This window comes from Oncorhynchus kisutch, linkage group LG6, assembly GCF_002021735.2.
Source record: "Oncorhynchus kisutch isolate 150728-3 linkage group LG6, Okis_V2, whole genome shotgun sequence".
Lineage (NCBI taxonomy): Eukaryota > Metazoa > Chordata > Actinopteri > Salmoniformes > Salmonidae > Oncorhynchus > Oncorhynchus kisutch.
Genome location: NC_034179.2, coordinates 67,819,595 through 68,107,952, shown reverse-complemented (window position 1 = coordinate 68,107,952; position 288,358 = coordinate 67,819,595). Strand labels below are relative to the sequence as shown.

The window sequence follows — 288,358 nt, the reverse complement described above, 5'->3', positions numbered from 1 at the left end:
GGTCAGTAGGCACAAGTGACAGCCATTTACAGAATAACATTGAAAGGTTACATCATTAAGTACAATATAGATTTTTATTAGTTGGATATTAAGAAAAAAAAGACGGTTTTAGTGTTCCCAATTCTATATTCAAGTTGCAATTCTTATAACTTCAACACATGACATGATGTAAATAGCCAAGCCCTTGAGGACAATGTTACACAATCCAAACTGGTGTGAGAACCGAAGTCACTGCAAAAAATACCCAATCTCAAATCAAAATGGAAAACAGCTCATATCCTATGCTTATGTATTGGAGAACATAAACAGTACAAAACAGTGAAGCCAAGTTCAATTGAACCTGATTGATTATGTCAATATATAAAGATACATTTTTGGAAGTTTAGAGATCTCACCAACCAAGTGTTGCCATGGAAACCGAAGTCATCACAGTGCATTACAAACATTTGCAAGAAACAAAATACAGACCAAAGTACCAGAACTGCTTGGGGAATGTTTGATATCATTTTATTGTTTTTCATAGCAATGGAAAAATATAACCTTGTACAAACATCTTCGATTCTCATTTTAACAGCTTGGTGAGTGACCCTTTTCCAACTAAGTGCACCTAGAAACCAACAAATGGGAACTGAAACAAGCCCAATTCACTAGTTCATGTAGTTCAAATTATAGATTTATTTCTGAACTGCATACTGTAGGCAAGTATGTGTTTGCTTGTTGTATTTTACCCTGATGAGTAGTCTAAATTTGGCACTCATTTTCTACTCCTTGCTCATCTTAGCACTAAGAAGATGTCAGTGTTACATGTCAAATGTAGTTATCCCTAGCCTTGAATGATCCTGATGCACTCAACGCATAAGTCCTCACCGATTCATGTTAACAGGGCTGGCAAGAAAGGGTCTTTATCTAGAAGCCCACACTGAAGATGAAGAGAAACTGATGCCATTAAAAAAAAAAAATTGTGAACATTTGTCAGTGATTCTCTTGCAGGAAAGAAAGAAAACCTTCTTGCCAATTCACTCAAGTGCTGCCAATAAATCATCTACCAAGCCCCCACAGCCCTCTCCCAAACAGCATCAGAAATATATCTTACTGAATTTGCTTGAAGCGTTATTATTTATTTGAAATAACCGGGGGGGGGGGTAGAGACAATGAATCCCCGCCCTCACAGACACACTCCATCATCCGGGCTGATCAGCTCTACCCCTGCCACGCTCTGGGGGCTCCATGCAGGGGCAGGCTGGAGGATTGCGGAGAGGCAGGCGACGAGGGGGGTGGAGACCGCCCGCTCATCCCCCTCGTTTCGTCTTCTTTCAACTCCAGCAGTGATCCTTTGGGCGCATTTCCAACACCCCAAAAGTGAGCTTTTTTCGGATTCCGGTTCAGTTCACGTTTGCGTAAAATTGACCATCTCCGTTTTTGAAGTTCACAACCATATAGTGCTTGAAGGAACCAAAGTCAAGGGAAAAGTCTTCCACTAATCGGTCAAAGAGCAAAATAGTTGAGTTCTTTCGTATCATGTTGTGTTTGTAATTTTCCCTCAAAAGAGAACCACATTTTGGCAGTTCATTTCTCTCTCTGGTGATCCTGTTGTAGACTAATATTAGTTTTTCAGAAGAGTTCTAGAACTAGCCGGCTACAGCGATCCATGTTTTTGTGTGGAGTCCTTGTCGTCAAGTCAGAATCAGTCCACAGGTGGCCGAAGAGGGTTTTGGGGGAGCCGGCAAAGGAAGTGGGGGTTCAGGGGTGGGGCGCTGCTGGTCTGCCGGCGACTGCCGGAATTGTACTCAGAAGGTGGCGTGACGTCGATCCTCGCTCACTCTCGCTCTCACTCTCACATTCTCAGACACTCATCTCAGCGCACGCTTCACTTCTGCTTTAACTCGGACACGACGCAAAAGACAGAAGAAACTCCAGTGGGGTGTTTTCATTGTTGTCTAGCTTATCCCCAACAAGCATGAACTCTGTAGAGGGAAAATAAGGGTTATTTGCTGTAGGAGCCAAAGTTCTGTGTTCACGGGCTCAATGCATGTAAAGTGATCCTTCTCATTAGGCTGCTCCAGTGAAATTCTGGTGACTTTACACGATACATGCTCTTTCATGAAATCACGAATGGTTACAATTTCACGCCATCTCCGAAATAAAATGGACAAGACTAGCATTTCTTGCATTAGTATCTCCCAACGCAACATTAACTTTCAAAATGTACATTGTTAAAAAATAGATATAATTCTCCCTTGGCTATTCCCTTTCGGTTTCATGGTGCCCTAGAGGTGCTGTACACTGTCAGTCAGTAGGTCATTAAGGTCAGTAACTCACCAGGCCTGGCTCTTGAGCTTGCGCAGCTCCTTGGTGGCCCATGTGGCCAGCATCTTGGTTATGGTGACCTTGGACCTCCGGCCCTCCGTCAGCAGGTCGTTGATGAGGGGCCGCAGCTCTACCAGCTTCAACACGTCCTTCCCAAACGCCGTGCACAGGTCTCTGAGGGGGGGGGGGTTAACTAAGCATGTCACAGGAACAACACCATTTACATACTGTAAGAAGAAGCAGAGGAACCAGTTTAACATTGATCAAGTCGCTGGGAACACGACTCCGATCTATCTCAACTCCTTTTCAGGCCTCTTACTGACTGTCTGTGCAGGTTTCAGATAAATGCTGTTAAGCATCAGGGTTTAAGAGTACAAGATCTAACAGACCAGACAGGTTTTCCTTAGATTAAAAAAAGATTTTTTATTATAATTCAGTGTTTTTCCATGCATCTTAGCCCAAGCTGCCCCTAACATTTTTATGCTATGTCGTACCAAAAGCATCTTCAATATTATTGTGATCCACAAAGCAAGCGTCACTACCACTGAGATAATCCTAGTTGCTTTACCCTATAAGTCCGGCAGCGTTTGCCACCACGCCATTAGAGTGGTCCTCGTCTTCAGCGATGTGATGGATGAAGGACAGGATGAACTCCACTCTGGGCTGCACCAGCATCACGTCAGCTACAGAGAGCGGGACAGAACGATACAATGAAGACAATGTTAGGCACAATCATGAGAATTAAGACGGAGGTGACAGATGACCAATATTCCATCAAAGTGGCCATATTCTGGCAAAGAGGTGATTTAAGGATGCTTGTTAGGAAAACATGGCACACTGCAAAGTCCGAAAATCAGCAAATGTCACAATGTGCAAGTGTGGGGTCTCGCAAAGTCCAGTGTAGACAATGGCAGCCCTGCTACCTCATGAACACTGGGTGAAATAGACCCTGCTTGACTCTGTGACGAACTAAAATCCCAGCTGCCACAGCTCAGAGCAGTGAGAGGAACAGGCGTCAGCGGAAGGACTCAGTCTCCACTGTAAACACAAGTGTAGGAAAATCCTACAATTGGCATCTCAAGACAATTAAAAGACACAATATCAATACCATAGTCAGCAATACGCCAAAATACTAGATCCACAAGATCTGTAGATTAGTTATGATGCTGGGAGGATGGCGGCTAGGGGACTCACGGTGCACGTTCTCCTTGTCTCCCTTCAGGCCCTGGATGATGCCAGTGTAGGCCTCCAGACAGCCCTCCCGCAGCTCGTTCAGATAGTCCACCATGTCATAGTCTGTCTGCCAGGGGGGGAAGGAACCAACACACACAGCAGGTTAGAGGGACAGAGGACAGACCGCATCGAGGTGCGCAACGGTCATTTGATGAATCCAAAAGGCCTTCAATAAGAGTAACTGGTCAATTAACACATTTTGCTAGACTGAACCATTGGCCACCATATTACTAACAAACTCTGGAAGAGGCAACCTTAACAAGGTTGCTCAAGGAAGAAACTTGTGGGGTCTCGCAAAGTCCAGTGTAGACAATGGCAGCCCTGCTACCTCATGAACACGGGGTGAAATAGACCTTGCTTGACTCTGACGCCCTAAAATCCCAGCTGCCACAGCTCAGAGCAGCGAGAGGAACAGGAGTCAGGGTCAAACGAAACATGGGGATGCCAATGTGGTACAGCGCGTCTCCATCTGTTCTACCTTGTCGACTTGTGCCTGCGACGCCTGCTGCAGCGTGTCCAGGACGATCTCCAGGTACTTCTTGAACTCTCCTCCGATGGCCAGGGCAATGTCTCCGAACACCGACAGGATCTGGGGCTTCACCGACCGGTGCACATTCTCATTCTGCGGGGGGCAACACCCACATCCTTAGTCAGTACTGGTGACAAACTGAATTAGTGTCCACAAGACTTAACCTACTAAACAACGACAGTTGGAATTAGAACCATTTTCTTTCTGATAAAACCAATTTTTTTGGTGTGTCCACGGTCAGCTTGACACGAAGGCATTTGCATGTCTCTACAAAATAACCGATCCATAAAACGGAGGCGGTAAATCTGCAATACGACTCAAGTGTATGGTCCTGCACATTCCAGGACCAATAATGGCAGCCTCGTCATTACCAACACAGGTGGCAGAAACTAAAGTGCAACTCAGCCTCAGCCTCCAGTATTTATGCTGCAGTAGTTTATGTGTCGGGGGGCTGGGGTCAGTTTGTTATATCTGGAGTACTTCTCCTGTCCTATTCGGTGTCCTGTGTGAATCTAAGTGTGCGTTCTCTAATTCTCTCCTTCTCTCTTTCTTTCTCTCTCTCGGAGGACCTGAGCCCTAGGACCATGCCCCAGGACTACCTGACATGACTCCTTGCTGTCCCCAGTCCACCTGGCCATGCTGCTGCTCCAGTTTCAACTTCCACCTGACTGTGCTGCTGCTCTAGTTTCAACTGTTCTGCCTTATTATTATTCGACCATGCTGGTCATTTATGAACATTTGAACATCTTGGCCATGTTCTGTTATAATCTCCACCCGGCACAGCCAGAAGAGGACTGGCCACCCCACATAGCCAGGTTCCTCTCTAGGTTTCTTCCTAGGTATTGGCCTTTCTAGAGAGTTTTTCCTAGCCACCGTGCTTCTACACCTGCATTGCTTGCTGTTTGGGGTTTTAGGCTGGGTTTCTGTACAGCACTTTGAGATATCAGCTGATGTACGAAGGGCTATATAAATAAATTTGATTTGATTTGAACTCACTCCCAGGTTCTCCAGCAGGAGCTGCATGATCTCGTCGCAGTAAGGCAGGATGTTGGACATCAGGGCCCGGCACAGGTCACACACCAGGCCCACCGCGGCCAGACACACCTGACGAGGGAGAGAGAGAGGGAAGGGTGGGTGAGTGAGCGGTGTAGCTAGGTGAAATAATTGAGTGTTGACTCTTACAGCAAGCATTACTAGAACTTAGCTACTAAAGCAGTGCATTTCAAGTGTGGGGTCCAGCAAAGTCCAGTGTAGACAATGGCAGCCCTGCTACCTCATGAACACTGGGTGAAATAGACCCTGCTTGACTCTGTGACGAACTAAAATCCCAGCTGCCACAGCTCAGAGCAGTGAGAGGAACAGGCGTCAGGGGAAGGGAGGACAATTTATTTTTTTTGCTTTAAGAGATTAATATGAATATAAATCCTTGAAAAAAAAAAAAAATTCATAGAACCCACTTGATATTCTGCGTAATTCTTCAATCCAATTCCCAGGAAGGGTTTAAAGGCATCCATGTATTTCTGAAAGTCAGCACCCAATACTGAGGAAACATACAAGACATTACAGAACAACATGGTTATATGCACACAATAATACGATTGTGAACAGTAGGATTAATGACAATTAACATTTCAAATGCTTTGCAAGAAGAATATCCTGTACATTTGGCCATATCTAAATTCAGTCTCCTTGACGGCAATTTGATCAAATGTAGAAATCTTTTGATCTTCAATCAAAATAAGCTTTCTCCCATGGCGACCATGTTATTTTTGAGAAAACTATTTGAGTCGGAGTTTCGGACAAAGTTTCGATTGAAAACTAGTTCTAAGATTCTTACTTTGAGTTTGTCCAAACTCAGGCATTCGAGGGAGGCTTGAGTTGCTGGTGCTAGCACAAGCACAGATCAAACACACAGCTGGAACACCGACTGAGCCGTTTCTATAGCCTAATCTTTCAGAGAGATACCTGGGTTTTCTGAGCTGTTTTAATAGGCTTATGTTGACTTTGATCGTGACCGTACAGCGATTAAGATCAGAAGAGTACGGTGGTTATATGACCAAAGCCATAACACCACATGTTTAGTGTGCATGTAAACATGCTCAGTGAGGCATGTGACACACCATATACATACTGTAAGATGCGTGGAAATCAGTTTAACATTGACCAAGTGGCTGGAAACAGGTCTCAGATAAATCCTATTAAACATCAGGGTTTTCAGCGTTTTGAGTACAAGATTTTTCATCACAGACCAGATACGAGGTTGTGGGTAGAAAACCCGTGTGTGACTTATGTAAATCAAAAATAATAAAAATTTAAAAAACTTTTAATTAACCCATCCACTACAGCGTGACAGTTTTAAACGGCTCACCTTCCACCAAGGTTGAGACGGCCATGAGTGCATCCTCCTGTACGCCCCCGGAGCCGGCAGTGTTCTGGAACATTCTGAGCAGCGAGGCCATCACCACGTCGGAGATCTGCAACGCGTCCTGGTGCTGCACCTTCCTCAGCACATTCTACAGAGAGGTGGGGAGGGAAAGGGTTAACCTAACATAGCACAGGCTAACTTGAACGTCGTTTAGCTACTGTGAGGAGAAGCGGGAAAGAGGTCAAACCCGGAAGTTGTTTCCTTTCCTCATAAAGCCTTCTCCTTTCCTAGTTTGTTTTCGATCTTCCTAATTAGAGTCATCGGGGTTTTCAGTACACGATTTCTGATCACAGACCAGACAGATACTAAAATGTGTATCACCTTTAAAATACTCAAGTTGGCAAAAATATATTAATGGAACGCCCTAGGTATCCTTCTTCTACCTCTTGTTCGACGAGGTCGAAATAGTTTGAGGGTCAAGCTGAATGAAGTCGACTCGTCTCACCTGCAGGGTGGCACACAGCAGGGACTGGAGGTCGTTGAACTGAATTCTGTCCGACGTGCTCTGGATGTGAGACTGAGGAGAGAGAGAACGCATGAAAAACAGATTATTCAATATAGAAAAGACTCCAAGCCAAATGTATAATAGTTTAAAGTAGGTCTCAGATAAATCCTTAAGTAAACATCAGAGGTTTTCAGAGTAGTGAGTACATGATTTCTCATCACAGACCAAAAAGCCCCCCCCCCCCCCAATCCATCACTCCCATCCCTCCTCTCTCGGTTGGGACCTACCTCCATCTGCAGGACCTGCTGCAGACGCTCCATGATGACCAGGGTGGTCTTCTGCACGGCTGGGTAGCAGTCCTTGGCGCTGTTCTTCACAATCTCCATCAGGGCCTCGTAGGCCGCGCTACGCAGGTTGTTCTGGTGACCGTCCGGCCTGGTGGACACAGAGGAAGGACATTGATTTATTTAACTTAAATCATTACTATGCAGCAGCATCAAAACAATAATATACAGAAATGTGTACAATTCTTAGCAAAACAGTTGGTGCACTTAAATACATAAACCTGATCGAACTAGGACAAGGAGACCGGATAAGAGACTCACAGCCTTCAAAAGGGTATGTACAGCTAAGGGTTTCAAAAGGAATTCCTGAGGAAGTACATTTTAACGCCATTCTACATCTCCAAATGCATTTTGGGTCTCATATATTGTGGTAGGGGTTATCCATCACACGTTCAGTGTGGTGCATGATTCCTCATCACAAACTAGAGAGTTAAGTCTCTAGCCAACTCTAGAACTCATCCATACAAAATGTCTAGCTTGCCTAGCCAAGTGGAGAGGCTTCTAAACCTCTACAGACCTGACAATAGAAGGTGCCGTTCCAACCCACTGTCCTGCTTACCCGCCTGCGGTTTCTGGACAGTCTTGCCTGCGGTTTCTGGACAGTCCTGCCTGCGGTTTCTGGACAGTCCTGCCTACCTGTCTGTGGTTTCTAGTAGTTTCTGGACGATGAGTTCGAAGGAGGAGGAGAGGCAGTAGGTGGCAGGCTCCTCCTGTTCCTCTGCTGCATCTGTGCCTTCGTACGCAGCTTCCGCCAGGCTGGAGAAAGCCTGAGGGAGGGAAAGGGAGAGAGAGGGATGGAGGGAGAAGTTATGAGGGCATTCATAAGAAAACCCATGAATCATTATTTTTGGTCCTAAAAAAAGACAAATATTTCTAGCAGGTCTCAGATATTGTGGTTAGGGGTTATCCATCACATGTTCAGCGTGGTGCATGATTTCTCATCACAGACCTGACAGGTATTTCTCTCAACTACAGACACTTTGATGCAACATATTCCACACTCGAGTGGGGTGGACAGAGATCAATTGTTGTAATTGAGCGAGTGTCTTTGTACTGTGCAGTATATTGTTGATGCTTGTGGTGATAAAAATCCTTATCTGTGGATTAACAAAGAACTACTGCTACATGTAGAGGCCCACAATGGAAATAAGCTGTTCAACTTCTGGCATTATCCTCAATGATTTTAAATGCATTGTATATCAACGTGTTGAATTAGGTTTTTAAAAACAATGGTAAAATAAATTAATTAGCGGCTCTAGCTTCTGTCTCACCCAGCAGACGTTGGACGCAACGCGTGGCTCGGCCCCCAGGCCCTCGATGAGGCACTGCAGCAGAGGGGCCAGGTACACCTCGTTGATGGCCGCCTCCGGCAGCAGCTCACAGATCCTGCCCACCGTCCAGGCCGTGGTGTCCCTCACCACAACACTGGGGTCCTTCATCAGCTCAATCAGCATGGGCATCGCCTGGGAGGGGAGAAACAAGAGCAGACTGGTCGTTAACCACAGTAGTGTAAATATGCAGAGGAGAGCAGCAATACATGAAGTCTCCCCATTTAAGAGCTTTGAGATGCCATGAAAAGCGCTATAGAAATGTAATAAATTCTAATTGATTCATTATCAAGTACTGTTAACCAGTGTTCAAGAGTAAAAAGACAGGCATGGATGGGCAGAGAAAGAAAGGTACTGTTAATATAACAGCGGTATTCAGGTGTAGCGAGAGGCATGGACTGGAAGGGAAGTGGGCGAGATCTTACAACAGTAGTGCGCCAGACTACAGAAACATGGAAAGGGCCAGCAGGGATAGTCTCAGAGCCTCTACAGCAGGGGTGGGCAATTCCAGCCCTCAGCCCCAGCTAACACACCTGACTCCAATAATCACCTAATCATGATCTTCAGTTTAGAATGCAATTTGATTAAATCAGCTGTGTTTGCTAGGGACGGAGAAAAAGTTTGACACCAATCAGGCCCCGGAGGACTGGAGTGGCCCACCCCTCATTTACAGAGTAGGGCTGGGAATTCGATAGTGGGATTTTATTGCGATTCGATGTTCCAAACATAATGTTCACCATATGTCTGCTGCAGAGGCACGAGAGAGCCATGGGAAAATACAGTTTTATCAGTCATGGAATTAAGCGAAGACAAAAATTGTCTCCATACTTAAAAAGATGAACAAGCTATGAAGGAAAAATACAAGAGTTTTGGTGCAGGTACAGCCAACTAACACAAAAATATTGCAATTGTCAAAATGATAAGAGTTGTCAAAAATAATATTCCGATACGCAACTAGACCCCCCCCCCCCCCATCATCACTACTACAGAGAAAGTCTAAATGCAGATTTACTGAACTTGTCTGTGCAGGTCTCAGATAAATCCTATTAAACATCAGGGTTCTCAGGGTCTTGAGTACAAGATTTCACATCACAGACCAGATACAAGGTTCCACTGCTGACATTTCTTGCTTCATATATTTCCATTTTATAACGGAAACAAGAGTATTTTATTGGACAACGTCCGCTAGTCCCGTTTGTCAATTTTCTTGAATTTGGTGTCTAGTGAATGACAGGTTTCAGCGGTGTGATTATAGACACTTGCACAAGCTTATCACCAGCTCACTCTGAGACAAGCACCCAATTCAGTTATCAGTTCAATAGGGCTTAAGGGTCAAGGATTTGGGCATAGTCTGTGTCCCAAATGGCACCCTATTCCTGACATAGTGCATTACTTATGTGCCCTGGTAGAAAGCAATGCACTAAATAGGGAGCCATTTTAAACACAGCCACACACACACACAGCCATGAAATAACATGGTGGTTCAGCTGATACCACCCTATTCACAGCCTCTCCAGTCCACCCTACTTGTGAGTGAACATGTCTGTAAAAACCCAATCACCCTTGCAACAACTTAATCTGTGGTTCATCTAAAGATGAACTTAAAATGTATTTAAAGCCAAACTTGTGGATAGTTTCATTATAAACCATAGGGGAGTTTAAGCACAAAGAGAAGACAATGCATTATGTGATGGGCGTGCAATACAAGGAAACTGAGGAATACTTGCAGACCTTTGCAACAGATACATTTCTACTTGGCCACAAGCTTTCCTCTTCCTTGCTCGCCACACCCGTCAGACGGTGGATTGTTAGTACGGATGTTAGTCTACGCTGCTGTGAAACTCCACCGAAACTTCCCCTTGGGAAAATCAGCAGTATCAGGAAGTAGGTATCCTTATACAGTGGTAGCTTGTGTAGTTACCTGCATGAAGAGGGGTTTGAGCTGGTTGGGCCATGCCTTAGCGATGTGCAGTTCGCGAACGAGTCGTTCTTTTTCAACAAATCTTTTTACCGACTCGAGACGCATGACTCGTTTTTCCCTGAGCGACTGGTTCACTTTCGTCTTTCGTTTCGACCTGCTAGTACTGGCCGCAGTGAGTCCGACCTACAACGGGATTAATACACGCTCCCCTGGCTCAGCGGCTCCAGATGTGCGCCGACCACCGATCATACGCGCACGGGGAAATAGATCATAAGCACCGAGAAGAAAAACACATGTTTCGAATTGGTAATTGATCGCATGGTGCAAGAACGACAGCAATTCATTGATTATTGAACATCATTGACACAGTTTTTTAAACGTTTTTTTTACCAAAACATACACAGCCTCTGCTCAACAAACTCAACCTGGAGAATGAATCGTTCTGGGGGCCGCAGTTTGAGCATTGTGCTCAACGCCCACAGAAGACGTTAAAAAAAATGCATTACACCAAGAGTCGTTCACAATCTAGTCCGGTTGCAGCCACAACTATACCCAGTTTCAAATGTATAAAGAAACAATCTTAGTTGTGGGCCTAGCAATCAACCAGTGTACATTGTTTAAAGCACAGTTTCACATGTCTCAATCACAAATGACAGCTCCAATAAGCCCCCTACGGTGAACGAGACGCTTGTAGAATCATGACTCGGGTTCTCAGTTCGACGGTAGGGGGGGGGGGGGGGGGGGGACTCAAATGAACAAAAAGGCCTCTAGCGAGTCGTTCCTTTGACTGAACAAACGAAAATATCTGAGTCAGTCAAAAGAACATCCCATCACTACTATGCGTAAGATGCAAAGATAATTTCCTAGCAGATGGTCTCCTCTATCTGATATGTTAGTTTATAGCAGGCTCTCTGGTTGAGATCATATGGTGGTGTGGCGTTCATGGTATGTCTTCATGTCTAATAAAAAGCTGGAGCACACCCAGAGAAAATTATTTGCATAGAGGTGCTGACTAACGGCGAATAAAATGCAATAGTAGCAGCATATTAAATACATATATACACATATATAAAACTCAGTAATTTATTGGGTAAACCTACGTTTCAGCATCACTGTGCCTTCTTCAGGGTAATGTCATGAACGCTTGAACCAGGTTGTTGACGAAGACTGCAACCACTGACATTAGTGAGGGGTTGTATCATAATTATGAGGTTAATTAGAATGAATTGAGCGAAACTGTTGAAAATAGTAGTTTACAGCATGTTGAATATGTGTCTTCATGTGGTGAAGTTAGTCACCTGGATGACGAGGGGTTTGAGCTGGCTGAGCTCGGGCCCCTCCAGGATGGAGCCGAAGGCCATGACGGAGGCGTCGCGGTAGCGCCAGTCGGGGTGCTTGATGTGCTCCTTGATGAAGGGCAACACGTGAGGCACCACGTCGTCCTCGCAACACGTGGCCAGCAGCATCAGGCACACGCCCGCCGCCTTGCACGGGTTCCAGTCGTCATCGTCGTTGTTCTCGTCCTGAGGAAGGAAGGAAGAGGGGTGAATGAGCGACGCATTTACATGAAACGCTATGACATTGAGAAAGGAGGGATAAAACCAATGTCACATGACAGAGGAACATAGGGGGGGGGGAGAAGTATGAAAGGAATCTTTACTGGACTTGCACATAGGAGGTGAGAGGAAAGACTGGCATTTACATAGAGATGACCTGATCGTGTACACAGGGGAAGGAGATCGAGGAAAATAGCATATATTTACGTGAACAGGTACCTGTAGCATATGAACAAGGACATTGAGTAGCAAAGGATACAAACAAAATAACAGATACCAACACAAAGGACAAACAAAACTCAGCTAGACAAGTACAGTGCCTCTCATTAAAGCCCCTAATAGATAGACTGCGATGGCATGTACAGAAACACTCACACCTCTCTGCTAGACTTCACATGGTACACTTGGACTAATTATAAAAATGGGTGGTAGCACTAGCACACTGTCTTCCTGGGGGAGCATCTGTGGTATTAGACACTAAATGTTGGTGTCTGGATGGGTGAGCCGCCCTCCCCCTTAATTCTGACTTGTTGCACGTCTATGCAGGTCTTCGATTTTGTCCTAGGAGCCAGAATCTTCATTTCATCTAAAGCTGGAGAATTCTGCCAGCTATTCTGCCAGCTGTGGTGTTTCAATAGAGATTTTAATACTAGTAAATGATACATCCTTATCAATCATCCCTAACGTGTAATGAAGGGGTTAACGAGGTGTAAAATGACTGCCCGGGTCTCTCCTCCTGCGTACCTGCTTGGTGAGTGTCTGGGTAAGGATGGGCACCAGGTATTGCAAGGCTCCTTTGGCGTAGAACTTGCTGGTGTGCTCCGGGGGCCGGCCCTGCTCCGATGCCTGGGGAGAGAGCGAGTGGTACCAAGCTTAGAGGAATATTTACCTTTTTGCTGTCCATTGTATGCATTTTGCATCTAACAAACCCCCTCGAGGTAAGGATGTCAGTCTAATGGCTGAAAGTAGAGTGGTAACAAAATAACAAGGTACATGCAGGTCTCAGGTAGTGGTGATCCATCAGGCGTTCAGCGTGGTGCAGGATCTCTCATCACACCAGACAGGTGAGATAGATCATCACTCAGCAACATGGCTAACTGGGACCATTTCTGGTGTTATATATAAAACATATTTACATTCGTGGGCTGAAGTGTTGCCTTGTGTTTAGTTTATAGAGTTGAAACACGTTTGGAAGTGTGTGTGCGTTGGGGGTGTCCTCACCTCAGTCGCTTCGATGGCCAAGTCCATCTCCTCGTCGCACACGTTCGACCAGAACTCGATTCCTTGTAAGGCAACTTCATCAATGTCACTTTTCATGGCTTCTATTGTGATCTGTTCAGGGTAAGGGAGGGAGAGGACAGCAACCAACAAAAAAAAAGGGGGGGGGGGTTCAATTTAAAAGGAGCGTCCTTGATACGGACTACCGGCGTCCGTGCAGGACTCAGATATTGTGGTAGGACGTTATACATCAGGCCTTTTCGGCGCGGTGCATGATTTCTCACCACAGACCAGACAAGTGGTCAACAAGCGACACGACAATATCAGTAACTGATAAGGTCCACCAAGACCTTGTTCGGAGTTCTCTGCCTCACGTACTTCAGAAAGTAGAAGCACATCTTAAGACCACAGAGCAAGACCAAGTTGCTGCATGGGGGTTGCTTACCGCAAACAGTGCTGGGCCCATGTACGTTTCCATGTACTGATAATACAAAGACATTATCTTCACCAAGTTCTGTAAGGCAGCCACTCGTACCTGTGGGAGACAGACATCGCATTCCACCAACATTGGTTAAGAAGATGATTATTGGCTGAAAGCATGGAATAAAATGTGCCAAAAAAAGGTTTTAAATAGAAAAGAGAAACTCACGATACTCACTCTGGTGTCTGGGCACTGTGTGGCCTCACAGACGACCTGCATTATAAAGTGCCTCTCCGTCTGGAAAACACAGACCCATTCACTGTTACGACAGGCACATAGAGAAAGCATTCGAAACCCAGCCTTGTGCGAAGGTCTCAGATATTGTGGTAGGGGTTATCCATTACACGTTCAGCGTGGTGCATGATTTCTCATCATCAGACCAGACCGTTAAGTCGACAAACAAGCTCAGATTTGTCCATTTCGTCTTTCCATTTTTGGGGTCGCAGCATGTGACAAAGGAGGAACTTAAACACTAACATAGTGGGACACAGGCAGGGCAGGAGACACAAACATACCTCTTTGTCGAAGTTGGCTTTGGTGAACTCCAGTGAGTTGAGCAGTGCGTTGGTTGCAGCCAGCTTGACGTTGTTGCTGGGCTCCTCCTTCCTCATGCCCTGGATGATGGCTGTCAGGATCTGGTTGGCGTTGTCCTGCAGCTGCTCAGGGTCCTACAGTACAGGGGAGGAGAGAAGACAGTTGTTCGTGGAAGCTACGTCTGCTCTGCAGTGGAACAGGCACATGAAAACACAGACATCAAGTTAGTCTGTTCGATTTTGAAATGTTGTCTTTGTGCAATTGAGGACACAATGTCACAAGTTTCATATTACAGTTGTTTGACTTTTAGATTATAACCCCCGTGTCCCTCATGTACGCAAGTGTGTGTGTCAGGGGCACTCACTATATCCTGGCAGATGTATCCGATGGCCTCCAAGGTGGACTCCTTCATGTGCTCGGTGCTGCTGGGGTCCGTCACGTTGGCCACCAGCTGGGGAATGAGCTCGGGCCACTGTGTGACGGGGATCTCTGCGCAGGCTATGCCGGCCACGCACTGGGAGGCCGAGCTGGGCCGGTACGTCTCCGTGCCCAAGGTCTGCAGGACCTGGAGGGGAGTGAATCAACTGGTGCATTTGGCTGGGTGAGGCCGAGTGAGTTGGAGGACATTGGTTCTTATAGGAGCCAAGGGCTTAAGAAAAATAAGTAATTAGCTGGGTAGGTTTCTTAAGGTTAAATTATCAAAGAGTAATCAACTTCAGGATCCTCTTTCCCCCAGGGGATATTTGAATGAAATGATTGTCACTGTGTAACCCACACTGTCACTTAAAACCGTAATATAGACTTTAATATACTTCAACCCCAAAAAAGGACGGGTGGGTGGGGAGTCAAGAGACCACAAAATCCTACTAAAGCTAGAAAGTATAAATAAATAAATATGCACTAAGAGGTGGAAGAGGAGTTTCTCCTTACAAAGTTCTTGATTTCCCGCCGGGCGTCGGCGTCGATGGCTAGCCATCTCTGCTGGTAACGCGTCTTCACGTCCAGGTCTTTGGAGGTGAGCGAGTTCTTCACCTGCAGCCCTGCGGCCACGCGAGCCACCTGGGTGTTGCCAGGGTTGGCGAGCACCTTGGAGAGCTCCACCAGGAACGTGGGCTGGAGAAAGGGAGAGTGAGTGGGGAGAGATTTTTTAAAATGTATTTTTACAAATCAGGCCATAAGATGGTAGTGGTTTAGTAAAACACAGGTAAGAAAAAAATGGTCACCACCACAGTCTTTCAGTCCTTGGCATGAGTAAGATTTCACTGCAGTGACACTGAAATGTTCAACAGTTACATTCAGCAACTGAAGGATGTAGGAGGCTAGGAATCAGACATGACGGAGCAGGTTCGTATGCAACAGCAAAACAATTTAGACACTAAATTCCATTCATGCTGCAGTCAGTGAGTGGCAGCAGTGGCCTCCACAAAACACTAATGATCCATATGTGGTAGTTTTAAATCAGATATGTAATGTGTTTGTGTAACCAAAACAACAAACTGCTAAATTCATACAAGTCCTGCTGAGTTGTTTGGGTCTGTTTTACATATACAATGCCTTCGGAAAGTTTTCAGACCCTTGACCTTTTCCACATTTTCTTACATTACAGCCTTATTCTAGAATGGATTAAATAAATAACAATCCTCCGCAATCTACACACAATACCCCCATAACGACAAAGCGGAAAACAGGTTTAGACATTTTTGCAAATGCCAAGAAATTTACCGAAATACCTTATTTACCTACGCATTCAGAACCTTTGCTATGAAAATCAAAATTGATCTCAGGTGTATCCTGTTTCCAGTGATCATCCTTAAGATGCTTCTACAACTTGATTGGAGTTCACCTGTCGTAAACTCAATTGACTGGACATGATTTGGAAAGGCACACACCCGTCTATATAAATGGTCACACAGTTGACAGTGCACGTCAGAGCAAAAACCAAGCCCTGCGTGAAAAGGAATTGTTTGTAGGCTCTGAGACAGGATTGTGTCGAGGCACAGATCTGGGGAAGGGTACCTACAACTTTCTGTAGCATTGAAGTTCCCCAAGAACACAGCAGCCTCCATCATTCTTAAATGGAAGATGTTTGGAACCACCAAGACTATTCCTAGAGCTGGCCGCCAGGCCAAACGGAGCAATCGGTGGCGAAGAGACTTGGTCAGGGAGGTGACCAAGAACCCGACAGTCACTCTGACAGAGCTCCAGAGTGAAGATCCTTCCAGAAGGACAACCATCTCTGCAGCACTCCACCAATCAGGCCTTTATGGTAGAGTGGCCAGACAGAAGCCACTCCACAGTAAAAGGCACATGACAGCCCACTTGGAGTTTGCCAAAAGGCACCTAAAGACTCTGACCACGAGAAAAGATTTTCTGGTCTGATGAAATCAAGATTAAACTGCTTGGCCTGAATTCCAAGCCTCACATCTGGAGGAAACCTGGCACCATTCCTACAGTGAAGCACGGTGGTGGCAGCATCATGCTGTGGGGATGTTTTGCTGCGGCAGGGACTGGGAGACTTGTCAGGATCGAGGGATAGATGAAGGGAGCAAAGAATAGAGAGATCATTGATGAAGTCCTGAGTGCTCTGGAGCAGGTTATCAGACTGGGGCGAAGGTTCAACTTCCAACAGGACAACGACCCTACGCACACAGCCAAGCGGAAGCAGGAGTAACTTTGGGACAAGTCTCCGAATATCCTTGAGCGGCACAGCCAGAGCCCGAACATCTCTGGAGAGACCTGAAAATAGCTGTGCAGCAACGCTCCCCATCCAACTTGACAGGTCTTGAGGATCTGCAGAGAAGGGGGAAAACTGCCCAAATACAGGTGTGCCAAGCTTGTAGCGTCATACCCAAGAAGACACAATGCTGTAATCGCTGCCAAAGGTGCTTCAAAGTACTGAGAAAAGGGTCTGAATACTTATGTAAACGTGATCAGTTTTATTTATATAAATTCACAAGAATTTCTAAACCTGTTTTTGCTTTGTCATTATGGGGTAGTGTATGTAGATTGCTATGAGAAAAAAAAACAATTTAATCAAATTTAGAATAAAGCTGTAACAGAATGTGGATAAAGTCAAGTGATTTGAATACTTTCCGAAGGCACTGTATACTCTGCATTGTGACCAATTTTCACTATAAGATTTCATCTGTGGATACCACCGGTGACCCATATTCCAGATCCCACTAGTGGGGCCTATGAGGCATCATGTGTCTAGCTTGGCGTCACTAACCAGGCTTCCTGGAGATTGAAAAAGTATGTCCAAATATTTAGATGAGAGGAAATCTCTATGTCCTTTAGCTGATGGATCAAAAGACAGATTGGGTTTAATCACAATGTGGTCTTCAATGATAATGAAAGACAGGTGGGCACCACAAAAAACATTTAGCAAGACTTGTACCACGGCATCTTCTGACTACTGATTTGGGTAAAACTCCCTTAATAGTTTTTGATCATCCTAGCTAATTATGTAACTGATCATTAACAGAGCTGCACAGTCCAGCAAACATCGCATAGACATTTGAGGTGGTTAAGAGTGTAGGGCCAGTCACCGAAAAGTCACTGGTTCAAGCTTGAGTACCCTGCAGAATATACAACACATGTAACTTGTATGTAACACATGGACAATATAGAGTGAGCAGGAGAAAGGGTAAGTGTCAGATGTAAGCAGCATGTCAATGTCGGTTCAAAATGAGCCCTGCACACCTTGCATAACCTAGCTTTTTCTGTGGGGATCTGCCACAGCCCAAAATAGTAAACATAGCATAAATGTTCTAAAAGGGCAGAGTGCATACACACAAGCACTCATATAGCAAAGCTATATAGCTATGCAAAAAAACGTAGCGCAATGACAGATTACCCTTACTTCATCTTCTCTAGCCAGCTAGCTACATCCGCTTGCTTTCTACTCCGAAAATGCAATGACCATCTGTCAGTGGGGGACAAGTGCTCTTGCTCACTACTAAACGCTTATCAGGCAGCTTTCCGGTTAACTATTAGGTACATGAATATCATACATACACAAATCTAGCTATAGGATTACAACATGTTAGCCACGTGTGTTCATATCAAAGCAGGGTAATGATCTATCACTAGCAGTGTACTCGTTTTCGATGCCGTTTTTTTTTGTTGCTCAAGTGATACTCAACTGAATGAATTTAAAAATCAATTAAACGAGAATGTGTGGTAATTTAGTTTGTGCCAAGTGACCATGCCGAGGTACTGGATGTCTACGTGGGTGTAGCTGGTGTGCTAGCTAGGTAACGTGGGTTAATGCTAGGTCAGAGGGGTGTGACGTTGCTGCCATAATGTTAAAATGGGGGAAGGAACGGTCCAGTTGAAAACGGCGGCAATTCAATGCCCTGTCTTTCTGGCGCTAGACCTGAATATGATAGGAATAAATTATCCGTCTGACTGAAATGTGTAGTTATACAAACCAAATTCTCAATTGCCGCCTGCTCCAGAAACTTCTGTGCCGCCTCCAGTTCATTTCGATCTGAGGGGGCGAGGGGGGAAATGTTAAGAGTTACACTATGTGAATAGCTAGTGCACATGCTGGTTAGCCACAACATGAAGCAGCAAAGTTATGTTAGCATACATCTACAATTCCTAGCTAGCTAGGCTACCACGATTAGCAGTGATCACATTCAATGCTACTGCGGTAATCTATTTGGGAAATTGTGGGTGTTCATTTCATGATGAGATATTAGTTCGTTAAATGAAACAGCCAATTCATCAAGCCTTACTCGTTAGAAAGGTGACCCATGTCATGCAACATGCTGGCTCCCGGGGATGCGTTGCTCACTAGCGGATAGCTACTTGATGGCAACGATTGAGTTAGCTAACGTAGTTAGCCGTCCTAGTTACATCACCACGGACAATGCACAAGTGCATACTTCACTAGCTAGCGTATACGACCTAATAAGGTTTACACGATCGAGTACAGGCCTATTCTATTTTTTCCCCACATCGGCACATGATAGCTACATTACATAGCTAGTAATCTAGCTATGCAACGCAGGGCCGACTTAATTACACATGAGTGGCTAGCTAGCCAAGTAAATTGATAGGTAACTAAACCCAGTAAAATCATGACATCAAAATGACAAACTATGTGGGTGACAACTTTTTCAACGATAATACATTGACAACTGGCAGCTCTGTCAATGCCGCCCAGATTGAACTATTAACAGTGCTCAAATTTAGCGAGTTCATAACAGAAAGCCGGATCCGCGGAGTGAATAGGCCGTAACATTAGCAGCCTAGCTAGCAAGGCACTTCACTACTCCCTTTTTCTGATTTAACTTTCACCCGTAATCGTTATCAAATACAGATATGTCAAGTTGCTGGGCCTAAACTCTTCACACTGTTAAAGATGAGTATATGGAACTGTATAATCACCCGGAGAGACAGTTTTTTCGAGGATTGTTATCAGCTCCATTCTGTCCCAACCACTCTTAATAACAGAAGTCGCTAGTTAGATTGCCGCGCACAACTCCGGATTTTATTTATTCAGTGTTCAGCCAAATGTAACAGGACCGTGTGGATAAAACAATGAAAGCTGGTGAGAAAAACATACACGCCGGGTATCCTCCAGCCGATTAGTTTACTCTGGATATGCGCTATTTCCAAACGCGGAACCTTAAAACAATTTGTTTAAGCAGTAATGCCGCTTGTCCATTCTGTAGTCGGGAGGGGAAAGGAATTGTTTAACTCCCGCGGAAGGATATCACACGCCGCTGCTATGGCATTTAAAATAAAAATTAAACTCCTCCCTTTCTCCTGCGCATGCATGTGCGCGCACCTTGTCTGAAGATAAATATATTAATTTTTAACCAAAACATTTAAGGTATTAGCCAACTGTTGTATAATTGTCGAAGTTGTAGCTTTGATGTCCTGTACTTAATCAACCATACAATTATCTGACTTCTCAGTAAATTCTAAACCAAATGTGGAGTGGACAAAATGGGTAGCTAGCCGAATGGAATGACATTTGACCATAATTTCAGTTGGTACGACTCACGTAAGTAAGTAATCCCCCTATACTTATGTACTGCCTATATATTTTTTATTTCCTATGAACGTGATGAAATAATCCATGGCAGAGTGCAACCAGGACACCGAACTTGGAGGACCACCCGCATAACAATCATAATATTTGGACAAAGTTCAAATAAATCGTCCCTTACCCTGCCATTCAGGTCCATAGGGGGCACTATTGATTTGGTCAGTGATAGTCTTGGTTGATCCGTCACAGCTGCCCACCAGGGCGGGCCATTTGTTTTGTGCATCATTTCAGAAACCGCCAGCAGCTAAATTGAAAGTGGACTATGAGTGAGCTGCTATGTAGGCAAAATTACTTAATGTAAAATCTGAAAATCAGCAGAGGCCACACAGTGTAAAAAACACCCCACTGTCTTTATTTAGTTAGTCATTTTACAGTAGTCACTCAAAAGTAGCTGCCTTGAGTTTCTTTTTGTCTCTTTTCACATTGTTCTACTTTTCTTTCTCATTTTGATCAACACAATGGAAGAAACAATGAACAAATAAACAAGAGCAAAATAAATGGATAAAATGCCCCTTATCAAAGAAAGCAGGAATTTTGGCAAGAGGTGATGACAATGTTGACCCAATTTGTCTCTGGTGCAATACAGTTTGGTAGAGACAAGACTGTACAATCTAGGGGTCAAATCTGAGTCAACTTGGCTAGGCTGGGAGTGAAAAAGATGACAGATTTGAGTCTGGAATAATTTCCGTATCAGACAACCGGATCAATTCCCATGAACCGCTACCCATTTATTTTCTCTCTGAAAGTGGTTGTCAGTTTAACTTTTGATATGCTTTCGCATGCTAGATTGTGCGCTGATGAACAAACTGGATGACGAGGAGTAGTAACAACCCCACATTACTGATGGAAGTAAACATTTTTGGAAAACTGACCCATTCAGTCTATGAAAAGTTAAATATTGATTTGGATGAGTGTGTATGGCACAAGGCAATTTTCCACCATATATTGGACATTTGCTTTGCTGTAAGCCTCAGCCCACCACAATTACAGTTGCTACTTGGTAAGCTCAGCTCTGTAAGCAGCATAGCTTAGTGGCAAACAATAATGACTTATCTATGATCTAAAGTAGGACTCAACCTGAGCTAACATTGAAACACGCTGGACTACCCAGCTAAATGGTAACTAGCATGGACAGCTAATTAGTTCTACTTTTGAATCAAGTTCTTTTTTAAGGTTCATGATTTGGCTGTGTTTTAATTTGACCTGTTTTAATAGATACACTTTCAGGGTAATAAAGCACACTATAGCTCAGTGTTCCCTCCTAAATGGTCTTCTGATCAATCAGTTAGTTAGTGCAATCCTGGTACCAATGCTTGGTACGCAAGTCAATAAATTCACACAGGAACACTGGAAGCGATTTAGAATACACTGGGTAAAGATGAAATCGCTGTCCAAGCTGGGCATGTGACCTTTCAAACCAACCTTTTAGGGAAAGGGAGATACCTAATAAATTGTACAACTGAATGCATTGGGACAACTACCATTTGTCTAGTGGCTCTAGAGTTACTTGGCAGGCCTCTAGCCCTACATGTTATACCCAAAGGAAGCTGATTTGAGTTCTAATAAATGGTATTGGGAATTGAAACGATGAGGATGGAATCACAAAGTCAAACAGAATAGTTGAAAGGATACAGAAACACGTGATTTAGATGAGAATTACAGATTGAGGTTTAAGACCGTCCACCAACCCACCTAGAGTTGGTTGGGTTTAGTTCCAGATAGCACACAGCAGCAAGATCCACTGTGGCACTGAAGCACAAATACAGATCAACATGGCTCAGGAAGTGGACAACTGCTATTGAAGGAGGAGACAGACAAGGGAAACACTTGACCCAACCTGGCATGGTTGAGTCCAGCATTGCATGACAAAGTGATGTCCAGTCCAATACTGAATGAACTGGCCCGTTGAGTCCAATAGCTACTCTCTGAACTAGTCCCATTCAGCTGAATGACGTTTACACATGTCAAATACTGCTCATGTTAATTCAATACAGCTCAACCAAATAAAATACAGCTTGGGCTCTGGTCTGAACAACCTCCCGTACATGCTGGTTTCAACCGATAACATCCATTATTAATAATGATAGGGTGAGCAGAAAAAGGAACAACTGACTGTTGATGTTGGCCTCTGAACTGGATTGAGAGTTGATTGGTTAAAAAAGTTGAGCATGAATAAAATACTGCACTGGATTTGTGATTAGAGTCCAAAACCAGCATGCTCAGGGGTACCCTAATGGAGAAACGATTTGGAGAATTGCTACAACTGATTCAATCAAACCTTCATCCTACAAGACCTTTAAGGTAATGACACTGCGAGGCAGGTTGGATGGGCTGGGATGTTCCTGGCTTTGGAAGATAAGCAGCATGTGGACACTTAAATGAAAACCCAATTCTGGGAAAGTCTTCAAAGTCCCTCACATCTGAGGCAGAAGTCCAACCAGGGTCAGCCTTAGTTTTAATCCCCCCTGCCACGTGGCGCAGCGAGCGCAGTGCAACGGACGGTCTCTGTTATCGATACAGTTTTCCCAAGTCATACTCAAAACGTGTCAGTCATTGACTGGAAGTTCGTGCGGTCGTGATCTAGACTGAACCGGTCTGCAAATATACAAGATAATGTTACATCAGCCAGGCATCGTGAAGCAGTGAAGAAAGGGGCCGTGGCAAATTCCAGGTCTGGTATGAAACAGTACGGTAAGCATGGTTCATTGCAGTCGGACACAGCAAGGTCCAGCTCTCTGCATAATGTACGCACACAGCACAGACGGTGGGCAGCACAAGCTGCAAAAGGGCCATGGCAGCAGAGAGACAGAGTGTGATGGGAAGGGCTGTCCAGTGTACAGAGTAGGACAATCAGATTGACAAGGATGGACAGACCCCATAAGAATGGCACATTGGGCAGGAAAAAAATAGGAAAATAAGGGGTTGTGGTCGGGGCTAGGAGTTATGGGCTCTAGTGGCTCTCCGGCCATTGAACAGGATATGTAGGGCCTTGAATGTCCTTAACCCCCAGAAAGATTGAGGGCAGCAGAGAGCTTAGCGGTGAAGGAGACGTACACGGGTCATGTTTCCGTCTCTTTCTCGCGCCAACTGTCACATTAACACCGTTTACATCTCTCACACATACTTACAAAGACACACACACTAACATGAGCCCAGCATCCGTCTGGACATTAAACGGCTTCCGATGGGGCGCAGCCTCTGGCATTGGGTACATTCTTCGTAGTCTGACGCCACGAAAGAGGAAATTGATTAGTTCGTCAGGAGTTTTTGATTATGGAGTGCAAATGATGCTAGTTCAAGACAGTGGCGCAGTGCCTTTACACGTCAGCTGGATAATGGTTGGTGTGAGGGTAGAAGGAGAGGGAAGGGGCGGATTGGGTAATTTACAGTAAACTACATTTATATACACACACCCATTGTACAGATATTGAATATGTACATGCTAAAACATTTTCAATGATGTCCGTTCACAAACAAGTTGATCCAGAGAAATGTAGGCAAAGGTCTATGGTTCTCTCATTCTCTAATCCCACTTTTCTCTTTCGTGGCTCCCACTCCATGTCCTTTTCCCTCAGTGGCTGGCTCACTGCCCACATCGCAGGGTCCCTCTCGTTCTCTTATCTCTCTGTAGTGTGGTGGGGGTTGATGTGTGTGTGTGTGTGTGTGGGGGGAGGCGTCGCAGGCCCTTAGCTGTTCTTGAGCAGCACTCTATCATCAGGGCAAGGGAAGGAGAGGAGCTGACAGGCATCAGGGGTGAGCAAGGTGCAGGAGCGCAAGTCAGCGCTCTGCAGGGAGGCACAGCGGCGCAACAGGGGCAGGCACTGCTCAGTCACCTTCACACAGCCTGCGGACAAGAGAAAACAACAGGAGGTTAACTACCAACGGTCAACCTACATAACCACAATGACTGCAACACTTCAATCAGTAAACGTGGTTTGAATATTTCAACCAGGAGCCAGGTTGATATCGTTGGGAAATGAAATAAGACAACAAGTATCTCTGTATGTTGCTACTTTAGCATGATTCAACATCTCAGAAGGAAGAAAAGGTCAGTATCTGGAGCAGATCAGTAGTCAGTAGTCTGAACCTGCAATATTCAAATATACGAACAAACAAAAAAACAGGGTACCTACCTTGGTGTATTTGGGGCTAGTGAGTCTACCGTGTAGTCTTTACCTGCCAGGTTGAGGTGGGTGAGGCTATCTTTCAGTGGAGACATGGGGGAGGTCAGTGTGTGGATGGTCTGGTCCGTGATGTTGCCACACTGACTCAGGTCCAGCTTGGTCAAGTGGGGCAGGTAGCGCACCAACAGGCGGGACGTGACATCTGTCAAGTCCAGCCCGGCCAATCGCAGCTCTGTTACGTTCTGGAACCGCCCCCCTCTGCTCTCGCCATGAGCTTTTCGACCAAGAACAAAGCAAAACATGTTACAGGACTTTTAGGATTCAGAGTCTGTGTGTTTATCAATGTAATGCACTATGACAGGTATTCCCAAATTGGGGTTGGCCAAATAAAAATGTGATTCACATACAAAAAATGAGCTGTTATCAAGGGGCAAAATATTGACACGTTTTTTTGAGAGACAAGCTTACATTTTTTACTAAACCATTTTCACTTGTCTGACCGCTTGCATGATGCGTTTCTCACACGACTGGCCTATCTGGGTGACGTTTTTCCCACCTGAATGATCTGAAGCTAAGATTACAGGGACTCTTCGCAACTACATTCAATGTGCTATGATTAAGTTGGAGCTCTTCTCGGTCTGCATTAACAAGGACAACGCACAGGTCTTTCCATCATTGTATGATTTGTGTGCAAATTAACTCAAGCTTACGGAAAATGTCAAATGTGATATAGCGAAGCACCTGAGTGAGCTGGGTGCGCAATTACATTCCCCAAACAGATGACACAAACAACTGGATTAGTTATCCATTTCATGCCCTGCCTCCAGTCCACTTACCAATATCTGAACTAGAGAGCCTCACCGAAATTGCAACAAGCGGTTCTGTGAATTGCAGAGTATCCTGCCTTGGCAAATCGCGCTGTTAAGACACTGCCCTTTGCAACCACTTACCTATGTGAGAGTGGATTCTCGGCCCTCACTAGCATGAAAACTAAATACAGGCAGACTGTGTGGAAAATGATTTAAGACTGAGACTCTCCAATACAACCCAACATTGCAGAGTTATGTGCATCCTTTCAAGCACACCCCTCTCATTAACCTGTGGCGAGTTATTCACAATTTTTGATGAACAAATATGGTTTTAGATGTAAGATGTTTAAATGAAGAGCAAAATTATTGGTTATTATTATTTGTGCCCTGGTCCTATAAGAGCTTTTTGTCACTTACCACGAGCTGGTTTGTGGCAAAAACTCACTCATTCTTATGTTTAATAAATGTATCGTGTAGTGTGTGTGGCAGGCTTACAATGAAAGCAAAAAAATAAAACATTTGAGAGTGCGCCGACCCTGGTGCTGGAGGGGGTACGCAACTGGAGGTTGAATGTTTGAAAGAGTACAGGACTATAAAAAGTGTGGGAACTACTGCACTATGAAAAGGGAGTGGTTCTTCACTTGCAACAATATTCACTGAAAACAAGCATGACAGTACAGTGAAATTAAACAGTACATTTTATAGACGATGTCACAAATGCCAATGAACACAGCACGGCATCTTCCCTTCCATAGTGTAATGCAGGTTACTTCTTCTTCTATGAGGTTTAACAGCGGTTGGCATCCAAATTATTGCATTACCGCCACCTACTAGATTGGAGTACAACTCCCTTATACTTTACTTGAAAAAGAAAAATGTACTAAATAAATACCCTACCATCTAACACTATAATCACTCATTTCAAAATTATACAAAATAAAATGAACACCCCCCTACTCCACTAATTAAATGTATTCATTCCTACCTCATGACATCACCCTGAAAGGATGGGACATCACAACTTAACATATCCTGTAACTCTTCTGTTGTCAAGTCTCACACACCCAAATACCTCTCTGCAGCTGCCACAACAACCTCAATTTTCTGAGATTTCCGATCCATCCCTGCAGTACAATTAATAACCATTGCTATAAATGCTAAAAAATCCAATCTTACTGAAACTTGTTTCACTTTCTGGCCTATCCCTCTGTACTGGTATATCTCTACTACTCTCACCACTCCTCTCCCTTAACCCATCTTCCTCTACTTTCTTCACTGCCTCAGCATATGACAACATCTGCTCTACTCTAACCCTAGAAACCTCAACCTGCCTCTCTCGCACGGGACATTTCTGATCCCCAGCTCCATGGGCACCCCTATAATTAACACATTCCACTACTACACACATTCCTTTGTCTCATGCCCTTCTGCACATCTCTCACACCTTGGACCCTCCCTCCTACACACTGCTAGCACACGGCTACAAGCTTGACACCTGTAACATCTCAATGTATTCGGCACAAACACTCGTACAGAATAACTTATACAGTGGGGCAAAAAAGTATTTAGTCAGCCACCAATTGTGCAAGTTCTCCCACTTAAAAAGATGAGGCCTGTAATTTTCATCATAGGTACACTTCAACTATGACAGACAAAATGAGAGAAAAAAATCCAGAAAATCACATTATGATTTTTAATTCATTCATTTGCAAATTATGGTGGAAAATAAGTATTTGGTCACCTACAAACAAGCAAGATTGCACAGACCTGTAACTTCTTCTTTAAGAGGCTCCTCTGTCCTCCACTCGTTACCTGTATTAATGGCACCTGTTTGAACTTGAAAATTACAGGCCTCATCTTTTTAAGTGGGAGAACTTGCACAATTGGTGGCTGACTAAATACTTTTTTGCCCCACTGTATATCCTAACTTCACTGTCAGGCAAAGACTCAACTTCAAAACTCAAAAGAACAGACAATCACTGTTTCCCCACTCTGTCCACCTGGTCTGCGTCACAAATGACAAGCATCACATGCCCTCAGCTGGTCAATGTTTACAGTTGACGTCAGAAGTTTACATACACCTTAGCCAAATACATTTAAAATCAGTTTTTCACTATTCCTGACATTTCTTGTCTTAGGTCAGCACTTTATTTGAAGAATGTGAAATGTCAGAATAATAGTAGAGGGGATTATTTATTTCATCTTTTATTTATTTCATCACATTCCCATTGGGTCAGAAGTTTACATGCACTCAATTAGTATTTGGTAGCATTGCCTTTAAATTGTTTAACTTGGGTCACACGTTTCGGGTAGGATTCCACAAGCTCCCCACAATAAGTTGGGTGAATTTTGGCCCATTCCTCCTGACAGAGCTGGTTTAACTGAGTCAGGTTTGTAGGCCTCCTTGCTCGCACACGCCTTTTCAATTCTGCCCACACATTTTCTATAGGATTGAGGTCAGGGCTTTGTGATGGCCACTCCAATACCTTGACTTTGTTGTCCTGAAGACATTTTGCCACCTTTTGGAAGTATGCTTGGGGTCATTGTCCATTTGGAAGACCCATTTGCGACCAAGCTTTAACTTCCTGGCTGATGTCTTGAGATGTTGCTTCAATATATCCACATAATTTTCCTCCTTCATGATGCCATCTATTTTGTGAAGTGCACCAGTCCCTCCTGCAGCAAAGCACCCCCACAACATGATGCTGCCACCCCCATGCTTCATGGTTGGGATGATGTTCTTCGGCTTGCAAGCCTCCCAGTTTTTCCTCCAAACATAACGATGGCCATTATGGCTAAACAGTTCTATTTTTGTTTCATCAGACCAGAGGACATTTCTCAAAAAGTGCCATCTTTGTCCCAATGTGCAGTTGCAAACCGTAGTCTGGCTTTTTTATGGCGGTTTTGGAGCAGTGGCTTCTTTCTTGCTGAGCGTCCTTTCAGGTTATAAAACAAGACTTGTTTTACTGTGGATATAGATACTTTTGTAGCGGTTTCCTCCAGCATCTTCACAAGGCCCTTTGCTGTTGTTCTGGGATTGATTTGCACTTTTCGCACCAAAGTACGTTCATCTCTAGGAGAGAGAACGCATCTCCTTCCTGAGCAGTAAGACGGCTGCATGGTCCCATGGTGTTTATAGTTGCATACTATTGTTTGTACAGATGAACATGGTACCTTCAGGCGTTTGCAAATTGCTCCCAAGGATGAACCAGACTTGTGGAGGTCTACCATTTTTTTTTTTGAGGTCTTGGCTAATTTCTTTTGATTTTCCCATGATGTCAGGCATAGAGGCACTGAGTTTGAAGGTAGGCTTTGAAATAAATCCACAGGTACACCTCCAATTGACTCAAATTATGCCAATTAGCCTATCAGAAGCTTCTAAAGCCATGACATCCTTTTCTGGAGTTTTCCAAGCTGTTTAAAAAAGGCACAGTCAACTTAGTGTTACAGTGAAATAATCTGTTAACAATTTTTGGAAAAATTACTTGTGTCATGCAAAGTAGATGTCCTAACCGCCTTACCAAAACTATAGTTTGTCAACAATACATTTGTGGAGTGGTTGAAAATCGAGTTTTAATGACTCAAACCTAAGTGTATGTAAACTTCTGATTTCAACTGTATATCTACTGCTACCCCAGCTATCACTCCTTCACGGGTGCCCTTTTCATGAGAACGAAACAATTCACTTTACTTTCCCCCATTCGTTTTACTTTGAGCGCATTCTTCCTCTGCCCAACAGAAACAAACAATTATCACTAGACCACTTTACCCTCACCGAGTCCACATTACCCAACACTTTTTCCAACCACAATGGAACCACAAATGGATCAGCCAAAATTCAAGAGTCCCCTTTTTCCATAAACTACACGCCTACTGTCAGACTCTTCTTTATCCTGATCCTTGGTGCATACCTCAGTTTTCGATAACTTTACCACACCTACCACCTCCGATACTTCACCCTCATTCACTTCTATTTCTCCTCGTCTTCAGCTCCCTCTGCTTATACTTTCTACCATTCTTTGACAAACCATCTCCCTTTTTTCCACCATTTTTTTTATCCGACTCAAGCTCGCCCTCTTCTTCCCTCACTCTCTTAGACCTCTTCTCCCTCTCTTTTTCTCTCCAGTCCTTCTCCGTTTTGCAAGTACACGTCTCCTTATGATAATACTGCTGCTCCATCCCTGACACCCATCTTGTACTTGCTTTCTCAAGGGACTCCATTTCTCCTTCCAGAATTGTGCACGTCCCCAATAACGTGCCTATAACAACGAAGCTGGGCCTCCCGACATTCCAATACAATTCACACCAGTCCGCTTCCTCGGAAATCTCCCACTACTAATGCCCTTGTCTGTATTCACCAGTAAACAAGTAGTTTGATTGGAGGAACTGGTAAAACGAAACAAAATCACAACAAACTGGATTTCAAACAAATATTTGGGAAGTCAGGGCTTTGTTAACGCAGACCAATTCTCTGCATTTGCCACTGTATTTCATTTGCACCTATATAGCATTCACCTCGTATTGCAGGTTATGGATGGCTAATCAATCATGTGAGTGACTTGTCACTAACCTGTCCGAGTGTCAGCAGGGGGCGCCAGGAGCTCCCTCAGGTGCGAGTCCTTCATGTCTTCTACCCGGCTGAGGTCGAGCAGACGCAGGCAGGGACAAGCAGCCTGACACAGGGCCGACACAGAGGACCAGGGACAGCCCGACACATTCAGCTCCAGTAGACCTGGGAGAGAAAGAGGCCAGGAGTTAGCGTAATCCCTAAAGCAGACTAGCAATACAGCAATGAGGTGATGACAGCCAAACTACAATAGGACATGGTCAGGCTATATTGATGGAAAAAATATGTGGTAGGGAGGCAGAGGTGTTGAATGAACACAGGATACCTTGTAGACGGTTGATAAGCCACATGAGCTGCTTCTTCGAGATGTTGGTATAGCCCAGGTTAAGAGAGACTGGTTGCCTGCGGATTATACCACTCAGCATAGGAGGGGTGATAGAGCGCTGCCGGCTGAGGTCAATCTGAGTCCACAATCTCTTATCACAGCACCTGAGAGAGCAAGACAGAAAATAAAAGACTGGGATGAGAACAAAAGAAAGTCTGGTCTACTGTACGCCACAGAATTTGAGTCACTGCAGTCAATGAATATCCTTTCAGGGATGGTTTTCTATTGTTCTCAACATCAAAGATGCATTTCTCAGTAGTCCAAACAAGTTTGTGTTGAACTACCCCCTTCCAGCCCAACTGGATGCTGACCACATCTGAACCTTTTGTCTAGACTTACCACCGGCTCCATGTTCGACAGACCCGCATGCAGACGCACAGCTCCCTCTGGCTGAGGTGCTGGAAGACGTGGAGCCAGACGTCGCGGGGCATCACGTGGGAGGAGCCGCTGTCCAGGGGCAGGCAGTGGGGCTCGGGGCAGGCGGGTGGTGGCCGCACCAAGTGCCGCTCCATCTGAACAGGCCGGGGAGGTGATGGCACAGCAGGGGGGCTGCGTTTCATCATCTGCGAACGTGGAGCCATTCGGGACGGCTGTGACCGGGGTGAGGCGGCGAGGGCTGACATGCCCCCTGAGGAGTTGCTGCCTGGGCTCAGCAGCCCCCCCCCTCCCCCATTGGATGTGGAGGTGGCAGTAGAAGCGGAAGAGTTGCTACTGTTCCTCGATGTTGGTTGGGACCCTGTTTGCTTGTTGCTACGGATCTTGCTGCCCTTGTTGCCCTTGCCAGTTCCGTGTCGGTGGTTGGCCACCGAGCCTCCGCTGCTGTTGTTGGCGTTCTCCTTCTCCTGAGTCTCCCGGTCCCTCACCCCCGCCCGTGTCCGTCCATTGCGCGTCTCAGAGCCGTTGCTGCGCTTACCGGAGAATCCCTCGGAACCTGGCGAGGGGCCGTGGCCGGAGGAAGGTGGAGGCTGGGTGGAGGAGAGAGGGGAGGGTGGAGGCAATGGGGTAGACTTCCGACTCCTCTCCCCACTCTCCTCGTCATTCCCGTCCGTCGTGAGCCCCTTGCGGCCCCGTGGAGGTCCCTCCCCTCTACGCCGAGGCTTGTCTCCCACAACCTGCTCCTCCACCGCCTCCTCCTCCTCCTCCTTAACACTTCCCTCTCCCTCAGAGTCCTCACTGGCACTGAAGCCCAGCTCCGCCAGCCTCCTGTCCCTCTCCCTGTCCCGTTCCCGGTTGCGCTCCCTTGCACTGTTGCTATAAGTGACGAGTACGGGGGAGGACGGTTCAGAGCCGCGCCGGCCATCTGAACCGGAAGGCGAGTCAGAGTCGGACTCCGAGTCAGACTCAGAACTAGACGAGCTCGATGAGCTGGACTCGCGGACACGCTCAAGGAGCTGGCACATGCGCTTGAAGCGCTCCAATTTCTCACGGTGGTGCGAGCGCTGGTCCTGGCTGGCCGTAGAGGTGGGGGACTGCGTGGAGTTGGAACCCCCTCCGGAACCCTGGCCGCCTCCGGTGGATGAGTTGGGCCCATTGGACTCTGCAGTCTCTGACACGTTAGGCTTCTGTTTCTGTCATGGGAGGGATAACGTTAGTGAAGAGAGTGACAGAGGAGCATGAACCCTAACCTTTACCATTGAGAAATATAACTTGAACTCGACTAAGAGCTGGAGTCAGTCCATATCCCAGAAGATTCGCGTTATACCTCAATTGAAATTCAAGGGCAATGTTGGCGCATTCGCAAAGACTGCATTCAACGGTAAACACTGCAGATGTCGGCTCAATCGGGAATTACCTTATATTTTTTTTATGTACGGGGAACTTCAGCGATACAGATTGAATCCAGTTCGTAGTTACCATATGCTTTATGACAGAGCTTAACATTTTGTTCACATGAAATTACCTTTTTCAAGCGTTTTTCATGCGCCCCTTTCATCTGAGGTAAAAGGTCAGACAGAGAAGAGTTGGCAAGCTGCGTTCATAAAATTGGTCACAACTTGTAGGCCTCTTAGCAACTATACACTGAGCATACAAAACATTAAGGACACCTGCACTTTCCATGACAGACAGACTGACCAGATGAAAGCCATGATCCCTTTTTGATGTCACTTGTTAAATCCACTTCAAAAATCAGTGTAGATGAATGGGAGGAGACAGGTTAAAGAGGGTTTTTAAGCCTTTTGAGACAATTGAGACATGGGTTGTGTATGTGTGCCAGTCAGAGGGTGAATGGGCAAGACAAAAGATTTAAGTGCCTTTGAACGGGGTATGGTACTAGGTGCCAGGCACACCCGTTTGTGTCAAGAACTGCAACGCTGCTTTCACAGCAGCGTTGATACACAGTTTCCCATGTGTATCAAGAATGGTCCACCACCCAAAAGACACCCAGCCAACTTGACACAACTGTGGGAAGCATTGGGGTCAACATGTGCCAGCATCCCTGTGGAACGCTTTCTGCCCCTTTTAGAGTCCATGCCCCGACGAATTGAGGCTGTTCTGAGGGCAAAAGGGGAGGGATGCAACACAGTATTAGGTGTTCCTAATGTTTGGTATACTCGGTGTGCATGCTAAATGTCTGCAAACTGCAACACTTCACCAAGATCGTCCTACCTTCTTTTTGGGGCCGCTGTCCTGGGGAAGCTCCTTCTCCTTCTTCCTCTTGTGACCGTCCTGCCGCCCCCCGTCATCTAAAGAGGGGGGTTTCTTTTTGGTGGGCGGAGGATCGTCGGTCAGCTTCCATCGGCCCACCTCCCCATTGTCCATCCGCCTCTTCCCTGAGCCATCACCCCCGTCCTGATGTGTGGAGAAAGGGGAAGAGGATTGAATAATATGTACAGTACATTCGCAATGTATTCAGACCCCTTCCCCTTTTCCACTTTGTTCCGTTAGTCTTATTATAAAATTGATTCAAGAATGGGAGAACCTTCCAGAAGGACAAACATCTCTGCGGCACTCCAACAATCGGGCCTTTATCGTACAGTGGCCAGACAGAAGCCACTCCTCAGTATAATAAATTAACATGACAGCCCCTTGGAGTTTGCCAAAAGGCACCTAAAGGACTCTCAGACCATGAGAAAGAAAGATTCCCTGGTCTGATGAAACCAATATTGAACTCTTTGGCCTGAATGCCAAGCGTCACGTCTGGAGGAAACCTGGCACCATCCCTACGGTGAAACATGGTGGCAGCATCATGCTGTGGGATGTTTTTCAGCAGCGGGGACTGGGAGACTAGTCTAAACTAAAGGGAAAGATGAACAGAGAAAAGTAGAGATCTCCTTGATGAAAACCTGCTCCAGAGCTCTCAGGACCTCAGACTGGGGCAAAGGTTCACCTTCAACGGGACAACGACCCTCGGCGCACAGCAAAGACAACGCAGGAGTGGCTTCAGGACAAGTCTTTGAATGTACTTGAGTGGCCCAGCCAGAGCCCGGACTTGAACCCGATATAACAGCTCCCTATCAAACTGACAGAGCTTGAGAGGATCTGCAGAGAAGAATGGGAGAAACTCCCCAAATACAGGTGTGCCAAGCTTGTCGCCTCATACCCAAGAAGACGAGGCTGTAATCGCTGCCAAAGGTGTTTCAACAAAGTACTGAGTAAAAGGTCTGAATACTTAGGTAAAAGCGATATTTCCGTTTATTTTATTCAAAGATTTCTAAAAACCTGCTTTTGCCTTTTCATTACGGGATAATGTGTGTAGACTGAGGGTAGGGTGGGGGGACTATTTAATCCATTTTAGAATGAGGCTGTGACATAACGAAATGTGGAAAAAGTCAAGGTGTCTGAATACTTTCCGAATGCACTGTATATGTAATAGCCTACTACAGTATATGAAATGGGGATCGGGTCAATGAAACAAAATGATATTCCAATTTAAGAGCTTATTTAGACAAATACATTTTCTATAAAAGGACTAACGCATTCCATTCCAAATCAATCCTCCTACCTGATCAACCATTATTGATTAATCCATACATCATAGATGTCCTTTGTCAACCTCTCTGGTTTAGTTTTATCAGCAGAGCCTGACAGAGCAGTGTTCCCAGTCACAGTTCTCACCTTACTGGTCTTGCCTTCCTTATGGCATTTTGGACACTCCCAACAATTCGGGATTTCATCGTTTATGATGCCTTCTGCTTTACCCATCTGTAGGTTGGAGAAAATAAAACAATGAAATCACAAATCATTCAATCAATAAATGTATGTAACCAATACTAGATAGAGCAGACATTTGACTTAAGACCGTAAGAATGGAAGAGACACACCCACTCTCTCTCTCTCACACACACACACACACACACACACTTCTCCAGCTATGACAGCCGGCCATACACAGAGGGTCTGGCCCCACCTTGAGGCAGCTGGGGTGGATGATCTCATTGCAGATGGTACACTCCATCAGAGAGAGGCTAAACTTCTCTTCTTCTGTGTCCACTGTGTCCTCCTTCCCCGCCTCCCCACACGAGAAGCACACCGCTGTGTGGGGCAACACAGGCTACAAGGAAGAAAATAACATGTTATATAACCATGTTAAACAATATATTTATTCAATATAAATCAAATATTGTATGTGGGTCCATTCAGGATAGAGGGCTCAGAGGTGGAGCTGTAACCATGTATTCATTCACTATGGATGGTACAGGAGGACCTAGGAGGACCTAGCTAATTGAGAGTGTGTGGATGAAAGCAAAATGCATTAATATAGAGATATTTGCCAGCCACTTAATTTAAAAAATATATAAATAATAAAAGAGGTAAAGGGAGAAGTGCTTTTTCAGAAGCACAGAGACAGAGCACTGTATTTATTAGGTTTATTTTCTTTGACACATTACCCCAGTTGTCCAGCTCAACATTTTCATGAATCTGCCAACAGTGGAATTTTGACTGTTGAAAAAATAAACTGTACTGAGGTGAAAATTACTCACTTATCAAGCCAAACATGTTTGAGGTGAACAGAATCTAGCCAAGATCCATTGACCAACTATTAGAAATTAATGAGATTAGTTCTTCAATCTGCACAGATTCTGTGGATTAGTATCCCTGTATACATCCAACCTAATTTCCTTCCTTCACCACAAGATCAGTCCCCCAGCTATCTGTCGAGAAAATAAAACTGATCAAAGCAAATTGCTGCCCGCCCAAAAAAATAACACCCAAGTAACAATGTGCTCAGTTACCAAGGAAACACATCACATTTCCCACGTCTAAGCAACCAGCCATCTATGCCATTTCAGGCATTCGCAAACCAATCGATAAAAATCACACCCTAAATCACTAAAGACGTTCAAACAAGCTTATCCACTTTCATGCAGGGGACGACTACTCTATTTTGATGACATTCGCTCTCTGAAACAGCATTGCTAAACCAGAGGCCTATTTTCAGAATGTAAACAGCAAAAAAACAGTTGACATATTGTATGTCATACAGTGCCTTCAGAAAGTATTCATTCCCCTTGACTTATTGCACATTTTGTTGTTACAGCCTGAATTCAAAATTGATTAGTGATCTCTCACCCAACTACACCATACTGAAATATTGAAAGCATGTTTTTACATTTTTTTTGCTAATTTATTGAACATTTTATACAGAACTCTAATTTACATAAGTATTCGCACCCAAGTCAATAGAAGCACATTTGGCGGCAATTACAACTTTGAGTCGTCTTGGGTGTCTGTATCAGCTTTGCACATCTGGATTTGGGGATTTTCTTACATTCTTCCTTGCAGATTTTCTGAAGCTCTGTTAAATTAGATACACATCGGTGGTTAACAGCAATCTTCAAGTCTTTCCACTGTTTTTCAAATAGGATCCAAGTCTGGGCTTTGGCTGGACCACTTGAGGACTTTCACATTCTTGTTCTGAAGCCATTCCAGCGTTGCCCTGGCCGTATGCTTGGGGTCATTGTCCCGTTGGAACGTTAATCTTCGCCCCAGTCTCAGGTCATTTGCACATACCATGGGCTGCCACCACCATGCTTCACGGTAGGGATGGTGTTAGACAGGTGATGAGTGGTGCCTGGTTTTCTCCAGACATAGCGCTTTGCATTCAGGCCAAAGAGTAAAATGTTTGTCTCATCAGACCACAGAATCTCTTGCTCTCTTATGATCTCAAAGCCTTTTTACAAACTCCAGGTGTGCCGTAATTTGCCTATTTCTCAGGAGTGGCCTCCGTCTGGCCACTCGCCCATAAAGCCCAAATTGGTGAAGTGCTGCAGAAACTTGATTTTTTTTTCCTTCATTTGATTTATTTAGCCAGGATAGTCCACTCAGTAACAATTGCCACTTTTTTCCAGGGAGTCCTGGGTTCCATAGAATCAATAAAGAAATATATACAGTTAGGGTTGCACATTTTGGGAAATATTCAGAGGTGGAAACTTTGTGGGGATTAACAGGAATATATGCAAATTAATACCATTTAAATGTAGATGTTTCTTGCATTAGTTATATCTACCATATCATATGGAGACAAACAAACCTTTTACCTTATCATAAGACAATTGCAAATGATTAAATCCTTCCAATAGAAATAAAATAATTTAATTACGAATTGGAACTTTAATTAAACGAGTTGACTCATCACATGGGATGATTTCACTGAACAACAAAAAGGGAATATTGAATGATCCCCAATGATCCATCGCATCTCCCAAAAATGTTTAACATACATCTGTAAAATGATCGTTTCTAGACTAAAGCTTTGGTTGTCTTCCTCTCAGGCTTCCATTTCTTCTCCCTGGACCTCCTCAATGTCGACCTCTTGAACATCAGAGGCCTAATATTCACTGTCACTTTCCAACCTTGTTGAGGATGGCTCGTTGTCAGGCTCAAAAAGCCTCAAACTTTCCCGGATGGCCACCAATTTTTCCACCCTTGCATTGGTCAGCCTGTTACATGCTTTGGTGTGTGTGTGTTCCCAAACAAGGACCATTTGCGCTCTGAGGCAGCTGATGTTGGTAGGATTTGGAGGATGATGGAGGCAATAGGGGAAAGAGCCTCAGATCCACAAAGTCCCTTCCACTAGGTGGCTGATGAGATGTTTGCATCTCAATCCCAAAGACCTTGCATGGAAGTGTACTTCGCCAGACTGCCAAGAACCTTGCCCCCATCCAGGCCAAGGTGGCGAGACACCATAGGCCTTGTTGATCTCTGTAACAGACAGGATGCTCTTGCCAGCATAATTGGGGTCCAACTTGAACGCTGCGGCGTGTATGAGCCTAAGGCAGAAGTCTTCACGCTCTTTGATGCATTTCAGAACTGCAGTTTCCTTTGCTTGGAGCAACAGTGAAGTGGGCAGGACAGTACGGATTTCTCCTCTTACATCTGCAAGCAGAGTCTGAACATCAGACAGGGTGGCATTGTCTCCCTCAACGCGTGCAATGGCTACTGCTACTGGTTTCAGGAGTTTCAGGCTGCTTACCACTCTCTCCCAAAATACATCATCCAGGAGGATTCTCTTGATGGGGCTGTCCATATCGGCAGACTGTGATATGGCAATTTCTTGGACAGTGTCAAAAATTATGACAACACCATCCCAACGGGTATTGCGGGGCAGCTTCAATGTGGTGCTCTTATTCTTTTCACTTTGCTTGGTGAGGTAGATTGCTGCTATAAATTGAGGACCTTGATCACATACCTAACCATTTCCTTGGCTCTTTTGTAGAATGTATCCATTGTTTTCAGTGCCATGATGTCCTTGAGAGGAAGATTTAATGCATGAGCAGCACAACCAATGGTTGTGGATGTGAGGGTAGGACCCCTCACTTTAGAACAAGCAGCCTTCATGTTCACAGCATTGTCTGTCACCAGTGCAAATACCTACTGTGGACGAAGGTCATTGATGACGGCCTTCAGCTCATCTGCAATGTAGAGACCGGTGTGGCTGTTGTCTCTTGTGTCTGTGCTCTTGTAGAATACTGGTTGAGGGGTAGAGAGGATGTAGTTAATTATTCCTTGACCACGAACATTTGACCAACCATCAGAGATGATTGCAATACAGTCTGCTTTCTCTAGGATTTGCTTGACCTCCACTTGATCTCTGCATCTCAGAGTTCAACATGTTGGAGCGGTGTATGCTGGGCGAAGAACATTCAGAAATCTATTCCAATACACATTGCCCGTGAGCATCAGAGGTGAACCAGTTGCATACACAGCTCGAGCAAGACATTCAGAATTTTTCTGACTACGTTCCTCCATTGAGTCAAAAACCTAATTCCAGGAGGATCATGAGCTGTTGCTATCGATAAGGTGTCTGAGTCATCATGTTCACATCAAATAGAAGTAGAGGGACTTTTGTCAGATGTTGCGTGTTGTGAGCGCTGAATGAACTTTATGCACTTGGCCAGATGATTCTGCATCTTTGTTGCATTCTTCACATTTGATTTGGCACAGTATTTGCAAAATGTACACTGCTTTTCCTTCTACATTAGCTGCAGTGAAATGTCTCCACACATCAGATCGTGCCTGTGGTAGTGCCCGTGGCATTGTCCTGTAAATATTTTTAAAAACGAAGTAAACTCAGCAAAAAAAGAAACGTCCTCTCACTGTCAACTGTGTTTATTTTCAGCAAACTTAACGTGTAAATATTTGTATGAACTTAAGGTTCAACAACAGACAAACTGAACAAGTTCCACAGACATGTGACTAACAGAAATTGAATAATGTGTCCCTGAACAAGGAGGCGTCAAAATCAATAGTAACAGTCAGTATCTGGTGTGGCCACCAGCTGCATTAAGTACTGCAGTGCATCTCCTCATAGACTGCACCAGATTTGCCCGTTCTTGCTGCGAGATGATACCCCACTCTTCCACCAAGGCACCTGCAACTTTCCTGACATTTCTGGGGGGGGGGGGGGGGGGGGGGGGGGGGGGGGAATGGCCCTAGCCCTCACCCTCCAATCCAACAGGTCCCAGACGTGTTCAATGGGATTGAGATCCGGGCTCGTCGCTGGCCATGGCAGAACAATGACATTCTTGTCTTGCAGGAAATCACACATAGAACGAGCAATATGGCAGGTGGCATTGTCATGCTGGAGGGTCATGTCAGGATGAGCCTGCAGGAAGGGTACCACAAGGGAGGACGTCTTCCCTGTAACGCACAGCATTGAGATTGCCTGCAATGACAACAAGCTCAGTCCGATGATGCTGTGACACACCGCCCCAGACCATGACGGACCCGCCACCTCCAAATCGATCCCGCTACAGGCCTCGGTGTAAAGCTCATTCCTTCGACGATAAATGCAAATAGCGCCTATCACCCCCGGTGAAACAAAACAGCAATTTGTCAGTGAAGAGCACTTTTTGCCATTCCTGTCTGGTCCAGCGACGGTGGGTTTGTGCCCATCGGCGACGTTGTTGCCGGTGATGTCTGGTGAGGACCTGCCTTACAACAAGCCCACAAGCCCTCAGTCCAGCCTCTCTCAGCCTATTGCGGACAGTCGGAGCACTGGAGGGATTGTGCGTTCCTGGTGTAACTCGGGCAGTTGTTATTGCCATCCTGTACCTGTCCCGCAGGTGTGATGTTCGGATGTACCGATCCTGTGCAGGTGTCGTTACACGTGGTCTGCCACTGCGAGGATGATCAGCTGTCTGTCCTGTCTTCCTGTAGCGCCGTCTTAGGCGTCTCACAGTACAGACATTGCAATATTGCCCAGGCTACATTTGCAGTCCTCATGCCTCCTTGCAACATGTTTAAGGCACGTTCACACAGATGAGCAGGGACCCTGGGCATTTTTCTTTTGGTGTTATTCAGAGTCAGTAGAAAGGCCTCTTCAGTGTCCTAAGTTTTCATAACTGTGACCTTCAATTGCAGGGATTAACTTCCCATCGGAAATTTCTCAATAAGTTTCCGACCCTTTGCAACCCTATATACAGCATACCCACTGGCATACATACAAAAGCACATATAAGACCGCTTTCCTTCTGGCAGGTTCTCCCATCTCAGCCAAGGAACTTCGTAGTTCTGTCAGAGTAGTTACTGGGTTCTTGGTCACCTCCCTGACCAAGGTCCTTCTTGCTCAGTTTGGTCAGACGGCCACCTCCAGGCAGAGTCTGGGTAGTTCCATATTTTTTTGAGACCAATGTGCTCTTGGAAACTTTCAACAAATGGTTTTATACCCTCCCTAAGATATATGCCTCATCACAATTATATCTCAGAGATCTACAGACAGTTCCTCAGACTTCATGGTATAGTTTCTGCTCTGACATGCACTGTCAACTGTGGGACCTTATATAGACAGGTGTTTTTCTTTCTAAATCATGTCCAAACAATTTAAAATTGGCCACAGGTGGAGTCCAATCAAGTTGTAGTAACATCAAGGATGATCAAAGGAAATTGGATGCACCGGAGCTCAATTTGTTGTGTCAAATGGGTGTGCATATTTATACAAATCAAGGAGTATGAATATTTTTCTGAAGGCACTGTAACTGTCGTCAATGGGTTGTCAATCGATTGTGTATCCTAAACAACATGATTTTATATTCTAGTCTAAACGGTGGTTTCTGTTTAGACGGGATCTCAATAAGTGTGAGGGATATGCCAAAAGCTCTTAAAGCTCGCCCTTTCACGTTTGGGAAAAGACGCGGGTCACAACATGTTAGCAGTGTATGTGGAAACTCCCTTCTTCACGTTTATTGTTTGGCAGGGTGGAAGGTTTGTGTAACAGGAAAAACAACCTAAACTTCAGTCTTGCGTAGATAAATTACAATATTTGATACTGAGGTTAATTAAGCTATAGGTTAGGTAATGTGCTCTATATACCAGATGCCAATCAAATCTCATTACACATTGAAAACAACAAAAGTATACAGTGCATTCGGAAAGTATTCAGACCCCTTGACTTTTTCAGCCCTTTTTTCACCCCTTTTACAGCCCTATTCTAAAATGTATTCAATTGTCCCCCCTCCAATCTACATAGAATACCCCATATTGATAAAGCAAATAGAGGTTTAGAATTTTTTGCAAATGTATAAAAAAAATGTAAAACATTTACATGTATTCAGACCCTTTCCTCAGTACTTGGTTGAAGCACCTTTGGCAGCGATTACAGCATAGAGTCTTCTTGGGTATGACGCTACAAGCTTGGCACACCTGTATTTGGAGAGTTTCTCCCATTCTTCTCTGCAGATCCTCTCAAGCTCTGTCAGGTTGGATGGGTAGCGTCGTTGCACAGCTATATTCAGGTCTCTCCAGATATGTTCTAGTCCGGGTCACACAAGGACATTCAGAGACTTGCTCCAAAGCCACCCCTGCGTTGTCTTGGCTGTGTGCTTAGGCTCGTTATCCTGTTGGAAGGTGAACCTTTGCCCCAGTCTGAGGTCCTGAGAACTCTGGAGCAGGTTTCCAATAAGGACCTCTGTACTTTACTGTACTGTACTGTACTGTTCATCTTTCCTGACTAATCTCCCAGTCCCTGCTGCTGAAAAACATCCCCACAGCATGATGCTGCCACCACCATGCCTCACCGTAGGGATCTTGCCAGGATTCCTCCAGACATGACGCTTGGTATTCAGGCCAAAGAGTTCAATCTTGGTTTCATCAGACCAGAGAATGTTTCTCATGGTTAGAGTCCTTTAGGCAAACTTCAAGAGGGCTGTCATTTGCCCTTTACTGAGGAGTGGCATCCATCTGGCCACTCTACCAAAAAGGCCTGATTGGTGGAGTGCTGCAAAGATTGTTGTCCTTCTAGAAGGTTCTCCCAACGCCGCATAGGAACTCTGGTGCTCTGTCAGAGTGAATATCAGGTCCTCGATCACCTCCCTGACCAAGGCCCTTCTCCCTCGATTGCTCAGTTTGGCCGGGCGGCCAGCTCTAGGAAGAGCCTTGGTGATTCCATACCTCTTCCATTTCAGAATGATGGAGGCCACTGTGTTCTTGGAGACCTTTAACGCTGCAGAAATGTTTTGTTACCCTTCCCCAGATCTGTGCCTCGACACAATCCTGTCTCGGAGCTTTATGGACAATTCCTTTGACTTCATGACTTGGTTTTTGCTCTGACATGCACTGGCAACTGTGGGACCTTATATAAAACAAGTGTGTGCCTTTCCAAATCATGTCCAATTAATTTAATTTACGACAGGTGGACTCCAATCAAGTTAAAGAAACATCAAGGATTATCAATGGAAACAGGATGCACTTGAGCTCAATTTCGTCTCATAGCAGTGGGTCTGAATACCTAAGTATGGTATCTGTTTTTTAATTAATACATTTGCAAACATTTCTAAAAACCTGTTATCGCTTTGTCATTATGGGGCACTTTTTTTTCTTTAATCCAATTTAGAATAAGGCTGTAGCGTAACAAAATGTGGAAAAGGTAAAGGGTCTGAATACTTTCCGAATGCACTGCATGTCCTGTGCATGTTTCAAAAGTTAGTGTCAGATGTTACATCCTATCTAGAAAATGGCATCAGTTGTACAATTGACACATTTCCTAATGTATTCAGAATGAGCAGTACGTGTTAGGGCTGGGAATTGCCAGGGACCTCACAATGCGATATTTGGTGCCGATACGATATGTATCTCAATTCTATATGTATTGCAATTTGATACTGTGATTTTATTGCGATTCAATGTTCAAATATATTGCTCACAATATGTCTACTGCAGAAGGACAAGAGAGAGAATAAGTTGTTGAAAACAAATAGGCTGCCTATTTAAAAAGAAGATGAGGAACAAGCTATGAAGGAAAAATACTGGAGTTTTGGTGCAGGTACAGCCAACTAGCAGAAAGAAAAACAATATTGCAATATTGTAAAAAACAATACCACCTCAAAAATAATATCCTGATATGTAACTGTATTGATTTCTCCCCCCATCACTAGCGTGTGTGTTCTAACTTACCGCTGTGCACTGTCGGAGCAGACAGGACTGCTTCATCCTTCCGGGCCCGCCAAACTTTTTCATGTCCTTGCAGAAGTGGCACTCGCCGCACTCGGTCCGCATGCAGGCCTGACAGCGCCGGCACCGCGTCCGCCGCCGCCGTGCCCCTCCCAGAGCCTTACTGCCTGACATCCCCTCTGCAGTCAACTGGGGAGAGGAGAGACACACAGGTCAATACAAATATAAACTACATATACTAGATGCCAGCAGCCAGACCTCCCCTCTGGAGAGAAAAAAAAGATACAGGTAAACAAATGTCTCCAGTGCATTTGGAAAGTATTCAGACCCCCGTTTTGTTACATTACAGCCTTATTTGAAGAAAAAAAACATGTTTTATCTACACAAAAAACAGATACCATATTTACACAAGTATTCAGCCCCTTTGCTATGAGACTAAATTGAGCTCAGGTGCATCCTGTTCCATTGATCATCCTTGAGACATTTCTACAACTTGAATGGAGTCCATCTGTGGTAAATTCAATTGATTGGCCATGATTTGGAAAGGCACACCTGTCTAGCTCTATAAAAGGTCCCACAGTTGACAGTGCATGTCAGAGCAGAAACCAAGCCATGAGGTCAAAGAAATTATCCGTAAAGCTCCAAGACAGGATTGTGTCGAGGCACAGATCTGGGGAAGGGTACCTACAACTTTCTGCAGCATTGAAGGTCCCCAAGAACACAGCAGCCTCCATCATTCTGAAATGGAAGAAGTATGGAACCACCAAGACTCTTCCTAGAGCTGGCCACCAGGCCAAACTGAGCAATCGGGGGAGAAGGGCCTTGGTCAGGGAGGTGACCAAGAACCCAATGGTCACTCTGACAGAGCTCCAGAGTTCCGCTGTGGAGATGGGAGAACCTTCCAGAAGGACAACCATCTCTGCAGCACTCCACAAATCAAGCCTTTATGGTTGAGAGGCCAGACGGATGCCACTCCTCAGTAATAGGCACATGACAGCCCGCTTGGAGTTTGCCAAAAGGCATCTAAAGACTGACCATGAGAAACTAGATTGAACTCTTTGGCCTGAATGCCAAGTGTCACTTCTGGAGGAAATCTGGCACCATCCTTACGGCGAAGCATGGTGGCAGCATCATCCTGTGGAGATGTTTTTCAGCGGCAGGGACTGGAAGAGTAGTCAGGAACGAGGGAAAGATTAATTGAGCAAAGTATAGAGATCCTAAATGAAAACCTCCTCCAGAGTGCTCAGGACCTTAGACTGGGGTGAATGTTCACCTTCCAACAGGACAACGACCCTAAGCACACAGCCAAGACAATGCAGGAGTGGCTTCGGGACAAGTCTTTGAATGTATTTGAGTGGCCCAGTCAGAACCAAGACTTGAACCAGATCGAATATCTCTGGAGAGACTTGAATATAGCAGTGCAGTGACGCTCCCCAACCAACTTGGCAGGAGATTGAGAGGATCTACAGAGAAGAATGGGAGAAACTCCCAAAATACAGGTGTGCCAAGCTTGTAGTGTCATACCCAAGAAGACTCAAGGCTGTAATCGCTGCCAAAGGAGCTTCAACAAAGTAATGTAAAATGTAATACTTCAGTTTATTTTTTAATAAATTTGCAAAAATTTCTAAAACTTGTTTTTGCTTTGTCTTTAGGGGTATTGTGTGTAGATTGATGAGGGGGAAAAAACGATTTAATCCATTTTAGAGTACGGCTGTAATGTAACAAAGTGAAGGGGTCTGAATTCTTACCAAATGCACTGTACATAACAGATAGGCTGTAACTGTATATGCAGTGTATAAGACTATACCATATGCACATACTGTCTGACAACCCCTCGGCAGTCAACAGAGAGGTCAACACAAACTTCACATACACAACAGTCAACTGGAAAACGGGAGACAGGTTAACACCCGGACATCCACTCTGCAGTAACTGAAGAAAATTTATACCGGTTAGCAAAAATATGCACTGCAGATACAGATAAGCACCCCAATCAGAATATCCCCTCATGTCATATGGGAGGGAGGACAAACAGTTCAGGAACATACACAAACTGGGGTGTGCGCCAAAGAGAGCAGGATAGATAAAGAGAAGGAAAGAGGAGAAAGGACAAGAGCTTATTCAGTGAACATACTGAATACGCATGCCAGTGCATTCATAGACCCATGTAAGAGACCAAGAGAAAGACTGACAGTGCAAACACTAGTGGACAACAGGAGGCCAGTCTGCTCTCTGGACGACTCCTCAGACAGACAGGCTATAGCGTATGCTCCATGCTCCTTACCCTCATGTTATCAAATACAACAGGGCACATACTGTAGGGAGTGTATGAAATCTCCGCATTCCATGGCCTCTAATAAAATAGGCTTGGTTTACTCTTAGCCCAAACCCATGTGACAGGCCCCAAGCTAGTTGCTTAACTTGGAACACAAAGCCTCGGGAACTTTAACAGATATTGTTTCTTGTAACAACAAATCCCGCCTCGCCCCTTCACTCTAGGAACTATCACAGGTGATCCTACATTTACTCAAAACAGCCAGAATCAAAGAGCCCATGGCAAAGGCACTGAGGCCCTGGGTCTTCTCTTCTGTAAAGAAGAATGTGGTTCCTGCCTAGAACAAGAGACTGGTCAGGAAGATCATTATTGCATCATATGTGACTGAGGATGTTGAGGGGTTTTGGGAGGTTCAAATTGCATTGCGTGGGCAACTAAACAGATATATTTTAGGCTGAGGGAATAGGCTTTGAAATGTCTAATGGTCCCATGATTCATCATTAGATCTTGGACATTTGTTTACACTCTCTGACATTTTGAGTAACTGCGTTTCAAATTAAGTGCTCACTGATGGCACAATCGTTGTCTCTGTGGACCTTCAGCCAGTGGATGAACTGCATTAGGATCCATTTCTTCTGTTTTCAGAACCTTTAAAAAGAGGCCAAGTTTAATGTTGGTGCCACAATCTCTGGATGGTACTTTAAGGCATAGTACTTATTTAAAAACCTATAGGAAACAACTGTACAGGCCTATCTACTGCACAATTACATGAGGGTTAGGCATATTTTGCCTGTTAACAGGTAATACACAACGACAACTGATTCCCTTCGGATAGAATTCAAAAGGCTTTTTTGGACTTCAGTGGATACTTTAAAAATCATTTTACCTACGGGGGCATTGTGGTGTGCAGTGTCTGGATTTGAAGGACCAGCTATTCAATGTGTGTATGTCATCTGCTTGCACAGACTGGAATATGTTCCGGGATTCATCCGATGTCATTGAGGAGTTTACCACATCAGTCACCGGCTTCATTAATAAGTGCATCGACGACAACGTCCCCACAGTGACAGTACGTACATTTCCAACCAGAAGCCATGGATTACAGGCAACATCCACACTGAGCTAAAGGCTACAGCTGCTGTTTTCAAGGAGTGGGACACTAATCCGGACGCTTATAGGAAATCCCGCTACAACCTCCAACAACGAGCCATGAAACAGGCAAAGTGTCAATACAGGACTAAGATTGAATCCTACTACACCAGCTCTGACGCTCGTCAGATGTGGCAGGGCTTGTGAACTATCATGGATTACAAAAAGAAAAGCAGCCGTGAGCTGCCCAGCCAGCCTACCAGACAAGCTAAATACCTTGTAAGCTCGCTTTGAAGCAAGCAACACTGAACCATGCACGAGAGCACCAGCTATTCCGAACGACTGTGTGATCACTCTCTCTGTAGCCCATGTGAGTAAGACATTTAAAACAGGTTAACATTCAAGGCCCAGCTGGCAAGTGTTATCACGGAAATGTTCAGCCTCTCCCTGACCCAGTCTGTTATACCGACATGTTTCAAGCTGACCACCATAGTCCCTGTGCAAAAGAACGCCAACGTAACCTCTAAATGACTATCCCCCGTAGTACTCACATCTGTAGCCATGAAACATCAACACCATCTCCCCAGACAACCTGGACCCACTCCAATTTGCATACCGCCCCAACAGATCCACAGATGACACAATCGCTATAGCAATCCACACTGCCCTCTCCCACCTGGACAAGAGGAACACCTATGTGAGAATGCTGTTCATTGATTACAGCTCAGCGTTCAACACCATAGTGCCCACCAAGCTCATCATTAAGCTAAGGACCCTGGGACTGAACACCTCCCTCTGCAACTGAATCCTGGAATTCCTGACGGGCCACCCCCAGGTGGTGAGGTTAGGCAACAACATGTCTGCCACCTTGACCCGCAACATGGGGGCCCCTCAGGGGTGCATGCTTAGTCCCCTTCTGTACTCCCTGTTTACCCACAACTGTGTGGCCGCACGACTTCAACGCCATCATTAAGTATACTGACAACACTGCCGTCTGTGATCAGGCCTACCACCGCTGGCAATGAGAAAGCTTGTAGGGAGGAGGACCGAGACCTGTCAGTGTGGTGCCTGGACAACAACCTCTCCCTTAAAGTCAGCAAGATAAAAGAGCTGATTGTGGACTACAGGAAACGGAGGGCCAAGCATGCCCCCATTCACATCAACAGGGCTGTAGAGGAACGGGTTGAGAGTTTCAAGTTTCTTGGTTTCCACATCACTAAGGATCTATCATTGTCGACACACACGAACAGTCACAAAGAGGGAACGACAATGACTCGTCCCCTCAGGAGGCTGAAAAGATGGGCCCTCAGATGGCGTGGGCGCTAAGCTCCTCAATTTCTACAGCTGCACCATTGAGAGCATCTTGACTGGCTGAATCACCGCTTGGTATAGCAACTGCAAAGTGCTACAGAGGGTGGTGCATCCGGCCGAGTACATGACTGGGGCAAAGCTTCCTGCCATCCAGGACCTCTATACCAGGCATTGTCAGAGGAAGGCCCTACAAATTCTCAAAGCCTCCAGCCACCCGATTCATTGACTGTTCTCTCTGCTACCGCACAGCAAGTGGTACCGATTCACCAAGTCTGGAACCAACAGGACCCTGAACAGCTTCTACCACAAGCCATAAGGCTGCTAAATAGTTGGCCAAATAGCTACCCGGACTATCTGCATTGACCCTTTTTACACCATTTTCTTTTATTACTCATCACATATCCGTCTGCTACTGTTTATATCTATCATGTTGCCTTGTCACTCTATCCCTAGTTTTATGAACACATACCTCAATTACTTACTGGTACCCCGTGTATACAGCCCAGTTATCATTACTCATTGGGTATCTATTATTACTTTTCTATTATTTCTCTATTTTCGTTGTCTCTACATTGCCACTGTTAGTCTACACCTGTTGTTTACGAAGCATGTGACAAATAAAAAATATATTTGATATCATGTCAGATGTGTAGTAGGGTTGGGCCATATTTGAAAAGACCTCTTCTACAATATGCTACTCCAAATATTGCGACATTCAAAAATCTGTTAATGTCTAAATCATAAGAAATGTGTGTGCTTATTTACAATATTAGTTGCATTCTCATTAAATAATCTTAGTTAAATTAAGTCCAAATGAATTACAACATGAGACATGAATGCAATGACACCTTGCTGGCTTGGGGGGGGGGGGGGGGGGGTGGGGGGGGGGGGGGGGGGGGTGAAAAGCTTACATGATGAAAATATAGGATGTTATAAATTAGAGCCAAAGATGGACAAAGTGTATGGTCTCTCTCCAACTCACACAAAGAGGGGCTAAGGAAGGAGCGAGGGTAAGGAAGGACAGAGGCATGATATTGCAGAAACTGAACTGAGATAGATGTTAGTACCAGCCAGGCACTCGTGAAATCAAAACAGTAATTTCAATGTGTGCCTCCCCAGAGGAACCTTTGCCAATCAAGCCAAGGCATACAATGGGTGTGTTATAACGCAGTAAACTTACATCCAGTGACATGTTTTATATGAAATAATTCAGGGGGTTTGATTCATTAGATGGAAACAAATCATTCAACCAAGTATCGGCGTTGCTTGCTGCTGTGGTAAGCAAGCTTGTTAGCCTGCTTGCTAACAATCACAACAAGCATTTACTTAGCACACAAATCATGTATCGATAAAACATGCTTGAAATGTTCATAGCAATGGGGTTTGTTGGGAGGGACTACTGTAATAATACATGGCTGCACGTATTATGGCCTGTAGCGCAAGATTGAGTCTGATGACTAACGTTAGCTAGCTAGCTACAATATAGATGCGCAGCCAATAACTTAGCAGCTAACGTTAGCTAGCTAACTAGTGTGGCTGCTCTACTGGCTACTGTACGTAGTTAGTTCACTACATGTTGTGTAGTGAACATGCAGTACATGAATAACACTGAAAAAAAGGTTTATTATATAAATTAATAAAATTATCAATTAATTACACAAAGTCCTCCGTCATCTCACCTCCATTCGCTTCCCTGCACTATAATCTTCCTCTTTCATATTGCTCAGCATCTTGCAAAAACAATGTAGTAGATACCTGATCACATTGAAGATGTGAGTTTAGTGGTATACTGTTATAATTACTAACCTCTTGGTATCGAGTCGCATACTCCTTGGTCGCGCATTAGAAATAATATTATTAGCCAACCGTTAGCTAGCTAGCGTTGATATTAGCTGTTAGGGGATCGCTTCCTTGATTCTTTCTCCTGCAGCCGTTCTTGCTGATTCTGGGTCCTGTGTGGCACGTTCACATGCGTTCCATGTTGTTACAGTGGTGATTGTAGCTTGAAAGATAGCTATATGTTTCCTTCTTGCCAGTGTTCTCTCTACTCTAGATTAGGCAGAGATGTAAAGGGTTCCCGAATGAGTATGTAACAATACATTTCAAGACGCAACACAAGCGTTTTTTGTGCCGTTCACTCCTTTCGTTGACCCCTATCCCTGTTTATTGGTCTCCCAAACGTCTTCCAACGTGTTCTTGAGGTCTTCAAAACATGCAAAATGCCACATGATTTCGAGACAAAGCGTATTTAAAAAAACAACATCTTATTTCGCAGTTTAAATGTCTGCTGCGGTTTCCCCTATACATTCCAGTCAAAATGAAAGAGACAATCTGAATAGACGGGTAAACGTGGCTATTGTTCTCGTTTTCTATTGTGTGATTCTTGTTTTGTGGGTTTTTTATTAGCTCGTCAGCTACCTTGCTACCGATTTGAAGACACGATTAATCGTCCGTATGCTCTTGGTAAGATTTGAGGCCATCGTTCTCCATTTTTATCTCGAAAAAAAATTCATAAATAAATAAATAAATATAGTAAATAAAATATGGGGAGGAAAAATATTGCCGCGCCTCCCCTTCAAGGCGTCAGAAGCTAAGCATATGGAATTGTGGGATTTGTAGTATAAAGAGTGCAGAACCAACCAAGCCTTAACTGTTCCACTGAAAGGCTGCAAAGGAAGCCTTGTTGGACATTCAAATAATCAGTTAACATCTATGTATTCTGTGATGAATGGAGGATTGTGGAGAGCCGTGGGCATGTACTTTCTGTGTCTACAATATCCACAAACAAAAGTATGTGATGAAACTACATTTAAAAAAAGTGAAAAGATAGAAGGGTAGATTACCCCAGGGTTTCCCAAATTCGGTCCTGTCCTAACTCTACATCATGCTTTGATTATTTGAATCAGCTTATGTAATGCTAGAGTAAAAACCAGAATGTGCACCCAGAGGGGGACCCAGGACAGAGTTTGGGAAACCCTGGGTTACCCAATACCAGGTTGATGTTCCTTGGACAAATAGGTATGATGCCCTTAGGACGACATATAGGTATGGGATAATGTCATCCACCACCTGGCTCTCTGTCAACCTGTCTATATGATATATCCTGTCTATAGCAATTGAGCCTGGAGATGACATTAGGTATGGGACAACATAGAACATATAGGTATGATGTTTATGGGACAACATAAGATATGTGTTTCTGAATGAGTTTCCTAAACTTGAAAAAGCTTTCTAAAGTAAGACTTATTGTGGCTTTTCTCTCTCGCTCTAGTCAAGGGGCTTTACTAGCATGGGAAATATGTTTACATTGCCAAAGCAAGTGAAATGGATAAACAATAAAGCAAATACACTCACACAAGTTCCAAAAGAATAAAGACATTTCAAATGTAATACAGTGTTGTAGCGATGTGCAAATAGTTAAAGTACAAAAGGGAAAATAAATAAATATGGGTTGAATTTAAAATGGTGTTTGTTCTTCACTGATTGCTCTTCTCTTGTGGCAACAGGTCACACAACTTGCTGCTGTGATTGCACACTGATATTTCACCCAATAGATATGGGAGTTTATTAAAATTTGATTTGTTTTTGAATTCTTTGTGGGTTTGTGTAATCTGAGGGAAATATGTCTCTCTAATATTGTCATACATTTGGCAGGTTAGAAAGTGCAACTCAGTTTCCACCTCATTTTGTGGGAAGTGTGCACATAGCCTGTCTTCTCTTGAGAGCCAGGTCTGCCTACGGCGACCTTTCTCAATAGTAATGCTCACGGAGTCAAATCAAATGTTATCTGTCAAATGCGCCGAATACAACATGTGTACCCTTTCCCGTGAAATGTTTACTTTCAAGCCCCTATCCAACAATGCAGTTCAAGAAAGAGTAAAAAAAAATTGGAGTCTGTACATTAAGATATCCTTTATTTTGGGTCAGTCACAGTGGTCAGGTATTGTCACTGTGTACTTTGTTTACGGCCTAATTTCATGTCCGAATTTCATATTCCTTTTGATGGCATAGAAGGTCCTTCTTGCCTTGTCTCTCAGATCGTTCACAGCTTTGTGGAAGTTACCTGTGACGCTGATGTTTAGGCCAAGGTATGTATCGTTTTGTGTGTGCTCTCGTGTGGTTGTTTGTTTAGTGTGTTCCAATTTTCCCAGAAGTGGTTAGATTCTATGGATTCTTAAATTGCATTGAGCTGATTTCTGAAGTGCTGTTCGTTCTGTTTGCGTAGTGTATTTCTGTATTGTTTTAGTGATTCACCATAGTGAAGGCGTAGACCCAGGTTGTCCGTGTCTCTATGTTTTTGGTTGGACACGTTTCTCAATTTCTTTCTTAGATTTTTGCATTCTTCATCAAACCATTTGTCATTGTTGTTCATTTTATTTGGTTGTCTGTTTTGAAATGTTTAGATTTGATAGGCAAGCTGAAAGGTAAAATATACTGTTTAGGCTTTCTACTGCCAAGTTTACACCTTCACTATTACAGTGAAATGTTTTGTCCAAGAAGTTGTCTAAAGGGGATTGAATGTGTTGTTGCCTAATAGTTTTTTGGTAGGTTTCTACACTACTTTCCTTCTAGTTTTCTTAATATTGCACAGTTCCTTTGGCTCATGATTGAGTATCGCTCTGTTCCGGAAGACTGTGATTTTGCTGTGATCTGATAGAGGTATTAGTCAGCTGACTGAACACCCTGAGAGATTCTGGGTTGAGGTCAATGATCAAGTAATCTCCAGTACTACTGCCAAAGGATGAGCTGTAGGTGTACCTACCATAGGAGTCTCCTCGAAGCCTAACATTGACTATGTTCAGACCCAGCGTACGACAGAGCTGCAGGAGTTATGATCCATTTTTGTTGGTTGTTTTGTCATAGTTGTGTCTAGGGGGGGGGCATATTTGGGAGGGAATACTGTCACCTCCAGGTAGGTGTTTGTCCCCCTGTGTGCTGAGTGTCAGGTTTTTGTCCAGTTCTGGCATTTAGGTCGCCACAAACTAGAACATGTCCCTGGGTCTGGAAATGGCTGATCTCCACCTTAGGATGGAAAAGCTGTCATTGTTAAAGTATGGGGATTCTATTGGGGTGATATAGGTAGCACACATGAGGACATTTCTCTGTTGAGATCATTTCCTTATTAATTTCTAGCCAGATGCAAAATGTTCCTGTTTTGACTCATTTAAGCGTGGGTTAGGTCAGCTTTATAAGAAATTAGCGTACCCCCGGAGTCCCTTTCCTGTTTCACACCTGGATGTTTGGTGGATGGTACTACCAGCTCTCTGTAACTTAGAGGGCAACCAGTGGGTCTGTCTCCTCTATACCATGTTTCTTGTAGGATGACAAAGTTAGAGCCCCACAGTGGAGGTGTCATAATACCCATAAAACCTAGTTCCAATTGTTTTTCCACAGGGAATTTTATAAACACTTAATAAGGGCTGTGTTTCATGTAGGCTTACCCTTGCATGATGTTTTGATAAGCATGTAAAACTCTCGGACAAGGTGACTTATTTTTTCCCCACCTTTATTTAACCAGGTAAGCTAGTTGAGAACAAGTTCTCATTTTCAACTGCGACCAAGATAAAGCAAAGCAGTGTGACACAAACAACACATGGAATAAACAAGAGTACAGTCAATAACACAATAGAAAAAAAGAAAGTCTATATACAGTGTGTGCAAATGGCGTGAGGAGGTAAGGCAATAAATAGGCCATAGTAGCGAGGTAATTACAATTTAGCAAATTTACACTGGAGTGATAGATGAGCAAATGGCGATCTGCAAGTAGAAATACTGGTGTGCAAGAGAGCAGAAAAGTAAATAAAAACAATATGGGGATGAGGTAGCTTAGATTGAGTGGGCTATTTACAGATTGGCTATGTACAGCTGCAGCGATCGGTTAGCTGCTCAGATAGCTGATTTTTAAAGTTAGTGAGGGAAATATAAGTTTCCAGCTTCAGCAATTTATGCAATACATTCCAGTCATTGGCAGCAGAGAACTGGAAGGAAAGGCGGCCAAAGCTGGTGTTGGCTTTGGGGATGACCAGTGAGATATACCTGCTGGAGTGCATGCTACGGGTGGGTGTTGTTAAGATAAGGCGGAGCTTTACCTAGCATAGACTTATAGATGACCTGGAGCTAGTGGGTCTGGTGACGAATATGCAGCGAGGGCCAGCTGACTAGAGCATACAGGTCGCAGTGGTGGGTGGTATATGGGGCTTTGGTGACAAAACGGATGGCACTGTGATAGACTGCATCCAGTTTGCTGAGTAGAGTATTGGAAGCTATTTTGTAAATGACTTCGCCGAAGTCGAGGATCGATAGGATAGTCAGTTTTACGAGGGTATGTTTGGCGGCGTGAGTGAAGGAGGCTTTGTTGAGAAATAGGAAGCCGATTCTAGATTTAATTTTGGATTGGAGATGTTTAATATGAGCCTGGAAGGAGAGTTTACAGTCTAGCCAGACACCTAGGTATTTGTAGTTGTCCACATATTCTAAGTCAGAACCGTCCAGAGTAGTGATGCTAGTCGGGCGGGCGGGTGCGGGCAGCGAACGGTTGAAAAGCTAGCGTTTAAGAGCAGTTGGAGGCCACGGAAGGAGTGTTGTATGGCATTGAAGCTCATTTGGAGGTTTGTTAACACAGTGTCCAAAGAAGGACCAGATGTATACAGAATGGTGTCGTCTGCATAGAGGTGGATCTGGGAATCACCCGCAGCAAGAGCGACATCATTGATATATACAGAGAAAAGTGTCGGCCTGAGAATTGAACCCTGTGGTAACCCCATAGAGACTGCCAGAGGTCCGGACAACAGGCCCTCCGATTTGACACACTGAACTCTGTCTGAGAAGTAGTTGGTGAACCAGGCGAGGCAGTCATTTGAGAAACCAAGGCTCTTGAGTCTGCTGATAAGAATGCAGATTGACAGAGTCGAAAGCCTTGGCCAGGTCGATGAAGACGGCTGCACAGTACTGTGTTTTATTGATGGTGGTTATGATATCGTTTAGTACCTTGAGGGTGGCTGAGGTGCACCCGTGACAGCGGAGAAGGTATGGTGGGATTCGAAATGGTCAGTGATCTGTTTATTAACTTGGCTTTCGAAGTCTTTAGAAAGGCAGGCCAGGATGGATATACAGTGGGGGAAAAAAGTATTTAGTCAGCCACCAATTGTGCAAGTTCTCCCACTTAAAAAGATGAGAGAGGCCTGTAATTTCCATCATAGGTACACTTCAAATATGACAGACAAAATTAGAAAAAAAATCCAGAAAATCACATTGTAGGATTTTTAATGAATTTATTTTCAAATTATGCTGGAAAATAAGTATTTGGTCACCTACAAACAAGCAAGATTTCTGGCTCTCACAGACATGTAACTTCTTCTTGTAGTGGTGTGGTGTGGGGCTGTGCTTTGACAAAGTGGGTGGGGTTATATCCTTCCTGTTTGGCCCTGTCCGGGGGTGTCATCGGATGGGGCCACAGTGTCTCCTGACCCCTCCTGTCTCAGCCTCCAGTATTTATGCTGCAGTAGTTTGTGTCGGGGGGGCTAGGGTCAGTTTGTTATATCTGGAGTACTTCTCCTGTCCTATCCGGTGTCCTGTGTGAATTTAAGTATGCTCTCTAATTCTCTCTTTCTTTCTCTCTCTCGGAGGACCTGAGCCCTAGGACCATGCCTCAGGACTACAGGGCATGATGACTCCTTGCTGTCCCCAGTCCACCTGGCTGTGCTGCTGCTCCAGTTTCAACTGTTCTGCCTGTGAATATTATTATTTGACCATGCTGGTAATTTATGAACATTTGAACATCTTGGCCATGTTCTGTTATAATCTCCACCCGGCACAGCCAGAAGAGGGACTGGCCACCCCACATAGCCTGGTTCCTCTCTAGGTTTCTTCATAGGTTTTGTCCTTTCTAGGGAGTTTTTCCTAGCCACCGTGCTTCTACACCTGCATTGCTTGCTGTTTGGGGTTTTAGGCTGGCTTTCTGTACAGCACTTTGAGATATCAGCTGATGTACGAAGGGCTATATAAATCAATTTGATTTGATTTGAATCTTCTTTAGAGGCTCCTCTGTCCTCCACTCGTTACCTGTATTAATGGCACCTGTTTGAACTTGTTATCAGTATAAAATACACCTGTCCACAACCTCAAACAGTCACATTCCAAACTCCACTATAGCCAAGACCAAAGAGCTGTCAAAGGACACCAGAAACAAAATTGTAGACCTGCACCAGGCTGGGAAGACTGAATCTGCAATAGGTAACAGCTTGGTTTGAAGAAATCAACTGTGGGAGCAATTATTAGGAAATGGAAGACATACAAGACCACTGATAATCTCCCTCGATCTGGGGCTCCACGCAAGATCTCACCCCGTGGAGTCAAAATGATCACAAGAACGGTGAACAAAAATCCCAGAACCATTCGGGGGGACCTAGTGAATGACCTGCAGAGAACTGGGACCAAAGTAACAAAGCCTACCATCAGTAACACACTACGCTGCCAGGGACTCAAATCCTGCAGTGCCAGACGTGTCCCCCTGCTTAAGCCAGTACATGTCCAGGCCCGTCTGAAGTTTACTAGAGAGCATTTGGATGATCTAGATGAAGATTGGGAGAATGTCATATGGTCAGATGAAACCAAAATATAACTTCTTGGTAAAAACTCAACTCGTCGTGTTTGGAGGACAAAGAATGCTGAGTTGCATCCAAAGAACACCATACCTACTGTGAAGCATGGGGGTGGAAACATAATGCTTTGGGGCTGTTTTTCTGCAAAGGGACCAGGATGACTGATCCATGTAAAGGAAAGAATGAATGGGGCCATGTATCGTGAGATTTTGAGTGAAAACCTCCTTCCATCAGCAAGGGCATTGAAGATGAAACGTGGCTGGGTCTTTCAGCATGACAATGATCCCAAACACACTGCCCGGGCAACGAAGGAGTGGCTTCGTAAGAAGCATTTCAAGGTCCTGGAGTGGCCTAGCCACTCTCCAGATCTCAACCCCATAGAAAATCTTTGGAGGGAGTTGAAAGTCCGTGTTGCCCAGCAACAGCCCCAAAACTTCACTGCTCTAGAGGAGATCTGCATGGAGGAATGGGCCAAAATACCAGCAACAGTGTGTGAAAACCTTGTGAAGACTTATAGAAAACATTTGACCTCTGTCATTGCCAACAAAGGGTATATAACAAAGTATTGAGAAACTTTTGTTATCCACCATAATTTGCAAATAAATTCATAAAAAATCCTACAATGTGATTTTCAGGATTTTTTTTTCTCATTTTGTCTGTCATAGTTGTAGTGTACCTATGATAAATTACAGGCCTCTCTCATCTTTTTAAGTGGGGGAACTCGCACAATTGGTGGCAGACTAAATACTTTTTTGCCCCACTGTAGGTCTATAACAATTTGGGTCTAGAGTGTCACCCCCTTTGAAGAGGGGGACGACCGCAGCAGCTTTCCGATCTTTAGGGATCTCGGATGATACGAAAGAGAGGTTGAACAGACTGGTAATAGGGGTTGCAATAATGGCGGTGGATAGTTTTAGAAAAAGAGAAGGTCCAGATTGTCTAGCCCAGCTGATTTGTACAGGTCCAGGTTTTGCAGCGCTTTCAGAACATTTGCTATCTGGATTTGGGTGATTGAGAAGCTGGGGAGGCTTGGGCGAGTAGCTGCGGAGGGTGTGGTGCTGTTGGCCGGGGTTGGGGTAGCCAGGAGGAAAGCATGGCCAGCCGTAGAGAAATGCTTAATGAAATTCTCGATTATCGTGGATTTATCAGTGGTGACAGTGTTACCTAGCCTCAGAGCAGTGGGCAGCTGGGAGGAGGTGCTCTTATTCTCCATGGACTTTACAGTGTCCCAAAACGTTTTGGAGTTAGAGCTACAGGATGCAAATTTCTGTTTGAAAAAGATAGCCTTTGCTTTCCTGACTGACTATGTGTATTGGTTCCTGACTTCCATGAAAAGTTGCATATCGCAGGGATTATTCGATGCTATTGCAGTCCGCCACAGGATGTTTTTGTGCTGGTCGAGGGCAGTCAAGTCTGGAGTGAACCAAGGGCTATATCTGTTCTTAGTTCTACATTTTTTGAAAGGGGCATGCTTATTTAAGATGGTGAGGAAATTACTTTTAAAGAACGACCAGGCATCCTCAACTGATGGGATGAGATCAATATCCTTCCAGGATACCCGGGCCAGGTCGACTTAACAATATTTTCGGCTCAATTACTCAGATAAAAAACAAGCTAATTAATATCAACGTAGACATCATGCAAGACTACAAATCCCTGCATGCTACTGCACCTCATCTCTAGCTGACACCTTTGGTAAGAGGTATTGTGTCAACTTAAAACTTGCACAAGACAGTTCACAAAATTGTTGACTTAAAGAAATGTAACCAATTTATTCATTACTAAATGTAGCTAACATCAGATAGTTAATCCAGAGATTCTTACTTTTGCTTTGATTTGGCAGTCTCGTCCAGATCATCATGGCATTTGTAGTTCTTTATGATAGTCACATTATCAGCTAATTAGCATTCTATTTTTTGGCAGGTAAATACAGGTGAATATATTGATACGTCTCCTTGTCCTAGAGTGAATTACAGTTATCAAAATGTCACTCCAGGGTAAGCCTACACAAAACACAGCCCTTGTTTTAAGTGTTTCTATAATCCCCTATGTGGAAAATGAATGATGGAAAAGTTATTGGAACGATGTTCTTGTTTCACCGCTAGGCTTTATGGGTATTATGACTCATACTGTGGTACTCTGTACTGAGATAGAAAAAAATATTTCTCACATTTAATTATTACTAACTTATTTTCTAAGCATATTGTTCTTGTCTAAGAGACAAAATACTGTCCAGTGTGGTGCTGTAAATACATAGCTATGTGTATCCTGCATTATTATTTTGTGTAAGCTATGTACAACACGGATTTAACTTTGTACATCTGAATGAAATAGTTTCTGTTTTGCTTTATCCTTTGATACTTCAGGGTGCTGTTCCTCAACCATAAAACATGAACAGTCTCTAACCCTCCAACGTGAGTGTAAGTTAAATAAAGCGTATGAATATGAGTAGCCCAACTAGGCAATATCCAATGATTTCTTATCAACAGAAACAAACTGGTCCAGTTTGTGTACCGCCACTGTTCTTTCAGAACTCCCCTTTCTTTCACACTCGCTACCTTGGCATCGTAACGTTACTGTCTCACGCACCAGTGCTACCGAGCTAGGCTATCAGCTAGTCTTCCGATTTTGTAGCTGAGACGCACCGGCTCCAACAACATTACGGTGTTGTATTGAGTCATAACTCTCCATAAATTTAAGACAAAGAGCTGTTTCTAATTGAAGGAACTGAAATATAGATCTTCAATAAACTAATTGAAGATGATTAAACTATTTTCTCTGAAGCAGCAGAAGAAAGACGAGGAATCTGCTGGAGGAAACAGAACAGGAGCCGGGGGTAAAAAAGCAAGCGCGGCCCAGCTTCGAATACAGAAAGGTAGGCTAACTGGCTTCTTTAAAAGCAGATGGTCTACTTTTAAACCACGAACATGTTTGTTTAATTAACGTGTCTGTCCACGTGTTTAATAAATGAGAAACGACAAAAACGGGTCTGTATTGGCATAGGAGGCTGAACTAGCTAGTTGACTAATTAGCTAGCTAGCCATCTGGCTAACGTTAGCTAGCTAGCTATTATGAAAACAAAACTCAAACGTCGCAGCCAGAAGATGGTGAAGCCAGGGAATCAACTCCTATTTACAACACTTCTTGTTAGTTAGCACCCTTGTTAATTTGCCCTGGTAGTTCAGTGACTTAGATAACGTTAGCTAGCTGAACAAATAACTGTATACCGTTATTTGTTCAGTAACTAGCCACGTTATCAGTGTTTCAATTTAGATGTGTCACTTAAGCAGTTTGTGCAAAAGAGAACACAAGCTACCAGTAGCTACACCCATTAAGCCGATAAAGTTAGTTAACTTGCTACTTCTGTCTGATGCTAACTAGTTCAAAAACGTGGGTATAGTTCTTCGTTATTCAACAGAATATCACAAACGTGTCTTAAACTATTGTGGATACCACTATTGATGTTATTGAGTAACGTAAAAGTAACCTTTGCTTTTCATTAGTCAGCAACTTGTACTATGCTAGTTAGCTACGTCAAGTCAGTACAGCTATCACTAGCCAGGATGTTTGCCACACTTATCTTTGGTTACAAACAGTTTTTGGCCAATGTGCTGCAGTCCACTGTATGTCTCAAAGTAACTGTGTACACATGTAGATAGGCTAGTTAATGTTGTCAATACAAAAGATACATGTGAGACATTGAAACGTTTCATACCTTTCATGACATGACATTTGGAACAGTGAAAGACTGACTGGGAGTTGGATGGCAAGAAATATATAACCTCAGTCTTTTAAAGTAGTTACAGGATTGTTAAGCCAGGTCTTTAGCTAATAACATTGATTCAAAAGAGAACGTGACATTTCCAGCTATCCAAAAAGAGGAAATGCTGTTTAAAGACATATGTATCATGTTTTGAAAGGCCCCCCACAACCATATCAACAAATATTTTCCCAGATACTTGGATAATGAAATTCAAACCACCCCTGTGATGAGTGTGGCGATTTTGTTCAAATAGCTCACTTGTTTGGTTCATGATCCTTGTAACACCATGGACCCCATATAAGATAACCAGTTTGACTGAAGCCCATGATTTTGAAAGACTAAGCTAATCTCCATTTCATAGTGGATGAAGGCTGTCTAAAAACCAACGGGACCTATATACCTAAAGAATGTTGTTTAGCTTTTAGGCTAAAGGACCACCACAGAGTCACAAATTGGTTTTCCTCTTTTTGAAGTGAACTGACTCTGTTTGCATATTTAACTTGTAGAAAAATATCAGTTGTTATTCAAAGCAGAATTTAGGAAATTACTGCAGGGCAACCATTACAGTTTGAAAGACCTCAGAGTGGGAGGGAAAATACCACCACAGGTGTGGGATCACCCCAGCACTTCAGAAGGAATCATTGGACTGTGCTGCTCGGGTGCCTTCAATACCATTTACACCCCACTTTTTGTCCGTAAAAAAAAAAAAACAGATAAGAAGAACACTTTGGTTTTCATATTTCTGCCAGGCAGGTTTCATGCATGCCACTGAAGGGAAATTTATTCAAGAAGTCTGCTATTTATTGAGACATTAATTTTCTCCTTGCAGACATCAATGAACTGAACCTCCCAAAGACGTGCGAGATCGTCTTCCCCGATCAAGATGATCTGCTCAACTTCAAACTCATCATCTCACCAGACGAGGTGTTCACTCTTTCCTGAAACAAGCTGTAGATACTTGTCAGAGAGAATGTCATATGTGTTTATTAAACATTTAACTATTGTACTCAAACTTGTACAGTTGCAACTAATTAATGGTCTGTAATGCTAACATAGTGGCCTATCAACTAATATCCAAGGATAAATACTTGGTACACAATGTATTATTTAGCACTGTACATTGACATTATCTCATGCCAACCCACCAAAAAGTCTATGAACAGCATTCATAGAAACCTGTATGTAAACACATTCTCAGGTTATTTTCTCTCTTTTTAGGGCTTTTACAAAGGGGGAAAGTTTGTCTTCAGCTTTAAGGTAAGGGGGCTTAATGTGGGTGGACAGACATCGGGACGAAATGAGTCACTACTTCCTTCTTCACACTAAACTGTTGTTAATGCCAATTACACCTGCTTGATAGCTATTGTTTTGTGGTATTTTTAGGGTTACAATTTGGTATTTGACGTTTTTAATGTCAGTATTGAATGGTTAAAGGCCCAGTGCAGTCAGAAACGTGATTTCCCTGTGTTTTATATACACTCAGTGGCCAGTTTATTAGGTAGACCCACCCACTACTGGGTCGGACCTCCCTTTGCCTCCAGAACAGCCTGGATTCTGCTGGGTATAGATTCTATAAGGTGTGGTGTTGAAATGTTACTCAATTGGTATCAAGGGACCTAATGTGTGCCAGGAAAACAGTTCCCACACCACTACACCACCAGCCTGTACTGTTGACACCAGGCAGGATGAGGACTCATGCAGTTTACGCCAAATCCTGACTCTGCCATCAGTATGAATCAACAGGAACCTGGATTTGTCGGACCAGGTCATATTTTTCCACTCCTCAATTGTCCGGTGATGGTGATCACGTGAAAACTGGAGGCACTTCTTGTTGTTTATAGCTAATAGGAGTGGAACCCAGTGTGGTCGTCAACGAGTTGTGCGTTCCAAGATGCCGTTCTGCAAACCTCTGTACTGCTTTCGTTTGTGGCCCGGCTGTTAGCTTGCATATTTCTTGCCATTCTCCTTTGACTTCTCTCATCAACGAGTGGTTTTCACCCACCGGACTGCCGCTGACTGGATGTTTTTTGTTTGTCGCACCATTCTCAGTAAACCCTAGACACTATCATGCGTGAAAGGCCTTCCGTTTCTGAAGTACTGGAACCGGCCCTCCTGGCGCTTACAATCATACCACACTCGGTCACTCATTTTGCCCATTCTAATATTCAATCAAACAGTATCAGAATGCCTGTCTGCCTGCTTTATATAGCAGGCCACTGTCTGTTAGGAGCGAACCATTTTCATGAACGGGGTGGTGTTTTCCACTCAGACCACTCCCAGAAAGTCAGAGCAAAATTCTTGCTTGAGAAACTGTTCTTTGCTAAGAAGCTGTTTTGGCTTCTTGTTTACCATTTTAATTGAAAACAATCACAGTAAGGTATTTATTTGTTACCCAGAAATAATTTGATATTGAGATAAAAATGGCTGCACTGGACCTTTAACAAAAGTTGTGCTGCTGCATGTTTGTACATTTAAGCTGTTCTCTTTTTGGTTATTCTGATTCTAAATGCCTTACAGAGATTCTCCTGGACTTTTTAGCCAGTAGTTCTGAAAGTAAAGCTCACGAGCCAAAAGAGGCCTCTGAAAACTGTGTGCTATATCACATACGCTAATTAAGAGTACCTTTCTAATATTGAGTTGAACCCACCCCACCCCACCAAGCCTCAATTTGTCAGGACATGGACTCTACAAGGTGTTGAATGCATTTCACAAGGATGCTGGCCCATGTTTACTCCAATGCTTCCCACAATTGTGTGAAATTGGCTGGATGTGTTTTGGGTGGTGGACCATTCTTGATACACACAGGAAACTGTTGAGCGTGGAAAAACCCAGCAGCATTGCAGTTCTTGACACAAGCCTGGCACCCCGTTCAAATGCACTTTACAGTGCCTTAAGAAACTATTCACATCCTTTGACTTTTTCCACATTTAGTTGTTATAGAATTTAAAATGGATTGAATTGAGATTTTTTTTGTCACTTGCCTACACACACAATGCACCATAATGTCAAAATGGAATTATGTTTTTCAAAATGATTGCAAATGAGTTAAAAATGGAAAGCTGAAACGGCTTGAGTCAATAAGTATTCAACCCCTTTCTTATGGCAAGCCTAAATATGTTCATTAGTAAAAAATAGACATAAGTTGTATGGACTGACTGTGCAATAATAGTGTTTTAATATGCTTTTTGAACGACTAACTCATCTCTGTACCCCACACATACAATTATCTGTACGGTCACTCAGTCGAGCAGTGCATTTCAAACACAGATTCAACCTCAAAGACCAGCCTTGCAATGAAGTGCACCTATTGGTAAATGGGTTAAAAAAAACAATTGCAGACATTGAATATGCCTTTGAGCATGGTGAAGTTATTAATTATTCTGTACAGTGTATCAATACACCCAGTCATTACACCGATACATGCGTCCTTACTAACTCAGTTGCCGGAGAGGAAGGAAACCACTCAGGGATTTCAAGATGAGTCCAATGGTGACTTTAAAACTGAGTTTAATGGCTGTGATTAGAAAATTGTGGATGGATCAACAACATTGTAGTTACTCCACAATACTAACGTAATTAACAGTGTAAAGAAGGAAGTCTGGACATAATTTTAAAAAATATTCCAAAACATGCATCCAGTTTGCAACATGGCACTAAAGTAATACTTTAAAAAATGTGGCAACGCAATTCACTTTTTGTCCTGAAAAGTGTTGTGTTTGGTCCAAATTCAATACAACACATTACTGAGTTACCACTCTTCATATTTTCAAGCATAGTGGTGGCTGCATCATGTTTTTGGTATGCTTGTAATTGTTAAGGACTGGGGAGTTTTTCAGGATAAAAAAAGAAAGGAATGGAGCTAAGCACAGGAAAAATCCTAGAAAAATATCTGGTTGTCTGCTTTCCAACAGACACTGGGAGATGAATTCACCTTACAGCAGGAAAATATCCTAAAACACAAGGCCAAATATACACTGGAGTTGCTTTACCAAGAAGGCCGTGAATGTTCCTGAGTGGCCGAATTACAGTTTTGACTTAAATCTATGGCAAGACTTGAAAATGGTTGTCTAGCAATGACAAGTTTTGACAGCGCTTGAAGAATTTAGAAAATAACTAATGGGTAAATATCGTACAGATCAGGTGTGCAAAGCTCTTAGAGACTTTCCCAGGACTCACAGCTGTAATCACTGCCAAAGGTGATTCTAACATGTACTGACTCAGGGGTGTGAATACATGTGTAAATTAGATAGACATTTTTGCAAATGTGTTGAAAATGAAATAACATGTTTTTACATTGTCATTATGGCGTAGATGGATGAGGGGGGGAAAAGTACTCTTCTAAATTCAGGCTGTAACACAACAAAATATGCAGTAAGTCAGGTATGAATACTTTCGGAAGGCACTAAGTCTTTTGTCTTGCCCATTCAACCTCTGAATGGCACACACACAATCCATGTCTCAATTGTCTCTAGACTTTAAAAAAAACGTATTTTAGCTGTCTCCTCTCCTTCATCTACACTGATTTTTGAAGTGGATTTAACAAGTGACATCATTTAAGGGATCATAGCTTTTACCTGGAGTCACCTGGTACTTCTATGGAAAGAGCAGGTGTCCTTAATGTTTTGTACACTCAGTGTAAGTGAAGATATGTGCACCACATCATTGCTCCCTCTCTCTCTCTGGTTCTCGACTGTGTGTGCATCTTGCTAGCTCTCACTCGAGTGGCGAGGGCTGAAGTTCATTGGCTAGAACTCAAATTGCTAGGGGCTGTCTCACTTGGGGGAAAATGGCGGAATACAGCTTCCAGAAAAACAGTTACTTTCAAACTAGGGATTTCATGGCTAATTGAGGTAAAACAGTCATTCAGATCATAGATTATGCATGTATGAGCTACACATTGATATATTCAGCCCAAAGTGTGAGGTTTAAAAAATACTTTGTGGTCGCCAAAGGTCCCGATCATGTCTTTAAGACTCTTGATGGTAAGCATGTTGTTAATAACTCTGTTACTCAAAAGAAAGTGAATAAGGTTAGAGAATATCTTACTTTGACTTCTTGTGACTGCTCTGTTTTCCAGGTAGGACAGGGCTACCCTCATGACCCCCCGAAGGTCAAGTGTGAGACAATGGTGTACCACCCGAACATTGACCTGGAGGGCAATGTCTGCCTAAATATCTTGAGGTACACCACTTGCACGGTGGTCACTTTGTTTTCGTTGTCTCGTTTGATAATTCAGAATGAGTACAGAATTCTACATTTTTACTATTATATCGAGCAGTGTCTTTTAACATCTCTTTTTCTCTTACAGAGAGGACTGGAAGCCTGTGTTGACAGTGAACTCCATCATATATGGACTACAGTATCTATTTCTAGTGAGTACAGGGATTATCCTATTTCCAATTTTGCCTAGCATAGTTTGATTACTCTTCCTTGTTCACCATGCTTAGAATCAGGAATGTAGCAGGATGTACAGTGCATTCGGAAAGTATTCCGATTCCTTGACTTCTTCCACATTGTTACGTTACAGCCTTATTCTAAAAATGTATTCAATCTATACACAATACCCCATAATGACAAAGCGAAAACAGGTTTTTAGACATTTTAGAAAATATATTAAAAATAAAACATAAATAGCTTATTTACATAAGTATTCAGACCCTTTCCTATGAGACTCAAAATGGAGTTCAGGTGCATCCTGTTTCCATTGATCATCCTTGAGATGTTTCTGCAACTTTGAGTCCACCTGTTGTAAACATGATTTGTTAAGGTGCACACATCTGTGCATGTCAGAGCAAAAACCAAGCCATGAGGTCGAAGGAATTGTCCGTAGAACTCAGAGACAGGGTTGTGTCGAGGCACAGATCTGGGGAAGGATACCTAAAACTTTCTGCAGCATTAAATGGAAGTTTGGAACCACCAATACTCTTCCTAGAGCTGGCCGCCCGGCCAAACTGAGCAATCGGGGGAGAAGGACCTTAGTCAGCGAGGTGACCAAGAACCAGATGGCAACTCTGACAAAGCTCCAGAGTTCCTCTGTGGAGATGGGAGAACCTTCCAGAAGGACAGCGATCTCTGCAGCACTCTACCAATCATGCCTTTATGGTAGAGTGGCTAGACTGAAGCCACTCCTCAGTCAAAGGCACATGACAGCCCGCTTGAAGTTTGCCACAAGGCACCTAAAGACTCTGACCATGAGAAACTAGATTGACGTCTTTGGCCTGAATGCCAATAGTCACGTCTGGAGGAAATCTGGGACCATCCCTATGGTGAAGCATGGTGGGGGCAGCATCATGCTGTGGGGATATGTTTCAGGGACTGGGAGACTAGTCAGGATCAAGGGAAAGATAAACTGAGCAAAGTACAGAGAGATCCTTAATGAAAACCTGCTCCAGAGCTCTTAGGACCTCAGACTGGGGGAAAGGTTCAGCTTCCAACAGGACAACGCAGGAGTGGCTTCGGGACAAGTCTCTGAATATCCTTGAGTGGCCCAGCAAGAGCCCGGACTTGAACCAGATCAAACATCCCTGGAGACCTGAAAATAGCTATGCAGCGACACTCCCACATCCAACCTGACAGAGCTTGAGAGGATCTGCTGAGAAGAATGGGAGAAACTCATCAAATACAGATGTGCCAAGCTTGTAGCGTCATACCCAAGAAGACTCGGTGCTGTAATCGCTGCCAAAGGTGCTTCAACAAAGTACTGAGTAAATGGTCAGAATACTTAAGTAAATGTTTTTTTTTGTAAATGAACAAAAAATGTAAAAAAAAAATGTTTTGGGTTGTCATTGAGGTATTGTGTATAGATTGATGAGGGGAACAAACTATTTAATCCACTTTTGAAAAAGGCTATAACGTAACAAATTGTAGAATATGTCAAGGGGTCTGAATACTTTCCGAATGCCCTATGACTTGGCTATGACTTTCAGATTCTGAAAGATTGGTCAACTGGTTGGAGCAGGTAGGAACACCTGGCAAATAACCACGCCCTTCTACTCCTCCTCAGGAGCCAAATCCAGAGGACCCTTTGAATAAAGAGGCGGCGGAGGTCCTGCAGACGAACCGACGGCTCTTTGAGCAGAATGTCCAGCGGTCGCTGCGGGGGGGTTATGTGGGCGCCACGTATTTTGAGCGGTGTCTCAAATAGCTCCTAGCCCATGTCGCTTTTCATTTTTTTTTTTTCCAAGATGCATTACCGTTTACACCTGAGACACTGACTGACACACAGACTTGAGTGGTCGGGGAGGGAGTGGGTCCATGGGGCCGGGAGGGGGAAGTATGGGGGGGGTCACTCGGGGGAAGGGAGGGGGTCCGAAGGTAAAGATGACAGGTTTGGATGGTCAGTGAATGTCGCTCAGAGAATCGGTCAATGCCACTACGCTGATGCCCACAGTTGTTATTTTGATAGACATGCCAACTGATCCTCCCACTCGTGGACAAGGACAAAAACACACAGACGAGATATGCACTTAGACACCTCTTGCTCCCTTTTACAAAAGAATTGCGTTGTATGTTTTGAACGCTATGCGAGCGCCTCTTGATTACTAGAGCTCTGAACCTGACGGATCGCACACATGCTTGGTGGCAAAACTTATATGCGCACGCACACACGCCTCAACAACATGCCTACTGACACATGCTATCACATGCGCACACGTGTTTCAGACAGGTACACATACCAACCCAGATGCATAATACAGGCCATAGACACACTGGCAGAGGACTGACTGACAGGACAGACGCAGACATAGATTGACAGGATCAGTAATGCAGGCAGGGCTGTTGTGGTATTGGGAGATCTTTTTAGTTTTGTTATGGTTTTCTGGGTGGGTGGGGTGGGTGTTAGATTTCATTGGGCAGGGAGGGAGGGGGGTGGGGGCTTACAATGTTTCAATTCTATTGTGTATATTGAAATCCCAGCTGTTCACAATGACTGCAATATGAATTATGTTAAATAAAATATGAACTGATAATTCTTGCGTCTATACAAATTACATGTCAATAGGACTATAATTCAATAAAGGTGTATTTTGTAACCAAACTCGAACCTTGGTTTAGGGTTTGAAACATGAGTTATACAACCAATAACATTTAATTGTACCTTTTCACTTTGGCTGTGCTCAAATCCATGGTAGTGAATGGTTATTTTTCTGGAATGTTGAGGCCATAAAACAGTTTACTCACAGGCCCATTTAACCAGTCAAGGCTCTGTTAGTGATTTGGTTATGTAATCATCTCACGGCTGCCAGTGGTGATTTAGATTTTTCAAATGAACCATGCGTTCTCACTTTAGTGGCTAGGATTCAACAGTGACAGGATCAGCTGAACAAAGATGCAATTGGTAGCCCCTACTGTTGAATTTGATGTCTTTGCCCTGGACCGACGCAATATACTGCTGGTTAACGCTTTCCATTATAATTGAGCTGTTGTGATGCAGTGTCCATGCTCTTCGCATTTGTCAATGTTGGGAGTTTGGTGCATCTCATGAAATGCTGGGTTTGAGTTTGCGCCTGCAAAGAGCAGGGATGAGGGAAAGACTGCTCTTGCACTCCAGCACCCTCTTGTGGCTGGAACAACAGCAGCTAGTGCAGCTGTAGTGATGTCTTTTATTTAACCAGCTAAGTCAGTCAAGAACAAGTTCTTATTTACAATGATGGCCTACCCAGGACAACGCTGGGCTGATTGAGTCCCATAGGGACACAATCACAGCCTGGATACAGAACAGGGACTGTAGTGACACCTCTTGAACTGAGATGCTGCGCCACTCAGGAGCCCCATGGAACAATAATGTAAAACATAACTGAGACAGTCTTTTTCCACCCAATACATTTTTATTGTTAAAATATTTAAAAACACATGGGACAGAACAGACGATAACAAGCAATACTGCCACAAAATAAATTACCAACTCATTGCTGTAAATAGCCTTACAAGCTAATAGCATCTTTCACAGCTGTCCACTTGAATTGTGTAAGGATAGTCATTCAGCAAATGTCTATGATCATCGTCCACCATTCTGACAACTGTAAAACATGTACACAATGCTGCAAACAGGACAGAATTCAATTCCAGATGTAGAACAAAAGTAGGTTGTGCAGCATTTCCCAAACTCGGTCCTCTGGACCCCAAGGGGTGCACGTTTTTGTCTAACACTACACAGCTGATTCAAATTATCAAAGGTTGATGATTAGTTGAAATCAGCTGTGTAGTGCTAGGGCAAAAAAATAAAACCTGCACCCCTCAGGGGAAACCCTGAGTTAGTGTGAAACAACCTTGAACAATACAAAAGATATCCCCACCAAGATAAATAAGAACCTTAGACTGAAGCCATTTTGACACAAATATTAGAAAATTGTGACAACGAAGAGGGTTAGAATACAAGTGTACCATTGTGATTTCAGATATCAATTCTGACTTAATGATTCCTGACCATTAAGTAATTAAAAGATTCCACACAAGTGTTTTGCCCCATCACCTGCTTTTCAGTGCATTGTGAACCTGTGTGTGTGCAATGAGTCAAATGTTCAGTGTGCAATGAGTCAAATGTTCAGTGGGTACTGGACAATGCCAACAGCTGAATTGGAGGTTGCAGGCAAAATGTAAAGATGAGACTTCTCTCCATCTTATTTTCACGCCATACGACTCCATTTCTCTTGGTCCCCTTCTGCCGTCTCACATACCTCATCTTCAAGCACAATCAACCTAAAATATTTTCACCAATATGTTCATCATCCACTCAAACTTGCACTCACTTTCCCACTGACTCATCCAAGCTAACCACACTTTAAACTTCAAGCAAATTCACCCTAAAACACTTTCACTTTCATAAATTGTCTATGCATGCACACACTCATGTCATCTCACCATTCATTCTCACTATCCTCTCATTCGGGCACACTGCTACACTGTGTGATCATGAGAGCCAGGGGCACCTCCCTGTCCCCAGTGCCCAGTAGAGGAAACATCCTCTCAGAGAACTCAGGCACGCTGAAGCTGTACACCTCCGAGCCAGTCTTGACATTGTAGAAGGTCACCTGACCCTCCTCACAGTCCAGGTAGACACCCACTCTGCGGAGGCGCACCGATGTCTTAACCTTGGTGAGGGCCGGAATAGTGAGGGCGCGCAGGTGGGTGCCCCCCCACCAGAGGGCGTAGTAACCACTATTAGGGCTCATGTCAAACAGCCCTTTCCTCTGGGCTGACTCCCGCACCACGCCCACCTTCCAGTCTTTATTCTCACCCACATTCACCTGAGATGAAGAGACAGAAAGAGAAATTGATACCGACAAAAGTTGAGTGGGGACGAGCATGCAAGGTTGAATCCTGAAAAACAAACCATTTTCTAACATCAAACGCCAAAATAAAGCCACTATTTAGTCATTTCTCCCACCCTCAAATTTCTATGAGATACCCCAACCCTTGACCCCTGCCCTCTCACCTCCCAGTAGTGTCGCCCCGAGTTGAAGCCCTCTTTGGCCAGCACGCAAGACCAGACGTCGAAGCGTTGGGTGCTGTTCCTGTAGAACTGCAGTTTCTCTCCTCTCTTTACCTGCTTCCTGTCGTCAGAGAGGATGAGGAAGGGGTACGCCGTCACTGGGTTTAGCGTCACATCCTCTGAATGAGAAGGAACACAAAAAGGTCAAGGCTCTGGTGTGAATGCCACAGCCGAATAATGTTAGGAATCATGGCCAAAAAGACAGTGAGATGGTGTCTTCTGTAAAAAAGACTATTTGGAGAGCTTTATTGGAAAACAACAGTCAATCACTACATCCAGTAATACAGTAAAAGCAATGGTAGAGATAAGACCAGGACAGGTTGGTATTTAGAATTAAGATCAAAACAACTCACCTAAATAAGACTGGATCTTCTTCAGCCCTGTACGAAAAAGTAATTACGGTGATTCTCTTTTCCAATACATAGAAACGACTATTGTATTGATTAGTTAAACCCAATGCAGCTGTCATTTTCTTTTTTTATATCAATAGCAGAAACTATCAGGAAATAACACTAGCTAGGTTTCCATCCAATTAGCGACAGATATATATGCAAGTATTCTAGAATCCCCCTTTTTTTTTTTTTTATAATAATGCATTTCCCACCAGTGTGCTTCCACCAAACTCACTTTTGTGGATAAAAATCAGTGGGTACTTTTTCCCCCGTTTAAGTTTTCAGGTACCGAACAAAAATGTTATGTTCAATGTATTTCCATCCCATTTTCAACTCTACAGATTGTGACAAAACTATCTGTTGCATTAAATAGCAAATGTGCCTACTCTGGTCTTGGCACGCATGCTCTAGCCAACAGCTCACAGATACTGTGCGGGTAGGCTACTCAACATGATGACATTATTATGGATAAAAAGGGAGAGTATTTGTATGCCAGACAGCAGTCAAGCATCACGTCACCAGAATAAGACACTCAATATTTATTGGAAAGGAAACGTCAAAAATCACAGGGTACTGAAAGTGCCCAGTGAAGTTCATAACTTTTCACCTGTAGCCTAATAAATTGCATGGCTTCCCCAAGACATAGCAAGAGGACCACACGCCATATCATCAAGTGACTCCACGTTTACTTCAATATGATGGTTGTCAATATTTCTGCATTTCTTGCCCAAATAATTTTACTGACACTAAAAAAATCCAACCATGTCGAACTAAAATTCTGTTAGCATTTTACAAATTGTCCCATTTCCATCACAGCTATCGTGATTATTTTTCATACTGTACGACTTTACTTGCATAAAACTATGGATGAAAATGTGGCTAGTGAGCAAAATTTTTTACACTTTTACAACTTTGACTGCACTGGGCCTTTAAACTATTGGTGAACCATTGTGAAGGTGGGGGAAGATGTTCTATTAGATGTGCGTGTTAAAAAAAAAAAAAGCATACATTGTCGAAATATATGAAGTGAAAAAAAAACGACAATCTAGGCCTATATCAAATTAGTTATTTTAAAACTTCTTCAGAAGAGGCATCGTGAATCACCAGGCACCAATCTTCTTAAAAATTGTATTTTAAGTAAGTAAACTAGGTTTTTAAGCTTTTTCCTTTACAACAAATCCTTGACCTTTGTCTAACATTTCCTTTAAGCTAAAACAAAGCCTCTGCAAAATATCCCATCTCATTACCCAATACTTCATTCACATGGGTCCTAGACATTAATCCAAAATAAAATCTTTGGAGTGAAGAGCTCACAAAGTGCAGACAGACATACCTGATCCAGATTTGATCTTTTTTAGATCTGAGGGGAGAAGAAACATGAAGACATGTTGTTAAATGGAAGTATGCGTGAGTACAGAATTAATGCAGCCATTGGTATCTCAATATCAAATCATTTTTGGGTAACAATTAAGTACCGTACCTTGTTTTCAATTAAAATGGTCAAAAAATAAAAACAGCTTCTTAGAAAAACGCTATTTCTAAAGAAATAATTTAGCTAGGACTGTCAGAGTGGTCCAAGAGGGACCTAATTGGAGGAGCTTAATGGTAGAGATGTCACTTTAAAACTAACTATTATTGGCAGAGAGTAGGGCAAAATCTGGTTTCAGGAGGCCTTTTCAAAACAGCTCTTACAAAAGTGCTTTATCATAGATTTAAAAATGTCACAGTATAATTCCAACCACAGTGTGGAAATACAGTGCCTTCGTAAAGTTCAGACCCCTTGACATTTTCCACATTGTATTAATATATTTTTAGAATAAGGCTAACAAAAACAATTCCTCAGCAATCTACACACAATACTCCACAATGACCAAGCGAAAAAAGGTTTTAGAATGTGAAAATGTATGCATGTACATTAGTATTCAGACCCATTTCTACGAAACTTAGGAATTGAGCTCAGGTGCATTCTGTTTCCATTGATCATCCTTGAGATTTTTCTACAACGAATGGAGTCCACCTGTCATAAATTCAATTGATTGGACATGATTTGGAAAGGCACACACCTGCCTATATAAGGTCCCACAGTTGACAGTGCATGTCAGAGCAAAAACCAAGCCATGGGATCGAAGGAATTGTCCGTAGAGCTCCGAGACAGGATTGTGTCGAGGCACAGATCTGAGGCAGGGTACATAAAAATGTCCGCAGCATTGAAGGTCCCCAAGAACACAGTGGCCGCCATCATTCTTAAATTGAAGATGTTTGGAACCTCCAAGAGTGTTCCTAGTGCTGGCCACCTGGCCAAACTGAGCAATCGGGGGAGCAGGACCATGGTCAGAGAGGTGCCCAAGAATCTGATGGTCACTGACAGAACTCCAGTGTTTCTCTGGACATCTGAGAACCTTCCAGAAGGACAACCATCTCTGCAGCCCTCCACCAATCAGGTCTTTATGGTAGAGTGGCCAGACAGAAGTCACTCCTCAGTCAAAGGCACATGACAGCCCACTTGGAGTTTACCAAAAGGCACCCAAAGACTCTCAGACCATGAGAAGCAAGATCTGGTCTGATGAAACCAAGTCTGAACTCTTTGGCTTGAATGCGAAGCGTCACATCTGGAGGAAACCTGGCACCATCCCTACGGTCAAGCATGGTGGTGGCAGCATCATGCTGTGGGGGTGTGTTTTTCAGCTGGGAGACTAGTCAGGATTGAGGGAAAGATGAACGGAGCAAAGTACAGAGAGATCTTTGATGAAAACCTGTTCCAGAGCGCTCAGGATCTCAGACTGGTGCGAAGATTCACCTTCCAACAGGACAATGACCCTAAGCACACAGCCATAACAATGCAGGAGTGGCTTCGGGACAAGTCTCTGCATGTCCTTGAGTGGCCCAGCCAGAGCCCAGACTTGAACCAGATCGAACAACTCTGGAGAGAGCTGAACATATCTGTGCAGCGACGCTACCCATCCAACCTGACAGCACTTGAGGATCTGCGGAGAAGAATGGGAGAAACTCCAAATACAGGTGTGCCAAGCTTGTAGCATTTCACCCAAGGAGACTCGAGGCTGTAATCTCTGCTTAAAAGTACTGAATAAAGGATCTTAATACTTATGTACAAGTGATTAAAAACAAACAAACATTTGCAACAATGTAACAGTTCTGAAAAAGTCAAGGGGTCTAAATACTTTCCGAATGCACTGCATGTACAATACCAGTCAAAAGTTTGGACACCTACTTATTCAAGGGTTTTTCTTTATTTTGACTATTTTCTACATTGTAGAATAATAGGGAAGACATCAAAACTATTAAATAACACATTTCCTTCCTCTGGAGGCCACCAAACTATATGCATGGAATGATCTTCTCACATTTGAGATATTGCCTCACATGCTGGTCACAAGCAGGAACTACTATTCTGAAACCAATTGAAAATCACTCTACAAACACTAAAGATTACTGATAACAAACCAAACAGTTACACCCGTTATCATATACAAGCATAATTGATTTAGCCTGGATAGCTTTAAACAGTATGTAGATGCAGATTCTTAATGACCAGGCTTGCATGGGCTTTCCAGGATAACAAAGGCAGTAAACTAGAGGGGATTGCGTTGTCCCTTTGACACAGTAAAATCGTCCTTCTCTGATAGAGCTACAATATACTGGAATGAAATGCCCACGGACTTGAGAAGCTGCACTGATGTACTTTTAAATTTGAATTGAAAACATGGCTAATATCTTTCCAAACCTGTACACATGAGTTGTGGTTCCTCATATGTTAGACGACAGTTGATGATAGTTGTCGTTAGAATGATATATTATTGGATGCATTTTTATTTTGTGTTGTTTTAGTGAGTATTTGTATTGTGGCTGTGTAACTGTCATTAGATGCCCTGGGATGACGGGTGTAAATGAGCTTTTGGCTAACCCTGGCACATTAACATGTTGAATTATTGTAATATTGATGATTAATGTGCATTGTCCCCTATAAATTAATATGGTTAAGAGAATGCCAAGATTGTGCAAAGCTGTCATCAAGGCAAAGGATGGCTACTTTGAAGAATCTCAAATATATTTTGATTTGTTTTACACCTTTGGTTACTACATGATTTTCATAGTTTTGATGTAGAAAATGGTAATAAAACAAATAAATACAATTGAATGAGGTGGTGTTTCCAAACTTTTGACTGGTACTATAATATATATGAGACGCAATTTAAAATTGACCCACCTCGTAGAGACCACTGACTCTTAGTGGTCCGTAGTGTCTGTATACTCATCATACTGTCGCTCTCCCGTAGGGAAGTAACTGAAACGCACGCATAATGGGTTATGGTAACAAACAAATAGGTTGGTCTACAACATACAGTGCATTATACTTTCAGGCCAAGTGTGATAATAGTTAGGCAGGTTGTGTTTCCTCATGTGTTCCTCCTGGTATTTTTACAACACACTTTTGTGAATGACTCATTCTTTACCTGACCGATGGATGACAGAAGGAATGAGTTCTATTGGCATGAGGTATTTGAGTAGGAATGGTATTTTGACTGCTTACAGACTAGACTGACTACTTTCAGAATACCTTTCCCCATATCTTCAACTCAGTCATTTATGAGAAACTTCACCCGAAAACCACAGTAAGGGAACAACTGATGATTTCTTTACAAAATAATAATGTTGTAGGGATTTTTGGTAACGATATGATGAACATTATGAAAATGATGCAAATAATCTTTGGTAACTGATGTCCATTTTGAAAAGGATAATGAGGATAATAAATAATGATGATGATTTGACTATGGTGTTTATGAGATTGGTTAAAACAATGAAAGTGATGATGGTGCTACTCACGGGAGCTTCGGGATTGCACCTCCCCCATGCGGATCTCATCCATACTCTTCTTCAATTCCCCCAGAGCCACCTTCACCTCCCCCAGAGAGAAATGCAGCGACACCTCCGCCTCGGCATCCAACTCCTGGGTGTCAGAGTCTGCCTGTATGGGGGCACTCGCCTCCTCAAAACTCTGAAAGGCATTGACAGATATGTTCAAAAGACTTACAGTTCAGAGTTGAACATCAGTGGAATGGACGTGGAGTGGACTCTGGCAATATCTCTGATAGCTTGCAAGTAGAGGCCATTGGAATGTACACGTGGAACACCAGCTGCATGTCCCATTGCCCTCAAAGTGCGAACCCCACCCAACTGTTACAACAGATAAGCTAAATGAAGTACATCCACAAATGATAAAAGGTGCCTCAGCTAAAACACATTCCCTCCGTACCTGGAGGAAGCCAATGTGGTCCTCAGACGTGGCCTGGGCTTCCAGTCTGGATCGCCGCACCTTCAGCTGGCCAAGCTCCTCCTCCAAACGGGTCACTAGCCCCTCCCCCCGTGTTTCCACTGACGCCCGCTTCTCCTCCATCCCGCCCACCAGCTCTTCACGGATCCTGTCCACCGAGCGACTCAGCTCCCCCAGCAACTGCTCCACCTCCGACATCTCACCCCGTGCATAGTTCTAGAAAAAACAGAAGGATTAAGTTGCTCCTTGACACTGATTTAAGGTCAGTTTCTTTCTCTCCAGATATGGTCATTATTGTGATCTCAGGTCACACAACTGAAAAATGTGCGGTTCATCAAGCCTAAAACGTGTGTTTAAATAAAAAAAAATAGTTTCTGTAATGTATCATAACAGGGGTATAGCAAACATCATTTGGGTGGACTAAACAGACTGTCTAGACCTGCTAATAGCTACTGGTTGACTAAACAAACTGTCTTGACCTGCTAATAGCCACTGCAGTGGGAGTAATGGTTGTTGGTACGGTCACCTAACACTAGACAGAGTGGTAGCGTGCTCTGATGAATATGACGCCTGACACGTTGAGGGGTTTAGTGAAGGGGTCAAATAGATCTAACACAATGTTGATACAATGTCGGGGCCTGTGAATCAGCTGCCTACCCTGACGGTCTCCAGTCGGCTCTTGAGCTCATTCAGACGGAAGTGCTTCCCCTCAATCCGGTTCTGAATCTCCAGTTCCGTCTTTCCAATGAGTTTCTGTGTGACAGACAAAGGACAGTAAAGAGATGGAGGATAAGAGACAAAGAGACCAATTATGTGAATGCAGTGTCATTGAGAGTAGATTTGGCATCATGCCAGTTCACTACTTGTCCTAACTAGACAATGCTGCCGTCCTGTTGCTGCTTAAAACAGGCTCTTAGGGAACACATTCAAGTAAAATGTGCTTTGAAGTACCAAAACAATACCCTAGAAAATATATATTTTTTAGATGCAAATAGAAAAACATTGCCTTTGAAATAGCCATATACATTTCAGACAACAATGAAATACATTAATTCAAAAAGATCACACGTTATTAATTTGCCTTGAGCCAAACCCATTATCCACAAGATTAGACCTAAATCATGTAAAATTGCTCATGTTTTTAGTCAGATGCCCGACCCAGAGAAATTAGGATTCTAGTGCATTGAATGGAAATGGGTTAGTACATTTTAAAAGTTCCCAGTCACTTTTTTACCCTCTTGGTTCAGGATTTTACAGTTATCTGAAAGCGAACCAGATAAATAGCCCGTCACCGTTTCTATGCAGGTTGTTTACATTAGAAATGTGGATGCAACTTAGACAAGAACATAACCAACTCCCATCTCAGATAATCTTTAGAGTAAAATCTGCATCGCACAAGGGATTTTAGTGGCTTGTTTACATAGGGGTTATCTATGTCATCTGCATTGCAAGAAGCTGAGAGTCCCCTATGACCTACAAACTCGTAGCCAATACTCAGTCTTTCAAAAGGTTCAACATACAAGTTGTAATATAAAAAAATAGTAACCTAAATAAAATACCTGACACTACCCTCTCTTCATTGGCCATTGTCTGTTTTGACTGTTAGGGCACACCAACCACAGAACTAGAATGAAATTATTTGTCTTTAAAAAAGCACACATCCAACCCCAGGAAACACATCACACCCTTAAGTAGCCTTCAGACCATAGCCTTGGTACAAAAGCATCTTTGAGCTGCTTGGGCCATTGAGGTTCTGAAGGGGTGTGTGCTCCAAGCGCCTGATGTGAAAGCTGCTTTGCCTTCTCACCTGTTTGTTGACTCGCTCTGTCTGCACGGACACGGTGCGGTGTGTGCGGTGCTCCTCCAGCACACAGATGGCACAGATACAGATCTGGTCCGTGCGGCAGTACACCTCCAGAAGCCGGTGGTGCAGTGGGCAGGTGCGGCCGCGAAGCGCTTCCCGGGGCTCCAGGAGCTGGTGGTTGGCATAGAAGGGCGTGTTCAGGTGAGGCTGCACATGGGCCTCGCAGTAGGATGCCGTGCAGGTCAAACACGAGCTGATCGCCACTTGTTTTTTCCCTGTACACACATCACATTTGATCATCTCCTCTAGGAACGGGTTGCTGTTGGCCATGGCTCCCGGTGTATTCACGTCCGACATGTGCAGCTTTCCTGTGCCGTAGTGAGCTTCTTTGTATTTCTCAGCGATATGGGCGAAGACTCGGTTGATGTTGAGCTGAGGCCGCTCAGGGAACTGATGCTTGCAGAGCGGGCAGGTGCAGGTGGTGCTGGAGGCCCAGTAGCCTCCGATGCAACCCTGGCAAAAGTTGTGTCCGCAGGGCGTCGACACTGGGTCGTTGAACAGGTCTAAGCAGATGGAACAGGTCAGCTCCTGCTCCGAAAACATCTCCAGGACCCCCGCCTCAGCCATCATTTTCTCCTACCAGAAGCCCTATGGGTGAGACAACATACTAGGTCACACAAAAACATTTCTACTAGTCCCAAAGGTCAACACATATGTCAGAAATAGTGAACTAGGCCTATACAGGTTCGATAAACCAGATTGCCATGTTGTAGAGGCTGATGACACCGGGCTAGATGGGCCTTGTGGTTGTAGCCCTAATTGTATTGAAGGAAGTTGAAGACATTTGCCATCACCAGTTCAATAACCAACACAGAGCACAACAACTGGCCTACTAATTCTACTGCTGGTCGATGTTAACCGACAAGTACTTAGGCTAGGAATTTAGAATTTGGCCTTCCGTCTGAGGACTACCCAAGCTGTTGTGTGTGTGTGTGTGGTGGTGACCCAAGTTAACATCGCTCAGGGAACTTCTCAATCAACAGCATATTATCTTGCAGAGAAGAGGTTAGGAAAAAAAATTGCACCAACAGAAACCGCTTTCAAAATCACAACTAGATTGTTTTAGAATGGGCCCAAGGCCTATTATCCCTCACAAGGCAAACAAATGATGGTCACAAAATTACAAGGGCTGATAAACAATTAATAGTAAGGGTTGCATCACAAGTAATTCCTACACAACAGTTTTATCAAGCATTTTGACTATACATTCTAAAAGATAACTAAACTTGACTAGGTGTATATTTTTGAATAAACTGAACACACCTTAACCGATACCAGAGTAGTATTTTTTTTGCCTGTTTTCAGACTTGTTTGTTGTCGATAAGAGGTGTGTCTGACAGTTGACAAACTATCACTGGTATGCACAGGTGCATTGTGGGCCACTTCCACCGGGATTGGCCTAACACCTGTTTACGATCAGTGCTGATTCACTCCAAGTGGCTGGCTGCCTTTGCTCACTCCATTTAAACGTGATTCGATTCTCATTTGCGGTACGTTTCGAGAAACACAAATCCCTCTACGTTCATATCACATCAAAAAAAGAATTTCACAAATGCAGAATACACACTCACTGTACACTGTTTTTACACAGTTGCAGCAGACAGTATTTTTCAGTGACAACATGTTTGTGGCGTCCATCTTCCATTTACACACATGTGTTCAGAGATGCAGATGGCTAATTAGCACAGGTAGTCCACTCTGTTTTCAGTAAGCAATCGCTGTAATGGAAATATGGCTCTGTGCGAACCCTAACCCGAAACATAATGAACGTATCTTTCATATTAGCAAGAAATACTTTTTTTTTTAAAGGTACATTTACCACACACCATTTACCTTTTTTTGTAACTATTTCTTGCTAATATGAAATATATGTTCCTTATGTTTACAAAACTGAACCTCAAGCAATGCGTGTTCATTTTTGGAGCAAGCACCTGGGCTCTTAACAAAAATCCAACGGTCAGAAGATACTATCGTCAATAGGCGCTAAAGCAGTTACTGTCTATGAATGTGGTTGTCTTTGCCATGCCTATATTTTTTCCATGGGTGTTAAGAAGGAACTGTACACCATGAACTCATGCAAGTCACATACTACAGCAAGGAGTTTATTGGCTCCCAAAACAAACAACGTGGGAAATGCGATGATGATGCAGAAGTCTGTGTCTGGTTTTTCAGAACGTTCTTTATTTGAGTCTATTGATATTTCTGGTCCTGCAGCATTCCATGACATTTTCAAAAGACTCTCTCCCACTCCTATGCTGTGTGTGTGTGTGATTTCTCAACTGAATTCCTACAGTGCACCTGAAAGCACAACAATAGACTGTTCTACCTCACATAGGCGTAATGGGAGCACAGAAATGCAAGAGAGATTGAAATAATTATTCTGCCATGATACTGACTGACAAACATCATCCATGTAATTTAAACTGATGTGTGAGCTTATGGCTTTTATCCAACCATGTTTTAAGAATCGAATAGTCACTGAAGACTAGTCTCTGATTTCAGTACTTCCATTATCATTTGAGCACAGGTCTCTGACCACAGGTTCATTTTCAGACAGACAGGCTGGCATTGAATTTCCAACATTCATTCTCCGCTTAGAGGCAGGGGACTCCATACTTCCGATGCTTTCCAACCCAATTTAACATGCAATCTGTCAGGTTCCTCATTACGTTTTTTTGTAGTTTGTCCCAAAAAAAGACTCCCTTGTCCAACCATTAATCTACCTGTGTGGCGTGCAAGTGATTTTCCCCTCGGTGACCCTAGAAATGATCAGGACACTGTGATGTCACAGGGCTTCACATCTGAGCCAATGGAAAATAACATATCTCTGTATGCTCTGTGTAGACTATAGTCAGTTTTGTTGCGTGTGGCTTAGATTGTCTCAGACATGAGTGAATGTGGATGTCATACCATACATGCTGTCAATGTATGTGAATTCCAATGCACCATCTCCCTCAATAAAAACAACAATGGCCTCTTTGTGATGCAGTAAATTACTCTTTCAACCCTAAGACCTTTCAAATGTATTTATTTGGAAAGTGATCCGTGAATCCAACAAATAAGTTATATAACCTCAAAAACATGGGGGCATGCTTTCAAGTTTCCCTGCCAGTCAAGTAAACAATATCCCAGGTCTTATCTACTCTAATCTACTACTAACAACTGCAGGCTGTCAAAAGGCCGATTCTTGTGTCCCATTCATGCGGCCTCTCTCAGTTTGGCCCAAATCCAATGGCTGTCCAAAGCCCAGGTTTAATTTACTGTATCCAGTCGCACCGATGTTACCATCCAAAATGACATGACACATGCATTGTGGTACTAGATTTTACACTTTACACGATTGGCGCTAGCTTGTCAAACCTGTTCACCAACAAGTTACGAAGAGGGTCATATGTAACCAAGTCTATGTAAATGGCTGTGAAGAATGGAAAATAAAATACAGTCAATGTTTGTCCTGTACTGAGGTCTACCTGGAAACCTCTCAGTGACTAAACCATTGTCAACCAAGGAACAATGGTATCTGCCAAACTGGGATGTTCACTGTTACATGTTCTGATGATAATGCCACTATTGAGTTGTGTGTGTTTAATTTTGAAACGTATCTGACCCACATCAACAGTCAAAAGATTGGTTGGAATGAAAACATAATAGTATTTACAGTACTGTAACTGTACAGCAATCAATATTGCTACACAAAAAAACATTGTATGAGCAATTGGTGTAATTGTAATACAATACATAGGCATATTTCACATACAAATAATATTTGTAAAAAATGGCTATAGGCTACTCGTGATCCTGTTACAAAAATTGTTGACACACAAACTCACCGTATATCTTTCTTCTGCAATGGAGTTGAAAGAATGAAATAAGTTTGTGACTGTCCTACAAAGCTGCTGTCACCACTGCCAAAGAAAGTACTTCCAGCTAGTCAGGTATATGTGTGATTGTGTGTGGGTGTGTGTTGTGACGGTTGACAACAGCTTGCACAGTAGTCAGGTGAGTTAGTGAAACAACTACCTTGCCCTCAAAGTATTCACACCCCTTGATGTTTTCCACATTTCGTTGTTACATCCTGAATTTAAAATGTATTACATTTAGATTTTGTGTCACTGATCTTAACACAATACCCCATGTCAAAGTGGAATTATGTTTTTAGAAATGTTTACATATTAATACAAATGGAAAGGTGAAATGTCATGAGTTAATAAGTATTAAACTCCTTTGTTATGGCAAGCCTAAATAACTTCAAAAGTAAACATTTGCTGAACTAGTCAGATAAGTTGCATGGACTAACTGGGTGAAATAATGGTGTTTAACACCATCTCTGTACCCCACACATACAATTTATATATAAGGTCTCTCAGTCGAGCAGGGAGGTTTTCCAATGGTTTGCAAAGAAGATGGGTAAAAAAAAATGTATAAAAAAAATAAGATATAGAATTTTCCTTTGAACACGGTGAAGTTATTAATTACACTTTGGATGCGGTATCAATACACCCAGTCACAACAAAGATAAAGGTGTCCTTCCTAACTCAGTTGAGGAATAGGAAGGAAGGCCAATGGTGATTTAAAGCAGTTACAGAGTTAAATGGCTGTAATAGGAGAAAACTGGAGGATGGATCAACAACATTGTAGTTACGCCACAATACTAACCTAAATGACAGAGTGAAAAGAAGGAAGCCTGTACAGAATACAAATATTCCAAAACATGTATTCTGTTTTCAATAAGGCACTAAAGTGATACTGTAAAATAATGTGGCAAATAAATTAACTTTATGTCCTGAATACCAAGTGTTATGTTTGGGGCAAATCCAACACAATGCATCACTGAGTCACACTCTTCATATTTTCAAGCATGGTGGTGGCTGCATCATGTTATGGGTATGCTTGTCATCGTCAGCGAGTAGGGAGTTTCTTTTTAAAGGATAAAAAGAAAAAGAATAGGGCTAAGCACAGGCAAAGTCCTAAAGGAGAACCTGGTTCAGTCTGCTTTCCAACAGACACTGGGAGACAAATCCACCTTTCAGGAAGACCAGGAACCTGAAGCACAAGGCCAAATATACACTGAGTATACCAAACATTAGGAACATCTTCTATGGCAAGACTTGAAAAATGCTATCTAGCAATGATCAACAACCAACTTGACAGAGCTTGAATAATTTTTAAAAGAATGGGCAAATATTGTACACTCCTGGTTTGTAAAGCTTTGTAAAGCTCTTAGAGACTTACCCAGAAAGACTCACGAGCTGTAATCGCTGCCAAAGTTGATTCTAACATGCATTGACTCAGGGGGATGAATACTTACCTAATCAAAATATATTAGTATTTTCTTTTCCATTAATATAAAAAAGTAGAATTTTTGTGCCAGTTAGAGTATATTTTGTGTAGATCATTGACAAAATATGACAATTAAATCATTTTTAATCGCACTTTGTAACACAACAAAATGTGGAAAAAGTCAAGGGTTGTGAATACTTTTCAAAGGCACTGTATTTCTAACATGCGTGTGAAAAAGAGACATACTGTGTAAGATATTGCTAAATACTGTAGATCATTTTGCTACTAGCACATATATTCATAAGAGACAGATCAAGGAGTTTGTGATTATTTTCAGAGATTCACCAACTACACAGCTGCAACCTGCTGCTGAAATCGCAATCTGTAAATTAGTCAGACAGACCAGAGAATAGATAGATTCTGTGTTGATCCTAAACCTATATTTACACAAATTACCATTCATTTCACAATTGCAGCTATGTTCCATGTCTGACCTGCAGGGCAAATATATGTATTGACTCTCAAGACACCCTCATGAGAACAAAAACAAAGTCAAATGCTGATGAGGCTCATTATTTGTTTCAGTACTTCCCACCCGTTATAGTTTGTTAGTTTCTGCATTAGGGGGACTACAGGGGAAAACACTTTTGTTTGTTTGGTGTTAAGGTTCATTCATCATAAAGACATTTCTCCAGCCTATTATATTACAGAAATACCTCAGGACCAAAACAATACATGTGATAAAAACGCACTTAAACACAAGGAGAGATATGATTTGGCTGAATGCAGATACAAACGACAACGACGCCTTGGGGAGGACACAGTGCTTTTACTAATGAGAAATGTAGGTGTTGGAATGCTGCCTATCCTGACTTGACGTCATAAAGGAGGATCTAAAGTATGTAACACATGGTGCTGTGACTGTCATTCATTTGAGGTCTGTAGGTGTATGTGTAGGTGTTTCTCTCAAAGCTGTGGCTCAGCAGGGAGGTAGGTCCCTTCGGTGTAGTTAAAAAATAAATAATAATAATAATAATTTTTAAAAAGCAGGCAATTTCACAGTGCAAATAGCACCATCAAGCAAACTGTACTTGAGCCATAATGTAAGCATGAATGCAAAGTAAGGGTTGATATTAGCTTCACTTTCTGATGTGCCTTTCTGGCCTTGGTCTTGTTCTGCTGATAAACTGGGTCAGATAGGCTGTTCCTTCAGAAAGTATTCATACCCCTTGACTTTTTTCCTCAGTTTGGTCAGAGGTCCAGCTCTAGGCAGAGTACTTATGTAAATGAGATTTTGCTGCATCTAATTTTCAATACATTTGCAAAAATTTCAAAAACATGTTTTCACTTTGTCATTATGGGGTATTGTGTGTAGATTGGCGAGAAAAAAAAAATCCATTTAGAATTTAGGCTGTAACAACAAAATGCAGAATTAACACTATCAGCTTTAGTCAAGATGTAATTCACAGTGGTAGCAAACAGATTCTCAGGGCGACAGAGAATAGACTAATGGGGCTATAGTGCATACAAGTTTGACAGCTTTTCTATACTAGTTTAAGCATTATAGTCAATCTATCATGTTATTGTTCGCCAAGATATCTAGAAACATAAAGAAAAAAAATAGCCAAGTATCAAGGAAATGAAGTTGTATTTTATCCATTAGACAAACATTTGTAAAACCATAAAATAGACAGAAAGAAATATACAGGATGTGCATTTTGAAAACAGAACACTTAAAAAAAAAAAATTAATTACTCAAATTTGAAGGGGGGAAAAACCAGGATAACGAAGACATGGTATCTTGCTGTGACACTTTCATAGATGTAATAAGCATAACCGATATCTCAATTCAAGTCCTTTTCATTGTAAAATATCTTCTTGAAGACAATGGTAGTTGTATTGAGGGAGCTTGATGTCTTGATGTTGATTACGAGCCTGCTTGGGATGCTCTTCATCAAAAGTTTTTGTAATGCAACAACCTGAAAGGTAGTTGAGAAAAATAAACCAAATTCTAATTCTAATATTTTGTTTATTTATTTGTATCAATGATGATTTTTTTTTTCTTTTTCTGCAGTCCGAGAAAAATATACACAAAAAAAAAAAGAAGGAAAAAGAAGAGACTCACCTGAAGAGAGGGGCATGGCCCTTGTTGTTGGCCAGGGAGAAGAAGCCGCTGTTTGGGGAGAAGTCCATGCGGTGGGCCCTGTATATGGTTCTCCTCTGGAACATGGGGAAGTTGGAGAACACTGTGAAGCTGGGGATATGAACCTGAAATGAGAAGGGTAGACACATGACACTTGATGACAGTGAAAGAGTGACATGGTTTTACTTCATTTTAAATCAATTCAAACTGTATTACTACCCAAGTCATGCTGCGATAAAACCTCTTATTTACAAGAGACCAGGTGTAGCTGTAATGATGACAAAGACAACATTAGGTGTGTGTGAGAGAGAGAGACTGACCAATCGGGCAGCCTCGTCGTCAGCCCTGGAGGCGATGGCCAGGATCTCGGAGGTGGGGTTGAAGCGGAGAAAGGTGGCGGAGGTCACCAAGTTCATGATGGCCTTCAGAGGCTTTGGGTTGTTCTGCCGCATACACTCCTCCTGGGAGTACACGTTCACCACACCTGCCGCTGACCTGAGATAATAGAAACGGTAGAAAAAGAATGTGAAAAACTTGTCTGCTACAGGTATACTATATGAAAAAATATAATTGGGTTTTTCCACAAAATGGGTGCCTTTTGCATCCCTTTGATATTTTAAGTAGAAATTGTGCACAAGTATTACATTTTAAAAGCCTGTTATATTAAATTAGGTGCCCTTTTACTTTAGACCACATGGAGAATTCAATAAATCTGTTTTTTTTATATGAATAAAGACTTGCTTACGTGCCAAAAATTCTGCATTTTGACATGTCCCTCCGTCAACCATGTGTCACCTCTAGGAAGATTTTAACCCACTTAACCCAAACATTTCTTCAAGTTTCACCATCATTCTACAACACTATTTTGTTAAAATAGATAAATGAATCACATTAAATAAATTACATCTGTCCTTCATTTTAAGATCAACCATGATACTTGAACTGAATTCTCATTTTAATATAGTGAAACTATTCCTTTAGTCAAATCAGAATAAAAGCAGGTGAGATGGTTCTACTCTTTTTGGCCATTTTCTGGTGTTTTGTGGTGGAAAACTGAGCGGATCGAGCATAACATGTCAACCCTGTTACCCATGGATAGACAGGCTAGACATGTTAACTAATGTTCTTTTGTGAAGCTTGCATTTAATGAACACTTCCTGTTGCACAAAACAAGATTCCATTCCCCCTGTCACGAGGAAATGTACGGCTGATTAAAGATGAAATCGTCTACCCTGTTACTTTATTTGGCACAAACTATAATTGTTTTATTTAAACGCTTAGTGGGAAAACATGTTTTTTTTATTAAGTTGAACGTGCTCTTTATGACAGAATGTTAACATTTGTTACACTTCTTTAAAAAAAAGACACTTAATTGGTGGAACGACCCAACTATCCTGAAGGTTTTGTGGCAGAATCATACATAAAAACAAACAAAAAAAAAGACATCTGAAGCAAGACAAACAGGACAATACACAAACAATGGTTTGATCACAATCGCTGCTGAATCATATCAGCAAGGAAATGGTTGAATGAATAAATGAGCTACCCACCAACAACCTTATGTCACAAAACGATGGGGAAAATGTTGAAAACAAAATGGCTGACTCACCCGCAGGCCAGATACTGTCCGTTCTTGGATGCAGCCATGGAGGTCCCACTCACACAGCCATCATCTGTGAACCTGTTCAGGCATTTACTGCTCCTCATGTCCCATATATACACCTCACCCTCCTCTGCAACATCAAAAAGGTTTAGTACATACAGGTACCCATGTACAGCTTTAAAGGTGCAATATGCAGAACTCAATCTGCCATTTATTTTTGCTAAAATGCTAATAGTTCACCTAATTTCAGTTTGACAAAACAAGCAGAGATCACCAGGGCAGTGGTCACCTTGAGTCAAAATACAAGCCAAGATCTACCGCTCAGATTTGTATTTTATTTTTAAACATGATAAAAAACAAAAGCCTGAACCATTAACCTATTAAAAACTGTTCTGTAGCCATTAGGTTTGTAGTAGGCTATATTTTGGGGTGGCAGGTAGCCTAGAGGTTAGATCGTTGGACTAGTAACCGAAAAGTTGCCAGACCAAATCCCCGAGCTGACAAGGTAAAAATCTGTCGTTCTGAACAAGGCAGTTAACCCACTGTTCCTAGGCCGTCATTGAAAATAAGAATTTGTTCTTAACTGACTTGCCTGGTTAAATAAAAGGTCAAAATAAAATATGCCCAATACTTTATCACTGCATATTGGCTATGCTTGAATTGCCCTGCTAATGTTGTTCTTCTCAGACCATTTTGAAATTATATTTCAAAATTGTAGGTATATGATCACACTGGTAATAGATCATTTGCTGTATTACTTGAGGCACAGCTGAGTGAGCATAATCATTTGCTTTTATTTATTTTACTGGACTGATGACCTGGATCTGATGGTCAGTCTGAGGGGAAGGAGAGAGCAGTGGTGAAACTAATTTCTGCCTCAACCAATTCATGTTGTTTATCCCATGGCCAGTTAGTGAAATATTACTCTATATAAAAAAAAGAGGCACACCGCTAATAACACTTTGCTATGCAGTGTGAGTGGATGTAGGGAGAATGCGTATTGACAGTGCTGAATAACAACTTCAACATGAACTTACTGATAAAAAACAGTCATGGTTTTAAAAGTTTTGAAATCTCAGTATCAACTTTGCTGTGCGCTCGAGGCTTCTTTTTACCGTCTATGGCTTGAAGAAACTGTGCATACACAGTGATCTGAGCTATCTGATTGGCCAGAGGTAGGCCTGTAGGTGCACTTGATTTGCTCTTTGGGCCTGCCGGGTAAGTGGAGTTCTACCTTCAGACACATGATATTTTTCAAAATGGGAACACTTTGCCTTCCCAGTGTTAGGGCTGCTGAATCAAGTGTACCTACCACCAACAGCACAAAACAAATACAAAATAATAGGGACACAAGGATTTATCGTTGTTGTTTTTTTACAGAAATGTTTGGTGACCGACTAGGACCACTGAGAATCATTGGACCATCTCTGTTAAATATATTTTCCATAAACAAAAATATTGTTTGAAGCTTGTTTGAAGCTGTACAAAACCAAAAGTAAAAGCATAGAAATATAGCACATACAACAAATCTACTGCTTCCAAAGAGAATGACAGATCTATAACTCACATTTCTATGTGAATTTGGTCAGCTCGCCCAAAAGGTCACATATTGCAGCTTTAACTAAAATCAACTAAAAAAGGTTTTAGGATGTGATTGGGTTGCTAGGCTGTGAGTCTTCTTAGACCAGGGTAAAAACCCACCTGAGTTGGTGAAGACTTTGCTGCCGTCGTGGGAGAAAGCCACTCCTGCGATGTTTCCGTTGATCTTCATGCTGTTCACTACCTCCTTAGTCTGAAAAAACAAACAACAGTGAGAATATACAGACATTTAGGAAATGCATGTATGCACCGGATCCAAAACGGAGTCTTGTATTTTGATCCATTTTGGTTGCATGGTATACCAGGTATTTGCCATCTACAATCACCTACCTTCATTGTTAACACGTGGAGGTATCCGGAGGTGCCAGTGAGAAGGAGGGATTCTCCATCAGGGGAGACTTCAAACTCTTTCACTCTCTGTTCCCTCAGACCTAAGGGACAACAATATTTGTTACTGCACTCAATCACACAACCAGTCACTCACCCACTACCCGTTTAAAAAAATAACAGTCTGGCTGAGAATATATAGTGATTTTATCTTTAAACCAATCACAGAACACAATAATTTGCTCGGTAACAAGTAAATACCTGCAGTCCATTTGAGCAATACGTTAGGAGATAAAGCAGTTCCCATTCTTCATTTCCCCCGGTCACATAATGTTTCATTTTGAAGCTTACCGGTAGTTCCCAGTCACATGGTGTTTGGTTTACAAGCACACCGATGAGAGACTGGAGCCTTGTGAGTCACTCAATGTTTTGCACCACGTGCGAGGTGATCTAGGGGCGGCAGGTAGCCTGGCAGGTAGGAGAGTTGGGCCAGTAACCGAAAGGTTGCTGGATCGAATCCCCGAGCTGACAAGGCAAAAATCTGTCGTTCTGCCCCCGAGTAAGGCAGTTAACCCACTGTTCCCCAGGTGCCGTTGATGCCCGATTAAGGCAGCACCCCGCACCTCTCGGAATTAAAAGGGGTTGGGTTAAATGCGTAAGACACATTTCAGTTGAATACGTTCAGTTGTACAACTGACTAGGTATCTCCCTTTCCCCTTGTTACACAACTAAATGTTTGCCAGCTAGATATCAAATAAAATGTTATGTCACATGCGCAGTGAATTGCTTAAAAAAGTGTTCACTCAAAACAAATAAAATAGAAAAATTACAAATAATTAAAGAGCAACGATAAAATAACTAACAAGGCTAAACACAGGGGGTACCGGTACAGAGTCAATGTGCGGGGCCCAGGTTTGTCAAGGTAAAATGTACAAAATCTGAAGAACATACGCACATCCAGGTACTTTCCACGGGTGCTGGAGTTGTAAGCAAACTCATGGAAAACAGAAAGAAAAACGCTGCACACTGCTGCTCATGCTCCCAGGTAAGGTCCTGGATGGCAGGAAGATTGGCTCCAGTGACGTACTGGGCCGTAAACACTACCCTTTGTAGTCCCTTGCGGTCGGAGGCTGAGCAGTTGCCATACTAGGCGGCTGTAAAACTTAGAGGATCTGAGGACCAATGCCAAATCTTTTCAGTCTCCTGAGGGGGAATAGGTTTTGTCGTGCCCTCTGTCTTGGTGTGTTTGGACCATGACAGTTCGTTGGTGATGTGGACACCAAGGAACTTGAAGCTCTCAACATGCTTCACTACAGCCCCGTCGATAAGAATGGGGGCGTACTCAACCCTCCTTTTCCTGTAGTCCACGATCATCTCCTTTGTCTTGATCATGTTGAGGGAGAGGTTGTTATCTTGGCACCACACTGCCAGGTCTCTGGCGACCTCTCTATAGGCTGTCTCATCGTTGTCCGTGATCAGGCCTACCAACGTTTGTGGTCGGCAAACTTAATGATGTTGTTGGAGTCGTGCTTGGCCATGCAGTCATGGGTGAACAGGGACTACACGAGGGGACTGAGCATGCACCCCTCGAGGATTAGCGTGGCGGATCTGTTGTTACCTACCCTTACCACCTGGGGGAGGCCCGTCAGGAAGTCTAGGATCCAGTTGCAGAGGGAGATGTTTAGGCCCAGGGTCCTTAGCTTAGTGATCAGGGCAATATGGTGTTGAACGCTGAGCTGTAGTCAATGAATAGCATTCTAACATTACTTTTGTCCAGGTGGGAAAGAGCAGTGAGGAGTGCAACAGAGATTGCATCATCCGTGGATCTGTTAGGATGGGATGGTATGTGAATTGGAGTGGGTCTAGGGTATCCGGGAGGATGCTGTTGATGTGAGCCATGACCAGCCTTTCAAAGCACTGCATGGCTACAGACGTGAGTGCTACGGGTCGGTAGTCATTTTAGGCAGGTTACCTTGGTGTTCTCGGGCACAGGAACTATGGTGGCCTGCTTGAAACATGTTGGTCAGGGACTGGTTGAAAACATCAGTGAAGACACTTGCCAGTTTGTCAGCGCATGCTCGGAGTTCACATCCTTGTAATCCGTCTGGCCCTGCGGCCTTGTGAATGTTGACATGTTTAAAGGTCTTACTCAGTGCCATCAGAGACTCTGGGTTCGCGTCCAGGCTCTGTTGTAACCGGCCGCGACCGGGAGGTCTGTGGGGCGACGCACAATTGGCCTAGAGTCGTCGGGATTAGGGAGGGCTTGGCCGGTGGCGGGCCAAGGTTAACCAAGGTTGCCAGGTGCACGGTGTTTCCTCCGACACATTGGTGCGGCTGGCTTCCGTGTTGGAATGGCGCTGTGTTAAGAAGCAGTGCGGTTGGTTGGGTTGTGTATCGGAGGGCGCATGACTTTCAACCTTCGTCTCTCCGAGGCCGTACGGGAGTTGTAGCAATGAGACAAGATAGTAGCTACTAAAACAATTGGATACCACGAAATTGGGGAGAAAAAGGGGTACAATTCAAAACAAAAAAAACAACACAAAAAAAAAAGAAAAGAAAAAGGTCTTACTCACATCAGCTGCGGAGAGCGTGAACACACAGTCGTCCGGAACAACTGGTGCTCTCTTGCGTGTTTCAGTGTTGCTTGTCTTGAAGCACGCATAGAAGTCATTTAGCTTGTCTGGTTCGCTTGTGTCACTGGGCAGCTCGCGGCTGTGCTTCCCTTTGTAGTCCGTAATAGTTTGCAAGCCCTGCCACATCCGACGAGCGTCGAAGCCAGTGTAGTAAGATTCAATCTTAGTCCTGTATTGACTATTTGCCTGTTTGATGGTTTGGAGTAGGGCAGAGCAGGATTTCTTATAAACGTCTGGGTTAGAATCCCACTCCTTGAAAGTGACAGCTCTACTCTTTAGCTCAGTCCGGATGTTGCCTGTAATCCTTGGCTTATGTACTGTAGTGGTTTCAGGGGTTGTGTGGTGGATGGACGTTATGTGCCTGCAAGGTTTCTTTGTTTTCTGGCTGCCAGGACCATGGACAGCTCAGAGGAAACTGCCAGACTGCAGTAGAACAGCCACACCTGTCTCCAGTTGTAATTAGAGACTAAACGGCAGACAGATAAATCCAATCATGGGCCTCTACTTAACCATGCCCTGGGTTTGTTTCTTTGTCTTTCCTTTGACCCAGGCAGGTGAACGAGGAGGCGGCTATTGGAGAGACTGAGCATACGGTGGAGGAAGTGGTTTACCGGAATAATGGAACTGGAGATTTCAACAAGCAGTGAACCCCAAAGACCAAGATTGGAGGACCTTTCACTGGTGACGACGTATTCACTTTGATTGAGTTTTGTATATCAGGAACCCTGCAGGTACCTGAAAAAATAAACCGTGTTAACCCTTCCCATGGACTGGTGGTGTGTGTTTGTATGTGTAAACCCTGCCTTACCAGATTATGGCGCCGAAACCGCCACAGTACGTACGGTTACTGTGTGGACGACATCATCGATGCACTTATTGATGAAGCCAGTGACTGATGTTATGTACTCAATGCCATCGGAAGAATCCCAAAACATATTCTAGTCTGTGCTAGCAAAACAGTCCTGACGCTTAGAATCTGCGTCATCTGACCACTTCCGTATTGAGCGATTCACTGGTACTTCTTGCTTTAGTTTTTGCTTGTAGGCAGGAATCTGGAGGGTTGAATTATGGTCAGATTTTCCAAATGGAGGGAGAGCTTTGTACACGCCTCTGTGTGTGGTGTACCCTCTAGTTGCACATGCTAGTAGAAATGAAGTCAAAAGGATTTAAGTTTCCCTGCATTAAAGTCCCCGGCCACTAGGAGCGCCGCCTCTGGATAAGCATTTTCTTATTTGCTTATGGCCTTATACAGCTCGTTGAGTGCGATCTTAGTGCCAGCATCGGTTTGTAGCGGTAAATAGACAGCTAAATAAATAGTGTGGTCTAAAGCTTAACATGAGATACTCTACCTCAGGCGAACTAAACCTTGAGACTTAGTTAATATCAGAATTTGTGCACCAGCTGTCATTGACAAATAGACACAGACTGCCACCCCTTGCACGGAAAACCCTGCCAGCTGTATGTTATCCATGCCGTCGTTCAGCCACGACTTGTGAAACACAAGATATTACAGTTTTTAATGTCCCATTGGTAGGATAGTCTTGATCGTTTATTATCCAATAATTGCATGTTGGCTAATAGGACTGATCCACTCGCTGTCAGATTCTTACAAGGCACCCCGACCTACACCAACTCATTCAAGGGTTTATTATTTTTTACTATTTTCATCATAGTTGAATAGAGAAGACATAAAACTATAAAATAACATATGGAATCATGTAGGAACCCCAAAATGTGTAAACAAATCCAAATATATTTTTGATTCTTCAAAGTAGCCACCCTTTGCCTTGATGACAGCTTTGCACACTCTTGGCATTCTCTCAACCAGCTTCAGCTGGAATGATTTTCCAACAGTATTGACGGAGTTACCACATATGCTGAGCACTTGTTGGCTGCTTTTCCTTCACTCTACGGTCCAAATCATCCCAAACCATCTCAATTGGGTTGAGGTCAGGTGATTGTGGAGGCCAGGTCATCTGATGCAGCACTCCATCACTCTCCTTCTTGGTCAAATAGCCCTTACACAGCCTGGAGGTGTGTTAGGTCATTGTCCTGTTGAAAAACAAATGATAGTCCCGCTAAGCGCAAACCAGATGGGGATGGCATATCACTGCAGAATGCTGTGGTAGCCATGCTGGTTAAGTATGCCTTGAATTCTAAATAAATCACTGACAGCATCACCAGCAAAGCACTGCCACACCACCACCTCCATGCTTCACGGTGGGAACCACACATGCGGAGATCATCCGTTCACCTACTCTGACTCAAAGACACAGCGGTTGGAACCAATCATCTCAAATTTGGACTCATCAGACCAAAGTACAGATTTTATCCGGTCAAATGTCCATTGCTAGTGTTTCTTGGCCCAAGCAAGTCTAGTGGTTTCATTGCAGCAATTCAACCATGAAGGCCTGATTCACGCAGTCTCCTCTGAACAGTTGTTGTTGAGATGTGTCTGTTACTTGAACTCTGAGGTATCATTTATTTGGGCTGCAATCTAATGCACAGTTAACTATAATGAACATATCCTCTGCAGCAGAGGTAACACTGGGTCTTCCTTTGCTGTGGTGGTCCTCATGAGCCAGTTACATCATAGTGCTTGATGGCTTTTGCGACTGCACTTGAAGAAACTTTCAAAGTTCTTGACATTTTTGCATTGACTAACCTTCATGTCTTAAAGTAATGATGGACTGTCATTTCTCTTTGATTATTCTTGCCATAATATGGACTTGGTCTTTTACCAAATAGGTCTCTTCTGTATACAACCCCTACCTTGTCACAACACAACTGATTGGCTCAAACGGATTAAGGAAAGGAATTCCACAAATTAACATTTAACAAGGCACACCTGTTAATTGAAATGCATTCTAGGTGACTACCTCACAAAGCTGGTTGAGAGAATGTCAAGAGTGTGCATAGCTGTCATCAAGACAAAGGGTGACTATTTCGAAGAATCTCAAATATAAAATATATATCCGGCGCCATTAAATTCCATTAGAATATATCTTATAACTATTAATTGAACCGTCTAAAATGTGCTAAATACTCTGCAGTTGTGCATTTAGTTTGCTAACTTACAGTAGTTATATAGCTGGTTAGCTTCTTGCAAAAAACAAGCTTCTCCTGGTAACAGCAAAGAATGCCCTCCCGGATCAAGAGCCTTGCCGTCCAATATTTGTTTTGTGTGTGCAGCAAATTGTGAGTAGTGTTTTTTTGTTTTTTGTTTAACTTTGAGCGGGGATGTCTGTCCTGCAAATAACTTAGGTCAGAGACTGTATCAAATTTGACTTGGTAGCATTGCTAACCTTCAGTTTACAGAGGCTCAGTGGGGTTTGTGTTCAGTGCCATTATTGCCTTATATCCTGGGATGGCACAAGGTCAGTATGAAGAATTGCCAATCTCAATATCCCCCAAGCCTAGTAATAAAAAAGGCTATGTCCCTACCTAACAGCCAACGGGTTAGATTACTACCTAACAGCCAACGGGTTAGATTACTACCTAACAGCCAACGGGTTAGATTACTACCTAACAGCCAACGGGTTAGATTACTACCTAACAGCCAACGGGTTAGATTACTACCTAACAGCAAACGGGTTAGATTACTACCTAACAGCAAACGGGTTAGATTACTACCTAACAGCCAACGGGGTTCTAGTGACTCCTCATTGCTTCCTCCTCCTCACCTCTGACAGTGTGGACTGGGATGACCTTGCCCTCCATCATGTCGTAGATGTAAAACAGCTTGTTCCTGAAACTGGTGGCCACCACCTGATCCCCGTCCACACTGAACTGGGCCTTGTGCACCGGGAACTTCTCCAGGTGAATACTCTGAATCTTAGGGTTGGTCTTCCCATCAACCTGGAGAGGAAGGAGGGACATTTAGAGTGAGGTGGAAGGTAATTCATTAAAGTACAAACTTGTCTGTTAGTGTGCGAAGCTGTCATCAAGGCAAAGGGTGGCTACTTTGGTAGTCCATTGAGAGTTTGTATTTTATTGGGGCGTATAGTTTGTATGGTCAAACAAAAGACCTGGAGGATATTATTAAAAGCATATAGTCCCAACTGGCCCGTTTATGACGTTCCCTATACCATGTCTCACGATGACAGCCACAAGAATACCTGAGAGAAGACTGAAGCTGATGAGTAAAATGAATACCTGGAACAGAGAGATGGACTGGTCGAGCCCTGCTGTCATGACAACCTGGGCGGAGGGGTGGAACTGCACCGTGGTCAGCCGGTCCTCAGACGGCCGGTCGTTGTTGGCGTGTAGGCACTTCTTCATCTGCAAGAGAGTTAAATATTTCCAGCATAAAATGTACTATAACATGACGTTGAAAATACTCTATTTTACTTAACTATGGATGTCAGCTAAGAACAAATTCTTATTTACAATGATGGCCTACCCCGGCCAAACCTGAACAACGCTGGGCCAAATGTGCGGCGCCCTATGGGACACCCAATCACGGCCGGATGTGATACAGCCTGGATTCGAACCAGGGACTGCAGTGACACTGAGATGCAGTGCCTTAGACCGCTGCGCCACTCGGGGGCCCACTATTGTGATATCGATTGCGAAAACCACATGATCTAATACTGGAAAATGTCATGGTTTTATAACTCCCAAATCTCTAAAGAACTCTGGTTAGAGTCCCCATTTGCAGTCAGAGAGAGAGCTGGTTGTTTTACTCAAACTTAATCTCAAATTTAGTAGTGGCGAGATGATAGGAGAACAGAACTCACCCGTATGATTCCTTTGGGAAGACTGTCGGATGAGCCAACAAAGTTGCCTGTCTTCCTCATCAGGTCATCTCCATCCTCATCTTCATTATCAGAGTCATCTTTAGTTTTTGAAAATAGACACATCTTTCATTGAAAAGACACAAATGTATACAATATACACCAGGGATCATAAACTAGATTCAGCAGCGTGCCAATTTTTTCTTGAGCGGATGGTCAGGGGGCCGGAACATAATTACAAATAATTTGTAGACTTCAAATTGACCGCAAGAAGCCCAAACATATATACAATGTTATTAAAGCAATCATTTCAAACAGTCTATACCATGAAAAGAGTAGGTGTTCATAATGTTTTGTACACTTAGTGTGTATCTTTTATGTGTGGGAATACTTTGGAACAGATTTCCAAAATTAAATCACTTGGAGCTGACTTGGTGTTTTTACAGTCTTATGTTAAAAACATTTATTTTTATAACTTCAGAAAACATGGAGGGTGAAATAAAATCACCAAAATTTGGCCCACGGTAGTCAGTTGGGGGAACCCTGCTATATACCCTCTCATCATTATATAGTAGTGTCATGTAATTATTTAATCAGTGTTTAAAAATTCCAATTATATTTATCTGTCTGATACCCAGAGGTTGTAAAGTTCTGGTCTTAAATAAAACAGACAGAATTCCCAGCTCACAATTGATCAGATCCCAATTTATTTGCGAGAGCTCTCAAGTTCACAAATACATTCCTTCTTATACCATCTTAAACTACGCACATACATACATGAGTCTAACCACAGTTTATAACCCCTCAGCTGACAGTTCCAGGCTCCCCCAGACACCATAACTCTGGAGGAGCCCTCCCTGTCCTCTCTTATCTCCACATACTTTCCTTTCTTCCTAGGTACATGCCATATAACCCCTTCCTAATGAACAAACATTATTAAATACTACAAGACAGGGTAGAATTCTTGCCAGTTATAGTGGAGTATATCTCATTTAGTCATTGATTTAAAAAAATCCCATAACAAGTAGGTCATCATCAGTGAGGGGCATCTCTCATAACATATTACATGGACCATAGATGTTGATTACCAAAATGTGAGTTTACCTTTTTTCTTATTCTTTTTCCTGACTTTTGACTCTGCCCAGGACGGCATTCCACCCATTGCTTTTTGGAACCTGGCAAAAATGTGTTGGAAGTGTGAGTTTGAACCACCAGATCCCAGTGGTATTTACTCCATGGCTGTGTTAACTAACATCCACTTACTGTTCTTTCATCCTCTGCTGTAACTTCTGTTTGGACATCTTGGCCTCTGCGTCACTCTTGGTCAGGTCTCTACGGAACCGGTGTGTCATGTCCACTCTTAAGAAACGGGAGAGAAAGGTCATGGAAGAATAAACATAGTGACGTTAACTGCTAGGGATGTAACCGCTCACCGATACGCATCAGTTCCCGGTTCAAATGTGTAAGATACAAATCGATCTGAATGGATCATGCATCGGTCAGAAAATCGATTCAAACGTTTTAAAGTGTCAGTTCACTAAAAAAAGGTTTTTCTCGTGTTCCTTTCTTTCTTTCTACCTTCCAAAAATGCCTCTGATCTTTTGTGAAAGCTGCTGCGTCCTCTCCTTCAGCGTCAAACTAAGCATGTAACTGCGTTGACAGTCATTGACCTACAAGTCATTTTGCATGCCACACAACCCCAAGCAATGTCAGTAGCCTACTCAAACTGTGCGCTGCTGCTTCGCACGCTGACCAACAACACCTCGATCACACCGATGGCGCCATTGCATTTTGGTACACCGGAAGGTGAATGTTGAACTTTGGGTTGCACACACCCAGATGATGCTGCGTACCATTTTGCTCAATGACTCTGTAGGTGTGATCGAGGCTTAACAAAAGTTCAACATTCACCTTCTGCTACCACTTCTGTCAATCTGTCTATGCAAAAAAAGCCCCCTAATCTGATAGTGGGTTGGTAGATGCCCACTAGACTTCCTTATGGCTCAGCTCAGGTGACAAAATACACCATAGACATTTACACACACACACACACACACACACACACACACACAGGTCAGCTCGAACAGATCCAGCTCAGAGAGGCCCAGCCCATGATCTCCATCAGCAGCAGATTTGAATTTAGAAGGGAAAATGAATGTGTTTATGCAACAAATGTTGTAGCACCAAATCTTATCGCATCGATTTGTTCTTCTCATCAAACCAAATCGTTGCAAACTAAAACGTGTCATTCCTGCGAGTGAGTGCTTGGGTTTACATGACTACAGCTAATGTAGTAACATGAAGTGAGAAGCATTGCACATGATGATGCTGAAAAGAAACAATAAGACATTGTCGTTGCAGTCCCAGGTACTAACTCTTCCTCCAGATCATCATTATCATCCTCCCACACTGCTGTCCTGGTTGTCTGAACCGTCAGCCGTGCTTCATCCTCTACATCAGATTCGCTGGAATCGTCATCATCCAGAAGTGTGGCACCGCCATCCTCTCTGTCCTGTTGACAAGAAATTGATTTGATAAAAACTGACTGCAATGAAACTAAAAAGTAAACGATATGTGACAGACGGATATGACACTGGAGATTAGTCTAGTATTAGTCTAGTCTAGTACCTGGTTGTAACTAACTATTAATCAATATTGGGATTTACATCTATGCTATGCTGACAATGTGACAACAGAATCCACTGAGAACCTTGGCAGGCAGGGTCATTCTGTATGGAATCAGGGGTGTATTCATTACGCCGACCTTTCGGGTTGGAATGGCAACCGTAAAATTAAAATGAACTACAACTTCCGTTTAAGAACCCAACAGATTTTACGTCACGTTGAAGAGCGTTTGGAGTTGTTGCAAAACGTTTTGTAACAGACGAAACGTTTAGCTACAGAACCGGCGTAATGAATACACCCTAGATGTAACTAATTAATTCCTACCTCCACGAGCCTTTCCACAAGATCATCTTCAGCACCAAAAACAAGATATTCAAGAAGTTTTACAGATGCATCTTCTTCGCCTAAAACAGTCACTGCTTGGGCGTTTTTGTGTCTTTTTAACACTTCTTGCTCGTAGTCAGGCTCTGGTTCAGAGACTCTCTTCATCGTCTCTCTCCCCTTTCTAGAGTGTATACCGACTTTGTCCATGTTTATCGTTTAAACCTTAGCATATGAAACGAATTCTAAATTGTCTCAGGATACACTAGAATTTAGCAAGATTCAGTAGACCCATAGATGTGCTAGCTAGCCTTTTACAATAACATGCCTCATGCGTCCAATGTTTTCCACATGGGCTGGCTGCAACGCTGTGTTAGTTGTGAGCAATGTCAACGCGTGGCTGCACTATTTCACAAAGTTGCAAAGTATGTGCACAGAGAAGAACTCATAGCTCACGCAACGCTCCAACGGTGTAGGTGTTTTATTAGTCAGTGGTTTGAGCGCAGGCTTAGTGCAACATTCACTATCACGTGATTCCTTTTTCTTGACCCCTGAACTCGGAATAAATTGTTTTTTTTTTTCTCTTTACAAACAAACGGTCTCACAAAAATACTTGCGCCCTGTTCTCCATGGGTTGTAGAAAGATATTAAGCTATTGCCTTTGACATTGACAAAAAGTTTAAATGTATTTTGAATGTAATGTTTCTAACTATCTCATCAATCTGTATTTATTTATGTTTTCTTTGAGAGTGTACATATTAGTGTAATCATTGGGTATGTGTGAAAGTATGTGAGAGACAGATACAAATCATACAAAATAAAGATAAAAGATTATGCATAATGGGAACATATTATCTTCATATACAGTATTGGAATTGGGAACTTTTCTATATTTTCAAATACACATCTGTATTCTCTTACATTTCCCTCCTGGTACCCCTCCATCCATAGGCCATAGTTGAGATAATTATTTTGTAAAAATACAAGAGATTTACAGAGGTGATCACAAATCAAACTATCAAAGGGGTGCAAGAGAGACAGAGGGATTATGTAAATTGACAGAAGGAGCTAGGGAACGCAGAAGCTCTAAATAGCAACTGTCAATGGCCCATTTTCAAGCCCACCCTTGGCCCCCAACCAACAGATACCTCTCGGTTTCAGGCTGACCCTAGCCCCTATTAATGGACCCTTCTTCATTCCAAATACTGTATGATCAGCAGGATGATAATAGCTCTACTTTGACCTTGGCAACCTCTCCCGAAGAGCTGTATAGAATATAATGGGCCACAAACCATACCCCTCCCCCCCACTGGAAATGTATGCATCAAAATGTGTTGAAAAAGACACTTATTATATTAATATTGTGCTGCAATGTCATATAAACACATTTTCACCAAGGTCAAAACAAACAAATCTGGTGTCAAATGCCTTCTCAGTTTGCAAGTATATTACATATATTGAAATCATGTACTTAAAACAGCAAATGGAACATAGAAATCTGGTGTGAAATGTTCAGTTGGGTTTTTTTTGCAGATAGGAAGGAATCAAAAAAGAATAAGCAATATGGTAAAACGCATGCAGTGGCAGGTAGCCTAGTGGTTAAGAGTGTTGGGCCAATAACCAAAAGGTCACTGGTTTGTATCTCCAAACTGACTTAGGCACTTAACCCTAGTTGCTCTGGATAAGTGTCTGCTAAAATGCCATGTCAAGAGAGTCTATTAAATTTGACTGCAGACACACAAATCAATGCTGCTAATATGTTTATTAGATGTTGATGGCTAACCCTTTCCTAATTCTTCTTGCAAAAAGCACAGCCCTTGAATGGCTTTGAGATGGCCCTGGAAATGGCCCGGAACATTCTCACAAACAGGGGACGTTTACGGGACTCCTGTGCAGGTGCTGGTGGCAGGTCGTCCTCAAGTTGGGGAATGATTGGGACAGCATGATCATCATCTGTGATAAGAGAACATTGCAGGATCAGAATTGAACATGACAAATGTACTTTCATTCTCTCTGACCACAGTCTAAACCAACCAGACAAAAGGTAATACATCAAAATGACAGCATCTATCATTTTGACTTTGGGAAATGTAAGAGTCGCTACAATGTATGCCTGACAGCTCGTCAAACTCAGTGGCCTTGATCAGAGAAAGCATTATGGGACCAGAGACGAATAAACCTCAGCATTAAACTCAGTAAAGCTGCATTCACTCTAACCACTGGCCACATCTTGGCAATGCATCAAAATAAAACGATCATCATTGTGTGTCGCTTACACAGCGCAACTCGAGAGGTGCTGAAACGCTGCGAAGGCAGCTCCTTTTGAGCGGGGTGGCTCTCTGGTTCCACTCTGCCCTTGAACACCTGTTGCAGAGTAAATTCATCCTTCCATTAGACGCCCCACAATGTCTCACTCTGACCCCATTAGCTTTGGATTCTATTTCAGCTGTAATGAAGGGGAAAAACACCAAACATGGAGCTCCATACCTTGATCCTGACCGTTGGCAACTTTGGGCAGCAACTGAACCTCCGGCCCTGACTCTTCTTCTTCACTCTGGCAGAGGGGACATGACAAGTCTCTGTATCGCCAACAGCTGTAGAAGTGCACCTCACAGGCAATGCGGTGTCAAGGCAGTTGGCATGGAGCTCAGACATGTACTCAACAACAAGGTCACTGGAGGCCTGGCTAGTGCCTGACCTGTGGGTACTTGTGGCCTGAGAGAGACAACTCTCTGACCTGTACACAATATCTGGGGGCAGAAGAGATAAAATAATTAAGCTCAGGTGCATATTTTACAATAATACACAATCTTGAAAATCGAATGAACACAATTGCAATTAAACTATTAAGCTCAATATGAGTGAATCCTACATTCAACAGGAGCTAATCAATTTATTGCATATTATAAAATAAAATAAATGAAAAGTGTTAATTTCACTTACCATGCACATAGGTTGCGGCAGACACATCATCGGTCAACGCGTCCATCGCCTGGCTACTCATCACCATACAAACCTGAGAGGTTTTAGATGAGACATCCTCGTAGATGTCACGGACAGACATCACATGAAGATGATCCTCTTCACCCACATCAGGCTCATCATCTTCTAGTCTGTTCAGAATGGAGTCCAACATCTCTGTGGCAACTTGGCACTCTTCGGTCATCTGCTCGCCCACAGATGAGTGCTCTGAGCCAGCTACTCCGGCTTTGATCACATTCAGAACCTTTGTGAGGATCTTCTTTGCGCTGTGTCGGACTAACTCCTGGCTGACTGCAACTGTTGGGTCTTTGAGGTCATTGTTGGTAGACACTTCCATGTCCTGGATTTTGTCAGCGGTTACATGGGTATCCTGGTGGTCTCGCTCGTTGTTGAGGAGGCAACCAGTGTACAAACTCTTCAGCTTGTCCACAGCTGTGCTGTAAAGTTTCTGGGAGGATAACTGGACCTGTTCCCAGAACTTGCTCCGCTCTGCCCTACTCACCTCAACTGCCTCGTTTAAGTCCACTAGAAGGGACTCAAGAACGTGAGTTGATGCCTCAGCAATGTTCTTTGAGGAGACGTGGGCTGACAGGATGTCCACGGTTAAAGGAGAATCTCTTATGACCTGAGTCACTACCCGTTGTGCCTTGGCAGGGTATTCTGCCATTAGGCTGTCGGTCTGAAGGTCAGCAGAATGCTGCTTTTTCCTCTGTGTGGTCACGTCCTGTGCAGTGAGTGGATGGCTTAGGATAATTGTTTCCTGAACCCTCTCTGATGGTGGGAAAGGACAATCAATGAGCAGGGAGTGGTAGATGGCAGTGGAAGATATTTCTGGGTATTCTCTCACAGCCTCCGGCTCCATGATTGCTGAGGTGCCCTGGAGCATCTTACCAATTTCCAGATTGTCGATGCTCTTGACACCCGACGCTAGACGTGCTAGAAGGTTTCTAGCCATCTGGAGCGGATCAAAGGACTCATCTGAGTTGCTGTCAAGCTCTGTTTTTAACACTTGCAGGACAGTTCTGACTCCCGCTGCTGACCAGACACAGAGCATCCTCGGGTCGGAGTGGGAGCGAGACAGAGGTGAGTGGTTCGAGGGACCACTGCTGCCCTGTGAGGATCTGGATCCCACCTCCAGTTCAAGCTCAGACATGGATGCCTTGAGTTTGACTGCAGCTTTCCGGACCATGTCCCTTGCCACACCATCAATGTCGAGGCCTTCAATCCCGTTCCGGTAGCCAACGCTCTGGGGCCCGGATAATGCCTGGTTCTCTAGATATCCAAGGGCATCCAGGGTATCATCGAGCACCAAATCCACCAAATCACTGGACATGGCAGTGATTCTGTCATGACCTGGCTGGATATTCTGTTCTGTCAGGGACCAATCCCACAGGGATCCGCCGTACATTTCAGCCATTTTCAACTCGACGGCCCTGGTGATCTTCGCCTGAGACAGGTTCAGCAGGTGGTTGCTGCCTGACTGTCTGGCTGACATCCTGGTCCCTGATCTCTGGACCACCAGACTCTGCACCTCAGCCGACACAGCTGACAGGAAGTAGGTGCAAGGTGAGGACACCCGAACCTCATGTCCTGTCTGAGCATCGCTCTTCGCCCTCTGGATGCTGCTGATGGTTGCAACAATGACCTGACCTGCCAGTGGCCCTAGCTCTGTCTCAAGCCTGCTCTCGATCTCCAGGGGGGACTTTCCAGACAGCCGAGTGAGTGCCATCTGTCCCATAATATGGCCATTCATTGTGGTTGTGATTATCCTCAGCATCTGCTCAGCAAATTGACTGCTCAGTGAGCTGATGCTGGTCGAAGGAGCTTCGGCTCCCTGACTGGCACATCCTTTCAGCACAATCTGGGCTAGACTTGCATTTATCTGCTTGATGATGATCTCCACAATGGCCATGATCAGCCTGGTGTCCGCAGACAGAATAATAGGCCTCATCTTCTTCGGTCTCCTCTGGATGGACGGCAGTATGACCTCACTCAGGGACCTGTGGGCGTCTCTGTGAACCTGACTGAAGATAAAGCTGTGAGACAGTCCAAACACAGACCTCAGGGGGTCTGAGCGGGGTCTGTCCCAATCCTCTCTATCTCTGTCCTCAGATGCGGTGCAATATTTTCTTAGGTTGTCATCCTCTTCCTCATTTCCCAAAGACTCCTCTGAGCTGAAGAGGGCCCCAGAACAGAAATATGGTAACAATGACAATAACAAACCTTTCTGGACACAAACACTGCTAACATAATTTAAAAGAAGCAAAGGAATTTTATAAATTAATCAAAAAACTAAAGTCATACAGATGCAGGATCTTAATTTGATCAACAATGTAGGAAATGTAAAACGTGTAGTGTATTTATGGTTTAAAAAGGCTTCTAAGGTTTGTAATTTCCACTTGATTTTACCAACCCCTACAAAAATGTCCAATTAATTATAATCCAGATAATAATCTACATTTCCTGTTGCTGCAGAATTATTTTCCTGCTGTAGCAAACTTAAGATCCCACATGTGTATTCAGTGGAAATAAAACATTTTAGAGAAGTCATTATTTATACACAAGGAAAGGAAATAACTGTTTCAACCATTATGGAGAGGAATATGCTCATACATACAAAATGGGGGAGGGGAAGGGAGTTGGGTTCCGTGTGCTGGCACCAGTTCTAGGGTTGGCGACCTCGCTTGGCCCATGACTTGGCCCAAGGCTGAATCTGATGCTGCGGCATGTGGAGGCCGCTCCCAGATCTGCTACATTGATTACGACTGAAGACCAGGAGGAGGAAGTTGATGATGATGATGATGATGGTGTCCAGGGCAAATCCCTATCCATGCTGAGATCAAGGGCAGGGACCACCTCAGTTGAAGAGGCCTTCTTCACCCATGACAGGATGTTCTTGCACTTAGCATGAGCCTCAAATATGGTGAACTGTAATGTAAAAGAACAGCCGGGAAAGATTGTTCTAAAATCGAACAAGATCTAACATTCACTTAAATCCACCGTCTGTCTACATTGTGCTGTTTGGTGTATGTATTTATTACCTAATCCAAATGACACAGCTTAATTGATTAAATAAAGTTATTCTATTCAACTTCCTCCCACCTTGTTTTTGAGATATAAAGCTTCTCACCAGGTTCTCATTGTCTAGACTCACAGTGCTGACTCGCCAGCTCCTGGTACATTTACTGAGGTTTTGTAATAGAATATCTAGGCCAGGGATGGGCAACTTTTATGGTGCAACAAAAAAATCTGAAATCATCATGAGGGGCCACAGTGGCTCACAGGCCTGCATACCCACATCCATACCCACACATGCAGTCAGAGTCGGCCCTTGCGTTTTAGGGGCCCTAGGCAAAATTGTGTCGGGACCTGCCCACTTTGCGAGCAAATCATTTTGGCGGACCCCCTCTTGAAAGTGGAGAGAATAAAATATAAGTTTTAGTGTTCATTTCTTGCAATTCTTACTTTTACCCATTTTTCTCCACAAATTCGTGGTATCCAATTGGCAGTTACAGTCTTGTCTCATCGCTGCAACTCCTGTAAGGACACGGGAGAGGTGAAGGTCGATAGCCGTGCGTCTTCCAAAACACAACCCAACCAAGCCGCACTGCTTCTTGACACAATGCCCACTTAACCTGGAAGCCAGCCGCACCAATGTGTCGGAGGAAACACCGTGCACCTGGTGACCGTGACAGCTTGCACTGCGCCCAGCCCGCCACATGAGTCGCTAGTTCGCAATGGGACAAGGACATCCCTGCCGGCCAAACCCTCCCCTAACCAAGATGACGCTGGGCCAATTGTGCGCCGACCCATGGGTCCCCTGGTCGTGGCCGGCTGCGACAAAGCCTGGACTCAAACCCAGAATCTCTAGTGGTTTAGACCACTGCGCCACTCGGGAGGCCTAATTTCTACACATTTTGCCCTGCGGCAGAGAGAACATTTTGACATTTTAGAACTACTTTCATGCAATTCTTCTCATTTTGCTATGGGACAGAGAGAAACTCCCCCACAGTCGGCAATTCAACCACGATTACCACAAGTTTAGATAGATGTCCACTAGATTAATTTAGCCCCCCAAAAATGTTTTAGCTAACATGGGCTAATTGAGTGACTGTCAGTGACTGACATAGCAAGAGGAAAATTGCTGATGCAAAACCACATCTTTAAGTTGCACCTTGTGTATTCTACTGTACTAACTGTCAACAGTAAGTTGAGACCACGACAGTTACAAAACAAAATGGATCCGCGGGTCTACACAAGGGGATCTGTGGCCGCCAGTTGCCCATCCCTGATCTAGACTGTGTCCCAAATGGCACCCTTTTCCCTATATAGGGCCCATAGGGTCCTGGTCAAAAGTAGGGCACTATGGAAAATGACACAATTTGGGATGCACTCAAAGTCTATTTTACAGTTTCCTTTATGTTAGAAATTCCAGAGCTAACACTAACTCACCCTTTCATGCATATTCTCAGTAAAAAGAATCCATTGCCTGCAAAAGAGGTAAATAGATGAGTACTGTTAATTATTAAAACTATCTAAACCTTGACCTCTACAGAACTTTCATAGTTTCATAGTTTTTATGTCTTCACTACTATTCTACAATGTAGAAAAAAATATAAAGAAACACCCTGGAATGTGTAGGTGTGTCCAAACTTTTGACTGGTACTGTACAAGTACACTACAAACACACCTTCTGATTGGTTCTTTGGCGGTTGCAGAACATACAGTATAGAGAATAGGAGGCAAGTATGGGGAAGAAAAAGAGCAACCTACTTCTCAGTCATCTCCTCCCCTAAGAATTTGAGTTCTGAGGAGGAGCTTCTCTGGGCCAAGGATAGGTTGCAATGAAAAGTCTGATGTGGCTCCCATGTGTTAGATGGGCCGGCTAAGTCCTGATCACCCTTCTGCATCTCTCTCTCTTCTTCAGTCTCCTGTGACTGAGATGGGCCGGCTGACTCTGTATCAGCATCCTCCATCTCTCTTTCTGCTTCAGTCTCCTGTGACTGAGATGGGCCGGCTGATTCTGGATCAGCCTCCTGCATCTCTCTCTCTGCTTCAGTGTCCTGTGACTGAGATTTTACATATCACCTTCCTCAGACTCTCATTAATTAGCCTACATTATTTATCAAAAGGTTATATAACCTTTGACCTCTGACCCTGGAATCTCTTCAGAAAGTCCTCTATGCATAATGTCACCTTGGTGATCACCTTTACCCAACTACTCACTATTCCTGACTTTGGCAGATGGCAAAACTTATCTTGCCTTTCAAAATGTGTGATATAAAAAAAATCTGAAAAACAAAGCCTACCTCAACTTCTTTCTTCTCCATATTATCACCGGATGTATCACCCCAAAAAATTATGATGCAATTACATTGCAATAAAATGCAGATTAATACATTTTCGACCACCAACAACGCCAACTTGATGACTGAATGGATGGTCAAATGTCTGATCTGTTTCAAACATATGGAAGGCGTTCCATACGAACACGATCACTTATGACGTATTTGATACACGTCACAAACGTAATTGTGCGGTAAATGCAACAGTCAACAGGTGGCAGCAAAATCAACGGTGAAACAACAGATACCAGACTAGACCACTGAGCGTTACAATACTTTTCCAGTCAAATCAATTCTGCCTCCATAAAAAAACGTTGCTCTGCCTCGGACCTCAGAACAGCCATTGTCGCGAGTTGTCACACAATAATTCCCGGGTTCTCAAGCATTATTGCATAAATGCCAACAACAGATACTAGACTAGACACTATTCCAGTCAAATAAAGTCTGCTTCATAAAAAAAAAAAACACATGTCTCGGCCACCACAAGCAGACTTAATTAAAAATGCGTAAAGGAAAATTGTTTCAAAGTGTGTTTGTAAAATGTGAGGCTATATATTATATATTTACACCTACGCCTGTTTACACCCACCCTTTGCAAAAGATACCATTTTGGTTAGTCTGCTGATATCAACCTTTGGTGTTGCGATGGTACATCATTTGCACTTCCCATTGTCAAGACTCGAATATTTGACAGCACATGTCGATATCACCTTGAACTGTTGTGTGGCTCTAGAATGCACAAAATAACATTGGTGATTAATAGGCAAGCAACATGTCAATCCATTTTTGACCTCATCCAAGCCCCACCCATTCACTCGGCAGCCTTTATAAACTAGCTGTCATTAATTCTTGTCCTTACTGATTGTTTCCCTGCCTTGAACGGTTGTCTCCTGGGTCTTCTGTCAGTCTCTTCATCTCAACTTTTAAGGTATGCTACTTGAATGGTGGCGTCACAACTCCATTAATTTTGCATTAAATCACAGCGTTGTATTTTACGCGTCTTATCGTTGTCTATCTATTCCTTTCATGCTTTTAGGAAGTTGGTGGCTCAGTCTCGCTTGTGTTTTGCCTTTCACATTGACTAACGTTAGCCAACTGTTAGCTAGGATGCCACGTAACGGCTTGGTTCTTCGCCCGTTTCTACCCAACTCGCTAGCTAATTGACATGCGTTGTGTAACGCTTAAAAGTTAAGTCCCATCCTAATAGTAAACCAATGACTTGGATCAGTCCTATATTAACTATCGATAGCATGCTATCTCCCGGGGATGTGCATTTCAGTTTCACCTGACGTGATTGGCTTGCGTGGTGTTATCAGTTAATTTACAAAGCAAACTAGTTAAGCCTTGCGGGTTACCTTAAGCCAATTTATTTGTCGCTTTCGTGTTACAATAAGCTCAGTTGTAGGTGGCAAGTACTTGACAATTCGATTTTAATCTACTTGGACTTTATTTCGATTAACGGCAGTGGCAAACCGGGTCATGTGGCATTTACTAAATATGGCTGCTTTCAACAATGGGATGTGCACAAGTTAATTTCTTTAACGTCCTCCGTAGCTCGCTTAGAAAGTTAAATTAATGTCAGTGTAACTCGGATTTGCATTAAATCTGGACATGGCCAGTTAACGTGAACTGCTTTTCGTTGGTCTTTCAAACAATTTAACAATCTCTGTGTAAAAATGTTAACCTCTGTCAAATTCGCTTATCTGTGCGCAGTTCGTATGGTTGTGATTTGATTAGATGACTGTCATTTTAATGTACTTAAGTCGGTAGGTTATTGAATTTCTATTTTAAAAAGCCCAGAAGTTGTGCTTGCGCTAGAGTTTAACACTGCATTGTCACACTGCTGCAGCATCTGGTTGCAGTCGAATGTAGTGAACCGTTCTTTTCATAGATCTAAACATAAAACAGCTAAAGCCTGAGCTCACTTTGCACTACCACGAACTAAGCTACAGTACCAGTAAAACAAACCCCTCGTTTGTCCATTTATGTAACATGAGTTGCGCATTGGCAACGAAACAAATTCATACTAAATACCCCATAGGCATGGAATGGGCATGTGGGAATACTTTCCGCAGGATGGTGATAAGAATAGATCTGTACTGGCCTTGGCCACTATCCCACTAGGTACAGTACATCTGTTCACTCCATAGCAGTCGAGGTGACATTGAAGAGCTGTCAACTGGCGGTACATTGATAAAAGGTTGAGCTGATGTATTGTGCAGAGTGGCCTGGCTTACTCCATCCAATTCAGGGGCCATTTTGCATATCCACAACCACAAATTAGGCAGTTTATTCATTGTTAAAGTGTATTTCACTGATGGCCCACTACCATCTCTATCCTCCTGTTGCAGCACCATGGCAAACACCGAACGTACCTTCATTGCCATCAAGCCCGATGGTGTCCAGAGGGGGCTTGTGGGGGAGATCATTAAGCGCTTTGAGCAGAGGGGCTTCAGGCTTGTGGCCATGAAGATGACCCAGGTATGTGAGTAACTGCATCTTTTCAGAGGTGTGTCTTGTATGGTTCAATGGCATTGAACTAAGTCTTTGTGATTGCAGGCATCTGAGGACCTTGTCAAGCAGCACTACATTGACCTGAAGGACTTGCCCTTCTATGGTGGCCTTTGTGCCTTCATGCACTCTGGTCCCGTTGTTGCCATGGTAACTATCCTCCAGACACTACTCGCAGGCCTCTTCAAAATGCTCGCTCACTGCTAATGCCACCCTGAACACAATACTTCAGTTTCTCTTGAGCAGTGATTGTGATAGAATGTATTGTTCCACTCAAGCCTCAATTTTTACCCTCCCCTTGCGTTCAGATCTGGGAAGGCCTGAACGTTGTGAAGAACGGCAGACTGATGCTGGGAGAGACCAACCCTGCAGACTCCCAGCCCGGCAGCATCCGCGGTGACCTCTGTATCACGCTTGGCAGGTAAGTGTCCGCTGATGCCTGTCCATACAGAATCTCATATGGGAAGAAGTAAAGTGCCAAACCAATTTGAGTAGTGTGTGCGGCATAAAAATGTGTAGACCATCGTTGGCCAGGAATCTGATTAAAATATTCATGCTGTAATGGATTTTCTGTGTAGAGGTGTCTTCCGCAGTGGCTATAGTTCCAATAAACTTAAAGCCTGTTTCACATGATGCTGATTTGCCTTTTGCCATTACAGGAACATCATCCACGGCAGTGACTCCCTTGATAGTGCCAAAAAGGAGATCGGCCTGTGGTTCAAGCCAGAGGAGGTGGTTGAGTACAAGAGCTGCCAACATGGATTCCTGTATGAGTAAATAAAATGGACTTGGAACTGGAACCGTCTTATCGCAAACCATTCTGAATGCTGTTGATCTGGAATTGTTCATGTACCTTGTGACTTGAAGGCACTTACAAATGTAAATAAAAAAACAATCATGAAGTGGAACATGCAAGGCTCGCCTAGTTTACTTGATTAAAGTGTTGATTTCATGAATTGGTATTGTCCTCTGGCTTCTGTTCAGTCAGTGTGGGCCTCTATTGAAGGGGCTTCAACATATTCATAAATGGCAAGGAATGCTGTTGGATATCCTTCACAATTTGCAAGATGTTTACATGCCATTTGTCTAAGGTGTTACTGTTCAGGGTGCCCTCTAGTATAGCTGATTATGCTCTGCTGGGGGGGGGGGGTCTAAATGTGGGTTGACTACCTAATTGGGTCAGGTTAATTCTACAACCATGACAGTTCATATACCTGTTTTCCATTGGGCAAGCCTGACAGGTTTTGGTAGACCTTAACTGTTTGGGCAACATAACAGCATCTTATTGTGCAGAAAATATTTGCAATGTGATGGTTAGGTATTGTCAACTACACCCTTCTGGGTGTTTGACTTGCCTAAATGGGATGTTAACCTATATGCCTGCTGAATTGGCTCAACTTGGTAACATTAACGATAGCAGGGGTATTCAACGCTTACCCTGTGAGGTCTGGCGCCTGCTGGTTCTGTTCTACCTGACTTGCACCCACCTGGTGTCCCAGGTCTAAAACGGTGATTGGGGGGGAGCAGTGAATTTTTCTACTTCCCAAGTGTCCAATAAGCTGGATGAATGTTTGTCCAGTATGAAGGAAGTTGGCACTGGCTAAACTTTAGCTCAATAACCTCTATACCAGGCTGTATCAGGAAGGCCATAATTGTCACTGGCCACCCTAGTCATATTGTTCTCTCTGCTACCACATGGTAAGCGGTACCGGAGTGCCAAGTCTAGGTCCTCATTGCCATAACCCTGAAGTATTCCGTTAATGGTGTAGTTAACAAAACAATGGACGCTGGCATTTTTATGCAGTGTAGAAAGTAAATTTAATTTTACAATACTTTTCCACAAACATGCTGCAAAATTCAAACATGTTAAATGAAAGTAAACATCTAAACATTTCTTTACTATTGTATTTGATATACTGTAGCTTAGTAAACTTCATGTTCACAGCACATTTACCATGGAAACCAAGGAACAAAAACATACTTGGATGAAGAAAAAATAATTTATCCCACAAATGCCATGCAAAGAATGTTTTGGCAGTTAAATACAAATCTTTCATAGTTGTATCCAAAATACAAGAGAACTGAATTTCTCCATGGCCACAGTTTATGAAAATCATTTAATTCTTAAAAGGTTATGAATATCAAATATATATATATATAGCACCATAAAAGACAATGAAGGGGTTTCACAATAGAAACAAGCACACAGACCCATGTTAGTGCAAAGACCAACAGTTACACATAAACCAAGATCAACTAGTTAAGCACAAGAGGACATGTTCACACTGCTGCATGCACATATTTTGGTTAACAAACACACCCTCAAAGTCTTGTTTTCTTATATTGGTTATAATATTGATGAAATAATGCATTTGAACGTCATGATCAGAATAGTGTAGCCCTATATTTTGTGCGTTTCTTTTCTTCATTCAAATACCATTAATTCTCATGTTTAACATTTGTGTTACAAGGACGATGGAGACAAGGTTTGTCACCTCAAAACAGTCATACCATATATTAACAATGTAATGTATATTTCCACCATTCAGTCTTGGATGCACAGTCTAAAGTTTGAGTGAAAGTACAGCTCAAAGCTTAGGATCTCACTGCATTAGGAGAGTACCTTGATAAGACGTTATTGCTTGACAGTGACCTTAGGCAATCTTTGGCATCACCATGGTCACCTGAGCTGGTTTACACCAGCCAATGCGTAAAATGTACATTTTCATTGAGACTAATACTAGTTTGAGTTTCACTCAGGGCCAGACATTGAAACAAACAGTAACAACAGTAAGACAAATCGACAAAGCTAACATTTAACTGAACTTTGAGAGAAAAAAAAATAGTTCAAGAAACACCTACACATGATCAAACAGTGACAGACAGTTAAATCCTACCTCTAGAGACAAAATATATGAGAAATCCACTTGAAATGGGACCTTGTATCACATTCAGATAGGTCTCTACATTAGTGAGATGGTTTACCAAGTGACACATTTACTTTAAAGACCGATCTTGGACTAACACATTTTGTTAATATTGTTGACCACATCAATCTCTGAAGCCTAATTTCAGCATGCCAACAGCCAATGACAACACCTTTCTCAATAACCATAACGACGAAGAAGCCTATAATACAATACGCTAAGATTTCCTGAGAGTAAATTGTCAACCTTACTGGTATATAAAGTGAGACAATGGAGTGCAGTCGGTATTTGATAAAGTATGTAGATTATAATCCCTCATATGGCACAAAATAAATTACCATATGTTTGTAAATTGGCTCTGTTATATACTGTATGCTTTGTTAATAAATATTTTATGTGATATATTTTGTTTTATAAATCAATATTGACATTCATTTAATATCTCCCAACGAAAGGATGGCCTATGAATAAAATGTGTGATCATGAGTCAGTGAGTGTGACAATTTAACCCAAGCCTACCAATCACTTACTAAGAAATATGCACACAAAGTGATTTAAATTGTCATGGAAATCCCCTTGATGTGCGGATTGACCAGAACCTGACTACCTTGCAACAGGAGTTTACATTCAAATTCTAAAAGAGGAAGAGTAAACATAACATTATTTTGAAGATTTTCTTTTACAAAAGGCAGTACATTCTCTATTTAGATAAATGGTTCTCATGTCGTTGATGGTAGTGAAGTGATGAAACACTAATGATGATAATGATGAACAATAGCCCGACTCTTACAGTGGCTTGAATATTTCCTCGACTCACATTTATAGTATCGCTCTGAATTATGACATAATTCATGTAGAATAATGCTACATACATTAGATATAACACATTTCAGATAGATCTCTGTACTATTTGACACAAGAGTCAAGGTTTGCATATCATTGTGTAGTAAACTATGATATAACTAAATATTACCACAGTGAATGATCTGTTTTTCATAGAGTATAATTTTTTGATTTGACAAATGTGCCTGCAATCAACTGGCCAAGAGGAGTAATATTTGTAAACATACTTTAAATTAAGGCATGGTAAATATAGTGTGGGAAAAGGATCGACCTGAGATTTGGGGCTCGTCCACATTCTCCATGGTAAATGTCCCAGTGATAGCTGTCAGTCATGATTGGCGATCACACAAATGGAACACAAGATCCAGAGATTGTGGTCAGGTGCTCAAATCTTAGTTGAATGTGTGGAACTGGTATGAAGCTGATTGGTGGGGTGTTTCTACTTTATATCTGAGTGATTGTTTTTTTTACCAGTAAGGTTTAGTCCATTCAATACCGACATACATTTGAAGTCGGAAGTTTACATACACCTTAGCCAAATACATTTAAAACTCAGTTTTTCACAATTCGTGACATTTAATCCTAATAAGAATTCCCTGTCTAAGGTCAGTTAGGGTCACCACTTTATTGTAAGAATGTGAAGTGTCAGAATAACAGTAGAGGAGAGAATGATTTATTCAGCTTTTATTTCCGTCATCGCATTCCCAGTGGGTCAGAAGTTTACATACACTCAAATTAGTATTTGGTAGCAATGTTGTTAAATTGTTTAACTATGGTCAAACGTTTTGGGTAGCCTTCCACAAGCTTCCCACAATAAGTTGGGTGAATTTTGGCCCATTCCTCCTGACAGAGCTGGTGTAACCGAGTCAGGTTTGTAGGCCTCCTCGCTTGCACGCGCTTTTTCAGTTCTGCCCACAAATGTTCTATAGGATTGAGGTCAGGGCTTTGTGATGGCCACTCCAATACCTTGACTTTGTTGTCCTTAAGCCATTTTGCCACAACTTTGGAAGTATGCTTGGGTCCATTTGGAAGACCCATTTTCAACCAAGCTTTAACTTCCTGACTGATGTATTGAGATGTTGCTTCAATATATCTACATAATTTTCCTGCCTCATGATGCCATCTATTTTGTGAAGTGCACCAGACACTCCTGGAGCAAAGCACCCGTACAACATGATGCTGGCACCCCTGTGCTTCACGGGTGGGATGGTGTTCTTCGGCTTGCAAGTCTCCCCCTTTTTCCTCCAAACATAATGATGGTCATTATGGATAAACAGTTCTATTTTTGTTTCATCAGACCAGAGGACATTTCTCCAAAAAGTATGATCTTTGTCCCCATGTGCAGTTGCACAAGATTAGTCTGGCTATTTTATGCCGGTTTTGGAGCAGTGGCTTCTTCCTTGCTGAGTGGCTTTTCAGGTTATGTCGATATAGGACTCGTTTTACTGTGGATATAGATTATTTGTACCCGTTTCCTCCAGCATCTTCACAAGGTCCCTTGCTGCTGTTATGGGATTGATTTGCACTTTTCGCACCAAAGTACGTTCATCTCTAGGAGACAGAACATGTCTCCTTCCTGAGCGGTATGACGGCTGCGTGGTCTCATGGTGCTTATACTTGCATGCTATTGTTTGTACAGATGAACGTGGTACCTTCAGGCGTTTGGAAATTGCTCTTTATTTTCTGAGGTCTTGGCTGATTTCTTTTGATTTTCCAATGATGTTAAGCAAAGAGGCACAGAGTTTGAAGGTAGGCCTTGAAATACATCCACAGGTACACCTCCAATTGACTCAAATTATGTCAGTTTGCCTATCAGAAGCTTCTAAAGCCATGACATCATTTTCCAGAATTTTCCAAGCTGTTTAAAAAGGCACAGTCAATTTAGTGTATGTAAACTTCTGACCCACTGGAATTGTGATACATTGAATTATAAGTGAAATAATCTGTCTGTAAACAATTGTTGGAAAAATGACTTGTGTCATGCACAAAGTAGATGTCCCAACTTGCCAAAACTATAGTTTGTTAACATGAAATTTGTGGAGTGGTTAAAAAATGAAATTTGTGGAGTGGTTAAAAAATGAGTTTTAATGACTCCAACCTAAGTGTATGTAAACTTCCGACTTCAACTGTACATACACCCTGTTTTTGGAAAATCTGATTATATATACACTCAAACATCACATAGTTTATCCATCAAAAGATTACCCTACCTCAAAGTAACGAATACGAGAGATGCACAAAAAGATCTCGGATTTGAAAAAGTCGTACAAAATCTTTTTTTTTTAAGTACAAAAAACTGAACTGAAACATAAAGTTGTTGTCATTTACGCACCTCTTTTTTTCCCTTTATTTTCTACTCTCCCCGTTTGCCGCTGTCTGTTTGGAACTAGTCTTTGAGCCGCTCTGTCCTGAATCTCTCTATGGGCACAGCTTGGAGCACTTGGTGACCTTCCATGTTAATGTTGTGGGGATGCCACCCAGGGCCCATGGTCTCTGGTGCTGTGGAGAAGGAGGGAGTGGACAGGCTCCTTCTTGCCCCCAGGCTGGCCCTCCGGTGGTGGGTGCAGCAGTGCCCCACGGAGGCTCAGGGCTCCTGTTTGATGTAGTAACTGCAGCCGGAGCCGTTGTTCTCTAGGTCAGAGGCTGTGCCCTGCGGGAAGTTGAACTCGTCCGTCTCCTGAACCTCCTCCTTCAGCGTTACCCCTTAAAAAAAAGAAGAAAAAAAAAAAGAGGGCAAGTAGAGAAGTAGGAAAGATGGTGAATTTAAAGTCAGGAAGGAGAGGAAGAATTATAAAACTCAGGAGATAAAGGAGAAAATAAGTTGCCTTATCAAGATGGTTGATGTTGAGATGGGGTAGAGTCCTTGGACAACTACACTTTTCTGTTTCAGCAGCGGACATCCCTACCCAACTACCAGGCTTAACATGGGTTTCTAATTTGAGTTCAGTTGGTAGGGTGGCTTAGGTTACCTGGCTTTCCGTTGGGGCCGAGTTCCTGGGCTGCCGAGGGAGGCTGTGCGTTCCCCGGGGCAGATGCTGGCATGGGAGGAGATGGGTAGTCTGACGGGGTCATGTTCTCGTCTCCAGATAGGTTCCTCTGGGGCACTCCACTCAATACCACCCCCGACAAACTCACTGGCCGCTTGCCAATGGGGATCTTCCTCTCTAAAAATCAAGACAAAGGTAAAATGGTTTATCAGCTCTGCTGTTACCTTCATGTCTCTTATACCTTTGCTGTTTTTGACGTGTGACTACTTATTAATGATTAATAACATAAGGTCAAATTTAAATATTCAAATCTAGGTAAAAATGTCTTAGAAATGTATGTTATTCAGGAAAGCTTGATGTTTATTTTTTTTTATTTAACCTTTATTTAACCAGGTCGGCTAGTTGAGAACAAGTTCTCATTTGCAACTGCGACCTGGCCAAGATAAAGCGTAGCAATTTGACACATACAACAACACAGAGTTACACATGGAATAAACAAAACATACAGTCAATAATACGGTAGAACAAAAGAAAACAAAAAGTCTATATACAGTGAGTGCAAATGAGGTAAGTTAAGGAAATAAATAGGCCATGGTGGCGATGTAATTACAATATAGCAATTAAACACTGGAATGGTAGATTGGCAGAAGATGAATGTGCAGGTAGAGATACTGGGGTGCAAAAGAGCAAAATAAATAAATACCAGTATGGGGATGAGGTAGGTAGATAGATGGGCTGTTTACAGATGGGCTATGTACAGGTGCAGTGATCTGTAAGCTGCTCTGACAGCTGGTGCTTAAAGCTAGTGAGGGAGATGTGACTCTCCAGCTTCAGAGATTTTTGCAATTTGTTCCAGTCATGGGCAGCAGAGAACTGGAAGGAAAGACGACCAAAGGAGGAATTGGCTTTGGGGGTGACCAGTGAGATATATCTGCTGGAGCGCGTGCTACGAGTGGGTGCTGCTATGGTGACCAGTGAGCTGAGATAAGGTGGGGCTTTACCTAGCAGAGACTTGTAGATAACCTGTAGCCAGTGGATTTGGTGACGAGTATGAAGCGAGGGCCAACCAACGAGAGCGTACAGGTCGCAATGGTGGGTAGTGTATGGGGCTTTGGTGACAAGACGGATGGCACTGTGATAGACTGCATGCAGTTTGTTGAGTAGAGTGTTGGAGACTATTTTATAGATGACATCACCGAAGTCGAGGATCGGTAGGATGGTCAGTTTTACGAGGGCGTGTTTGGCAGCATGAGTGAAGGATGCTTTGTTGCGATATAGGAAGCCGATTCTAGATTTAATTTTGGATTGGAGATGCTTAATGTGAGTCTGGAAGGAGAATTTACAGTCTAATGTAATGTCTGGCATGACTAACAAAGACTGAAGGAACATAAAAACCAAGCATACTATAAAAAGATCTACACTATGGGCCTACATAATCAAATTATTTGTATTTTATTGCAGTCATTGAAGATTTTTCTTCAGCCTGAGGTAACAGCTTCACACTGGTACGAAAAGTCAATCTGGTGTAGGAGGGTTTTGACTTGGTTTCAATGCTGTTTTGGTGTGAATAGAGATGCAGAGCAACAACCGTGAAGAGCCACGGTGAGTGCAGCTTTTCCCTTAAATCGAGAAAGCAAGAGGGAAAGGGGAGGGTGCAGGGGAGGAGGCAGGGGCAAAACGAGGCGACGGATGACCCACTTTTCTTTTGGCCTTTGTACTGCTGGGATTTCTTCTTCTGCTTTGTAACACTCGGAGGGAGCTCTCTAGAGGCTGAAAAAAAGCACAAACCAGAGAACAACTCATTCATTCATACATTTGTTCAGCACAGATCGTCTCAACTAATTTAAAAAAAATGCAATGCTTTAGCTCAATTTTCCTACATTACTAGAATTAGTATCAGATTAAAGGTTTGCGTAAAAGTCACAGTGTTTTGGTTATCTGAAGGTTTCTGTGTTTTGCTTAAATGAAGTTTGATGTTTTGACTGTCTTGGTGGGTGTTTTTTGTATTTAGCAGTTCTACCTGTATTGGTAGTTTTGGTTATTTGGGAGATTACAGTCAAGGTCATTTGGGGGATGATGCTAATTAAAAATCTGACTTGGTTTTCCAAAAGGTTGTTTTGGGCTAGACTAGAGCTAGTTCAGACCGTGCACTAAGAAAATGTATATCTTTGTCCATCTTTGACTTTGTGTAAAAATGCTGAAAAATCCCAATAAACAGAATATTTAAAAAACTCACCTAGCACAGCTGGTGGCTGTAGTTGGTAGCCAGTCAGCTGACACCAACCCACAGGGTAGAGGTCAGGTGATTCACAATCCACCCACTGATCATACTCGTCCTCCCAGCCGTCAAAATGGATGCGCAGCAGTCTATATACAATACGTGTCACTGTGGCAACACACACCAGCCGGGGCTCCATCAGGTCCACAGCCTCCAGCTTCATGCCAGGGCGGAACCCATGGTTTGGAACCTCCTTTAAAGTCAACAAAGAGAAGGGGACATTCAGCTGGTGGACTCAGGGAATTTCTCATAACACTACAACTACAAGCAAGCAAAGTTGTACATTGGTGGGCTACTAGTCTTAACTTCACTGCACTCAGATGCCATTGGTCTTTCTTATTCGGACTAATATCCTGTAACGACTACACTACTGACAGAAATCAAGCAATTTGAAAAAGCCAAAGTGCATAAACAATCAAACTTCAAATAGATGAAAAAATGTAAAGGGTTACTCAAATAGCAAGTAGTTGGTTTTGACAACAAATTCAGTCTAACTAACAGACTGAGAACAAAAGTAAAGAGTCAAAATGACTTAACAGGCAAAATAGCTAGCAGACAAAGCTGAACAAGGTTACCTTGTTAAAGAGCTTCACCGGAGCTGCCACTGAACCCGTTTCCCTGAGGTAGTCAAACCATCTGAATGGGAGTTTTGTGTACCCTGCAGAAAAGACTTACTTATTGAGGCTACAAGTAACAGCAACTGGCTGGCCAATTGAAATAGCCACTGTGAGGTAAGAATCAGTGGTGCGCACTCTCTTGGTACTACAAATAAACTCAAATAGACAATTGTGATTATGCTTTTACCACACAATGTAATGTAATTCAGTATGTACCACGTGGAGGGGTGAGTTCAATTGTGTTGATTTCACAGAATCCAGCAGGAAAGATAGAGGGAGAGGTGGAGTGATAGCAGAACCAGTCAGAGCCATCAGCTGCCTCGGAACCATCAATTCCGATCATGAGGTATCCATCCGCCAAGACCTGGAAGAAGAGAAGGCAGGGAGGGTGAATGTGTACAACTCTGTTACACGTGCAATGTCATTTGTCTTTATTTCCCTCATTTCTCTGTCAGTCATATTTCTCATCACGATTATAGGGCTTACCTTTCTAACAGTAGCAATACAAATAGCTGATAGATTCAGAGGGTCAATAGCCTCCAGCTTCATGCCATCTTTAAACCACTCCCCGCTCTGGTCAACATCCTTCACCTGAGAGAGATTGTGCCACGTATCAAACAAATGTCAGAGACCAGAAAAATATTTAAATCAATTAAGTCAAGTGGCAGATTGAAACATTTATTTGAACTCACCTTCACAAAAAGCTGTCCTGGGGCATCTACTTGGCCATCAAGTTTCTTTGAAACATCTGAAACAAGGAAGAGTGTCGGTCATTAATGGACAACAATCAAACCCTAAAAGTCCATATAAATCATACAGAAACAACTAGAATCTTAAAGTGCCTAAGTGTTTCACCCATGTTGAGATTTTCAGGATCCTTAAAACACTAAGCAAATCTTTACCCTTATGCGTAAGACCCTCATGTGTAAGACCCGCGTGCCTAGTCTCGCATGCCCTCCCCACTATGGTCACTGACCCGATCTCTTGAAGCGGTGTCCGATGCCGCGGGACCAGCCGATGCTGTGTATCAGTGGGCTGTACATGTGGCACCAGAAGTCATCCGAGCCGTCCGAGCACTCCTCGTAGACGAGCCGAAGTCGACCGCCGATCACCTGCTCTACCAGGGCCACCCGCGTCCGGCACAGGTGAGTCTTATCCACCACCTCCACACGCATCAGCTTCTTAAAGGGGAACTGCATGCTCTGCTGCACCTGGGGAAGGGCGAGGAGGTGAAGATTCTACAAGGTTACTTGACAATCCAGTTAGGCATTATAGCATATGTCACTATATAATAATACATGCAATGCATGTTTGTACTGGTAGTGGCATAAGTTTATTAGCATTGCATCTGTGGAAATAATGCAAGCATATTCATCTTCTCATATTGATATTTGATGCATGTTTGTACTATGAGTGAGGTGCTGGAGTGTCTTGTGATGAAGAGTTGTAGCTCACCTTGGTGGAGAAATCAATAGGTAGAGTCTTTGCTCCTGTTAGGCATTTCACAAGAAACGCTTTCCAGTTGGTGCACTTGTGCTGAATGGCTAAGGTGAAACAGTCAGACAACGTTTGGGAAAGATTAGAAATGATTCTCTCAAACAGGTCAGAAATTATAAATGACTTAACACTTGCCCCACCACTTGTAACAGAGCATATATCCTTATCTTGGCAAAACAAAGTACAGTACTATAATTTGTTCTTATTACCTTTCAGAGAACAGACTACGCATGCCGTGTACATAACAAAATACAGTACCTTGTTTAAAAAGAGTACTGAGCACTGATTTGGTGACCTTGAGCATAATTCAGGAAAGGTGCAAAATAAAGGCATTATCATTATTATCCTTATGGCCACAAATATCCTGGCTGCCTCCAAGCTCGTCATCAAGCTCGAGGCCCTGTGCAACTGGGTCCTGGACTTCCTGACGGGCCGTCCCCAGGTGGTGAGGGTAGGCAACAACATCTCCTCCCCGCTGATCCTCAACACTGGGGCCCCACAAGGGTGCGTTCTGAGCCCTCTCCTGTACTCCCTGTTCACCCACGACTGCGTGGCCACGCACGCCTCCAACTCAATCATCAAGTTTGCGGACGACACAACAGTGGTAGGCTTGATTACCAACAACGACGAGACGGCCTACAGGGAGGAGGTGAGGGCCCTCGGAGTGTGGTGTCAGGAAAATAACCTCACACTCAACGTCAACAAAACTAAGGAGATGATTGTGGACTTCAGGAAACAGCAGAGGGAACACCCCCCCATCCACATCGATGGAACAGTAGTGGAGAGGGTAGCAAGTTTTAAGTTCCTCGGCATACACATCACAGACAAACTGAATTGGTCCACTCACACAGACAGCATCGTGAGGAAGGCGCAGCAGCGCCTCTTCAACCTCAGGAGGCTGAAGAAATTCGGCTTGTCACCAAAAGCACTCACAAACTTCTACAGATGCACAATCGAGAGCATCCTGGCGGGCTGTATCACCGCCTGGTATGGCAACTGCACCGCCCTCAACCGTAAGGCTCTCCAGAGGGTAGTGAGGTCTGCACAACGCATCACCGGGGGCAAACTACCTGCCCTCCAGGACACCTACACCACCCGATGCTACAGGAAGGCCATAAAGATCATCAAGGACATCAACCACCCGAGCCACTGCCTGTTCACCCCGCTGTCATCCAGAAGGCGAGGTCAGTACAGGTGCATCAAAGCTGGGACCGAGAGACTGAAAAACAGCTTCTATCTCAAGGCCATCAGACTGTTAAACAGCCACCACTAACATTGAGTGGCTACTGCCAACACACTGTCAATGACAGTATAATGTTACTTACCCTACATTATTCATCTCATATGCATACGTAGATACTGTACTCTATATCATCGACTGCATCCTTATGTAATACATGTATCACTAGCCACTTTAACTATGCCACTTGGTTTACATACTCATCTCATATGTATATACTGTACTCGATATCATCTCCTGTATCTTGCCTATGCTGCTCTGTACCATCACTCATTCATATATCCTTATGTACATATTCTTTATCCCCTTACACTGTGTATAAGACAGTAGTTTTTTTTGGAATTGTTTGTTAGATAACTTGTTCGTTATTACTGCATTGTCGGAACTAGAAGCACAAGCATTTCGCTACACTCGCATTAACATCTGCTAACCATGTGTATGTGACAAATAAAATTTGATTTGATTTGATTTGTTTTCTAAGTGGCTCCCTCTGTTACTCTTACACTTGGGAGGAACCAGGGGCTTTCCTCCTGCTGCACACCAGCCCACCGGGTGGATGTCAGGGACACAGATGTTACACCAGAAATCCCTGCCAGAGTCACCATCAAACCCCTCGTACCGTAGCAGTGCCTTAAAGCCTGCGGAGAGAAACACAATGATGTTTTAAGATGAGGAAAACCACTGATTTTCTACAAATGTTGTTCATGAAATACCCTTAAAAATGAATCATACATAGGAGTATTGTTGGATGAGAGAAGTATCTATGTTTCCAAGCATTGTGTGTAGGTTACATCTAAGCGTAACATGTCTATGTGTAAACAGAGTTTGATGAAAACAATGCAGAGAAAGTACCCCATCATCTATGAATCCAACCAGGTACATTTCAGAGTGAAGAGGATTCTCTGGGGCTTCTTTGTTACCTGCTAATTTGATAACTCCTGCTATCCAGTACACTTTCATTGGCAGGCCGCTGTCTGTATTGGGCACCTCTACCCTCACCCCTTCTGCAAGGTCACCCCAAGAAGTTCCCATGGGAACCTAAGGCAGAGAAGACAACACACGCTGAACATAGAGAACGACATCACAATACAAATATGTCCGCTCAAAAAGGACTGCTATTAATTAAAACAACCAAACGCATCATGGCAAGCTAATACTCTTCATTGTCACCTATCCTCACAATTAGTGCAGCTTCAACAATGTAAAAAAAATATTATACACACACAGTTGAAGTCAGAAGTTTACATACACCTTAGCCAAATACATTTGAACTCAATTTCACAAATCCTGACAATTAATCCTAGTAAAAATTCCATCTTAGGTAAGTTAGGATCACCTTCTTTTTTTAAGAATGTGAAATGTCAGAATAATAGTAGAGAGAATAAATGTATTTCTTTCATCACATTCCCAGTGGGTCAGAAGTTTACATACACTCAATTAGTATTTGGTAGCATTGCCTTTCAATTGTTTAACTTGGGTCAAACGTTTCAGGTAGACTTCCACAAGCTTCCCACAATAAGTTGGGTGAATTTTGGCCCATTACTCCTGACAGAGCTGATGTAACTGAGTCAGGTTTGTAGGCCTCCTTGCTGGCACACGCTTTTTCAGTTCAGTCATTGTCCATTTGGAAGACCCATTTGCAACCAAGCTTTAACTTCCTGACTGATGTCTTGAGATGTTGCTTCAATATATCCACATACTTTTCCTACCTCATGATGCCATCTATTTTGTGAAGTGCACCAGTCACTCCTGAAGCAAAGCACCCCCACAAGATGATGCTGCCACCCCTGTGCTTCACGGTTGAGATGGTGTTCTTTGGCTTGCAAGACTCCCCCTTTTCCCTCCAAACATAACAATGGTCATTATGGCCAAACAGTTCTATTTTTGTTTCATCAGACCATAGGACATTTTTCCAAAAAGTACGATCTTTGTTCCCATGTGCAGTTGCAAACCGTAGTCTGGCCCTTTTATGGTGGTTTTGGAGCGGTGGCTTCTTCCTTTGCTGAGCGGCCTTTCAGGTTGTGTCGATATAGGACTGATTTTACTGTGGATATAGATACTTTTTTTTTTGCTGTTTCCTCCAGCATCTTCACAAGGTATTTTGCTGTTGTTATGGGATTGATGTGCACTTTTTGCACCACAGTACGTTCATCTCTAGGAGACAGAAGACGTCTCCTTCCTGAGCGGTATGACGGCTGCGTGGTCCCATGGTGTTTATACTTGCATGCTATTGTTTGTACAGATGAATGTGGTACCTTCAGGCATTTGGAAGGTGCTCCAAAGGATGAACCAGGCTTGTGGAGGTTTACAAAACATTTTATGAGGTCTTGGCTGATTTCTTTTGATTTTCCCGTTTTGTCAAGCAAAGAGGCACTGAGTTTGAAGGTAGGCCATGAAATTCATCCACAGGTACACCTCCAATTGACTCAAATGATGTCAATTAGCCTATCAGAAGATTCTAAAACCAGGACATTTTCCGGAATTTTCCAAGCTGTTTCAAGGCACAGTCAACTTTGTGTATGTAAACTTCTGACCCACTGGAATTGTGATACAGTGAATTATAAGTGAAATAATCTGTCTGTAAACAATTGTTGGAAAAATGTCTTGTGTCATGCACAAAGTCGATGTCCTAGGCGACTTGCCAAAACTATAGTTTGTTAACAAGACATTTGTGGAGTGGTTGAAAAACAACTTTTAATGACTCCAACCTAAGTGTATGTAAACTTCCGACTTCAACTGTGTGTGTGTGTGTATATATATATATATATATATATATATATACACACACACACAGTCCGGTGTATGTGACAATAAAACATAAATATATATATATTTATTTATTTATGTTTTATTGTCACATACACCGGAGAGGTGCAGTAAAATGTGTTGTTTCACAGGGTCAGCCATAGTAGTATTGCGCGCCTTGAGCAAATCAGGATTAAGTGCCTTGCTCAAGAACACAGACAGGTTTTTCACCTTGTCGGCTTGGGTATTCGAACCAGTGACCTTTCGGTTACTGGCCCAACGCTCTAACCGCTAGGCTACCTGCCATCCCAGAGTCCCCCAGAGGCAGAATGACACCGTATTTCCAAAACATCCAGATGAGCTATTCATCACACTGTTTGATGGGTCAGTAGGGATGAGGTATATTCTAACATACTTTCTCTGTTGAGTTTTGTTGTAATGGAGCATAAAACATCTTACCAGGTTACAAATCAACACATTCTAATATCTAGAAGAATCTACTTCTTTATAACAACCAAGATAGGCCCAAACTGAAATTCAATTACTTCGTATTTATTGTAATATTAGTCCCTTAATAAGTAGTCGTCATGAGAGGCAACCATAGACGCTTGCATCTTTTATCCACTGAGTGTGATCTCTACTTTAAAAGTATAATGTTACTTAAGATATCCCATATTGGCTGTGTCTACATGTTCTTACTTCCACACACTGTCACTTTTCACCAGCATCCATTTAGAGTGTTTGAGCTGAGCGTCGCTTACATGTTTGAAACAGCCGACAGGTGCCCCGTTAATGTCGCCGGTGCCTATGTAGCGTCCCCAATCAAAGCCTTTCACAGGAATCACTGCAACCACCACAAGTATCGTCATAAGAGAACACAACTCAATCAACGACCACCTTATTATCATCACCTTCTTTATTTACAGTGAGAAAGATATCATCGCAATCTAGTCCCTAGTAGAATCATCTTTGAAGACTGTTGCACCTATACTGTAGTCATTTGTAATTGGTAATAAATACATTTCACGTGTCATGGACTTTTACATGGAACTTACCTGTTTTTGATTTGACTTGATTCTGTTGGTTGGCTTGGTACTGTTGGTTGGCTTGGTACTGGGCATAGGCAGCCAACTTCGCCATGAGAGGCTGCTTCTGTAATACTTTAGCCTTTTTCGTTGGTGGTTTACCCTTTGAAAATAATAATAAAGGAACAAATATTGGAGAGAGAGAGAAGAAGAATCATACAGGGCCAGGCAGGTTTCCTTTGTCCCAGGTTTATTCGACAAAAATAAATCATTGCGACGTGTGTAACGGAAACGGCAGATTATAGGATACATTTTCTGAAGATCAACAACACTTGTATCAGTTCGACTGAGATGGATATATTTTGTCTAACTTTCTTTACTGCGACAAAATATGATGGAAACGGTGTTTTTCTAAAACAGGATTGCAAAATCATTTAGAACGTACGCGGGGCACATGTCATCACGTAGCCCTAACAAAAACAGATCTACTCAACATTTAACACTAAATACCTATTGCTGCCTAAATCTATTTTTTTAACTATTAAAATTGTGTTGTTTTTTTGCAGGACAACGATTGTCCTGAATTTCAAGAATGACTGAACTGCTTCACCTTACGTTTCTGGTTGGCTGGATGCAAGTTTCACCATGACTATGCTAGGTAAAGTCCCGCCTTATCTCTGCTCGCTGGTCACCATAGCTCCACCAACCTGTAGCACGCCTTCCAGCAGGTATATCTCACTTGTCACCCCCAGAGCCAATTCCCCCTTTGGCCGCCTCTCCTTCCAGTTCTCTGCTGCCAGTGACTGGAGCGAACTACAAAAATCTCTGAAACTGGAAACACTTATCTCCCTCACTAGCTTTAAGCACCAGCTGTCAGAGCAGCTCACATATCACTGCACCTGTACATAGCCCATCTGTAAATAGCCCAAACAACTACCACTTCCCCTACTGTATTTATTTATTTATTTTGCTCCTTTGCACCCCAGTATTTCTACTTTGCACACTCATCTACTGTCAAATCTACCATTCCAGTGTTTTAATTGCTATATTGTATTTACTCCGCCACCATGGCCTATTTATTGCCTTTACCTCCCTTATCTCACCTCATTTGCTCACATTGTATATAGACTTATTTTTCTACTGTATTATTGACTGTATGTTTGTTTTATTCCATCTGTAACTCTCTGTTTTGTTATATGTGTCAAACTGCTTTGCCTGCCTGGTTCTCAACTTGCCTGCCTGGTTAAATAAAGGTGAAATAAATAAATAGAACTGACACGGACCGTTGCAATACGTGGGAACATGATAGTTATTAGAATATGACAAATATTAGTAAATTATTGCAGTATATCCATCCTGGCTTTTGCGGGCTACCTGAGACATGATAGGTGGGAGGGCATCCAGGCTGTCAACAATTTATTAATGCTCAATTTGCCTTAAAGGTTAATGGAAACACTAACTACTTCATTTGTATATATTTTTTGGTGTGACGTCATTACGTCCAGCTGTTTTTATCGACAATATAGTTCAATGGAAACACAATGTAGCAGGCAATTGTTGCATCTATTTTCTATACAAACTTTCCAAATGTCAAAAAAATACTAATAAAAATCATTACTGGACCAGTTAATGGAAACATAGCTACTTATAGATACACAGAGGATGATGCACAGAGGAAGGAATTAAAATGAAATAAATACAACCTGTTTACACAACTTTTCAATGTCAATTCAACTTAAAAATGGTGGTTATAGAGGAACATACAAGGACAATAGAAGTAGACTTAGTGCAGTTTGCTGTTACCTGCAGCCTGGCCAGTATGCTGGCTTTTTTAGAGTTGGATGAGTAGCTCCTTGAACAGGATACACTGCAGAAGCGCTTGGTTTTGGAGTAGAAAGCATCTCTCACTCCCACCATCCCACACATCTCACAGGTGGCTGTGGAGAGTGAAACACACACACACACACACACACGAGGGATAACGAGGTGTGAGTACTGTTCAGTTGAAGAGATGGCCATATAATAGAATGCTAAAATCTCAGTTCAACCCTGTAATAAGTGGTTATTTATTGCCTTTACCTCCCTGTAATAAGTGGTCATCAGTGGTTATGTTCAATAGGCAGAGGCAGTCACAGTACTACTAACCCATTCCTGCCTTCCCATCGGGGTAGGTGTAGACCTGGCCGTTGGTCTTGATGATGGGCAGGCTGGCAGGGAGGGAGGGCACTTCTTCATCACTGTCCTCAGAGCTCGAGCTACTGCTAGAATCCTCACTGCAGCTGTCATAGCCATCGAACATCCCAAACGAGTCCCGCCTCTTCCTTTCTGAACGAACAGTCCGTTCAGCCTGTAGGAGAGAGAGGATCGTGTCAGATAGAGATAGCACAGTGCAGTCAATGTAGTCTCACTTACCCGCATGCCACTGCAGGTGGTTGCTTTGCATGATAACCTACTGCTGATTTTTTTTAAATCTGAAAACGGCAAAGCAATAACTGCATCCATAAACCTTTTTAGATAAGCGTTCATATAGGTCCAAGAGGATATGTAGCCTATGTGCAATGTTTCCATGCAACACGGACAGAATTCAGATGAAGAGTGAAGGGGATTTTGAAAGTATAACATGTCAATTCAATAGCTACATACCAATTAATTAATCTATGAATAACACTGCATTGAACCAACATGGACATTGCTGAGAACTCAACATGTTAACCAATTATAACCGTAACACCCACCACCACATATCTGGTGGTAGCTCACCTACCATTTTTACACTAAAACAAGTCTGTTCTCAGTGATCAAAATAGCGACATATTGTGACAACATACAGCAAGTAAGCTACATGCCAAACGTTTTGCACTGCAGTAACCGATAGCTAATGTCATCGGTGGTGCACCGCCCCCTTTCTATTCAGAACCTCTGTTGCCAAAGCACAATATTGAAATGACAGCTGCACGCGCTGGCTCATGACCTGATATCCCAGGAATTAGTCTGCAAGACACCACAATACAGCGTCAAAAATCACTGCAGTGCGGTCTATTTAACATGACGGGCCTGCCTTCTTGCAATGATTTGCTAGCCAGCTAACGTAACGTTAATGGTAGCTGCTGAATCTTGCGCCGTTATACAAGCGGACAAGCTGCCCTAGAAGGTTGGAAGATTGTTGAAGATGCAGCACCACAGCTTGCCATCAACAGCGGCTAGCTTTATTAAACAATTGAAAGGCAGGCAATGCTGGAATAAAGCTGTCTGTTTTATTTTCTGCGGCTACAGTAACTAGCTGGCACTACTGTTGCCTCGCCTACCTAGCTAAACTAGCTGCTGCAGTCTGACAACCACAACAAAGAAAGGGGAAATAGGATTACACCAGAGATGTACACCGAACACAATAATAGCGCTCACCAAATCTCTTGCGTTTTCCATCAGCCCTTCATGCAGAGCGTTTTCTATTTTCTCTTGATACAGTGGCGAGACAGTGAAGAGAGGAAAGTTAATGGTAACCTAACATGCAAAAATAAACTCCGCTAGCTAGCTAGCATAGCATATCAACAAAATTATCATATTTCAAACGCGCAGGCGCGGAATACAGCCGCTATTTCCTGATTGGGCAAGAAACTCTTCTTCATCTATATAGCATGCAGGTTAGCCATGTGAAAGTACTTTACCGCCATCTATTGTACTGTATGCACATACGTACAGTATAATGCATTACAGTAAATACACTACATGACCAAAAGTATATGACACCTGCACGTCGAACATCTCATTCCAAAATGATGGACATTAATATGGAGTTGCTCCCCCATTTTCTGCTATAGCAGCCTCCACTCTTCTGGGATGGCTTTCCAATAGATGAGGGAACACTGCTGTAGGGACTTGCTTCCAATCAGCCACAAGACCGTTAGTGAGGTTGTGCACTGATTTTGAGCGATTAGGCCTGGCTTGCAGTCGGCATACCAATTCATCCCAAAGGTTTTCTATGGGGTTGAGGTCAGGGCTCTGTACAGGCCAGTCAAGTCCTTCCAAACCTATCTTGACAAACCATTTCTGTATGGACCTTACTTTGTGCATGGGGGCATTGTCATGCTGAAACAGGAATGAGCCTTCCCCAAACTGTTGCCACAAAGTTGGAAGCACGGAATCGTCTAGAATGTCATTGTATGCTGTAGCGTTTAGATTTCACTACACTGGAACTACGGGGCCTAGCCCGAACCTTGAAAAACAGCCACAGACCATTATTCCTCCTCCACCAAACTTTATAGTTGGCACTATGCATTCGGGCAGGTAGCGTTCTCCTAGCATCCGCCAAACACAGATTCATTAGTCGGACTGACAGATGTTGAAGTGTGATTCATCACCCCAGAAAACGTGTTTTCATTGCTCCAGAGCCCAATAGCGGCGAGCTTTACACCAACCACTCCAGCAGAGGCTTGGTATTGCACATGGTGATCTTAGGCTTGTGTGCGGCTGCGGATGCGGCCATGGAAACCCATTTCATGAAGCTCCCGATGAACAGTTATTGTGCTGACTTTGCTTTCAGAGGCAGTTTGGAGCTCGGTAGTGAGTGTTGCAACCAAGGACAGACCATTTTTACGTGCTACGCACTTCAGCGGTCCCGTTCTGTGCACTTGTGTTGCCTTCCACTTAACGGCTGAGCCATTGTTTCTCCTAGACGTTTCCACTTCACAATAACAGCACTTACAGTTGACCGGGGCATGGCCGAAATTTGACAAACTGACTTGTTTTATGACAGTGCCACATTGAAAGTCACTGAACTCTTCAGTATGGGCCATTCTACAGCCAGTGCTTGTCTATGGAGATTGTATGGCTGTGTGCTCGATTTTATACCTGTCAGGAACGGGTGTGGCTGAAATAGCCGAATCAACTAATTTGAATGGGGTGTCCACATACTTTTGTATATATAGTGTATGTCTGTACCAGTATGGAAATGTTGGTCATTATATGAAATGCAATATATTTCTGAATGATTACCCAGTGTACTCTATAAATCAATTCATAAAGAAATAAGGCAGAGATTGGGAGAGGGGTAAAAATAAAAAATAAAAATAAAATATCCTTTTGAGCATGGTCAAGAATTAAGCAGTGGATGGCCTATCATCCTAGACACAGTAGATCAGGCCAGCATCACTGAGGTGCATGGCTCAACACCCAGTGGCCAACACCTTCCATTGAGTTTGCAACAGAGTAGTGAAGTAATAAAGAAGTGCTTGATGGAGCAAAGAACTGTCAAACCTTTAGGCCTATCTAACCAGCATCAGTCAGACAGAAGATAACCTTACGACTGTAGAGAAGATTACCTTTGACCTTGCTGGATGAATACATCAGCAAATGCCCGAAGCTATACTAAAGATAGAATTTCCCCCCCAAAAATCAAAAAGTATATATTACAGTATTTATCTTGGGAATCGACTATTCGCTCTGCTAGTGCACAGCAAGCGGTACCTATGCACCAAGTCTGGAACCAACAGGACCCTGAACAGCTTCTACCCCCAAGCAATAAAACTACTAAATAGTTCAACAATAGCTATCTGGACTATCTGCATTTACTCTTTTTGCAACTCTCATCACATACGCTGCTGTTACTTTTTATTATCCATCCTGTTGCCTAGTCACATTATCCCTACCTAAATGTACATATCTACCCCAATTGCCTTGTACCCCTGCACATCTACTCGGTACTGATATCCTGTGTATTAGCAGTCATGGAAAAAGTACCCAATTGTCATACTTGAGTAGGAGTATAGATATCTTAATAGAAAATGACTCAAGTAAAAGTGAAACCTACCCAGAAAAATTCTACTTGAGTAAAAGTTCAAAAGGCTACTTATTTACTGGCTATCCGTAAATAAGTATATTCAAAACCAAATACACTTATTTACGGATAGCCAGTGCCACACGCCAACACTCAGACATAGATAGCCAGGGCCACACTCCAACATTCAGACGTAATAATTATGTCTGAGTGTTGGAGTGTGGACCTGGCTATCCGTAAATGTAAAAAACAAGAAAATCGTGCCATCTGGTTTACAAACAACAAAGCATTTGTGTTTAGTGTGTCCACCAGATCAGACGCAGTAGGGATGACTAGGGATTTTCTCTTTAAGTGTGTTAATTCAACCATTTTCCTGTCCTGCTAAGCATTCAAAATGTAACGAGTACTTTTGGGTGTTAGGGAAAATGTATGGAGTAAAATATCCCTTTGCATGTTATACCAGTTGCCCAAATTTGGCCATACCATAAGGTCATCATATGAGGTTGCAAATCAAAATAAAACATTCCCAATTATTCAAATGTAAAGCTATACATTTTAGGTAATTGACCCATTATTGTCTGTCCAATAGCCTCTACATTTACAATGAAACTCATGGGTGTGTTTAATGGGATGTGGAGCTTTATGGTGGGTGCAGGGCAATGGCGTCTTTAGCCCTGGGCTTCCGGGGCCGAAACCTTTTGATGGTCTAAAAACTGCACAATTGCAGGTTGTATGTCTAAAATGAGTTCCATAACGGTGCATCACTTACACACTAAGTAGTATGCCATAGAGAACAGCTTAGTGACTGTCATGGTTTCACCATTACTTTACTGAAAACCGTGTATCCCTAGCCCAAACCGTTCAAAGTTATGATCCATTTTACTGGAGCTATATTGGGTGGTTTTTTTCTGTCGCGAATTTGCGAGATAAACAATGTCCCAGGCCATAATAAAACTAGGCTACTCGCAAACCGCTAATTCGTTTAGGGTGCACTCGGAAAGTATTCAGAACCCTTGACTTTTTCCACATTATGTTACGTTACAGCCTTATTCTAAAAATGGATTCAATACATTTTTCCCTCATCAACCTACACACAATACCCCATAATGACAAAGTGAAAACAGATTTTTAGAACTTTTTGGAAATGTATTAAAAACAAAAAAACAGAAATACCATATTTATATAAGTTTTTAGACCCTTTGCTATGAGACTCAAAACTGAGCCCAGGTGCATCCTGTTTCCATTGATCATCCTTGAGATGTTTCTATAACTTGATTGGAGTCCACCTGTGTTAAATTCGAGTGATTGGACATTATTTGTAAAGACACACACCTGTCTATATAAGGTTCCACAGTTGACAGTGCATGGCTTGGTTTTCATTCTGACATTTCAAAACGTGTTTTTGCCTTGTCATTATCGGGTGTGCAGATTTATTTTATTTTACCTTTATTTAACTAGGCATGTCAGTTAAACTGGTTTAGATGATTAAATATCCCTACAATATTCATAATTGTAATGATATACAATAATAATAATAATAATAAAACAAATTATGATAAATATTTTACTCAAATGCAGTATCCTATAACCAGGCTTATGTGGCTACCTCCAGGCTCCTAGGTAACTATACATTTTCAAAGCAAAAATAGAAATCTCATGGATCAAAGATGAATGTCACTGATTGAACCATCATAAATGACTGCAATTGCTTTGAATGACGGTTAGGAAGGCTACATCTGTGGGCCAAGAAATATATATGCCTTAGAAATACTAATAGACTCACTAACACAATGGCATAAAATATATTCGATGGCTGTGAATTGTACACTGATACACGTGATTCTATTTTACATGCAATAATGTTGCATGTGAATCACTTCAAACTATATTTGGAACAGGCTAATAAAAAAACTGATTAGATAACAGATCACAATGTGAAGCACATTGGACAGCCTGAGAAAATCCACGATAGGTTACCAAGTGTTGCAATCTAATAAACTAAATCATTTTGGAGTATTATACTATCCCTCACAAACCATGAAAGAAACGATTATAGTAATTTACAATATCATATAGACATAGTGACCTCAGATTGTCATTTCCTTCATGATCCACGAAGCAAAGGCTGTTTTCACGGAAATCTATTCTGAGCAGCTCCTGCACCAACTGTGGACGTTTGTCTAATTTTGATTAACAACACGATTGAGGGCGCCGGAGCAAAATGGACAAGTTATAGTTTCTGGAGAGCAAAATACGGTACAGCATGAAACAAAGTAATCTGTTAAAAAAAGATTGGTGTTTGATGCAGACTAAAATGTTATTCTGCGCATGATGACGCGCAAAAGTACGTATGTCTCCGCTTCACACCGCTAGCTAGCAGGAAGTATGTTGAATCCGAGGAGAAAAAAATGACCGAAGAACCAAAGTCGGTTGTTGATCTGAAAAAAATAACAAGTCTCCTAAATGAGAACGCAAATGCTTCGGTTTTTGGATTCGGCATCATTCTCTCTGGTGCAAAGAACGTCATTAAACGGGTAAGTCGAGTGCGTAAAACGTATTTAAAAAAAATAAATAAAAAAATGTTTTCCATCAATGGGCCAGAGTGTATTTGTCGAGATCTTTGTTGGTTCTAGGCTAGCGCACGTTAGCCAGCAAGCTAACCTTTGCGTGCCACCGTTATTTGGCTTGCTTAGGCATTAATTACCCCTGAAATAATATGGTCTGTGTATATAACAAGGGAATATACATACATTTATGCAGTGTGCGCATCAATTTCTTTGAGCTTGCAAAATGTAGAGTTAACGACTTCCGTTTTCCTTGTATTTTTTTTTTTAGCATCGTGGGGGGGTGTAACGTTACTTAGCTAGGCGGCCGCGCTAGCTATTTTGTTAGGTCGGTGCAGATTATTACATTAGTTTGATAGTTGGCCAGGTTAAATGCCCCTTAAGGTGAAGTAATGTCTCACATTTAGCTACACTTGTATACAAATAATACTATGCATTTATATGATCCGAAGTAATGTATTTTCACGACTTGACCCAGCTAACAGGCTAATGTTTGCACAGCTAACTAAAATGCAGCTAGTGTACTAGCTAGTTGCAAATAGCTTCTAAGAAAGCAATTTATGGAAATTGAGTCATTTTTGTTATTTTGGGGCAACGCGTATAAACGTTATATTTTAACATTGAATAACTCGATGTTTCAGTTAACTATGCATGTATGATTAAAATGTCTTATAGTTTATGCTTTCTCGGTCCTCCGGCCTTGACGTTGCCTAATTTGGGGAGTCGTTCGATGGAAAAGAGCACGGAATGTCTCGCGGATCGGCGGTAAAGATGCCCTGCTTTTGTCCTGAAAAAATTACGCTGTGTGAACTCAGTGGAAAGACAAGCCAAGGTCAGGGAGCACGTTAGAATCGCCTCCCACCACGATGTCAGATTATACTTTATTAAAATTATTTCGAATTACAGGCTCTTGGGCCTCCCTATTATGAAAAAAAAACGTTATTTGTTGAAATGTGCTCCAGACCCCGAGCTTTCAATCAAAACAATGCACGTGTAAACATCGAGTCACGCAGAAAGTAATTGTAAAGATATTAACCTAGCTGAACGGTGTATGTACAGCTATCTGAAATATGTATATTCATATTCTTTCTTTTTTCTTTGTGGTTCCTTGCCCTCAGGCTGTTTACAGTATCCTGCAAACCGTTTTTGCACGGTGAAGGTGTTTGTGATTTCACTGTTTTAAAATATTTTGATTTCCTTCTGCTATCAAATTAGTTTAGCTTGTTTGCTAGGCTAACTACTTTTGTGCACACTAGTTAGTTATATTTTACAGTTAGACAGTGTAAATATATATTTTTCTGTTTGCATTTAGTTGCAAATGGGAATTAGTCAGTGAAGGTAAAATTATTCCAAACCTGTTTATGCTTCACCTCCCCATTTCTGTCTCTTATGTATTAATAATTATTCTACTTGCATCATTTACACCACGTTTGATAATGGCCAATCGAGCTTAAGTGTGAACATTCACATTACATTTTCCTCCCCAGAGAGAGAACCAGAAACCCTGGCTTCTACAGGCCAAAGATTTATGAATTCACTTTTTACACCATGGGCCCATTGTGATATTTGTTGTTGTTGCATCCCATAAATTAAGCAATCAAGGTTTTAATTCTCATGCCTTGCTCGCTGGATGTTTCTATATAAATCTAGATCCCTCCCACCCTGCTATCATTTGAATAGACATATGCATTTATTCCAACCTGGGCCCAGCTCAGCAATGAATATATAAACTCAGCAAAAAAAGAAACGTCCCTTTTTCAGGACCCTGTCTTTCAAACATAATTCATAAATTCATGGTCATTTAGACACTAACAGCTTACAGACGGTAGGCAATTAAGGTTACAGTTATGAAAACTTAGGACACAGGAGAGGCCTTTCTACTGACTGAATAACACCAAAAGAAAGATGCCCAATGTCCCCGCTCATCTGTGTGAACGTGCCTTAGGCGTGCTGCAAGGAGGCATGAGGACTACAGATGTAGCCAGGGAAATATTGCAATGTCTGTACTGTGAGACGCCTAAGATGGCGCTCCAGGGAGACGGGACGAACAGCTGATCATCCTCGCAGTGGCAGACCACGTGTAACGACGTCTGCACAGGATCGGTACATCCGAACATCACACCTGCGGGACAGGTACAGGATGGCAATAACAACTGCCCGAGTTACACCAGGAATACACAATCCCGTCATCAGTGCTCAGACTGTCCGCAATAGGCTGAAAGAGCTGGACTGGGGGCTTGTAGGCCTGTTGTAAGGCAAGTCTTCACCAGACATCACTGGCAACAACGTCGCCTATGGGCACAAAACCACCGTCGCTGGACCACACAGGACAGGCAAAAAGTTCTCTTCACTGACGAGTTGCGGTTTTGTCTCACCAGGGGTGATGGTCGGATTCGCGTTTCTTGTTGACGGAATGAGCGTTACACCGAGGCCTGTACTCTGGACTGGGATCGATTTGGAGGTGGCAGGTCCGTCATGGTCTGGGGCGGTGGTGTGCCCCAGCATCATCGGGCTGAGCTTGTTGTCATTGCAGGCAATCTCAATGCTGTGTGTTACAGGGAAGACATCCTCCTCCCTCATGTGGTACCCTTCCTGCAGGTTCATCCTGACATGACCTTCCAGCATGCCACCAGCCATACTGCTGGTTCTTTGCATGATTTCCTGCAAGACAGGAATGTCAGTGTTCTGCCATGGCCAGCAAAGAGCCCGGATCTCAATCCTATTGAGCACGTCTGGGACTTGTTGGACCCCCCCCCCAGAAATTTCCGGGAACTTGCAGGAGCCTTGGTGGAAGAGTGGGGTAACATCTCACAGCAAGTACTGGCAAATCTGGTGCAGTCCATGTGAAGGATATGCACTGCAGTACTTAATGCAGCTGGTGGCCACACCAGATACTGACTGTTTGATTTTGACACCCCCCTTTGTTCATGGACACATTATTCCATTTCTGTTAGTCACATCTGTGGAACTTGTTCAGTTTGTCTTGTTGAATCCTGTTTTGTTCGTACAAATATTTACACATGCTAGGTTTGCTGAAAATGAACACAGTTGACAGTGAGAGGACATTTTATTGTTTTGCTGAGTCTATATGCTTCAAAGTGTAAACAGATGACCGACAACCCAAACTGTAGAGGAAGTGCTTTTTGTGACGTTAGACCCATGTGGTATTTCGCTATACAGATCTTGGTGAGCCTAGCACACCCAGATGGCCTGGCATCAGAGCCCCTAGGTCAGGGTACCTTCCCAGAGGTTATGAGGCTTTCACTTTAACATTAGAGCTGTAAGACTAACCCATGCAGGTATAAAGTATATTCTGTTGAGGTCACTTGACTACAGGAACAAATACTGGTAGGCCTATGTCAATAAGCCATTCTGGAATAGGATGCCTTATTCAAATATAGGTTGGGGGGGAATGGTGGAAGGCTCTAGAGTAGTGGATTGAGCCTATATTAGACTACCAGGCCTATGTTACTGAAAATGACCACGGTGACATTTGATCCATTTAAAAAAATATATATATATATATATATTTGAATGTTGTGTGCAACTGCAGTATCAATCTTGCATTAGCTTATTTTAGGGCCAACTTCTCAAATTTGGATGATATCACAGAGCTTACATTGATTTTTCACAATGTGAAATTATGAAATGGAAGTATTCCACAAACCTTTATATTGTCTTTTGTGCTGTAAATGTAAAAACTATAGGTGTGTGGTTCTCAAGATTCTGCAGGAAGAACTTGGCACACGACACATTGGACAGCCTGGAAGCAAACACAAGCTGCAAACGTGCCACATCTAATAAAACTAAAACCATGTCTAAAAGTTGTCACAACACAAGCCTTTATTTAGCACATATGCCTAAATACTAAGACTTTGAATCCGCACTGACAATTGGCAGTAGATGATAAATCATATGTATGCATAAAATATAGGTTAATTTGAACAAATGTATTATTCATCAAACATTGGCAAAACATAAAGCAGTACATTCTATAAATGTAAGACAACATATTTTGAGGTTTTGAACTGATCATGTATTTTACCCCACAAAGCATAAGTGTTGAATGTTAAAAGGGTAGTGCAGTTGAAGATGCGATTTTCCTTCTCTCTTTTTTTCATTTATATTTCCACGCAGGTCAAAATAACACAGAAATTGTGATAATGCCCCTTTTGTTTAAGAGCTGTTTAATATTTTATTTTTTTTTTGTCTGGAATTTCAGCCTGTTCAGGTGGGATGTAACTTTTGGCCCACAACATGACATCACAATGTGATCTGAGTATAATAGACCAATGACTGTTCATCTGATGTGGGTGGGCTCTAGACCATCCTATCAGCCTTTCAGGGCTGTGTATGTAAAAGTCGTCCAATTTGTTTCCCAACGCCTACATGATCAGACTGATGATTTCGAGACATACGGTGGTGGATTTAAAAATACAATTCCAAAGACTACATTAGGGCTTTAAGAATAATGATTGACTTCCTGGTAGAATTGAAATCTCTAAAGCCCTGTAAGAGATACTCTATACAATGATGCGTCTTTTTTCTGCCCTAACAATGGCAGTTGTTGTCAGAAAGGTGGGTGAAGGTGGGACCGTTCTAGCCAATGAGAGGGCAGATATGTGTGATCAAAACAAACAACTAGATACGAATGTAGTGATAACTGAATGAAATTGTAACAACCTAAACATTCTGAAACTTCTTTTCAATCAAATAAGCCTCACTTAGCAAATTAGCAATCACATTTTTTGTTGACCAAATCCACACACTCATAGGTCTTGATACAAAAACTCCCCACTTGGTCTGCTTATCACTGTAGTGATGGGAGTGGAGCCTCTCGCTTTGCCTGTTCTTCCTATCAGGGGTAGGCAACTAGATTCAGCTGGAGTGTTTTTGGAAGAGCAGATTGTCGGGGTGACGGATCATAATGATTTTCAATGCAAATTGAGCACAACTTAGCCCCCCCCCCCCCCCCCCCCCCCCCCCCCCATTGGCCCGCGGGCCACCTGTTTTCGACCCCTATCCCTGACACGTGATCTGAGAGGATTGAACAGGTGGAGGAAATATGGCAATCTCTTGGTAGATATTGCCTCTTAGATCTGTGTCTAGGGCAGTGATATAAAAAAAAAGTAACTTTGAGGTCAGGACTACTGCTGGTTTTCTGTTCGACCTGATAATTCATTGCATACACATGGTGTACCAGGTCTAAATCAGTCCCTGATTAGAAGGGAATAATTTACAAAAGCAGCAGTACTGGGTCTAGGGACCTCAAACTAGGCTCTGGACCTCCTGTTTCCCTCAAATAAGGGACTGATTTTGACCTGGGACACTGTAATTATCAGGTAGGAAAGAACCAGCAGTCTCTGGACCCTGTAGGCGTGTGGCCCTGGTCTAGGGGAAATGGGGCTAGGGGTTGGCCCAATCCCAATGCACTTGTGGAGATCTGAGAAGATTTGATTGGCATAAGAAATATGGTAAAACTTCCCCCTGGTCTATCAGGCCAAAGTGGATCTATTGCCATGTTACTTACAGTACACCTATCAGATCTCCACAAGTGTATAGGGGCCAATTTGGGATTGGGCCATTGTTTCTGGACAAAACCTACATTTCAGGACCATTAAGCATGAAATGCAAAGAATCAAACTGCCGATAGGTAGGTACCACAGTGAGAGGCGGTTCCTTCTCTTGCTAGAACAAAAGCGGTACCTGCTGCATGCTGACCCGGTAGCGACGGACCTGCCGTTTCTACTTGTAGAATCGCAATGCTCGTCAGTGGCCAACAACTTTAAAACCTACCCCAACCAGGAACCGTGGCTAGATGGCAGCATTTGCACAACACTGAAAGCACGAACCACCGCATTTAACTATGGCAAGGTGACTGGGAATATGGCAGAACACAAACAGTAGTCATTCCCACTGTAAGGGAATCAAACAGGCAAAACTTCAGTATAGAAACAAAGTGGAGTCACAATTCAACGGCTCAGACAGGAGATGCATGTGGCAGGGTCTACAGACAATCAAGGACGACAAAAGGAAAACAAGCCACGTTGCGGACACTGACGTCTTGCTTCTGGACAAGCTAAACGCGTTCTTTGCCCACTTTGAGGATAACACAGCGCCACCGACGCAGCCCGCTACTGAGGGCTCTCCTCCGTGGCTGACGTGAGTAAGACATTAACCCTCGCAAGGCTGCCAGCCCAGATGTCACCCCAAGCTGCATCCTCAGAGCATGCGCAGACCAGCTAGCTGGTGTGTTTATGGACATATTCAATCTCCCTATCCCAGTCTGCTGTCCCCACATGCTTCAAGATGGCCACCATTGTTCCTGTACCCAAGAATGCAAAGGTAACTGAACTAAATGACTCTCCCCATTGAACTCCCTTCTGTCGTCATGAAGTGCTTTGAGAGACTAGTCAAGGATCATATCACCTCCACCTTACCTATCACCCTAGACCCACTTCAATTTGCCTACCGCCCCCATAGGTCCATAGACGATGCAATCGCCATCACACTGCCCTATCCCATCCGGACAAGAGGAATAGCTATATAAGAATGCTGTTCATTTACTACAGCTCAGCATTCAACTCCATAACACCCTCCAAGCTCGAGGCCCTGGGTCTGAACCCCACCTTGTGCATTTGGGTCCTGGACTTCCTGACGGGCTGCCCCCAGGTGGTGAAGGTAGGAAACCACACTTCCACTTTGCTGGTTCTCAACACTGGGGCCCCGCAAGGGTACATACTCATCCCCCTCCTGTACTTTGTTCACCCATGACTGCGTGGCCAAGCACACCTCCAATTCAATCATCAAGTTTGCAGACGACACAACAGTAGTATGCTTGATTACCAACAACGACGAGACAACCTACAGGGGGGAGGTGAGGGCACTCGGAGTGTGGTGCCAGGAAAATAACCTCTCACTCAACGTAAACAAAACAAAGGATATGATTGTGGACTTCAGGAAACAGAGGATCGAGCACCCCCTAGTGGAGAAAGTGGAACGTTTTAAGTTCCTCGGCGTACACCTCACAGACACTGAAATGGCAGAGGCATTGAAGCGCCTCTTCAACCACAGGAGGTCAGTACAGGTGAATCGAAGCTGGGACCGAGCGACTGGGAAAAACAGCTTCTATCTTTATTTATTTTTTCACCTTTTATTTAACCAGGTAGGCAAGTTGAGAACAAGTTCTCATTTACAATTGCGACCTGGCCAAGATCAAGCAAAGCAGTTTGACACATACAACAACACAGAGTTACACATGGAGTAAAACAAACACAGTAGAAACAAGTCTATATATGCTGTGAGCAAATGAGGTGAGATAAGGGATGTAAAGGCAAAAAAAAGGCCATGGTGGCAAAGTAAATGCAATATAGCAAGTATAACACTGGAATGGTAGATTTGCAGTGGAAGAATGTGCAAAGTAGAAATAAAAAATTATGGGGTGCAAAGGAGCAAAATAAATAAAAAGCTAAATAAATACAGTAGGGAAAGAGGTAGTTGTTTGGGCTAAATTATAGATGGGCTATGTACAGGTGCAGTAATCTGTGAGATGCTCTTGACAGCTGGTGCTTAAAGCTAGTGAGGGAGATAAGTGTTTCCAGTTTCAGAGATTTTTGTAGTTTGTTCCAGTCATTGCCAGCAGAGAACTGGAAGGAGAGGCGGCCAAAGGAAGAATTGGTTTTGGGGCTGACCAAAGAGATATACCTGCTGGAGCGCGTTCTACGGGTGGGTGATGCTATGGTGACCAGCAAGCTGAGATAAGGGGAGACTTTACCTGGCAGGGTCTTGTAGATGACATGGAGCCAGTGGGTTTGGCGACTAGTATGAAGCGAGGGCCAGCCAACGAGAGAGTACAGGTCGCAATGGTGGGTAGTATATGGGGCTTTGGTGACAAAACGGATGGCACTGTGATAGACTGCATCCAATTTGTTGAGTAGGGTATTGGAGGCTATTTTGTAAATGACATCGCCGAAGTCGAGGATTGGTAGGATGGTCAGTTTTACAAGGGTATGTTTGGCAGCATGAGTGAAGGATGCTTTGTTGTGAAATAGGAAGCCAATTCGAGATTTAACTTTGGATTGGAGATGTTTGATGTGGGTCTGGAAGGAGAGTTTACAGTCTAACCAGACACCTAGGTATTTGTAGTTGTCCACATATTCTAAGTCAGAGCCGTCCAGAGTAGTGATGTTGGACAGGCGGGCAGGTGCAGGTAGCGATCGGTTGAAGAGCATGCATTTAGTTGTACTTGTATTTAAGAGCAATTGGAGGCCACGGAAGGAGAGTTGTATGGCATTGAAGCTTGCCTGGAGGGTTGTTAACACAGTGTCCAAAGAAGGGCCAGAAGTATACAGAATGGTGTCGTCTGCGTAGAGGTGGATCAGAGACTCACCAGCAGCAAGAGCGGCCTCATTGATGTATACAGAGAAGAGAGTCGGTCCAAGTATTGAACCCTGTGGCACCCCCATAGAGACTGCCAGAGGTCCGGACAACAGACCCTTCGATTTGACACACTGAACTCTATCAGAGAAGTAGTTGGTGAACCAGGCGAGGCAATCATTTGAGAAACCAAGGCTGTCGAGTCTGCCGATGAGGATGTGGTGATTGTCAGAGTCGAAAGCCTTGGCCAGATCAATGAATACGGCTGCGCAGTAATGTTTCTTATCGATGGCGGTTAAGATATCGTTTAGGACCTTGAGCGTGGCTGAGGTGCACCCATGACCAGCTCTGAAACCAGATTGCATAGCAGAGAAGGTATGGTGAGATTAGAAAGGCATGGTAGGATAGATATAGGTCTGTAGCAGTTTGGGTCAAGAGTGTCTAGCCCGGCTGATTTGTAGGGGTCCAGATTTTGCAGCTCTTTCAGAACATCAGCTGAATGGATTTGGGAGAAGGAGAAATGGGGAAGGCTTGGGCAAGTTGCTGTGTGGGGTGCAGTGCTGTTGACCGGGGTAGGAGTAGCCAGGTGGAAAGCATGGCCAGCCGTAGAAAAATGCTTATTGAAATTCTCAATTATGGTGGATTTATCAGTGGTGACAGTGTTTCTTATCTTCAGTGCAGTGGGCAGCTGGGAGGAGGTATTCTTATTCTCCATGGACTTTACAGTGTCCCAGAACTTTTTTGAGTTGGTGTTGCAGGAAGCAAATTTCAGCTTGAAAAAGCTAGCCTTGGCTTTTCTAACTGCCTGTGTATAATGGTTTCTAGCTTCCCTGGACAGCTGCATATCACGGGGGCTGTTCGATGCTAATGCAGAACGCCATAGGATGTTTTTGTGTTGGTTAAGGGCAGTCAGGTCTGGGGAGAACCAAGGGCTATATCTGTTCCTGGTTCTAAATTTTTTGAACGGGGCATGTTTATTTAAGATGGTTAGGAAGGCATTTAAAAAAACTATTTAGGCATCCTCTACTGACTGGATGAGATCAATATCCTTCCAGGATACCACGGCCAGGTCGATTAAAAAGGCCTGCTCGCTGAAGTGTTTCAGGGAGCGTTTTATAGTGATGAGTGGAGGTCGTTTGACCGCTGACCCATTACTCAAATCAAATAAATCAAATTCAAATAAAATCAAATTTGATTTGTCACATACACATGGTTAGCAGATGTTAATGCGAGCGTAGGGAACTGTTTGTGCTTCTAGTTCCGACAATGCAGTAATAACCAACAAGTAATCTAACTAACAATTCCAAAACTACTGTCTTATACACAGTGTAAGGGGATAAAGAATATGTACATAAGGATATATGAATGAGTGATGGTACAGAGCAGCATAGGCAAGATACAGTAGATGGTATCGAGTACAGTATATACATATGAGATGAGTATGTAAACAAAGTGGCATAGTTAAAGTGGCTAGTGATACATGTATTACATAAGGATACAGTCGATGATATAGAGTACAGTATATACGTATGCATATGAGATGAATAATGTAGGGTAAGTAACATTATATAAGGTAGCATTGTTTAAAGTGGCTAGTGATATATTTACATAATTTCCCATCAATTCCCATGATTAAAGTGGCTGGAGTTGAGTCAGTGTCAGTGTGTTGGCAGCAGCCACTCAATGTTAGTGGTGGCTGTTTAACAGTCTGATGGCCTTGAGATAGAAGCTGTTTTTCAGTCTCTCGGTCCCAGCTTTCCATGCAGTGGCTCGGGTGGTTGATGTCCTTGATGATCTTTATGGCCTTCCTGTAACATCGGGTGGTGTAGGTGTCCTGGAGGGCAGGTAGTTCGTCCCCGGTGATGCGTTGTGCAGACCTCACTACCCTCTGGAGAGCCTTACGGTTGAGGGCGGAGCAATTGCCGTACCAGGCGGTGATACAGCCCGCCAGGATGCTCTCGATTGTGCTTCTGTAGTTTGTGAGTGCTTTTGGTGACAAGCCGAATTTCTTCAGCCTCCTGAGGTTGAAGAGGCGCTGCTGCGCCTTCTTCACGATGCTGTCTGTGTGAGTGGACCAATTCAGTTTGTCTGTGATGTGTATGCCGAGGAACTTAAAACTTGCTACCCTCTCCACTACTGTTCCATCGATGTGGATAGGGGGGTGTTCCCTCTGCTGTTTCCTGAAGTCCACAATCATCTCCTTAGTTTTGTTGACGTTGAGTGTGAGGTTATTTTCCTGACACCACACTCCGAGGGCCCTCACCTCCTCCCTGTAGGCCGTCTCGTCGTTGTTGGTAATCAAGCCTACCACTGTTGTGTCGTCCGCAAACTTGATGATTGAGTTGGAGGCGTGCGTGGCCACGCAGTCGTGGGTGAACAGGGAGTACAGGAGAGGGCTCAGAACGCACCCTTGTGGGGCCCCAGTGTTGAGGATCAGCGGGGAGGAGATGTTGTTGCCTACCCTCACCGCCTGGGGGCGGCCCGTCAGGAAGTCCAGTACCCAGTTGCACAGGGCGGGGTCGAGACCCAGGGTCTCGAGCTTGATGACGAGCTTGGAGGGTACTATGGTGTTGAATGCCGAGCTGTAGTCGATGAACAGCATTCTCACATAGGTATTCCTCTTGTCCAGATGGGTTAGGGCAGTGTGGTTGAGATTGCATCGTCTGTGGACCTATTTGGGCGGTAAGCAAATTGGAGTGGATCTAGGGTGTCAGGTAGGGTGGAGGTGATATGGTCCTTGACTAGTCTCTCAAAGCACTTCATGATGACGGAAGTGAGTGCTACGGGGCGGTAGTCGTTTAGCTCAGTTACCTTAGCTTTCTTGGGAACAGGAACAATGGTGGCCCTCTTGAAGCATGTGGGAACAGCAGACTGGTATAGGGATTGATTGAATATGTCCGTAAACACACCGGCCAGCTGGTCTGCGCATGCTCTGAGGGCGCGGCTGGGGATGCCGTCTGGGCCTGCAGCCTTGCGAGGGTTAACACGTTTAAATTTCTTACTCACCTCGGCTGCAGTGAAGGAGAGACCGCATGTTTTCGTTGCAGGCCGTGTCAGTGGCACTGTATTGTCCTCAAAGCGTGCAAAAAATTTATTTGGTCTGCCTGGGAGCAAGACATCCTGGTCCGTGACTGGGCTGGATTTCTTCCTGTAGTCCGTGATTGACTGTAGACCCTGCCACATGCCTCTTGTGTCTGAGCCGTTGAATTGAGATTCTACTTTGTCTCTGTACTGACGCTTAGCTTGTTTGATAGCCTTGCGGAGGGAATAGCTGCACTGTTTGTATTCGGTCATGTTACCAGACACCTTGCCCTGATTAAAAGCAGTGGTTCGCGCTTTCAGTTTCACGCGAATGCTGCCATCAATCCATGGTTTCTGGTTAGGGAATGTTTTAATCGTTGCTATGGGAACGACATCTTCAACGCACGTTCTAATGAACTTGCACACCGAATCAGCGTATTCGTCAATATTGTTATCTGACGCAATACGAAACATATCCCAGTCCACGTGATGGAAGCAGTCTTGGAGTGTGGAGTCAGCTTGGTCGGACCAGCGTTGGACAGACCTCAGCGTGGGAGCCTCTTGTTTTAGTTTCTGTCTGTAGGCAGGGATCAACAAAATGGAGTCGTGGTCAGCTTTTCCGAAAGGGGGCCGGGGCAGGGCCTTATATGCATCGCGGAAGTTAGAGTAACAATGATCCAAGGTCTTTCCACCCCTGGTTGCGCAATCGATATGCTGATAAAATTGAGGGAGTCTTGTTTTCAGATTAGCCTTGTTAAAATCCCCAGCTACAATGAATGCAGCCTCCGGATAAATGGTTTCCAGTTTGCAAAGAGTTAAATAAAGTTAGTTCAGAGCCATCGATGTGTCTGCTTGGGGGGGGATATATACGGCTGTGATTATAATCGAAGAGAATTCTCTTGGTAGATAATGCGGTCTACATTTGATTGTGAGGAATTCTAAATCAGGTGAACAGAAGGATTTGAGTTCCTGTATGTTTCTTTCATCACACCATGTCTCGTTTGCCATAATGCATACGCCCCCGCATTACGGATAGATGTGTGTGTATTGGGTATATGTCGTGAATTACTTGTTAGATATTGCTCCGCTGTCGGAACTAGAAGCACAAGCATTTCGCTAGACCCGCAATAACATCTGCTAATCACTTGTATGTGACCAATAAAATGTGACTTGATTTTGAGCCAATCAGAGAGCACGAACCCCCACATGGGGGAGTCAACAGGAGTGATAACAAAAAGGGCAAAAAATTGAAATTTCTCTGTACATCCATGGATGAGCCAGTCACACTTCATTTGCAATGTAGGCTATGGGATGGTAGCTAGTTAAGTACACAGATGCAATGCACACAACACTAAATACTTCCCCCAAGCTAGCTAACCAGTATAGCTAGTATTGATATTCTAATTTAATCACCATGAAACAGCTTCCTGTGTTTGCTGCCAGGTTAATACAGTGTCCTGAGCTAGCTAGCTATGTTGCGCTGGTTAGCTAAACATTTGGCTATGGGCTGGCACTGGCCGTATGGGATTATGGAGAGTGAATTTAATTGTTTCATATTGTTAGGTAGTTATCTAGCTGTGGCCATCTGGCTAGTATCAACAAGGGCATTCTACAAAATAGCAACATCAGCGCAGCTAGCTAGCTAACATTGGAATCTAGTCCATAAACTAAGCAACACACACACACAGACATGCTTTGCCAAACAACGCTACTGCCTTCTTCTGGTTTGTAGTATTTTAAGGCTTTCTGGCTGATGACTTCGAGGTTTTTGCTCTGTGTACACAAAGAGATTGTCTGCCGACACGGATAAGAAGTGCAAATTACTCTCGGCTGGCGAACGGTAAAAAATCCTGTGTGTGCTCCTGCTCTTACATGTAGGTGTGCGAGATTTACCCTGCCCAGCACCCTTGATAGGTAGAGTTTCAATGTTGGGAACAATTCATTGGTCTGAATGTCTGATGTGGGGGATTTGTAGCCTGTGTTTGCTTTTGCCAGACCATTATTATTCCAATGAAGGTGTTCTTTGTCATATTACTTGCAGTATAGAATAGATAACCTTTCCACATTGACTGTGCAAATGGCTAGATGTACAGTATGTCTAGTCGTTTCTGGTTTGAGTCTCTTCTAAATGATTAAATGCCCTCTTTTTTAAATGTTTTTCCTATTTCAACAGTGCTCTTCCATTGCCTGCTCCGTGTCCAGATCCTTCCGGTGCTGCCCTGACAAGGTGGCAATGAATGGCTGAAAGAAGACTTTCTTCAGCTCCGGGAAGAAAATGGCTGACACCACAGAATCCAAGAGCTAAGACTCTCTCTTTTCCCCTTGTCTGCTTTGTTGATTATCTTGAGACTTGATTTCCCCTTCCTTAAATGTATACGCCTACTATGGCAATGCATGATATGAGCCGTGTCAAGGGTTTCCCCTGTAAAGAGTGTGATATGGTTTGCCCCAGTACCCCTAGTCTGTTAGAACACATGAAGGCTCACTACCAGCAAGAAGAGAATGGCAGGTTTGAGTGTGAGCAATGTGGCCGCATCTATAAGCATGCTGGCAGCCTGGCCAACCATAAGAAATCCCATGAAGTGGGTTCCTTTCAGTGCCCAGTCTGCACCAGAACCCTGCCCAATGCTGTGGCTCTGAAGAACCACCTCCGTATCCACACACTATCCCCAAGCAGTGCCCAGGCAGAGGAAGACGGCGGTGACGAAGGCGCTGAAGACGGACATGATGAGAGGAACTATGGTCTTGCACAGGACCTGTCTGATGGCTTTGCCCGCAGTCACCTGAACAACAGTGGAATGGGTCATGGTGTGATGTCACATGACCCAGATGATCACAAGAAGTCACCTGTAACTGATGATGCCTGGGATCGCCCATTCAAATGCGATCAGTGTGATAGGACCTACCGCCACCATGGCAGCCTGGTTAATCACAAGAAATGTCACCAGGAGGGGGCGTTCAAGTGCACCGTCTGTTACAAGCAGTTCAACAACCTGGCTGCTCTCAACGGCCATGAGCGAACCCACTCAAAGTTTAAGACTCCTGGAGCATCGATGGTTAACAACAACATACATGATTCTGTGACTGATCAGCGTCCCTCTGCTCCCCAAACCGATGATGCGTCTAACTGCTTCTGCCACCTGTGCCAGGTAGCTTTGCCCAACAAGAGTGACTTCCAGGAACACATCCTATTGCATAATGCAGCCTCCTCTTCACTGGGTCTTGCCCGTAGTTTCCCTGGGATAATGCCGCACAATCTCAGCGCTGTCCGCTCCCCAGCATACACACCTGCCCTGGGTGACCCTCTGCCGCTTCCTCATTTGCCAAATGATAAACGTGGACCCTTTGACCCAATGCTTGGCCCTCCTGTCAATAACCCCATTTACACTTGTGCATACTGTGGGGCTGGGCATCCTGATCTGGAGAGTCTCAAAGTTCATTACCTCACCCATGACCCCCACCCAGGCTCCCATGGTCAGGATGGTATCCTGAACACTGATGGGATTGGCTCTAACTCTAACCCATCTCCATCTGGAGAGAGAGCGCAATCTTCTTCTGATGATGGTGAACGTCGTTTCAAGTGTCAGGATTGTGGGAAAAGCTACCGCCATGCTGGAAGCCTGGTCAACCACAAGCGCTCCCACCAGACTGGCCTCTACCAGTGCACCATCTGCTGCAAGCAGTATCCGCATTTGGCTGCCTTGCATAGCCACCTCCGCAGCCATAAGGGAAGAACATCCAACCAATCATCCCTCAACACTGAAGGCGACTGGCTCTCCTCGGAACCCCTGACACTTGACTCTCAGAATAGTTATGTGCAGGAGGGGAGCGGCGCAACCACCCCTATCTCCCTCCCTGGAAATCTTGGTGACGCTGCTCACTTTGTACCTGATGGTGGCCACAGCAGTGGTTTGGATTCACTGGAGTTCCATGATCGATTTGATGGCTCCCTTGCCCAGAGCAACTCTGGGCACTCCCCTCTTCCCCAGAACCACCGCCAGGCTGATAGACATATGTGCACTGACTGTGGAGAAATGTATGGGGACATCTCTGGCATCAAGTCTCACATGTGCCCCCAACGGCGACAGAACCAGGGGATGTCCAATGGATTCATGGGAAACATGAGTAGCTACAACAGTCCTGGAGGCGCTGCTCTCCCTTCAGGTGGAGGAAATGTGAAAGAGAGCAATGGACAGCGCTCTCAGTATGGTTCTCAGTCCCATGCCCAAGGAGGGGGGAAAAGGATGAATAAAGAAGATGAAGATGATGGTGAAGTGTACCAGTGCTCGGTGTGTGGGAACCATTATGCCAGCCTCAGGGCCCTGAGGAGCCATCTGCGCAGCCATGCTAACAATCCCACAGGGCCTGGGACTTCAGCGCTTTCTCCTAACGGTGAGGCAGATTGGAGGATTATCTGCAGCACCTGTGGCCAGAGCTTCTCCAGAAAGCAAGATCTGTTAAACCACCAACTGATTCATGGGCCACAAAGGTCCGATGCAGCAGCGCAGAGCATGGGGGCCGATCCTACAAATACTAATGGCAAAATGGATGGTGATGGTAGGAATCACATTTGTGTTGACTGTGGCATGTTCTTTGCTGATCGCCATCACCTGATCACTCACCTGTGTCCTGGAAAGGGAAGAGGAGGAGTGCTGAGCAAAGAAGGATTGAATGGAGCTAAAGGGATGACTGGCGGAGATGGAGTTAGTGGCGGCGGAGTTGGAGGACCTGGGGGCAGTCGTGATATGGGAGGACAGGACCGTAGACAGCAGATGCCAGATTCGGAGGATCGACCCCACAAATGTGACCAGTGTGGAAGGGGCTACAGGCACCCTTGCTCCCTGCTCAACCACAAGAAATCTCACAAGACCGGAGTCTTCAGATGCCTTGTCTGCCAGAAGCGCTACTACAACCTGCTGGCCCTTAAGAACCACCAGAGGACCCACTTTGATTTAAAAAGGTAAGCTTTTGTTTGATGCTTTTCCCCATTGAGACTTGTTTGTCTTTGTGGGCCATTAATAACATAAGATCTGTTTGCATTGCTTGAATTTGATCCAAATTTCGAATTGACATCAATAGGACATTTTACACAAAAATCACGATTGTACAGTACCTTCATGGATTGGTTTTTATTTTCTCTGAAATAATGAGATGCATTATTTTTTATTGTAAGATGAGTAAGAATAATCAATTTTCCTATCGGGGCCTCCGCATCGATGTAAAAAAAAATAGGCATTCGATTTTGTTGAAGAAAACACACCGCTTTTCCCTCACTGTACAGCGGCACAGCTGGAAAACGAACAACATTGTCATTGAATGTAAGAGTCTACTCTGTGCTACAGTCCAATCTGTAAAGCTAATTAAAAACAAAACACCCCTTAAGCAACCCTGAGGAACCCAAGAAATGGCCAGGCCATGACATCTTTGAATCCATTCTAAACGTAAAATGTATTTCTGACTGGTGATTTCCCTTTATTGGCTTGCTACAGCAAGGCTGCCGCTGGCACAGGGAGAAGCGGTCCCCAAGTGGCACCCGATTCCGAAACGATGGCTTTACTTGAATGGTAAATAACCTTACCCAAATGTGCTTTTATCATCATTACTAAACGTAGCTAGTGCCCGTTCAGCCAGTAGGCTGTCCATTCATGATGTCAGGAGCGAGTTGAATGGCTGGCAGATCGTGGAATAGGCGTACGGAGTGTTTACCAGTTCCTAACCCATCTTTTAATTTGGTCCTCACTTTCTTTTCCAGGCACAAGTGTGAGGAGTGTGGGAAGGCCTTCAAGATCCAGAAGCAGCTGGAAAACCACCTTCGGCTCCATGAAGAACACCGAGCAAAGGCTCACGCCCAGCTCGCAAAACTAGGCAATGGGAGGTATCAAGGAGGACCCTCTGGCATGCAGGCCATGAGAGGAGAATCGTCCAAATCCCAGAACCCTGGCATGGGGGAAGTCAAGTATGGACAACAACAACAAGGCTTCAAGCAACCCTACTCAGAGGCTGGTACTTCAAGGGCTCAGAATTTTGATCTACAAGAAGGGGGACGAAGACCCTTCGCCTGTGATGAGTGCGGACGGAGCTATCGTCATGCAGGCAGCTTGGCCAATCACAAGAATCTTCACAAAATTGGCGAGTATCACTGCAATGTCTGCAACTCCACTTACCCCAACCGCCTGGCCATGAAAAACCATCTGCGTCTTCATTTTGCCCTCAAGAAGCACACTTGCCAGGAATGTGGCAAAGGATTCCGTACCCAAAAACAGCTGACCACCCACCACTCTGCACAGCTCTGCAAGGGGGCTGCAGGAGCTGTTGCTCAAATGGATTACGAGTGTGATGGGTGCTGCGAGGGTTTCGCTACTGCAGACGAGCTGGCTGCACATGACTGCCCTGCTCAGCAGCTCCCTTCGTCCTCGGCCTCCCTCAACAGCTCAAGCCTCAGCATCGATGGGGCTGACCTTGTGCCAGATGAACGCCCCTACAGCTGTGACATCTGCAACTGCTCTTACAAACATGCCAGCAGCTTGCTGAACCACAAGCACACACACAAGACGGGCACTTTTACATGCACCTACTGCGACAAGCCGTACTCCAACTACATGGCGCTGCGCAACCACATGCGCATCCACACGCAGAAGAAGAGGCACATCTGCCACCACTGCGGGAAAGCGTTCCGGCTAGCCAGATTCCTCCGCAATCACCAGAAGGTCCATGAGGAGGGCCACACACGCTTTGGCTGCACCAGCTGCGGGAAGAGCTTCCAGGGGAGGTCAGGCCTGGCGAGGCACCGCTGCGGGGAGAACCAGGTAGGCAAGGAGGGCAGGAGGATGGCCACTGCAAGCACGACAGGGGGAGAAGAGTGCCGGTACACGTGAGTTTTCGTCTGTTTGTGATTCTTGAAGTGAAAATAGTGAAGATCATAGGTTTCTACATGTCTATTACAGGTATATGATCTCCAATCCGGCTTCCTTGGGACCATACGTGCACCGGAATTCGGCTATTTCTGAAGTTTGGACAGATTGATTAGTGGAGACCAGATAAGTCCCCCCTTTTGCTTTCAGTTAGATATACATTCGTTTCCTAGGCTACTATGCATCAGAATTGATTTGATTGTTCAGTTGGATGTTTCATTTTCTGCTTTTACAAAGAATACTGCCATTAATTGATACCAATTCAAAGTAGCTGACGTAGTATACTAAGTAAGATTTATGATTTGTGTGTTCCTTGTACTTGTTTGAATTGTAGTGCTCCTTTGTTTGTGCTTCCCTGTCTCTTTTTATAGGTACATTGTACATTTTTAGGTTGTTGATAGTGTAAACCTAGTTTAAAGGGCTTCTTTGTTTGACAAAGTCATGGCACAAAGGCTGGTTAAAATGGTAAAAGACCATAGAAGTGAGAAGGTTCTTGTTAGTTTTTTTGCTGATATTACAGTGAAGACTACATTGATACAGGGCATGGGCCTATCCTTAGACTTAGATCCACAGTAAGTATTTGGAGCTTGCTACACTGCACATGCTTTGTTGTAAATGAGTTATTTTGGGCGGGGGGTAATCTGCACCAAGCCAACATATTTCACCACAGTTGGTGAAAGCCAGAATAAGTTCAATAACTATGAAAAGTGTGATATGGAATTGTTGTATCCAAATGTGCAAGGAGCCACACATACCTTCCAAGACTAATTAGTTTTCAATTATTTGATTAAGGACAGTCCATATTTTTTCCCCTTGTTTCCACCAAAATGTGTTCCCCTTTTATTATGTGTATAAATTGACTATTTCTTCTTGCAGGACATGGTAAACCACTTTTAGTCATCTCCAAAGCTTTAAGCCGGATTCCAGATCATATACCTGTACAAATTATTTTTAGATGGATATATAAATATATTAAAGTTGTATCTAATGGAAAAGTGGTAACCAGCCAATTAGATTAGTGAAAAATGACCGCAAGCAGTTACTAATTTCTTCTTCTCTTCTGTCTCTCCACAGATGTGACCAGTGTGGCCGCTCCTACGCCCATGCCAGCTCCCTTCTCAACCACAAAAACACCCACACCGTCGGCATTTACCACTGTGCCGTGTGCCTCAAGACCTATTCCAACCTCCTGGCCCTCAAGAACCACCGGCGCATTCATTCAGAGATACGGCGTCACCGCTGCCCAGAATGCGGCAAGGCTTTCCGTGTCTCCTCCCAGCTCAACAGCCACCGTCGCGTCCACCTAAAGGAGAGGGAGCTCACTTGTGGCCCCTGCCAGCGCAGCTTCCCCAGCCAGGCCAGCTTCCGGCTCCACCAGGAGATCTCCCACGGCCAAGCCCCCAGGCCCCCCCAGCAGACACAGGCCAGGGCTGGGGGAGCCTCTGGGGGCACATCCGGGGGCGGGAGCTCAGGCCTTAGCTGGGGCTCCGGCCTGGATCTCACGTTGTTGCAGGCCCAAGGACTGGACCCCAATGGACTACCCAAAATGAACTCCCTGTCCTTCCAAGGCCCCAGTGGCAGCAGGAGCCGTGGGGCGATGGGGACCAAGTCGCACATCTGCAACCAGTGCGGTCGCACCTACCTCCACGCCAGCTCCCTCCTTAACCACAAAAACAGTCACAAAACAGGCGCCTACTTCTGTAACTCCTGTCAGAAGGAGTTTCCCAACCTGATGTCCCTCAAGAACCACCGGCGCATTCACACTGAGCCCAAACGTTTCCAGTGCCCCGACTGTGGAAAGTCCTTCCGTGTGTCCACCCAGCTCATCTGCCACAGGCGCATCCACACCAAGGAAAAGCCCTTTTCCTGCCAGCAGTGCGACAAGCGCTTCTCCAGCAAGTCCAACCTGCGCCACCACCAGAAGGTGCACTGGAGCAGCTCAGCGCCCCCTACCATGGCCATGGGCGCTGCCAGCTTCTTGGGTATGCCCTCGGGCCCATTTCTATAAGTATGGGGGGAGGGGGAAGGGGGGGTGCTCGTGTGAGATGCATTGAAATGCCAAGGTTTTAGAGGTGCCAAAACTTAGTCCCCATCTCATTCACCACCATCTCCCTCTTGTTGTAGAGTGTGAGGTTTATGTCTTTAGATTTCCACAGAGCAGGTTATGTGTTTTAGACACACAGGCCCTGCATGCAACCTTAGACAGGGGAGGGGGGAGAGGGAGAGGACTGACTTGGCATGGATGACCTCTAAACTGGTTAAGACAGTGGTTGCAAAAGCGTCCCCAATCCGCTTCATCCCAACCAGCATGGCTACTCTTGCTTGCATTCACTCGATGGCCTTCGCTATGGGACAAGAACCCATTCACCTGTAATGGTACACATGGATTACTGCTCACTCAGTGTAGGATGTGTGCTAGACTTCTCTGTTCGGCCCTTTAGAAACCTTAATTATATACTGTTGTCATAGCTCCCCGTTGCATGTTACACAGTAGACGATTCTAGATTTCTCAGTGTTTTATTGACCGTTAAGCTCAGTGTCAATGAAGTCATAACAAACGGGTCACAATAGGAACAACATCCTGATGCCATGCCAAGAGTGTGGCGTGACGCTCACCAAGTCAACCACATTGATGAATTTGACCAATGTTAAGGTTTTTTTGTGTGGCATCTTTGCAGTTTGAATGCATTGCACATCATGACATCCCATTCCGTATCTGTTGATTTTTGGATAAAGCCTTTGCATGCGGCCTTTGTCATGTTATACAAAACATCTTAACCAGTAAGAACATGTATTTCAAACAGTATCTCTGAAGTTAGCAATATGTTGGAACAAATAGTTGAGATGTACTTTAACATTGTAAAAATGTAGTTTTAATGGTGAATGTAGTGGTTGGAGATGTCACATTTCTGTAATATAGAACTGACCTGAGGGTGTATTGCTCTCTTGTGAGGTTCTAATCGTTTTCTAACTTGTGTGTTTCTTGCAGCACGAAGATGAGCTTCAAACCTTATTTTTCTGCAGATGACAGCAATGCTCTTTATCGGTTGCTTCTTTCTGGCATCACATTTGTGTTTTCCTCTTTTAAAAAAAAAAAAATGTTTCTGGGCACCCATATTTTCAACACTGCGCCTAACGAGTTAACATGTATAGACAATAAGTTGTTTTAAAAAATAAAAAAAATAAGAAAAATGTATATTGTTAGGCCCATGCCGGCATTATGATTTTATCCTGTATCGTAATCGTACTTCTGACTGTATTATTTACAGTTCAACTTTTATAAAACAGATCATTGTAGAATGTATTTATTTATATTAACACTTTAGGAGCTGTGTTGTTACCAGCCCCTTTCCTTACACTTACCCCTGACTACTCATCCTGTATGTAGAATTGTTGTTACCAGCCCCTTTCCTTACACTTACCCCTGACTACTCATCCTGTATGTAGAATTGTTGTTACCAGCCCTTTCCTTACACTTACCCCTGACTACTCATCCTGTATGTAGAATTGTTGTTACCAGCCCCTTTCCTTACACTTACCCCTGACTACTCATCCTGTATGTAGAATTGTTGTTACCAGCCCTTTCCTTACACTTACCCCTGACTACTCATCCTGTATGTAGAATTGTTGTTACCAGCCCTTTCCTTACACTTACCCCTGACTACTCATCCTGTATGTAGAATTGTTGTTACCAGCCCCTTTCCTTACACTTACCCCTGACTACTCATCCTGTATGTAGAATTGTTGTTACCAGCCCCTTTCCTTACACTTACCCCTGACTACTCATCCTGTATGTAGAATTGTTGTTACCAGCCCCTTTCCTTACACTTACCCCTGACTACTCATCCTGTATGTAGAATTGTTGTTACCAGCCCTTTCCTTACACTTACCCCTGACTACTCATCCTGTATGTAGAATTGTTGTTACCAGCCCCTTTCCTTACACTTACCCCTGACTACTCATCCTGTATGTAGAATTGTTGTTACCAGCCCCTTTCCTTACACTTACCCCTGACTACTCATCCTGTATGTAGAATTGTTGTTACCAGCCCCTTTCCTTACACTTACCCCTGACTACTCATCCTGTATGTAGAATTGTTGTTACCAGCCCTTTCCTTACACTTACCCCTGACTACTCATCCTGTATGTAGAATTGTTGTTACCAGCCCCTTTCCTTACACTTACCCCTGACTACTCATCCTGTATGTAGAATTGTTGTTACCAGCCCTTTCCTTACACTTACCCCTGACTACTCATCCTGTATGTAGAATTGTTGTTACCAGCCCTTTCCTTACACTTACCCCTGACTACTCATCCTGTATGTAGAATTGTTGTTACCAGCCCTTTCCTTACACTTACCCCTGACTACTCATCCTGTATGTAGAATTGTTGTTACCAGCCCTTTCCTTACACTTACCCCTGACTACTCATCCTGTATGTAGAATTGTTGTTACCAGCCCTTTCCTTACACTTACCCCTGACTACTCATCCTGTATGTAGAATTGTTGTTACCAGCCCTTTCCTTACACTTACCCCTGACTACTCATCCTGTATGTAGAATTGTTGTTACCAGCCCTTTCCTTACACTTACCCCTGACTACTCATCCTGTATGTAGAATTGTTGTTACCAGCCCTTTCCTTACACTTACCCCTGACTACTCATCCTGTATGTAGAATTGTTGTTACCAGCCCTTTCCTTACACTTACCCCTGACTACTCATCCTGTATGTAGAATTGTTGTTACCAGCCCTTTCCTTACACTTACCCCTGACTACTCATCCTGTATGTAGAATTGTTGTTACCAGCCCTTTCCTTACACTTACCCCTGACTACTCATCCTGTATGTAGAATTGTTGTTACCAGCCCCTTTCCTTACACTTACCCCTGACTACTCATCCTGTATGTAGAATTGTTGTTACCAGCCCTTTCCTTACACTTACCCCTGACTACTCATCCTGTATGTAGAATTGTTGTTACCAGCCCCTTTCCTTACACTTACCCCTGACTACTCATCCTGTATGTAGAATTGTTGTTACCAGCCCCTTTCCTTACACTTACCCCTGACTACTCATCCTGTATGTAGAATTGTTGTTACCAGCCCTTTCCTTACACTTACCCCTGACTACTCATCCTGTATGTAGAATTGTTGTTACCAGCCCCTTTCCTTACACTTACCCCTGACTACTCATCCTGTATGTAGAATTGTTGTTACCAGCCCTTTCCTTACACTTACCCCTGACTACTCATCCTGTATGTAGAATTGTTGTTACCAGCCCCTTTCCTTACACTTACCCCTGACTACTCATCCTGTATGTAGAATTGTTGTTACCAGCCCCTTTCCTTACACTTACCCCTGACTACTCATCCTGTATGTAGAATTGTTGTTACCAGCCCTTTCCTTACACTTACCCCTGACTACTCATCCTGTATGTAGAATTGTTGTTACCAGCCCCTTTCCTTACACTTACCCCTGACTACTCATCCTGTATGTAGAATTGTTGTTACCAGCCCTTTCCTTACACTTACCCCTGACTACTCATCCTGTATGTAGAATTGTTGTTACCAGCCCCTTTCCTTACACTTACCCCTGACTACTCATCCTGTATGTAGAATTGTTGTTACCAGCCCTTTTCCTTACACTTACCCCTGACTACTCATCCTGTATGTAGAATTGTTGTTACCAGCCCCTTTCCTTACACTTACCCCTGACTACTCATCCTGTATGTAGAATTGTTGTTACCAGCCCCTTTCCTTACACTTACCCCTGACTACTCATCCTGTATGTAGAATTGTTGTTACCAGCCCCTTTCCTTACACTTACCCCTGACTACTCATCCTGTATGTAGAATTGTTGTTACCAGCCCCTTTCCTTACACTTACCCCTGACTACTCATCCTGTATGTAGAATTGTTGTTACCAGCCCCTTTCCTTACACTTACCCCTGACTACTCATCCTGTATGTAGAATTGTTGTTACCAGCCCTTTCCTTACACTTACCCCTGACTACTCATCCTGTATGTAGAATTGTTGTTACCAGCCCCTTTCCTTACACTTACCCCTGACTACTCATCCTGTATGTAGAATTGTTGTTACCAGCCCCTTTCCTTACACTTACCCCTGACTACTCATCCTGTATGTAGAATTGTTGTTACCAGCCCTTTCCTTACACTTACCCCTGACTACTCATCCTGTATGTAGAATTGTTGTTACCAGCCCCTTTCCTTACACTTACCCCTGACTACTCATCCTGTATGTAGAATTGTTGTTACCAGCCCTTTCCTTACACTTACCCCTGACTACTCATCCTGTATGTAGAATTGTTGTTACCAGCCCCTTTCCTTACACTTACCCCTGACTACTCATCCTGTATGTAGAATTGTTGTTACCAGCCCCTTTCCTTACACTTACCCCTGACTACTCATCCTGTATGTAGAATTGTTGTTACCAGCCCTTTCCTTACACTTACCCCTGACTACTCATCCTGTATGTAGAATTGGCATGGAGGCGAGTATGAAGGACTCCCAAAGAACACTTGTGACAAGTACTCCTCCATGTTGTCTCAATTTGTTATGGTTTAAAAAATAATAATAGTCAGTCCCTTGTACAATAAACAGGGAACTTGTATAATGTGTGTTTTGATTGCAGTATGAAGACGAAGGAAATATTTCTGAAATGTTTGCCTTTTACAAGTGATGTTGTGACCGTCTCCCCTCAAGTCAGACTGGACTTCCTTCTGTTTCACAAAAAACTCACACTCAAAGGGGACGACTTTGAATTGTTTGTGCATTCAGACCTCATTCTCTTAAGATTTTGTTTTACCTTATTGTAACCCTTGTATTTATTAGTATTTCTTTTTATTTAATTGCGTTTGGACTATTCAAAGCTCTGTGTGAACACCTTTTACTGGGAGAGCTGGTGCTAGTAAGTGAAATATAAAGTGGCAGTGAAGTGATTTTTAAGAGCAATGTGATAACTAGACCACAGGACAACTAACTATATTTTAATGGAACTTTTGCGTTTTCTCCAGAATTGGTTAAAAGTGGACACTTCCAACCATCATTATGGATAGATTAGAAAGGATTGGTTTGAACAACTATAATGAATAATTTTCAGTTCTAACTTTTTGTTTCATACATATATGTAATGCTTACTATACAGTTTTATAAGCTGTTTTGATAATTAATTTCTTAACAAAACCTGTCCATATTATAACCCCTAATGCTGAGTATTTGAAAATAAATAGCTGGAAAACTAGTGAAGAACATTGTTGTGAATCCATTGTCCTTTCACTCCTCACTTTTAATGTACTTTTGAAAGTGTTACGTGTTTTAATATTCAACACGTTTTCACACAGGCAATTTTTAATCTGTGATGAAGGCGAAATCAACTTCGTTAACTCAACCTTGTTAAAGACTTGGCTTGAACATTTTCACTTCAGTGAATTGGTCAAATTAATGTGTCTAGTTGAGGGGCCAAATAATTGACCTGTTGGAATTTAAGGAAGGGTGTATACAATTGCAGATCTTTAAGCAAATGATGCAGACTGAGGATGAAGTTTGATAATGTTGCCTCTAGAAAGGCGGGTGCCCTCATATCATACACCTAAACTGTGTACACACAGGCAGCCCAATGCTGATATTTTTTTTGACTAATTGTTCTTTTGACCAATCACATCAGATCTTTTCACATCAGATCTTATTCAGAGCTGATCTAATTAGTGAACAAAAAGATCAGAATAATGCTGCCTGTATAAACACAGCCCTGGAGGATTAGACCTCTAGGGCTAATCCTCCTCATTTGCTCATGTTAGTCCAAACAATACATTTAAAAAATGGACACTAATGCATCTATATGTAATCTTTAAGGTGCAATGTTTGAATGAATTCCATTATCTTGATGCTAGAATATTGAGTTTTATGCAACACATACAAATCACTAAATGATATCAAGTTTACAATGTGGTTGTTGAAAATATACCTTTTATTTTATAACCAGCCAAATAGGTTTGGAGTTCTTTCATCCTTGGAGGAAGAAGAATATCCTCCCAAAACTGATTTCTTTAGTTTTTCCAGTGATATTTAGACCAACTTCATTGTTCCACGTAGCTTTTTAATCAACCCAGACAAGTTTGAGAGTGCATATTTGCTGCTAGTTAGCTTAGCACGCTAACGCCAGTGTCCATATGGAATCTGAGCTGATGCCAATGTCTACCAACCACAGAAGCATTTCTGTTTATAATACATTGTTCAAGAGTGATATGGTCATAATACACGTTGGAATGGAGTTTCTGCATGGTGGTTAAGTGTGTTTTTGGACGTTCAATTGATTCCTGTGGACTCTTGGATTAGCATGCTAAACTAACAAGTGGCTGCTCCAAATAACTAAATAAATCAAATATTTTTGTTTGGGAACACTCAAGTACTGGGAGAAACCAAAGAAAATGAGTTTTTTGAGTAAATTGTCCTAAGGGCTGTAGAATCAACATTGCAATATGACTCTCCCAATTTGTGTGTATTTGTCACCATGAAGATGAAACTAACCCAGATATTGAAGATACAAATCTCTCACCCTTAATCCTACACATGTAACTCTGACTTATGCCGTATTTGTTTTGTTTTCATGTACATTTCGTCTTTTATATATGCATGATAGTTTGTGCTTAATAAAGGTCCATCCGTGTTGAATATAATTAGCTGTAGCTATACATTTGTTACCAAATTGAGGCATCAGTTTATTCTACCAAATTCAAGGTACAGTTAAACTATGTAAACAACCATATTAAATACTGGTAGCTAGTGGAAATGCATAATAAACCCATATATACCTGCAGTGTACAGTGGGAAAGTGACATTTACAACACATGTAGCCTCTTCATTTGACTCAAGGCTCAGTACACCATCAGCGTAGGGAAGGCCCATTTGATTTGCCCAATGGTTTGATTGACATATTGAAAAGGCTCATGTGAATTGCCCGAAATAAACAATTTATTGTTAAATGTGCCGTCTTTAACATTTCAGTAATATTTTGACTCCCTCTCTGATTTTGAAGAATATTATTAAGTCCAAAATATTATTTTGTAGAGACAATATTTCAACTTCAGAAAACTACATTCAATATTGAATCAAGAAGACGCATTTTGTATACACTGAGGGTGGCCAGGACGTGCCACTCTGAGAGTTCTTTTTATTTTTGTCTCGATTAATAGTATTAATTTATTACTACCGTGACATATCAAGATCTATGTCCATGTGGAAATGTTACGGAATGCACTTTCAATTGTTGAAGAATGACTTTTTCCCCCCATGGCTGAAGCTGTTTCTAATGCAACGTTTACATGCTGTCACCCTTATCAGAAGCTTTTAGTTTCACTTGAAGGACTGTCAATGTCGGAATTACAAGAAGGAAACTCGAGAGACATTTTTGCTACCAAGTTGTGACGTTTCACCACTGACCCTTTACCTTTGACAGCAAATCTGTTTTTGACAATTACAATCTTATCAGTATGTATAATGTAGCTAGTCCGACCATATTGTTGATGTTAAGTAAGCTAGCTTACGTCATTAAGAATTGTTCCAACTTCAATAGCACTTGAACACAACCATGTCGAGCATATGACTTCCCAGTTTCCCCATTTCCCACGAGCATGTGAAGCCAGCATTAATGTGTATACAAACGAAATATCAGAATTATGGCGTGACACAATTCCTACATTTTACATTTTCAGGTCATCCACCAATTGGCGCAGGGAGACCACCCAAGTCGCATGTCTGCGACCAGTGCGGCCGTGGTTACCGCCATGCCGGATCCCTCCAGAACCACAAGAACATCCACAAGACAGGCGCCTATTTCTGCAGCTCTTGTCAGAAGGAGTTCTCCAACCTGATGGCTCTCAAGACCCATCGGCGCATCCACACTGAGGTCAAACGCCACCGGTGCTCAGATTGTGGAAAGGCCTTCCGTGCGCCTAGCCAACTCATTGTCCACCGGCGCATTCACACCCAGGAGAAGCCCTTCTCCTGCCAGCAATGCACCAAACGCTTCTCTAGCAAGTCCAACCTACGTCACCACATGAAGTTGCATTGGAGCGGCTCAGCGCCTTCCAGTTTCCTGGGTATGCGCTCAGGCCCATTTCTATAGGTGGGGGAAGGGAAAGTGCTGCTGTGATTTACATTGAAAAGCCAAAAGGTTTCTGGAGGTTTGGTTTAATACAAGTTCAACGTTTACATTTTCAGGTAAACCGGTAATTGGTGGGGGGGCCAAATCGCACGTCTGTGACCAGTGTGGCCGTGCCTACCGCCACGCCAGCTCCCTCCTCAACCACAAGACCATCCACAAGACTGGCGCTTATTTCTGCACCTCCTGTCAAAAGGAGTTTCACAATCTGAACGCCCTCAAGAACCACCAGCGCATCCATACGGAGACCAAGCGCTACGAGTGCCCGGAGTGCGGAAAGTCCTTCCGTGTGTCCACCCAGCTCATAATCCACCGCCGCATCCACACCAAGGAGAAACCCTTCTCCTGCCAGCAGTGTGACAAGCGCTTCTCCAGCAAGTCCAACCTGCGCCACCACATGAAGTTGCATTGGGGCAGCTCAGCGCGCCCTGTGTCTGTGGCTGCTACCAGTGCCACCCTCTTGGCTCTGCCTCAGACCCATATCTCTACAAAGTATGGGTGGGGTTGGGGAAAGGGGAAGCATTGAAATGCCAAGGTTCTGGAGGTGCCAAAACTTCTCTTCACCCTCCTTCACCACCATCTCCCTCTTGTTATAGACTGATTCATAGAGCAGGTTACGTGGTCTAGACACTCAAGGCCCTGCATGCAACCCCAGACAAGGGGAAAAAGTGGACTTGACATGGACGATATTTACACTGGTTAGGACACAGGTTGCAAAATCCTCACCCATCTGCCTTCATCTCACCCAATTAGTTAGCTGTGCTTGCTGCATTCACTCGGTAGCCTTTGCTAGGGGACAACAACCCTTCCACCTGCAATGGTACACCAGGATTACTGGTATAAAAAAAACCCGTCAATATTAAGGTTTTGGGATTGTTCCTTTTTGACTGCTGCACATCATAACATCCCATCTGTTAATCTTCAATGAAGCCTTTGCTTGCATATAAGAATTTGTGCTTAACTGACTTGCCTAGATACATTTTTTTTTAAACATGTGTGGCTTTTGTTGTGTCATACAGTATTGAAGAGTAAATAATGGATTTTAAACGTATCCGCAATATGTTGGATTAAAGAGTAGATGTACTTTGACATGGTAAAAATGTAGTTTTAACGGTGAATGTAGTGGTTGGAGATGTCACATTTCTGTAATATAGAACTGACCTGAGGGTGTATTGCTCTCTTGTGAGGTTCTAATCGTTTTCTAACTTGTGTGTTTCTTGCAGCACGAAGATGAGCTTCAAACCTTTATTGTTCTGCAGATGACGACAATGCTCTTAATGGGTTGCTACTTTCTGCCATTTCTGTATTCTTCCCATTATTTCAAAATGGCTCTTGGCACCAATATTTGAAACACTACACCTAAACCAGCAAGCGCGTATAGATGTTTTTTTGTTGTTTTTTTTACGGATAAAAGTAAAGAAATGTATATTGTTAGGCCGCTGTCGGCATTTGGTTTTTATCATGTATCGTAATTATGACTGTATTATTAACATTGCAGCTTTTATAAATCATTATAGTATGCTTATTTGTAGCAGCATTTGTAACAGAAATGCTAGTTTTAGGATCTCTCAGTTTAGGAGAAGTGTTGTAACCACCCCTTGTTCTTACACATACCCCTGACTATTCATCATGTATGTATAATTGACATGGAGTCAAGGATGAAGGACTCTGACACATTAAATTGACGGTACTTCCTTAAGTTTCCTTTGTACAACAAACAGGGAGCTGCTATGTGTGTTTTGATTGCCGTATGACGTTTAAGGAAGATTAAGGATTATTGTTGACATGTTTGCCTTTTGAGTGATGCCACTGTCTTCCATCAACTCAGACTGGACACTTCTGTTTCACACACACACACACACACACACTTACAAACATAACTTGTAAAAGTTTAGAGCATTTATTATGTTCAGTTTTGTTACTCTTGTATTGTAACCTTTTGTATTCATTCATTAGTGAGTATTTCCTTATACACTTGTGTTATATTCAACTATTCAAAGCTCTGTGTACATATTTTACTGGGAGAACTGCTAGTAAGTGAAATAAAGTCACAGTGAATTGATTTAGTAGTAATGTGATAAAACTAGACATTTATATTTGAGTTAAACCTATAAAAAAAATATATATACAAAATGGACACTTTTGAACCTAGTTTAGAAAGAATTGCTTTGAACAAGTATTCATTTCAAGTTATTACTTTTTGTTTCAAGTATATATGTAATGCTTACTATACACTTTTATAAACTATGTTTTGATAATTCATTTCTTAACAAAACCTGTTCATATTATTATCCCTAATGCTGAGTACTGAAAATAAATAGCTGGAAAAATGTGTTGTGAATCACAATTGTCCTTCAGGTCCTCTCACTTTGTATGTATTTACGTTTTTAATAACAGTCACAATTTCTTTGAAGGTTGCTTCAATATTTCCAAAAGTCCTTTAGTATTTAATTTCTATTAAAAGCAGGTTTAAAGTAAGCCTGTTTTGGGGGCTCTTTTCTATGACAGTGCATTCCCTTCAGTCAGGAAGGTGTGTCATAGAAAATAGAACACATATATTCACCTTCATGATCCCTAAGGCTTTGTTCGTTTGTGCTCTATCAGTCAGTTTACCTGAGCAGTCTGCAGTGAATCCCACATCCGTTTCCCAATGTACATGGCCTTTCGGAATGATGGATGTGACCCAAGTCCCATGTACCATGTGAGAGCAGAGGAGTCTAGCATCAAGGCAAGTCCCCCTGGGGAACAAGGACTGTGACTGTCCTGAGAGTCCAGTCAGAGGAAGCCATTCATCACTGTCTAGGGCCTTGTGTCCCTGGTGTTTTGTTGATGCCATGAGGGGGGCACTACAGATTCCCAAATGACACCCTACTCCCTACAGTGCACAACTTTCGACGAGGGTCCATCCCACTGGGCACAGACATCAGTTCAACATCCAGTTTTAATTTACATTTGGTTTAGTTGTCAACTAACGTGAATTCAATGATGTGGAAACAACATTGATTCAACCAGATTTTGCCCAGTGTGTAGGGAATAGGATGCCATTTGGGATATAGACAGAGTCTGGGTGTACAGCCATGAGGGAGTAGTGGGGGAGTACAGCATGTGGATGTGGAGGTTAACAGACTATTGAATCCCTGCACAAAATGGAGTACTGTATTTATTTAGGTGTTTTTTCAGTAATGTTCAAATTGGTTGTTGCCATTTTCCTTTGTTGATTGGTGGAGCTAGATTAGTGTGGCTGACACAGATGGCAATGGTTTAGTTAATCAAAAACAGGCCTTTTTGTTTGCATTTCCTTTTATCCCCATCTTGAATTTCCTACTTCTCCAGATTCCCCATTCAGCTCATTTCATTGTGGTTTTGTGTCAGTCTTTCACCAAAACCTTGTGTAAAGTATTGTACATTCAAATGTTAAAGTATGTGCTGTGTCATTTAACAGATGCCCATACTAACTCATTAGAATCAGCACATAGCAGAGGACAGATGAACAGCAGTGTACTGTACATTACATTCATCCCACCTCAATGGTAAGTAGCCATAATGAGGTGATGGGGATAGAATTTGCACCAGGGTGAGTGATCAAAGTGGGGATGTCTTGCATGCCTTAATGATGAGGTCATAATGTGTAGACTGGACCGTGAGTCATGGATTCCTAATGGTCCTTTTGGGAGGCTGGGAACCAGATGGGCAGAGTGCTGGAGGAGCTAACCCACACACCATGGCTGAGTAGCTGTTCAAAGTCCTTTGTTTAAAGGGTCTGAGCAGGAGTGCTGATATCGGATCAGTTTTGTCTATTGTATATTAATGAATAATATATGGACAGGGACGGATCATAGATCTGCACTGCTGCTCTGAGATGCTTCTTCAATATGGCCTAGTCCACCTTTAAAAACACACTGGATGGCAGTGGGGCCTTTCAAGGAAAAACACTGACATAATACAATAATGATGGATGACATTTATATTGTGCATTTCACTAGGTGTCAAAATATGTTAAATTGTAAGGAGTGAACTCAGTCACCTCACCCACTACCAATTTGTAACACTTGACTTACCGGAGTGACGCACAGCAGCCATTTTTGTGTCTGAATGCTTGCCAAGTCTTGCATATCACAGTGACGAGTTGTCTGAGATGTTGCTAACCCAGTGGAGGGCGATCAGGGTCTACAGAGATACTCACTGTGACTTCATCCAAAAACCCAGTGAATAGGCCCCAGGGACTTCAGACCCACTTAATGCTTCATGACAAGGTGTTGATAGGATAACATGAGGATGCTTAACACAAACGAATATCCCATATTCCTAAATCAAAATAACATTACATTGCCAAATGTTTGGTAGATTATGATCTAAGAACATAATTAGCAAATAATATAATTGAATTTGAGCCATTGTGTACTATAGCGATGGAGACTGACAACAGTAATGAAGACCAACCACTGCGAGGGTACACTGAACAATCCTTTTCTTTATTCATTTTTTTATTATCATTTCAATATGTCTGTCGGGTTAGTTTTTTAAAATCGTTTTTATTTTAAATTAAAATTTGACACACTTATAAAAGACAGCATCTGCATAGAGTTGTCATCTTAGATCCATGGAGAAAAGGGAGCGAGAGGAGGGGAGATAGCGAAGGGTGGGGAGGGGAAATACTGGCACGTCACACTAACTAAACAGAACAGCAAACAGCAGTACAAGAGAGGGAGAGAGAGGGACAGATAGTTTTTTACATTACGGTACGCACACACACACACACACACACACACACAAAAAAACGGGACACAAGTTGCATTTCCAGTCAAAGTTGCAGAAAACGATCCAACTGTCCTCTTTTCTTCAGTCTCTCTCAGTATCATTCTTGTTTCACTCTGTTCTCGCCCACCCTGACAACCCCCTCTAACTGACTTTCACTGAACAAGATGGAGTTGTTCTCTTCTGTCTGTGTTGTTACAGATTTCAAATCACTTCCACCAACTGTGGCTTTCGATCTGCAACCAAAACTGTGTTGTGGTCGACCGAGGTTTGAAATAATTTATTCTCACTTCTGCATGTTAGAGAAAGCCCTTTTTCTTTTGTATTGCACATAAAAGTGGATTTCTATATTGTCACAGGCCAATCTTTCAGTATGATCCACAACTTTCCCTTTGAGGATCAGACCTCCTTGGGTTGCCTCACAATTGGGACAAATCCTCTCAAACTCCTAAGAAAGGTGATTCAGTTGTTCGCATCTGATGCGCTAAGATTTCAATACAAAAGAGGACAAAACTCAACGCAGAGCCTAACTAATTTCAAAAATTTAAATTCTTCTTACAATTTTGACAATGGAAATCATTTTCTCTCCTATGCACATGAACATAGGAGAGTTGCAACACTTGCCAGACACTAAAGATCACACAAATGAGTACCTAATGACTCTAAATGTCATGACCACTACGTACGTAATGGCGGGTTCAATTAAGAGAAGGACTTATTTTTTCACCACAGTATACTTTCCACAGCGATGAGAGACCCTGGCCCCATGAGAAGAAGCCCAAAGCCAAGTGACAAGGTTGACATTGTCATTATACAAGACAATACCAATCATAATGACAGGGCTGTTTTTGGCTGACTACCGGCTAATAATTGGAGACAAAGAGAGTGTTTGAATTCATATTTGGCCTGGAAGCAGGAAACCGAGACAAAATGGCAATATGTACATTGCCACTCCCTTCTTACTACGGATGGAGGGAAGCACTATTCATCAGAGACGGATGCCTCTGATCGAAATCAAACTGGTTGGTTTTTGACTGATATGGTTGGTCACACAAATGATTCTTTCGTTTGTCCAAACACTCTCCAAACACGCATTAAAACTGAAAGAACATATATGTACAGACAGTCAGTCCAAAAGAGGGGGGGACAGTGGGGATAGGGCAGAGATCGAACCACTTCACAACTTTGACAGGAACACGTTTCTCAGTAGTTTTATACATGGACATGCAAGTCATTTTTTTCTTTCTTTTGAAGTATTTACAATAATTACAAGACACAAAGATCCAGTTCAGTTTGACAAAATTGCGAGCATTTCAATATAACTATTATTATTTTTGTTAACAGAACTCCTTTATTTCTTTAAATCATTGCTATAATAGAATCACTCACTTTTTTTAGTTTAGCATTTGATCCTTTTTGCCATTCTATCTCCCTCAGTTTGCACATGTTACTGCATTTTCATCTCATTATAATCATCATTTTAACATCTATTCAGTTTTCTGTTAACCTACTGTTATGACCATTCAGATAATAATCAACTTTCCGAAGTCACAGTTTCGGGGGAACCATTCCTACACCGCCAACCCCCCTCCCAATTAGAACACTGATACAAAGGAATACTGTTGTGAGATATGGTGAGTATGTTCCAGAATAGGACCATAGAGCAAAGAAAACAACAAACCGTTTCATTGTGGCAAATAACAGTAGCACATTAGTAAGCCACAATCGAAAGTAGCATCTCTGAAGAGGGTTTCGTTGGTTGTTGAAATGATTTCATTCCAAGAACAACCTCTTCTGTGAAAGCAGTTTGAATATTGACATAACGGTGAGGATAAAGCCAGTGGCCATTGCATAGGGCCTTGAATTTTTGTGGCTACAACAAGCAAATATTTAAGGGTGCCCATATATAGGAAGGGAAACCCCAAATATGAACCATGATAATATAAAACAGATATTTCGTTTTGAAAGATCTAACTGGTTATATTTGCAGTTCAAGACCATATTCGAACCCTTTCCAGAAGAGGTTTTCCTTTCCATTGGTTGCACTGATAAGGCTTTGCACTGACAGAAGCTGGACGGGCCAGGCCATTACCGTCATTCATTCTCCACTCATTTACAGAATGCTTCCTCTATGCTCACTACGTTTGGAGGTCATTCCGATGTTCCGCGCACACCCGATACATCTTTTCAATTCAAAACAATACAGGAATAAAAACAGAATAATTTTGGTTCATTCAGGTCAGTGCCCTTATATTCACCAAAGTGGATCTGGTGAATGCTCAGTTCAGGTGTGTTGCCAGCACAGAGAAAGCAAAGCAAGTGAGTGTTGAATTGGGTGTTAAAAGAGGCCATAACAAAAAAACATGTAGATATTGTGTGCATAAAGACAGGTGTATAGACTACACAGACACATGGATAGGGATATGTATCTCACCAAATAATAATCGCCACTGTTGTCTCCTTTGGACTCGCGTGTAAGAGGACTCCGTGTACATCATATGACTATGCATCTCTTCTCACTATTACAACCACAAAGACTAGAAACTACAGATGATTAAAGGACAACTTGTGAAGTCTTTTCAACAAGTCAACTCAGAAGTTTGAATCAAGTAGCTGACAGAACAACATACACTGATTTGAAGGGGGGGGGGGGTACTCTGGATGATAACTATAGATTACTATTATTATATTATAAGCATTTTTTTTGTAAACTTGACTTTCTTTGTGCTCTTTGATCAGGTGACTGAGAACACGTGGGGCAAAATGCTTTGGTTTGAATTTGGTAACATATATAAATAGTGTATTTTTTGTTGTTGTTGTTTTCAACATAAAACTGGAACTCAACAGCTACAACCCATGGACCTGCTAAACCCGAACAGCCCTTACACCTAGACGCGTACTCAGAGTGGTCTGCGTCGATCGCAGACGTGCACACACATACTGTACACAAACAAACGTTCATGCTCACACACAAACACACACACGCACCATCTTTTTTTGTTGTTGCCAGGGATGAAGGGCATGCACATAAGGCCTAGGAGCTCACAAGTTGCAGCTTAAAGACTCACGATTAACATTTCCTCACAAAGGACGCATACGCCACCATAGAAGCACATGAAGCACAGTGGGATTGATGCTATGGGAGAGAAAGAGGGGTACAGGATGGAATGTATCAGAATTACTACTAGGGGTTCTGCCATGGTGGGGGAAAACCGCACACTACAGTACTCTGGAGGAAGGGAGGGACGACATTTTGCACCAAACAGTACCCGGACGTTTACACACACTCGTACATACGTAGATCACCCCTCTGGACGTACCACTGTCAATATGGTGTCTCTGTAGACTTGCGATAAAACAGACACCAGCAGCGATATAACTACAACCCCTCACCCCGTCCCCAGTGAGTAAATATAAATAATCGATCGATAAATAAACTGTGAACGTGATAGACAGTGTTTTCTTAAGAGTGTAAAGTGCGCACATGATCGAGAGCAGAAATCACCATGCAAACTCACAAAGCCGATAGTTGCATGCCTTAATAAGAATAAGGGTTCCCTAGCCATATTCCTTTAAAAAAACAACAACGACATCAATATAACCCCATTTTCACTGTACATGTAAGTTTTTGGACACAATTAAATAGACAGAAGCTTTAAAAATAACATGCTGGCCAGTCCTGGAATGACTTGAGGACTATAGTCAGATTCCCTCCTGGATCTGTGGGTGGAGATGTTGGTCGAACGAACCTAGATTTCCCGTTCGCCATTCCTATACCCTCAATATCTCTTGCTGCAGTGAGACATTCTTGCCATGGAAAGATACACATTGGACTTGAGGCTCACCAAAGTAATATAAGAGAGCCTTTAAGTCATGGTGGGACTGAAATATCACGTCTCGTGGTGATCGAGATTGTACAGAACTCAAAAGTGGTTACCGGTATGCACGTAGAAAACAGTGACATGGGTTAGTCCTGAAGTTAAATCATGTTTAAATAGAGGCCATTTTTGTTGTTTCTTGCTCACTGTGTTCCAAGGTGTAAGTCAGTGCCAATCTCCCAAAGTTATGTGGTTGTTCATGAAAAAAAGTCAGCAACGCAAACTCCCATTCTGTAAGGACAGCCCACTATCAAAGGCCACTGTTTCACACTCAGAACCAAAGAGCCGTTTGCATGGATATGTGAAATGACTGAACATTTCATTTAAGGTTTCAGCTTCCTATTTATTGCAAGTATTGTCCTTATGATGATATGGCAGAGTTTAGCACAAAGCATCAGCTAACTACTACCTAGCACTTGAAAGGGCCATGATTTGGTTGGCCACCGAGCTGAAAGTGGACCATAACTTTAATGTAGTTACTATAGTGTAAAGTTTGGACAACAACAGAGGCAGTTCAATGACAGTCAGTCAGGGATGACCACCACTTGACTTAGAAATTCACCAAGAAACCAGTGACTTAGAAAATGATGTTCCTTGCTGATGACAATGACAAGGGAATAACCATGTAACTGTAAAAGGGTGGGTAGGTGTGTATTGATTTTGCAGCAGCCAATAGGTAAAATGAATTAGGTACACTAACTCTGAAATATCCTATCCAATGTCCTGTGAGATTTGCATTAATAGACAATGCTGTGTCAGAAGGTTAATCTAACGTGATTCTCTGTGTTGGGGCACTCATGAAGTAAAATCATCTGCCTTTGGTTTTACACTGAACAGAGTCACTTTTGGCATTTGGAAATGTTGAATTGAGCTACATTTCCATCTTAAAATCCAAGTTCAGGAAACTGAGAGCTGGCTCCTCCCTTTGAATATACAATATTAAGGACATTTTCAACACAAAATTAGGATTTTCCCGAAAACATTTGACAACATAGTTTTTTTCCTTACAATTATTACATATACAGTTAAAGTATCAAATTACAAGAAAAAATGGGTTCATGTTGCGGTAACTAGCATAGTCTGTTTGGGCACACATTTAACTGACACGCTTATCCAGATCGTAGTACAGGCGCGTTAGGGTTAAGTGCCATGCTCAAGGGCACATAAACAGATTGTTCACCTCGTCAGCTCAGGTATTCGAACCAGCAACCCTTTCAGTCACTGGCCCAACGTTCTTAACCGCTGGGCCACAACTTATATCCTATGACGTTCCTACATATAGGAAGCTAACGTCAAAGGATAATTGGGTTCATCTTTAAATGGACTATGTTCAAATCAAATCAATACCCCAGCAACAAAGTTGTTGCTTTTCAAACATCTATTGATCGTAGAAGAGTATATTCTCCATTCGGATTAGGTCCATGTCCAATCTAGATCACAGGGGGTAAGGCCTTGTCATATGAATTACACCGGGACACTCTTCCATGAAGGTGACCCCAAACAGTCGGAACGATTTAGTTCATCCAGTCGGGGGCCAACACCGTCAACGCAAGCCAGGGAATTGGGACTTTGAGGACAAGGCTCACGAGTCATGATTTTGATTCAGTTACTCCCGCGATTGGATCTTAATCTGCGACATTACAGTGCTGGCTTCAACAGAGTCACTGTGACATCCGTGTCACGTTGCCATGCATATTTCCTTGGCAAGGTGGAGCTGTCTCTTTCAGATGAATGTAGCAGCATTCATATCTGTTCTTAGCCTGAATTCAAATGGCATTCATTTGTAGAATGTGCAATCATAGAGCACAGTATTCTCTCCTAACCTTGCTATTCTGAACTGGTAATAGTTCAGCACCATCAATGGGCTATTAAGAGGGAAACGCCCATCTTCATGAAATAGCACCCAAACAACTCAAGCAGAGGGTGGAATAGGTTCCCTAAAAACTCAACATGACCGACCGATTGCTAAGTTATTAATACCTAACATGTTTTATGAATAGATTCTATAGTTGCGTGTTTTTTTAAGATTATATCTTTGCTTAGTAAAAAATACAATTTCACAAGAGGGGCACACAAACGTGTTCCATTCACAGTACCCATTTAATTATATGTTTTTGTATCTTTGAAAATAAAGTAAAGCAAACAGCAAAATGCAAAATATATCTGAAGGTCCATAAAGGAAATATGAGGCCAGACTATTTGTCACAGGACACGTCACACACTACACGACCACAGTAGAACTAACCACTTCCAAAGCAAGACATGAGACTCGACACCAGGGCTCGCCAGCATTTCAAGTTTTGAGATTCCGTTGTTCAATTTTTATATTTGCTTTTTTATAATGCGTTCCTAATCTGTAGAACAGGCATGACGGCTACAGGTCTCTCTTTCTTTCACCTCCCTCTCTGGTGTATCTTGCAACCTTTTATAATATCATCCCCCCCCCCTTAACATCTTAACATCCTTGGGAAAACTCGAACTGGTCGGCTTTCTTTGTCAAAACTGCATAGTTCGACCGTCGGGTTTACCCCCCCCCCCGTCTTACATCTCTAATCTCTCTCTGAATTTGGTTTCTGCCTCAGGCATATGGAATTAGCTGAAGGCCCGGAGACGTTCCTCTCTCCAAGCTCCTACTGTATGGATAAGAGCAGAGAAGGGCCTAGATGGAGCACCTGCAAACTGACAGTTGTTTTTCAAACCTGCTACTACAGTGCCACGCCCTAAAGGACACGCCTCCATCTGTCTGTCAGCCAGGGCCTGTCATCTGCCGTTGTAACAGCTCCATGGGTTTAAGCTCTTGTCCCTATTGGTCGAAGTAAAGACATTGTTGCCTATCTAGGAGATTTGGTTAGCCTATCACCGGGTTACTCAAGTTGACTACACTAATTTGTCTGGCTGATTTACGTGATTGACAGGAATAATCAACCCATGAGAAGTCTCTTAAAAGTCACGGTTCAAGCAAAACCAAAGTCAGTCTCTCCCAACAAAACGTGATTATTGTATCTATGAAATAAGGAACACCGATCATCCTAATCCGTCTCCAGTTTTGTGCATTATGTTCTAAAATCGCATCCAAGTAAACTACCTTTGCTGGAACAACACACAATTTAGCAGTCATTGGCACTGTCCTGGAGACCCCCCCCCCCCCCCAAAAGGAAAGAAATGTAAAAAAAGAAAATGTTTTACGTCAATTTTCTTTCCAGGTAGCTAACCCATGTGCTGTTTCTTATGTTCAATACATTTACATGTACATTGCAAATTGTTTGTTTATTTGTACCCTCTTTTTTTGTATATGTTATGTTTTTAGTCAGCTATAATGTCGGTTTAGTTTTTTTGTCTTTGTTTTTTCAACCCCACCCCTTTTAGAACATTTTCCTTATCTGATATTGTATATGATATTTTTCTCTCTGTGTGTTTTTTTTTCCTCTTGTGGCCGCCTTTCGTCGTTGTCGTCATTAAAAGCCCAGGTATCCGCCGATAGTGGATGCCAAGACGACTCCCAAGATAGTACAGCAGACGATGATCATGAGCTTCTTCTGCATGGGGGGGGGGGGGGGGGGTACAAGGCGGTGATGGTGTTAGCAAGACACAGGGAGACTTGTGATTGTATACATGCTACGGGACAGTTTTACGATAAGGGACAATATCATTTATCTATACAACACATTAGTATGTACATTGTTCCCCAACCTATCATGTGTCTGTGGAGGTTGGTCGCTTGATAATCACTGATGTACTGTGTGAGTGAGGGTGGAATGTGCTGTACATGAAGAGGTGGTGGATATTATTATTATTATTTGAGTGTGTGTGTGTGTGAGAGTGTGTGTGTGTATACTCTTTAATAATATAGTTATGAGGGGGTGGTGGGCATGAACCTTTTATGATATGACTGACTGTAGGAGGATGCTGTGCCTATTTTAGTATGCGTGTATGTGTGTTTATATGATGGCATAGGTATAGTATGTATATTAGAATGTACAGTATGTATACATCCTCATGTAGGTGGGGGATGTGGGTTACAGCAACATAACAGTGATCAAACATGTGGAAGACTATATGCGTATACACAATATATGCGTTAGCCCTGTTATATGGAGAGCCTGTGACTTACCTTGCGAGCCTGGCTCTGGTATTTGACAGCCTTCTTGGTGTCAGACACCGCCCGCTCCACAAAGTCCACGGAGTGTTCCACGTTGTACTCAATTCTGTCAATCATCTCTCCCTGTAAACAGCAAAAAGCACCGCCATCAAAATGCAAAGCGGAGTGAGGGGAATACCTTGTCTATTACCACTTTAAATTAGACTCAACCACCACATTGTATGCACATGTTTCTGCCCCATATTCTTTTTTAAGGCTCAAGTGTGGTATCGTATTTCTGTTCTTTCGAATCCAAACAAAGTTTCTAGCACAAATATCAGCTGTTTTCTATTCATTTTTTAATTCTAAATACAAAGTACTGTAAGTGATATTGAGGAAGCCACTTATCATCTACATGTTGTCTTCCATCTAAAGGATGGATTTTTAACATTGTGTGCTGCATAATGTTGCCAGAGGAAACAACAGTATTGATATATAAATGAGATGAGCGTAGCTAAGTACCTATGTTTATTCATCATACACAATTGCACATTGTCCATGAGGAAAAGCCCCCAGAGAAAGAGAAGAATTGTCACTCAAAAGCTTTTCCCCCCACTATTGTAGTTTGGATGAAATAATCCAACTCACAAACGGTTAGAAACCATATTTCCCTGTTACCCAGAAGCAATTTTCTAATTTAGGTCGTCCTGATGAGATTCATAGGCTCTTAGTGGAAGTCAACGGTCATTTCTTCACAGTGAGAATCAAAATTGGCAACATAATATTCTCATATTGTATCTCACATATCGAGATTCTATGTAATATTAACAAATGTTCTGTGAATGTGAAAATATTTGAAAATGTAACTTAATTAAGTTGTCATCATTTTGGGAATAAACTGTAGCATGTTACCAACACATTTAAGACAAAACAAGAATTCAGCGGCAGCGTAGCCTAGTGGTTAGAGCATTGGGCAAGTAACCGGAAGGTTGTGAGTTCAAACCCCCGAGCTGACAAGGTACAAATCTGTCGTTCTGCCCCTGAACAGGCAGTTAACCCACTGTTCCCAGGCCGTCATTGAAAATAAGAATGTGTTCTTAACTGACTTGCCTGGTTAAATAAAGGTAAATTAAAAAAAGTGAGGTATTTTGTAATGCATTTTTAAAGTGCAAGTCTTTGCTGTACCATTTCAACTTAAGTGCAACCCCTGCGTACAGCCACAACCCTGAACAGACTGTAAGAACCCATTAATTAAGATAACTGAACACTAGCAGCAGAGAGCTGGCTACACTGATGAAACCAGGATGTAAAAAGGCTACAGTTGTAGCCTGAGCTTATCTGAATGGCTACACAGCATTGCTCATTGGTGTGGAAGTAGTCTAGGCAACAGTGTGTTTTTCTCCCAGTCTCAATCTAAACATATAATAATAACAGGGCACTGCATGCAACACTTCTCGAGTCTCAAAGCACAATTACTCAAATATGCCTGTGAACCCATACGCCTGAGGCTAAATGTCATATGTTCAACTCTCAGCTCCAAATATCTGCCCCGTTCTCAGTCAATCGTGGCAAAAACCAAATCACAGTTGGACGGATTTCATTATGAAAGATGTAAGACTCAGTTTGAAGATACACAGATTGCTTAAATGTTTTCATTTTAACATCACAAAAATGACTCAGATTCAAGGCCGATTCAAATCTATTCTGTACTCAACGTAAGGCTAATGGCATAAAACTGGGCTTTTATTGATTCATTCGTCTTTTAAAAACATTTCAAATAAAAACAAAACTTTACCTGGCTCTCGACCAGCATGGCCATGTCCACAAACATGTCGTGCAGCTCACGGATGCTGTTCTCCAGCTTGATGATCTCAGTGTGTCGGGTCTCAATCTCATTCAGGGCCTGCTTGTCTATCTGAGAGTCCATCTTGATCTAAGGACCCAAAACAGAGGGTTGAGAAGGAGACCGAGGATGAGGAGAGAAGAGGATTCGATGTGTTCCTTTACCACCTGTAATAATCAACATTCTTCTTCTGTTAAAAATCATATCAGGACTAATAATAGTCAACATAGCAGTAGTTTATTGAATGCAAACGTGACAGATGTAGCGAGTTAGCTATGACTAGCCACACAGCTTATCAGTGTCTGTGGTCCCCATGCCTTCACTGTGGATATATGTCTGCCATGGGGAATGGCCTGGCTCAGGTGTTGTACTCACATCATCGGTGAAAATGGCAAGCTTGCCACTCTCCAGCATATCCTCCAGCTCCTCGTTGGTGGTTGTTCTCCCAGCTGCCGAGCACACACACACACACACACACACACACACACACACACACACACACACACACACACACACACACACACACACACACACACACACACACACACACACACACACACACACACACACACACACACACACACACACACACACACACACACACACACACACAATGAAATATATTGCCAACAAATTATCATAATGCTTTGCCTGATGCACTTACAGTTTAGTTATTTAAATCAACACATTTCCACCGTTTTAGTGCCAATTTTGAAGAACAGCACAGATTCTGGGCAGTAATTAAAAAAGAGCATGTATCTCTAACCAGATGTCTAGAATAATCTAGATCAATTTAAAGCTCTAAGGTATCCTAAAAATATTATTCAAAATGAAATAATATGAAAGGAAATACAGCTTTTAAATCAAATGTGCGAGCTGAATTACAATGAAGGAAAGTCTTCTGACTATACAAATTATCATTGGCTAATATGTGGCCAATCAAATCCCTTGTCTACCAAGTATCATCTCAATAAACTTCAAATGGATCTATTCTGTTAAATCTGTCCCAGTCTTTTGAAAAATACTATGTCTGTGCATAATTTTGGTTGATGTCTGGATCTCAGATGTCACTATGGCTGTGAGTTGTGTATGAAACACTTGCCAGTGTCTGTATCTGTGTACTTCAGTATTAAAAGCATACTCACTGTCTGTGAATTCCAGTCTGTCTCATATGAAGGTCAGTGGGGCTGCCTTGAAAATATCCTTACGTCTGCAAAGCCCATTTTTGTGTCTGCACTGTTGGGTACCAGTGTATATTTAGTAAGAACTCTGGCTATTTCTTGTCTAAGATACTAACGTACCTCCTTGTTAGTCGGTGTTACCCTCTCTGCTGTCAGCATGTGTGTGTATGCCATTAGTCTTGTTGATTTATTACCAATCACTAAATCAATCAACCAATCAATTGTGTTGTATTTGTGCAGCCATTTTAACAAAGTAATTGACAAAGAATGCTAAACTAAATCTAGGCCTAACCCATCCTAAAAGAGAGAATCTAGGTTGATAATGTCAATATACTGTAATGTCTGTGTATGGTTCTATTCACTATGAACTGTACTTGTATAGTATCTCCATACATAGATACTATAAAGAGCAGGGTTCCCCAACTGGCGGCCCACGGACCGAATTTGGCCCGCAGGTGGAATCATTTGGCCCCCCAATTTTTCTGCCCTCCTCCCCACCCCCCAAAAAATTTGACATAAAAAATAAAATAATTGTTGGATATAAAAGACTAAAAACACCAGGAAATCAGCTCCAATTAATTTTTATTGAAGAAATCTCTTCCCAAATATCCCCACGCATAATAGAGAGACACGTGATTGTATACAAGTGTAAGCAAGGCTTGAAATGATCTGTTTTGGGCTTCAGGAGATCAATCTGCAGTCCCACAAATGATTTGTAATTATGCTCCGGCCCCCCAACCATCCGCTCAACAGAAAATCGTCCCGTGGCTGAATCTCGTTGATGATCCCTGATATAGAGTATAGTATCTAATGTCAGTGGTGTATTAACTGTGCCCTATGATGGTGGTGGGCTACAGATACTCACTGATCTCCAGCTGTCTCTGGATACGGTCCTTGCAGCGGTCCCTGTATTTGGACTGCGTGGTGTTGTACTCGGTCATCACCTCTACAAACTTGCGTGACAGCGTCGAGTGCTAATGGACAGACACGGGGAGAACAGATGGGAGGGGGGGGGGGGGTTAGGGAGTGGCCACTGGAGAAAAGAAAACCCCAAATAAGGTCGATCAACACCATCTGATACTGTGATGATGCCTAATTGGCCATTTGCAGTGCACATCAATCTTAGCCTTGATGAAAATGGCAGAAACGCCTTCATATGTATGCACACATGCACCTCCATTCAAATAATGGCTGCTGCGTTAGAGATTTTGCTGATGCTGCAAAGTCAATGACAGTGGCAGTTGAACGTTCCGACCACCAGAGGGGATCCTTGAGTATCACTGAGCCTTGTGCGTTGAATTACTGCTGAAAATAATGCAGGCAGGGGTCAAAGCAAGGATGGCTCAATTCTGTGTGCTGGAGGGAAGGCCTGAGATTCAGCCCAGCAGTGTCTCCTTCTCCGCGTGCCTGAATAACCCACTAACAATGCAAGGCAGAGAATAAGGGCAAGGTACACTCTTAGAAAAAAGGTGCTATCTAGAACCTAAACGGGTTATTTCGGCTGCCCCCATAGTAGAACTCTCTGAAGAACCCTTTTTGGTTTCAGGTAGAACCCTTTACACAGATGGTTCTGCAAGGAACCCAAAATAGTTCTACCTGGAACAAAAAAGGGTTCTACCTCAAACCAAAAAGGGCTATCCTAATGGGACAGCCGAAGAACCCTTTTGGAACCTGTTTTTTCTAAGTGTAGCTATGGTGAGGATGAAAGAGGGGCTGGATTAGTGGCAGTGAGTCAGAGGATCAGGTGGTTGAGAGAGTCAAGAGCCTACAATGACAGATGTCCTTTCTGGCCACCTCTGAAGAACATTGGTTCACAGTGAGATGATCTGAATTTCAAATGAATAAACATTTGGGTGGTTTAAAAGAAAGTGGTGTTGTTTTGAAAAAGGCACAATTCAGTGCACAGCTTGATTGAACGTTTAGGTTGGCTATACTGAGTATCTAGAGTTGTTCATGTGATCTGATATGGGAAATGTCACCTTTGCCATTGTACTTGTATTGGCATACTGTGGGGTCTGAAATGATTGACACTCCTTGATAATAATTCAAATACTGAACTATATTATATGCTCAAAAATAGGGGGAATTATATTATTTTATACTAATCCAATTGCTCAGAGAAAGAGATGACTTTGTTTAACAAGTAACATTATTTTTTTTCTCAAAAAGATAGGGGTCCAAACTATTGACACGCCTAAAGATTCTTATAAATATAGCAGTCAAAATGTATTATATGGTCCCATATTCCTAGCACACAACGACTACATTATGGATAATCCTGAATGAATCGTGAATGAATGATGTCACAGAGGGTCAAGAATCTTATACTCCTCTGCTATTGGTATGATTTCTGACCTTCTGTGACTTTCCCGCTCATCAATTATTCCCAATTCATTCAGGATTATCCATAATCATGGTAGCATCCACATTAATGAAGAAGTGTTTAGAAACATACTCTATTCTTATTTAGAATAAAAGTGAGTCCAAAATGACACAATACATTATTTACCATTCATTTCTATCGGGCACAAAATGATCTGAAACACAACCAAATGGAACTACAAATGCATCCAACAAGTTTGTAGAGTCACAAGTTTGATGTAGAAATTGCGTGCTAAAGAATATTGGACCAAATACTAAACTTTTGATGAGTTTATTTATAAGAATCTTTAGGGGGTGTCAATAATTTTAACCCTTACCTTTTAGAGCAATTGTATTAGTATAAAATAACATATTCTCCAAATGTTTTGACCACACAGTACAGCTTAGTATTTGAACGATTTATTTCATACAGTCATTATTGCTCATCTTTATCAAGGGTGTCAATCATTTCAGACCCCACTGTATGTGAATAATGTTGGGTAGTGTTGCTGTGTCGCTCCTTGTTATACCACCTCCTTTTCACACTGCAGGGCAGTGGTGTGGCTTATTCAAAGGTCCCACAGCCCTTTCCAGCAGTCAAATGACTAGTGGCCTCGTGGGTGAAATGTTAACACTATTTTTCATTCATTCATCATTCCTAAACATTTTTGTTTTGTTTTACCTGATGAAAATCTGGTGTTTCTATGTCAAGCGGTTTTGTTATAGTTCAGTCTTCTGTGATGTCCACGGAGCAAAAATATAAACGCAACATGCAAAGTGTTGGTCCCATGTTTCATGAGCTGAAATAAAAGATCCTCGAAATGTTCAATACGCAACAACAAGTTTATTTCTCTAAAATGTTTGTTTACACCCCTTTTAGTGAGCATTGTAGCATTTAATCTATCCACCTGACAGGTGTGACATATCAAGAAGCTGATTCAACAGCATTGTCGTTACACAGGTGCACATTGTGCTGGAGACAATAAAAGGCCACTCTAAAATGTGCAGTTTTGTCACACAACACAATGCCACAGATATCTCAAGTTTTGAGGGAGCGTGCAATTGTCATGATGACTGCAGGAATGTCCACCAGAGCTGTTGCTAGAAAATTCAATGTTCATTGCTCTACCATGTCCTTTTAGAGAATTGGGCAGTATGTCTAACAGGTCTCAACTGCAGACCACATGTAATCATGTCAGCCCAGGACCTCCACATTTGGGTCCTCCACAAGCGGGATCATCTGAGGGGAGGGGCATGGGAACTGAGGAGTATTCCTGTCTGTGATAAAGCCCTTTTATGGGGGAAAATTCATTCTGATTGGCTGGGCCTGGCTCCCCATTTGGGTAGGCCTGGCTCCCAAGCGGGTGGAATTGGCTCCCCATTAGGTGGGCCTGGCTCCCAAGCGGGTGGAATTGGCTCCCCATTGGGTGGGCCTGGCTCCCAAGCGGGTGGCCCCTGCCCAGTCATGTGAAATCCATAGATTAGGGCCTATTGAATTTATTTCAATTGACTGATGTCCTTATATGAACTGTAACTCAGCAAAATCTTTGAAATTGTTCCATGTTGCCTTTATATTTTTTGTTCAGTATATAAAATGTGTAATTCTAGGGTGCAAACTCAAAATTGAATACATTTCAACTCTATATCTGACAGGGTACAGGTGTCTTCTTTTTTAAAGCCCATAACATGTGTGTGTGAGGTGTATAATTTGGTTTCAAGGTAGATTTGTTTAAACTACCAAGAAACACTCTGTGTGACCCTGATTTAGCCCACCACAGTAAAAGGTAAAAAAGGACTCTCCCTCCTGCCACAACTGATAACTGTTTGTCATTGAGCAGTCTGACAATCTTTCACATTTCCATTCAGAGAATGTGGGGCCATCATAATTTCACTTCATATTCAAAGAATATACCTTTGGTTTTTGTGTCACTCTAAACAAAGGCTTTTAAATGTGTTTCTATGTGAAAGATAATTAGTCCTCATACCGACGTCAAGACCTAATGAATCTTTACCTGAGAATGAAGCTTCATTCACCATCACCGGTTAATTCGAGAACAGGTTACAACCTAAGCGGGAGAACCTACCCCAAGCCAGCAGAACATTTATCCTAATCTTTAATCATTACATTCTGTAATCAATCACATTTCGACTCTAAAACACTTGATATATGCCAAGTTGTTTAATCTTAAAAGTACATTTGAATATATCTTTCATAGGGCCTTTCTTATGTGCTACATAATCACTTAGTTCATCAGTCATTGAAATGACATGATCAATTTAACATCTTTTCTATCATGTCAAAAGATAAAGGGATGTCAATGAGCGTTTACATTCAGTGGTGCTTGACAGTCCATGGTCATGAAGGCCTTAGGAATCCCCGCTTCATAGAGGTATCCCTTAAGTCTCCTACTATATGAAGATTTATACTCTAGGACTAAGTAGTGGTGTTATGGGTAGGCATCAGGCCACATGGTACAATAACAATATGGCTTTAAATCCAGACTTGTATTCAAACAGTATTTGTTTTCGTTTCTTTTTCAAAGCCAGGTCTGCAAAGTGTAGTTGGCAGAAGGCTAAAGTTGTGGTGAAGCCGTGTATTCTCCGTCTTTATGATACACCAGCAGCTTTATGTTTGATCAACACATTTTTGGTACTTGGCATCTCCTCAGTGGATGTGTAGAAGATACGAGCGAGTGACTCACCTGTGTCTTACGAATTCGCAGGTCTGCAGATGATCTGTTCAGCCCCTCCTCCTGCTCAATGCTCTGCTCGATTGCTGGGAAAGAGGCAAGAAATTGTGAGGAATAAACAATGGAACCGCCAAACGGAAAGGAGATTGCCCATCTTCCACTGAACTTCAGTCAATTACCTCCCCATCACAGTCAGGTAATATAGCTAGCGTGCTAATATGCTAACTTTTCGCCATCTTGGGTGGAGCAATTAGTATGTCATGGGCAATGTGCTAATGCTACAATTACAAATAGACCCAGGCCTAATGATAAAAGTATGCTGTTTTACAACAGATAGAGAGGTATTTTACTTAATGGGTCATTATACAGTACCAAACCTGATAGAGGGAATTCAGACCCGAGTTATGGCGTAAATGGAACTTAATTCCCTTTTTATGTACTTTTCCCTCTAAGCGTATATTCTGACCTTGAACTTAAACCAGCTGTTCGTTTGGGGGGAGATCATAGAACTGGAGGTGTGGCAGAGGTGTGTTTACCGATACGCTGTATTCTGACCTTGACTTAATTCCCTTATAATTCTGCCACCTTTATGTGCAAGGAAATCATTAATAAGGTCGAGCAACCTGTCAGTTCCAAGTGGAAAAATATGTACTTTACGATAGAAATAACACCAATCTCCATGCACTTCATAAATTGATAAGGGCTATTGATAAGACCTAGGTAAATGAATAGGGATTATAAATATACAGTACCTTCAGAAAGTATTCACACCCCTTGAGTTATTCCACATTTTGTTGTGTTACAGCCTGAATTCACTATGGATTGTGGGTTTATTTTACACTCAATACCCATAATGACAAAGTAAAAACATGTTTTTAGACATTTTTGCTAATTTATTGAAAATTAAATAATGTAATATCTCATTTACATAAGTATTCCCACTGCTGAGTCAATACTTTGTAGAACCACCTTTGGCAGCGATTACAGCTGTGAGTCTTTCTGGGTAAGTCTCTAAGAGCTTTGCACAGCTGGATTGTGCAACATTTGCACATTATTCTTTTCAAAATTCTTCAAGCTCTGTCAAATTGGTTGTTGATCATGGCTAGAAAACCATTTTCAAGTCTTGCCATAGATATTCAAGCCGATTTAAGGCAAAACTGTAACTGTGCAACTGAGGAACATTCAATGCCGCCCTTACAGAAAAAAACACATGATTTCACACGTGGAAAATCACATGATTTCATATAAAATGTAAAAAATTAAACCTGTGTTCATGGAACACTTCACCTGTGATCACGTTTTCACGTGTAGTTTCATGTTATCACAGGTTGCTTTACATGTCGTCACGTTATTACATTAACTTCACATATGATCACATGAAAACCTTTTTTTGTAGCACTTCACTTTATGTGGTTAGGGCCTCTTGGTAAGCAACTCCAGTGTGTATTTGGCCTTATGTTTTAGGTTATTATCCTGCTGAAAGGTGCATTTATCTCCCAGTGTCTGTTGGAACGCAGACTGAACTAGGTTTCCTCAATGATTTTGCATGTGCTTAGCTCTATTCTGTTTCTTTTTATCCCAAAAAAAATCCTTAGTCCTTGCAGATGGCAAGCATACCCATAACGTGAAGCAGCCACCACTATTCTTGTAAATAAGTAGAGTGGTACTCAGATTTGCCCTAAACATAACACTTTTGTATTGAGGACAAAAAGTTCATTTCTTTGCCCCATTTTTTGCAGTATTACTTTAGTGCCTTTTTCCCTTTTTGTTTTGGAATATGTTTTCCTTCTTTTCACTGAGCGCTTTCCTCCACCTCCGGAAAATGATTTAGGAAGGGCGCCTGTATCTTTGTAGTGAGTGGGTATATTGAAATCCCATCCAAAGTGTAATTAATAACTGCACCATGCTCAAAGGGATATTCAATGTCTGCTTTTTTTTTACCCATCTACCAATAGCTGCCCTTCTTTGAGAACCATAGGAAAACCTCCCTGGTCTTTGTGGTTGAATCTGTGCTTGGAATTCACTACTCGACTTAGGGCCCTTACAAATAATTGTATATATGGGGTACAGAGATGGGGTAGTCATTTAAAAATCATGTTATATGCCTTGTTAAGCAAATTTTTTGTCCTGAACTTATTTAGGCTTGCCATAACAAGAGGATTGAATACTTATTGACTCAAGACATTTCAACTTAAAAATGTTATTCATTTGTAAACATTTCTAAAAAACATTATTCCACTTTGACATTTTATGGGTATTGTGTGTAGATCAGTGACACAAAATCTGAATGTAGTCCATTTCAAATTCAGACTGTAACACAACAAAATGTGGAACAATTCAAGGGGTGTGAATACTTTCTGAAGGCACTGTAGGCCATTTTCAAAACGAGAAGTTGCTTTTTAGGGGCAGTTGCTCTTTAAATCAAAATGCATCAAAAAGGAATAGATTTCCTAAGTGTGAATCGGGCCCATAGTGTTGCTGACCACAAACCAAACATTATTTTCCAGTTTTGTTCTAAATGTGATGTAACTGTGTAAACTGCCCTTGATGCATTTAATTTGGATCAGCAAAACAGAGAAATAGCAGGATTTTGGGATGTCAAACTGTCAGTTTATGACATATCATCTCCTTTTGAACAAATACAATGTTCCCAAAACTATAAAATATTGATCCCAAATAACACATTCGGGGGATTCTGACGAGACCATTTTAAATACAGGCAGTGTCCTTAAAAAGCTTTTGAAAAAAAAGAAGGTAATTCCTGTTACATATTTATGGACAAATGTTGGGTTTCTCACAACTACGAGATAATGTGATTCCCAATATAATCTATTGTGTACTGTATGTGATTATTCAAACATCTTTTGTGCACCATCGTTTAACATGTGGTTTCTCTCTCTCTCTCTCTGTGACCTTCCCCAAGAGCATTTTCAAAAACAATAAAGAGAAAATTGAGAAATAAAAGAATGTCAAACGAAAGCACCAGATTATAGGACCTATTATATCACCCATAGTATAACATTTGCATTTGTGAATCATCTATGTAGGATTTGTAAAGGCTTCATGAAGCTTCATAAGATTGTCAATATAACTGTACAAACCACCTCACAATATCTCCACCTCTTAACCTCTTTTAGGCTCCCGAGTGGCGCAGCGGTCTAAGGCAAAGCAACTCAGTGCTAGAGGTGTCACTAGAGATCCTAGTTCGATCCCGGTACCAGCCGTGATCAGGAGTCCCATAGGGCGGCACACAATTGTCCCAGCATCATCCGGGTTAGGGGAGGGTTAGAGGTAGGCCATCATGGTAAAATAAGAATTTGTTCTTAACTGACTTGCCTAGTTAAAAAAAGGTTAAATAAATCAAATTAAAATAAATAACATAGAGTTATATTCCAGATTAATTGCCTCACCATATGGCGCATACTCTTCCTATAAACTAGGCCAACTTTGAACTCACTTAGATCAATAACAAATGAGATTTCCATATTGCTGATTGGATGCTTTGTTGCTGCTGCATGGTGCCCAGATGCCAATGTCCCATCACTGTTCATTACATTTGATAGAGGAAGCTCTCTCTCAGCATCAAAGTATTTTGTGATGCAATTTAGAAGAAACAACCCAGATGAGTGGGAGTCTTCTAGATAATTGGACCAAAATAAAGAACGAAGCTAGAGGAATGCAACTCAGCACCTTTGCGTGATCGGTTTCCTATCTGTCTTCAGAGGGAGCTTATACGTCAAATGAGATTAGTCTAAAACTCCTACCGGTATTTGAAGTCAAGTCCCAAAATCAGACCTCTTGTGCACGTTTGTATAGTATCTTATCTTAGTAGTGGTCTATCAGCAGCGAGTGGGTTGTACACTGAGACGTTTGAGATGTGCCTCGTGGTGCTTCAGGTATATTGGTATCAACTACATATAATAAGTATGATTTGTTTTAGTTTGTGTCTCTGAAATGATCCATTTTATGTTATGTATTCTTGATCTATCTTTGGTCTTGTATCTTGTGTAGTGCACGTGTGGTAATGTGGATAACGCAGGGCATCTATAGAGTACTTACCCACAGCATCTATGAGGTAATACAGTATCTCTCTATGATGGTTTCCCTATCATTGCATAACATCCTGACCAATCCAGAGAAGCTACAGTATAGTTGAGCATCTATCTTTAGTGGTGGATCTACGGTTGGTCAGGTACCTAGCTACAGTACAGCAGCGCTCCCCGGTGAGGCACTTCCTCTGGCTTGCTGCCTTTTCATTTTCCACTGTGTCATGACTCAGCTGATTTGCATAATAATGCCAAGGGGGGGGGGGGTCTACTTAATGTGGTCTTTAAACAAGGGGTTTACTTGTCTTTCAGTAAATATCAACACTCTACTTGGCTGGTTGAAAGGTCATTTGATCATTGTTGTTCTGCTGGTTAAACACTTTGTCTGGCTGGATGAGACAGGAGCTGCTTCTCTTTCCTGGACTGCAAAGCTACCGCATTACATACTCTACAAGGAAGCAGAGTAGTAGCAGAGTAGTAGCATAGTGTAGCGGTCGCCTGTCAACCTAAGTTGATCTTTCACACGAGGTCTGATGGAAAATGGTGCATTTTTGGAGCGCAGTGTATAATGCAGCTTGGCATTCAATTCATCTGAATGTTATTACTTTTGCTGTACTGATGGTGGTTGAATGCACCATTCAGTGTATTGGGAGTCTAAAGAGGTTGCTTCTTCATTTACAAACTAGACTGGTGAGCAACTATAAATGGTAGTTCTTACATTTGTAAAAAAGCATTTTCAATAAAATTTTATGAGGCACAGGACAGCATTCCTAAGAAGGCGAAAATATAAATTGCTACACCATCAAGAGCTATTACAGTTTTTAAAGGACATTGGTCAATTCTCACTTTATTAGTTATTAAGAAATGTTGAGCAAAGCAACATATTGCTCCTAGAACCCGGTGTCAACTGATATGCGACCTGACATGCTGGCAGTCTGAGGGCAGAGGCTGGAGGCAGAAGGCGTTTGGATGACAAGAGTGATGTCTGCTCCATTGCGACTTTGCTTTTTACAATATGCCCCTTGGGGGTGGGGGTGGGGGGGGGGGGATCACCAGAGACAACCTATTTTCTACAGCAAAACCCCTGAAGTATATTCTCTGTTCTCTACTGTATGTATAACTAGGCAGCTGACGAGCTGATTTAATTGTCAAATGATTTGCATATATTCACGTGTTCACAGTGGGTAGGGTTGAAATGTACAGTAATGATACTTAAAAAAAATAGATCATTTGACAAATTCAGCATTTGTATTCTGTATAGCGTCAAATCAAAGAGTGTCCAAGATTTTTGTATGCCCTCTGTTGTGACCTTTACTTCCTACTCAATTATATTATAAATCTACCACATGAGAGAGGCTATTGTACTTACAAACGATGTCGCGGCTAAGGTTCAAACAAACACACACTTGCAAGACGGCAGAATGTTCTGTACACTCAACATATTGCAAATATTTGTCTGTGCGTTCGAGATACATATGGAAAACTAAAACATGAAAAGCAGATCCATGTTTGTTGAAGGACAAAAACAGAAAGACATTGTGGGGATTGCAATTATAGACCGATATGCACCATGAAAGCAGTTTTCAGTGTGCATGTGCGAGCGTGAATGGGATGTGTGTTGGGGCGAATGGTTGGTTGGAACTCCCAGATAGATGAATTCACTGCTCGACCGCCACACATTAATGCAGGAATGTCCTTGAACTGTTAACTCTCAATGCAGTTAACATTTAGCCGTCTCAGCTTTGCTCTTAGCTATAATTCTCCCCTCATTAAAAATACAATTGTTGGAAATGATACACTGACCCCAGTTGACTCTTGTCCTTAACAAAAGTCCCTGAGACGCTCATTTGACGTTATTGCAGGGGGCCACTAGATGTAACAAATATCTTTCTTTTTGTCCATCGTAACCATTTTGTTTTAGTATGTTGGGCCTGAAATCATGGGGACTCCCTTGAGGCCAAACACACTCTGATTTAAGGGGCTGATAAAGACTAAACACTGTCTTGTGTTTTTATTTGCTCTATATAAATCGGCTGTTGCCATTACATAAATGTCTTTATCTGTCCATCAGTGTTCTAGTCAGGTAATCTAGTGAAGCAAGTGTTCTGGCTCTGAGCAAGTGTTTTAGTTCAGATTGAAAATGGAAAAAATATATAGGGTCGGGTTGACATCATTTCCTTCATAGCCAAGAGGTTCTAATCTTGTGTTCAACATCTAGCTGAGGCGTGGACAACTTAACACCGTGCGGTATTGGTTGACATGGTGTTTTTCAGATGCAATGTTTCACACAACATTTTCCATTTTCATTTTATACTTACCTTTTAATTTTGAGCGAACTTTATTGGCTGTCTTCTTGATGTCAGCTGTGAGGTCCTCCAACTCCTGCTTGGTCTCTGAGATACAGAAAGAGAGACAGAATTATGCAACGCTCAACATTGTGTTCCATGTCGTAACATTATGGCAACGATATTCAGATATCGCAATTCACAACCTGTGTCAATTACAGTACCACTTGTAAAACAACTTAGATTGTCAGTAAATGAATGTACCATATGTGAGTGATATTTCAAATACTCTCATGTATGTAACAGTATGCAAACATACAAGTGGGCGAATTGAGAAGAGATATTGTATGTGTATAATCAGTTTATTCATCAGTTTTATTATCCTGACTAAGAATATGGGATTGTGTAGGTTGGAGTGGATGAGTGTGTGTGACAGTGTTTTAAAGTCAGTGTGTTAATAAGCCTGTGTGTGGGACTCAGCTGCAGTGTTTGGGCTGATTTATTACCGCTGCAGTGCCATTCATTCAGTCACTGGAAACCAGCTCAGCCCTTTCTGTCTCTCCTCTCTTCCTCATCTCCCTCCCTCCCTCCCTCCCTCCCTCCCTCCCTCCCTCCCTCCCTCCCTCCCTCCCTCCCTCCCTCCCTCCCTCCCTCCCTCCCTCCCTCCCTCCCTCCCTCCCTCCCTCCCTCCCTCCCTCCCTCCCACCCACACACTTCACTTCCTACAGTACCTCATCCTCTCCTTCCTTCGCACCCTTAATTCCCTCAATCACTCCCTTCTCTATCGCCCCACCTCCGCAAACACCCCAACACTCTCGTCTAGTCTAGTGCAAAAGTCTGTTTTCCAGAACACTCCACCAACAAGAAGACTATCTCCTAACACATAATTAACTGGTAATAGAAACTCATATGCATAATTTGTTGATCTACAATAAATGTATAACGTCTACCCATGATTATACATAACTAATGAGTTAATTGCCGGCATGTTTCTCTCGTGTTGTAATTTGGCTGTTGGCTCAATAAGATAGTTTGCGCTTTACCTAAGATAAGAGTTTTCACAAGAGTGCAGCACCTAAATCCTCTGGTTAATCTTAAAACATGGGCCTTGTAGCCTCGTACCTCATGAACCATAAATAAACAACATATCTAATTATGTGAAGCCAGGAAGTACACTCTTAGAAAAAAAGGTGCTATCTAGAATCTAAAAGGGTTCTTCGGCTGTCCCCATAGGAGAACCCTTTGAGGAACCCTTTTTGTTTCCATGTAGAGGGCTCTTCATGGAACCCAAAAGTGTAGCCAAAAAGTCAGAAATTAGTCGGAAATTGGAAATGATTACAATGAATCATTCAACACGCGAAAATTATATAATTTAAAATCACATTTTTGTGGTAGAAAAGGATATTCATCATATAGACAACAGTAGGCTGCTACAGTCATACAGTATTCTAACACTGCTCTCTAGCATTATTATGTGCATTGAAATGTAGGGACTGTTCTGTCCATCACAAGTAAATCAATGAGATATTTACAGGAAAATTAAGATAACCAGTCATTTGTATACAGAAAACACAGATAGGAGAATTACCTTTCAATGTACTGTATCAGCAAGGAAAGCCATTGTAGTTTTGTGATATTTGATTGGGGTATATTTAGAGTTAGTTAGTGCCAATTAGCCTGTAATTACTGGGCAATGTTTAGGTGCTATCAACAAACCAATCAGATGCTAACAAGCGCCTGTCTGGTACTTCATGCAGTAGGTAAACAGTGGAAGCATTGCTTGCTGGGTTGTGTTTTGTTTTGAATCCTGTGCTGTTTTTGAACTAAATGTTTGTGTATTACATGTGTCCTGTAGCTACTCTATGCCTCTGCACTTTACCTGTCTATCGATTGTCCCAAAAGCAAAAAGTGTCCTATGTTACTGAACTGGCAACTCATATTTGCACACAACGACACCTCCTTGTGGGTCAATACTGTTGTCTGGGACTAGCATCCGTGATTTATATTTCAAAACACATGAGCTAGCTACAACACAAAGCCATTTCAGTTGAAAGATTTAGCTTTTGCCCTCAAAGAAAAAACCCTGAACCCTAACCTATAAGGCATTTTATGTGTGTACGTGTAACTGGATGTAGACTACAACTAAATAGCTTACTAAATATTTTGGCTGCTGTGTATTGCCTTCCGTTGACAGGTCCGCCCTGTCCTTGTGTAACGTGATAAGTGAATTCAGTGCTCGACTCAAATGGAGGGATTCCTCGGGATTTCACTATACATTATGGAGATGCCCTTCGGCCATGATTGGAGAGAGGCATGAGATTTAAACATGTCCCCGTTGCCAAGTCCACAGTGCATTCTGAATAACTACAGGCTACAGCGTTGGGTTTCTAACTGATGATAAATGAAGATGGTTTCTCTCCACGGATTTCTTCAGTAAGCAACTACACTTCCCAGCATGCATTATTCAAGGGAGTACACTGGAATGCATTTTGTATCGTCCACTGACTGCCAAACATTATTTGGAATGGCTTGACATAGGGATTGGACAAATTTAAGCTTTTGGTTCATTTTGAGGACATACATGTAATATTAAGCTAGAACACATGAATATAATAAAAAAACATAACAGAAACAGAAATATGCAATTCTGTAGGGACAACATACTTACTGTCTGAGTTGGAATATTTCATATTATCAATAATTACAGCCAATCTAAAGATATTAGAATCTAACTACTTTGTGCATGACACAAGGAATTTTTCCAACAATTGTTAACAGGCAGATTATTTCATTTATAATTCACTGTATCACAATTCCAGTGGGTTAGAAGTTGACATACAATAAGTTGACTGTGCAGCTTGGGAAACTCCACAAAATCAAGCTTCTAATAGGCTAATTGACATAATTTGAGTCTATTGGAGGTGTACCTGTGGATGTATTCAAACTCAGTGCCTCATTGCTTCATGCGAAAATCAAAAGAAATCAGCCAAGACCTCAGAAAAACTTTGTAGACCTCCACAAGTCAGGTTCATCCTTGGGAGCAATTTCCAAACGCCTGAAGGTACCACGTTTATCTTTACAAACAATAGTATGCAAGTATAAACACCATGGGACCACGCAGCCGTCATACCGCTCAGGAAGGAGATGCGTTCTGTCTCCTAGAGATGAAAGTACTTTGGTGTGAAAAGTACAAATCAATCCCAGAACAACAGCAAAGGACCTTGTGAAGATGCTGGAGGAAACGGGTAAAAAAAAAAATCTATATCCACAGTAAAACGAGTCCTATATCGACATAACCTGAAAGGCCACTCAGCAAGGAAGAAGCCACTGCTCTAAAACCGCGATTAAAAAGCCAGACTACGGTTTGCACATGGGGACAAAGATCGTACTTTTTGGAGAAATGTCCTCTGGTCTGATGAAACAAAAATAGAACTGTTTGGCGATAATGACCATCGTTATGTTTGGAGGAAAAAGGGGGATGCTTGCAAGCCCGAAGAACACCATCCCAACTGTGAAGCACGGGGGTGGCAGCATCATGTTGTGGGGGTGCTTTGGTGCAGGAGGGACTGGTGCACTTCACAAAATAGATGGCATCATGAGGCAGGAAAATTATGTGGATATATTGAAGCAACATCTCAAGTCATCAGGCAGGAAGTTAAAGCTTGGTTGCAAATGGGTCTTCCAAATGGACAATGACCCCAAGCATACTTTCAAAGTTGTTGCAAAATGGCTTAAGGACAACAAAGTCAAGTTATTGGAGTGGCCATCACAAAGCACTTACCTTAATCCTATAGAAAATATGTGGGCAGACCTGAAAAAGCGTGTGCGAGCTAGGAGGCCTACAAACCTGATTCAGTTACACCAACTCTGTCAGGAGGACTGGGCCAAAATTCACCCAACTTATTGTGGGAAGCTTGTGGAAGTCTACCTGAAACGTTTGACCCAAGTTGAATTTTTTTTTAAAGGCAATGCTACCAAATACTAATTGAGTGTAAACTTCTTGACCCACAGGGAATGTGATCAAAGAAATAAAAGCTGAAATAAAATCATTCTCTTTAAAGTTATTCTGACATTTCACATTCATAAAATAAAGTGGCGATCCTAACTGACCTAAGACAGGGCATTTTTACTAGGATTTAATGTCAGAAATGGTGAAAAACTGAGTTTAAATGTATTTGCTGTACGTAAACATCTGACTTCAACTGTATACGTAAGCAAAGATCTTCCTACTCAGACACTTTAGTTACAAAGAAATGTTCCAAATGGCCAGATTCCCCACGTTTATCAAATAAAGAAATCCGACAAACACACACAACACACATAGCACAGCAACCACGTACTTACTAGTTAAACCACCTGGGTAGATAACTAGTAAACAGCTAGCTCACTCACAAAAACTGAACTCCGACAACTAGTCCACTGGAGCAAGTCCTTCATGAAGCATGCATGACAAGAAAAAAAAGGAAGGGAAAGGGAGGACATAAGACAGACAGAAAAAGACAGAAACAGTCCAACAACATCACATAAGATAAAACATGCATGTGTAGAAATTCTAATCAAATATTGAAATCATAAGGCAGAAGGAAAAAATAATGGTGTGCAAAAACACATTGAAGAGCCACAATGAAAGTGATTGGGCAATAAAAGGGATGTGAACGTGTGAGAAAAGGAAGTGACATCTGAAGGATTCCGTGATGAGGGTACAGGAGGTATTGTGCCACTGCCTGCCCTGAGACTCTGGGTTAACACAGACTAGAGGTTGTCTGACAAGGCCTAATATTAGCAATGAAACATTCATTCACTCCAGTTGAGTCACTAGCAGCCTGGGTCACTGTGAACTCGGAAGAACATACTACACTCATCTCCTAACAACCGCACGGCCCTACAGCAGCACGGCAACAATGAAGGGGCCATTTTCTGAAACATCTTCCACTGTACGTTTTTTGACTGATTGATTGTGGCATATTTTGGGCCCTATTGAGGTTTTAACAAAATGCCAGACAGTCATCAGGGCCTAAAAGCAGTGGTTGAAGGTTAACAAGATTGGATATCAATCAAATTATTGGAGAAAATACAATATTATTTAAATATTTATACACATCTTCATGTCTGTTTTATTGTACACTTATAAGTGCTATGCAAGGTAATACCTTAGTGCTCTTCTTTTTTTGAAAGCCTGCCTAAAAACAACTTCATTTCATATTAGGGCAAATTTAAGTGCTGTCTTCATTGACCGTAAGTTTAAAATATGTTATAATAGTGATAATATTGTCACAATAAACACAAAATACAAAAAAACTTTTCCTTGAGTATTCAATGAGTGTGGTGGTGAACCCTCGTCAACCAGTGGGTGGAGTCCCACCCTTGCAAATGAATTTGTTGAGTCGTGTGTGTTGGCCGGGTGTGTGTGCGTGGGCCGGGTGTGACTCAGTAAGAGATGCGTGGGTGGGGTCACATTCACTGGGTGCGTGGGTGGAGTGCCTCCCACAGGTATATCGCCAGGGTCACACACACACTTAAACCAATCTGTCTCCGCTATCCTCAGGCCCTTCCTGACTCCCCCTCACACAGACCTGAAAGGATTTGATACAGATAGTAAACTGGAAAGCGATATTGAATTTTCTGGCATATCACTTCTACCTATCCAGTCCTGTCAGTGCTGCAAGGTGGAGTCCATAAGGACTGAGGGAAAGTAGTATGGAACTGGTATGGAATTGGCCCCCATCTTAAAAGTATCCATTCGGGCTCATGGATGTGGCGAGACTTACTTTCGTCAGGGTTGGGCGCTGCCAGGATGGCGCTATGCTGCTTCTTGACCTGCTCCACATCTTCTGACAGCTTATCTATACAGACTCGGATCTCTTCCACCTGCACAGGGAGAGAGAAGGAGGGGGCAGAGGCAACATACACGAGGGCTTAATTCCTGTACCCTTTAAATGAGTGTACTGTCAAATGTCCGTGGTCGAAGGAGCTTTTCCGTTCTAGTTAATTATATTTCTATGGAATCGACCAACCGCAGCCACCCACGGAGAGCATGTGTGTACAGCATGGGAGAGCTGAGAGCCTCTGAACCTCATCATGGACAGGACTACCTCACATACTCAATCATCGACTGACATGACGACCCAATGGAAGCACTTTCTGATGGGTGGGAGAGCAGGGGAATCTCCATAAGACAACATAAGTCAATTACTGACTGATAATTATCATCTCTGCTGCCTTAGGGTTTGGAGGCTTGATTCTTAGCCATCGTTGGGAGAACTGCATGTTATAAATGGTTTTCACACTGAGACATCACAGCGAGACCTGTTTACATACATACACCCGCAATAACATCTGCTAAACACGTGCATGTGACAAGTAACATTTGATTTGATTGTTAATACCTTATTACAGTATTAGCTATATATTGTCACTCGTTGTGGACCAATATCTCTATCTAACATTTGTATGATACAAGATGGCCGCTGTTTTAAAGGTGGGTGTTCAAACTCCTCCAACCCCACAGAATGTGCAGAGGCGCCTGCAGATAATACATTTACAAGAACTTCTGACTATCGCCTGAAAGCCTGTGCAAAGTCAGCCTCAGCAGCCTAACCACACATTCTGCATTCATTCCACTTCTCCATCAGAATGTGTTATGTAATCCAATTCCCAATACAGACGTGTTTTGGCACTGTTTGTGGATATGCGGATACTTTTGCATTGACTGTATGGATATGAGCATATATGTGCTCTGCATTCCTATTCCTTCTCTACTCAATTATTACAAGCTCTTCCTATTTTTCTTTCTAGGGGACAGAGAGTTCAATTACAATGGCTTGTGAGCTACTTCCTCAACGAAGCTAAGGCATACCGAATCAACTCATTCTTTATAGTGAATCATTGTTTAGCCCAGATTGAGCCAATTCCCCTTCCCCTATAGTGTTCACTTAATAGTTTTAGAGGAGAGCGTTGTAAAGCAGACAGATTCGTCTCCGCTAGGACGGAGGAGTTGAGCCACGGCTCATAAGATAGTGAGGAGCACAGCTAAGCCAGGCTCAATAACTGCACCCTGCCTGCAGCAGCAGCAGAGCTCTTCAAAGGCAGGTGTCCTCAATCCCAGCTAGCCCCTCAGGGCCCCACTAACAGTGTCTACTGCTTCTTGATGGGCCAGAGAGTCTGCTTACCTGGTCTTCCAGGCTTGATAAGATGCTGATCAAAAGACAAGGACCAGAGTTGTGGATTTGGTTTGCGATTCCTGGTGCTGTATTGCAGATAACTGTGTATCTGTTCCAAGGTTTTTGCTTTAACAGCCTTTTCAAAGAGAGAAAACAATTCCTCTGTATAAAAAAATGGAGGCCGCGTTCTGGGCGTCTTGCACAAAACAAAATCAACTACTGGACATTTTAAGCCACAGATTGTCTGTACTCCCATAAATGCTGGGGCACTCTGTAGCCATATTGTCAGACATCCAGGGTGTTAATGTCTTCGTTAAGACTTAACACTCAGCGATAAAGAGTTCTGGCAGCATCTCCAACATATAAAATATACCACTGATAGAGTTGATTGATTCACTGCAGTCTTATTATGGTAGGAAGAAGAGTAAGGTCACCCAATTTTGGCATATTAGCCTAAATAAATCACATGAAACCCAGGGGGAGGGAAATAAAAGCTGTTACATCCTCCACACCTTGGTCTTTAATTAGCTTTCCCCCGCCATTGGATCATCAATTAGTATTCAAGTCATTCTCATTTCTTGTGTTTGAACACACCAAGCATAATGTTGCTCTACTTGCATATCCTGCCCCTCCTCCTTTTCCTCTCAAAGCATGTTCCTGGTTGCATAGGATGAATGTTGAAAGAAATGATTCTTAATCACTTTCAATTTCGAAAGATGAAGCTGAAGTGAACATGACCTGGGGATAATGTAGCCAGTAGGCCTATTTTCTTTTCTTGTTGTTACATTATGTGGCCTGATTTCACCCTTAATGATATGGCGTTAATATGTACTGCACTTGGAAACACTATTAAATGGGGAACACATTAAACAGTAACACCTTAACTTGAGATACATGGCACTTATAAGGCATTTACTACCAGTTAATCAGCAATTATGACACTATGCATAGACCTTAATTAGCCCTTTGCCCCCTTTTATTAAACATGACCCGTAGATGTGTGGATACAGGAACTACCAGGTTAAGTTTGTAATAATGGTCATTAGGATATTTCTTATACCATTCAATGGCATGTATTACAGTTGTTTTGTTGCACTGACCTGTTCGAAGAACTCATCCATGAAGTGATCCCGGTCAACCTGGACAACTTCTTCATCATCATCGCTGTCCTTAGCCTGAAACAGAAGAGGTGAAACACAAAATCAGTCCCCCATGCACTGCACTGGCATATTGCTATTTATTGCTGATTGCGTATTTGTGACCTGTGCAAACCGCAGATAACACAGTACCACACTTGGCTATAGATCTCTCCTAACTGTTGGAAGGGTAATGAGTAAGGATGGAAGGGTAAGGAGTAAGAATGGAAGGGTAAGGAGTAAGGATGGAAGGGGGTAAGGGGTAGAGAATAAAAAGGAAAACCCTTGTATCCATACTGCTTGGTGACATGCATGGCAACCATTTTAGATAAAGCCACAAAAAAAGGCTTTGAAATATGTATTATATTAGCGCTGTCACTTCAAACAGTTCATGATATGAAGGGAGTGACTCTCAGGGGCTCCAGAGTTGTGCAGCGGTCTAAGTACCTGGTTCGAATCCAGGCTGTATCACATCCGGCCGTGATTGGGAGTCCCATAGGGCGTCATCGGGGTTTGGCCGGGGTAGGCCGTCATTGTAAATAAGAATTTGTTCTTAACTGACTTTCTTAGTTAAATAAAGGTTAAATTATAAATGATATATATTTAAATAACACAAACCCTTACATAAATCCTCTTCGACTTAGAGTGATGCGAGCTGTGTGAACCGACCTCAAAGGGGTCAAGGACTAAGAGACAGTGAGAAAGAGAAGAAGCTGTATACGAAGCTGTTGAAAATGGCAGGAGAATTGATGGAACACCTTACATTTGCGCTAAAATAATAAAGATGTGTCCTCGGCTTCTTGTCGCGCTAAGCGTTGATGAATTGCCAGAGGCCCATGGAGAGGGCCTGAGGTGTGCAGTGTTGGCAAAGTGGAGCGTGGGCCGTCTGCCATAGGGCAGCACACAGCTCATTCTGTTGCTGATACAGTATTATGGGCACTACAAATTATACACCCAACGAAAAAGGTGACACCAGGCAATAGATAGGGATAGATCACCCCATGTGTATGCTGTATGGTCAAATTGATGAACTGTTTAGGCAATAGCTTGATGGGTATTTTTCCTATTTGCGTCAGAGAAGGGCATAGTATTCATGTTCAATTAACAGACAAACAACAGTTAGATCTAGGGCTCTATTTAATCCGTAGCGCTGAAGAGCTGCACTATAGCACGATAGACATTTAAAGGCAATGTTCCCGCGTTAGCTAGGACTGCATTCACAGAAAATGCTACATATGTCGTCTCAATCTGAAATTACCTTTACATTTCAATCGCGCTGTAACGCTAAACCTCAACAATACAGATTAAATCGAGCCCCTAGAGTGTTTTGTGACCTAATGGCAGTCATGTTGAATCACATTGTGAGGGGGAGAGAGGTTGACAAATCCATTTCACCTGGAGAAAAACAACAAATCGACAAGACCTCTACAATGTTGTCTACTAAGTCCACACTACAAGAACAGTCATTGCTGAACAGCTTAGTCATAAACACAGCTGGACACCTATCTATAACTGTTGGCAAACAGAGAAATGTACAAAATGGCAGCCATCTACTTGGGCACACTCTAGTCAACATATTCCCTTCACTCTTCATTGCTTCCTGTTTGCCTTTTGGCCAGAAGAATACAGGAGAGTTAAGTCATCTAAATCGCATCTCATGCCAAAAGATACAGCAGCAGACAAGTGTGTCAGGGAGACAATGTTTTTTCATAAGGGCATACGGGAGGGGAAAATAGCTCCAAGGAAGAGGCTGGATGCGTTGGGAGGCCTAGTCAAGTTGCTAGGTTTTTAACTAACGGACAGTTAACTATGTCTCCAGCGGTTGGGGCTGGCTTTGCCTTGGTTAGGATTTAAAACATTTCCCTCCAGTGCCCACTTCTAACTAGCTAGCTCCGCATCGAGGATGTGCAGTTCATGTTCCTGCCCTCTGTGCCCTCGGATGAGAGTCCCCCACTCTGCCTTGTATGGTATGATGAGAGACGGTTCCTGGTTGGATCACTCACTGTCCAATGTAATGTGATGCTAGTGTATATGGAGTGTGTGACAAAAGATTAATATAACTTCAGTGCACGGAGCTTTGATATTGATACACGCTGCAGTTATTGGAGGACACAGCGCCATTTAGCCACTTTTTGTTTTGTTTTTTCTCTCACCCCATTGTATAGATTTTTTGTCATTTAAATACTTTTCTGAAAAACATTCAATGACAAATGGACCTTTTGTACATTTTTTGCTCCATTTAAGCACATAATAGAGACTGTAATGTGTTGAGTTTCACAGTAGCTTTCAGGCTAATGAGCGGTGACTCACATTTGTGCTAACATTCACACAGGCAATATCAATGACCTACCATATTCGTATCAATTTCTCGCAATTATTTTCTGAAGCTTTTAGTACCGTCTCAATTTAAATGGCCATTGCGATGCAGAAAAAAATTGCTGCGGTTATTTGATTGAATGAGATGTTACTCAAATTTGGGTTAATGAGTAATTGGTTTCACATCTCCATATGATCATCGAAGAGAAAGACATATAGAATGTTCAATCAGAATAAACAACCGTCAGGCTTCCACAGAGAACCGCGCTTCTGACAGACTCGCCTGAATCAGTTTAGGTTCCCCTTGGTTTTTATCAAAGGCTACAGATCTGGAACTGTGGTTCATCCGTCTGGTCCGTTTCATTCAGAAGGCCTTGGACTGGAGCATGTTGGAGTTAGATATGAACATGACTGATTGTGTGCAGTCGTGGCTGTGGTCATACGTGCATTGTGTCGTCCTCCAAGCTTTCATTGTGAAAGGGTATGGTTTCAACATACAGTCAATCAAAGTATTGATTATAATAGGACTACAGATACCACCAATCTGGATAATGCGGTAGATGTTTTTATACTTGTAAAGTAGCAAGTAAAAACCATATAGCAGACATAGTAATATACTATGCTTGCGATATAACTGCAGTGTTGCAATTAAATAATTCATTTGATAAGAGATAGTGGCCTATTCCTAGATCATTTCCAATTAAGATAGCTGATGCAGATTTAACATTATAATCCATGTTGAAACTACCAAAAACTCGACCATTTCTTTCAGGGATCCCCCAATGGTTTGTTCACGATCAACTGCTCAGATTTCCTCCTTCCCAGAGCTGAAATATTCTGTCCATTTTCTATGTATTATTCATGGAATGATGGAGCAGCTTCTGCTGCATATTGCCCAGCCCACCATCTTCATGGCTGCCTGACTGTTACACTGCACAGATGCACACAATCTTAGCTGGGCTTATTTTATATAGATCATGATGTTGTAAGAGGTATCAATGTGTGTTAAATCCTAAGCATATAGCCTACACCTACGTATTGCACAAAAGGTGAATGTTTTTAAACTCATCAATCTACACACAATACCCCATAATGTCAAAGAAAAAAAACAGTTTTCTTGAAATGTTACACATTTTTGCAAAAAACTGAAACATCACATTTACATAAGTATTCAGACGCTTTACTCACTACTTTATTGAAGCACCTTTGGCAGCGATTACAGCTTCGAGTCTTCTTGGGTATGACACTACAAGCTTGGCACACCTGTATTTGGGGAGTTTCTCCCATTCTTCTCTGCAGATCCTCTCATGCTCTGACAGGTTGGATGGGCTTCAAAGGCATTTTCAGGTCTCTTTAGAGCTGGGTTCAAATCCGGGCTCTGGCTGGGCCCCTCAAGGACATTCGGAGTCTCGTCACGAAGCCACTCCTGCATTGTCTTGGCTGTGTGCTTAGGATCGTTGTCCTGTTGGAAGGTGAACCTTTGCCCCAGTCTGAGGTCCTGTGTGGTCTGGAGCAGGTTATCATCAAGGATCTCTCTGTACTTTGCTCCATTCATCTTTCCCTCGATCCTGACTAGTCTCCCAGTCCTTGCCGCCGAAAAACATCCCCACAGCATGATGCTGCCACCACCAGGCTTCACCCCGTATGGATGGTGCCAGGTTTCCTCCATACGTAACGCTTGGCATTCAGGTCAAAGAGTTCAATCGTCTTGGTTTCATCAGACTAAATAATCTTGTTTCTCATGGTCTGAGAGTCCTTTAGGTGCCTTTTGGCAAACACCAAGTGGGCTGACATGTTCCTTTTACTTAGGAGTGGCTTCCTTCTGGCCACTCTACTAGAAAAACTTGATTGGTGGAGTGCTGCAGAGATGGTTGTCCTTCTGGAAGGTTCTCCCATCTCCACAGAGCAACTCTAGAGCTCTGTCAGAGTGACCATTGGGTACTTGGTCACCTCCCTGACCAAGGCTCTTCTCCCCCGATTTCTCTGTTTGGTCAGCTCTAGAAAGAGTCTTGGTGGTTCCGAACTTCTTCAATTTTAGAATGAGACCACTGTGTTCTTGGGGTCCTTCAATGCTGCATAAATGTTTTGGTACCCTTCCCCAGATCTGTGCCTCGACACAATCCTGTCTCAGAGCTGTACGGACAATTTCTTCAACCTCATGGCTTGGTTTTTGCTCTGACATGTACTGTCAACTGTAAGACCTTATATAGACAGGTGTGTGCCTTACCAAATCATGTCCACTCAATTGAATTTACCACAGGTGGACTCTAATCAAGTTGTAGAACATCTCAAGCATGATCAATGGAAACAGGATGCACAAGAGCTCAATTCCGAGTCTCATAGCAAAGGGTCTGAATACTTATGTAAATAAGGTATTTCTGTTTTTTTATTTTAGCGACCACAATTTCTAAAAACCTGTTTTTACTTTGTCACTATGGGTTATTGTGTGTAGATTGACGAGGAAAATGTTTATTTAGTCAAATTTAGAATAAGGCTGTAACAAAACAAAACGTGGAAAAAAGGAAGGGGTCTGAATAGTTTCCGAATGCACTATATGGTAAGCCACACAAATATGTATATGGTAAGCCACACAAATATGTATATGGTAAGCCACACAAATATGTATATGGTAAGCCACACAAATATGTATATGGTAAGCCACACAAATATGTATATGGTAAGCCACACAAATATGTATATGGTAAGCCACACAAATATGTATATGGTAAGCCACACAAATATGCAAACGCTAACACACTTGCAGCATCACACAAAAGCATGATGGCTTTATTTGAAAAGGCAAACACACATAAATGGATAAAGGCACCTTAATCCTGATATGTGACAGAGATTAAGTGAGAAATATATATTTCCGGACTTGTTTATATGATTATATGACAAGTAGCTTTGATTGTAAAGGAGTCAGGTAACAACAAAGATATTCAGAATGTCCAAGATACCTGACCTCTTCAGAGAGGCAATATCTTCTCATATTCCACAATGTCAGTGTTGTATTACAACTTGGAGTCTTTTCACCATCTCTTATCACATTAGCATCTTACCTACACACTAACACAGACCCCTGCTAAATCAATACAGCCATAAATAGCTGTGCTTGAATAGCTTCATTTGTTTGCTAGCGATCACCCTACAACACTGTGCATTGTTTGCGTATGTGTGTGACCATACATGCTGGATTGGAACTATGTGTTTAGCCAAGAAAAGAGAAGGATACCAATCATGCTTTTCACCCAGGGGTGTAGAACAGTCCTCTAGGACAGCAGTGCTGCAGGTTTTCCATTTCGCCCTTGCCCCTAATTGATCAGTTAATGTCACTGATTTCCCGGAGAGTCCACACACCTAGTAACAGAGGTCTAAATCTGCCACTGATTTAAAAAAGCAAGAAGGAAAACCAGCAGCCCTCCATGACTCGAGGTCAGGCAGCACCTCTCTTTGACCCCGTAACAATTATTAATTAAATATGGCAAATGTTATGCAGAAGTATTATGTTACGATGTGAGTAGCATATGTACCTCATTCACCCACTGGTGTCACTACAAGGTAGATATAATCTGCAATCAATACTCTTGGCGCCGACCTAAAGTAAGACAGGAAGCCCCCAACTTGTGTATTAAAATGTGTATTAAAAGGTGTAGTGAAATGTGTATTAAAAGGTGTAGTGAAATGTGTATTAAAATGTGTAGTGAAATGTGTATTAAAATGTGTAGTGAAATGTGTATTAAAATGTGTAGTGAAATGTGTATTCAAATGTGTAGTGAAATGTGTATTCAAATGTGTAGTGAAATGTGTATTCAAATGTGTAGTGAAACGAGCAGCAGGGCTAATGCTAACTCGTCGCTAGCTCTGTTGCCAGATGCTTCTGAGGGGATCCTCATCACAAGCTGCAGCTATGTCGGCTAGGCTACAGCTATCTCATCTCGAACTGGTCAGTATTTTTACATTTCCACGTTTGTGTGTGTGTTGTCTACTCAATGTAGCTATATTTGGCTGTTTTCTTCCTTTACTCCTCCCAGGCTCTCCCAGCACTCCACCTGCATCCGGTTTCACCCGACGGGGGGAATGGCAGCCTCTCTAGCCCTTGCTTGCCAATGGGCAGATAAGCTAGTTCACAGCTCATATCTTCCATATGAGAGGTATGCGCATACTCATGATAAGTGGCCAAGGGGCAAAACATTCCACGACAACAGATATTCGTGAGGAGAGAGAGCACGTAGGTAGGTATGGTATGAATAGTTGCATATATGAGCAGGTAAATCTGCTCAGACTATGTTTAATGGAATGGAGTTAAGATGGAATTCAACTGACGGAATGTGACTACAATAGTGCATAACATGTCTGGGCTGCAGAGATAAGGTTTGAGAGAGGTTTTGCTGCAGTAACATCAGCAACAGGATCTATATAAAGAATTCATATCTTTAGATTGTGTTACAGCTGGTACTAGATTGATCAATCTAGTATTAAAATTCACATGGACAACAATGGTACAACATAGACACTGGTTTGTTTGAAGGGTTTTTGAGGAAATTAAATGCTAATTATTTAGCAGAGAATAGACATCAAAAGATGCTGTGAGGTAAGATATGGTTGAATACGGTTAGACATGGTTGGTGGAATCAGATGGGGTTCCAGAACGATCCACAGAAGTGTACCGCTCACTTGCTTGTGGCAATGGATTGTTGTAACAGCTGGACTAAACAAACCATCACGCTAGGATTCAGGTTACACTGGACAGGCTAAATGCCTAGACTGGCTAATCAGGGCTTGAACCAAATCATATTTAATCTAATGTTAAGTAGGGCCTATAACTAATGTAGACCCTTTAGCTGAAGCTAACCCCAGACAACCTCATCTTCACTGTACACATTATTCTGAGTTACAACAGGCAGCAGAAAGGATTTGATAGCAATGTAATGGATGCACAGTACTTCCACCACTGCCCTCCCTTCAGATTTACCAGAACATTCAAAAACACATTCATTGCTAGGTGTGAATGCAACCTCATAGTGTTCAGAGCAGTACATAGCAGGCCTCTTGAGGGCACCACATAGAAATGCTGTCGCTCTGAGCAATGAGCAACTACCTCTTTCCCAACTGTATTTAATTTGAATTAATTTATTTATTTTGCTCCTTTGCACCCTATTATTTTTATTTCTACTTTGCACATTCTTCCATTGCAAAACTACCATTCCAGTGTTTTACTTGCTATATTGTATTTACTTTGCCATCATGGCCTTTTTTGCCTTTACCTCCCTTCTCACCTCATTTGCTCACATTGTATATAGACTTGTTTCTACTGTATTATTGACTGTATGTTTGTTTTACTCCATGTGTAACTCTGTGTCGTTGTATCTGTCGAACTGCTTTGCTTTATCTTGGCCAGGTCGCAATTGTAAATGAGAACTTGTTCTCAACTTGCCTACCTGGTTAAATAAAGGTAAAATAAATAAATAAATAAAAAATGTAGGGCAGGCCTAATACACCTGCCATGTGAGTCTCAGTTAGTCTGGCTATAGAATATAGAACAGTACACGGTTCTAAACTGTTTATGGATCTATAAAGTCGCCCTAGTTAAAAGTGTGTGTACTCTGCGTGTGATCCAACGACGTACACAATCGCATTTCAACTGGGTAACCCACATGAGGAAGCCCTGTCTGTGTCCCCCTCACCCCCTTTAAATAGCCAGCCGCGTCCAGATGCATACCAGCGACTCGTGACACAATGAAACTTTTAGCGACCACAAAGCTAGCCGTGGGGGTTATCTGTATCGCAGACTGTAACACGCCTTTTCAAGTAGTTCATTCATTATATTCATGGAGATACAATGCGAGGCAGGAAGAATGAATATGAATGTTGTATCACTGGATGTCGTGTAGAAAAGAAAAAGCTAGCCTTCAATGGAGATGTAGTAATCCTTCAATAGGCCTATCCCTCACACCAGAGAAACGACTATGCACTGTACAGTATGTTGTACTACAGGCAATGTTACCCTTATGGAGTGATACATAAAGGCAAATCATCTAAAATGTATACTAAAACATTTTAAACAGTACAATTAATTACCTCCAATACGTCTTGTGTAATAAATGATCCCCGATTAGAACACCACTACACATTTTGGTCGAATGTAAACGCTGAAAAATGTACACCATCTCACTCGCCATTACATAGGCAAATATTGAATTTATCGCTTATTCATCAAGCCGTTGACAGCCTAACCAGCTGTTTTGGATCTAGTGGCAGGGGAGCTTCCCTCTACGGATATTGTTTTATTGGTGGAGGAGAAGAGAAGTTACAATGCCGTTGTCCATGGGATCACACGAAGCTATGACATTTTGGCCCTGCAGTAAAAATGTCTACATATAATATAACATGCAATATCACTCTCTGCTTTGCTTTTGTGAGTGGATGGATGAGTGGATGGATGAGTGGATGGATGGATGAGTGGATGGATGAGAGGATGGATATATGGATGGATATGTGGATGGATGAGTGGGTGGATGAGTGGATGAGTGGATGGATGGGGGAAGAGAGTATGGATGCATAGAATGTGAGTATTATGTATGTGTGTATACAGTGCCTTGCGAAAGTATTCGGCCCCCTTGAACTTTGCGACCTTTTGCCACATTTCAGGCTTCAAACATAAAGATATAAAACTGTATTTTTTTGTGAAGAATCAACAACAAGTGGGACACAATCATGAAGTGGAACGACATTTATTGGATATTTCAAACTTTTTTAACAAATCAAAAACTGAAAAATTGGGCGTGCCAAATTTTTCAGCCCCCTTAAGTTAATACTTTGTAGCGCCACCTTTTGCTGCGATTACAGCTGTAAGTCGCTTGGGGTATGTCTCTATCAGTTTTGCACATCGAGAGACTGACATTTTTTCCCATTCCTCCTTGCAAAACAGCTCGAGCTCAGTGAGGTTGGATGGAGAGCATTTATGAACAGCAGTTTTCAGTTCTTTCCACAGATTCTCGATTGGATTCAGGTCTGGACTTTGACTTGGCCATTCTAACACCTGGATATGTTTATTTTTGAACCATTCCATTGTAGATTTTGCTTTATGTTTTGGATCATTGTCTTGTTGGAAGACAAATCTCCGTCCCAGTCTCAGGTCTTTTGCAGACTCCATCAGGTTTTCTTCCAGAATGGTCCTGTATTTGGCTCCATCCATCTTCCCATCAATTTAACCATCTTCCCTGTCCCTGCTGAAGAAAAGCAGGCCCAAACCATGATGCTGCCACCACCATGTTTGACAGTGGGGATGGTGTGTTCAGGGTGATGAGCTGTGTTGCTTTTACGCCAAACATAACGTTTTGCATTGTTGCCAAAAAGTTCCATTTTGGTTTCATCTGACCAGAGCACCTTCTTCCACATGTTTGGTGTGTCTCCCAGGTGGCTTGTGGCAAACTTTAAACAACACTTTTTATGGATATCTTTAAGAAATGGCTTTCTTCTTGCCACTCTTCCATAAAGGCCAGATTTGTGCAATATACGACTGATTGTTGTCCTATGGACAGAGTCTCCCACCTCAGCTGTAGATCTCTGCAGTTCATCCAGAGTGACAGAGTGATCATGGGCCTCTTGGCTGCATCTCTGATCAGTCTTCTCCTTGTATGAGCTGAAAGTTTAGAGGGACGGCCAGGTCTTGGTAGATTTGCAGTGGTCTGATACTCCTTCCATTTCAATATTATCGCTTGCACAGTGCTCCTTGGGATGTTTAAAGCTTGGGAAATCTTTTTGTATCCAAATCCGGCTTTAAACTTCTTCACAACAGTATCTCGGACCTGCCTGGTGTGTTCCTTGTTCTTCATGATGCTCTCTGCACTTTTAACGGACCTCTGAGACTATCACAGTGAAGGTGCATTTATACGGAGACTTGATTACACACAGGTGGATTGTATTTATCATCATTAGTCATTTAGGTCAACATTGGATCATTCAGAGATCCTCACTGAACTTCTGGAGAGAGTTTGCTGCACTGAAAGTAAAGGGGCTGAATAATTTTGCACGCCCAATTTTTCAGTTTTTGATTTGTTAAAAAAGTTTGAAATATCCAATAAATGTCGTTCCACTTCATGATTGTGTCCCACTTGTTGTTGATTCTTCACAAAAAAATACAGTTTTATATCTTTATGTTTGAATCCTGAAATGTGGCAAAAGGTCGCAAAGTTCAAGGGGGCCGAATACTTTCGCAAGGCACTGTGTGTGTACCTTTGATGTGTATGTACGTGTGTATGTGTAGCATTGTACGTGTGTATTTATGTGGATGTGTATTTGTCTGAAGTGTTATTCACAAAACTCCAGTCTGGATCTCTGAGAATGCATAAACACACAAGTATTGATTATCTCCTAAAAACACACACCCTAGAAAACAGCCCAAGCACATTTGAAATGCAGAATTATATTCTTGCAACGTTCTTGAAAACCATTTGAAACTGAAGGCTCGCAAAACGATCATGTTGAGTAAATCATATTTAGCAGCTCAAAAAACAACAACTGAGACTTTTATGGGAGATATTGCAGCAACCATCATCCGTGATCGCCTGGTAGCCTGCGGACAGCATAGGATCCACCAGGAATAATGTGAGTAGCATCCGGACAGCTACCAAACAGGCAGTGAGTGTATCAGTTCAACCACAGAGGAAGGATGCATACTGCTGCGATCCCTGCTGCTGATGCTATAACAAACGGGCTGCTGGGAGGATGGATGGATTGATAGGGCCCATGTATGTGCAGATGTTTGGTCATACAGCTTATAAACCTATTTGTGCAAATATGTACACATATGTGTATATGAGTGTGTTTATGTGCATATTAATTGGATTAATTTGACTGACTGCACTTTGACAGCTAAAGCCCTGCGGCAAAGATGGAGCTATGGTGAGTGTGGATGAGGAGGATGAGGAGCAGAGGAGATGGGATGAGAAATATAGAGTGAGGCAGAATGTGAGAGAGAGATCGAGAGAAAGGGTCAAGAGAAAAGAGAGAGCGGCTGTGGGGGAGGGGACAGAGGAGAGAGAGAGAGAGAGAGAGAGAGAGAGAGAGAGAGTGGGGGATGGGAGGAAGAGGGAGGGAGAGATCCAGGGAGAGAGAAGGAGAGGGAGATAGAAAGAGGGAGGGAGAGAAATTGGAAAAGGGGGGAGGGGAAGAGAGGAGAGAGTCTGTAGCTAGCTAACACACATGATGCAGGTTAAACAGCATCTGTTACCTACAAAAAAATCTCATTGCTCCCAGCACAGGGGATCAAACATCCGTTGTGACCCTACCAGGGGTCGCCCATTTCATACGTCCTCCCACCCCCAACGCCATCCTTCTGCATCCACGACACACAACTCCCTGTCAGGGAGAATTACATAAGCCTGGGTGACCTCAGGTGTCGGGGTGAATACAAATGCCATGAGCACCTTGCCCAACCCTTAGTCCATCTGTACTGGGAGAGGAAGAAGCCATTGTAGAGAGAGAGAGAGACGCCCCCTGTCCGCCGTTACTGCCCATGTCTTTTGGGCCTGGTAACAACATTAACTAATGTCCCAATGCAGTACACAGGGGTTAGGGTTAGACTTGGGGGGTTGAGTGGTGGCAGGAGAAGTAGAGGGCATGGAGAGGAGAGAGATGAAATAAAGAGCCCTGATGTATACACACGTCAACCCTCATCCACTTCATGTCCATCTTTTGTCAATCCATGTTCGCTTTTCCACTTCCAGGGCTATAAAAAGCATGGATTGTCCATGTTCCTTTATCAACCGTCATTCTGATGCTTTGAGGGGGCCAAGGGAGAAAATGGAAGCGAGCTGTCTTTTTTTATGGCTCATAATGGAGGGGGGAAGGATGGAGGATGGAGGAGGGGATGTTTAGATAGAAATAGATGCTGTGGCTTCCAGACTGACTCAGCGAAAACTCAGGGGAGTGTCTTAAGTGAAGTAACAAACAAGGTCAGGATGTGATGAGCGAGCTGCACTGGCTGCCAAACCTGGGCTACAGGCAGCACCCACAGGCTCACAGAGAGAGAGAGGGAGGCTCCAGTAGAGGGACACAGGTTCTGTCCCCATTCTCCACCCTTCTCCCAAAGTGTGCACTTCACACACACCAGAAACTCCCGCCAGTCTACGTTTACACCACTCCAATGCTTTTAAGTCCATGACAGGAAGTGCACACTTTGGGAGGAGTGTGGAGAATCGGGACGCACATCACTAATCCATCAATACTAATGCACAGTCATATCAACCACTCTTCCCAGAGTATTTTGCACTGTAAGATCCACTGTACTGCGCATCCCCCCAGAACCCTGAAATATAACTAGTGACAAATGGTAAAGTATTCATCTTATATTTAAGCAATAAGGCTCGAGGGGGTGTGGTATATGGCCAATATATCATGGCTAAGGGCTGTTCTTATGCACGACGCAATGTGGAGTGCCTGGGTATACCCCTTAGCCATGGTATATTGGCAATACATACTATATATACAAAAGTATGTGGACAACCCATCAAATTAGGGGATTGGGCTATTTCAGCCACACCAGTGTATAAAATCTTGCACACAGCCATGCATTCTCCATATACAAACATTGACAGTAGAATGGCCTTACTGAAGAGCTCCGTGACTTTCAACAAGTCAGTTCATCAAATTTCTGTGGCCGAGCAGCCGCACACAAGCCTAAGAATCACCATGCGCAATGCAAAGCGCTGGCTGGAGTGGTATATCAAGCTTCACCATCTGGCTGTCTGACCGACAAATCTGGGATTGGCGGATTCCAGGAGAACGCTACCTGCCCCTAGGCATAGTGGTTCTGGTCAGGCCCCTTAGTTCCAGTGAAGGGAAATCTTTACGCTGTGGAAACAGTTTGGGAAGCCGCTTTCCTGTTACACCATGAAAATGCCACCGTGCACAAAGCAAGGTCCATACAGAAATGGTTTTTGTTGAGATCGGTGTGGAATAACTTGACTGGCCTGCATAGAGTCCTGACCTCAACCCCATCAAACACCTTTGGGATGAATTGGAATGCCGACTGCAAGCCAGGCCTAATCGCCCAACATCAGTAACCAACCTCACTAATGCTCTTGTGACTGAATGGAATCAAGTCCCTGCTGCAATGTTCAAACATCTAGTGGAAAGCCTTCCCAGAAGAGTGGAGGCTAATGTAGCAGCAATGTGGGGACCAACTCTGTTTAATGCCCATTATTTTGGAATGAAATGTTCGACGAGCATGTGTCCACATACTTTTGGTCATGTAGTGTACCACAAACCCCAAAGGTGCCTTATTGCTAGTATAAACTGGTTACCAACGTAATTAGAGCAGTAAAAATAAATGTTTTATATACGGTCTGATATACCACGGCTGTCAGCCAATCAGCATTCAGGGCTCGAACCACCCAGTTTATTATTTACTTTGTGGAACGGGTTAGGGGTTAAAGTAACTAATGAAAAAGGGCTAATCGAAAGGTTGAGTGTCGGCTGAGCCATATCTCTAAAACCCTAACACAAAATGACAATCTTCTAATTCCCCTTTAAATTAATTTATAAAACCTTAATGACTATCACTATCAGTTTTTATCAGACGTTTGTGTGTTATCAACAAGTATGATAAGAGGAGTAGAAATATTGCCAGAGGTGTTTTTGGAAACATGTGGCACGGTGCTAAGTTCAAACTCAATTTAGACCTTCTCTGAACTGCACGCAAAGCCCCCAAAATACATTTAGACTTACTTTAATTCACTTCATCACCATTTAACCAAGTCTGTGGTCTCCCTCAGGGAATCACAGCTGAGAAATGGAAACAGGTTCGTGAGGCTGCCAGGACGTTTTTGGGGCATTGTACATGACCAATTCCCAGAATTCAATGAGCCATGTAATCAATATATAAAACGGTGAATGATGGGAGGATTTAACAAATCTGTGATTGCGTGTTTTAAATGATCTTGCATCACGTAGCCTAGGAACTAGTGTCTACCGAGATTATACTTCATCCTGTTGTCATATGCTCTAATGTCAACTGTTAATAACAACTGCATAACCACTTCTGTCATATGTTATTACATACTTCATAAGAGTCTACATACCAGATGATATTACAGGGTGTTATGTCATTTACTAACCTCTGTGTCACATTGTTACATTGAATGGAATGATGGGCGTCATAACCGTGTCGTATGCCGTTATAGAGTGTTCACAGACACCTTAAGTAAAGTGAGCTTCATTCGAGGTGTTGTAAAACAGTTATGCATGTGGCTGCTCCACAGGATAAATTGACAATCACCAAGCGTTACCATTCAAAGGACCTCCAAGAAACTATGGCAAATGGGAGCACAGATGTATTTAGGATTATACATTTTTGTTATATATAGAAATAAAAAAAAGAAACATAATACCAACAACTTGCCAAAACACAAGATTGTTCTAATAAAACGGAAGCACATAGAATTTTACAACATCAAGGTTGCTGGAGCACACCAGGATTTGTGACAGGTGCGATAAAATGGAAGATGTGCAGGCTACAGTAACAATGGCTAGTTAGGCAGGTATCTAGCCAGCTAATCAGTTGATGTTGCAACTGCAACATTTCGTTGACCCTCCGATGGCTTAGATAGCTTACTATCTAGCAATCTGTACGCACTAGATAGTTAACTTCACTAGCTACTGGTGGAAATAAAAAAACATACTCTGTAGCACATTGCACGTTAACATCCTCTTTCACAATTTAAACGCAATAACGTTTTCATCTTAATACACATTATTTTACACAATCTAATTAATGTCATTAGCTATTAACCATGTTATGTGCTGTGGCTAGATTAGGGTTAGTGATATCAAGTATCCTTGGGACATCCCTACCCTAAACCCTAACCTTAACCCCTACCCTTACCTCTAACCTAACCTTAACCTTAACCCTTACCGTAACCGTTTAAAATGTATATGTCAATGGGGTGACGTCAGATTTAGGACATCCCAAGGATTCCATTTAGACTTTCCTGATAGATTTGCGCGTTCTTCACCACAATGTCTGATGTCTGGTTGGACCATTTCAGTTTGTCCGTGATGTGTACGCCGAGGGACTTAACTTTCCACCTTCTCCACTACTGTCCCGTCGATGTGGATAGGGGGCTGCTCCCTATCCTAGCATTATAATGGAGATGGTCCCCACTCTTATGGGACGGCTTTCCACTAGATGTTGGAACATTGCTGCAGGGACTTGCTTCCATTCAGCCACAAGAGCATTAGTGAGGTTGGGCACTGATGTTGAGTGACTAAGCCTGGCTCGCAGTCAGTGTTCCAACTCATCCCAAAGGTGTTAGATGGGGTTGAGGTCAGGGCTCTGTGCAAGCCAGTCAAGTTCTTCCACACTGATCTCAACAAACCATTTCTGTATGGACCTCGCTTTGTGCATGAGGGCATTGTCATGCTGAAACAGGAAAGGGCCTTCCCCTAACTGTTACCACAGAATCATCTAGAATGTCGTTATACGCTGTAGTGTTAAGATTTGCCTTCACTGGAACTAAGGGGCCTAGCCTGAACCATGAATAACAGCCATAGACCATTATTCCACCTCCACCAAACTTTACATTTGGCACTATGCGTTGGGGCAGGTAGAGTTCACCTGGCATCCGCCAAACCCAGATTCGTCCGTCAGATAGCCAGATGGTGAAGCGTGATTCATTACTCCAGAGAACATGTTTCCACTGCCCCAGAGTCAAATGGCGGCAAATTTTACTCCACTCCCGCTGACGCTTGGCATTGCGCATGGTGATCTTAGGCTTGTGTGTGGCTGCTCGGCCATGGAAACCCATTTCGTGAAGCTCCTGACGAACAGTTTGGAATTCGGTAGTGTTGCAAACAAGGACAGATGATGTTTATGCGTTACGCGCTTCAGTACTCGGCGGTCCCGTTCTGTGAGCTTGTGTGGTCTACCACTTCACGGCTGAGCCGTTGTTGCTCCTAAATGTTTCCACTTCACAATAACAGCACTTACAGTTGCTGTTATTGTATTTTTATTGCTATAGCCCCACAACAACTACCTTGGAACCTGAGGCCATCCTTCAGGCTTTCCTGCTGCAAGGGCTCCCGTTGGACCCTGGCTTTTCTGTGACAACGTTTTTGGTGGCCTACCATGGTTACTGATGTCTCCACATTTGTCGCCGTTTGCCCGGTCTGTGCACAGAACAAGACTACTCTGCAAGTTCCGGCTGGTCTCCGCCTACCTCTGCCGGTCCCTCACTGTCCCTGGTCTCACATCTCTCTGGACTTTGTCACAGGTCTCCCCCCCGTCGGATGGCAACACCGCCATCCTGACCGTTGTGGACTGGTTTTCCAAAGCCGCTCACTTCATTCCTCTCCCCAAGCTACCCTCTGCCAAAGAGATGGCCCAGCTCATGGTGCAGCACGTCTTCCGGATCCATGGACTGCCAGTTGACATGGTCTCCGACCGGTGTCCTCAGTTCTCATCCTGGTTTTGGAAGGCGTTCTGCACCCTCATTGGGTTGTCGGCCAGCCTGTCCTCCCGGGTTCCACCCCCAGTCCAGCGGCCAGCCCGTTTCCCATCTCCTAAGTCATTAGCCCCTCTGCTGTTCATCTTCTGTTGCCCCGTACCCTTCGTATACATCCCACCATTCATGTGTCCAGAGATAATCCATGTCTCACAGCCCTTTGTCTCCTGTTGCCAGTTCGTTTTGTTTGAAATCTACCGGCATTTGTTCCCCTGCTCCTGCCTGTTTCTTGCTCTTGTTTTCTAGTCCTTCCCTGTTTTGACCGTTCTGCCTGCCCTGACCCTGAGCCGGCCTGCCGGTCACTACCTTGCCCCACCTAACTGGATTATTGACCCCTGCCTGCCCTGACCCTGAGACTGCCTGTCATTCTGGACCCTTTGCACCCTCTATGGATTATTGACCCCTGCCTGCCTTGACCTGTCGTTTGCCTGCCCCTGTATTAGAAATAAACTTTTGTTTCTACGACACTGTCTGCATTTAGGTCAAACCTGAAATGTGACAGTATCAGGTTGGGTGAAGAAGGAGTTGGGTTCTGTATATTCGGTCAAAGTTTCCAGAAGTGGACATGTGTTGATTGTTTGTGTGTTTTCTTCCTAAAGGAGTGATCTCCCTGAGTGTTCAAGTAGATCCACTGAAGTTGAGGATCCCCTGTGTCTGCGATGCACACCGTTTGGCACAACACAGACTCAGTGGCGAGCACGAGACTGAGGAGACTGTCTGTTTAGATGCAGAGTGTTTTCCAGATAATGTCATGCCAGGGTATATAAGTTATCCCATGAGAGCTTTTGTTCTGAACACACCACAGTGTTTCGGTGCCAAGTTTATGGTCATGATGCAGCAGTATGTAGGAGGGAGATTCCGAGGTGTGAGAAGTGTGCAGGTGGACATGAGACAAAGTGGAGTGCTTCAATTGTGGGGGGTGGCCATGTAGCTGGGGATTAGAAATGTCCTGTGCGAGTGAGACCTTTTTTAAGTTTCCAGGGTGAGGGTAGTGCAGAAAGTGTTATATGCTGAGGCAGTGAGGAAAGTAGAGGATTGTGGGTAAAGGGTGAGGGAGCCTGAGAGTATTAGGTAGTAGGCCAGTACAGAGTGACCCAAACAGTTTGCGCTTTATTAAAGTTGGCTTCTTGGCGTTTATTGCAATGGTCATTAATTGTACCGCACAGATGGAAAAGGAATCCCAGAAGATTGAATTGGTAGTAGCAGCAGCAGAGAAGGGGTTTCAGCCTCCCAGGCCGACGGCCTGGTGTATGATCTGTTAGGGCAATTGTAGTGGAAAGGTGTGGTGGGAATAGTGGTATGTATGTAGGGTTAGATGTTTAGATGGTTAGATGGTTAGATGGTTAGATGGGTTAGATGGGTTAGATGGTGGTACAATTTCCTTTTTTCCCCATTTCCTTTTTATTTATTTTTGTGAACAAATGGTCAATGCACTTTCTGAACTGTGAAAAGCAGCAATTGACAACAAAGCGCCTAGTCTACCGGAAAACCACACGAAGACTGAAATCGGAAGACTTAAAAACAGAACAACAACACATGAGAAACGATGACATTAAAAAGTAATTGTTTAAAGTGTACTGAAAGAGAATGTATCGTGTGATGTGCTGCAAAATTTGCTTCATAATTTGAAATTCCTCCGGTAGCTAGCAAGCTAACTAGCTAACTATCTAGCTATGCATAGATAGGGGCACAGTGGGGCTGCTTGTTCTCATGTCGTGGCCCTACGTCTGCGGCTAGCTAGCTACAGAAAATATTTGGATTGTGAGAAGCATGGCTCTCCAACTCTGTTCCTGGAGAGAGCTTGTTGCATGTTGCAATTGCACCATCAACTACTTAGTTAGCTAGCTGGCAACCTGACTAATTACCAATCTCCTTTATAATATAGCTGTCATTTGTATTATAGCCTGCTCATCTTCCTTTTTTCACAGCTGTCACAAATCCTGTTGTGCCCCAGAAACCTTGATTTTGTTGTAACATTTTTTAGCTTCTGTTTCATTTTTTTGGAGGGGGGGGGGGGGGGGGGGCAAGTTGTTGGTATTATAATGTGTCCTTTTTTATATGTGGACGTGGTCCAACTTGTACAACTCAGCAGTTTATTGTCTCATCCAAATAAAAAAATCCTAAGTACATCTGTGCTCCCATTTGCCCATGTTTTTAAAAATCCTTTGAATGGTACAATGTTGTGATACTCTCAACTCATCCTGTGGTATAATCACATTCATAACTGTTTTATAAGACCTCAAATGAATGTCGCGTTACTTAAGGTGTCTGTGCACACTCTATAACGGCAAATGACATGGTTATGACGCCCATCATTCCATTCAATGTAATAATGTGGCACAGAGGTTGGTAAATGAAATAACACCCTGTAATATCATCTGGTATGTCGACTCTTGTGTAGCATGTAATAACATATGACATAAGTTGTCATGCAGACTGTATAATAGCAGTTATTAACATTGACATGAGCGCATATGACAACAGGATGAACAGTCAACCATATAACGCCCATTATACCTAGTTTTATAACATCTTATTCGTTACTCATAACTATTTAAAACTACTTGTAACAGCTTATGACAAATGCTATAATGTGTTATATAGTTGTTATAAAGGCTTTATGAATGTATACATAAGGACACCTACAGTAAAGTGTCACCAATTTTTCCCTTGTGTTAAAAGCAAATACCCAATTAGGAAGATTAAGCTGTATTGACTAATTGATTGATTGGTTTTCTGTTGCCTTGACAAATCCCCTTGCAGAAGACGTTATAGGGAGCAGTGGGCTGCATATTTCCTCACCTCCCCTTCCTCCTTCCATCCCTCGCCTCATGAATGAAACAGGAAGTGGGTGATCAATTACATATTCGACTTACACATAAAAGAACAGTCTGAACTATATGTAAATGAGCTTACCCACTTAAGTATAGCATCTGAAGGCTGTTTCATTGTAATTTACATAGTTATGTCCAGACTAAAATTCAATGGCTACAACTTATTATGTAATGTGGGAGATTCAAAGCGTACTGCTACTACCACCATACCAATGTGAGATCAGCAATACTAGGTCATTTAAGGATGCGAGGGGCATTGTGCCGATTGAACCAGTGATGCCACCTTTTAGAAAAATAAACACACAAATGAGGATGGATATTCGGAATGAAAGTGACAGTATGGGACAAATACATTCAAAGCTGTTTCTCATATCAGGATTTGATTGTACAGTTATAATGGTACTATCAGCCCTGGATTTACTCCCTAAATGCAGGATTCAATTGTTGTTTGTTAATTTCATTGTCAGCAATTACAATGTTGTTATAGTATGGTTTCTAAGTAAAAGGGTAGTATGAGGGCTTTACATCAGCCATAAGTAGCTTCTCACCCATCAAAATGCTTTAAGTGCTTAACTTATTCATGTACTGTAGTCTGTAGCTTTATCGATAGTTAGGCTACCTGCAGGCATGGGTTCTTGAGGATGTCAAATACACAGTACATCAATCTAAATCGATCATATAAACGTTTTGTCCTTCTGTTGTAGAACTATTTTACTCACTTTAGTGGTTGGATTGATATATCTGGGAGCAACTTTTAAATGTGTTTGTCATCAGGGTGTATGATTGCTCCACAGTGCAGTAAATAGATCTGACATTTACCCTTCACAATCCAAACCGACGTTGTATCTCCTCGCCCCCAAAAATGGCAAAACTCTGACCTCTAAAAGATCATACAACACAATCAGACCAGCTGACATTCCTAGATTGTTTCCAAGACAAATTCCCCGAGCAATAATATTCTGCACCGATAACATGGTGATCATGCAAACTGAGAGAGCAGGTGATAATCCAACTTCAATAACATCTCCCCAACATAGTGGTCCTTAAGGGGCATGTTGCTGCTGAACTCTTGTCCTTCCTTTGTCCTACCATTGTGCTGAGTCATTTAATGTTAGATTAAAACCATATCACGTGATGTAGTCCTTTACAACCACACTCAGGATTGAAAATGGCAGATTTGGGCACTAATAAGCTCCTAAATTGAAACAAAGTAGCTGTACAGTAACATGCAATATATATAACACCGGAGCACTCGCTCTAAGCTTCACAGCGCTGTATGGGTTTTGACTGACAGCCGTTCTGAACTTCCCCCATCTCTCCCGCTAGTGGAAACTTTTGCAGATGTTTTGTTGTCTGAGTAAGGGAAATGCTTTAAATTAAGAGGACTCTGTGTATTTTGAAAGATGAGACATTGAGGATTATAATGAATACTGTTTTGATGTCATACAAGCAAGCCAAACACCTGTGAGTCCAAATGTGCACTTCACATTTCCAGAATCATAAAACTCATGTCACATACAGTGTCAATGTTTTTGATCACTATGTTTGATGTACAGTTACAAGATGACATGATGTTATACCCCGTGTTGTTCTGAACAGAATAAGCCTATGTTTGTCTATTGTGAAGAAAATGTAAGACGGAACACACACCTGAATGCACTCACGACTCCTTTCTACACTCAAAGACAAAAAGGTTCCAAAAGTTTTTTTGGGCTGTCCCCATAGGAGAACCCTTTTTGGTTCCAGGTAGAACCCTTTTTGGTTCTATGTAGAACTATTTTGGGTTCCATGTAGAACCCTCCGGGGAAAGGATTATACATGGAACCCAATAGGGTTCTACCTGGAACCAAAAGGGTTCTTCAAAGGGTCTCCTATTGGGACAACCGATGAACCCTTTTTATTCAAGAGCATATGCGCACCAAAGTTACAGTCTGTTTCGCTGAATTGCCTTATGAAAGCCCTACACGGTAAGATAGTATTTTATAACGTATCTAGTCTATCTTGGCAATAGAACAAGCTTTCAAATGATGCCCACCTGACCCAGATTGTGATTTATAATGGGATGTTTTTGGATTGTGTAAACAACAGTAATTGTTTGATGGCGAGGATGCAGGGTTGTTTTCCAATCAGAACAACTACAATTGTACTTGCTCTAGTTCCTCAACGGCACAGCTAGGAGAGCTCAAAAAAGCACTTTATAGTTGACAACTCTTCTTTGAGTCATTGAAGTGCATTGAATTGACTCAGTAACTGTGCACACTTTGGAGAGGAGTGTGGCCACTTAAATACACAAGTTAGTCCGCTCACTCGAACCCTTGTAATCTTATGTTGCACCTACCCCACATTCTCCAGGAACATTCTTATCATGTTACTGAATGTATTCAGAGTATTTTCTGATATTGTTATCAACAAACGCGGCAAAAATGACAGCAAATGTCAAATGTACATAAAATCAATAGTGTAATGTTTGGATTCAGTCTTATGTAAGGTGAACTGTTGTGTCCTAAACTTTGGTCTAATAATTTTCCCATAATTACATTTTGCAAACCCTTTCAATGGCAGCCATGCTTATACACATGCTTTTCATATTTCTTCCGTAAGAAACATTTCAATACATCCCTATCCATATAGGTCCATTTTCACAAGTGTAAAATGTTCCATTAATGTCTGCATTTGTGGCAAAGAGTTGGCATACACAACACTTCGGATTCCGTGTTTCAAAACGTACAAAAACGGACTTGAATGATCATGGGCATTCAATATACAAAGAGATTTACATTCTACAGAGCTTGAACGATAGAATGATAGTCCTTGGAACGTCTTATTACTTAAAGGAGTGTGAGTCACAATAAATTCCAACTGTACGACATTGTACGCTTCCGGAGACGGCTTCATGTGGTTGGTGGTGATCTCACTTCCACCTGTGTTTAGCTTTAGGCTGTGAGGTAGGCTATGAACAGAATTCCGCTAGACAGCCACATGATCTCATCTGACTGATCAACCCGCTACTCTCTGACTTGTATGGGCACAGTCGGACACAGAATTCTCACAAAAGTAGGATGGATGCCAGAGCGAAAGTAATTATTCAGCGTGTTAATTTAGTGGCTAAAATTGTTGACGGGAGTAAGTGGTCTGGCCTGGAATGGCCAGTCAGCATGTCTTTCTTTAACCTACGTTGACATTTTAAAAATGCAAGCTATTCTTTATATAGCACATAGTAAAAACAATTGAGTAAAAGTGGAGTAGGAATTATCAGATGGTTTTTGGACTTTCTGGAACTCATTTGAAGTTATAACACCTGGGAGAAATGACTAGCTGTACTGAGGTAAACTTAACTATATCACAAAAAGGCGGGGCAGACATCCAGCTAGTTTCTATATAATAGATAAACAACATGTGACAGATTCACCAGTGTGAGGTGAGTAAGACTCAAAGACAGAGACCGAGGCTGTTCCTGAGTACCCTAAGCCTACTAGACTAGGGTTAGCCTTTAACCATACCCCCAAACCCAATCCACACAAAATACATACTACACTCGGAGCAAAGGCTATTTGTTGTCTACCTCAAGTGATTTCTCCCTCCATTGTCCAGTTCATTGCCATTGAGAGGAATTTAGATGCTAAAACATGCCTCCGAGGGGTATTTGTACTGTCTAATGTGTCCACCACGTCAAGGGCACATGTACCAGTCTGTAAGTACCAGTTGGCAAACCGATCCCTCGGTCAGATGAAAGACGTCTAGCTGGAAGAAATCCGTCACATTCCCTCCTGCTATTTAATCCTGATTAGCATTTTTTTTACTACATTGTTGAACTTTTGTGTCTCTATGACTACAATTTCAGGCTTAATTACTTTTTGGGTTGACAGAGTGCAAATAAGATCCCTCTGCTTAAATGACTTTTGGAGGACTCAAAACACACATAACTCATTCAGCTTGGGTCTGCGCAACCTTGTTTATTAGGGAATAAATACAATTTAGGACCTATCTACCGGTAGTTCTAGGTTTGTGTTTGTATTGTGTGTACCACTGAAAAGCACTGTGGTTTTAAATATAGTGGCTGTCTCTGCCCTTGGTTGCATATGACCTCTCAGAACACTGCGCCCGTCCCACATCATCCCCCACTCTACCACAGACGAGCTAGACTTTAGGCTAAACCAGGAAACTCTGGCTTTTCCTGGGTCATTAATTTCCAACATGGCTGCCGTTATGACTCACCGTTTGATACAAACACATCTTTAGAATAGATAATGCACATCCTTGACCTCTCCTGGAATCTACTCTCCATCCACAAAGCATCATGCCTTAAGGAAAATACTCAACACGGAGCGACCAGTATTCTCTGGTGCAATCCGCTATTACATTGATGTGGCATGTAGTCAGGGGTGGTGCTCATACATAATGTATTACTAGCTGCGGTAATCACTCATGGGGAGTGACTAGTGGATGGCCATCAAATGGAGATGCTCTGCGAAACATTTTGTGACCCCATTCCTTTTGAAAAAAATCCCCTCAAGGATCAGAATCATTTCAAACAATGTGTTGGGGGGGGGGGGGGGGGGGTAATGATAGCCTATACATCTACTAACTGCATCAAATGCAAATCGCCACTGAGGTCTCTGATATCATTTGTTTAGCAGTGAGCATGTTGACATTTTAGGGTCAGTTAGGATTACTGTCTCCTAGAAACTTTATAGAAATGTCCTAATATGGAATTGTGTAACATAAAAGATGCATACTTCAAACAAAAGACAACATTAAAAGTAGAGGAACATTTTAACTTCAAATGTGCCATTAAAATCCTTTACAAAAGCCGCTACAAATAGATGCAAATATGTCAAATGCATTCAGTACAGCAGAACTGCTAGGCCATGGCTTTGAGACAGAACTTCCCTCACATAGATTTTAACATGCCGTTATTTACCTAAATATGATCATTTCTGAAGTACATCCAACAGAATTCAGTCATACACTTTGACCAAACCTCATTCAGCGTGTATAATACGCTAGTGTCTCTGTCCTCTCCACTGTACACAGTTCTGCTCTGCGTTTTTTAAGTGGTGGTTTGTGCCATACCCTTGTGCCATGCCCTTTACTCAATGACAGCTTAAGGCACAATAGAGGCAAGATATATCGCAAATTTCATGTGGCATAATCTTTATTACAGCTGGCAAATTGTGCTTTGCTATCATTTGTATTCTACTATCATTACACCACGTTAGCCCTATTAGCTTTAGTATAGTTTTGTGCTGAGGGAGCCTTAATTAACCCTTGTTGTCAAAGGTCAAAAGGTTATAGAAGGTTCACTCGTTCATCAGCTGCTATCTGTGTTTGCTTGTATCCATTTGGATGATTGATTGTCAATAAACATAGGCTTTTGATTCAGAATAGATGGCTATAAATGTCTCCTCTTCCAGCCTAATTCTCAACAGCCTTGATAAAAATACAAACAATGTAATCTTAAAATTGTTTCATTGTTATATCACTGCAATAACAATGTTTTGCAACATTTAAGTATGGTACTGTATAATCTGAGCTAAACGTGTTGCTAACGTAGACGTGTGGGACATGTTTGTACAGGTGAATGTTTCAATATACAGTTCCTTCAAAAAGTATTCACACCCACTTTGACTTTTTCCATAGTTTGTTGTGTTAGAAAGTGGAATTAAAATGTTTGGTCGGCGATCTACACAATATACTCTGTAATGTCAAAGTGGAAGAAAGATTCTAGCATTTATGAAAAATGTATGAAAAATAAAACACTAATATATCTGAATTAGATAAGTATTCATCCCCCTGAGACAATACATGTTAGAACCCCCTTTGACAGTGTGAGTCCTTCTGGGTAAGTCTCTAAGAGCTTTGCACACCTGGGTTGTACAATATTTGCACATTATAATTTTTTTAATTCTTCAAGCTCTGTCAAGTTGGTTGTTGATCATTGCTAGAAAGCCATTTTCAAGTCTTGCCATAGATTTTCAAGCCCGATTTAAGTCAACATTGTAAATAGGCCACTAAGGAACATTCGATGTCATCTTGGTAAGCAACTCCAGTGTAGATTTGGCCTTGTGTTTTAGGTAATTGTCCTACTGAAAGGTGGATTCGTCTCCCATTGTCTGTTGGAAAGAAGACTGAACCAGATTTTCCTCTAAGATTTTGCCTGTGCTTAGCGATATTCAATTTATTTTTATTCTAAAAAACTCTGTAGTGCTTGCCGATGACAAGCATACCCATAACATGATGCTGCCACCACCATGCTTGAAAATATGAAGAATGGTACTCAGTGATGTGTTGTGTTGAATTTGCACCAGACATTGAATTCAGGACAAAAAACAAATTTCTTTGCCACATTTTTTGCAGTATTACTTAAGTACCTTGTTGCAAACGATGCATGTTTTGAAATATTTGTATTCTATACAGGCTTCCTTCTTTTCACTCTGTCATTTAACTTAGTATTGTGGAGTACAGTAACAACAATGTTGTTGATCCATCCTCATTTTTCTCATATCATAACCATTAAACACTGTAGCTGTTTTAAAATCCCCATTGGCCTCATGGTGAAATCCCTGAGCAGTTTCATTCCTCTCCGGCAACTGAGTTAGGAAGGACGCCTGTATCTTTGTAGTGACTGGGTGTATTGATACACCATCCAAAGCCTAATAAATGACTTCACCTCAAGGGGATATTCAACTCAGATGTTTTTTTTTACACTACCATTCGGTGCCCTTCTTTGCGAGGCATTGGAAATCTGTGCTTGAAATTCACTCCTCGATTGAAGGACCTTACAGATGTGTGAATACTTATTGACTCCAGACATTTTATTTTTTTACACATTTCTAAAATGTTCTACAAACAAAATTCCACTTTGACATTATGGGGTATTGTGTGTAGATCAGTGACACAACCTCTAAATGTAATCCATTTTAAATGTAGGCTGTAAAACAACTAAATGTGGAAAAAGTAAAGGGATGTGAATGCTTTCTGACGGCACTTTATACACATTACCACAGAACTCTACAGGAAAAAGCCTGTCAATGCAAATAAAGGTGTGCTGTCTAGGCCGGAGACGGAAGTCAAACAGTCCTTTCCTCTGACGCAATCAGGTAGTTCCAGCTTGTGTCTTACTAGAATCCCTGTTTATCTGGGACACATTGCATGGTAGGGAGGTGAATGCTGTTTTTCTCACTCTTAAACTTCCGTCATGGCATACATGTGGTGAATATGAACACTAAATACATGTGGTGAATATGAACGCTAAATACCTGTGGTGAATATGAACGCTAAATACCTGTGGTGAATATGAATGCTAAATACCTGTGGTGAATATGAACGCTAAATACCTGTGGTGAATATGCACGCTAAATACCTGTGGTGAATATGAACGCTAAATACCTGTGGTGAATATGAACGCTAAATACATGTGGGGCTAAATAAAGCAACACAGGGAATCGAGGCACACAAAGCTTTAAGCAAAACGACACAAAATATACAGTAACTGGAATAACAGAATGTTTTGCTAATTCTGCATTGGACACCATTATGTCACTGATATGTTATAAACCTGTTATAAATAAGCTTACCCAGTAGGTACAAATTGGATGCATGTATTGAATGTATGGCTCTGCCAGTCAAGGCTATAAGTAAATGTTACTGATATTCAAGACAGTATAAATGACATAATGCTCTATAGACTACCAATATGAGAGCGGTTGGCAATTCTATAGGCCTATACATAAAACAGTCCAGAAGAGTATCCACTTTGCAACTAAAATGACACTTTGGCTGCATTAAGAAAGGCAGCCCAATTATGATATTTCACTAATTAGTCGTTTGACTAATCAGATCAGCTCTGAGAAAGATCTGACATGAAAAGATATGATGTAATTGGTCAGAAGACCAATAAGTGGTAAAAAAAAACAATAAATCAGAATTGGGGTGCCTGTCGAAATCCAGCCATATAACCAATAAAAATAAAAATTGCACACACACAATTTTGCACTGAATAAATGTATTGTGTCATCATGCAGAAATATTAAGGACATTGGGTGAGTGATATATTTTGGTATTGGGAGAACAAATCAATAATGTGTGTCTGTGTCAATGAAAGAAAGCAATATTAATTTTATGACATCTGTAGCCTATAATGCGTAGAAATATGTTTTAGAATAAGAAAACTATGCCTGTGCCTTTTCAACCCCCAGAATTTGGCTCAAGGTTTCAGTTTCATTTTAGGTATATGATACATAGTGCGATTGAGCTTCGATTATGTCCCTTCTTAGCAACCCCTACCCGTAATACCCAGTTTATAATCAATACAATTGGTACAGATATTGTGCAGCAACGCACGAGCGCACCCTCAATCGAAGGTCTATCAGCCGTCTCTTTGGATTACACCGGAATAGTCGGTATAGACATGGTAAATATAGCCGGCCAATCTTTTGCTCACTCACACATGTAGCACATTCGGTAAAACCCGTGCAGACAGGGCTTGCTCAGAGTAGGACGATGTAGCGCGCAACGTATACGTCACTGTGATGTTGACGATTACATAAAATGTAATTATTACCCAATCATATAACATCTGTTGCCAGAATTACGTGATATTCGATCATTACAATATAACATCAACAATATTATTTTCATAGAACTTAGACTGACGGTAGTGATTATTTATCCATTTCACTTCAGATGGCATCCATTATTTCGGGTAGGTGGGGTGGAGTGGGAAATAACGAAAATCCGTCTCAGAGAGAAAGGTAATCTACAAAATGAACACGTCTAATAAACGCTCGTATGGTTCGTTTGGACATGTAAGCATCATAGCCGAGAGATTTCTGTAGCCTAGTCTCGTTGAATCTACCGTGGGCAGTGAGGCAAGTGCCTAGTGTCTGACTGAGTATGGATCTAGCTGTGTTCAGCGTTTCAGTGGGAAGGCACAGGAGGGGGCACAGAATTCATGCAAGGTGAATCCGCTGACCATGGACTATCTCAGGAACAGTGGCACAATCACAATCATGTGCTATAATGTTCACAGCAGTATAGCCTGTATTGGCTCTACATTTGGATATAATAATCACACACAGGCACACACACACACACGCACACGCACACGCACACACACGCTTTAGATATACGTGCAGAGCGGCAGTGAGTCCAGGCGTTTCCTCTGATATTTTATTGATCTCCAGCGGTTGTAGGTTGGGCTACGCCAAAAATGCCATGCATGCTTCGGGCCTCATATCGATTTTATTGCCTTGTTTTTCAATTAAACCTAGACAGACAAATTGCACAAACATATGACAGTGGCTATCCTCATGGCATATATCTAGTCACCGAATGTGTTGTAAACCGGTATGAATGTGGTTTTCCAATGCAGGAAAAAAATGAAACCCTGGTGCAGATCCTGCCATAGCATGGTGTCGCCAAAGCAAACCCAATTGAACCTTACAGACGCATAGTTGGGAGAGAGCTACATTTCTGTCCTCCTTGATTGAATTGGAGTCTAATACAAGGAATAGTGTAAACTATACCCCATTGTAGAGGCCAGTTATAACAAAATGTACAATTTCATATGACCCCCCACCCCCACTTTATTCGACCCCGTCCTACTCCTATAAAACGCTCTCTCCATCAACTATCTAGAAAAAGGTCAATCCGATCGGCTGAGGTAATTCTGAACAAATATTTCGTTCTACCAAGTGTTGAAGAACAATCGTTAACGGTGTTTGCAGGGATTGCTTGGCTAGGAGGACTATGGGCTATGATAGCTTTCATCCACTGTATTTTACCACTGTTAAGGGTAGCTGTCCATCCATATTAGCCAGCAATAAGAATTCATAAGCTTATATTGATTTGGGTGATTTCTAGCAGGAGACTATCTATGGTAGGTGTGTTTGCTTTATATTATTGCCTGTCTGCCTGCCTGTAATGCTAATAGCCCTATACTATTGTCTCAAATCACTGCATTTTAACGGACCATTAATAGAGAAGTCATATTTTATCCTGCTCATATTACGTGTATGATCATCAGTGCACGCATGCGGGCGCCACTAGGCTATTGACACTGATGGGAAGACACATTCGAATGCGTAAAATATAAATGAATAGCCTAAAGATATCCGCCTCTGTATTTTTGGTAAGAACCGAAACCTCACATATTTGTTATGTTTGCGGTGAAGTAGCGCTCAGCAAGGAGATGTCAGACGCTGACGCCCGATTGCGCTGAGGATTCGGAAGGGAGGAGAGTGTGGAACCAAGGGAAGAGGGCAGGAATAGTATAAATATATAAGCTTACACTTCGTAGTTCTTGTGTACGATCCTTCATTGTTTCCCCGCCGTGCTGGCTAAAATATAATCGCCTGGGTGTTTCCGCCTCGTTGTCTTCTTATGTCCAAAGGTCCGACAATTTGATATTTTCTTCTAGTATTCAAATGAGGGGATAGCTTATGAGTCTCCCCTGTTAGCTACCTTCTCTGCCTTTTTTCCTTTTCTCTAGTCCCCCCTCTACCGTGCTTGTGCGTCCTCCTTGGCGGTGCAGTGTCGCCCCGCAGCGCGCTCCGACTCCAGCAAACGAATGCGATACGAGCGCGGTACTGATGCTGCAAAAAAAAAAAGAATGAAAAAAGAAGCGATGCGGAGGGATGGAACTCTGTGCGCACGCGCGGTCTCCCTCTCTCCATCTCTAACACTTTACCTGCTATCCCTCCCCCTCCGCCCTTTTTCCCTTCGGTGTCTATCCGCAGCGCGTAATCGGTCGGCGCTCCAAGCCAACCAGTGAACTGTAGTTTGTTTTAGGTGAATTAAAATCATTTGGTGGAATTCAATCCACGCGCATGGAGACTGGGTAGGGCAACGGAAACCCCAGCCCCCCTTCCCAAAGGAGCGGTTTCCTCAAGGGGCTCAGGGTGGTCTGTAGTGGCAGGCAGAAGGAAGTGAGATAATCAGAGGATGAGGTGATGTTACCCCCATTAAACACGTTTTTTTTTTATTATCGGAAGCCACCCACTTCAATGCACAAGAGCTCTATTTATGAGCTGTCCACCACAAACTGGCAAACGCCATCACAATGACTGGAATAGAAGTCAGCTGTAGACTAAAAGGCAATGTGGCCTAATGATTTAGAGAATTCAATATCAGACTTTACTTTCTGTTTTAATATTAGGCTAATGCAGACTATTTTACTGATAGGCCTAGATTTTGAAAACCTTAACAAAATTGTATAAGGTAAAAAAAATAAAGAAAAGTTATTCGATTGTTATACATCTAGACCTGCGTTCTAATAGACTATAACTTGATGCAAATGACATCAAAGTTGTTTCAACATTTCTTTGTTTAATTCAATTAGAATAGGCTACCATGGTAGATCTCTTTATGAGTCCACATCTTGTGTCAAAGTTATCTTATTGTATACCGCATTCAGTGGCCTTTCCCCCCAAACCAACAGAAGGAGTCATATTACTAAACATAACATGAACATTGTCTTCAACCTCGTGTTACAATTCCATTTCCTCACATGTTGACTCAATTGATCAGAGTTGTGCACTCACATTTCACATTGACAGTATCCCTGAATGGCCCCTGACTGTTTGAGCATAGCCTACAGCCAAGAAGAATCAATAAGAGCTCCTAACATTATTCAATGCCTGTATTCAAGGCAATGTATGGACTTCATGTCCTAATAATGCACACGATGTCCTCATTCAGTGGAATCCTTCGTCTAGCCCAGATAACCCAACCTGTGGCTTGGCATGGTCTAGTACTAGCTGAAATACTTCTCAGTTTTAATTACAGTAACAGGTACTGAGGTTAGACCGAAGTTGTTAGGCTACCAATATTTACACGTGAGAAATTCAAAGGATAAACATATACTATCTACCAATGAATCAGCACCTATGTTATGCAGTGACGTCTTATATCCAGTAAGATAGTTAATAAATTGGGCCAAGGTGCAGATTCATTTCAAATAAGAATTTTATGATTGTGATGAACTCACGCTCTACTCTCATTTCCTTGGAAGTGGCAGCATGCCCAGTGACAAACTGTCTTGTACTGTATAACCCACCTTGATGTCTTCCATTTAGCTGGCATAGAGTAGAAAGAAGAAAGCAGAGATGAGGCAGGTTTAAAACATAGCCGATAGAGTGGGGGTCCATCTCACTAAAAAGGGGTTATATCCTGAAGGAGACCCTGATAGTCATTACATGTCACATATGCCTGATACACACTATAGGGGCGACCTGAACTATACCCCGCTGGCTCGGATCATTTCTTTTCACATTGTCCTGTAGAGTTACAGTAACTATGGTGGATGTGTAACCAGTTCAGCCCAGTACAGTTTGGCTTGGCTCGGCACAGTTTGACTCAGCTCAGTTTGTCTGAGTAGGCTGAAATAGATACAGTAATGAAATCCACTGTGCACATTGCTCTGTTTTAACTGGGTAACTGGGTAACCTGTTCTTTTCCTTTCTAACAAGTTCCCAACTGTCCTCACAACCAGGCCTGCTGAAAAGGACTTGGAGTTAAGGCCTACAACTGAAGAAAATATAAAAAACATGATCTGGAGGAAGTTAAGTCAGAGATTATACCTGTCGTATACACCCCAAATATCTCTGGCAGTTTAAGTGCTCCCTTCAAAAAGTGGTAAAAACATTTCACTCCAGGAATTCATCTTTAGGGGTGATTATCCTTTTCCAAATAATTAGCCGTTATAATTAGAATTCTAAACTGTCATCACCAAACCCTTATGGAAAAACAACATGAATTTCTTGTGAACACATGATCTTATGTGAAGTTGATGTGATAACATGTGACAATTTGTAAAGCAACGTGATCATGAAACTACACATGTGAAAACCTGATCACATGTGAAGTGTTCCAAAAACATGTTTTCGCATGATTTCACGTGAAATTTCAGGCAAAATCATGTGATTTTCCACATGTGAAATATTTGTGTTTTTCTGTAAAGGAATACAGGGCCAAATCCTACTGTAACTTGGTATCCATGAATAACTTGAATTCTCACGGCTACCGAAAGGAACGTTTTATATATATATATATATATATAAATATATATATATATATATATATATATATATATATATTTTTTTTTTTTGTGTGTGTCAAATCGCCAACTGGCAACCCATCTCTTATGGGATTAATTGACACATAAACAGACATTACAATCATTTACAATGATAATTAAATGATAATTCTTCTTCCGGGGTTCTCTGCACTCACTGTGCATTGCGTAAAGAGTGAAAAAAAAAGAAAGAAAGAAAGAAAATCAATAGATATTAGTAAATAAGGTCATCCAAACAATACCTACATCCCTAGAGCAGTAAAATAATATACAAACATATAGACAGTGGGAAGGAAAAGTATGTGAATCCTTTAGAATCGCCTGGATTTCTGCATGAATTGGTCATAAAATGTTATCTGATCTTCATCTAAGTCACAACAATAGACACACACAGTCTGCTTAAACTAATAACACACAAACAATTATAATGTTTCATGTCTTTATTGAACACACTGTGTAAACATTCACAGTGCAGGTCGGGAAAAGTATGTGAACCATTGGATTTAATAACAGGTTGACCCTCCTCTGGGAGCAATAACCTCAACCAAATGTTTTCAGTAGACACGGATCAGACCCACACAACTATCAGGAGGAATTTTGGACCATTCCTCTTTACAAAACTTTTTCAGTTCCACAATATTCTTGGGATGTCTGGTGTGAACTGCTCTCTTGAAGTCATGCCACAGCATCTCAATCGGGTTGAGGTCATGACTGACTGGGCCACTCCAGAAGGCGTATTTTCTTCTGTTCAAGCCATTCTGTTGTTGATTTACTTCTGTCTTTTGGGTTGTTGTCCTGTTGTATCACTTAACTTCTATTGAGCTTCAATTGGTGGACAGATAGCCTTACATTCTCCTGCAAAATGTCTTGATAAACTTGGGAATACATTTTTCTGTCGATGATAGTAAGCTGTCTAAGCCCTGAGACAGCAAAGCAGCCCCAAACCATGATGCTCCCTTGACCATAGTTTACAGTTCGGATGAAGTTAGTGTGCTGATGTTTTGATGTTGGTGTGCTGTGCCTTCTTTTCTCCACACATAGTGTTGTGTGTTCCTTCCAAACAACACAACTTTAGTTTCATCTGTCCACAGAATATTTTGCCAGTAGCGCTGTGGAACATCCAGGTGCTCTTTTGCGAACTTCAGACGTGCAGCAATGCTTTTTTTTGGACAGCAGTGGCTTCTTCCATGGTGTCCTCCCATGAACACTATTCTTCAAAATCAAATCAAATCAAATTTTATTTGTCACATACACATGGTTAGCAGATGTTAATGCGAGTGTAGCGAAATGCTTGTGCTTCTAGTTCCGACAATGCAGTAATAACGAACAAGTAATCTAACTAACAATTCCAAAACAAAAAAAACTACTGTCTTATACACAGTGTAAGGGGATACACTGTTCTTGTTCAGTGTTTTACGTATTGTAGACTCGTAAACAGAGATGTTAGCATCTTCCAGAGATTTCTGTAAGTCTTTAGCTGACACTCTAGGATTTTTCTTAACCTCAATGAGCATTCTACGCTGAGCTCCAGCAGTCATCTTTGCAGGATGGCCACTCCTAGGGAGAGTAGCAACAGTGCTGCACTTTCTCCATTTATAGACAGTTTGTCTTACCGTGGACTGACTTTCAGAGATACTTTTGTTACCCTTTCCAGCTTTATGCAAGGCAACATTTCTTAATCTTAGGTCTTCTGACATCTCTTTTGTTCGAGGCATGGCTCACATCAGGCAATGCTTCTTGTGAGTAGAAAACTCGATCTTTGTGAGTGTTTTTTAATGGGGCAGGGTGGCTCTAACCAAAATCTCCAATTTCGTCTCATTGATTCTTCTCCAGGTTAGTTGACTCCTGACTCCAATTAGATTTTGGAGTCATTAGCCTAGGGGTTTGCATACTTTTCCCAGCCTACACAGTGAATGTTTAAATTATGTATTCAATATAGACAAGACAAGAAAAATACAATAATTTGTGTTATTAGTTTAAGCACACTGTGTTTGTCTATTGTTGTGACTATTGTTGTGAATTTTATGTAAAATTTATGCAAAAATCCAGGTAATTCCAAAGGGTTCACATACTTTTTTGTGCCACTATGCATACAGACACACTGTATACAGTATACACACACACACACACACACACACACACACACACACACACACACACACACACACACACACACACACACACACACACACACACACACACACACACACACACACACACACACAAACACACACACACACACACACACACACACACATACATACATACATACATACATACATACATACATACATACATACATACATACATACATACATACATACATACATACATACATACATACATACATACATACATACATACATACATACATACATACATACACATCTACCATTCACCCCAATACATGGTTTACATGAAAGTATGGGTTAACACGTGTAAATTGAGCCCACAGGTATCAAATTATTGAGTAGTTAAATAATCACTGGCACCACGATAGGTCTACTCAGTTTATTGAATGACAGTACAAGCAGAAAATAGAAAATGCAAACAAATGTGAAAGGAAAGGAACATAAACATACAAAAAAAATTGAAATACAGTGAAAACTAAATGTAAGTGACGTACTGTATGTAAACCACATTTGCTTTCTCAGCTATTGCCAAGTGTCATGTCAATTGAGGAATGTGGTCATGTTCCTGTTACCTTGGTCTAATGCAGAGCATGAGTCCCAAATGGAACCCTATTCCCTATATAGTGCACTACATTTGACTAGAGCCCTATGGGCCCTGGTCAAAGGAATCCACTAGAAGTGGAATAGGATGCCATTTGCGACGCATCCAGAGTCAGTGGTCTCACCCACTTCATCTGGGTGGTAATGAATCAGCAAAAGCACTTGGGTAATGTTCCTCTTCAAGCAGGCCTCAAGTAGACCTAAAATCCCTCCTTTCACATTACTTTCAATACGTTTTTTTTTGTGTGTCACAGTGATACGAGTAATACTGAAACCCCAACTATTTGGATGTATCAGACATTACATAGAATTGTGCAACAAAAAATACACAAAAAAAAGGTCAATATTGAGAAATAATTTAGTTTTGTGACAGAAAGAAAAAATATATGAATGTAGAGGCAACCCTGAAGCAATTAATCATTTTATCGCCTTGGAAAGGAAAGACCGAGCTTGTCAACGCAAGCTAATTGGTTGACCTATCGATTTAATGCATTAAAAAAAAACAGATTTACCATTAGCCTCATGTCACAAAGGTGAAGCAGAGAGAAAACGGCAAAGGACCGTCTGGCATGGCATGTATTGTTGCGGCCTTATGCTCCACAGAGAGTGAAGAGGAGAAAATAGTCCTATGAGGCTCAGCTGGTAAGAGCATTGGTTAGAGGTTGTCGGTTTGATTCCCTCTTGGGGTCACATATTCAAAAAATATATGCACCGTACTGTAAGTCCTTTTGGATAAAAGCATCTGCCAAATGGCATATGTTATTATATTATTATAATTAAGTAAGTAAATTAACATGAGGGGCACCGTTCACAGGAAGGTCCTGTGAGAACCCTGGAAGAGGGTGGGTAACGTCTCTGTCGCTCTGTCCCAGTCATGGACGTAACTCAGCCTACCCTGGGACCCAGGTGAGGGGGCATACTGATCACAGAAGGCTCCTTTAAGGCTGGGGCCGCAAACCACAGACAGGGAGACATAAAGTGTGCCGTGTTTCAACTTGAAACTTTGGTTGACGTTCATGCCCCTTTGAGGGGTTATGGAGCCCTTTCCTAGCAGGTTATCGTTCCATCTGTTGTCGCGGTCCCACACCTCAAAGCGCAAGGTTCTGTTAGGGAACACAGAGAGTGGGTGAATGAGATAGAGCGCTCTAAGTAAGAGCAGTGGTTATACACAAAATATTCACAATGCTGGCTAAATGTAATTGTCTTTCTAAATGTAAAAAAAAAAAAAAAGTTTTTACTCTTACAAGGTTTTATAGAATAGGGAGCATAATTAGCAAACTGGAAACTACCCTGGAGATCCCACCGACAAAGACACAGAGAGGCCAAAACACCCTTGTCATATGTCTTGTTGCTCCACTTATTCCTTTGCACAGGATGCCTATACATAGTAACCCTCAAGAGACTATTTAACATTAAAAAAAACATTGAAAAAAACTCACTGTTTACTTTTCAAATCCACTGTTCCATACTGAATCCTATAGTTCCAGTGGGGGAAGTCATTGTTCCAGATCACAGGAGTGGAACCGCCTTGCTTTCCGTAGAGGACCTTGACATAGCCGTCTGTCTTAGAGAAGTAGTCGCCCCAGAGCCCCGTAGCTCGGACCACCGTCACATTCATCCTGGCCACGCCCGGTTTACTGGGGCAGCAGTTGGAGTCCACATTCCTGTGACCGCTACAGATACAGGCGCAGCCTTTGTTGCGTCTCCCTGTCTTGCAAGCAGAAGGGCAGGAGGTGGACACAGAGTAATTTTGGATGTAGTCTCTGATGGCATTGCGCAGGTTGGCCTTAAGGATGTGGTTGTCTCTGGCCAGGAAATGCAGGGAGCTGAGCTGGTAGGAGACCACACCAGGGACCTTTTTCAGGGTCTTCAGCCAGGTTTTATAGCCAGACTTCTTTTCAGGATTGAAGAGGATGTCCTCAACCTCGACGTTGCCGCCCTGCACTTCGGTGACGCGGTCCGAGAAGGTGGCTCCGAAGCTTACGCCTGTCTTCAGTTTATTGCTCAGGGACTTGCAGTACTTGGTCTCGGCGCTGATCGTGACACCTTTGATGGTGCCACTGGCTTCCACCCCCAGACAGTTGCTGACAGAATGGAGGGAGAGGCCGCTCATGGCCATCTTACAGGTGCGTATGGCTGTGGTGGAGTGCACCCGGCCCCCCAGGTGCACGTTGCGGATGTAGTGGGTGCCATAGATGGAGATGAATCGGCTGTAGGCAGGGTTGGTGTTGCTGGTGTACGTGCTGGGCAGGTTTTTTAGGGAGGCCTGAAACTCCTGGCTCAGAGGGGGTTGGGTTTGGATGCGAAAGCTAAGGACAGAGAGAGAGGTATGATGAATAAAAACAACTTCAACAACATGGAGAACACTGTTTTTTTTCCCCGTACACAATTGATATAAATAGCCTTAATTTACATCCTATGGCACTAAAATCAAAATGTCGACTCACGTGTAATATTTGCATTTGAATTCATGGCTGGTAAAAGAGAACTTGTCATTGGTGGAGTGGCCTCTGGCGAACATGGCAGTTTTGGAGTGTGTGCCTCCAACAGCAACCCCAGCAATGCCCTTGATTCCCAGGCCAGCCTTCCAGCTGATGCTGGCAGCGTTCGCGGTCTCCTTTAGAACGGAGGTGCTCGACTCGTACATCTGGCTGCTGAGGCTCCGACGACACTTCACCTTTGTGCGCCAGTCCAGTACGGAGAGCGGTAACTTCTGGACCTGGCCGTCCATCAGAGTGTTGGTGCACAGGGTGCAGTTACCGTCGTGCCCACCCACCATGAACTTCCGCACATCCACCACAAAGGCGCCGGAGGTCTGCATCTTGACGATGTCGAAACCCTCTCCGGCCAGGTTGTGGCCGGGGACGAACGGAGCCTTCTGGCAGTCGGTGAAGGAGCCAGTGTGGCAGCCGTGACACACAGGGAGGAAGAGGAGGAAGAGTAGAAGGTTGACAGGCATGGCAGGTGCTGGGAAGAGAGACATTTGGCAAATGTGGTGTGACAAAGGCAGGGGATAGACATAGAAAGAATATCATGAGGGATTTTAGAAATAAAGTTATACGATTTTTCAATTGCCATCCCACTGGGCAAAGACGTCACATCAACATCACAAAAACGGGTGTATTTACTACATCTGGGTGTATTAATAAAGGACAAAATCTATAAAACGTCTCAGGTCACTGTGAAAACCACACGGACGTTCAGGCATTCCGAGATTTGTATTTCCCACATTGCTTTTAAAAGGTCACTAAAGTTAATGAATTGGAAAACAATATAACATAAATCATACATTGGATATAAGAGGAGTTACTGATGCAAACATCTTGGATTCAGATCTAAAGCCACGCAAAGGTTGACATTTAATGGGAAGAGTTTGCTGTACATACTGTATGAGAGAATCATTTTGATCAAGTATATCTTAAAATCAGTTTCAAAGTGAATATAAGTTATTTTAGAACTCATGTTACTTTGAGGAGCAAATGGATTGTTATTTGATTTACTGATCTGCCATCATATCCTAAAGAGGACTTTCTAGTAATAAATAAATACATGATTTAGTACTAACATTGTTTCTCTATCTCTCAATTTCTCCGTACTGTGCAACAATGATTACAGTATTCATAGTCTTCACTGACTGAATGGCGCTCTCATTTGAACAGTCTTTGATAATCCAAATACCTAAACCTTATATTAGGCAGTATGGTCTTTTGGACAATCAAGCTCTTTTAATTCTTTGGATTGTGATTATTTCTCTTGTTAACTGTTGGAAATAGTCAAGTGAGTTAACAATAGTTCAAGGGTTCACAATAGTGACTATATGACCATCATGTAGATGACGAAAATAGAACTGAAATTCAGAATAACGTTACTGAATTTTGAATACTTTATATCAAGTGTGATGATTCATAGTGCATATAGTGCATTTTCTACAAGAGGAATGCAATCAAATTATTTGGACTCACCTTACACAGAGATGTTGGTATTTTGAGGTGAAATATATTGGACAGTAAACCTACTTATATCTTTATATACCAACATTCAGATTGGTGAATGGGGAGTGGCTAACAGAGATATACCCATTTATGGAGTAGCCTGTGACAAACCAAACCACCAACTAAGCACACACACACACACACACACACTTTCTCACAACCTCTAACACCCAAATATACCCATACACACAACGCAAATACAAGGGGACAGGCATACTTAGTTTTTTTTCAATTGTTTTAGCACAATTTTGAAAACAGGGCCTGGCTTGTCAAACCACGACACACAATTAGCACAACCCTACACCAAAGTAGCACAACACTTCAGATCATTTGCAAAATGGAACACTTTTGTCAAAACTATACACGACTTCATAAAAAAAAAATTGTTACCACGAAACACACACATTTCATATTCAATCTTTTTGAACCAGTTACACACTGCTGTTGCTAACCTAAAACACTTTCAGCAAGTCTAATTGTCAGTGATTAGAGTACTGTAAATGAAGTACACAGAGAAAGTGCAACTATACAAACACTACACAAGACCAATGCTGCAGACTGAGGAAAATGTCATTTATTTCTCTCCATATACACAAATCAGTCAACACGTCAACATGGAGAATCACAACAAAACATGTCCCAGTTTTCATGCTACTACAGTAGTGTGTATAACACTTAGCTCAGCAAACAGACAAATGTAAAATACTGTATCCAGTACAGGTTACAATTACAGTACATAACAACAACAACAAACATAAAAAAGAATCAGAAAAAAAACCTGACAATATTGTACAGAAAATACTACAGTAAACATACTATACGTTATCTCTTCGCCTAGCTGGATCTGGCCAGAGAATTTCATCAACATCACAAGCATTATCGTCATTAGCAAGACAACGCTGGAAGAACCGTCTTGAATGTCGAATCCATCCTTGCACAGCTGCGGCGTCGACTTGGTCACAGGCGCCCTCCATGGCCTGAATGAGGGGTACCTGAGCCTGGGGCTGGAGATCGTAAACCTTCCACCGCCATGCAGAGTGGAAGGTATAGTGGAAGGTATAGTACTGTCATCTGTGGATGGTGTTGAAACCAGTTCTGGACCAAAGCAGAGTGGTGGAATGACACATTGTCCCAGATGACCGTGTATTGCATCTGGTGCATTTCATTACCTGCTGTGACGATATGGTGCAATCGGTCCAAAAATGCGAGAATGTGAGGTGTGTTGTAAGGGCCCATTTTGGCATGACGGAGGACAACCCCATGCTGTGAAATGGCAGCACAAAGGGCGATGTCACCCCCACGTTGCCCTGGGACATTGATTATAGCCCTGTGGCCAATGATATTTCTGCCTCTCCTTCTTGCTTTTGTGAGGTTGAACCCTGCCTCATCAATATATATGAATTCATGCAGGATTTCCTCAGCATCCATCTGCAAAACTCCCTGAAATACAGGGAAAGACAAGATTGTGTAGATCAGGATAGGTCTAGTATACAGTCAACGTAAAAAAGTCATGTGTGCAGTATGCAACATCACAGTGCTAAAGTGAACAATACAAACCTCCACATACTCATGCTGCAGCCATTTGACCCTCTCTGAATTCCGCTCAAAAGGCACTCGATAAAGTTGTTGCATTTGAACCTGATGTCTTTTCAGGATGTGTGCCAGTGTTGACTGAGACCTGATGGACATTATTGAAAATGGCATGGTCACCGATAATGTTGGCTTGTAGTTCTCTGAGCCTGATAGCATTATTGGCCAAAACCATGTTTATTATCTCTCTCTCTTGTTCTTCCGTGAATATGGGCCCCCTTCCTCCTTGTTGTTCCCGACCCTCAATCCTATGTAGAGAATAATACATGTAACTTACTGTACAATGACATAGGAAGGGGTATCACAAGTGCTGATATGGTGCAGACAATAAGCTGCTGATTACTGTAACTGTAGACAGATCTTCTTTTACCTGTTTTCCAGTTGAAACGTCCTTATGACAGATGCCACTGTATATCTGCTATTTGGCTGAACTCTCAGTCAAGCCTCCCTCAGCGTCAATCCATGGTTCACAACATGGTCCACTAGTGTTGCACGAATGTCATTTGATAAGTTTGGTCCTCTTCTTCTTTGTGCACGTTCTCCTCCTGCTTCAGGTCTTCCTCGACCTCTGGCTCGGCCTCTGCCTCTTCCTCTTCCTCTACCTCCTTATCCTCCTCTGTGTACTCCTCCTCTCACCCTCACTCTTCTTCTGACTCCTTCCATTTTGGTTGAAGGCAGGTGAACCTACCTGCAGCATTTTTATAGTGCTTAAACCTGATTGGTGTGTCTACAATTTAGCAATCATGTGTTTGTGCGCCTGATGGCTGTGTTTAACAGATTGGCTCATAGGTGTGGTAATTTGTCAGTCAGTGATTTGGAATTGCAAAGAAGTGACATCATGATATACAGTGCCTTGCGAAAGTATTCGGCCCCTTGAACTTTGCGACCTTTTGCCACATTTCAGGCTTCAAACATAAAGATATGAAACTGTATTTTTTTGTGAAGAATCAACAACAAGTGGGACACAATCATGAAGTGGAACGACATTTATTGGATATTTCAAACTTTTTTAACAAATCAAAAACTGAAAAATTGGGCGTGCAAAATTATTCAGCCCCCTTAAGTTAATACTTTGTAGCGCCACCTTTTGCTGCGATTACAGCTGTAAGTCGCTCTATCAGTTTTGCACATCGAGAGACTGAAATTTTTCCCATTCCTTCTTGCAAAACAGCTCGAGCTCAGTGAGGTTGGATGGAGAGCATTTGTGAACAGCAGATTTCAGTTCCTTCCACAGATTCTCGATTGGATTCAGGTCTGGACTTTGACTTGGCCATTCTAACACCTGGATATGTTTATTTTTGAACCATTCCATTGTAGATTTTGCTTTATGTTTTGGATCATTGTCTAGTTGGAAGACAAATCTCCGTCCCAGTCTCAGGTCTTTTGCAGACTCCATCAGGTTTTCTTCCAGAATGGTCCTGTATTTGGCTCCATCCACATAACATTTTGCATTGTTGCCAAAAAGTTCAATTTTGGTTTCATCTGACCAGAGCACCTTCTTCCACATGTTTGGTGTGTCTCCCAGGTGGCTTGTGGCAAACTTTAAACAACACTTTTTATGGATATCTTTAAGAAATGGCTTTCTTCTTGCCACTCTTCCATAAAGGCCAGATTTGTGCAATATACGACTGATTGTTGTGATATGGACAGAGTCTCCTACCTCAGCTGTAGATCTCTGCAGTTCATCCAGAGTGATCATGGGCCTCTTGGCTGCATCTCTGATCAGTCTTCTCCTTGTATGAGCTGAAAGTTTAGAGGGACGGCTAGGTCTTGGTAGATTTGCAGTGGTCTGATACTCCTTCCATTTCAATATTATCGCTTGCACAGTGCTCCTTGGGATGTTTAAAGCTTGGGAAATCTTTTTGTATCCAAATCCGGCTTTAAACTTCTTCACAACAGTATCTCGGACCTGCCTGGTGTGTTCCTTGTTCTTCATGATGCTCTCTGCGCTTTTAACGGACCTCTGAGACTATCACAGTGCAGGTGCATTTATACGGAGACTTGATTACACACAGGTGGATTGTATTTATCATCATTAGTCATTTAGGTCAACATTGGATCATTCAGAGATCCTCACTGAACTTCTGGAGAGAGTTTGCTGCACTGAAAGTAAAGGGGATGAATAATTTTCCACGCCCAATTTTTCCGTTTTTGATTTGTTAAAAAAGTTTGAAATATCCAATAAATGTCGTTCCACTTCATGATTGTGTCCCACTTGTTGTTGATTCTTCACAAAAAAATACAGTTTTATATCTTTATGTTTGAAGCCTGAAATGTGGCAAAAGGTCGCAAAGTTCAAGGGGGCCGAATACTTTCGCAAGGCACTGTAGTTCTGTGTCTGATGTATACAAGTGTGTTTAGTGTTTTGCAAATCACTGTGTGTAATGTTTTGCAAATAGTGTGAAGCTGACAATGTGCTTACAGTTGTGCATATCTAGCCTTGTGTTTTGCTCCTTGAGTGTAAGGTTTTGCTAATTGGGGGAAAAGTGACATTTTAGTGTGTAAGCAATCGTAAAAAACTGTAATAAAAAAAACATATCACTTCACTTTATTTAGCCTTATTTAGTTTGACGATTTCCCATTGACAGACCAGTAAAATTGTTCTGACACACACTCTTTCTTGTTCCCTCCAACTGCATATTTTATGACAGTCCCAGCCCTGAACATTGAGAGTTCGATCAGGCCCTCGTTTTTTTTATCTGATGAAAAATTAATGCTCAGGAGTATAAAACCAGATGTGCCAAATTTACATTAATGTTGCATCCTTCAAGATACCCTTTGGAGTGTGCACATCAGTAACTGTTGTTTTCCAATCCATTGCACTTTGCGCTTTCGCTCCACCATTTCCTGGTTGCTAAACCTCTAATAGTTCACCTAATTTCAGTTTATGTGACAAAATAAGCCTGGTATAGGGTAGAGAATCATTGTACCATCTAAAATATATTTTCCGTAACCAAAAATATTGTTATTTCTGCTGTTTGAAGCTGATGTGCAAAACAAGTAACAAAAACCAAACTTAAGAACAGAAGTTAAGTTAAGAACAGGAAGCATAGAAATAGTGCACATAGAACAGATCCGCTGTTTCTTAGACTTGCTTTCAAGTAGAATGATAGATCTATAACGCACATATCTATGTGAATTTGGTTTGGTCAACCAAAAAGTTGCATATTGGCACTTTAATGTTGTGTCTGCAGTGAACTTGGGTAAATACTGTAGACATTTTAGACAGATTGTCCTGTATGTGTGACAAATGGAATCCAGCACATTGTTTAGTATGCACACACAAACATGTAATACGACTTTGTATTAAAATGTGTTACTATTATAAATGTGTTACATGAATTACGCAACTAATATACAGAAAATTAATTGAATATGGCTCTCAACATTGATTTCAGACACAGGGTTTGTTGAGCAGCAGATACTGTATGTCCTTGAGCCATTTTCACTCATGGTGCATTTCCCCAGTGTTTTACCCAAAAGGCTCAGACTTCTCTGGTTCCGTCTACGCGTGATGTCACCCGTATCTCACCGGGTCATGGCTCCAGCGGACCTGCTCTATCTAGGAGCCAAGGCAAGGCCCAGGTTACTTTTCAGCTGGCTCCCGAGTGGCGCACCTGTCTAAGACACTGCATCTCAGTGCTAGAGGGGTCACAAAGACCCTGGTTCAATTCCAGGTTGTATCACAACTGGCTGTGATTGGGAGCCCCATAGGGCGGCGCACAATTGGCCCAGTGTCGTTAGGGTTTGGCCGGTGTAGGCCGTCATTGTAAATAAAATAAAATTCTTAACTGACTTGCCTAGTTAAAAAAAGGTTAAATAAAAAATGACATAACAATGGCTAACTGTGAATGTTAACACCTTCTCAGAAAGCAACAGTCTTGCATGATTTTGCTGATTCTGCTCGATCACACTCGTGATGGAACCAAAATAATACTAGAGCTTACATTAACACGAAACACTGGCGGCCCACTGGTGTGGCGGTAAGTTTCAATGGAAAAGCACCATTAGTGATGGGATACAACTGGTTTCCATTGGCTCATTACAGCAGCTGTGATGCTGGTACAGTAGAGATAGGAGTTTTTATTGTTAGGTTCCAAAATGGTTGTTTCATTTATTTAGTAGGCCTAGTAGTGTAGTAGTGGTAGTATTAGTTGTACTAGTAGTGTAGTAGTAGAAGTAGTATTGGTAGTATTAGTTGTACTAGTAGTAGAAATGACTACAGTCGACACATTGCTTGGGTATGCTTTGTGAGAGTGTAACTGTGTGTGAGAATGTGCATGTGTGTGTGTGTACAGAACAGCCTCAGATGTGTTGAAAGGGAAGAAGACAAATACACGACTCAGCAGAAAAGTTGGGAAAAGTCACACCTCTCAAATGGCTCTGCCGAGACGGCACCTTCTCTTATAACAGAAAGAGGAACTTAGTTCCCTTTTTTTATGGCAAGTCAGTCAAAATTAGCTTAATCTGCTTGTCTTTACTTCTCACTTCACCCCAAGTGGCCTCAGGGTTGTCGGCCAACGGACAAATTGCCTGCCAGCATGGTTTTTGCTGAGCATGCTGTAATACCTGTTGCGTATTGCTGTCTGCATGGCCTGGTTTGAACGAGGGTGTGGGTTTCCATGTTTCCATGTCCGTCTACTGTAGTCTGTCTGTTGCAGTAGTGGTTATTGATATGTAGCCTAGTAAAATTGGTTGTTCTACCCTTTTGTGGGGGGAGAATCTTGTCACGTTCTATGATGATACAAGACTGATGATTAAAGACCTCAAAGACTTCTGAATGTACAGTATATAAGCTAAATTCTAATTCAGACCACAATGTTGTAAGCAATTTAAAATATGAACTACATATGCACCGCAGCCCTTGTCATGGAACTAATTAACGCTACAGTTTTAGCACAGGAGAATCCTCTAACCGTCTGAGCAGCCCGAGGAAATCCCAGATGCTTACATGGCCTGAGACATGACCTCAGCAGATTTACAATAAATGTGTCTATTTATAAACGTACATATTTTTGTTAAATGTGCCGCAATTAAAGGTAAACTATGTTTGATGTGAGGAATTGTACTTGGTTACAGATTAAACCGAGATCCGAATCTGACACATAAGCACTCAGGTCCTCTGAGAGATCAAATTATGTTCAGTCTAACCGGCAGGATGCAGAGGCGTAAGGGTACTGATGACGGACATATAAATTTACTGTTTCAGTTTCAGGTGGAAGCCAAAGCCATCAAACAATGTCACAGAATGCCAAAATAAAGGCCAGGGCCTGGTGCCCACTGCAGTACTTTACTGACACCTCAGCACTCTGCGCAAGATGCTGCCAGGACAAGGAAACAAACCAGGAAGTGAATGGAAAAATCCAGAATGAGACATATATTCTTAGTTCTTCAACATGCGTTCAGATAAATCTCTGATACTGCTATGATGATGTACTATTTGACATAGTCATGGCAGAAATGGGAGGCTATAAAAAAGCCTTAGTCTCATTGGATTTATTCCAAAACGTCTTGAGAAAGGGAGAATTCTAAATGTAATTTGTGACAGTGCAAGATGGAACAGTGCCTTGAAAATAATACTTGTCATGCAAAAGAATGAGCAGAAATTAAGGATATATATATTTTTAAGCCCTCCCCATCTAAATCCGAATAACAATTAGTGATTGTAAACACCAAATTAGGGCTATGTCAACATACTTGTCTAATCCCTTATCACCTCTCCACAGTGTAGTCACAGGCCAGCTGGACCCACAATGCACTGCAACACTTTACGCTTAACTGACCAACAGGCCAATTGTATGTGGGTGAAATGGTGTTATATTGTCCCATTACAGCTCCCTGGCATGCCTCCTTGGTCACAGTCATTCTTTCCATCCCTCTGCTCCTCTGGCCCTTCAACTCAAAAGTCCACTGAATCATGCTGGTGCAGGCCCTGCTCCACCTAGAGGCTAAAGACGGCAAAGACACGCTCTGCCATGTGCTAAAAATGTAGATTTTCACCTTGGGTTTGAAGGTTTAAGGTCAGGCGATAGCTTTAGATGGAAATTGTGGTGTCCATCTCATGTTTGATTAGCAAGGGCATTTTATCAGGGTTTTTCTTTTTGGCAACTCACAGAAACAGACATTCTTGCTGCCTTATTAGCTATTAACAACAAGAAGTCATTAGAGGCTGACAATTTGGATCCGTCTTTACTTACGTATGCAGCACCCCCCATTGCTGGCTCAGTAACACACGTTTTTCATTTAACTTGAGTATCAGGAAATATTCCAAAAGTGTGGAAAGCAGCTTTTGTATTGCAACTCCACTCCATAAGGGCGGGGATAGTAAGTGATCTCGATTATTATCGAGCCATTTCCAATCTCCCTTGTCATGCGGAAATCCTAGAATCATTTGTCAACAAACAGCTACATTATTATCCATCTGTAAATGGTGTTCTTAATGTTAATCAATCCGGATTCAGACCTAAACATAGTACCACTACGGCTACCGTTCTTGTTGTCAGTGCTGGGGAGTAACGGATTACATGTAAGGGATACAACAAAAAACGGCAATTGTAATCTGTTACGTTACCAACAAAAATATTGTAATCAGATACTTTGGAAAAACTAGATGATTACTTCTTGGATTACTTTGAAATTCAGAAAGGATGTTTGTGAGAAGAAAAAAAATCTTCTCTGTTTTCTCAATGACATTCAAATCAGCATTGAAAAAAGGCGCACGTTTAATTTTAAAATGTGTCTTCCAATGGAGCGACTGCTGTCGGCATCCAAAGATCGTCCAACATGAATAAACGCTTGGAGGTAAGGATGACAGCAGTGGTGTAGTCTACAGTGATATGGATATCACTTATTATTGATATCTACATAGCACATTGATGTGAATCACACAGCTGCTCTCTCATTTAGCTATTTGCGCCTTGTGGTTGTTGTGGGTGGCTGTTCACAAATCTAAATGTGTATTTGAACCGAATAATGGCTGAATTCAAGAAGTTTAAGCTGCCTATCAATCATTGTTTTTGAAATCAGTGGACAGCCAGTGAAAAATGTCCTCTTGCAACAGCTGCATAGTGCGGATCCCAGCCTATGGAATACAAGTGGGGCTTTTATTGCTCAATCTACTTCATGCTGATAAAATAAATAAATATATAGGCCTAATGGACACATGCTCAAACTCGCACACGTTTGAAAGACTTAAAGGGGCAATCTGTAGTTGCTACATCCATTTTTGGACTTATATATATATACACACACACACACACACAGGGGCAAAAAAGTATTTAGTCAGCCACCAATTGTGCAAGTTCTCCCACTTAAAAAGATGAGAGGCCATCATAGGTACACTTCAACTATGACAGACAAAATGAGAAAAAAAAATCCTGAAAATCACATTGCAGGATTTTTTATGAATTTATTTGCAAATTATGGTGGAAAATAAGTATTTGGTCACCTACAAACAAGCAAGACCTTTAACTTCTTCTTTAAGAGGCTCCTCTGTCCTCCACTCGTTACCTGTATTAATGGCACCTGTTTGAACTTGTTATCAGTATAAAAGACACCTGTCCACAACCTCAAACAGTCTCACTCCAAACTCCAATATGGCCAAGACCAAAGAACTGTCAAAGGACACCAGAAACAAAATTGTAGACCTGCACCAGGCTGGGAAGACTGAATCTGCAGTAGGTAAGCAGCTTGGTTTGAAGAAATAAACTGTGGGAGCAATTATTAGGAAATGGAAGACATACAAGACCACTGATAATCTCCCTCGATCTGGGGCTCCATGCAAGATCTCACCCCGTGGGGTCAAAATGATCAAAAGAACGGTGAGCAAAATTCCCAGAACCACACGGGGGGACCTAGTGAATGACCTGCAGAGAGCTGGGACCAAAGTAACAAAGCCTACCATTAGTAACACACTATGCCGCCAGGGACTCAAATCCTGCAGTGCCAGACGTGTCCCCCTGCTTAAGCCAGTACATGTCCAGGGCTGTCTGAAGATTGCTAGAGAGCATTTGGATGATCCAGAAGAAGATTGGGAGAATGTCATATTGTCAGATGAAACCAAAATATAACTTTTTGGTAAAAACTCAACTCGTCGTGTTTGGAGGACAAAGAATGCTGAGTTGCATCCAAAGAACACCATACCTACTGTGAAGCATGGGGGTGGAAACATCATGCTTTGGGGCTGTTTTTCTACAAAGGGACCAGGACGACTGATCCGTGTAAAGGAAAGAATGAATGGGGCCATGTATCGTGAGATTTTGAGTGAAAACCTCCTTCCATCAGCAAGGGCATTGAAGATGAAACACGGCTGGGTCTTTCAGCATGACAATGATCCCAAACACACCACCCGGGCAACGAAGGAGTGGCTTCGTAAGAAGCATGTCAAGGTCCTGGAGTGGCCTAGCCAGTCTCCAGATCTCAACCCCATAGAAAATCTTTGGAGGGAGTTGAAAGTCCGTGTTGCCCAGCAACAACCCCAAAACTTCACTGCTGTAGAGGAGATCTGCATGGAGGAATGGGCCAAAATACCAGCAACAGTGTGTAAAAACCTTGTGAAGACTTACAGAAAACGTTTGACCTCTGTCATTGCCAACAAAAGGTATATAACAAAGTATTGAGATAAACTTTTGTTATTGACCAAATACTTATTTTCCACCATATTTTGCAAATAAATTAATAAAAAATCCTACAATGTGATTTTCTGGATTTGTTTTTCTCATTTTGTCTGTCATAGTTGAAGTGTACCTATGATGAAAATTACAGGCCTCTCTCATCTTTTTAAGTGGGAGAACTTGCACAATTGGTGGCTGACTAAATACCTTTTTGCCCCACTGTATATACACTTTTTTGGTTACTACATGATTCCATATGTGTTATTTCATAGTTTTGATGTCTTCACTATTATTATACAAAATATAAAATAGTAAAAATAAACAGAAACCCTTGAATGAGTAGGTGTTCTAAAACTTTTGACCGGTAGTGTATATATTCATTGATTATTGAAGAACATATCTTGTAAATGCCTCATGAGCTTAGTTCAATTGTCACACTCCACGAGAACCCAAAATATAAGCTTGTTTTTCTCCAATGTTTGTAAACATTGTTAATGTAAACAAATGCTGTATAGCCTCATATCATGGCTAAAACAATAATTTTGATATCATGGATGGTCAGTCCTGGCATCCATAGCTCTGTCTATTCATCTGAGAGTGGTTTAATTTCTAAGAGTGGTTACATTTCACCAGGCCCTCAGCTTTTTACCAAAACAGAGGAGGGGCGACCATTTTCTCATTGTTTGGAGAGGGTCAGGGAGGTGACCAAAAACCAGATGGTCACTCTGACAGAGCTCCAGAGTTCCTCTGTGGAGATGGGAGAACCTTCCAGAAGGACTACCATCTCTGCAGCACTCCACCAATCAGGCCTTTATGGTAGAGTGGCCAGACAGAAGCCACTCCTCAGTAAAAGGCAAACGACAATCCGCTTGGAGTTTGCCAAAAGGCAAAAGGACTCTCAGACCATGAGAAAAAAATAATCTGGTCTGAATGCCAAGCATCACGTCTGGAGGAAACCTGGCACCATCCCTACGGTGAAGCATGGTGGTGGCAGCATCATACTGTGGGGATGTTTTTCAGGGGCTAGAACTGGGAGACTAGTCAGGATTGAGAGGAAATATGAACGGAGCGAAGTACGGAGAGATCCTTGATGAAAACATGCTCCAGAGCACTCATGACCTTAACCTGGGACGAAGGTTCACCTTCCAACAGGACAACAACCCTTAGCACACAGCCAAGACAATGCAGGAGTGGCTTTGGGACAAGTTTCTTAATGTCCTTGAGTGGCCCAACCAGATCCTGGACTTGAACCTGATCAAACATCTCTGGAGAGACCTGAAAATAGCTGTGCAGCAACGCTCCCCATTCAACCTAACAGAGCTTCAGAGAATCTGCAGAGAAGAATGGGAGAAACTCCCCAAATACAGGTGTGCGAAGCTTGTAGCGTCATACCCAAGAAGACAAGGCTGTAATTGCTGCCAAAGGTGTTTCAACAAAGTACTGAGTAAAAGGTCTGAATACTTATGTCAATTTGATATTTTAATTTTAATATATTTGCAAAAATATCTACAAACTTGTTTTTGCTTTGTCATATTGGGGTATTGTGTGTATATTGACGAGGGAAAATAACAATTTAATCAACTTTAGAATAAGTCTGTAACGTAACAAAAGGTGGAAAAGGTCAAGGGGTCTGAATACTCTCCGAATGCACTGTATATACAGTATGTTTGATATATTTATACAGGGTTCATCTGAAAAATAGACCTTAGTCTCAGTATGACTTCTCTGTCAAAATAAAGGTTTAATAATAATAATAATAATATCTACAAGTGGTATGGTTTTAAAAGGTGAATCTTTCCAAAACCGCGGATATGTGGAGGATCTTAGATTGCCGCGATGACCCTGTCTCTCCCTGTTGAAGATTAACTGATGCCAGCCAGGAGATACCAGTGCTACATTTAGCAGAATGATCCAGCACATTTGAGATAACGAAAAAGAAGAAAGAGAAAAAAAACACTCACAGTCTCAGGCTGTGTCCTTTTCTGTATGCTCTAACCAAAACAGAGGTAGAGGCTTGGTAATGTACTGTAGGTAGGCGATGTTCTTTCACTCACACAGAGAGTGGGCCTATTTAGAAAAACACTGCTACAGTGATGCTATTGCTTGTGTATCAATCACTGCACTTAATCCCCCTATCATACATAACATACATAACTGTAAGTACACATTGGCTTACGGTGTGTTTGTAGAGATAAATTCTTACATTGGGATGCGAGGGAGGCCATCCTACAGAGTTTTTGTAACTGTGAGGCCTGAAGCTAATTATAGTACAGTATATGACAGGAACAGCTAAATCAATTCCTTGAGGGCTACAGTATGTGTAGGCTGGTTTGGCAGGAGGAAGCCTTTCTCCGCTCTAAACAAGATAGTTAGCTCTATCACTTGGTCAAGATGTTTTTTTTGGGTGAGTTTTACATGTCGGAAATAATTATAAATAATCAAGTTTAGCCTATATTTGGCTTTAAAATAGGCAAATCAACAGAATGGCCTCACAGTCTTGCAAAAACAAATCAGCCTAAAAGTAGAACTTCAAAGAAGGCTCTGTAACACCCTTGACAGGACAACTGTGTAGATAATATTATGTAAATGTTTAAATATGTAAAGTAACCTCTATGCATGACAAAGAGTCAAATGTCATTATTTGACCTTGTGGTCACGCATCCATGTCCATTTTCTAAGGATTCAGTAACATATGTAAAGCAACTTGCCTCTGCCGGTAAGGGGATGATAGCTACCAAAGTAATGTTTTATTTTATTTTCATATATTACAAGTACGCTAAATATACTTCAAATACGAGATATACTTTTGTAGTACATACAATTGACATTAAATGCACTAAGTGTATTTATATTGTTCCAATTTAGATCATTTTAAATATACTTAAGTATATTTCACACACCTACTTAAATATATTCAAATATATTAATTAGGTTTGATTTAAGTATACTTAAATAGATGTATTTTTTTGCTTGGGTTAATCAGATGGGAGCTCTTAAAAATGTTCAATTGTCAGTTATTAAAGAGCTCAGGTTTATAAAGTAGGTTTCCAAGGGTAGACGGTATACAATACAATTCCAATAGCGTTGCAATGTGTTGCTTCTTATACAATTGAATCCGTATTCAACTCTATTTGGGGAGGCATTATGTTTGTCTCTGGTGAAGGTGACCTGAGGCTCAGACAGACATGTTTGGGAGATCCCTGTCATTAAGTGTGCATGTCCCCTCCGGCTCTCTGCAGGTACAGCAACAGACCCAGAGTACAGTAAGGGAGCTTGCTAAGGCCAAGGACGTCATTGTCTGTCCCCCTGGATCAATGAAGATGTTCGATCAGGCTCTTGAGGAAGAGGCCTGGTCTTTACCTTGAAACATCCCTCCCATCTTCCAGCATTTCTGTGACATCTGAAAGACAGGAAGAGAGACGACCGGCTGCCAGACAGCGCCAGACAGTGTGTGTTTGTGTTTGTGCAAGCGTGTGTGTCAGCTCCTTATTAACTAAGGAATTCCTGTGGCAGCTGTGTGAGAGGACAAACTTTCCCTAAGAAAACTTCCCAAACGCCCTGTAACTTTTTAGCTCTAAAACTGAGTACGAAGCTCAATTTCAATGAGCTTTGTATGCAGGATGCATATTATTAACTTTCCACAATACAATTCCTCTAAACGGCACCACCTTCTGGTCGAATCATGTATCACAGTATCACTTGGCTGAATAGAGGGAATATAGCAACAACAACAAAAAATGACAAGATCATCTTCAAAATAAATATATTATTGTTTATGTCTGACAATAGATTATTATTCTACATTTGATTTTACGTTTTTATTTACTGAATTTACAGATTTTGGGGGGCTTTTCAGTATAATGAAATAATATTTCCTATAGATATCAGATTTTTTAATTGTGTCAACATATATTTGATGTTAGTTATTTTTGGGAATGGCGATACAAGGATTAATGATGGAAGCCACATCATATCAATGTGCAGTGCAGTGCTCTCTCCAAACCCCCAGCCCTCAATGCATTCTAAACTGTCAAGATAGCACTGCAATTGGGATGACAAATTGGGTGAGAAATGAGAACATGTTGTATTTTGGGACTTGTAAAGGCGAGTGTGGTAGAAAGAGTAATCCCTGCAGCCTTTCAACATTCCTAAGATACTTACACCAAGTTATCTTTGCCCTGTTATCTTCGAGTTTGCAATCGAAAAATAAGTCTTAGTACTTGATTTACCTTTATGACAACATTGCAGCAAAGTATATGTTGTAACATAAAACTAATATCTGTGCAGTGTGTGACTATCACACACTTAGTTCTTCCTTATTTATTGCCTTATTTATTGCCATAACCCTAACAATGGTGTAAATGTTATCTGTCTATCTGGCTATCTGTAAATTAAAAAAAAAAAAAAAAAATGGTTTCATCTGGTTTGGTTAACACAAGGATTTTTTTGTGATTTATACTTTTACTTTTGATACTTAAGTAAATTTAATACTTTTAGACTTTTACTCAAGTAGTATTTTACTGGGTGACTTGAACTTTTACTTGAGTCATTTTCTTTGTATGTTACATCTGCTCCTGCCCTGCCCTCTACTGCTCATCTTGTGACTCCTTGACCTGCCGCCACTCCCCCAGTGCCCTCTCTCTCTGTGTGTGTGATTGTGTGAGCAGAGACAGGTGTGCTGGAGTCAGAGCAGATCCCCACCAGCTGCAACCTTTTCCATAAGCAAGACCTCTACATATACTCAGTCCTGCCACTTCCATACTGCCAGATTGTAATCTCTGCTCAGTCAGGTTACAGTTCTAGCCGTTTGTTACTATTTAGAGCCTGTTGTGCTGGTTTTCCTTGCCTGACACAGTTTCCCTCTCCGCTAGAGTTCTAAAAATACAAATATAGTTAACAATTTAGCAGCAGCATAAGTGGTGGGAGGGTGGTGGTGGTGAGTCCCTTTAGAAAGTATTCACACTTTTTACACATTTTGTTGTGTTACAAAGTGGGATTAAAATGCATTTAATTGTCTTTTTTTCTTGGCAACGATCTACACAAAATACTCATGTCAAAGTGGAAGACTAATTCTAAATTTGGTAGTGATTACAGATGTGAGTCTCTAAGAGCTTTGCACACCTGGATTATACAATATTTGCACATTCTTTTAAAAATTCTAGCTTTATAAAATTAGTGATCATTGCTAGACAACCATGTTCAAGTCTTGCTAGCGATTTTAAAGACAATTTATTATGTCAAAACTGTAACTAGGCCACTCAGGAACATTCAATGTCATCTTGGTGAGCAACTCCAGTGTACAGTTTATTTGACTTTGGGTTATTGTCCTGCAGAAAGGTGAATTTGTCTCCTAGTGTCTGTTGGAAAGCAGACTGAACCAGGTTTTCCTCTAGGATGTTGCCTGTGCTTAGCTTTATTCCATTCATTTTTATCATTAAAAAAAACTCCCTAGTCCTTGCCAAGCATACCCATAATATGAATTAGCCACCACTATGCTTGAAAATATGAAGAGTAGTACTCAGTGATGTGTTGGATTTGCCACAAACATAACACTTTGTATTAATTACTTTGTCACACGATTTGCAGTTTTACTTTAGTGCCTTATGGCAAACAGGATGGACATTTTTAGATATTTTTATTCTGTTGATCCATCCTCAGTTTTCTCCTATTACCGCCATTAAACTCTAAAACTTTGTAGTGACTGAGTATATTGATACACTAACCAAAGTGTAATAAATAACTTCACCATTCTCAAAGGGATGTTCAATGTCTGCTTTAATTTGAAGTTTTACACATCTACCAACAGGTGCCATTTTCTGCAAGGCATTGGAAAACCTACCTGGTGTTAATAGTTGAATCTGTGTTTGAAATGTGTGGGGTACAGAGATGAGGTTGTCATTCAAAAAACATGTTTCAACAGTATTATTGCACACAAAGTGAGTCGATGCAACTTATTATGTGACTGGTTAAGCATATTATTTACTCCTGAACGTATTTAGCTGGCCCTAACAAACGGGTTGAATACTGACTCAATACATTAAAGCTTTTAATTACTTATTTATTTGTTCAAATTTCAAAAACATCCTTCCAATTTGAGATTATGGGGTATTGTATGTAGGTAATTTACAAAAAGCTAAATGTAATCCATTTTCAATTCAGGCTCACCCACTCACATACACAAAATGTGTAAACAGTCAAGGTGTGTGAATACTTTCTGAAGGCACATGAGTGTATGTGAGTGGGTGAGTCTGTGTGTGTGTGCAAGAGTGTCAGTTTAGGTGTGTGTGGGTGGAGACCTGTATATAGTCCTTGGTGGGGGTGGGCATCTATTGTCTGTTTAAAATTCTCATTGCTTGGGGGTAGAAGCTGTCTCGGAGCCTGTTGGTCCGAGACCTGATACTTTGGTTCCGCCTACCGGACGGAAGGAGAGAGAACAGTCCATGGCAGGGATGACTGGAGTCGTTGGACATTTTTCAGGCCTTCATCAGACACTGCTTGGTGTGTATGTCCTGAATGAGTGGGAGCTCGATGTGCTGGGTCATCCGCACCACTCTCTAGGGCCTTGCGGACGAGGGCGGTGCAGTTGCCATACCAGGAAGTGATGCAGCCAGTCAAGATACTCTCAATGGTGTATCTGTTGAAGATCTGAGGGGCCTTGCCAAATCTCTTTAGCCTCCTGAGTGTGAAAAGGCGGTGTCGCGCCTTCTTCACGACTGTGCCGGTGTGAGAGGACCATGTTAAGTTATCAGTGATGGGGATACAGAGGAACTTATAGCGCTTGACTCTCTCCTTTCCATTCCACCCTGTCAGCGTGGACGGGGGTGCCCCCTTTTCACAATCAGCTCCTTGGTCTTGATTGACATTAAGATGGAGATTTTTTCCATGGCACCACACTGTCAGGTCTCTGACCTCCTCTCTGTAGGCTGTTTCATCACTGTCGGTGATCAGGTCCACTACCGCCGTGTCATCAGCAAACTTGATGATGGAGTTGGCCACCCAGTCATGGGTGAACACAGGGAGTACAGGAGGGGACTAAGAACACTAAGTACACAACTAAGTGTTGTTGGTCAGCGTGGCGCAGGTGTTGTTACCTACCCTCACCAGCTGGGGGCATCCCATCAGCAAGTCCAGGATCCAGTTGCAGAGGGAGGTGTTCAGTCCCAGGGTCCCAATCTTGGTAATGAGCTTGGAGGGGACTATAGTGTTTAACACTGAGCTGTAGTCAATGAGCAGCATTTTCACATAGGTATTTCCCCTCTTGTCTTGGTGGGTGAGCGCAGTGTGGATTGCAATTTAAACTGAACAAAAATATGAAACGTAAAGTGATGATCCCGTGTTTCATGTGCTGAAATAAAAGATCCCAGAAATGTTCCATATGCACAAATTTTTGCGCAAAAGGTTGTTTACATCCATGGTAGTGAGCATTTCTCCCTTGCCAAGATAATCCATCCACCTGACAGGTGTGGAATATCAAGAATCTGATTTAACAACAAGATCATTACACAGGTGCACCTTGTGCTGGGGACAATAAAAGGCCTCTAAAAATGTTTTTCACACAACACAATGCCACAGATGTCTTAAGTTTTGAGGGAGCGTGGAATTGGCATGCTGACCGCAGGAATGTCCACCAGAGCTGTTGTGAGAGAATTGAACGTTAATTTCTCTACCAAAACCCGCCTCCGTCATTTTAGAGAATTTGGCAGTACATCCAACCGGCCTCACAACCGCAGACCACGTGTATGGTGTCATGAGGGCGAGCGGTTTGCTGATGTCAATGTTGTGAACAGAGTGCCCCATGGTGGCAGTAGGGTTTTGGTAAGGGCAGGCAGGCATAAGCTAAGGACAACGAACACAATTGCATTTTATTGATGGCAATTTGAATGCACAGAGATACTGTGATACGATCCCGAGGCCCATTGTTGTGCCATTCAGCCGTTGCCATCACCTCGTAGGACTTTACCTTATTCCTTTAGTCTTTTTTCACTTACTTTACATAAGTGTAGTAAAGCACTCTTTACCGGTTCAAACAGCCCCAATCAGCCTTCTTAGTAAACTTTTGAAATTTTCTTTGACCAGGTACAATGTTATTTCACTGTAAATAGATTAACAGACTTTCAGCATGCTTATAGTGAAGGGTACTCAATATGTACGGCACTTACAAAAAATAACTGATGATTGGCTGAAAGAAATTGATAAGAAGATTGTGGGAGCTGTATTGTTAGACTTTTTATATTTTCGATCATAATCTGTTGCTAAAAAATGTATATGTTATGGATTTACATCCTCTGCCATATTAATAATGATTGAGAGCTACACATCTAATAGAATACAGAGGGGTTTATTTAATGGAAGCCTCTCTAACGTAAACCGGGTAGAGTGTGGTATTCCTCAAGGCAGCTGCCTTGGCCCGCTACTGTTTAGATATTTTTTTTTTTACTAATGACCTACCACTAGCCTGGAATAAAGCCTGTGTGTCTATGTATGCTGATGCCTCAACATTGTACACAACAACTACCCAGCAAGTGAAATCCCTGCAATCCTTAACTAGGAGCTGCAGTCAGTTTTGGAATAGGTGGCTAGTAATATGCTAGACCTATATATCAAAAACATTGTTTGGGACAAATCAATCGCTAAACCCTAAACCTCATCTAAATCTAGTCATGAATAATGTGGTGATTGAGAAAGTTGAGACTAAACTGCTTGGTGTAACCCTAGATTGTAAGCTGACATGGTTAAAACATATAGATTCAACGGTTGCTAAAATGGGGAGAGGTCTATCCGTGACAAAGCTCTGTTCTGCTTTCTTGACATTACAATCAGCAAAACAAGTCCTGCGGTTTGTGGTTTTATCAAACCTGGACTACTGCCCGGTATGTATGGTCAAGTGTGGCAAAAAAAGGACAGGCAAATTACAGTCACTCTAGAACAGAGTAGGTCTAGCCCTTAAATGTACTCAGAGGGATAATATCAACAGCATGCATATTAATCTCTTGGCTCAAAGTAGAGGAGATATTGACTGCATCACTACTGGTCTTTGTGAGAGGTATTGACGTGTTTAAGGTACCAAACTGTCATACATACCCCCTAAGACATTCCACCAAAGGTCTCTTTACAGTCCCCAAGTCCAGAACAGAGGCTAGGAAACACACAGTATTATATAGAGCCACGACTACATGGAGCTCTCTTCCACCTCAGGTAACTCAAGCTAGCAGTAAAATCTGATTTAATTGAAAAAAAACAGATAAAACTGCACAACGCAGACTGTGAAGAGACACTTACACACACACACAATAAAACACACCCAAACATTATTCTTAGTAATGTAATGTAGTGTTGTAATATTATATTTGAGCAATGTAAATTTGTATAATGCACATTGCTTTGTTTGATTAAATGTTTTTATCTCCGTTTGGACCCCAGGAAGAGTAGCTGGTGCCATGGCAACAGATAATGTGTATCCTAATAAAATAATAAAAACTAAGTGGGTAAAGTCTTCTGGTGGGGGAAAAAAAACATAACAATCACATTAAAAGACATGATGAAAAAAGTAACTGTTTGAATTGGGTTTTTTCAAGGAAACTTTATGATAACCACATATTTACATTTGATTGGAAGAAACCTGACTCTATTAATAGGTCTTCCTCATCTGACCTCCACTGAATCACAGATTGTTCTTTAGCAGTCACTCCACTGCTCTCACTGAGCCTACTGAGAGACTATTTAAATGCCAAATGCCATCTGTCCACCAGAGACAAAAGCTAACAGATTGGGAATGGGTATATTGCATGACGGGCTGTAATACCCTATTAATCAAAAGAGGAAACCCTCCTCAAGCCTAATTGAAAAAAATATGCTATTAAATCAAAATCTAGTTGACCATTTGAATATTTATAGAATCTACATTAGATGTGACTCCTAATTTCCTAAATGACAGATTTGATCAAATTAAATGACAAACGTATAAAGTTGTAGGCTACTCTATAGAGACAAATGACACATTCATCAGCTAAACACTACTGCAGGTCGTAGTATTCAGACCTCTTCACTTTTTCCACATTTTGTTGCGTTACAACCTTATTCTTATTCAGCAATCTACACAAAATACCCCATAATGACAAAGTGAAAACAGGTTTTTAGAAATGTTTGCAAATCTATATAAAAAAATAACTTATTTACATAAGTATACAGATCCTTTGCTATGAGACTTGAAATTGAGCTCAGGTGCATCCTGTTTCCATTGATCATCCTTGAGATGTTTCTACAACTTTATTGGAGTCCACCTGTGGTAAATTCAATTGATTGGACATGATTTGGAAAGGAACACACCTGTCTATATAAGGTCCCACAGTTGACAGTGCATGTCAGAGCAAAAATCAAGCCATGAGGTTGGTGAGATGGGAGATCCTTCCAGAAGGACAACCATCTATGTAGCACTCCACCAATCAGGCCTTTATGGTAGTGGCCAGATGGAAGCCACTCCTCAGTAAAAGGAACATGACAGCCAGCTTGGAGTTTGACAAAAGGCACCTAAAGACTCTCAGACCATGGCCTGAATGCCAAGCATCATGTCTGGAGGAAACCTGGCACCATCCCTACAGTGAAGCATGGGGGTGGCAGCATCATGCTGTGGGGATGTTTTTCAGTGGCAGTGACTGGTAGACTAGCCAGGATCTAGGCAAAGATGAACGGGGCAAAGTACAGAGAAATTATTGATGAAAACCTGCTCCAGAGGAGCACTCAGGACCTCCGTTTGGGGTGAAGGTACACCTTCCAACTGGACAACGACCCTAAGCAGACAACCAAGACAACACAGGAGTGGCTTCGGGACAAGTCTCTGAATGTCCTTCAGGGCCCCAGCCAGAGCCTGGACTTGAACCCATTTCTGGAGAGACCTGAAAATACCTGTGCAGCAACACACCCCATCCAACCTAACAGAGCTTGAGATGGTCTGCAGAGAAGAATGGGCGACTTGATGCAGTAATCACTGTCAAAGGTGCTTCAACAAAGTACTGAGTAAAGAGTCTGCATACTTATGAAAATGTGATATTTCCGTTATTCTTATTTTATAAAATAGAAACATTTCTAAACCTGTTTTTGCATTGCCATTCCAGGGTATTGTGTGTAGATTAGGGGGGGGGGGGGGACATTTTAGAATATGGCTGTAACGTAACAAAATGTGGAGAAAGTCAAGGGGTCTGAATACTTTCATTCTAGTTCATGGAGAATTCCAAGATTGTATTGATCAGTGTTGGGAAAGCTACACAATGTGTACAAAATGCTCTTTCCCTGACAGACTGACCAGGTGAATGCTATGATCCCTTATTGATTTAACTTGTTAAATCCACTTCAGTGTAAATGAAGGGGAGGAGACAGGTTAAAGAGGATGTTTAAGCCTAGAGACATTTGAGACATGGATTGTGCATGTCAAATCAAATCAAATTTTATTTGTCAGATACACATGGTTAGCAGATGTTAGTGCGAGTGTAGCGAAATGCTTGTGCTTCTAGTTCCGACAATGCAGTAATAACCAACAAGTAATCTAGCTAACAATTCCAGAACTACTACCTTATAGACACAAGTGTAAGGGGATAAAGAATATGTACATAAAAATATATGAATGAGTGATGGTACAGAGCGGCATAGGCAAGATACAGTAGATGGTATTGAGTGCAGTATATACATATGAGATGAGTATGTAAACAAAGTGGCATAGTTAAAGTGGCTAGTGATACATGTATTACATAAGGATGCAGTAGATGATATAGAGTACAGTATATACGTATACATATGAGATGAATAATGTAGGGTATGTCAACATTATATTAGGTAGCATTGTTTAAAGTGGCTAGTGATATATTTTACATCATTTCCCATCAATTCCCATTATTAAAGTGGCTGGAGTTGAGTCAGTGTGTTGGCAGCAGCCCCTCAATGTTAGTGGTGGCTGTTTAACAGTCTGATGGCCTTGAGATAGAAGCTGTTTTTCAGTCTCTTGGTCCCAGCTTTGATGCACCTGTACTGACCTCGCCTTCTGGATGATAGCGGGGTGAACAGGCAGTGGCTCGGGTGGTTGTTGTCCTTGATGATCTTTATGGCCTTCCTGTGACATCGGGTGGTGTAGGTGTCCTGGAGGGCAGGTAGTTTGCCCCCGGTGATGCGTTGTGCAGACCTCACTACCCTCTGGAGAGCCTTACGGTTGTGGGCGGAGCAGTTGCCGTACCAGGTGGTGATACAGCCCAACAGGATGCTCTCGATTGTGTGCAGAGGGTGAATGGGCACGACAAAAGATTTAAGTGCCTTTGAACAGGGTATGGTAGTATGTGCCAGGCGCACCGATTTGAGTGTCAAGAACTGCAAAGCTGCTGGGGTTTTCACACTCAGTTTTCCCTGTGTATCAAGAATGGTGAAGACAGCTTGTCTGTCGAAACATTGGACATAAATATTTTTGCATCTGAGCTCCTAGAGTATGCGGTTCTCCGTTATTTAAAAAAAAGTGATCCACTCCGCTAGCCAGCACCTCGCCTAAATAGGTGTGAGTTTTTCACCTCTAGATTATCAAGAATGGCCCACCACCCAAAGGACAGCCAACCAACTTGGCACAACTGGGATGCATTGGAGTCAACATGGGCCAGCATTCCTGTGGAATGCTTTCGACTTCTTGTAGAGTCCATGCCCTGATGAAGTGAGACTGTTCTGAGGGCAAATAGGGGTGCAACTCAATATTAGGAAGGTGTGCCTAATGTTTTGTAAACTCGGTGTAGTTTACCTAGCTACCAATTGCTTCACACTGGTGGAAGTTAAGCTACCCTTAGAAAAAGAGTTTACTTTAACTAGCATTACTTTGAAAAAGTACTTCACTACAGCCAAACTACTTTGTGATTAAATCATATCCAAATCTGAAATGTCAGACTACAAATTGGAATAACTGATCACTCTGGAGTCAGATGTTAACAAAATTTTGCCTATTAAACAAACTGTTTCAAGTGAGAAATTCTTGCCTACTTCACTTTTTTCTAAAATAAAAAATACGTAGTTCCAGTAGTTAGCTACACGACAAAAAAAAGTTTGCTCTAAACACTACCAGTATTTTCATTTAGTTAACTACCAAGCTACTGCAAGAAGTTGTTAAATTGTAGTTCCAACACTGGTATAGATTTGACTAGATTAGTTCGCTGTCGTGTTGGAAATAAACATGTTGGTGATACAGATTAAAGGAAATAAACTATTGCATAGTCCCTGTTGTTAACCCCCCTCCCCTATAGTCTGTATTGAATAGTTAATTGCTCATGCACTTTCCAAAGTATAGCTGAGGGAGTACCATATCTATAGCCTACATAACCTGACATTTCTGGGGAGTAGCCAAACACAAAATCGGCACAATAATTTGTGTAGGGTAGGCCGGTGTGTACTCTGCAATTTGACAGTTTCTTCTCTTGAAATCAAACTGTATACAGGTTGGCTACATTTTAAAGTGAAGTTGATTGAATGAAAGTAACAGTTTTGGTACATAAGGCATTGTTACAAATCCCATTGGCTCTACAGTCGAGACCAGTAACATAACTCAAGCAAATTATAACAATGAAAAAGTAACAGTGAGAACAAATAACCACAGACAACTTAAAATCTACCATCAAACACTCATGGTTTGTTTATTTGGTAAACACACAGTAAAGAGGGGCAGGAAAAGTGTCTGAGCTGGACCCAAGGAAAGAAACAAATATATAAAAAAACTAATTTAAGTACTCGAGGCCAGCAAATCATATTGGTGTGTCTGAGCCCTTATAGAGGTCACTCGATTATAATAGATCACAATGGATAATAGATCATCTTTGTTTACTCTCCTCTGCCACTTATCGGTTTCCAGGTCATGGAGGAGAGCATACAGTTACTACTACACACATTTACAAGCATTTCGCTACATCTGCAATAACATCTGCTAAACACGTGTATGTGACCAACACAATTTGAAATGGCAAAAATTGTGAACACACCCTTTCTTTTAAAACCCAAATAAAATCATTCAACATCAAGTGAGATTTTGTTAAGAGATTTTGTTAAGACTAGCATGAACATTTTCCTCTACTGGCCCCTCCTTCTTCGGACGGATTTGATTCAGGAAGGGTGACTTGTTATTTTGTCATACTACCACACACAAATTGAGCTCCGTACTGCATCGCCATGCGCCTCCCAAATTGTATAACAATGCGGAGTGCTCCATATAGCTCGTATAGCTTCGCATTGACATGATTGGTTGACGGCAGGAGGTCCTGTATAAACACACACTTCCTTGACAACAGCTCTGCGCTGCTCAAGAAAGTACAAGAAGTATGAATGCCCTGACTTCTGCAGCAGCCATATCACCATAAATGCTGGTCGGATTGACCATGCAGCGGCTTTAAAGTGGAAGCATCCAGCTGCAGTATGCGCTGAGGCTGTGTGGTCTACAATACGCATGCGTCTCAAACGGTACGTGCGCACGCAACCTGTAAACCTTTTGGTTTCCTGTATCGAGTGAATCTAGCTTTGTTCCAAGGCGTTAGTGTGCTATGCAAATACCAGTCGACGCATTTGCTCTGGTCCAGGGCGTTATGTTATCCACTGTTAATTGTGCGGCGCTATTACTCTAGTTTCTCATTATGAATGTAATTTCACCACCCGACATCCTGTCTCATCTATTATGTCTGTGGCGTGAGAAGGTATCTGCTGGAGCCAGATCCTATTGAAACAAAGACAAGGGATTGTAATGATCTATCATGATCCTAGCCCTGTTTTCCGGTTGTGTTGTGAATGGTCGTTTATTTTTTTGTACGGTAGCGTAGAGAGAAGAGCGCGATAAATTCTAGTTGCAAGTGGCGCGCCCTTATGTAACGCAGTCACGCATCGTTTAGTGTTTAATTGTTTTAAATGTTTTTATTTAATCTTTATTTAACTAAGCAAGTTAGTTGAGAATTCTTATTTACAATGATGTCTTACCCCGGCCAAATCCGGACGACGCTGGGCCAATTGTGCGTCGTCCTGTGGGACTACCAATCACGACCGGATGTGATACAGCCTGGATTTGAACCAGGGACTGTAGTGTAGTAGACTAATTACAAAATTCCCATAGATTAGCACATTAAATGCCATGTAACTTTTAAGGGCAACGAGGAACCTAGAATTCAAATAAGAAAAAGGGAATCATTTAAGTGCAGACATTAAATAATAATAATATACTGTGATATAATTATGATAGCAACATAGGCTATAGGCCTATATCTTCTTCACTGACTTAAAGCATTATTGAGTTATTGTGTTAGACATAGGAACAGGGAAAGAAGTTAAAGGTGATCTATCATAGCATCTATGTAAACGCATATAAATTAAGTTCCTTGAGAGAAAAACATTTTACATTATTTGTAGCTGTAAAAACATATAAATGAAGTTCTTTGAGAGAAAAACATTTTACATTATTTGAAGCTGGAAAGTTGCTTGTTTACTTACAGACCCTACTAGACACCCTACTAGAATTTGAAGTCAAATGTCTACTGTTTGCTGATAATCTGGTGCTTCAGTCCCCAACCAAGGAGGGCTTAGAGCAGTACCTAGATCTTCTGCACAGATTCTGCCAGACCTGGGCCCTGACAGTAAATCTCAGTAAGACCAAAATAATGGTGCTCCAAAAAGGTCCAGTCGCCAGGACCACAAATACAAATTCCATCTAGACACCGTTGCCCTAGAGCACACAAAAAACTATACATACCCTGGCCTGAACATCAGCGCCACAGGTAACTTCCACAAAGCTGTGAACGATCTGGTAGACAAGGCTAGAAGGGCATTCTATGCCATCAAAGGGAACATAAAATTTGACATACCAATTAGGATCTGGCTAAAAATACTTGAATCAGTTATAGAACCCATTGCCCTTTATGGTTGTGAGGTCTGGGCTCCGCTCACCAACCAAGAATTCACAAAATGGGATTTTACAAAAATATCCTCTGTGTACAATGTAAAACACCAAATAATGCATGCAGAGCAGAATTAGGCTGATACCTGCTAATTATACAAATCCAGTAAAGTGCCGTTAAATTCTACAACCACCTAAAAGGAAGCGATTCGCAAACCTTCCTTAACAAAGCCATCACCTTCAGAGAGATGAACCTGGAGAATAGTCCCCTAAGCAAGCTGGTCTTGGGGCTCTGTTCACAAACACAAACAGACCCCACAGAGCCCCAGGACAGCAACACAATTACACCCAATCAAATCATGAGAAAACAAAAAGATAATTACTTGACACATTGGAAAGAATTAACAGAAAAACAGAGCAAACTAGAATGCTACAGTGCCTTGCGAAAGTATTCGGCCCCCTTGAACTTTGCGACCTTTTGCCACATTTCAGGCTTCAAACATAAAGATATAAAACTGTATTTTTTTGTGAAGAATCAACAACAAGTGGGACACAATCATGAAGTGGAACGACATTTATTGGATATTTCAAACTTTTTTAACAAATCAAAAACTGAAAAATTGGCCGTGCAAAATTATTCAGCCCCTTTACTTTCAGTGCAGCAAACTCTCTCCAGAAGTTCAGTGAGGATCTCTGAATGATCCAATGTTGACCTAATTGACTAATGATGATAAATACAATCTACCTGTGTGTAATCAAGTCTCCGTATAAATGCACCTGCACTGTGATAGTCTCAGAGGTCCGTTAAAAGCGCAGAGAGCATCATGAAGAACAAGGAACACACCAGGCATGTCCGAGATACTGTTGTGAAGAAGTTTAAAGCCGGATTTGGATACAAAAAGATTTCCCAAGCTTTAAACATCCAAGGAGCACTGTGCAAGCGATAATATTGAAATGGAAGGAGTATCAGACCACTGCAAATCTACCAAGACCTGGCCGTCCCTCTAAACTTTCAGCTCATACAAGGAGAAGACTGATCAGAGATGCAGCCAAGAGGCCCATGATCACTCTGGATGAATTGCAGAGATCTACAGCTGAGGTGGGAGACTCTGTCCATAGGACAACAATCAGTCGTATATTGCACAAATCTGGCCTTTATGGAAGAGTGGCAAGAAGAAAGCCATTTCTTAAAGATATCCATAAAAAGTGTTGTTTAAAGTTTGCCACAAGCCACCTGGGAGACACACCAAACATGTGGAAGAAGGTGCTCTGGTCAGATGAAACCAAAATTGAACTTTTTGGCAACAATGCAAAACGTTATGTTTGGCGTAAAAGCAACACAGCTCATCACCCTGAACACACCATCCCCACTGTCAAACATGGTGGTGGCAGCATCATGGTTTGGGCCTGCTTTTCTTCAGCAGGGACAGGGAAGATGGTTAAAATTAATGGGAAGATGGATGGAGCCAAATATAGGACCATTCTGGAAGAAAACCTGATGGAGTCTGCAAAAGACCTGAGACTGGGACGGAGATTTGTCTTCCAACAAGACAATGATCCAAAACATAAAGCAAAATCTACAATGGAATGGTTCAAAAATAAACATATCCAGGTGTTAGAATGGCCAAGTCAAAGTCCAGACTTGAATCCAATCGAGAATCTGTGGAAAGAACTGAAAACTGCTGTTCACAAATGCTCTCCATCCAACCTCACTGAGCTCGAGCTGTTTTGCAAGGAGGAATGGGAAAAAATTTCAGTCTCTCGATGTGCAAAACTGATAGAGACATACCCCAAGCGACTTACAGCTGTAATCACAGCAAAAGATGGCGCTACAAAGTATTAACTTAAGGGGGCTGAATAATTCTCCAGGTTCAAAGCTTTGACTATGTACAGACTCAGTGAGCATAGCTTTGCTGTTGAGAAAGGCAGCCGTAGGCAGATCTGGCTCTCAAGAGAAGGCAGGCTATGTGCAGACTGCCCACAGAAGGAGGTGGAAACTGAGCTGCACTTCCTAACCCCCTGACAAATGAATGACCACATTAGAGAAACATATTTCCCTCAGATTACACAGATTCACAAAGAATTTGAAAACGAACCCAATTTTGATAAACTCCCATATGTACTGGGTGAAATACCACAGTGTGCCATCACAGCAGCAAATTTGTGACCTGTTGCCACAAGAAACGGGCAACCAGTGAAGAACAAACACCATTGTAAATACAACCCATATTTATGTTTATTTATTTTCCCTTTTGTACTTTAACCATTTGCACATCGTTACAACACTGTATATATACATGATGACATTTGAAATGTCTTTATTATTTTGGAACTTCTGTGAGTGTAATGTTTACTTTTCATTTGATTGTTTATTTCACCTTTGTATATTATCTACTTCACTTGCTTTGGCAATGTTAACCTGTTTCTCATGTCAATAAAGCCCCTTGAATTGAATTGTGAGGTCCAACTCGGTGGAAAATCTGTCCCCCTCCAGCAGGTGGCATTTTTTCGTTGTTTCGCCAATCAAGCAAAGAGTTTTTGTATGGACGTCAATGAGAGTGTGGAATTAGGTCAACATATACATTAATGGTTTATTTGCTACGTGAGGTTTATTTGGTCGAATAAAGTTTCGTAATGCTTCAGGTTTCACTAGTGTACTGATATAAGTAGGACACGTGACATCCCGTCAGCTTTGAGAAGAAAATAACACCATATCGGAATTGTCTCGCGATGGCTATGACTATTTGGTTCACGTCAGTAGTTCTGATGAACCATTCTAGTTTATAAAACATAAGAATAATATTTGTGGCTAGAAACTCTAGAGATAATGTTTAACTTGTCAGCCGAAGTTGGAACTTGGGAGTGTTCCGAATCATTCATTTAATATCAGATTTTTTTTTTTTATAAACAAAAATGTAACATTAGACGTTAATCCCACAGATGTATATTTTTTTCGGTGAAAACAACAATAAATGAGGTTCAGCCGTCAACCTGGCCTGATATTGCGTACACTATCTATCTATTTCCTTCTCCTTACTGCGGGAGTGAAGGACACTGTGCCCGGTGTAGTTGTGTTGTCTGTTGGCTTGCAGAGCAAACTCTCCCATTTGAGCAGTGTAGACTGTATGACCGTGGCATCCAAATGGTTACGACCAATATTACAAGTTCTTTGTTGTGGAGGCTGCTACCCTACTACTCGAAATAAAATCATGTGGGATAGACCAAATTGGAGATGGTGACATTTCTATATGCTATTTATCCTTGCCCATCGAAATAAACATCACTTTATTTTAGTTTCTCAACAATACTGAACAAAAATATACGCAACATGCAACAATTTGAACGATTTTACTGAGTTACAGCTCATAAGGAAATCAGTCAATTGAAATAAATTCATTAGACCCTAATGGCACTGGGTTTCACATGACTGAGCAGGGTCACAGCCACTGGGGGAGCCAGTCTCAGCTGATCAGAATACTTTTCCCCCACAAAAGGGCTTTATTACAGATAGAAATACTCCTCAGTTTAATCAGCTGTCCGGTTGGCTGGTCTCAGATGATCTCGTAGGTGAAGAAGCCGGATATGGAGGTCCTGGGCTGGCATGGTTACACGCTGTCTGAGGTTATGAGGCTGGTTGAACGTACTGTCAACTTCTCTAAAATGACATTGGCGGCGGCTTATGGTAGAGAAATTAACATTAAATTATCTGGCAACAGCTCTGGTGGACCTTCCTGCAGTCATCATGCCAATTGCATACTCCCTCAGAACTTGACATCTGTGGCATTGTGTTGTGTGACAAAACTGCACATTTTAGTGGCCTTTTATTGTCCCCAGCACAAGGTGCAGCTGTTTAATGATCATGCTGTTTAATCAGCTTCTTGGTTTGCCACACCTGTCAGGTGGATGGATTATCTTGGCAAATGAGAAATGCTCACTAACAGGTATGTAAACATTTATGCTCAACATTTGAGAGAAATACGTTTTTTGTGCATATGAAACATTTCTGGGATATTTTATTTCAGCTCATGAAATATGAGACTAACACTTGTTGCGTTTATATTTTTGTTCAGTATCGCTGCATGCTGCAGTTGCCAGCTAGTCTGCATAAACTAGTTGGAAAAAGGTTTATCAGGGCGTCTGACTGAACCGAATCGTCTCCACACTGCACTCTCACGCACACGACATATCCTACGTCATAAATGTGGGCACCAGGCGTGTCCCTATACCCTCTCCTGACTGGAAAAACAATTGGCGTTAATGAGATGGGGGAACGTCATTGCGTTTGCACTCGTGATACTACGGTAGCATCCAAGGGGCGTACACACGATGTGTTGATAGAGGTATCTACTTCTCGTGTAAATCAGTTGTGTGCTGACTTCTATTTTATATTTTTGGGGCGTTGGGGGAAGAATGAAAAAGGTCTTCCACCAAAACGGACGAAATCATGAACGGCGCCGTATACATTTCGTTTTTTCAAGGTCAGCTGGAATCTGCACTAGAGGAAGTAGTGCAAGTCGCAGTACAGGAAATAACCAAGACTGTTGGGTCAAGCTTGACTTCTATGTTAATGAAAACGGCCGTCAAAGAACAAGAAAACCAACGACTTAAGTTAGAGCTTCAATCACTGGAGTTTGAATGTAATGGGGTAGAAAATGGAGCCGAATTCAACGGTGGCAGAGAAGACAACGCGGCCACGGATCGAACAAAGCCCGAGACACACACCCCCAGCCACAGCGCAGAGCGCGGCGTGTACGCAAACACTCTAAGACTGGATCAAAAATGTCGAGTAGTGGGTAAGGTTACTAGCTAGGCAAGGTTACTACCATGGCACCTAGAGGTTTCATCTTATACGTTTGAAACACAAGACAATAACACCATTATGTTGCCCTACAGTCTGTTTGATCGTAGACCTTTTGTTTATGTTTCTGTGGCACAACGTATCCACACACTCCGTTTACATAGGGTTGAAGTCAACAACAAAAAGGACAAAGCACCAGTATCTTGGTATGGGTTTCCGCATAGAGCAGAAAGTCTTGATGATGATGATGATAATAAGCAGAGTTGATATGTTAAGGTGACGTGCAGTAGTAGCCTGTAGCACACTGAGAATCAATGACCTGTGGTCAAATCTTCAGGATATGAAAAACGGTCGTTTTCATTTTGGTTCTATTACCTTGGTGTTCTGTTTGACTCAGGCATGTGTCCTTGTGAACAATGGTCTCTTGTCTCAAGAGGTGTACACTTGACAAAATTGGCCTCCTGACGCTTAATCATTGGCATCTGTGGTGACATTGTTGCCATTGAGATTGTTACAATGTACAGTTGTGGAATGACAACCAGTGACATCACCAACCTTGTCACTGGAGGTGTCGAGCAAACGGTTCACTGAAAGGCAGCACATCCATCCTCAATAATTTTTCCTATCAGTGAAAATGATAGGCCTACTTATTGACTACCCCTTAAAACATTATTCTCTGTAATTGAAGATTGGTTGTGATAAGAGGACTATCAGTGACATTGTTGAGCCTCAGCGCTGGCAGCAAAAGAACAGATGCCCCCCTCCCAATAATTCTCCAATGAAAGTCACAAGTGCAAACCACACCCACTCAGTTCTTAGAGAGGATACATTTAGGGAGAGGAGGGGTGTGAGATATAAAAGGGGGCAGGAGGAGACACTGGGCAAACTGTGTGTCATTGTGCCCCAAAATGCTGAGGCCATTGGCAGGCCTTCAACTCAATTTGCACCTTTTGGACAAAGCTGAGGCTGGAGCTGTACCTCGCCACTTAGCATAAAGCCATGGCTCTTATTTAGGTTGCGATGGCCAGGGAGGCCATTTTGATGTAAGTAAATGAATCCTGGCAGCATCATTCATACTTCGAACACCCACACAGGTAGCTCCTCATACAGTGCATGATGTCACACTTACACAATGCAACACAACAATTAGGCTAGTAGGCTTCTTCTTTGACTCTGCTCAATTACTATTTATATCCTGTGGTTTTAACAAAATGGCCACTTATAGAGACCATGCTGCTCATGGTTTTTACTATTGATTTCCAACTTGATTTTGTTTTCTTCCTCAGGGATTTGGACATGTAATCCATTCTCTTTTCTAGTTATGTAAGTTACTTTTTAAAAAATGTAAACTTTAACTAGGCAAGTCAGTTAACAAATTCTTCTTATTATCAATCCCTGTGTGTTTGTAAAACAGACCAGGTGTGTGTGTGTAAAACCCTGTTTGCTTTGTCAAAACAACAGTGTAGATCTAAGGTTGCCAGAAACCTACTAGACCTATGCTGTCATTGTCTGCTGCTCACCACAGCTTTCAAGCAGTTGCCATCCCACTCCTACTTTTTAGTTAAATCGCATCAATGAGTACGTTTACATGCACACTACTTTTTTATATTAAACTGATTTATAGCAGAAGGCCGAGTGTGGCATCAATCATGTAAACACCTTACTTTGCTTATCTTAATCGGTGTATGGTCATAATCGAAGTAAGCATGCATTGATTAAAACACCCGGTTTTCTGAGCAATCGGAATATTTAGGACATGTAATCGGTGTTCCAGCAGTGTATTTGGTCTACACATTTGCCAGCACCAGTAGCGCAAGCCTCCTTTTTTATGCGCAAGTGAATTGAGTTTGGAAGGACTGAAAGTATGCATCGTAGAAATAGTTTTCACATACAAACTTCATGTCCAAACATAGAACACGTCTTCACAAAAGTAACATGGTCACTGTGGCATAACTTTTATTTTGATTGCTGGTTGTTGTTGTTGTTGTTGTATATATCAAAAGTCCCATGTGATGCCTGATTTCAGATGTCATGTAAATAACATTTATTAGTGAAATTGTTCTTTATGTAAACATTTTATAGCTGCAAAATTTAACTTATTGTGCATCCTGACCAAATTCACATAGAAAAGTGAGCTACTTATCTGTCATTCATATTGAAAGCCTAAAAAAGCGGTAGATCTGTTCCGTGTGCATTATTTCTATGCTTCCCATTCTTAATTAAGTTTTGTTTTTGCGTCTCTTGGTTTTGTACACCAGCTTCAAAAAGCTGAAAATACAATATTTTTGGGTTATGGAAAATATCTTTCACAGCGGTTTGGATGATACAATTTATTCTCTACACTACGGTTGCTTGTTTTGTCACAAACTGAAATTAGGCGAACTATTAGATGTATTATTTTTTTAGCACCCAGGAAATGGCAGAGGGATTTCTGCATAGTGCATCTTTTTAAACAATCTATTCTATTAATCTGACTATCCACAATCTTATTATTGTGTGCATGAAACTGTGATCAATGACTAAGTAGTTTAGTTCAGTTTATTCTCAGCTTTATCTGTAACTAAGACCTAACACCATCTATGTGCGGCGATAGATATGTAAAATGTTTTCTCACCATATTTTGCACAACTTGTTTTACATTTAGAACTTGTGGTTAAGAACGGGGTGAGAGTCATCGTGTGTGTAGGCCATTGTGTGATTCAATATGCCGCCTAGGCTTTCTACTACACAGGTGTTAATTCTTAGAGTAGCCTGGCTCATTTGTCAGATATCATCATGGAGATATTTGTATGATTGGAGATGTTTGAAAATATCAAGTGTGGTAATTGATTTAGCTTCAAAACCATTATGGGATCGGTGAGAACTTGCTCGACTATTTCAGGGAAATGTTTACCACTCCCAAATTATACCTATTGCAAAGGGAGATGTGACCCGAGCTATCTGAGCAATAATGCCTTCTCGTGGTATTATAAATCATTCCTTTCAATATTTTACTGCTCGATGTAAGCAGATTTAATTATAGTAATGCACTCATATTGAATATAACTAATTTATTGTCATTGCCACCATGGATGAAATGCCCAATAAAACCCGCCTCAACATTTTAAACTGTTTTGATTGGTTGCTGTTACAAATATACACCAATCCCAAACTGAGAAATTGGCATTTTATAAGGAAAGCTCAAATCTGTCCCCTAGACACACATATTTTTTGGGTCTCATATGGTTGTTATCAATCAAGTGATTTTCAGTCTGGCAGTGCTACAACAATTCAATCAAGAGCCATGGCTGAGATCTGTAACTTTAGACTCGTTGTATTGCGTAGGCAAAAATTAATGCCCATTGCTGGTTGCTAAAAAATGGTTCATCTCAAAGGATGCAGAGTAAAATTCATTATGGGATGACAATGTTTTTCTTAGTGTTTTGGGCCCCCCATAAAAGGGGCACTGTGTGTATGTAACATATGTAGGCTAGAGAAATGCTTATGATAACAATGCTGTACAACCAAGGGATCTCGGATCATTTGTGTAAAGCAGGCATGGACATTCAAAAGGACTCAATGGCTGTTGTTTTTCCAATTCTAATGGCTGAGCCTAAAATAGGCCTTAACATTTTAAATGGATGAGGCACCATTTTATCCAAAACAAATTTGGAAATAGTGTGGTTTGTAAATTCATTGCACAATGCACTTTTGTGTTATTTGATTAAAACCGCGACACAAATAATTGCAGCCTTAGTCATTTGCATAGCAAAAAGAGTCGTTTGGAGAGACGTTTCCTTGTAAGGATACGGGGTTGTTTTTGCCTACTGTGTTCAACAAATATCCTAGAATGACAGCATCGTGCGCAACGCATTTTTTATTTTTTTTTGCCTTGATCAGTGGCAGCTTTCAAATGTGTCACTATTTATCTACAAACATACCAGCCATTGATCTATGCCTCATTATTTCCTCTTTACACACAACAGGTTTTTATTTCTACTTTCCTGTCCATTATTTACATAAGGAAATGCTTATCGTTAAAGACAGTAGACTAATTCTGATGGCTATTTTGTGTCCATGTCCTTCTCTGCAGGTCAGCTCAAGATGGTCATGGAGCATGTGCTGGAGTTTGCTGTGTGCGAGCTGACCAAAATTGTGGAGGCCAGTTTCGATGACCTGCTCCTGGAGCTGACCAGGAAAGAGCGGGAGCACATCGCTCTAGAGGAGCAGTTGCGCCACTTGACGCACCAGGAGAACAGGAAGGGCGGGGTGTCGAGGAGGAGTGGGTCGGAAAACAACACAGCGTTCCCCAGCGGCTCAGAGGACACCCGGCAGGAATCCAGAAACGTCACAGTCAAAATTGTCCGAGAACAAAGAGAGCAAACTGAGACAACAAATGGTCTGTGTTTGAACCTTAACATGATGTTCTACTCAACATGATAATCAACTCCAGGCTTTATTTACAGTCCCAAATGTAACACACACACATAATCTGAGGATGCTTGCTATGATACCAATCAAATCCCACAGCACTGGAGGTTATGCTTATAGGGATGGAAAGTGCCAAGACTCGGCATCTCCTCTGCCTATACATTCAATTACTTGTGAGAGGCCAGTAACCTCCTGTTCATGTTTTCAAGTTGCAACTCAATGCCACAGGGTAAATCCATTTGAATTCAATCACTTTTTGATAGCACCCCTTTTGATTTGAATGAAACCTTCCATACATATTTGCCCATTGTAGATGTGCTAAGAAAATACCATGAGGCATCCATGTCTTCATTACTGGAAAAGATCAACTGCTGAGTTTCATTTAAAAGCTTACAAACGGGGTTGTCAATCAATTTGATAATTCCCTGGGGGAAAAAAGGTTTATATATATAATATGTTAACTTTAAAAGGTATTCATTTTTTCTTAAAATTCTCGTGTTGTGTCTTAGACCATATTTTACATAATCTGAAGTTGTTGTAGTGTGCCCGTCATCGGTTGAGACACATGTTCTTGAATACAGCATGGGTGTCATGTTTTAGCTGATAAATGTACAGAAACTGGAATGACATTTCTAACGTGCAAATGGTACCACACAGATGGAGGTCCACACATCAGAGAATGTTGACTTGAATGGGAATATCTGTTTTACATTGTACTGTCAATCCTTCATAGGAAACCTATTGAAATCATATAGATAATAGACATAACCATTTAAGTTGACAGTGGATGGACCGGTGGCAGTCTTTCTGGTACTAATTAGAAGTAAAACATTCAATGTAAATGTCAATGGTGTAGCAGCTAAATTGCAGTGATCTGAAGGGACATGTCCATTCTGATTTCTACGATCGAAATTACACCCAACCTGTATTTAAGAGCATGTGTCTCAACTGACGGCGGGCACAACATAACCTCAGATAATGTAAAGTCGGCTCTAAGTTACAACATGCTAATATGAAGAAAAAAAATTGCCACATGCTTTTATATAATTGACGTTAAAGGTACATTTAAAAAACGTTTTTTGTTGACATTTATCGAGAAACTGTAAAATAGTTTGACAACCCTTTTTTTTGTAAGCTTTTAAATGATATCAAACTCAACCATTTATCTTTTCTAGTGATGAAGAAATGGATGTCTCATAGTTTACAAAATGGGTAAACTTTGAGCACCTTTATCTCTGAAAAGTTACTTTCTGACCACTTCATCCTTGGGCAAACAAAGTTTTTATTTAAATGAAAAGGGATGCTGTCAAAAAGGGATTGAATTCAAATGGATTTACACAACATAGTAAAATGAATACAAGGGTATTGTTAATCTCGGGCACACTTCATTTTAAATATCAATTTAAACGCATCAAGTTAGCTTCATTTCTGGTGCTGAAAATAAGCTTGTGTAAGTAGTCAGACTGGAATAAGAAAACAGGAATAAAAACAGGAATAAGAGTCAATATGGACTAACCAGAGCACCGAGGCACCATTTAAAAAAAAATAATAATAATAATAATGTTCATGTGTTTCATAACCATGTTGTAAGCCATGACTTTCACACACCAGTCCTCTGAATCAGTTGAACTGGTCAATTGACCTATTTAGTAGCTGTCAAAATGGGAGCTGAAGCTCCCCTGTTATAGTTAACTATTAACAGTGTCAGTGCCAAATAGTTGCTCCAGTTAAACCCCTGCAGTCTGTTACGTATATTTGGCGCCATGTACAGTAGATATAAGTTTCCCACTACTCTTAGGAGTCCAGTCTTATACTTGTGCTGGTAATACTGCTTAGATATTATTAAGCCGGTTCACTATAAGCAAACACTTCCTATGTGTATATTGCCTTGGGTCTCTTAATATAAGCATTTTTGTAAAAATGGATCAATTTTGAAATGTACTGCATTAGAAATAACTGCTATAATGATGAAAATAATCACTGAATGTGTTAACTGCTTCTTCAGGTGCAATGATGTATGAACACAAACATGCACGTGTGCTGTTTTTATAAATATTTGTCAGTGTTTGTATCCACATCATGGATAGGTTTTGCACTTTTATTCCAGTTCAGTTGTCTTGTTTTTGTTCCTTTCTCCCTCTCACTGTGCAGACAGTGACAAGAAATCTGTCCTGACCACAGCCCGTGTGAATTGTACTTGTTTTCCAGTTCAGGTTTGTCTTCTCAGATTTGTTGCTCTCTCTCCCTCTCTCTGTGTGTAGACAGTGACAAGCAGGCTGTCCTGACCGTAGCCCAGGACTGGGTCCCCATCCTGGACAAGGTGTTTGGGCAGAAGTGGTGCAGCGACCTGTGGCAGATCAAAGAGCTGGCTTCAGGGAAGGGGGGTGAGGAGAGGACTGGGGGATCTGGACTGGGGATTGTGGGCTCCTTCCCCAGTCTGAACGCCCTGATCCGTGAGAACCTGGAGCCCGCCCCCACTAGCCCCCTGCAGGACCCCCAGTGGATGCCTCTGGAGGACATGGAGGTCCTCTCCTCGACCTTGGACACTCCGCAAGACCCTCCTGCTACCATAAGCGCTAAAGGTGCTCATGGGAACTACTGAACTGATGCCCCTACGTGACATGGCCAGTTGCGTGCACGCTTACTCTTAAGTCCTATGACTCTTTATGCTTAATTTTGTGTTATATTTAGATATGTGTTCTCCTTAATGTGTATTCTCTTAGTCTAGTACAAAAGCAGAGCGCTGTAGCTTCCTTGTCACATCCTCCTGGACCAATTGTCTTTCCTTCCCTATTATTAAAAACTCTGCCAGCCTTTGTTGCCTTTAATCTTCATTTCACTTGCTCTCTTTTATTTCTATCCCTCCATCTGTGTTTCAGTTGAGGAGTCCCTCAGGTCTCCGTCGATGCTTCACCGGCTCCTCACACTCCCCGCTCAGCTCCTAGACGAGGACGAGAACGCCATGGACACCATTCCGCTGCTCGCCGACGCTTCCCCCGGCAGAGCAGCTGAGCGACGGCAAAACACAGAATCGCCTAACCAGAGCTGCCCATCTCCTCCCAAGAAAAAGGTTGCTGTTTCACTGGAGGAGGAGGAGGAGGAAGAGAAGGAAGACAAAGGGACGACGACGCTGGACTCAAAGGTGAAGACCGTGCCTGTCAAAGGCAGGAAGGCTCACGAGTGTAAAGAATGTGGCAAGAAGTTCAGCCGGGCGCCGCTCCTGAAAGCTCACCAGCAGACTCATATCACCACAGCAATGGCGATGACGCCAGCAATTTGCTGCTCAAAGTGCGGGAAACGCTTCTCCAAGGCATCCCGGCTACAGGCGCACATACGAACTCACACTGTGAAAAAGTCCTGAGAAGGGAATTGGAAGATTGAAGAAGAAAAAAAAGTCGCTCTTCAGTCCATATCTCACAAATAGCCATAGTAGCAGGATGGTCACCGGTATTCGAGTTCATACATTTGAGTTCACTTTAAGTACCTTACAAGTTGGGAATCGGAGGCATTTTTTTCATGTTGCTGATTTGAAGGTACAGTTTTTGCTGACAGCTGTATGTTTCTTAATTGTTACCACCATTTTGATTCCTTACATGTGGCGACAAGGTAAATACTTTGTAATCATTTGGGATTGGATCTGGCTGGTAGTTGTGGTTAGTATCACCATTTTACATTATGTATAGCATGGGACAGTGGTGCTCACAACAAGCAATGAAGTGACCTTTTTTAAGTGCTCTTTTTAGTTTTCTCAGTATACTTTTCTACATTTTTTTGGGGAATATCAAACTGGTCTCTTTGTGCTTTATTATTTCACATCAAAGTTATTTGCTATACCGGAGGCCATGATCTTGGCTTTTGTGGACTGCAATTTCAATAAACAGTACACTGATTTGTGAGAATTGTATCTTTCAGTTGCAGACGCGTTGTCTCAAGTCGAATGTGAAACGCTACTCGTCTTTTTCCCGGTGCTACAAGCAGTGACTCACGTTCAAAGGAGGGGAGAGCGATGGACTGCTGGAGTCAATAGCAGATGTCATACCTTTGTTTTGCTTACCTCTGAATGTGAATCTCTGTACAGATGGAAATAACCTGGTATTTCTCTTTACCTTCTTCATGCAATTCACTATTTACAGTCCTCACTTGACAGTATTTTTATTTTTCACTCAACATAAATACCTCCTTAAAAACACTCAAATGTTTGATAAAGGTATTGTTACGTTGGTAGCCCTTTTTGTTTTTTATAAAGAACCACAGATTCAGAGTCTGCAGACCTCTAGTTGATGACTAGCACGAGCTGTGTGACATATCACAATGGTCCATCTTGGGCTTTTCTATATCCTGTCTGCCCTGGAAGGACCATTCCTGACACAAGTCTAAGACGATAGTGAGGTAAAGAACGGAATCTTGCCCTCGTGCTGATTGCGGAAGGCTGAGTTCTCAAGTGTCATGGGATGTAGAGAAATACCATATTGATGAGAAACACTTTTTGGTTTGCTTTGTCTTGTTTGACCTCCGAATGAGTCAAATGGATGTGGAGCATCTGATTGGACATCGGGAATATTGTTTCTGCTCATATGGCCATGCCTAACAGAATACTTTGTTGGGAACATAAAATATTGAAGGGATGGGTCATTCAAATAAGGGATGTGGGGGGTTGAGGGGCAGGGTTGTATAGACTTTGGAGACTTACAGGTGTTTGCAGGACTGCTCTTGGCCTCCGAAAAGATATCTGTAGAAGGGCAAACACTGTTAAGGAATCTGGCAGAGGGTCTTAAAGTATCGTAGCGTCTTCCCATTTTGATTGTGCTTTGTATCTTGTAGATGCGTCTGCAGTTTCTAGTGCTGAGTGATTTGTGCTTTTTGAGGACGGTTTCGGTTCAATTATGAAAAAATAATCACGGTTTTAAGTTGGAAAAAAATAACATTACATGCATTATGTAGGTTGATTGCTGTAACACAGAATAAAATAATTAAGGTCCCATGATGGTAGCGACTGCCCATTTATCACTTAATTCACATAATTTATTCACATTACTTTAATAAAATATTTCAGTTGTGTATATTACATGTTTTATTTGATGGCTTTATTATTTAATTCCAAGTCATCTCAAATCTCTATGGAGCAGCTGCCTAAGCTGTCTGACAAAATTACTATTTTAGTAGTTCTTCAAAGTAAGGTAGAATTTTATGACTGCTAAATACCAACTATCAATCACTTAAGATCATGTATTTTCAGGTAGAGATACCTCGCTTAGCTGACGTAGCAGGCGTAAAATAAACACACAGGTGGGACAAGTAGACACTCAATGTATTTTGGTCATAGTAGTTAATTACCACATTTTCTGCACCTAAACAATGTAGAATATTGGCATGTTTGAAACTGCAACTCCCTACTATATTGCACAGTTTAGGCTTGATCTGATTTATCTGTAGAGAAACGTTGTAATGTGCACATTGAGCTCACAGAAGAAGAAAAAATGGAATTCAAATCATTTTGCCATCTGTCAATTTTACCATCAGTCAAAATAACTGAAATGATGGTTAATCGCTCTGCACAAAGCATTAATGTAATAGCAAGCAATACTGTGTACCATTGACAACATGGTAATGTTACCTATTTGTGGCAAAGCCAGTAACCTTTTGTTGAAGATGTGCCTGTACTTCAAACAACAATCGATGCAAAGAAATCCTCAAATCGGCTCTGTAATCCACAGGATTTTTTTTGTCTTCCTCAGGGAAGGTTGTTTCTGTGGCTCTGTTTCCAAGAGATCAGGTCACACTTCTACACTAGAGGGGGAAACCCATGGCAACATCCCAATCCATTGTAAAAAATAAAATGTGTATATATATTTTTTTTTTTTTGTTTTAAGTGCCCTCTTGCCCACTGACTTTTTCTGTTAAAGTAGTCGTACTTACGCTGTTTCGAAATGTTCCTCCTGTGCTATCTTTTTGCGTTTTGGTTAATTGTAGCCACAGATTACATCTTAGTTTACACTCCCTTGTGCTTTGCCTCATGTAAGTCCTTGACATAAGTGTAGATAGTTTAATTACTATGTATCAGGACCATGTGTTCTATCAGAATCTGAGAAGACAATGGATTCCAAAATATTTTGGTCTTTTATTCAGGTCAAACCAGCATTAAAGTTTACATGGGTACAATTTAAAAAATGGTTTGGTACACAACCTCTCATCTTCAACTGTAACCAATTTAAAGAAATTGCATGCAATGTCTTCACATTTTTACAAGGCAAAATGTATGAAAATATATGGAGAGAGAATTTCCCTCTGTGTCTTCAGGGTTGTAACCAATGTGCAAATTTAGGATTTTGAAGTGTTTTAAGGACTTGTCTCTCAGGCTGCGTTTACACAGGCAGCCCAATTCTGATCTTTTCCCCAATTATTGGCAAAAGAGCTGAACTTATTATTGGACAAATATAATTGGCCTGCCTGTGTAAACACAGCCTAAGACTGAAACATTGTAGAGACCCTCAAAGGCTTTAAGTGGTAGGAAATGTATGTTGCTGATTGTATTTGCAGCCAGTGCTCCACACTTGCAATTAATGTATTGTTATTGATTATTAGCCTATGCTTTGTCCTAGTATCTAGAACTCACATAGTGCACTTCATTCCCACTAAAAGCAGTGTCTTGTAAAGTCACATCACCACTCAAAACACGTTTGTGCTCCGCAGTAAGCTAACCTTGAACAATGCTGAATCTGTTTATTGCTTTTCTATGGTAGGAAAAAGACAGGAGTGGGTTATGGCTATCTAGCACTTCCCTCTCGTATTCTGTTGCTGTTTCGTCTCCTAATGCCCGCTAAGCGCAATCCACCTCTTGAAACAGTTGTGACGACTGTGTTCAACAGGTAACTCATTTAGTAGTTTTTGCTTTTGCTAATGAATCACCCAGCCACTTTTTTTTCAAATGCCTACTGACATGTTATCTTTCCGTTACTTTACAAGACCTCTGTACCTCGTGTTGAATATCAGAAAAGAGTAAACACCGCAAATTGGTTATTTTAAACATTACCTCAACATTATCACAAATTTAAATAGTTTTCTGCATGACAGAATAGTGTTTGACTGGCGTTAACTGGCACAACCTTAAGGATTCCTACCAAAACAGTTCACTATTTAGCATATTCTCTTGCCTTGTCTCATGGACATACAGGTAACTGCCACAATAATGGAAACACTTGAGTAAATGAGGAATACAAAGTATAGTGAAAGCAGGTATTTCACAACCCATCATGCTTAGGGTAATGCATAAAAATCCTGGGCAGGCCATTATTTTGGCTACCATGGCAATGCCCCAATAGGATGACAATGTCCCCATCCACAGGGCAAGAATGGTCACTGAATGGTTTGAAGAGCATGAAAATAAACCATATGCCATGGCTGACTTAGTCACCAGATCATAACCCAATTGGACAATTTATTTCTCATGGAAGAATGGTGTCTCATCCCTCCGATAGAGTTCCCGACACTTGTAGAAACTATGCCAAGGTGCATTGAAGCTAGTTCTGGGTTGTGGTGACCCAAGACCCTATTGAGACGCTGTATGTTGGTGTTTCCTTTATTTTGTCAGTTACCTCTTTGTAAGGTTGCAAACATTGATGGGACCACAGAATAAATGTTATTTAGTTACCTGGCAAGAAATATAGGACATTTAATTCCATACACATTTGTCACAGAGACAACTATTTGTTACAGTTGCACAACTGTACAATTACAATATGATAAGATGTGCAGAAAGATGGTAGCCTTATATGTTTAGTCAGATATAGTGTTCTATCCGTATGCATGTAATAGAGGGATATAGTTATAGCCTACTAAGAGCATGCACACAGAGTTTGGTCTTCATTAAGAAGTGCATTCACTCGAGCATTGCATTATGGTAAAGAAATCTTGTGTGTCTTGCTTCTAGACATATTTATTCAGGTTATTTCCTGAAAAGTGGTTGAGTGGTTACCTTTTTAAAAGTAACATGAACTGAGTAAAAGCCTCATCCTGATTTGAACCAAATGTGAAGGAGGAGGTGCAAAATGATTAAAGAAGGGACTTCAAATGAATTGTGGTGCTACATTTGAAAGAGGTAATTAAAGGGAGTAGACGTATTTTATGTGTTTTTCAAATTTGTGGTTTTGGTTGTGTATGTTTTATTTCTTAGAAGTATTAGAATGATGTTTGTAATCCAGGGAACGTGCAGATTTCAAATTGACATCCAAATTCTAAAATGATTTCAGATAAGGATTTTATTTATTTTATGTTCCATTCGTGACATTGTTAAATTGTTTTAGTTCTTCACTCAATTCTATTCTGATAAGATGTGATCAATTGTAGGACATACAGATGTAGGATATTAATTTGAGCCAGTTTGCTACAGCAGGAAAATAATCCTGCAGCAACAGGAAATTTGAATTATGTGTATTATAATTAATGGACATTTTTGTAGGGGTTGATACATTTTTCATGAGGGAAAATCAGGTCGGAAATTTCAAAGTGGAAATGACAAATTTCTGATGTCTTTTTACACCTCAAATTATCGACACGTTTTAAGTGTCCTGCATTGCAACAAAGTTATCCTGCAACAGGGTGATCAAATGAAGATCCTATATCTGTATTTCTTTTATAATTTGGCATGCTGAAGCTAGATTTTGCCAAATTGTAAAGTAGTTTGGTTTCTGGATTTCTTCAAAACAAGAGAGCACTTCTGAAATGCCATTCATGCCAAGTCAACTCTGCCGAGATTATGTAGGCAATGTGACGTTGTGTTATACCCATTAGAAATTAACAACTGGGTACTTAGTGTAAGACAAATAAATGTTAACAATCAACCTTTTTTGTTTCTTATTGTTTATCCTTAATATTTAGGTCAAGGATTAGCAACTTTTGATGAGGGTGGAGGCCACAAAACATCTGAACTCATGAGGGACTGCAGTGGCTTGCCAGTCTGTATATCCACGTCCATATCCACATGTACAGTCAGAACTGGCCCTAGCTTTTGGGGGGGAATTTTTTTTGGGGCCCCCTCACCTTGCCAGCAAAATATTTAAATGGCCCCTCTGACACCGGAGAGAAAATGTTGCTGTTTTACAGCAAGTTTGCAGCAATTCCTCACATTTTTGCCATTGCCATTGGGCGGAGAGAAGATTTTGCAATTGTATGACTAATTTCATACAATTCTATTCATTTTCCCATGGGGCACTAAGGTATTCCCAAAAGATAATTGAAACAACAACCACCCGAGCCACTGCCTGTTCACCCCGCTACCATCCAGAAGGCGAGGTCATTACAGGTGCATCGAAGCTGGGACCGAGAGACTGAAAAACAGTTTCTATCTCCAGGCCATCAGACTGTTAAACAGCCATCACTAGCACAGAGAGGCTGCTACCTATATACAATCTTGAAGTCATTGGCCCCTTTAATAAATGGAACACTAGTCACTTTAATAATGTTTACATATCTTGCATTACTCATCTCATAGGTACAGTTGAAGTCAGAAGTTTACATACACTTTAGCCACATACATTTAAACTCAGTTTTTCACAATTCCTGACATTTAATCCTAGTAAAAATCCCTGCCTTAGGTCAGTTAGGATCACCACTATTTTAAGAATGTGAAATGTCAATAACAGAGAGAATTATTAATTTCAGATTTTATTTATTTCATCACATTCCCAGTGGGTCAGAAGTTTACATACACACAATTAAGTATTTGGTAGCATTGCCTTTAAATTGTTTAACTTGAGTCAAATGTTTTGGGTAGCCTTCCACAACTTCCCACAATAAGTTTGGTGAATTTTGGCCCATTCCTCCTGACAGAGCTGGTGTAACAGTCAGGTTTGTAGGCCTCCTTGCTCGCACATGCTTTTTGAATTCTGCCCACATATTTTCTATAGGATTGAGGTCAGGGCTTTGTGATGACCACTCCAATACCTTGACTTTGTTGTCCTTAAGCCATTTTGCCACAACTTTGGAAGTATGCTTGGAGTCATTGTCCATTTGGAAGACCCATTTGCGACCAAGTTTTAACTTCCGGACTGATGTCTTGAGATGTTGCTTCAATATATCCACATAATTTTCCATCCTCATGATGCCATCTATATTGTGAAGTGCACCAGTCCCTCCTGCAGCAAAGCAGCCCCACAACATGATGCTGCCGCCCTGTGCTTCACAGTTGGGTTGGTGTTCTTTGGCTTGCAAGCCTCCCCCTTTTTCCTCCAAACATAAAGATGGTCATTATGGCCAAGTAGTTCAATTTTTGTTTCATCAGACCAGAGGACATTTCTCCAAAAGTACGATCTTTGTCCCCACGTGCAGTTGCAAACCGTAGTCTGGCTTTTTTATGGCGGTTTTGGAGCAGTAGCTTCTTCCTTGCTGAGCAGCCTTTCAGGTTATGTTGATATAGAACTCATTTTACTGTGGATATAGATACTTTTGTACCTGTTTCTTTCAGCATCTTCACAAGGTCCTTTGCTGTTGTTCTGGGATTGATTTGTACTTTTCGCACCAAAGTACATTCATCTCTCGGAGACCGAACGCGTCTCCTTCCTGAGCGGTATGACGGCTGCGTGGTCCCATGGTATTTATACTTGCGTACTATTGTTTGTACAGATGACCGTAGTACCTTCAGGCATTTGGAAATTGCTCCCAAGGATGAACCAGACTTGTGGAGGTCTACATTTTTTTCTGAGGTCTTGGCTGATTTCTTTTGATTTTCCCATGATGTCAAGCAAAGAGGCACTGAGTTTGAAGGTAGGCCTTGAAATACATCCACAGGTACACCTCCAATTGACTCAAATGATTACAATTAGCCTATCAGAAGCATCTAAAGCCATGACATCATTTTCTGTATTTTTCCAAGCTGTTTAAAGGCACAGTCAACTTAGCGTATGTAAACTTCTGCCCCACTGGAATTGTGATATAGTGAATTATAAGTAAAATGATCTGTCTGGTAACAATTGTTGGAAAGATTACTTGTGTCATGCACAAAGTAGATGTCCCAACCGACTTGCCAAAACTATAGTTTGTTAACAAAACATTTGTGGAGTGGTTGAAAAACAAGTTTTAATGTCACCGACCTAAGTGTATGTAAACTTCCAACTTCAACTGTATATACTGTATTCTATACTATCTATCTATTGAATCTTAGCCTATGCCGCTCTGTCGTTCTTGTATAAAGAACATTCCTTTACTTAGATTTGTGTGTATTAGGTATTTGTTGTGGAATTGTTAGATATTACTTGTTAGATATTGCTGCACTGTCTGAACTAGAAGCACAAGCATTTTGCTACACTTACAATAACATCTGCTAACCATGTGTATGTGACCAATAACATTTGATTTAATTTGAAACTTGGATGTAATCCAATGAGATGTATTTAATTTTCTCTTGTTATTCAAAATCATTTCCAAGTCATTTGGTGAGCAATTACTATCTAAATGTGGGATGGGAGGCCATTCTCCTCATACATCTTAAGGTAAACCTGAAAATAAAGTAATATTCTGGTATTGTGTTTCGACAGGAAGCGATAGCAGAGTTTAGCATTCATTTATAATGCCGGTGGGCGGAATTCTTTCCAGGCGGAGCCGTCGACGGCGCTCGTGCACGTGAAAGCCACTCAGCGGAGGCGGAGAAAATAAGAATCTGCTGTATTTGGGCGAACTCCACTCCGTCCCATCGCTTCCAGTCTGAAAATCCCTTAAGTGTTGTTAATAAAAAACGGCCAATAAATGCTCTGGGACATTACTGATTGGTGGTGTACACACATGGTTATGATGAACCCAGGTATGTGACATGTATGTACAAAAACTGCCGAGATAAGTGGGAAATCATGTTATTGTTGTATTTTGAATAGACTATCACTTCAAATCAGTGGTTCTCATCCAGCTTGTATCAATATTCACATTGCGAAAAATAATTGCCAAAATACAATCTGGAAAACTATTTTTGATGCTATATTGATAGTAAATGTATCAATTATATGACAAGGGAACAAAAGTGTAAGTCGTTTATATTCAGACTGGTATGTTTTTTTTATTTTTTAAATACATATGTTTTTGGACTCAGAGACCCAAGACCCATTCGAAACCTCCTGCGACCCAAATTTGGGTCGGGACCCACCAGTTGTGAATCGCTGCTTTAAATCATACCATGAAAAAATAATGATACAATACTTTATTGAACATTTATATTTTGTTAAAGTGATAGTTTCTCCCATACTGCCTTCTCTCATGGCAGCAGGCTATTTTATTGTAGGCCAAGCAGGTAAAACTCGTGAAAAGTGTCTCATGTCTGAGTCTCGTGATTTTAGGTAGCTGGCGTCAGTGGGGGTCTTTGTGCTTGTCTTCTCAGCAGGGATGTGTGCAGACATTTAAGGCTTGTCCAGGTGATTAAAAAAAAGAAGCTGCATCAGATACTGACTCAAGTCAGGGACCCAGTTATTAGTACCAACTCTAATGTCTATGTAATGTAAACATGTGGTCATGTGTTGCTTTTATTTACCATGGAAATATATACACACCTGGAGAGTGAAAATGTCATTTGAACAATAAATAGTGGAGAGAAGTAGAAATAGAGAGAAGTACTGCAACTCAAAGTGCAAGTTAGACACTATTGAACGACTGCTATAATTTGAGTTTATGTCAAGTTACATGAATAGTTCAAATATGTTATACATACGTTATTGGAAAAAATAAAATCAAAGACGTTCCTTTACAGTTCAGTTACTGTCTATATGTCTGTAATTATGTTTTTGCAAGCACTAGCCTGGCCTATGATGTAGCCTGGACGTTTTACAAGAGTGGACTCTGACAGGGCTGGTCTTTGACAATACTCTGATTGATTTACAACTGCGTTTACGAGCCGAGTCCATAGATCAGTGGAGAGAATGATACAATGTTGCGAGTCCCACGGATGATAGCAATATATGAAGCGAGATGAACGCATGCTGCGCGCGCATTTCCATCAGACGACGGAAGTGCACAGCAGAAACATCGGGGAAAGCGTCAAGGGAGTGAAAACGAAGCAGAATTAGTCAATGAGAGAGGGGGGGAGAGAGAGGAGAGGAGAGAGGGAGTAAGGAAAAGAAAGGAGAAAGCAATACGGAGGCTGCAGAGTTGCTTGGTCGAGGTGGACGTGGCGGGTCCGGTTCAGTTTGAAGCCAAGCAACTGTGGCGACAGCGAGCCGAAGGCTAAAAAAGCCATGAATCGGAGAAACCGCAGGTAGCTATTGCTAGCTGTTTTTTTTATACTGATTTCCTTCTTTTTCCACCACTTTCTCATGCCAGTGTGTGAATGTGCATGGCCCAACACAGGTTTCGTAATTCGACACAATTTATTTAGTTTAGCGACACTTTCCTAGTACTACCTGCAAGGGTTCAGGATGCACGCTCAAAGTGAATTAAAAAAGTAGCTAGTAACAGTACAGGATAGCCGTCTCACTTTCCTTCCTAGCTACATGTCATCGAGCTAGTTAGACGCATCTGTAAAGCTAGCTTTCTAGCTAGCAGCATCGACGTTAGCGATAAACAAGATGGCCACTGGCTAGCTAGTTAGCTAGAAATGGCATCTTGCCCTGTCTTTGTACGATGGTAGTCAGCTGGTAAACTGAAATATGCCTTTTAAAAATTATGCAAAGAGTTGGCTGGTGAAAAAAATCCCCTCTCCGAAAAGTTTGTGCTGGTTGTAAGCGCTTCATATGTCACCCAATAGCTTGCATATTGCCATCCTCAACCAACTGGGTGAGAGAAAAAAATCACCGCCAGATTCTTGCAGCCAACTAGTGCATGATGTGCGTGGCTGGTTTGTCATTCTACCTAGTTGGTCAGAACATGCAGGTATTGCATGAACACTCATGTTGAAGTTTACATTAAAGTCCTTCATTTTGGTAGCATGTGATATTTAGATTTCAAGGCGAGTTATTGTATAGTCATCGAATTGACGAGCATGAATGTTGTGAAGTTAGAAGTAGCCAAAACTATTTCAGGACGTTTGGCTGCCAACTTCTCACCAGCCGTCATTACAACTTTTCGAGATACAAAATACAAACCGTTCTCGAAGTTTGCACATCTCTCTTGTCATTGCACATCTGTGTGTGTTTTCTCATACATATAGCTTGCTTGTCACTAGTTATTGTGAGTCTGTGTAGTTATCTTTTTAGTATTCTGTGTGCTTGTTTTATTTGTAATAATAAGCCAATGTTATTATGAGTTGACAGACCTGTTATTTTTGTATTACTTTCCCTACTAGGCCTATCAGTTACATTACCCCTGCTATATTCTAATTGAAGTGAGGCCCGTAGAAGACAATGGGTTATATTTTTTTTACTGAATTATTTCATATCCCTTGTCTTCTTTCATTCCAGGGGCTTCAAAGATAGGTTTTGCTCCTAACCCAAGGAAGAAGGCTTGGCGTCAGAACAAGCTGTACTGTCGGAGGGACACTCAAGTGGACCAAGGCTCTTTAAAGGGCAAAGTAGTACTATTCTCTGATCCATTACTGGACTAACTGGAGACGGGTGCATAAGGACTCTGCAGCCATGGCAGAGTTAGAGACAGAGTGCATTACGCTAGGACTCGACACGCTGCATGCATCAGAGTGTGGCTCGCCACCGCTGGATCCACTTCGGCCTGAGTGCACCTCGCCAACCCTCCACCTGCTCTCGTCCGACTGCAGTACGCCCACACTCGGCACGCTAGCGGCAGAGATCGCAGAGCCCATGATCATGCTGCCCTGCGTGAAGACTGAGCCCGCAGACGACCTGGACCCCATCCGCACCGTGGACCTGTCAGAGATCCAGCCACTGAGCACGGCGGAGTTGGGCCACGAACAGATCAAGATGGAGATCAGTGGGTTGGACTACATCAAGTCTGAGCACCACGTCCACGACCTCCACTGCTTCCACAGCTCTGAGTACGAGAGCGACTCGTATTC

At 42.3% G+C, this 288,358-nt stretch overlaps 13 protein-coding genes and 3 non-coding genes across 31 annotated transcripts in view; 5 read left to right on the top strand and 11 right to left on the bottom strand.

The window, feature by feature from the left end:
• Positions 1-60: 60 nt before the first annotated feature.
• Positions 61-20,049, bottom strand: LOC109893276 (importin subunit beta-1-like). Of its 4 annotated transcripts, none has more exons than XR_004210383.1 (22): positions 19,719-20,049; positions 18,755-18,813; positions 15,252-15,434; positions 14,686-14,886; positions 14,303-14,455; positions 13,956-14,024; positions 13,752-13,841; positions 13,310-13,420; positions 12,833-12,934; positions 11,831-12,055; positions 8,555-8,746; positions 7,920-8,050; positions 7,227-7,374; positions 6,940-7,011; positions 6,438-6,582; positions 5,527-5,609; positions 5,066-5,173; positions 4,019-4,162; positions 3,416-3,607; positions 2,876-2,990; positions 2,320-2,481; positions 61-1,964 (listed from the first exon to the last, which is right to left on the bottom strand). XR_004210383.1 is itself a non-coding variant. In XM_020486416.2 (22 exons), coding segments are annotated over exons 1-22 (2,640 nt in total). In that variant the 5' UTR covers positions 19,759-20,047; the 3' UTR covers positions 61-1,963. The 4 variants fall into 4 exon arrangements, 3 of the variants coding, with proteins under 3 accessions (XP_020342005.1, XP_020342006.1, XP_020342007.1); XM_020486416.2 differs by having other exon boundaries at positions 3,502-3,607; positions 19,719-20,047; XM_020486417.2 differs by having other exon boundaries at positions 3,502-3,607; positions 13,965-14,024; positions 19,719-20,047.
• LOC116374533 (small nucleolar RNA SNORA79) lies at positions 3,182-3,325 on the bottom strand. The gene has a single exon (XR_004210499.1). It is a non-coding gene; the product is annotated as a small nucleolar RNA SNORA79 (small nucleolar RNA).
• Positions 3,820-3,961, bottom strand: LOC116374534 (small nucleolar RNA SNORA79). Its single transcript, XR_004210500.1, has one exon. It is a non-coding gene; the product is annotated as a small nucleolar RNA SNORA79 (small nucleolar RNA).
• LOC116374532 (small nucleolar RNA SNORA79) lies at positions 5,294-5,437 on the bottom strand. The gene has a single exon (XR_004210498.1). It is a non-coding gene; the product is annotated as a small nucleolar RNA SNORA79 (small nucleolar RNA).
• Positions 20,050-20,716: 667 nt separating the features above from the next.
• On the bottom strand, positions 20,717-50,286 carry LOC109893275 (F-box/LRR-repeat protein 19-like). 2 transcript variants are annotated; one of them, XM_020486412.2, is made up of 11 exons: positions 49,580-50,286; positions 43,102-43,287; positions 34,619-34,762; positions 34,327-34,413; positions 32,878-33,060; positions 32,171-32,203; positions 30,610-31,838; positions 30,211-30,374; positions 29,889-30,050; positions 24,562-24,783; positions 20,717-24,229 (listed from the first exon to the last, which is right to left on the bottom strand). In XM_020486412.2, exons 2-11 carry the CDS (start codon positions 43,270-43,272, stop codon positions 24,072-24,074), a joined length of 2,553 nt encoding a protein of 850 aa, XP_020342001.1. In that variant the 5' UTR covers positions 43,273-43,287; positions 49,580-50,286; the 3' UTR covers positions 20,717-24,071. The 2 variants fall into 2 exon arrangements, with proteins under 2 accessions (XP_020342001.1, XP_020342002.1); XM_020486413.2 differs by lacking the exon at positions 32,171-32,203.
• Positions 50,287-58,865: 8,579 nt separating this feature from the next.
• On the top strand, positions 58,866-68,169 carry LOC109893274 (NEDD8-conjugating enzyme Ubc12). Its single transcript, XM_020486411.2, has 6 exons — positions 58,866-59,248; positions 60,966-61,060; positions 61,355-61,393; positions 65,214-65,317; positions 65,445-65,508; positions 67,140-68,169. Exons 1-6 carry the CDS (start codon positions 59,134-59,136, stop codon positions 67,278-67,280), a joined length of 558 nt encoding a protein of 185 aa, XP_020342000.1. The 5' UTR covers positions 58,866-59,133; the 3' UTR covers positions 67,281-68,169.
• A 943-nt stretch (positions 68,170-69,112) lies between these two features.
• On the bottom strand, positions 69,113-82,684 carry btr30 (bloodthirsty-related gene family, member 30). Of its 2 annotated transcripts, none has more exons than XM_020486410.2 (10): positions 82,008-82,684; positions 78,121-78,765; positions 76,971-77,066; positions 76,296-76,529; positions 75,866-76,037; positions 75,246-75,323; positions 72,354-72,380; positions 70,982-71,008; positions 70,572-70,747; positions 69,113-70,383 (listed from the first exon to the last, which is right to left on the bottom strand). In XM_020486410.2, the coding sequence occupies exons 2-10, from the start codon at positions 78,745-78,747 to the stop codon at positions 70,018-70,020; spliced, it is 1,803 nt and encodes a 600-aa protein (XP_020341999.1). In that variant the 5' UTR covers positions 78,748-78,765; positions 82,008-82,684; the 3' UTR covers positions 69,113-70,017. The 2 variants fall into 2 exon arrangements, with proteins under 2 accessions (XP_020341999.1, XP_020341998.1); XM_020486409.2 differs by lacking the exon at positions 82,008-82,684 and adding an exon at positions 79,441-79,610.
• An 899-nt stretch (positions 82,685-83,583) lies between these two features.
• On the bottom strand, positions 83,584-99,954 carry LOC109893271 (U3 small nucleolar RNA-associated protein 18 homolog). Its single transcript, XM_020486408.2, has 13 exons — positions 99,448-99,954; positions 98,874-99,010; positions 97,762-97,857; positions 97,603-97,673; positions 96,502-96,599; positions 95,918-96,043; positions 95,446-95,620; positions 89,133-89,233; positions 88,905-88,995; positions 87,210-87,333; positions 85,921-86,095; positions 85,583-85,725; positions 83,584-85,436 (listed from the first exon to the last, which is right to left on the bottom strand). The coding sequence occupies exons 1-13, from the start codon at positions 99,652-99,654 to the stop codon at positions 85,412-85,414; spliced, it is 1,569 nt and encodes a 522-aa protein (XP_020341997.1). The 5' UTR covers positions 99,655-99,954; the 3' UTR covers positions 83,584-85,411.
• LOC109891905 (uncharacterized) lies at positions 99,911-108,535 on the bottom strand. 2 transcript variants are annotated; one of them, XM_020484368.2, is made up of 7 exons: positions 107,200-108,535; positions 106,879-106,915; positions 105,044-105,354; positions 102,388-104,600; positions 101,932-102,194; positions 101,721-101,808; positions 101,188-101,397 (listed from the first exon to the last, which is right to left on the bottom strand). In XM_020484368.2, the coding sequence occupies exons 1-7, from the start codon at positions 107,466-107,468 to the stop codon at positions 101,234-101,236; spliced, it is 3,345 nt and encodes a 1,114-aa protein (XP_020339957.2). In that variant the 5' UTR covers positions 107,469-108,535; the 3' UTR covers positions 101,188-101,233. The 2 variants fall into 2 exon arrangements, with proteins under 2 accessions (XP_031683110.1, XP_020339957.2); XM_031827250.1 differs by lacking the exon at positions 101,721-101,808 and having other exon boundaries at positions 99,911-101,397.
• A 42-nt stretch (positions 108,536-108,577) lies between these two features.
• LOC109893270 (nucleoside diphosphate kinase A-like) lies at positions 108,578-111,190 on the top strand. The gene is made up of 5 exons (XM_020486407.2): positions 108,578-108,699; positions 110,123-110,252; positions 110,331-110,432; positions 110,591-110,703; positions 110,942-111,190. Exons 2-5 carry the CDS (start codon positions 110,127-110,129, stop codon positions 111,057-111,059), a joined length of 459 nt encoding a protein of 152 aa, XP_020341996.1. The 5' UTR covers positions 108,578-108,699; positions 110,123-110,126; the 3' UTR covers positions 111,060-111,190.
• Positions 111,191-112,615: 1,425 nt separating this feature from the next.
• On the bottom strand, positions 112,616-130,005 carry LOC109891904 (MBT domain-containing protein 1-like). Its single transcript, XM_031827249.1, has 17 exons — positions 129,844-130,005; positions 128,587-128,788; positions 128,245-128,378; positions 126,472-126,604; positions 126,178-126,260; positions 123,592-123,709; positions 123,175-123,309; positions 121,390-121,478; positions 120,911-121,145; positions 120,627-120,682; positions 120,421-120,525; positions 120,151-120,298; positions 119,893-119,975; positions 119,276-119,510; positions 118,738-118,809; positions 117,022-117,216; positions 112,616-116,755 (listed from the first exon to the last, which is right to left on the bottom strand). The coding sequence occupies exons 1-17, from the start codon at positions 129,862-129,864 to the stop codon at positions 116,637-116,639; spliced, it is 2,163 nt and encodes a 720-aa protein (XP_031683109.1). The 5' UTR covers positions 129,865-130,005; the 3' UTR covers positions 112,616-116,636.
• Positions 130,006-133,779: 3,774 nt separating this feature from the next.
• On the top strand, positions 133,780-165,599 carry LOC109891903 (zinc finger protein 646). 6 transcript variants are annotated; one of them, XM_031827244.1, is made up of 7 exons: positions 133,780-133,834; positions 148,349-151,135; positions 151,665-151,739; positions 151,928-153,046; positions 154,161-155,068; positions 162,810-163,196; positions 163,318-165,599. In XM_031827244.1, the coding sequence occupies exons 2-7, from the start codon at positions 148,545-148,547 to the stop codon at positions 163,782-163,784; spliced, it is 5,547 nt and encodes a 1,848-aa protein (XP_031683104.1). In that variant the 5' UTR covers positions 133,780-133,834; positions 148,349-148,544; the 3' UTR covers positions 163,785-165,599. The 6 variants fall into 6 exon arrangements, with proteins under 6 accessions (XP_031683104.1, XP_031683105.1, XP_031683103.1 ...); XM_031827243.1 differs by lacking the exon at positions 133,780-133,834 and adding an exon at positions 134,292-134,748; XM_031827246.1 differs by lacking the exon at positions 133,780-133,834 and adding an exon at positions 134,293-134,748 and having other exon boundaries at positions 162,810-163,222; positions 163,318-163,434.
• A 2,110-nt stretch (positions 165,600-167,709) lies between these two features.
• Positions 167,710-229,246, bottom strand: LOC109898361 (syntaxin-1B). Its single transcript, XM_031827242.1, has 10 exons — positions 228,620-229,246; positions 198,636-198,710; positions 196,144-196,243; positions 190,409-190,483; positions 184,057-184,130; positions 179,859-179,967; positions 178,188-178,261; positions 177,765-177,902; positions 176,003-176,113; positions 167,710-175,427 (listed from the first exon to the last, which is right to left on the bottom strand). The coding sequence occupies exons 1-10, from the start codon at positions 228,647-228,649 to the stop codon at positions 175,347-175,349; spliced, it is 867 nt and encodes a 288-aa protein (XP_031683102.1). The 5' UTR covers positions 228,650-229,246; the 3' UTR covers positions 167,710-175,346.
• A 4,653-nt stretch (positions 229,247-233,899) lies between these two features.
• prf1.3 (perforin 1.3) lies at positions 233,900-238,187 on the bottom strand. 3 transcript variants are annotated; one of them, XM_020493306.2, is made up of 4 exons: positions 238,098-238,187; positions 236,583-237,102; positions 235,575-236,444; positions 233,900-235,238 (listed from the first exon to the last, which is right to left on the bottom strand). In XM_020493306.2, the coding sequence occupies exons 2-4, from the start codon at positions 237,092-237,094 to the stop codon at positions 234,944-234,946; spliced, it is 1,677 nt and encodes a 558-aa protein (XP_020348895.1). In that variant the 5' UTR covers positions 237,095-237,102; positions 238,098-238,187; the 3' UTR covers positions 233,900-234,943. The 3 variants fall into 3 exon arrangements, with proteins under 3 accessions (XP_020348895.1, XP_020348898.1, XP_020348896.1); XM_020493309.2 differs by having other exon boundaries at positions 235,582-236,444; positions 238,098-238,179; XM_020493307.2 differs by having other exon boundaries at positions 238,103-238,131.
• Positions 238,188-262,633: 24,446 nt separating this feature from the next.
• Positions 262,634-282,258, top strand: LOC109898360 (zinc finger protein SNAI1). Of its 3 annotated transcripts, none has more exons than XM_020493313.2 (4): positions 262,634-262,795; positions 273,083-273,388; positions 275,682-276,002; positions 276,300-282,258. In XM_020493313.2, the coding sequence occupies exons 2-4, from the start codon at positions 273,094-273,096 to the stop codon at positions 276,779-276,781; spliced, it is 1,098 nt and encodes a 365-aa protein (XP_020348902.1). In that variant the 5' UTR covers positions 262,634-262,795; positions 273,083-273,093; the 3' UTR covers positions 276,782-282,258. The 3 variants fall into 3 exon arrangements, with proteins under 3 accessions (XP_020348902.1, XP_031683100.1, XP_031683101.1); XM_031827240.1 differs by lacking the exon at positions 262,634-262,795 and adding an exon at positions 268,445-269,005; XM_031827241.1 differs by lacking the exon at positions 262,634-262,795 and adding an exon at positions 269,829-270,053.
• A 4,026-nt stretch (positions 282,259-286,284) lies between these two features.
• The window catches only part of LOC109898356 (gastrula zinc finger protein XlCGF57.1-like), a 3,562-nt gene continuing 1,488 nt past the window's right edge, over positions 286,285-288,358 (top strand). The window contains exons 1-2 of the mRNA XM_020493310.2: positions 286,285-286,648; positions 287,790-288,358. The exon at positions 287,790-288,358 is cut by the window's right edge and continues 1,488 nt beyond it. Of these exons, the coding sequence (XP_020348899.1) occupies positions 287,964-288,358 (395 nt within the window). The 5' untranslated portion in view covers positions 286,285-286,648; positions 287,790-287,963. The remainder of the gene's footprint in view (positions 286,649-287,789) is intronic.

What these genes read in the sequence shown, in the direction of transcription:
- prf1.3 (XM_020493306.2), bottom strand. Translation starts at nt 237,094, where the DNA reads ATGCCTGTCAACCTTCTACTCTTCCTCCTCTTCCTCCCTGTGTGTCAC. An exon ending in TTCAAATGCAAATATTACAC is followed by an intron (nt 236,445 to 236,582) that starts GTGAGTCGACAT and finishes CTCTGTCCTTAG; the next exon opens with CTTTCGCATCCAAACCCAAC. An exon ending in GTGGATTTGAAAAGTAAACA is followed by an intron (nt 235,239 to 235,574) that starts GTGAGTTTTTTT and finishes GTTCCCTAACAG; the next exon opens with AACCTTGCGCTTTGAGGTGT.
- LOC109891903 (XM_031827244.1), top strand. Translation starts at nt 148,545, where the DNA reads ATGTATACGCCTACTATGGCAATGCATGATATGAGCCGTGTCAAGGGT. An exon ending in ACCCACTTTGATTTAAAAAG is followed by an intron (nt 151,136 to 151,664) that starts GTAAGCTTTTGT and finishes GGCTTGCTACAG; the next exon opens with CAAGGCTGCCGCTGGCACAG. An exon ending in GGGCGCTGCCAGCTTCTTGG is followed by an intron (nt 155,069 to 162,809) that starts GTATGCCCTCGG and finishes TTACATTTTCAG; the next exon opens with GTCATCCACCAATTGGCGCA.
- LOC109893276 (XM_020486416.2), bottom strand. Translation starts at nt 19,758, where the DNA reads ATGGAGCTGATAACAATCCTCGAAAAAACTGTCTCTCCGG. An exon ending in TGGGCCCAGCACTGTTTGCG is followed by an intron (nt 13,421 to 13,751) that starts GTAAGCAACCCC and finishes TACCCTGAACAG; the next exon opens with ATCACAATAGAAGCCATGAA. An exon ending in AGCAGGTCCTGCAGATGGAG is followed by an intron (nt 7,012 to 7,226) that starts GTAGGTCCCAAC and finishes CTCTCTCCTCAG; the next exon opens with TCTCACATCCAGAGCACGTC.
- LOC109898361 (XM_031827242.1), bottom strand. Translation starts at nt 228,649, where the DNA reads ATGAAGGATCGTACACAAGAACTACGAAGT. An exon ending in AGCGCCCAACCCTGACGAAA is followed by an intron (nt 190,484 to 196,143) that starts GTAAGTCTCGCC and finishes TCTGTATCTCAG; the next exon opens with AGACCAAGCAGGAGTTGGAG. An exon ending in CCAGAGACAGCTGGAGATCA is followed by an intron (nt 178,262 to 179,858) that starts GTGAGTATCTGT and finishes TGTGCTCGGCAG; the next exon opens with CTGGGAGAACAACCACCAAC.
- LOC109893275 (XM_020486412.2), bottom strand. Translation starts at nt 43,272, where the DNA reads ATGTCAGGCAGTAAGGCTCTGGGAGGGGCACGGCGGCGGCGGACGCGG. An exon ending in TGCTCCGACAGTGCACAGCG is followed by an intron (nt 34,763 to 43,101) that starts GTAAGTTAGAAC and finishes TCTTCCTTGTAG; the next exon opens with CCTGTGTTGCCCCACACAGC. An exon ending in ACAGCGGCCCCAAAAAGAAG is followed by an intron (nt 32,204 to 32,877) that starts GTAGGACGATCT and finishes CTTTTACCTCAG; the next exon opens with ATGAAAGGGGCGCATGAAAA.
- LOC109893270 (XM_020486407.2), top strand. Translation starts at nt 110,127, where the DNA reads ATGGCAAACACCGAACGTACCTTCATTGCCATCAAGCCCGATGGTGTC. An exon ending in TGGCCATGAAGATGACCCAG is followed by an intron (nt 110,253 to 110,330) that starts GTATGTGAGTAA and finishes TTGTGATTGCAG; the next exon opens with GCATCTGAGGACCTTGTCAA. An exon ending in CTCTGTATCACGCTTGGCAG is followed by an intron (nt 110,704 to 110,941) that starts GTAAGTGTCCGC and finishes TTGCCATTACAG; the next exon opens with GAACATCATCCACGGCAGTG.
- btr30 (XM_020486410.2), bottom strand. Translation starts at nt 78,747, where the DNA reads ATGATGGCTGAGGCGGGGGTCCTGGAGATGTTTTCGGAGCAGGAGCTG. An exon ending in ACCACATTGGCTTCCTCCAG is followed by an intron (nt 76,038 to 76,295) that starts GTACGGAGGGAA and finishes AATGCCTTTCAG; the next exon opens with AGTTTTGAGGAGGCGAGTGC. An exon ending in GAAGATCCAGTCTTATTTAG is followed by an intron (nt 70,748 to 70,981) that starts GTGAGTTGTTTT and finishes CTTCTCATTCAG; the next exon opens with AGGATGTGACGCTAAACCCA.
- LOC109898360 (XM_031827240.1), top strand. Translation starts at nt 268,657, where the DNA reads ATGAACGGCGCCGTATACATTTCGTTTTTTCAAGGTCAGCTGGAATCT. An exon ending in TCAAAAATGTCGAGTAGTGG is followed by an intron (nt 269,006 to 273,082) that starts GTAAGGTTACTA and finishes CCTTCTCTGCAG; the next exon opens with GTCAGCTCAAGATGGTCATG. An exon ending in TGCTACCATAAGCGCTAAAG is followed by an intron (nt 276,003 to 276,299) that starts GTGCTCATGGGA and finishes TCTGTGTTTCAG; the next exon opens with TTGAGGAGTCCCTCAGGTCT.
- LOC109893271 (XM_020486408.2), bottom strand. Translation starts at nt 99,654, where the DNA reads ATGGACAAAGTCGGTATACACTCTAGAAAGGGGAGAGAGACGATGAAG. An exon ending in AATGATGATCTGGAGGAAGA is followed by an intron (nt 97,858 to 98,873) that starts GTTAGTACCTGG and finishes CCGTTTCTTAAG; the next exon opens with AGTGGACATGACACACCGGT. An exon ending in AGTCCATCTCTCTGTTCCAG is followed by an intron (nt 95,621 to 95,917) that starts GTATTCATTTTA and finishes CTTCCTCTCCAG; the next exon opens with GTTGATGGGAAGACCAACCC.
- LOC109893274 (XM_020486411.2), top strand. Translation starts at nt 59,134, where the DNA reads ATGATTAAACTATTTTCTCTGAAGCAGCAGAAGAAAGACGAGGAATCT. An exon ending in CCAGCTTCGAATACAGAAAG is followed by an intron (nt 59,249 to 60,965) that starts GTAGGCTAACTG and finishes TTCTCCTTGCAG; the next exon opens with ACATCAATGAACTGAACCTC. An exon ending in AGTTTGTCTTCAGCTTTAAG is followed by an intron (nt 61,394 to 65,213) that starts GTAAGGGGGCTT and finishes TCTGTTTTCCAG; the next exon opens with GTAGGACAGGGCTACCCTCA.
- LOC109891905 (XM_020484368.2), bottom strand. Translation starts at nt 107,468, where the DNA reads ATGCAGGAGGCTGATCCAGAATCAGCCGGCCCATCTCAGTCACAGGAG. An exon ending in CTGAGAATATGCATGAAAGG is followed by an intron (nt 105,355 to 106,878) that starts GTGAGTTAGTGT and finishes TTTACATTACAG; the next exon opens with TTCACCATATTTGAGGCTCA. An exon ending in CCCTTCCCCTCCCCCATTTT is followed by an intron (nt 104,601 to 105,043) that starts GTATGTATGAGC and finishes GGCCCTCTTCAG; the next exon opens with CTCAGAGGAGTCTTTGGGAA.
- LOC109891904 (XM_031827249.1), bottom strand. Translation starts at nt 129,864, where the DNA reads ATGGAAAACGCAAGAGATTTG. An exon ending in TCAAGTCAAATCAAAAACAG is followed by an intron (nt 126,261 to 126,471) that starts GTAAGTTCCATG and finishes TGGTGGTTGCAG; the next exon opens with TGATTCCTGTGAAAGGCTTT. An exon ending in CGGTGAAGCTCTTTAACAAG is followed by an intron (nt 119,511 to 119,892) that starts GTAACCTTGTTC and finishes TTGACTTTAAAG; the next exon opens with GAGGTTCCAAACCATGGGTT.